At 42.8% G+C, this 278345-nt stretch overlaps 22 protein-coding genes and 4 long non-coding RNA genes across 93 annotated transcripts in view; 13 read left to right on the forward strand and 13 right to left on the reverse strand.

Annotated features, from left to right (window-relative positions):
* The first annotated feature begins 1378 nt into the window (after positions 1–1378).
* Positions 1379–13296, forward strand: LOC147128158 (uncharacterized). Its single transcript, XR_015083797.1, has 4 exons — positions 1379–1713; positions 7386–7505; positions 10552–10654; positions 12330–13296. It is a non-coding gene; the product is annotated as an uncharacterized LOC147128158 (long non-coding RNA).
* clic5b (CLIC family member 5b) lies at positions 6524–13043 on the reverse strand. Of its 2 annotated transcripts, none has more exons than XM_086018467.1 (6): positions 12456–13043; positions 9255–9364; positions 8426–8551; positions 8234–8340; positions 7371–7552; positions 6524–7032 (listed from the first exon to the last, which is right to left on the reverse strand). In XM_086018467.1, exons 1-6 carry the CDS (start codon positions 12915–12917, stop codon positions 6868–6870), a joined length of 1152 nt encoding a protein of 383 aa, XP_085874593.1. In that variant the 5' UTR covers positions 12918–13043; the 3' UTR covers positions 6524–6867. The 2 variants fall into 2 exon arrangements, with proteins under 2 accessions (XP_085874593.1, XP_085874594.1); XM_086018468.1 differs by lacking the exon at positions 12456–13043 and adding an exon at positions 10744–10905.
* Positions 13297–13550: 254 nt separating the features above from the next.
* On the reverse strand, positions 13551–20493 carry enpp5 (ectonucleotide pyrophosphatase/phosphodiesterase 5). Of its 2 annotated transcripts, none has more exons than XM_086018465.1 (4): positions 20235–20493; positions 17512–18374; positions 17159–17335; positions 13551–16502 (listed from the first exon to the last, which is right to left on the reverse strand). In XM_086018465.1, the coding sequence occupies exons 2-4, from the start codon at positions 18359–18361 to the stop codon at positions 16090–16092; spliced, it is 1440 nt and encodes a 479-aa protein (XP_085874591.1). In that variant the 5' UTR covers positions 18362–18374; positions 20235–20493; the 3' UTR covers positions 13551–16089. The 2 variants fall into 2 exon arrangements, with proteins under 2 accessions (XP_085874591.1, XP_085874592.1); XM_086018466.1 differs by lacking the exon at positions 20235–20493 and adding an exon at positions 19839–19991.
* Positions 20494–24081: 3588 nt separating this feature from the next.
* Positions 24082–28879, forward strand: hmgn3 (high mobility group nucleosomal binding domain 3). Of its 9 annotated transcripts, none has more exons than XM_086018475.1 (7): positions 24087–24305; positions 25306–25356; positions 25563–25592; positions 26793–26843; positions 27005–27103; positions 27214–27313; positions 28280–28879. In XM_086018475.1, exons 1-7 carry the CDS (start codon positions 24291–24293, stop codon positions 28285–28287), a joined length of 354 nt encoding a protein of 117 aa, XP_085874601.1. In that variant the 5' UTR covers positions 24087–24290; the 3' UTR covers positions 28288–28879. The 9 variants fall into 9 exon arrangements, with proteins under 9 accessions (XP_085874603.1, XP_085874601.1, XP_085874602.1 ...); XM_086018473.1 differs by having other exon boundaries at positions 24096–24305; positions 25303–25356; XM_086018469.1 differs by lacking the exon at positions 24087–24305 and adding an exon at positions 24791–25019 and having other exon boundaries at positions 25303–25356.
* Positions 28880–30911: 2032 nt separating this feature from the next.
* phip (PHIP subunit of CUL4-Ring ligase complex) lies at positions 30912–57042 on the forward strand. Its single transcript, XM_086018928.1, has 40 exons — positions 30912–31695; positions 31827–31885; positions 31974–32003; positions 32136–32195; positions 35027–35177; positions 35266–35364; positions 36033–36193; positions 37405–37626; positions 38544–38644; positions 39142–39212; positions 39293–39393; positions 40060–40100; positions 40375–40473; positions 40861–41017; positions 41632–41766; positions 42117–42245; positions 42332–42557; positions 43160–43330; positions 43443–43626; positions 43742–43844; positions 44625–44762; positions 45341–45438; positions 45771–45978; positions 46068–46178; positions 46503–46610; positions 46721–46845; positions 46922–47004; positions 47074–47185; positions 47528–47589; positions 47659–47814; positions 48788–48908; positions 48989–49114; positions 49311–49386; positions 49458–49517; positions 49917–50069; positions 50463–50615; positions 50803–51014; positions 51083–51309; positions 51655–51804; positions 52200–57042. The coding sequence occupies exons 1-40, from the start codon at positions 31656–31658 to the stop codon at positions 52925–52927; spliced, it is 5547 nt and encodes a 1848-aa protein (XP_085875054.1). The 5' UTR covers positions 30912–31655; the 3' UTR covers positions 52928–57042.
* A 403-nt stretch (positions 57043–57445) lies between these two features.
* Positions 57446–104187, forward strand: LOC147128163 (uncharacterized). Of its 3 annotated transcripts, none has more exons than XR_015083987.1 (9): positions 57446–57729; positions 61178–61213; positions 71689–71742; positions 77318–77383; positions 83394–83477; positions 90254–90417; positions 101862–102339; positions 103425–103540; positions 103979–104187. It is a non-coding gene; the product is annotated as an uncharacterized LOC147128163 (long non-coding RNA). The 3 variants fall into 3 exon arrangements; XR_015083988.1 differs by having other exon boundaries at positions 102168–102339; XR_015083989.1 differs by having other exon boundaries at positions 57446–57700.
* On the reverse strand, positions 99804–109159 carry tbx18 (T-box transcription factor 18). Its single transcript, XM_086019313.1, has 8 exons — positions 108931–109159; positions 107995–108142; positions 107554–107655; positions 106861–107032; positions 106129–106296; positions 103779–103843; positions 101989–102083; positions 99804–101673 (listed from the first exon to the last, which is right to left on the reverse strand). The coding sequence occupies exons 1-8, from the start codon at positions 109142–109144 to the stop codon at positions 101141–101143; spliced, it is 1497 nt and encodes a 498-aa protein (XP_085875439.1). The 5' UTR covers positions 109145–109159; the 3' UTR covers positions 99804–101140.
* Positions 109160–116237: 7078 nt separating this feature from the next.
* LOC147128165 (hormonally up-regulated neu tumor-associated kinase) lies at positions 116238–131088 on the forward strand. The gene is made up of 14 exons (XM_086019009.1): positions 116238–116262; positions 117166–117222; positions 117403–117452; positions 118264–118317; positions 122067–122359; positions 123621–123743; positions 123819–123988; positions 125895–125950; positions 126036–126174; positions 126333–126460; positions 126635–126770; positions 127772–127940; positions 128052–128307; positions 128653–131088. Exons 5-14 carry the CDS (start codon positions 122165–122167, stop codon positions 129195–129197), a joined length of 1917 nt encoding a protein of 638 aa, XP_085875135.1. The 5' UTR covers positions 116238–116262; positions 117166–117222; positions 117403–117452; positions 118264–118317; positions 122067–122164; the 3' UTR covers positions 129198–131088.
* A 1373-nt stretch (positions 131089–132461) lies between these two features.
* LOC147128166 (uncharacterized) lies at positions 132462–135599 on the forward strand. 24 transcript variants are annotated; one of them, XR_015083951.1, is made up of 13 exons: positions 132462–132746; positions 133047–133076; positions 133161–133259; positions 133334–133378; positions 133446–133473; positions 133700–133756; positions 133831–133883; positions 133983–134147; positions 134216–134756; positions 134822–134893; positions 134973–135111; positions 135197–135259; positions 135343–135599. It is a non-coding gene; the product is annotated as an uncharacterized LOC147128166 (long non-coding RNA). The 24 variants fall into 24 exon arrangements; XR_015083949.1 differs by having other exon boundaries at positions 132463–132746; positions 133834–133883; XR_015083950.1 differs by having other exon boundaries at positions 132465–132746; positions 133161–133264; positions 134027–134147.
* LOC147128167 (uncharacterized) lies at positions 132657–143029 on the reverse strand. 13 transcript variants are annotated; one of them, XR_015083970.1, is made up of 13 exons: positions 142947–143029; positions 140096–140152; positions 138341–138438; positions 137676–137834; positions 137522–137568; positions 137262–137308; positions 137163–137198; positions 136965–137048; positions 135233–135565; positions 134993–135077; positions 134612–134890; positions 134241–134344; positions 132657–134155 (listed from the first exon to the last, which is right to left on the reverse strand). It is a non-coding gene; the product is annotated as an uncharacterized LOC147128167 (long non-coding RNA). The 13 variants fall into 13 exon arrangements; XR_015083967.1 differs by having other exon boundaries at positions 137423–137568; XR_015083968.1 differs by having other exon boundaries at positions 134612–134746; positions 134804–134890; positions 137163–137308; positions 137423–137568.
* A 3458-nt stretch (positions 143030–146487) lies between these two features.
* On the reverse strand, positions 146488–162964 carry selenoi (selenoprotein I). Of its 4 annotated transcripts, XM_086019237.1 has the most exons (14): positions 161822–162964; positions 159659–159857; positions 159096–159316; positions 158518–158657; positions 157825–157969; positions 152113–152181; positions 151081–151189; positions 150900–150974; positions 150565–150827; positions 150341–150449; positions 149619–149667; positions 149361–149541; positions 148809–148988; positions 146488–147922 (listed from the first exon to the last, which is right to left on the reverse strand). In XM_086019237.1, the coding sequence occupies exons 6-14, from the start codon at positions 152140–152142 to the stop codon at positions 147815–147817; spliced, it is 1104 nt and encodes a 367-aa protein (XP_085875363.1). In that variant the 5' UTR covers positions 152143–152181; positions 157825–157969; positions 158518–158657; positions 159096–159316; positions 159659–159857; positions 161822–162964; the 3' UTR covers positions 146488–147814. The 4 variants fall into 4 exon arrangements, with proteins under 4 accessions (XP_085875363.1, XP_085875362.1, XP_085875360.1 ...); XM_086019236.1 differs by lacking the exon at positions 161822–162964 and having other exon boundaries at positions 159096–159195; positions 159659–160100; XM_086019234.1 differs by lacking the exons at positions 157825–157969; positions 158518–158657; positions 159096–159316; positions 159659–159857; positions 161822–162964 and adding an exon at positions 153784–154038.
* On the forward strand, positions 154642–168272 carry agbl5 (AGBL carboxypeptidase 5). 7 transcript variants are annotated; one of them, XM_086019225.1, is made up of 16 exons: positions 155600–156179; positions 156651–156720; positions 157069–157335; positions 157533–157955; positions 158496–158673; positions 159118–159296; positions 159446–159995; positions 160384–160553; positions 160626–160761; positions 160960–161174; positions 161849–162060; positions 163021–163233; positions 165441–165577; positions 165653–165705; positions 166080–166180; positions 166540–168272. In XM_086019225.1, exons 3-16 carry the CDS (start codon positions 157127–157129, stop codon positions 166617–166619), a joined length of 2856 nt encoding a protein of 951 aa, XP_085875351.1. In that variant the 5' UTR covers positions 155600–156179; positions 156651–156720; positions 157069–157126; the 3' UTR covers positions 166620–168272. The 7 variants fall into 7 exon arrangements, with proteins under 7 accessions (XP_085875352.1, XP_085875351.1, XP_085875350.1 ...); XM_086019228.1 differs by lacking the exon at positions 156651–156720 and having other exon boundaries at positions 155607–156179; positions 157533–157704; positions 157789–157955; XM_086019229.1 differs by lacking the exon at positions 156651–156720 and having other exon boundaries at positions 155609–156179; positions 157533–157704; positions 157789–157955; positions 163039–163233.
* A 134-nt stretch (positions 168273–168406) lies between these two features.
* On the reverse strand, positions 168407–169573 carry ost4 (oligosaccharyltransferase complex subunit 4 (non-catalytic)). The gene is made up of 3 exons (XM_086019242.1): positions 169560–169573; positions 168965–169101; positions 168407–168508 (listed from the first exon to the last, which is right to left on the reverse strand). The coding sequence occupies exon 2, from the start codon at positions 169098–169100 to the stop codon at positions 168987–168989; it is 114 nt and encodes a 37-aa protein (XP_085875368.1). The 5' UTR covers position 169101; positions 169560–169573; the 3' UTR covers positions 168407–168508; positions 168965–168986.
* Positions 169574–169929: 356 nt separating this feature from the next.
* On the forward strand, positions 169930–174286 carry c20h1orf198 (chromosome 20 C1orf198 homolog). Its single transcript, XM_086019240.1, has 6 exons — positions 169930–170269; positions 171197–171247; positions 171579–171701; positions 172272–172439; positions 172601–172939; positions 173394–174286. The coding sequence occupies exons 1-6, from the start codon at positions 169964–169966 to the stop codon at positions 173448–173450; spliced, it is 1044 nt and encodes a 347-aa protein (XP_085875366.1). The 5' UTR covers positions 169930–169963; the 3' UTR covers positions 173451–174286.
* A 66-nt stretch (positions 174287–174352) lies between these two features.
* On the reverse strand, positions 174353–178711 carry selenol (selenoprotein L). Its single transcript, XM_086019241.1, has 9 exons — positions 178561–178711; positions 178152–178230; positions 178004–178057; positions 177465–177510; positions 177256–177386; positions 176223–176337; positions 176018–176140; positions 175422–175559; positions 174353–175031 (listed from the first exon to the last, which is right to left on the reverse strand). The coding sequence occupies exons 1-9, from the start codon at positions 178664–178666 to the stop codon at positions 174765–174767; spliced, it is 1059 nt and encodes a 352-aa protein (XP_085875367.1). The 5' UTR covers positions 178667–178711; the 3' UTR covers positions 174353–174764.
* A 1024-nt stretch (positions 178712–179735) lies between these two features.
* ttc13 (tetratricopeptide repeat domain 13) lies at positions 179736–189707 on the reverse strand. 2 transcript variants are annotated; one of them, XM_086019232.1, is made up of 23 exons: positions 189504–189707; positions 188558–188652; positions 188401–188476; positions 188259–188329; positions 188104–188169; positions 187886–187978; positions 187639–187755; positions 187151–187261; positions 186774–186856; positions 186549–186690; positions 185117–185291; positions 184879–185035; positions 184120–184250; positions 183894–184026; positions 183681–183773; positions 183518–183601; positions 183357–183441; positions 183168–183274; positions 182805–182940; positions 182034–182113; positions 181567–181645; positions 181381–181460; positions 179736–181303 (listed from the first exon to the last, which is right to left on the reverse strand). In XM_086019232.1, exons 1-23 carry the CDS (start codon positions 189667–189669, stop codon positions 181189–181191), a joined length of 2475 nt encoding a protein of 824 aa, XP_085875358.1. In that variant the 5' UTR covers positions 189670–189707; the 3' UTR covers positions 179736–181188. The 2 variants fall into 2 exon arrangements, with proteins under 2 accessions (XP_085875358.1, XP_085875357.1); XM_086019231.1 differs by having other exon boundaries at positions 183168–183277.
* A 227-nt stretch (positions 189708–189934) lies between these two features.
* dpf3 (double PHD fingers 3) lies at positions 189935–203283 on the reverse strand. 2 transcript variants are annotated; one of them, XM_086019238.1, is made up of 12 exons: positions 203080–203283; positions 197976–198136; positions 196788–196895; positions 195633–195766; positions 195417–195512; positions 195136–195208; positions 194756–194797; positions 192785–192925; positions 192365–192493; positions 191774–191886; positions 191622–191703; positions 189935–191111 (listed from the first exon to the last, which is right to left on the reverse strand). In XM_086019238.1, the coding sequence occupies exons 1-12, from the start codon at positions 203109–203111 to the stop codon at positions 191044–191046; spliced, it is 1179 nt and encodes a 392-aa protein (XP_085875364.1). In that variant the 5' UTR covers positions 203112–203283; the 3' UTR covers positions 189935–191043. The 2 variants fall into 2 exon arrangements, with proteins under 2 accessions (XP_085875364.1, XP_085875365.1); XM_086019239.1 differs by lacking the exon at positions 194756–194797.
* A 499-nt stretch (positions 203284–203782) lies between these two features.
* On the forward strand, positions 203783–208230 carry wdr21 (WD repeat domain 21). 3 transcript variants are annotated; one of them, XM_086019162.1, is made up of 14 exons: positions 203802–203910; positions 204077–204212; positions 204312–204400; positions 204503–204660; positions 204730–204812; positions 205716–205797; positions 205869–206015; positions 206153–206202; positions 206366–206445; positions 206699–206791; positions 206896–206993; positions 207162–207326; positions 207406–207520; positions 207658–208230. In XM_086019162.1, the coding sequence occupies exons 2-14, from the start codon at positions 204094–204096 to the stop codon at positions 207867–207869; spliced, it is 1491 nt and encodes a 496-aa protein (XP_085875288.1). In that variant the 5' UTR covers positions 203802–203910; positions 204077–204093; the 3' UTR covers positions 207870–208230. The 3 variants fall into 3 exon arrangements, with proteins under 3 accessions (XP_085875287.1, XP_085875288.1, XP_085875289.1); XM_086019161.1 differs by having other exon boundaries at positions 203783–204212; XM_086019163.1 differs by lacking the exons at positions 203802–203910; positions 204077–204212; positions 204312–204400 and having other exon boundaries at positions 204519–204660; positions 204705–204812.
* zfyve1 (zinc finger, FYVE domain containing 1) lies at positions 208024–214895 on the reverse strand. 2 transcript variants are annotated; one of them, XM_086019160.1, is made up of 13 exons: positions 214807–214887; positions 213647–214186; positions 213336–213579; positions 212908–213168; positions 212624–212838; positions 212434–212540; positions 212126–212234; positions 211971–212068; positions 211660–211777; positions 211387–211557; positions 211060–211240; positions 210876–210989; positions 208024–210479 (listed from the first exon to the last, which is right to left on the reverse strand). In XM_086019160.1, exons 2-13 carry the CDS (start codon positions 214136–214138, stop codon positions 210244–210246), a joined length of 2346 nt encoding a protein of 781 aa, XP_085875286.1. In that variant the 5' UTR covers positions 214139–214186; positions 214807–214887; the 3' UTR covers positions 208024–210243. The 2 variants fall into 2 exon arrangements, with proteins under 2 accessions (XP_085875286.1, XP_085875285.1); XM_086019159.1 differs by having other exon boundaries at positions 213647–214895.
* Positions 214896–215136: 241 nt separating this feature from the next.
* On the forward strand, positions 215137–217477 carry pigh (phosphatidylinositol glycan anchor biosynthesis, class H). Of its 2 annotated transcripts, none has more exons than XM_086018447.1 (5): positions 215137–215255; positions 215607–215787; positions 216196–216405; positions 216479–216562; positions 216629–217477. In XM_086018447.1, exons 2-5 carry the CDS (start codon positions 215611–215613, stop codon positions 216698–216700), a joined length of 543 nt encoding a protein of 180 aa, XP_085874573.1. In that variant the 5' UTR covers positions 215137–215255; positions 215607–215610; the 3' UTR covers positions 216701–217477. The 2 variants fall into 2 exon arrangements, with proteins under 2 accessions (XP_085874573.1, XP_085874574.1); XM_086018448.1 differs by having other exon boundaries at positions 215174–215247.
* A 2605-nt stretch (positions 217478–220082) lies between these two features.
* vps18 (VPS18 core subunit of CORVET and HOPS complexes) lies at positions 220083–234979 on the forward strand. 2 transcript variants are annotated; one of them, XM_086018444.1, is made up of 13 exons: positions 220083–220320; positions 225783–226029; positions 227102–227192; positions 227284–227756; positions 228239–230202; positions 230283–230424; positions 230617–230708; positions 231076–231326; positions 231599–231952; positions 232141–233409; positions 233504–233713; positions 233998–234234; positions 234305–234979. In XM_086018444.1, exons 5-13 carry the CDS (start codon positions 230100–230102, stop codon positions 234593–234595), a joined length of 2949 nt encoding a protein of 982 aa, XP_085874570.1. In that variant the 5' UTR covers positions 220083–220320; positions 225783–226029; positions 227102–227192; positions 227284–227756; positions 228239–230099; the 3' UTR covers positions 234596–234979. The 2 variants fall into 2 exon arrangements, with proteins under 2 accessions (XP_085874570.1, XP_085874571.1); XM_086018445.1 differs by lacking the exons at positions 220083–220320; positions 225783–226029; positions 227102–227192; positions 227284–227756 and adding an exon at positions 227997–228111.
* rhov (ras homolog family member V) lies at positions 225039–229208 on the reverse strand. Its single transcript, XM_086018446.1, has 3 exons — positions 228799–229208; positions 228228–228286; positions 225039–227738 (listed from the first exon to the last, which is right to left on the reverse strand). Exons 1-3 carry the CDS (start codon positions 229001–229003, stop codon positions 227292–227294), a joined length of 711 nt encoding a protein of 236 aa, XP_085874572.1. The 5' UTR covers positions 229004–229208; the 3' UTR covers positions 225039–227291.
* Positions 234980–235865: 886 nt separating the features above from the next.
* Positions 235866–263388, forward strand: ino80 (INO80 complex ATPase subunit). 5 transcript variants are annotated; one of them, XM_086019136.1, is made up of 35 exons: positions 235866–236044; positions 238445–238646; positions 239228–239361; positions 239430–239497; positions 239565–239711; positions 239997–240117; positions 240188–240393; positions 240547–240600; positions 240689–240892; positions 240978–241182; positions 241248–241315; positions 241666–241869; positions 242429–242509; positions 242776–242871; positions 243751–243810; positions 243902–244044; positions 244121–244323; positions 244726–244811; positions 245220–245387; positions 245490–245623; positions 245709–245776; positions 245848–245941; positions 246380–246572; positions 247129–247269; positions 248157–248382; positions 256301–256428; positions 258776–258870; positions 258971–259043; positions 259112–259270; positions 259343–259445; positions 259527–259615; positions 260386–260538; positions 260746–260956; positions 261661–261876; positions 262249–263388. In XM_086019136.1, exons 2-35 carry the CDS (start codon positions 238489–238491, stop codon positions 262437–262439), a joined length of 4680 nt encoding a protein of 1559 aa, XP_085875262.1. In that variant the 5' UTR covers positions 235866–236044; positions 238445–238488; the 3' UTR covers positions 262440–263388. The 5 variants fall into 5 exon arrangements, with proteins under 5 accessions (XP_085875262.1, XP_085875260.1, XP_085875265.1 ...); XM_086019134.1 differs by having other exon boundaries at positions 235867–236044; positions 260383–260538; XM_086019139.1 differs by having other exon boundaries at positions 235868–236044; positions 260785–260956.
* Positions 263389–263912: 524 nt separating this feature from the next.
* LOC147128181 (uncharacterized) overlaps positions 263913–278345 on the forward strand; it is a 192689-nt gene continuing 178256 nt past the window's right edge. Inside the window, exons 1-3 of the mRNA XM_086019310.1 lie at positions 263913–264117; positions 264968–265115; positions 275846–276024. The gene's annotated coding sequence lies outside the window, so the exon portion shown is untranslated. The remainder of the gene's footprint in view (positions 264118–264967; positions 265116–275845; positions 276025–278345) is intronic.
* Positions 265340–267188, reverse strand: chac1 (ChaC, cation transport regulator homolog 1 (E. coli)). The gene is made up of 3 exons (XM_086019309.1): positions 266566–267188; positions 266444–266479; positions 265340–265974 (listed from the first exon to the last, which is right to left on the reverse strand). The coding sequence occupies exons 1-3, from the start codon at positions 266740–266742 to the stop codon at positions 265594–265596; spliced, it is 594 nt and encodes a 197-aa protein (XP_085875435.1). The 5' UTR covers positions 266743–267188; the 3' UTR covers positions 265340–265593.
* dll4 (delta-like 4 (Drosophila)) overlaps positions 270093–278345 on the reverse strand; it is a 12391-nt gene continuing 4138 nt past the window's right edge. The window contains exons 5-11 of the mRNA XM_086019305.1: positions 277454–277514; positions 276197–276327; positions 275821–275990; positions 274426–274645; positions 272725–273442; positions 272505–272613; positions 270093–270979 (exon numbers count right to left, since the gene is read on the reverse strand). Coding sequence (XP_085875431.1) covers positions 270974–270979; positions 272505–272613; positions 272725–273442; positions 274426–274645; positions 275821–275990; positions 276197–276327; positions 277454–277514 — 1415 coding nt within the window. The 3' untranslated portion in view covers positions 270093–270973. The remainder of the gene's footprint in view (positions 270980–272504; positions 272614–272724; positions 273443–274425; positions 274646–275820; positions 275991–276196; positions 276328–277453; positions 277515–278345) is intronic.

A 278345-nucleotide genomic window follows, 5' to 3' on the forward strand; every position in this document is an offset into this window, starting at 1 on the left:
CACAAAAGGAGATGCAGACGTCAATGGTGGGCAGTTGGTTGTCATCAGATCTGTTATTTAGTGGGCGCTAATATAATAAAGTCATTTGGGAGGACTTTATTATTGAAGGTTGCATGCAGAGGGAATCAAATATTCCACACACACACATTCCCGCTGCTCCAGCCTGAAAAGTCAAAAGTATTTATGTTGTAACTGGAGAAAGCAAATAAAAAGCTTTTAGATGATTTGATGGATTTTAATGACATGATTTTTTTTGCAGTGTCTCCCAGATAACTACCAACATCTGTCCTGATCTTTTCCAATTTTTTTTTTTTTTTTTTTTTTTTTTTTTTTTTTTTTATTGGTGCGTCTTTGCGTTTTTTTGTTTTTTTTTTCATCTGATGTGTTTTGTTTTCCCGTGCTTGTTGATGTGTGACATTTTAGGACTTACAGGAATTCAATCCTGGGAATTAATTTGATGGATTTCATTTGTCGGGACATTTACGGGCTGTCTCACCCAAATAAGGTCATTGGGAAATGTTTCATCCAGCTACCCTTAAAGCGACACAGGAGTGAGTGAAATTGACTGAGTTGAATTTTGGTCTGTTCATTTTCTACAGAGATGCAGACATGATCTGGAAGAACTCACTTCCGGCATATTTGCAAGTTTGTGCTCTTCAAGATGCAGTAAGTTAGCCCCAGAGCCTTGAATAATTAGGAAAGTAGTACTGCGTTTTTGTCAAGCAAGTATGTCGAAGTGATACATTTTAACTGAGGGACAAATTTGGATGTAAATTTAGCTTGGATTGTTAGCAGAAGGTATGACGTTTGCATGTACACACGCACTTCTGGTGCATTTTCTCACAAACCATTTCCAGGCTGTTTATTATTTAAGGTAATGTTGTAAGAGGAGTTTGAAGTTATTTTAAAGAGTTTTGGGATAGTAGATTTATGATGTAACCTTTTAATAGGCAATTAGAAACATTTGGTGGGGTCATCAATTACTATTTGCACCAAGGCTCTCTCAATAACAGCAGTGGTTTACAGCACCATTATCATTTTCACTTGATTTGCTTAATGTGTCCAGGAATAATATTTGTATTACCTGCACATATTTTATCTCTGTATTTTGTAACCACAATTAAATATAGATTCTGGCTGCAATTGACAATTTTGTAGCCACAATTTTATATTTTGTGGTAGTAATTTTGTATTTTGTGGCCACTAGGGCTGTGCACGAATCGGTGGTGATTCGAATGGGGATTCGAGTGGCCGTGAAAAGCGAGTTTCGAATCCAAATACTTCCACTCGGATCAGAATGAACGCTTGTCATAATGTTGTGTGTACTGTCCCTTTAAGAGCGCTATGTGGTGAGTGCGCATGCGTCGCGTGGAGCGGGTTCATCAAACCTTTAACCCGGAAGTTGGTTCCTAAACCATAACTGGTTAGTTAGCCAGATAACGAGCTTTTATATAACCAATTGTTTATCAGTACGGTTTAAAAGAAGCCCATCTCGGCAGTGTATCAAATCTCTGTCGTTAGCCTGTCTCTCACACCTGAAAAGAAATGACAGTGGGTTGCTTCAAAGAGAACATCTCCTCAGTTTGTTAGCTTTAGATTTAGCTTTAAGGATGCTGTTCATCGCCGCAAGTGTCATTGTGAAGGAGTTTTTTTTGTACAACGATAACTTGGCTGCTACGCTTAGCCACAATGCGGAGCGGAATCCTGGTTAAGGTAAGCCATTTTAAACTTAAAAGTAAAACTTTTTGGGGTTATAGTGGCTGCCTGCCGCTGTGAGTCTTTGTAAAGCTCTTTGAACACCCACCGTATGCAGATATATTGATATATTAGAACACTCCATTTACCATTCTAATCAAATTGGATTTTTCAACTGTTGGGACTATGCCGTATTTTTTTTTTGGGGGGGGTGCGGGGGGCGGGTAAAAGATGCCAATCAATTCGAATTATTCGAAATGTGAATGTCACTCTCAGAAGTTAATATGAATGGTGATTGAAGACTCTCCTGTGAGTCCATGCTCCAGTGGCCGTAGATTAGCATTTGATGCACACATTTTACAGAATGCGTTTCCATAAATTAGTAGTTGGTGTGCGTGTTATAGTACAGTATACCTACATTGTGTCCACAAATAAGTATTTTGTGCATACAATTCAGTGGTTTGAGGTCAAAACATAGCGCATGTTATACTTGTATCCTCAAATGAGTATTTTGTTGCTTCAATTTGGTATTTTGTGGCTGCAATTTAGTGTTTTGAGGCCACAAATTGGTATTTCGTACACATGTGGTACCTAATTCGTGGCCACAAATTAGCATTTTTGCTCAGGTCGTATCTGAATTGTGGCATGAATTAACAGCCGCCGGGTTCTGTAATTGTTTTTGACTAAACAAGGAATATTTCCACTTTTTCTTCATCTGTCTGTCTGTCAACGTACAGTAGTTACTCCGACTTTTCCGCGCGGTGTCACCTTGGAATCGTCGCTATGTCTGAGCATGAGTTATCTTTGGATGATGGTGGTGGCGGCAATTTGGAGGTTGTCCGGGTGGGGGGGCGGTTTAGTTGGGCGTTGCTCATCCAGACTCCCGCCGCCGTCAAAGTGGCGTTCCAGAGACGGGAGCAGAGACATGGACACGCCGGGAAGCTGTTTTACATTATTCCCAGACATAATAGAGCCAATCTAAGTGTTCACATGAGTTGGGAAAAAGAAGAAGAAAGGGGGAGGAGGGTTTGAAGCGTCACCGTGTATGTGTGTGTGTATGCGTGCGTGAGTGTGTGTGTTTTCTAATGTCAAGAACATTCTTGGGATTTCCCTGAATTTAAATTATTGTGGAAGGAAAAGAAAAAAATCCTGCTGGTTATAGTTTGACATTCCCGGAGTTGTGCAATTACAATGATGAAGTTAAAACAAGCCAGACGCCTAAAGACATTTGCATCACTCGACTTTGTGAAAGGTACACAAGGTGCTCTCTGAAGGGCTTGTGCTATTTTCAGTCCACAAGTCCCTGTATCACAAATATAAATCTGTCTTGTAAATTTGACAGAGCACAGAGAAGAGAGTTGCTAACACCCATGCCAAATTTGAATGATTAAAAAAAAAAGTCACCAAGTATATAAAATGAGGCTTCAAAATCACGAAAAATTCAGCCCCTCTGTCCGCTCTCAAAAGTTGTGGGCTTTGAAACGACGCCTCACTCAAATGTCAACTGTCAGACTCCTACCTCCCATCTAGCGAGGGCCACTTTGGAAGTATCTTTAATATCAGCCTCATAAAACTTACCAAAGGCATCTTAATTTGTTCTCACTGGATCAACAGCAAGTGTGTACTTTGGCGCCCCCTAGTGGCTTTTGAAGCGAGTGGCCTGAATGAGGGGGGCCGCCCACCCATGCCGCCCTCCCCAGAGCCAAAGGCAGGCTAGCTTGTGCTTATTAAGTTAGCGCCGCTCCAACACATTTTTGCCTCTGCAAGCTAAATGAATGCCAGATCCCAGCCGGTCCCCAATTGCCAGCCCCCCACCCCGACACCCCTGGCCCCAAACCATATCCCAACTCATAAATGCGACTTGTCTTTGTTGACCCATTGCGAGAAATGATCAGCTGGCAAGAAAAGTGCATCCAGGCATCCACCCAAAAACTGCAGAAGCCAGAAATCATCCGTCACCGCATGAAAGTGTCGCCCCTCAGTCCCACTTGGAGCCGCTTTTTGGGGTCTACAAGCATGCGTCTGTTTTTTTTTTTTTTTCCAGAAATACCAGCAACAAAACAAACTAGAGAATGCAATTTGTGTAGAACTTTAGTGTGAATGCTCAAGAGTTGAAACTGAACTGCAATGCTGTGGAGGTAGAAAGTAAGTGATGTCTTGAGATTCAAGTCAAGTCAAATTTATTTTATCATACAAGTTACCCCCAAGATTTTTGAGATCTGGTCATGCCGGATGGATTACTGTCCAACTAAACATCAAACAAAGATAATTACACATGTATTTACAACCACGGAGCTTTGCCTTTGGAAAGTCTGTTTAGCTTAATGCTAACAATCAGTGAAAAACCCAACTGACAAGCTAACAGTTAGGATCGATAGTTGCTGTTTTAGCAACAACAGATATTTGAACATAGTAGAGCAACACATGTAATATAATTGAATAATATATTATTATTGTTAAGAATATAACAATGCATATATTCTTTATCCTCTTTGGAAAATGTCTAATCTTACAGATTTTACTGAGTCACTTATAGTAAAAGTAATATTATTTTTGGTTTGCGTCTACATGATTGCATTATACTACCACCTGGCGGTAATTATGTTATTTTTTCTCTGTTTTTTAAAGTACAATATTATAGAGTGGAGCCCACCCCCAAAACCTCATGTCCCCCAAACCCCAGTACTGCTTTTTGGGGTCTGGGAAAACAAAGAAAAGCACGCTTATTAAATCAACTTCATACATGTCATAACATCTGCCAGATCTGATCAGGCGCTCAATCGTGAAAGCAATGGCGTCAATTTTCAAAGTGTCAGGACCATGGACAGCGACCAAGCGTGCAAACAAAGGACCCCTTTGTCGGCGGCCCCCGCGTTCACGTCACTGTTTGGAATTAGACATCATCCCGACTGTCAGGCCTAGGCGGGTACGCTGCGCGAGGCGGACTGAAGCTGCGTGCCAGGACTTCATGCGGAACAGACCTCGCACACACGCAGCCAGGCGACACAATAGCAGCACCTCCAACCAACAACCGCCCCACCCGCCCCCTCCTTTGTGTGTCAGCGAAGAATGGACTGATAAATGTGATTGTTACTGCCCACACAAGGAAAAACATTACACTTCAATTTGATGCAAATAGCATGTCGAGTAAAACCCCGCTGTATGGCAAATTCCTCTAAATTCTTCATTTGTAAAATTTTTTTGATAGTATAAGTGGCGGGTCCAAATTTAGAGTATGCTTGGAGTGTAGTACCGCAATATGCCACAACGTGCCAAGCAGCACTGAGATCTAGTGATGCAGCATTTTTAACGGTCGGAAGAGGCAGAGAAGGTCCCCAACTAAGCTTCACTTGTGATCGAGAGTATTTGCTCGTGAGTATTTGTTATATACTCTATTTGTATGCATTGTTGCTCTACAAATATGCAAGAAGCAGTTTGATGGTTTAGAATTACCCTAACATTGATGCTAATTTCTGTTAGCTTGCTAATTGGTTTCACGTTACAGGGTCGCATTAAGAAATGACATAGTTTGATTGAACTTTTTGGTGTTTAAATATGCAACGCTGGGTTGTAGTTTGTTTCATGTCTCATTTGGAGAACCGTACAAGAGGACCAGAGTGCGAACAGGTGCCAAAGAATTATTTAAAGTCTATTTTTGAATGTAGGGAGGACAATTAAAAAGTCAGAACAATAAATACTTAGAGTACTAACACCTGAAAAATCTACTTACATGAAGTAAGTATTTGTATTTGTTTCGTCCCACCACAGCTAATTAGCAAGCGGCGAGTCTCGCGCGGCAATTTGTGTGCCGTGGAAACGCCAGGCAAGCGGGCGGCCTTGCGTTTATTTTCTCTGGCATCAAGTGAGCGGCACGGAACCGCCGCGGAGAATTGGACGAGCGCTTCTTCTTCAAGTGAGGAAAACTGGAGACGGCTCGCGCGGCGGCACTCCTCGGCTTTTCTGAGTCGGGCCGGCGTTCGAGCTCTGGCGCAGGAGCCTCCTCCATTTGTAGCCGTCAACCAGGATGCCAAAGGATGGGATTTTATTTTCAAAGTCAGCATGAAAGTGCTGCACCTTCACGTTAAACGTTCCAAACCACAGCACGGGCTAGAAGCTTGTTCGGGGCTCAGAACATTTTCAACCTTTTAGGCTTGAGCTGCAAATAGAACTCTGGTCATTTGGATCCACCTTGTTTGTATTTGTGTTAATTTAGATGTTCCAAAGGTGGGGATTTTTGGGGGGATTTTTTTTTTACAACCTCAGCTCTTGAATTACAGTGAAAACTTGTTTTCTGTCATTATTATTTATCATGCTTTTTTTTTTTTTTTTAAACACTTTGGTAATGTTGTTTTTGGTACCTCTGTTTAGTCATTATTTCATTATTATGCTTGACATTTTAATGTTCTTTTTTTTTTAAGTTATCTTTTCCTTTTTTGTGTTGATACAGTTTTTGTTGTACTATAAGCGATTTTCAGATTTTAGAAACTAGAAATGAAGCAGGTGACACTTGTTTATTTTTGTTACTTTTAGACAACCCTCGTTATTTCACTCATTGCCTTATCACTTGGAATGTCATTGAAATCAGCTCTGGGTTTCTCTGAATGTGCTTCTTTTTTAGATTGAAAACTAACATGGGTAAAAGAATTCATGTCAGGCTGACAATGGGATCATGTCCAGAATACTCCCAGACTTTATCATGATTGAAATGGAGGGCCCCAAAATGTTGCTTCGTGCCCTCGCTGTTGAGTCTCATTCCTGTTGCTGATGAGTCTGGAACGTATCCGTCCGTGTATTTCAATATTTCGTGTGTCAGAGTGAAGAGAAAGCGTGAGGAGGCAAAACAAGTGGAGTTTAATGACGACCAAGAGGAACATTGACGTTGACGGCTCGTAGGCGCGCCATCCCGGGGGAAGACGAGGCGCAGCGGGAGCTCAATAATAAACATCGGAGTCAGGCGAGACGTCCACGGGCGTGGGGATAAATAAATCTAACCGCCTCGACGCGCCTGTGAGTCAAAGCTTTGCACATGTGAAAGGGATCTTTGTGTCGTGAGGAATAAATACAGACAGCAGGATCGGGACCATCCGTCACATCTGAGTGCGTTTGAGCATCCTTAAACTAATAAATCTCTGGAGGGCTGAGATAAAAAGGAAGGTTTTGGTAGCTAAAAGGCTATTTGGCGAGCCTCTTGGCCACGTCCTTGTAGGCCATCTCGATCTCGGAGTCGGCGGCGCACGTGTTGTTGAACTCCTCGCGGGCGGCGGCGTTCTTCAGGTAGCGCCAGATTCCCGTCATGTCCGAGGGGATGTCGTAGTTGCGGTACTTCTTGGCCACCACCTGGAAAACACAAACGGACAAGTTGTCAATCTCAACCAACTTGTGTATAAAGGTTTTGGGGTAGTCTACTCATGATAGACATGCTTACCAAAGTTAGTGTTGCTAAGTGAATTTGGCTTTTGGAGCATCATTTTCAAAGTCAACTAATTAGAAGCCCCCATGGTGGCCAATAGCCTGGCTTCTTCAAAACAAAAAGTCAGAGTTCCTTTATATTTTCAGACATAGCATCTTGTGACTTTTTTTCGTGGGTCTCCTTATAATTGACATGCCTACTGAACTTCATGATGCTTCGGGCTGATTTTTATTTTTCTCTCTCTCTCTCCCTGGCCTACTACTACCTTGACGATGTGCAGTTTGGGCAGCAGGTTGCAGTCAGCCAGCGTCAGCTCGTTTCCATCCAGAAAGTTTCTTCTGGACGCCTTTTCCTCCTCCACACTGTTGGCGTCGATCTCGTCAGGCAGCGGACTGTTCAGGTATTCGTCCAGTTTCTGTAGGGCCCTCGCCAGACCTTTCTTTAGTGCTAAAAAAGCATGCAAAGCAATGTCACCAAGCGTCAGAGGGGACTGATGTCCACTAGGTGGTAGCAAAGTATTCAGAAAGAAGCAAACAGTGGAGTCTGCTGCCCTCTACTGACGAATGTTAACATTTCACCCTGACCTGGCAACTTGGTGACCCATTAAATTATGAAGACTTTTCAGCACACATTTTTAAATGTAAAAATGTTTGGTATGCATTATTACTATTCGATTTTTTGGGAAATACTTTAACTAATAAAATTAACTATTAATTACATTTAATTAACACTTCACACTTAAAACTGCCACCGACTGTTTCAATTTTAAACTAATTGAATTAGCATTACTTTTCCCCAGACATTTCTAAATTGAACGAATGCGTTTCGTAGGCTTTCATGTTTGTTTAATTTAATTACTTAACAAATCGTGAATAACTTGTCCCACTTTTTTTTAAATTGAAAATTGTGCTTTTTGTATTTTGTATTTTTTTCTATTTATACATTACCGTAGATGCAATTTTCTAATGTTTGAAAGTCTTTAATACAACTTCACAAAAATGTTTATAAGGCTTAAATATTATGATTTAAATGTATTAACATTAAATCATTTGCACTTTTTCCACACATTTTTTAAAGAAGTATTTGTAATGAAATTCTAAATGTATAAAATGTTGCGAGCTGCGTCACCGTCGTTGGCGTCCATTTTGGTGTTCTTGATGAAGGCTGAGAACTTGGCGAAGATGTCGTTGCCCGCCGTGTTGGACTCCCTCTGCTTGGCTGCCAGTTTGGGATACCTCAATTATAATCAGAAGAACAAGAAGTATTATTACCATACAATACTATATATATATATATATAGTGTGTGTGTGAGTGTGTTACTTGGGCGGCGCCAGCATTTCCTCGAGGAACTCTTCAATCTTGTTGATGTCTGTCTTGACATCTCCATTGTAGGTGAGGAACGGCGGGTGGGTGCCGGGCGCCAGGTTGTTGAGGTCCGCTGGCTTCCTAAGGGGGCCCAACAAACAAACAAGATGATTTAAAAAAAATTAAATAAAATTAAAATTACCATTCTATAATGCATGGTGACGTGGACCATATAGTTGACTCATCAGTCGACGCGAAAGGTAGTTTTGGACTACTCGGCCATGCCGTTAATGATGTCATTTCTATATTGGCAAAATGATCATTTACAACGTACCGGATCAATCAGATAGTGCACCTTCCTAATAAATAGTAAAAAGTACACAGATAAATAACGTTTAATACGATTATATTGCTTTAAGAGGAATGTATTTTACAAAATTAATACAAAGCACTTTTTGTCCATCAATGTTGTGATGTGTTGCTCTTACATTTTCTTTTATTCTGTAAACTACTGACAACATAACTCCCAAACTCCATTTAGTTACAAAAAATGAAAAGTAGCCTATTTTTTTTTTCTTCCCTCAAGAACTGATTAAGAATATTTTTGCACCACAACTAGTGAATTTCTCTCGCGATGTAAAGAAAAAAATACAAGATGCATTGTGGGATACATTGAGGGTGCTAGTCTACCATATACAAGCTCTAGTGTCATATCATAGGGGCTAACCTATCCCCAATATGCATTTGAATAGCTCTACAAAATGGCAAACTCACTATATATAGCATATGGAGTGATTTCTAACACAGCTGAAGGTTGGTGGCAGCCATGACATCAATCGCTCACCTCTTGAGATCCACGGTGGTGACGTTGAAGACGACGCCTTTGAGCCACAAGATCATGAAGAGACGCTGAGAGAAAGGACAGTTGCCAATACTCTCGCCATCGCTGCCCGCCTGAGAACAATGAGTCATTTTTATTGTGGGAAAGAATCCCATTCATATGACATTGAAGGCCCATTTAATGGGGGTGATACATAACAGACCCACCTGTGATGGGGGGGGGGAAACTATCTAAGGGATGGCTTAGCACTTGACGTTAACTGTAAAATTGACATAAAACAAAAGATATATGTTCTCTAAAATCCCATAAAAAATGATATCTTAAAAAATTGGTGACATATTGGGGATGTAAACGAACTGTGACATGTGGGGAACACCTTTTAACCGGACACAATTCAAACGTGTGCTTTCCATGAAAAAATACCTATGTAGCGAGCACCCTATTGATTTTGAATGAGCTCATGTTTCAGTGCACATTTGAGAGCTTACACCTAACCCACTGCCTAAATTATGCATGTCGCACACACGCACACAAACGTACATGGGCAAACACCAGAACACAGCAGACGTCTGTCTAAAAAGTTGCAGAGTCAGCTTGAATCCAGCGCCAGCATGTGTCATTGTTACCACACAAAAACAACACAATTACAATACAATGTACAATAATGACAGCTAGTCATCATGCACAACACACACACACACACACACAGACACACATAGGCTGCTGACCTAGCTCAGACTAACCGCCGTATTTAGCAATAATAAACATGTGCTCTATCATTTATTCACATATGGTACTTAGGTTGACTTAATACAATTTTATATATATGTATATACACTTACGTATGTATAAATAGCAAAAATAAAAATAATCATTTCCATTTTTGTTAGAATAGTGCTTGTTACATATTTGTTGAATTTATTTATTTATTAGCAAAATAGAGCTAATAATTTTTCTTATTCTTGCTATTATTATTAGTAGTAGTAGTTGTAGTAGTAGTAAAAATGTATATACAGTGTCCTAAATGGTAGGTTTGTGTCCAACAAGGCCACAGCTGGTATATATATATTAGTAAATTATACATATTTATATAAAGCATATGTGATGTGTTTGGTCATCAGACCCGTCATGGCCACTTCTGCAATGGAAACACCCACAGGTTCAGCAATAATCACTTCAGTTTAAATGTTATAACACTTCCTAAAGCTGTGTTGTCATTTTTTTTTAATTAACCAGCATTCCTGTGAGGATGATTTGTTGTTGTTTTTTTTTTTTCCTAATTTCATGCCACCTGCCTCAGGTGCGCGTACACCCACCCGTCGAGTCCCAGGGGGCGCCGAGCAGCACAACAAACAGCGGTGAGGACACCGGAAGAAGAAGCTGTACATCACTGAGCACCCCTGGTAACTTTACCGCTGCTATCGTGTTACCCGGGACATGCACACACTTATTTCACTCACACACACACACAAATCGAATTTTTTCATCTTACCTTGACAAAAAGTTCAATCTCAGGCTCCCTATCAGGACCTGACATGCTTCCTCTTCAGTACCAAACACTTGAACGTATCACGCCACTACATCCTCAAACCACACTCATAGTCCCTGTGTCAATGTCCAATTATGCAACAAAGTTGTCCTAAAGTCAGCTGATGTGTTTGGGAAGCAGATTGAGGTCAGATTTGTCTAGTAAAGCAGCTGGAATGCAAACAGCAAAGCGTTCAATGACACCGAGTGCGAACAGGTGTCAGGCTATGCTGCAGGGGGAGGGGGGGCCTTCGGGGCACGAAGGGGGCAGAGCCTGAGCTGCATTTTTAACGTGGGCTCACCTTTACAGCAGGTGGAGAAAGTGAGCATGAAACCTTGGGAAGCTGAAGGCTTCTGCTCCTGGAAAATGTAATGCTGTCAATACTTTCAATATATAACTTAACAGCAATATAATGTGACTGGAAAATGTTACATGTGTAAACACTCAAAAACAGACTCGTGATTAATGAAACATTCAGATATACTAAGTAGAATTTTTTATGAATATTCAGCAAACCTCATCAATGAACTGCATTTCTCATGGAAACCTCAAATCATGAGGACTAAAGCAAGTTTCCATTTGTCCTTTTATTTCTTGTCCCTTGAAGTCTCCCTAAAAAAAAACGAGCCTATGTCCTAAAATAGCAAGTAAATATGCATATTTCCCCGAAGGTTTAGCTATTAAATGATGCATTTAAAGATGGTGGTTGAAATCAGTGACTTGTCAGGCTAATCATTCACTGGCCTGTCAAAGAGTAACACATCCAAAACTATGACAACTCCAACACTGTGACTTTCTTCTGACACATGAAGGAAGTCAATTCAGCAAAAAAAAAAAAAAAAAAAAAAAGGTAAATATACAATAATTCATTTTTAAAATGTTTTATTTATTCATTTATTCAAGTCACTCTGGAAAAGTAACAACAATGGCAATATTTTTATAATAGTGAAACAAGCTCAATAAAATCACAAATATCGAAGTGTTCTTTAAAAATGTGCGCATTGCTGAGTGAGTTTTACTTTATTTTAGTTTTATTTAGTCATTTAATCTACTCTTATGACCATTGAGAGTGTTCGAATGTCACTTAAGACATTGTCTGTACAGTCAATGAAGATTTTAAGATGGCAACACTTGTGACCCCAAAACCTTTTTACAGATTGAATTTCATCCTGTATTTCAACATGGTTGCTTTTATGGAAGTGTGGAGCAATGTGTGAAACCTGGGCGTGGCGCTTTGCGCCGGTGATCTCTGGCCGCCGGTTATCTGGAGTGCCAAATATAGATAAGACATAAGTGTACACTACACCATGTCATAAATGTGAGGACGCTCCCTGAACCATCACGGCAAATAAATCAATGCAAACATTGTGGCTCATATCGTTGCGAAATTGGTGCCACATTCTTAATAATATTATGCCGTATGCAAAGTACAAGCTCAGTCATGAATAATTTGGTACCTGCATAGCTTTTGGACAGCGAATCAAAAGTGAGCACTGTTAAGTTTTACAAATGTCGACTTTTAAAATCAACTCTGGTGTTGCCTGACTCAGGAATTGGAAATTTAGCGATTTACGAGATGAATGAACATCAGTTGGACTATTTGGAGAATCAGCAAGCGGAAGGACACACAACTTCAACATGTGAACTTTGAACTGGAGCTGCAGACATTGCCCTACCTTGACAAAGAGCGAGATTTCAGGATGCCCGGGCTCGACCGGAGCCAGGGCGCTCTGGTCCAGGGTGAGGTTCTCCAGGGTTTTGATGCTGTAGTCCACCGGCTGCACCTCCTTGGCCACCTTGGAATCGGACTCTTGGCGCTTGTAGGCCATCAGCATGCCGTCCTCTGCGTTGTCCTCCTCCGGGGAAGATGAGGATGATGATGATGAGCGTCGGGATCCGCCGCTCACCTCCTCTGCTCTGATCTCCTGGACGACAGTCTTCATCTCCATCACCTCTTTGGTGTCCTCCTCCACCTTCTCTTGGGCTTTCTTCTCTTCTTCATGGCTGGATGAGGAGGTGGACGAGGAGGAGGATGAGGAGCGGCTGCGTTTGTCTCCGTCCCTGGTGTCCATGTAGTCGGGAGAAGTGTGCTCCTCGGCCGAGACGTGCACCATGACGTCATCCACGGTCACTTCCATGCTGGTTGTTGGATCTCCTGGCTGTTTTTTTTTTTTTTTTTCCCGTAAGAGGAGTGGGGAAGAGAAGCGGCAGTGGCGGCGGCTGCCTCCCAGAAGACTGAATGTCAACCGACGCCTGATCGGGCAAATTCCAGCGGTGACTCCCTGTGCAGGACCTTTGAACCTGGCAGCTCACTGATCATTTACAAAGTGTGCTTCCCCGCCAAAGCCTGCAGGCTTCACTATCCACTTCTCACGCAAACTAAAATGACTCAAGGTTTGTAATTGCTAAACTCCAAATTCACTTGTTCTAGATTCTTAATTTATAGAACGAGGTTTAGTACGCCTGCTTGCACTAACTGAAACATGAATCATACAGTAAGATCTGCCTAAAGAGCTAAATGCCAGAATTGTATTATTGTGTTACAATAATATTACATGTATTTTGTTCTCATGTAAATCTCTCTATCTTTAATCAACATTTGAATGTGTTTTAGTTTAAATGTTTTATATTTTTATCCTTTCATTGTTTCAATTTTTACTTGTGTGTTATATTTTTAATGTATTTTCTTTTAATGTGAATATATTTAATGACTAAACACTGTCATCTCATTCACTATAATAAACATGGAGAAGAAAATTCAAAGCGACAACTTAATTTAAAGTCCTTTTTAATTCAGAAGGCGTTTTAATTCCATCAACATAGCAAATACAGTACATTTCTTGACCCAATTTGTTACATTTTACAAATGCTACTCATCTGGCTATCATTCTTTGTACAAATCATTCAAAGTGTGTGTGTGTGTGTGTGTGTGTATATGTGTGTGCGTGTTTCATTCATCTGTCAGCAAGACACTTATTCCTCTTTCAGTTTGAAAATTCATCATAGAAATTGAAAAACAATACATCACAGTGTCATTTTTGGGGTACTCTGGTACCTTGTTAATCTGAAAGCCATGAAGACAGAGAAATACTTAATAACTTGCTAACACTTTTGTGACTAGGCTGATTTAAAAGCTTTTTGGCGAGAGGCACCTAACTTTTTTTTTTTCCCCACTACAACATTAAGTGTAAAGTATACATAACTGACTACTGCCCCCTGTCGGTCATGTAGTGCAAATCGCAGGAACAATTCTGGTCCAAAGCGACAAGGAAAAAAACCTCCAAAGAGAGGAAAATACTCACAATGGCAAAACTGCACTTCACATTCCACCAACATAGAAATAGATCCAAAAGAACAGACCACACGCGAAGACTCTATGACACATAGCGATTCTGAATTGGATGACTGACAAGAATGAGCGGTTGCCAGGTGACATTCAAATACAGGAGGATACGAATAGACGTTTCTGCATTTATTCAATATCCTTGACACCCAGGTTAAGGTATTTTTAGTACTTGGTAGTATTAGTACTATTAGTCCTAATGGAACTTAAACTAGATATCAAGGAAATCGAATAAACGCTCAAACGGCTTTTCCATATTAGGGTAACGTCTTTCCAGAGTACGTCGCCGTACCTCACGCCACTTTTGTGAGAGATAGTCTCAAAGTCTTCGCTTTAAGAATCACAACCCTCGTGTGCACCATTATGGCAGTATTTTCCATATTACCGGGGGGAACATGGAAATAAAGGTTGCAAGCCCTGTTTTTTTTTTTTTTTTTAAGTCCTTTTGCACAAAAGCAGAAACTTTTTTAGGCTTCAAAACGCTTGCCTGTTCCACACAGTAATTCCACAAAATTGCTACATCAGAGCTGTAACAGAAGATCTAAGATTTATCTATGTAGAACACAGCAAAAGCAGGACATTGAAGCAACTGTGTGTATTTTCACGCAGCAATACTGCATCCTGCAATCAGGTAATTAGATGATGCCAAAGCTCTCATCTGGTAATGTAAAAATTTGCTTTAAATGTAAAAGGACAGGAAAGCTGTGTCAAACTTGACACCTCTGTCCCAGGATCGCAGAATTATGTTACCCTCTAAATGTACTAAGGCAGAACATTTTCAAGTCGGCTTCATCCGCCTGTTAGGTGCTATTTATACACGACTACAGAAAATGAAGTTAGAAAAATACCAGCTTTTGCAGGCAGTCTGAAAGGGGCTTCTGTTGTGTAAACAAATGGACCGGATTTTTGTTTCCCACTGGGTAAAGGTAGCACTAGATAACCAAAGCACCACACTGGGCTTGGGTGTCAAAGGTAGCATGAACACGATGGGACAATGTTAGAGATTCATAATTAAGGTTGCTAAATTCCATTTCAACATTGGAAACTTGCCATGGGAATCAACTCAACTTTATCCAGAAAGGACAAAAGTGACCTTGAAAAAGAAAGCATTCTTTATGCTCAGCGGGACATATATCTGACTGTCATAGCAGTGAAAGAAAATACCATGCTTTCTTAACATGGAACCCAGAGGCAGCAAATACAGCAGGGGCCCCAAAATTGAACCCTGTGGATCACCATACGTCAGTGGGGCAGAGCAGGACTCAGGCTTACACAAAAGGTTCTGTCTACCAAATATGACCTAAACCACTCTACAGCGCAACCACTAACGTCCACCTAGTGCTACAAACGAGCCAAAAGAATACCATGGTCCGCTGTATCGAATGTTACAGTCAGATCTGACAAAAGACACCCATAGTGTCCAGTGTCATTAGCCAGGAGGATGTCAATAAAAACTCATAACTGGGCTGACTTTGTGCTATGCAGAATCTTAAATGTTAAAACCTAACTGGAAAACCTCCTTGCCGTTATGTTCCCAAGAAAGATTTCCAACTGAGTTAACAGAATTGAAGGTCAGTTGTGAACTTAAATATAGTTGGGGGTAATTTAGAGTTTATTCAGCTTCTATTTTTAGCTGATGTCTGCTTATTATGATACCTTTGCATTACATTAGCCTCAGTTCCCAGTTTGTTCCCATAAATTCTCATGGAAAGTTTCCGATTTAGAATATCTGCAAAAGGCCCCAGCTTAAATCCCAATGGAAATTTTACTGGAAACTTTACAGAAACCTGACATTTTGCCACCCCCTTGAATCCCTATTCACAATCAAAGAAAAGCCTCTAAAAGCTTCACACAAAGGTTTTAAAGTCCTACCACCAAAAGCATCCGCAATGGACCAGAACCCCACCTGCTCATGATTGGACCTCCTCCAGGACGGGGTACGAGTCCAGCATTTCTGCTGCTTCCGGCTACAGGTGCAAGTCCTCTTGCAGTAAAGGCTGCGACATCTCCCTGCTGGTGTGTTTGAGCGACGGCAGTTGCTTGAGCGTCACCTGCTGCACGAACACAATCAGGAAGGCCACAACCAACAGCAAGCCCAGGAGGGAGCCCACCACCACAGGGAAGTAGGAAGACCGCGCCGGCCCAGGAGGGGTGGGGACGCTAGGCGGGGGCGCCGTGGGCTCCGGGTGCAGCAGGTCCCGAACATTCGAGAAGGAGCCGTTGTTCGGCAGAGGCGGGACGGCCAGGATGTAGCACATGAGGGGGTACAGATCCACGGAGCGCATGGTGGGCTTCACGTAGTTCTGGCGGAAGGCCGGACCACGGGCCAAGAAGACGGGCTGCATGCTGCGCAGAGTGTTGTCGTAGCCGTGATTTCCCACTGAGGAGAGATCACAACTAAATAAACACAAAAGCACATTTCTATATGCTGGAATATTACACTCCACTTGGCTACTAAGTATAATAAAAATTTCAAATCTATTATAGCTCTGGGCTGGAATGCCCTAATTTGATGACAATTAGATTTGTCATTGTAACTTTTGAGGTTTGAAATGACAAAATAAACACACATGCTAGCGTTATCTTAGCTCTAAACTGCGCAGTATATACTTCACGGTCTCCACTTGGCCCTTGATAAGTAGCCTCTTTCTCCTCCATTGTCATTTATGTTTGTTAGCACGACTAACCATGTTAAGCTTTTGACTGTTTCAGGCAGTGCTATTTTAAAGTAGACTCTTTTCCATTTGCAGGTACTATGATGTACTATTTTTAGTGCCTGGTCAGTATAATGTAAAAATATCAAATAGATGACAGGAATTCTGCCTGACAACAAACCCGATGAAAAAATGTCAGCTTTTTGGAAGCAAGAGGAAGCTAACGCCCACACACCCGCCTGCTCCTGTTCCTTTCTTTGTTAATTACATCAAGTGGGATTCAGTTCTATGTTAAAAAAAAAAAAATCCAGCAAAGCTAATAATAGAACAAAGGGAGAAAGCTGTGCACACAAAAGACTTTGTATGAGGTGTCGAGACGTACGCATGAGCGATGTGCTCCTGTTCTGCACGATGGTCCATCCCTCCCGAGCCTCCAACAGGATGGGCATGATCCTGACGTTGTGGCGGTAGTGGAGGCGTTCGGGGATGGCTTCCTTCCGGTAGACCGCCATGTAGGGGTTGGCATCGGCCAACTTGTCATACACCTCATCCAGCTTCCCTGCAAGACATGCCATGACAGTAACGATACAGTCTGTCAAGTTGACATGGTCACTAGAGTTGGTCGGGGGTCCGAACAGATCGACTGTAAGAGCAACCTGTCAGTATCAGAAAGACCAAAGAACCTGGAACGTTAGTTGGCAATGTGACTTCAAAATCGAAACGTGTAAGAGTTACCTTCTTTGGGCAGTATTCCCACCACGGGACTCTTGTCCACCCAGGTGTACAGGTCTCTGCTCACGTACTCGTCCAGTTCGATGATCTTATCAGCGAACAGCTGCGTCATGCCATGGTCGCTGGTCACCACCAAGTTGACCCTCTCGTACAGGCCAGCCTTCTTCAGCTCGTTGCGCAGGAAGCCGAGTTTCTCATCCACGTCGGCGATGACGGCGTCCATCAGGGTGTTCTCGGGTCCTAAATCGTGTCCGCTCTTGTCCGGTTCCTCCCAGTACAGGACCCCGAAATCAACAGCCTCCCGGTCAGGAGCAGAGAACCATTTGACTATATGCTCCACTCGAGTCTCAAAGCCGACTGAGGCATTGTACGGGAGGTGGCGAGTAGGGAACATTCCATGGATCTTCACGTCGGAACCGGGCCACATAGCGGCGCCGCTTCGCCCTCCTGACTTCTGGATGGTAACCCACAGGGGAACTGCCTGCTCCCACCACTGGGACTCGTAGAGGCTGTCTGCGTCCATAGAGAAGGAGCGGTTGAGGACCGGGTCAAACATGTCGTTGGCAACGATGCCGTGCGTCTCGGCATACAGGCCCGTCACCAGGCTGTAGTGGTTGGGTAAGGTCTTGGTGATGTACACGTTCTCCACCTGCTCCACCATCACGCCTTCCTCCATCAGGATGTGGAAGTTAGGCGCGGGAACGCGGTTCACGTAGTCCCAGCGGAAGCCGTCAAAGGACACCAGGAGCAGCTTGGGCCGCCCTGTCGGGTCCTGGAGAGAAACTAAAGGCAGTACGAGGGTCCACAAGAGGGCCAGAAGAGCCAGGCCTCCAGGCATCGGAAAACCCAGCATCGTGTGGAGAAACCTGTCAACACAGAAGACAAGATAAGCATTTACTAGCCGCCTGACTGTATATCGATTACACTGGTCAACAGCAAATTTAAATCAGAGATGGCTTTGTGTCCCCAAAAGTATTTTTGACACACCTCAGGTTTTTCAGATATGATCATTTTTTGTTTTTAAGTTTGACCTAGAAAAGTTTGCGCAATACGGATTTTACCATGCATTGTAATTTATATGTAGCGATGACCTTTCCGAAAAAAAAAATCACCTGTTGCTGAACCTGACCCAGAATTCATAAACATTACTAAATATATTACTGTATTAGATTATTGATATCATATTGGTATTATTATGAAAACCGTCAGATTCTGAATCAGCGCAAAAACAAATCTAGAAAGGTTTACTACTAAAAATGTAAAATATTTGACCAGTGTTATTAATGTCTAATCCAATGGTTTAGTCGTAACCACAATTGTTATTCATAGCTAACGGTAGCTACGGTTACTGAGGACCGACGCTACTGACCATGTCAACGTTCCCTGTGCAATATAATATGCTCTTTGTTATTACGGCTGACTCCCAAAACGTTGTGCTTCTGTGTCAGGAAATAGTCTCATGCACAGTTGACCGCCACTCATGGAACTCCAGGAATTTCAAATACATTGCAGCATATGCTATATAGCTCGTTGTCAAATTATTGGCACTTTCATATGGCCTATCAAAACTGGATGTTAGCCATGTTGCTTTTCTGTGTTCTGTTCACCTGCGGATTTCCAGCTTTTAAAAATGGTTACTCTGGATTTAGGCTACTAAGTTACTTCTGACTACCGGTAATTCAACTGACTCACTTGTGGGTGACAACATAGAATGTTAAAAAAAAAAAAAAAAAGGCATGAGATGCATATTCGCATTACCTCTGCCATTGATCATTAAATATATTAAGTTTTAAAATTGAGAGGGTTATTATTAACAGTGAATAACTGCTCCTTTTTAATCTTGCATGACAGCTAATACTGCTAAAATGTTACTTAACAGTGGACAGCTATCTTTCTGTGTTTTTAAACCTCTATGACAGCTATATAACTAGTAGTAACATTAATACTCAGTTTAGTTAATTTAATTGGCTTTTTCCTCCAGCACCGGGGTCTACCGGAAGAGCTGCAGAATAATTAAAAGCAAGAAGAAGAGGCAGAGAAGGGCCCCAGCAACTGTAAGTGCCAGTAACAGTCATTGAGACCGAGCAGAGAATATATGCCGGTGCGTATTGTAGTATGCTGTTTGTGTTGCTGCTCCGTGTATGTTTGTCATAAATGTTGTGAGGTTATTAATTACCATAACATCTATTCCAATTTCTATTAATTCTCTTTTGTATTATGTGTTAGCTTTACAGTAAACTTCAACAGGCAGTGACAAACTGAGGCAAGTGATTTGCTACTGATTTGGAGAGCTGTGCGAGTAGTTAAATTTGAGAAATGTTTAAACTTACCGTGTCTGTGATGGGTAAACCTATCAAGTCAATTATTTTCTATGTTCTCTCTCTACCGGGTGGGCCCCGAACGTATTTCCGCGATAAACGGGGGTTCACTGGTATTAGTACAATACAGTAGAATATAAATTACAAAATGTGCAGATTGGATATTAGAGAGGGAGTCGGCGTGCAGACACGAGCGGTCAGTGAATAGGTGACGAACATTATAGTGCATCAAAGCAAAGGCACAAACACAAGAGATTAGCCGCAGCCGAGTTAAATTTGCTACAGACATTTTGGACCTTTGGCACCGTTTGCACGCTGCACGCTGCAACAACTGAACATCGTCGAGTAAACAGAGAGAGAAGCACATCATGTTAATGACATAAAAAGCAGTGTCACCATTAGGCTTACCTTGCTATCAGATCGTTGCACTGCGTGCGCACTGAGATAAGCAGCCCAACTCTGCTGACAGCCGGAAGGAAGTCCCGCCTATTTGGCAGCGTTCATGTATGTATTTAGTATTTTAAATTCGAACGCGGCTCAGATGGTGACATGACAACAAAGCGATCCTGAAGGCGAATGCATTATTTCCCCGCAAGCACCTACATGCATGGATGGGATAGATGGATGTTAACGAATGCAGTGTTCTCAGTGCATCGTGACGGACAAGAGCGCCGTTTCTATGACGTCATAAGGGCTTAGTGACGGCAGGGGCGGGGCGGAGGAGATTCGAACAGTATTAAAAATGGATTCGCTTAATTTTACCCTTCAGTTGAAACAGACAATCGTGCATGTTTCCAATGTCACATTAAAGCCCACAAGCTGACAGAAAAGGCAAGGCAGCTTTATTTAGGTAGCTCAGTGTGCTTCTCATTGTTAAAAATATAACATTCAATGCCATTTCCAAAAATAAAAAAAAATAAGACAATTAAAAGCACAGTAAAGAAATAAAAAAGTTAAAAAATTACAGAAAGAACATACACCTCAAGAGCGAGAATTTGAAATTTTGATTATAGATATGCTTTAAAAAAACCATAGGTATGGGGGCATAGTTTTTAACCTGGATTTAAAAGCATTTACACTTAGCTGTTGGCAGCTATTATGAATTAGCCTATTTATCTTATAAATGATAAATATTTCAAAACAATTCAAAACGCTCTTGCTCCTTTTTTTAAAATGTTTAATATTTTGTCCATTTTAGCCTAGGTAGACTAGCAGAGTGGCAAATGCTCAACTTGCACTACCGTATTTATCCACAAGATGGCAGTCAAAGCCTGTCTCTGTGTGTCAAGTTAAGTCATACTGCATTGAAATCTGTGGCGGCTGGTGGAGTATTTTGTTCATTTCATTTTTCTTTTTTTCTCAGATAGACTATCACAATGTTACACTTAATTGTGAAGTGGAATAGAAATGTTGTATGGTTTTCAAAGTTTTAAGCAAAACGTCTTAAAAGTGTGGTGTGCATTTGTATTTATCTCCCTGTATTGGCGACTCCTGAGGAGAAAAGCTGAAAGGATAAAAGCAACAATATTGTGATACCCCTAAATAGAATTTAATGCAATAAATTGCCTTCAGAGGTCACCTACTTAGTAAATAGAGTCCACCACTCCCAGCATAACATACCTGTTCTGTGAAGGCCTCATTGGTTTGTTAGAGAACACGATTGAACATTATGAAGACCGAGGAACATTGTGAAAAAGTTTAAAGCAGGGCAACGTTGTGGAAAGAAAGGCATCAGCAGGCCAGTTTGCAATTTGCCGCAAGCCATGTAGAGGACACCACAAATATGTGGAAGAAGGTGTTTCTTATATCATTCTAAGTCATTAGAATGAGTCATCATTAGTGATAAGTTATGAAGTCATTGAGACCAAAGTTGATCACAAGTGGCACCACTGTTGCCTTTACCCTCCCCATTTTATCTCGCTCTTCCTTGTTTCCTTGGTATTTCTTCAATTATTTTCCTGTTTACGGATGGATCCATCATTCTGGATTGCTACATTCATCACGACTGCGGTCTTCTGATGTTTATCCACCACCAATATGTCAAACTGATTCGCTATCACCAGTTTGCCAGTCTGGATCTGATGTCCCACAGGATTTTGGCCTGGTTGTTCTCAACCACCTTTGGCGGTGTCTGCCATCTAGATTCTGGGACCTGTAGTCCATATTTGGTACACAATATTCCTGTACATTATTCCTGCTACCTGGTTATGGCGTTCCACGTATGCCTTGCCCCGCCACCAACTTACACCCTGCTGTGATGTTACACTTTGCACAGACTGCACCTGTTGTACTTAATGATGTGGCAGACCCCGGTCTCTACTGAGCTTGTGTTTAGGGCCTGTTCATGTGCTGCCATGATTAGCGCCTCCGTGCTGGTCTTTCAGTCCTGCTTTTTCCAGCCACTGGTATGTTTTCTCAGTGTCAGCCACTTTTATTTGTTGGTGGTACATGCCATGCAGGGGCTTGTGTTTCCATGACAGTCCATCTGGCTCCTTCTCCTTATTGGACTTCTGTTACCTGAGAACTTCACTAAACAGGTCATCCCTGGGGGATGGCATCATCTGTTGTATTCTTGGAGGCCTATTGTTTCCTCCTGGATAGTGCCCATGGCACTCACTAGTCCATGGCACCCCTCTTTCCACTTTGTGTATAGCCTCAGGATTCTGGATTTGGGGTTTAACTGGTCTATCATTCTGAGTCATTATCTCGTGATGAATATTCATTCATCCTGTTCAGCTGCATCATCAGAAAATTTGCAGTCAACTTTTTCTACACCAGGACTCGTATGTCACGTCAAACAGAAGAGATACATTTTAATATTTGTAAGCAGCTATTGTGAACGCTTCCATGTTAAATGTGATCACAAAAGGAGATTCACAACTGGAATTAATTATTTCCAATGGGACAAATTGTTGAGTGATGAAAACAAGAGGCATTTATTTAAAGTATGGCGCTTCTTTACTGATTTTACTGTAGCACGGCATCTATTTGAGGAAATGCAGTTACCAATCTCTCTTGATATTGTAGATGTATCTTTGCCGTTTTAAACAGCATTCTAATTGAATTGAGAGAATTTAGCAGTTTTTGTAATGGCTATCTTTAATGCTCATGTCATGCCCAAAAAGTTCCACAAAGCTATTCTAAACAAAAGGCAGCTATTGTCTGGTAATAACATGAGATGAAGTGTTCTATACGTGCGGATTCTACACATTTCCACACAAGCTTGATGCATTACATGTGTGCTCCTCATTGTTTCATTCAGCTGACAGTGTGTTTTTCAACACGTGCACGCTTCATGACAAGGTTTGGTTTGTTTTGTTTGCAGAAAAAGCTCTTTTGTCATTTTCGTGGCACTCACTACACACTTCTGCTTGTGTGACGTTGTGCGTTTAGGTTCAAAGGTTCTGGATGTTGTCAGGATAAAATTACACTCATCCACTACATACCATATATTCATGTCCTATATCTATTATGTTATTTGCAATATTATACCTTACCAAGCAATATCATTATCAAAGCCTATGAGAACCATACAAAATTTATGAAAAGAATGCAATGGTCTAATGCTCATTTTATACTATGAAAATAGGTGGGTTACAAGTGATAGGCTTTTTATTCACATCTTCATATTTTTCCCCTTTTTTTTATTTACATGGCAGCCATGGGCTGGATCGGCCCCCTGGGTCTTGAGTTTGACACCTGTGATTTATGTGTCATGTTAATAGCATTGTTTTAACTTTTCATTCATCCTACAATTATGGTGGGATTTTATATAGATTTTAATCCTTATTTCCTGGCCTTTTTAAACCACTATGCCTGCTCTTTGTGCATATACAAATAAACTAGCCTTGCCTTACTGAAAAAACACTTATTTTTAAAAGTATGCTTAGTTGTCTTGTGTTGTATTGGAATTATGCCATAGAATTGTTGTTGTTGTTTTTTTTTTTTTTTAAAAAAGATTCCCCGCACACAATGGCCTCTGCTCTAGATGTGGACCACGCGTTGCATTGCGTCAATTTTCCTGCTCCTTTTTGTTTTTTTGTTGTTGTTTTCGGGATAATCAACAATACGCTCCGACATGATCCAGATCCGCCCAGGGTCAAGCAGGCTTGACTGTCATAGCTCGCCATGAGGACGGAGCAGGGGGCGGGGTCCGATCCAGGCCGCTCGGAAGCGGTCGGTGGCGGCTGTCAATCAACACATCCGTGACGCTCTTATTTACATGGAGACAGCGGCGACCAATGGGGAGTCGGCATGGGAGAAGATTTGGCGCGCGCTGGCCAATGGTGTGGCGAGACACAGAGTTTTAGGGGAGTGCATAATAATCAACATATTAGCCAAGGTGCTTTTTAGATATCGATCCTCTTTTACGCGCTAGTTGGAATTATTCCACCGTGTGGACTTTTCAAAGGCTTGACCTTTTGGCTTAGCTTCGTTTTTGGTGGTTTTCCGTTGACGAGCAACATGCCGAAGAGGAAGGTGAGTGTCGCCGCTGCGGACCGCTGGTCCTCTTCGCAATTTTCGGGGTTAAAAACAGCAGCACGCGTCGAACAGGTGGAATGCAAGTTCGGAGACGTGTGTGGTGTTTTTCTCTCCGTTATCTCGTTTTTAAAACCTCCACTTAGGTGTTTTTTTCGTGCACAATGTCACGAGGACCCGCCGACTGGATAAATGGCTAAAATGTGATAACGGTGGGCGTCCACGCTGAAGGATGTCATGTTATGAAAAATTCCAAATAACTCGAGATAAATGTGTTAAGAACGTTCAGGGCTCTTTTGGCCATCTTTGTACATGTTCTTGCACCACCTGGATGCTACCATTGTGTGAGTCTGTGTGTGTGTGAGAGAGGGGGGGGGGGGTGTTTGGCCCCATCCTAAACCAACACTGTATGGACCCTCCTCCTCTCTCTGTTTGTATGCGATTTTGCGCATGCGCATAGAGTAGCCCGCCTTTGTAATTCGGTGATTCTCTCGTCCAGGATTGCCCCGGTCCTCGAGAGCCCCTATGCAGCCTATTTTGATCATTTAAATCAGGTGTGTTGGAGGAGGGAGATATCTAAAAGAGTTGGATTGGGGCTCTCGAGGACCTGTGCACCACTGCTCAAGGCAGCTCATTTCTGGCCATGTAACAGGATGATTCCATAGGATGTTAATTACCAGGGACAAGATGTATATTTTTATTCACATACATATTGTGAGTTATGAAAATATACACTGTTATAACATTATCCAGTTCATATTTACATTCCAATTTTACATGTTTAAGTATACTTAAGAATAACAACAGATTAGTATTAAAAAAAAATGAAATCAACCAATCAACTTCTCAAAACTTGAAAAAGTCAAGCCACTGTACTTTTTCTCTTGCTCGCTGCTGTCAAGGCTATAATATACATATTTTGAATTCATTTTGTACATTATCATAATAAAAAAAGACGGAATGTACTGACCCAATGTGCTCACTGTGCTCTTCCCAGCAGTCTCCCGAAGGACCCGAGGGCAAGGACAGCTCCAAGGTCACCAAACAAGAGGTAAACCTCAGTCTGCATCTTGTGTGCGTGTGCGTGTGTATGTGCGTGCGTGTGCATGCGTGTGTTTGGCTTTGATTTTCTCTTATCGTGAGAAGCAGTCAGGAAGCGAGCAGATCAGGTAAAGACGTAAGACTGCAGAAGTACAACTGATGTCTTTCTCTCTCTCTTTCTGTCACTGTCTCTCGCTCTCTTAATGATCATCTTAGCCCACCAGGAAGTCTGAGAGGTTGTTAGCGGTAAGTTTGGTCCTCTTCTCCTCCTCGCTGTCTTCACCACTATTCTTTTTCAGTGTCAAGAGTTTTGCACATGTTTCTTTGGTTATTTGTCTTTTCTTTGTTTGTCTTTTGTCCAGTGTGGTGTAGTAGAAATTAATCAGAAATTAATGGGTAAAATTATAACCACTAAAATGTTTATTCAACATGGTTTGGTCAATTGTTTACTTCCAAATTTTTGGGTTTGGTGTGGAAAAACAACACAAATGTGCTAAAAAAAAATTACATAATTTAATATAATCTCTTTCCAGAAATCTGCTTTACCACACTGCCTGTTTTTCTATGTTTATACGATCTCTGGCGTCGGGCAGAATCCTTGTACCTTGTACTCACTTTTCAGGAGACCCCACCATTATTATTTCATTCAATAAGAGAGCGAGCCATTTTCCAAACATTACATATGTCCATTTTTACAAATAACACCCACATTTAGACTAACTATTAGTATAGATTTGTGAAAAAAAATATGAAATTTACCAAATTGCGACATAGGAGGTTTCAGCCCGACGCCAGTGAATACTGTAGAACAGTGTACGTATGTGTTCATATGTAAATTTATGTGTTCAATGTGATGTGTATGTCAACTGTTTCACTGTTGTAGCACTTTCAAATGTACCTATTACACTCTTATGTCAAGAGGACACAGCATGTAACACATGACTAACTGAAAATCTATAAAATTATCCTGAATTGTCAATTTTAGAAGGCATGTCAATCATGAGTAGAACAACTAGATAAAAAGACCAAAAAAATCAGTCCAGTTCAAAGATTTACTAGACGGATGGGTGACGCTAAATGGGCAGACTTTGGATTACTTTTCCAAGTGCATTGTGGGCAATTTCGAGTGCACAGCATTTTTTTTTTCTCTGGACATTCAGACACCTCTACAAAATGGCATGAGCCCTACATAGGGATTGTGTGCACAATATTTAAAGACCATTTTAGACACTGCATTGGAGTACAAAACCACTGAATGTGTTTTTCAGCAAAAAAAAGGACAATGTTTCACCCCAAAAGTCCACATGGCAATTTTACATGCCGTAAAACACAAAACTCTAGATATCTCAACTCCATAAATGTACACTGGGAAAGTGTAGATAGACATCACATCTAGAACTGTCCAGCAAGCCAATCCAGTCTAACCAAGTTCTGTTGGTTCTGCAGAAGCCCGCGCTGCCAAAACCCGAGGCCAAAGCCAAGAAGGTCGTCATCAAGGTAAAGAAAGCACACACACATTTTGTCCTAAAACAGTCTATTTATGACCTATACAATGTTAACGAGCCCCTGCAAAGCTGCCCCCCGCCCCCGCATTTTACCCATCTTAATGATCAATGAATGGATAACTAATATTGATCTTTGAATGACTTCCTCTGCAGAAGGTGGCCGATGAAAAGGGGGCAAAGGCACGCAAAGGCAGCACCAAAGGGAAGAAGGAAGATGGCCCTGCTCAGAATGGAGACGCCAAGACTAACGAGGTTTGAGGCGGGCAAAAAAAAAAACAAACAACTAAACCAAACAAAAAAGAGCATTTAATAACGATTGTCTATTTGTGTTCCAACACATACACACATGCATACACACGCAGATCTTTGTGTGTCGTCCATCTGTTAGTGTGTCTTCCATCAGAAACTCAGCTCCCTCCACCATGTCAGTGCGAGGGCAGAGCGAGACAGTCAGAGTGAAGGGTATGCCAGAGTGTCATGCTAACCCAACTTTGCGTGTGCCCTACTAACCCATAGCTTCATCTTCAGCATAAAAGCCTTTTCACCCTGCACTTAGTACAGCATACAGCACCGTGCTGCGGAGACAGGCAGCATGCTGTGATGACATTTCGGAGCATGCAATAGGAGAGATGGTAGTGGAATGATTTCAGAGTGACAACAGCTGTTTATTTTATTTTTTTTATGTGTGTTTGTAGCAATGTTAACATTAAGAATGTTAGCTTAGAATAAAATATTGTAAGTAAAGCTACAGCTTTCCACGGTAACTACTCTTCGTACAAGCCAGCGCGAAAATCACCAGGCTACTTCCTGTTCAGTAGCTACCAATCAGTATCAAAGTGCTAGTGAAAGTTTTGTCGGACGCTCAATTTGTAGTAAAATTCCCAGCTCTAACTAATACTATTCTACAATAAACAAATACAAAATTTTCGTGGCTAACAGGTAATATTGTTACAGCATTTCTCAACTTTTAAGTCTAAAAAGGAATAAATCATGTTCAACATTCTTGATTAGCACACAAACATAAATAAAAAAAAAAAAAAAGGGACCCAAATAATGTGTAAATGGTGACTTTGGAGTCTTTGAATGTGACGGCACTTTCCCTTTACATTCTTCTTCTCTGTACATCCCTGTTGAAGATTAAAGAAAAAATAAACACAGTACCTCTGGTTTATTTATGTGAGGCTGCAAAATATTTTATTTTGAAAAGTTACCAGATTTTCTCCGTTACATCCGTGTGATTGACTCTTAACGGACGTCAAGATGGTAATAGTCTTGGTCACGTAGTGCTAATATTAAACCCCAAAGCTAGCAAAATAAATAAATAAATAAAAAAAACATATTTGATAATTTTCTTTGCAGTGGGGAAAAGGCCCAATCAGGATACTTTGACGTAAAAATCTTAATTCTTCCTATTTTTGTTTCCTGCAGGCAACTGAGGCTGCCGAGGAAGCCACTGAGGAGAAGGCGTAAAAACAACAGGCGCCACTTTTTTTTCCCTTTTTCCTATCGACAAATTTTTTGTAACATGCTGAATTTTTGTAGACTTGTGATAGATGCTAGAGATGAACGACCAGCGTTCCCTAAAATACGCATTTTATGTCCACACTCCTTGAAATCCTACTTTCACAACTTTTTTTTTTTTTTATGATTAGACAGCTGCTTATGTTCTTCATCCTGATCTCCTTCAGTCGTCATATTTCATTCATAGTTGTCTATTTTTTTTTTTCCTTTTTGAAGAGAACGCGGCGGTCACCTTGGAGAACACCTGCAGCATTTTTACAGCTCTTCCTTTTCAGAATGGCCCATAGCTCCTTTTTGTAAGCGTGTGCTGGGCTGGACACGATGGTGGGTCTCTTGTGTTTGACTTCCCAACGTTTTTCTCTCTCCTATACTCAAACCCCATCCCCACACCACCCCCACCCTATTCCCTTGTCCTGCAGCAGAGTGACATAGCAATAAGCAGCGGTGCGGTGCTCAATTGGCTTCATTCTGTTGGGAGAGTATTTTCAAATAAAAAGAAAAAGTTGACCACTTTGTTTTTTATTTTGCAAGGCTCCATTTATTAGGCTATGTTCGCATAGCAGGGCATGATGCCCAATTTAGACTTTTTTTTTTTAATTTAAAGTGTGTTAAATGTAACATTTGTATAACAGTTGTTCTTTGCACCAACAAACAGTAATGATTTTAACTCATTGATTCTCTTGTCATTGCTTTCAGTATCTTCCACGGAAACATTTTGATTGTAAATGTATTGGGAGACGTCACCGTCCCATCGGATGCGTTGCAGACCGGCTTTTGAGGGCATTTTCCAGCAGTGGGGCCATGCACAGCTGTGTGTACGTGTAGCTGTACATCGTTTTTGTGTGAGGCCACGTGGTACAGACAAATACAAAAAAGTGCTGCATCAGGAAGTGAAAGGTCAGCAATCAGTGGAGCCAGTGTGGCTCCTCTATCGGCAGACATGGGCACAATATGTAGGCCAGTGCTTGGCTCTCTTTTTGATTTAAAAGTGAAATTAAATTACTGAAGATCAATGGTGGCAAGTAAAAAAGCACAACTACTTTTTACTCTACTGTAAATAGATTCCTCAGGTATCTGTACTTAACTTGAGTATTTCTTTCTCTGAAGACATTTTATTTTTACTGCCCGCATAGATCTGTGCTTTTTATTGCAAAATAGTCCATTATGTCATCTCGGATTCCAAAATAGCTGTCATACGTGAGCGAGGTATGACGTCACTGTCAACACACGACTGTGAGCAAAAGGAGGAGAGGCTGCCCCCTTGTGGCTAGAGGGGGTACCAGTGTTAGCAATACACACCATAAGTGTTAGGTTGAAATGCCTTACACGTTGTTGTGGGCAAAATTTTGTGCTCCATGGCCACATTTGAGTTCTAAAACAGACATAGATCAATATTAGGATTTTTTTAAAGTCTTATAATTGTTTACTGTAATAATCAAAATTTCATTCTCATGTTAGTTTTAATGAAAGTAAAACAAATTAATAGTTAACAAACTACCTGTATAACAATTTTTTTTCTATTTTACAGATATTTCGTTTATTTACAATCTTTTAAAAGTATGTACATGACTTAGTATATGTAACTGTTTTTAAATGACATAATTATACCTTCTCAAGGTGATGTCACAAAATTTGGCTCAGGGGTCCAAGGAAGACACTATATCTCTGACACTCAACCAACGGACACATTTACATAACATGCACAAATTTTACATTGTTTCGGAATTTTGGCTTGCCTCAAAAATTGTTGGATATTTTTAACTGAAATTTGTCAGTCACTAGGAGAGGGGAGTTCCCTGAGATGATGAAATGAAGGAATCAAGAAGATTGAGAAATAGTAAAGTTATACTGTTTAACTCTAATATTAGGTGTTTTGACCAGATTTTCTAAAAAATAATCCTCAAAAAGACTAATTTCCCCCTCCACACAAAAAGCTTCATTTCTCTGGAAGTTATGCTTCATCCAATTTTAAAAATACTTGCCCTCTTGTACGCTGGTTGAAGTGGCCTTTCCAACCAAACTTTTGATTGCATTTGCATTTTAATGGGTTTTGATTTTTTGGAAATCCTGTCATGTTGCCAATAATATTGCTATTAAGAGAATGTAACTCATTCTACAACGACTTTGCTAAAAGGTCTTGGCCTCAGTGCTGGATAACGGGGTCAAGACCTACACCACATGGAACACTTTCAAAATCATGGGGGAATACCGAAGGATGTCATTTCCCTTACAGAGGACATCTTATGTGCCTTTGAGCAAGGCTATCGGTGAATCTTACAGTGATTATGTACTGTATACTGAACGGTAGATATGAAACTTGTATTGGCCAACAACTGTTAATTTGTGTATTTGAGTCACTTTATGAATTGAAGCTGTTTTAGTAGAACCAGGAGTAAGTGTCCCTTCGGTATATCCGTGATAATTGGCAAAATGTTACTCCAATGTTTCTATTCTGTTCCACTAACTCACGTGTTCCTTCATTAGGCTACGTCGTTGCCCCCACTGCCGCTAACAACAACCCTTCCCCCATTTTAGTGTCAGGCGGCGTTAAGGAGATGGACTTCTTCCGCGCCGAGCAGGCTCCCGAGGAGGGCGAGTGTCTTCGCGAGACATTTTGTTCGAGTAACACCAACACGAAACGCACACTTGAGCAAACAAACATCGACGCCAAGTTGTCTTTCAAGGAGTAGCTAGCCTTCTCGCGCGGATTCGGCAGCCATGTTGTACATCTATTTTTTTTTTTTTATTGTGTCCACACGCGTTTCGATTAATGTTCAATCGTTGCTCATTATCTAGTCAAACGTCGTCTAGATGTGAAGTATCGACGACTTTCAAGTAACAAATACTCTCTTCCTCGAGTAGGTTGCCATTACAAGCTCCACTCTACAGTGGCCTATGCGTGAAACACACCGTTGATATCCCTCCGCCGAGGGCTCGTTTTTCCTTTTTGAAGGGGGAGGGGGATGTGGCCGAAAACACCTACATAGAATTAAAATCCCACCGTTAAAATAAACATTTCCACCCATTTAAACATGTATCCGCGGATGGTTTGTGTCCCTGTCACTTGCGGCGGTGTTTGGCAGGCAAACCCACACGGGGGGCACTAGACTCGTCGCCGCGCGGAGGAACACCGTGAGCGGAGGCGAGCCGGGTCTGTTTTCGAGCGCCTGAATGGAGGCAGCCTCTTCCTGGTGGATAAACAGTGACAGCTACAGGGCAGCCACCGACACCCAGCGGCCCGGCTCCGGCTCCGGCGCTGCCCCCGCCGAAGCACGCCGAAAACATGGCTTCAGACAGGCCGCACATAGCGCAGTTGACTTCTGGTGAGTAGCGGAGCTCGGGGAGCGGGCCGAGGTTGTGGTTTATGTCCCCCCTTCTCCCTCCCCGCGATCGGTAGCCCTCTTGTAACGCAGCTCCCCCGTGCTTCTTCTCTCTCCCCTCCGACCCACACCAGAGCTCTACTTCCTAATCGCCCGCTTTCTAGAAGCCGGACCGTGCCAAGAAGCAGCCGAGGTTGGTGTTTTGAGAATTTCGGGGCTCATTTGGATCACATCAAGGCGGCCATGAGGCGTCATGTTGTCTTTTTTTAATCCATTTTCAGACGCTGATAAGGGAGGTGGAGGATAAGGAGGTAAGTGGAGTAAAGAGATGCGCGGGCGCTGCAATGTCGCCTTTTTGCTTCACTTCTCTTGGATATTTCTTCAAAACAACACTTTTGATGATGATAACACTTAAAATATTTCGTGTGTTGCTTCGTGTGTAGCTGCTGCCCAGGAGGTTGGACTGGACCGGGCAGGAACACCCCGGGACGTATGACAATTTGGTAAGGGAGCTTCTCTCTTTTGCAGGAGAAAGTTTCACACGGCAACTTTACGAATTGAATTTCCCGCATTTTTCCCCCATGCAAGCAGCAAAACACTTAAAATATGTGTGTTTTTTTAAAATATAAATACTAGGGCTTAGACGAGGATTTTTAGGGGGGGGTCAGGACCTGGTATCCTCAACCAATTGGTGTCCCACGCAAGTGCTTAAAGGGGAAAGTGGAGTTTGAACGCTCGTGGAATTGTTGCTACGTCACGAGTGTTGTGGGTGCAGGCAGGCAAGCAAGCAAGCAGGCAGGCTGAACTGGACTGGAGCACAGTCTCTCACTCTCGCTCACTTCCAGCTTGCTCTATGCACACAAACAACACTCCTCCTCAGATCCAAACTGGATTATTTTACTCGTTTTTTTCAAGTCAATTCATATTTGGATTGGATCTGGATTATTATCTGACACTCAGAAGGAAGGAAAACACAAAGCCGTTGTTGGATGCACTTTTTTCCCTGGAGATTTTACTTTGGACATGGAGATGAGAGGTAACGTTCAACTCTTATTTTTTATTTTTAAACGTGTTTTACTGATTAGAATCCCACAAGGGGGAAATTAAACTCTCAATCTGCTGTTGCACACCACACGGAAAACCAGATCACACACCTGCAGCCACGCACGGAGAGATTTCTGAGTAAAACCACTACAGTTCACTCTGACACCACTTATTGGTGGTGTTGGTGCCTTGCTCAAGGGTACCTCAACAGTAGTTTAGAAGTAGACGAGTGTCTCTCCAGCAACTAGTCGTCATTTTTCATTTGTTCACGTAGCAGGACTTGGACCGTCACCCTCAGATTCCCAAACCCAAATCCTTACAGATGAGCTAGTGCCCCCATTTGCATATGTCCAAATATTGCAGTTAATTAATGTTCACATTATGCTAATTAAAAAGCACATATGACATTTTAGAGAATGGAGAGAATACACTAATCCCCACGTGTTTGACTACATTTAGCAAGGCATACATGTGCAATGTACATATTTTGCTATTAATCAGATTATCTGATTTAATCAGTTATTCTAAACTATTAATATGCATTTTTTGTGTTTTTTCTTCCATGAATATTTGCATTGCACTCACTCGCGAGCATTATAAATTTATACATGGGGGTTTAGAGTATGTGAAAGTGTAATGTTTATGGAATTATGAAGTATATACGCGTAGTGTCTTTCTCCCCTCTTCTCTCTCTTTCTCTCGCTCTGTCTGCGTGCCCCTCCCACCACCTGTCAATCCAAGCCTGCCTCTTACTATTCTCTTGAAAAAATACTGGAAATGCTTTTAATTATTAAGAAAAATATCTTTCTGTGATTTCACATTTGTATTATTAATTTGCTTTGTTAATATTTTGTTGTTGTTGTACCTCCCAAGTGTTTTGTGTATTTAGGATGGAGATGGGAATTAATTACCATTATTAATTAGGGGGGGGTAATTAGTTAAGATGCATTAATTAAGTGAAATACTCATATTTTGCATTATTATGCAAGGAGGGGATGTACAGTTGCACATGCTTATGCAGCTTATGTAAATGTTTTTAGTGAACGCTGAGCCATCTTGACAATGTTTGATTTTTCGGTGCTGTGCTTTCGTGTGCTGCATGGAAAATGACATTTATGAAGACGCTTTCTTTTGCAATTATGTGCAGAGAAAATTGTTAATGTCTGTGTGTGCACTGTGAAATGCTGATCACGTTTCTGGTACCAGCAATGATGTTGGATGTAATTATGGGCGGCCATTAATTGTGCATGTGTGAGTGTGTGTGCTACACAGGCTGTTAATGCTCAGATAAGAGATGGACAATGTGTGTGTACGCACGCACGTGTGTTGCATATCAGTACGCTATTTGAATGTGTGCACAGGTCGTGTGTGGTTAATATAATTTACTTAGGAAACAAAACTTGTGACATTTGTAGTCTTATTTCAAAATAAAAGGTGCTGAATCCTTGTGAAACACTCATGATGCCACTCCAGTGCGAAAACAGTGTAAATACTGTGTGATGATTACAAAAATATTGCATCGTAATCATACATGTATTGTAAATTTACATTTGTTCATTTATTAAATATACATAAATGTAGCTAAGCAAAGGTAGTCCCATTTCGATTTATGGATGAATTGTAGTTTTGTATGCAACACAAGGTACACATTTGGCTAATTATGTTCTAAATACAGAATTTCTTCATGTCCTTTATAATGTATATTACGTTCTTTGTTTCTCCCCCCCTGGAAAATTGTCAGGTTCCCTTGCGTCCCTGAAATTCCTCGACTACATGGCTCCTTTTTTTTTTTTTTTTTTTTTGCCTCACTGGCACAGCATAGTTTATGTTTTAGATGACACATAAAACATGAAATAGAGACGTAAACCTCTGATTAATTTCTTCTCTTTGGCTGTAATGTAACAGTTGCCTTTATTGATTGCTCCATCTCTCATCTTCAAAAAGCAAAATAATCTTTTTGAATCACTTTTATGTGCAGGTGCAATATAATTGATTTAACATTTTTGAATGCCGCATTGAAAGTTCTTCAGAAGTTATATTGAAATTGTCCTTGTAAAAGTTGTATAAGTGTGTTTGTTGCATTCATCTTGTGTTCAACATAATTTCGGTTTTTTTTCTCTCACTACTGGGGGTCTATCCCAAATGAATTGGCTTCTCAAAATGTATTAAGGCACCTCATTCATTATGTCACTTTCTTGATGCTCCCTCCAAAGACACCACTGCAAATATGAATGTTGTGGATTGTTTTGATTTGGTTGCCCATCTAACAGTGGTTTGTGTTATCATGTAGGTGAAGCTGTACCGCCACATCAGTCCTGAGCACCTGCTGCACGTGTGCTCCAGGGTGTGTCCTCTACTTGAGCGGGACGTCCCAGCTAGCGTGCCGGGACTCACCAGCCTGCTGGGGGCGGGCCGGCAGAATCTCCTCCGCACCAGCAAGAGTGAGTTGACGCGCGCCACTTAGACCAAACACACATGCTTTCCATGCGCAAGGGCCTAAGACGTCTTTTCTGTTGTTTTGTCGCACAGGTTGTAAACATGTGGTATGGAAGGGTTCAGCGCTGGCGGCGCTTCACTGTGGACGACCGCCAGAGCCTCCCATCATCTATGGGAGCCCGGCCAACATTGGTAAAGAACACCTGTGATTTTGTTGCATTCAAAACAATAGTGGTCACTCAGAGTCACCGATGGTATACGTTACACTGAGGCCGCATTTATCGAGGGGCGAAGTCAAAATAAATAAATAAATAAAGTTCTGTTCGGCCCCACTAGTCTAATCACGCCTTTTGGATTCATTATATCTCAAGGGGCCATTTTGCAATTTGCTCTTGGCTGAAAATGTCATCACATTGCCTAATGAACGTCACATGACCGAACCCAAAAAACAAGTGAGCCGCGACGGTCGTTACCTGAGCAACTGTGATGTCGTTTTCAGTCGACAGCAAGTGGCAAAATGGCCGCCCTCTGAGATGGATGACTAAAATACATGATGATTTTTCTGCTTAATTTAAATCCCACAAACGCAACGATACTAAGAATGCCTTGACTTCTCTAAACTTGCTTTGCAGCGGGCTGTTTTTGCTATCTGAAGCTGTAAACACACACAAATTCCAAACTACTGACCAAATGCGCCTCTTTACTAAACTACCTCCCATCTGTTTGCCACCATGTTTTCAGTGTAAACAGGTTTAGGGAGCTGCTAAGAGGGGAAAAAAAAACCCCAACCTTTTTTTTAAAAATTCTTGACGTAAGTCTCGCATCCTCACATCATGCGTCTTCTCTACTCGTTGTCCCAGTGGAGACCAGCCACGGCCGGCGGCTGAATGGTTCTTACCGCCTGCGCCAACTGGTGCCCACCGCCGTCTATCAGCACATGAAGATGCATAAGAGGATCCTGGGACACCTTTCCTCAGTCTACTGCGTCACCTTTGACAGGACAGGACGACGCATATTCACCGTAAGTCTGACCTTGTGTAACCTTGAGTATTTAGGCACCCAATTCAACAGATGTGGGCTGTACCACATTTGGCAGCCTTGTGTGTTTTTGTGGTTCCATGGTCAAACACTGGTAAGGATACTAAAGTACTGTGTCATTTTTTGGTGCCCAAATATTTTTGTGGCATGAAAAACGTTAAGGGTACTAAAGTGAGCCACATTTTTACGCACTCCATTTTAGGGGTTGCTTTGTCAGTGTCATTGTACCATGATTCCGTGTACAAAAAGCCATTTATTTCATCATTGTTGTCTTCTGATTGTCTGACTTTATTTAAGCTTTATTCCATGCTTCCTGCTTCCATTTGCAGCTTTTGCATCCTAAAATGTCTAAAAATGGCTGAGCAGCAGGAAGGAGGGGGTGGTCACTGTTCAAGGGTGAACGCACGGGTGCTAGATTGACTCTTCTGTTATCTCTCGTTGCGTTTGTACATTTCCTGGGCTCGCTTGTATTCGCCGTCTTTTTCTTCTCTTCCCGTGCGGCCCCTCCTTTGTTCCGTTCCCTAACCCCCCCCCCCCTTTCTTTTTCCCGCTTTTCCTCCTCACGACTGGAGGGTGAGAGTGTTTCCTCAGAGGCGCTTGCTGGATAAATGCCAGAATTAACATTCATCCTCCGTCTCCTTCACCATTCCCCCCCACCAGTTTGCAGTCTATGTTCCTAATCATATTTACTGTAGATCTTTTTACCTTGTGGCGGACATGTTGATTATTTTCCTCGACTATTCCATTAATGCAGCTGTGAGCGATTGATGCTCTCTAACAATTAACCTTATACAGCGGTGCCTTGAGTTACAAGTGAACCTACAACATACAAGTTTTTTTAGATGCAAGCCATCATTTGGATGATTCCAAAAGAACAGATCCATAGCAGGGCTGATCAGTTAATCAATCAAATGAACATCACGATGGAGTAGAATGCAATTTTCCCAGATAAATAAATCTCTTCCCGCAACTCTTGAAATAAGATTAGTTTGTGCACTGCTAGAGGAGCATGACTGTAAACGTCATTGCACATTACAGTAAATTACAATGTACATAAAAATAGTGTACATTTCTTGGAAATTTTGTTTTATTATACCACACATTTTGAATGTTATTGTATTTCTGGTTAGTTGCGATTTATTTACCTTATAGTCATTGTGATGCACCGACTCCTTTCTCCGTCTTGTACTTCAGGGTTCCGATGACTGCCTGGTGAAGATATGGAGCACGGACAGCGGCTGTCTGCTGGCGACCTTGCGCGGGCATGCCGCCGAAATCTCCGACATGGCGGTGAGCCACGAGAACACCATGATCGCCGCCGGCTCGTGCGACAAGACCATCCGCGTGTGGTGCTTGCAGACGTGCGCCCCGCTCGCCGTGCTGGAGGGCCACGCCGCGTCCATCACTTCCCTACAGGTGAGGAGCCCCCTTCTGCATAATGAGTGTATAGTGTCCCCCGCCCACTATCACGCACCATTATTCGGACATACGTACAATGCCATGTTAGTAAAAACATTACTCTTCATTCTCTACAGATATGATTTATACTGTCATATTTATGGAAAGGAAAAAAAAAAACACATCTCACAGTAGTGTGAAATCCTGTGTTTACATGGTTGGGATTAATAGAATTTGAACAAACAAGACAAAAAGAAGCCCCCAAAATACAAAAGTGATATGCCCAACAGTGCAAAAAAAAATTGTTTATACCCGTAGTTTAACCCAGTCTCATTTCATTTTAATTGTCCCCCTTTAATTTTGATGGTCTCTTCATGTCTCGGAAATTCATCCGGTGTTGGTGTGTCTGCCTTGAGGCCATTTTTTTTGTGATTGTTTTTTTTCCCCGGCTGTAAGAAGGATTCACAGATTCATGCTGTGCCACAACATACCATTGTAGTACTTAAATCTACTAGAACAGGCAACTTGTAATTAAAAGCAAGAAGAAGAGGCAGAGCAGGTCCCCAACGCTTTTTGTTGTGTTGCTACTACTTTCAGCATGTCCCATTCAACTCAGCTCCAGCCATATTTGTTATTTCTGTATAGCAAAGATAATTTACTGCATGCCAGTGAGTATTGTATGCACTGTTAGTTTGTATGTGTTGCTGCTCCATGTGTGTTAAAAAATCATTTGTTTGATGGTTTATAGTATCGATAAAATGTATGCTAATTTCATTTAGCCTGTCTATAACGTTTCACATTATACGATAGCAGTAAGCTAGTGGACGTTTGTTCGAAAACGAATGATATGGTTAGGTTAGGTTACATACTTTGCTTCCTATTTAGAGAACTGTATATTATATCAGCTTATGCTGATAAACTGCTTGTGTTTGCAGTTTTCTCCTCTGTGTAGCGGCTCCAAGCGCTACCTGTCCTCCACGGGCGCTGACGGCACCATCTGCTTTTGGCAGTGGGACGCACGCACACTCAAGTTTGGGTGAGACACAGCTGGCACTGTAATGAGTGCATTTAGATTATTCTTTATTGTACATAAATAATAACATTATTATGAACATATGGACTGTGCACTACAGTGTAATCTTTCCCCCCCAGGAAATAATGTGAGTAAAATGAATTCATCTGTTCCAGGGCCAGCCTTTATTAAAACGCTCTTGTCATGTGACGTGTCAAATTGAGCCCCTATAAAGTTTGCTTTTAGCAATTGAATGAATACTAAGTTTTGAAATCAAATGAATAATCGTCTTAATAATCGTGATTTTAATCTCAAAATAATAATGATTATTTTTTCCAAACTCGTCCAGTCCTATTTTATAGGTAATGCCGGATAGTAGGTGATATTATATTAATTATATGGTTCGTGTTAGTTTATTTCCATATGTTTGTTCCATTTCCTGTTCAATTGGTGTCATGGCACTTTTCCCTCCTTTGGCATCACTGGCACCCTTTGTTGACAACTTTTTTTCTTGCATCCAGTCAGAGGCCTAGTAAGTTCACCGAACGTTCCAGACCCGGCGTCCAGATGATGTGCTCCTCCTTCAGCGCAGGTAAACAACTGCTTATTCTCAAATTATTCTTTATAAAGAACACGTCTGCATATTGTACATCATGAGGTGACTGCGTACAGGAGGGATGTTCCTGGCGACGGGAAGCACGGATCACATCATCAGAGTGTACTACTTTGGCTCAGGACAACCAGAGAAAATCTCAGAACTGGAGTCCCATTCAGTCAGTAAATCCATTGAAGAGATGGATTCTTTATTGTTTTGTATTGGGGGAAGCTTTTATTTGTACAAATGCACTTTTATTTCCTCACATAATGACCAGGGGGTTTTATTTACGCAACTGCAGGGAGTGCCAGGCATCTATTAGGGGTAAGGTTTTTACTAGACAAGATGACTTTATTAATCTCTTATTTTTCTGTACATTTCTCATTCTAAATGCTTTAAATGTCAGCTTTACAGATGCTATCTCCGCTTTCAGGCAGTGTGTAATGGTAAAAGACATCTAACAGCACATGGCATGTCGTTGTCAAGCTAGCTCGTGGCAAAAGAAAGATAGATTTGAATAGAAAGCCTTTGTTGTCATTGTATGGTGCAAATACAACACAACTTGGGTTTTCAAAAATGAAAAATAGGAAATAATTAATAAAAGAATTATATTATAAAAAAAAAACTAAGATATGTAGCAAATAAATACCTGGGAGGCACATTGAAATCATGTTGTATTTATAAACCTAAGGAGGGCTGCTGTGTATTTGAGTAGTCATCGTTATGTGTTCATGTAGTAAAGAATTGGGGTGTAGTGTCTGAGAGCCGAGGCCATTATGTGAGGAACTACCATGATTCGGAAAGCTGTCCTACTCATGCTGGCTCTTTATTTTTTGTTAACTAGGACAAAGTTGACAGCATCCAGTTCTCACACTGCAGCGACCGGTAAGTTTCTTTGTCTGCTGGTGTGGCAAGTGAGTTATTGTTGTTGTTTTTTTACAGTGCACACAGTGCAGGTTTATTATGATGGAAGCTCTGGGTGTTGTAATTAACTGACTTGTCAGCACAGTAGAAATGCTGCTTTCACTCAGTGACTAATACTGTACATGAACTGGATACACATTAATTATTAGATCAAATGAACTGTGTTGTGTTTACTTATTGTTTTTGGAAGTAAATGTGTGTGATTATTTTTTATTTGATTTTTTTTTTTTTTAAGGTTTGTGAGTGGCAGCAGGGACGGCACGGCGCGCATCTGGCAGCTGCAGCCACAAGGCTGGAGGAGCATCCTGCTAGACATGCAGACTAAATTACCAGGGTATGTAGAGGACTCAGCAAATCCCAGTTTTTTTCAAAGCACCATTCAGTCGATACGCCATAGATGAGCTAATGGAAATTAGCTTCGACTTTACGGTAACTATAAACCTTTAAATATCTGCAACTTTAGCACACACAGGGCAGCAGCACAATACAAACGGAGCATACAGCAATACACACAGCCGTGTAATCGCTCTGCAAACCAAACAATTAACTACAATTAGCGGGGTAACACGGTACTGTGTGTGCCAATGTCAAATCAAAACGTGAACGAGAGCTCTTTTAATTTACACAATTTATTTATTTTTTTTGCTTCCATGCAAATAATCACCTAGCTTGTCGTGATGAATAATGATTTTCAATATTTAAACTGGTGCTTTTCCTGTAGGAAGTACAACCCACCACCACTAGAAGACAAGGTCACCAAGCTAAAGGTCACCATGGTGGCGTGGGACCGTCACGACGGCACGGTGATAACAGCAGCCAACAACCTGACGTTGAAGGTCTGGAATTCCATCAGCGGGAACCTTGTTCACGTCCTGATAGTACGTATGCCTATTTTAAGTACATTAAAAAAATGGCAGTATAAAATATTTTTTTTACATGGTTAAAAGTCGTTCAAGTTTGTTTTTGAAGACCATTTGAAACCTCTTCAAGACAAAAGGGCATACTTCCAATGCTTTTTAAATTTTTTTTATTATTTTTTATTTTTTTAAGGCAAGTTCTTAACATTTTTTGGGCTGACATGCCTTCCAAATTTCATGTTAAACTGGCCCCAGGGGCTGCATTTGAAAAATATTAAATTTTTGAAGGACCTTTGAATATTGACCCTGAAATGGTAACTTCATACCAAATTGTCATACTTTTTGTATCTTTCAGGAAAGACCTCATGAGACATTTTTGTTGGGCCCATTTCTGATAGACATGTGTATCAAATTTCATGTTGCCAAGTCAAACTGGCTACGGTGGCTGAATTTTACAAAAACACCTCCCTTACACTCCCGCCTAGGGCCCCAACAACTGTCTGTACACAGTCGACCCAGTACATTTACATAAAATGCTGTCAGATTGTAACCGATGTTGGTAAAAATGCTCCGGGGCGAACGACACCTTCAAGGTCCTGGTGCCACGTAGGAATGTTTAACCTCCATCTGGGCAGGGTCACGAGGACGAGGTGTTCGTCCTGGAGCCACACCCCTTCGATCCCCGCATCCTATTCTCGGCGGGGCACGACGGCAATTGTATCGTGTGGGACCTGGCCAGAGGCGTCAAGATTCGATCCTACTTCAATATGGTGAGCTGGCGCTGGAAGAAAAGATCGCGCATTTCTGCTTGTTTGTCCTCCTCACATGTGATGCAGATGTTTTACTTTGATTCTGGGGTCTGGACTGCATGAACAAATGAATACACTGAGCGAAGGCATGCACACTGGCAGCCATCGCTCCAGCAACTATTCACAGCTGTGAATAGGGTGGAAATTGATGTAAACATAGTAAAATATTTTAAGTGTCTAAAACATTTCGACAGCATCACACTGTGCCATAGGAAACCTTCCTGTGGCGATGTGATGAGACAAGCCGAAAGTGACACTTTTAACTCATAGTGGTGTACTTAATAAACTAACGAGTGCCTACATGTCCCAAGATCGAGGGTCAGGGCCACGGGGCGTTGTTTGACTGCAAGTGTAGTCCGGACGGGCAACATTTTGCCGCCACCGACTCCCACGGTCACCTTCTCATCTTTGGCTTCGGCTCCAGCGGGAAGTATGACAAGGTGAGTTCAAGCGGGGCACACACACACACACACACATAGTGACGTCACCTGACTTCACCTGACTTCATTGATCTGCCATATTCAAGATCGCCGACCAGATGTTCTTCCACACTGACTACCGGCCGCTAATCCGTGACGCAAACAACTACGTGCTGGACGAGCAGACCCAGCAGGCGCCTCACCTCATGCCGCCCCCCTTCCTGGTGGACGTGGACGGCAACCCCCATCCGCCCCGATACCAGCGGCTGGTGCCCGGCCGGGAGGGCTGCCGGGACGAGCATCTCATTCCGCAGATGGGCGTCACCTCCTCGGGTACCAGTGCCATGTCGTTGTCATAGCAACAATGTTGAAGGATTAATGCAGGGGCTGAACAAAGTATGGCCCGCTTTTTCCTTTAATCCTTCCCACTGATCATTTACATCATTTATATAAATGTAGCTACTTGTTCCTAAAGTAGGTTAATTTAAAATACTGTATATTAATTTACTAAATACCAACTCATTAAATAATTTGATAATTGATCCATTGTAATTGATAAAGCACCAAATTATTAGTAAAATTTACATTTAAAAAAAATAATTTGATTAAATAATTGGTTGAAAAATATAATTCTTCAGAGGTCATCTGGTGGTATACGTCGTTGTTGTCGACGACTGCGCCTTTCCAGTTAGACTGAAAGACATCGTAGTCATCCGCCAAGACAAGAACATTATCCCGCTTTTTATCTGCTTAACGAGATGCTTTTAGGGGAACTACACTCTAATGTCAGTTAACAAGCCACTTGATGCTACTTACTGACTGCACATAATTAAGAGAACATTAAAAGGTAAAGGGCTAATGGAACAAACTTCACAGTTCCATAGATTCCATGCATTCATTCTCAATTATTTCTTTTTCGTTTGTTTGTTTACCAGGTTTAAACCAAGTGGTTAGCGAGCAGGCAGTGGATGGCCCCAGTCCTCTGGATACCATGATCCAGAGATTACAACAGGAACAGGACCAGAGGCTGGGCTCAAACGAGACACCTGCTGCTACTGCGCCTGCTACCGCTGCTGCTATTACCGCAAGCTCCCGAGTCAGCAGAGGTATTCATGCCTTGTGAATTAGCTTTAAGGCTAAGTCAATTCCAAACATGTAAAACATCATACAACCATCACAAAGATAAAATAACGGTTCGTCTACCTTTTTATCCTTTAGGGTCTGTGGGTTCTCCGACAGAGGTGCACTCGCCGCCTAACGTGGGCCTCCGCCGCAGCGGGCAGATCGAGGGTGTGCGGCAGATGCACAGCAACGCCCCGCGCAGCCAGATGGCCACCGAGGGAGATCTGGTGGCGTGGAGCCGCCGGGTGCTGGTGCCTGAGCTGGAAGATGCGTCTGTCAGGTAAAAAACAACAACAGCGCAGCGCAGTGACGGCCTCACCGGGTTTTACTGTCGACTTTGTTGTCCCGAGGATGCTTTTGTGTGCTGACTGTGTGTGTCTGTTTTGGTCATGTAGGAAACAGGTGAACTGGCGAGAGGCCAAAGGGGAGGAGGAGATCAACATTTACCAGTCGGAACGCCGGAGACGCACCATCCACTCCCTGCCCAAGGAGAGCAGAGTAAGACTTTTTAAGTCAAGACACGTTCTTTTACTTTCAGTGTAATAGACAAATGGCACTCTGTGGGGCACAGACGTCCGCCAAGGCCCAACTATGGAAATCCTTACCAAATTGTATACCTTCATTTTATTTACTGGTGAAAAATAACATCAGTAAATAAAATGGCAGTTGAGTAAGTAAAAACCTCTGAAATATTGTATAACAAAAGACAGCACAGCAAACAAGTTGTATCATGTTTGTAAATGCCACTTTTTCTTCATGCTTGTATGCTATTGAATAGATTTAAGAGTAAATAATTTTATGTCCACCCAATTTCATGTTGATTGAAATACTGGATGTACATTTTTACTAGGATACATGCTCTTGCAAGAATGAATATGTTGTCTGATTAGGCCTCCACAAGGTGACTCTTTCATGGGAAGGATAATAATACTCCAAGATGCCCTTATGAATTTGTCGTAGAGATAGTGATAATTAAGGCATTATTCATTGAAAAATTAGAAGAAATTGTCAATACATCTTTTTTAGAATTTTCACAAGCAACACCTACTCTGTAATGATTTTTAAAAAGCCGGATCATGTCTGGATCCAATATAACGACAAAATCTCCTTCGTGAAGGTAATAAGAAGCGACACACTCACCTTGACTAAGGTGTCTACCTTGCCTGATTTTTTTTTTTTTTTTTTTTTTTTTTTTCCCAACCTGATTATTTTCCCACTAATGGTTTTTTAATGGAACGAGTTGCGATGGCATCACCTTTGCCAATTCTTGGCTTGCAGGTCCATCCAACTTCAGAGACTGTGTCTGATGAGGGGAGGCGGAGTCAGGGTAACCACGGTTACCAGACCCGGGCGGCCGTGGAGGAGACTAGCCGCCAGAGTGCCGAGGTGGCCGACGATGACGAAAGCGTCTCAGAGGTAGGCCGCAGATATGCAACATGGCAGATTTCCTTAAATAGAGGTCGCCAAATGCTTCATCCCCATCAGAAAAATAACCGCCTCCCTCAAACACCTCCTTTTCCTTTTCACCCTCAGGAAAAAAGGGTGGTGACTTTAAATACCCCACTTATTTCAACTATTGTCATTCACACATGAGTATTTAATAGTTCCAATTCGTTGCTAACCAAAACAGCAGCACCTATAGACACATCCAAACAGCCTCTGAGGGCAAATTAGTGTTCTTTTTTCATTTGACATGCACTACTCACAAAAGGTTAGGGCTTTGGTGTGAAATTTCAGGATGAACAATAAAATGCATTGGAACTTTTGCAAGAGAACTTAATTTGACTGTTTCTTTACTTTTGAGTGGACACGTTCAGCTGATCAATGTTTGAGTATGTTTAGCACAAGCTGAACCACGGATGCCCTCATCACATTTTTATGTACCAGTGTCCGAGTCACTTTACACCGAGTCCAGATCCGATAGCTCTGCAATGCGTTCAGGAAAAATGAGAGCGAATCCAGATTGTGTCACCTCTTCACATGTGTGTGAACAGGGCGAGACCGAGGTGCGTCAAATCAACGGGCACTCGTCAGAGGAGGAGAAGGATGAGGAGCAAAAGGAACCGTGGCCTGATGATCACAGCAGTTCAAGGTATGGCTAGGTGATATGACCTTAAAATTAGATAGCAGATTTTTTTTTTTCCACAAAATACCAATTTCCTTTTTTAATGATTGCTTTTTTTTACCCCTTTGCTTACAGAGAAAGCAAATGACATTATTCAAAACAAGTTTGTCTTTTCCCCCATTCTTGGATTTTTTTTTTGTATTTCTCCTTATACCACAACTACATCGCTTGGCTAATGCTAATGATGAGCCCGAGTTCAAAGTTTGCGGCATATATCATTGCGACTGTCTGCATGCACTGCTATATATGCAAACGAGGACACAAGCTTCCACCATGACATTGTTGTCTTGTCCGCACAGCGACTACTCCAGCGACTACTCGGACTGGACGGCCGACGCAGGCATCAACTTGGAGCCGCCCAAGAAAAGCGTGAAGGTGAAGAAGAAGAGCAGCAGCTCGGAAGAGGACGCCGACAAGAAGCGTGACCCCAAGAAAGAACGCAAGAAGGACAAAGTCGACAAGGACGGGGCAATACCAAAGAAGAAGCAGCCAAAGGAGAAGAGGAAGGTTTGTCATTTCAAAGGAAAAAAACCCCTCAATATTATGAAAAAAAAAGGAATCATATTTGTTAGAAAATGAAGTATGTTGTCTGGCAGAGAGCAGAGTTTCAGGAGCAAGGGCTGACTTTGGAGGAGTGGCTTCCCTCTTCCTGGATCACGGACCTGATTCCCAGGAGGTGTCCTTATATTCCACAGATGGGAGACGAGGTATGTGAAGATTTGATATTTTCCGGAGGAAAAATTCGCTTTTCACGGGCATTTAATAGCCATGTGAGAGGAGGAATATTTTTTGGGGTGAAGTAAGGATTTTGTTCAATTTAATGTTAGTCACAAGAGTCCGCATTTAGCCAGTTGAGAGAGAGAGAAATACATTTGTTCAATCTAATTTGATTTTTGTTCAGTGGGGCTACAGTTACAAATCTTTAAGTCATGATGGGGAAAAAATGGGAGTGTTTATTAAAGGTGAGGTATTTATTTGTTTGACAACTTGCTTTATCTTGGGTAATGCTGTGTGTGTTTGTGTGTGTGTAGTTGTACTACTTCCGTCAGGGCCACGAGGCGTATGTGGAGATGGCCAAACAAAAGAAGATTTACAGCATCAACCCTAAGAAGCAACCCTGGCACAAGATGGAGCTGCGCGTAAGAATAGAGTCAATGTTTCAGAGGGGTTAAGATGATAGTGTAACAGGACTGAGTGAAAACCCAGCGATTTTTTTTTTTTTTTTTTTTTTTTTTGTTGTGCTTGTCAGGAGCAGGAGCTGATGAAGATTGTGGGGATAAAGTATGAGGTGGGCTTGCCCACATTATGCTGCCTCAAGTTGGCCTTCCTGGACCCGGATACCGGCAAACTGACTGGAGGATCCTTCTCCATGAAGTAAAGATCCTGAGCTGCCCTTTAAATTCGTCCATTTTTGTTTTTTATTATATGATATGATACTTTTTTGTCACAGGTACCACGATATGCCAGACGTCATCGACTTCCTGGTGCTGCGGCAGCAGTTTGACAATGCCAGGAAGAGGCAGTGGACTATTGGTAAGGTGTCAACGTGCAGTTTGTTATAGTGAAGCGGATGCACTTCAGGCGTGATCTCCTTCTGTGCAGGTGACAGGTTTCGCTCGGTGATCGACGACGCCTGGTGGTTCGGCACCATCGAGAGTCACGAGCCGTACCAGTCGCGGTACCCGGACAGCCTCTTTCTATGCTACAATGTCTGGTAAACATCGCACACATATTTGAGTGTTCTCGCACATGATGGGAAAATGTTTAGGCAACATGGTGGTCTTGTGGTTAGCATGTGTGTCTCGTAGCTCTGAAGGTTGACGTTTGTATCTGAGTTTCATTTGTATGTTTTCCCCGTCCCTGTGTGGCTTTCTCTCACATTTGTTACCTAGTGTGTAGTCCATCTAGAATCTTAATAGCTAAAAGGACATTACATTCGAAGTTAAATGCGGCAAATTTACCGAAAACCCTACATGGAGTGGGATATGTTCTGAGAAATACATTTTAAAATTTGCATTGTAAAAACCTGTTGCTAACATTTCATTCGTGGTTCCAGCTGGGATAATGGCGACACGGAGAAGATGAGTCCATGGGATATGGAGCTCATCCCTGATGAGGGTGAGTCCTTGCAACACACAGCCAGCGTCTTTTAAGTCCCGCTTTTCCAAAGCTTGTTTTCTTCCTCAGCGTCATTCCCCGATGAATTGGGAACGAGTGTTCCGCTCACGGAGGAGGAGCACCGCGAACTCCTCTACGTGCCGCTGGACGGCGAATGGGGATGCCGCACGCGCGCCGACGAGTGCGAGCGCATTATCAAAGCCATCGACCAGCTCTGCACCCTGGGTAGGACATCGTCGTCGTGGTGGTGTTTCTCATCCCGCCTTGCCGTATTCCAGCTTTGTCATGCTAAACTAAGCTGCTTCTCGTAACACGAGTCAGCATGTTGAGGTCATCAGCATGATAGAATGGCTGCAGTGTTGCTTTAACCCTTTGTGTGATGTTGGGGGCGGGGAGGGGTGGTAGAATGACACCGTACATATCTACAAATATACATCAAGAATACAGTCTTACAGAACATTAGCATTGTGAACATTTGCCTCCATAATTGTACTGTTTGACTAACATTATTCATACAGAAAAAAACAGCTGCACACACAAAATATTTTAAAATACAAAAACGTGAATGGGATAAAACTTCAAGTGAGGGAGAAAAAAGGGGGGAAAAAACAAGCTAGAGACTTACGTCTGCAATACTTGCCGTCGCAATTATAATTAATTTGAAATGTAGCTTTCCTTTCCTGTGTTCGAATAGAAATACCTTTTCAGCCATCCTTGGCCCGATTAATTATTTCAACAAAAGTTAAGGAATGGTGCCGTAAAGGTTAAATTTGACTTTCTGAAGAAGCCTGCAGTCAGTTTCATGACGCCTGAAAACTGCTCCAATGGCTCCCTCTTGTGACTTTTTAGTGTAACTGCGATGACTGCCTGCTCTCAAAAGGTGGTTTTGCACTGCAGGTCCAGTCCGATTTGTCTCTTTTTTTTTTTTCTTTTTGGTTTGCTTTTTGACTGACTGAAATTGCATCTAAGTAACTCCACCAGGGTCAACTCCGGGAAGTAAAAAGTAATGCATAAGTAAATACAAAAATTTTACATCAGAATATCATTTTGTTGGTCTGAGTTGGCTGATTCCACCATTGAACTTATATTCAGTGGCTTATGCTTTTTGCTCTTTTTTTAATGTTATTTATTTTTTTATCCAGATATACGATTCCATGTTTTTTCTTTTTTCAACACCAACCATTTTGTTTGTTTTCAGACATTGCGGCGCCGTTTGCTTTCCCGGTGGACCTTCAAGCGTACCCCACCTATTGCACGGTGGTGGCTTACGTCACGGACCTCAGCACCATACGCCAAAGGCTGGTCAACCGCTTTTACAGGTATCGCAATGCGACTTTAGTGTGTGACATAGGATCAAGCGCAATGGCTTATAGTGTGTGTGCACTTTGGCTCACTTTAGACGACTGTCGTCTCTGATGTGGGAAGTTCGTTACGTGGAGCACAACGCGCAAACGTTTAACGAGCCGGGCTCCTTCATCGTCACCACTGCCAAGTTTGTCTCCGACCTCATGCTGCAGTTCATTAAGTGAGTTGGGTGTCCGCAAGCTTCTTTCGCAATCTTTGGAATTAATCAATGGCATTATTTATTTAAAATCATTTTCAATCATTTATGGGTAATTTTATGTATTTAAGGATCTTTTACTTCATGATGCCCATTAAAAGTGCCATGGTCTATGTTATGAAATGAACCTAAAATTGAATGTATGTTTTTCCATTCTCAGGGACCAAAGTGTGACAGACTTGATGCCACTCTACAAAACTCTGAAGAAGGCCACTTTCTCTGACTCTGAAGACGAGGTGTGTTTCTCAAAGCTTCAACTAAATACGAATTTAGAATATGAAGATTTATGTATTTGTTCTGCTTGAAGGAGGAGGAGGACGACGACGAGGACACGAGTGCGCCAGGAACCTCCACGCAAAACCACAAGGTCAAATAAAATGCAATTACAATGTGAAATACAATCAAACATTAGAATGAATTCAAATAAAAGGGCGGGGGATGCAAACTAAGTTAAGACTTTTGGAAAAAACATTTGACACAATCGAGGAAGCAGCTGGAGTACAGTTCGGTAGTATACGTATTTGCACTATTTAAAACTGTTTTTAAACATTTATTCAGTTGTTATTGTTGTTAAGCTTCTGTGTGCAAAACGTTTCATTTATTAATTGAATGATTAAGGACAGTATTATGATGTATACCTTTTAGGAATAAAGCCTCATTTCAACGCAAAGTATTTTTCTGATGCGGTAATGTTACCGCTGACCTACATCGTGTCTTAATAGCCCATTTTTTGTCTCATTGTTTGTGATGACGATGTCCTGCGCAGGAGCGGCGTCCAACTCGGCGGCGTCTGCGCACGCGACCGCCCTCGTACGACCCCCAAGCGTGGCGAGGACGCTGCAAGGAGCTGCTGGACCTCATCTTCCAATGCGAGGACTCTGAGCCCTTCAGAGAACCCGTCGACCTGCAGGAGTATCCGGTACGTACAACGTGCTTTATTTAATGATGTACAAGTAGGACTGGTAATTGCAGAGTACTGTACAATATCATGAAAAATAAGGACAATATTGTCATATCATTTTATTTTGTGATGTGGCAATGCTATACATTTGAAGGAAAAAAAACATGTCTGTTGGTGTATCGGATGATGAATAGATTGTCGTGAGATAACAGATGAGATTTTGTAAAATCTTACATTAGGTATTCTAGCACCCCCTGTTGCCAAAACATCCACATGACAGCTTGTCAATGTTTTTTTTTTTTTACGCTGTTTATTTCTGACTCTGAAATGAGTAAGATACCTATTTTCTGGTGTTCATGTGCATGTGTATGGTCATTCAGTAATCATGAATCCACACTGTTACTGTGCCAGGATTACCTCCAGATCGTTGACTCTCCAATGGACTTTGGCACTGTCCTCAACACGCTGACTGCAGGCAAGTACCAGACGCCCATCCAGCTCTGCAAGGATGTGCGCCTCATCTTCAGCAACTCCAAAGCGTACACGCCCAGTAAGAAGTCCAGGGTGAGAGAAGCGCACGCATACACACACACACACACACACACACACACACACACACACACACACACACACACACACACACCAGTGTACGCAAAGTGAATTCATTCTGAGACTCCGTTCACAAATCAAAGTAATGTTTCCCACTGAAATGACTATATAATACTTTACTGACGTGTTTGTGTGTGTTCAGATCTACAGTATGAGCCTGAGGCTATCTGCGCTCTTCGAGGAGCACATCAGCTCCGTCCTGGCCGATTACCAGGCCATCCACGGCCTGACGGAGAAACTGACCCGACGGACCGCCGAGCGCCACGCCCGGCACACCACCCCCGACCAGCGACCCACGCGGCACGTCAAGAGGCGACGCCGCAGCGAGTCTCCCCCCAGCAGCGCGGCGTCCAGGTGTGACTCCCAAAACTGGTTGTAGTCCAATTGAAACCACAGTCATGTGACCTGCCCTCTGTTCGTAGCCCAGAGAGGAAGAGGCGCGTCTCGTCCCGAGTGACCAGAGGGCGTGAGCCTTCGCCGCCTCCCTCACGGCCCCCCTCCCTGAGACAGAACCTCCCCCCGAAGCACACGCCTCCCCTGCTCAACGGGAAGACGGACGCACCGGCAGTGGGACGCACGCGTAGCGCCGCAAGACACTTTGCACACTCGCCGCCCTCGTCAGCATCTGCTAACAATGCCAGCGCTACAGGTCAGAACATCTACAATTGATTGTTGTTGAGTTGTTTTTTTTCTTTTTCTTAACTATAGAACTTTCTTTTGGACTTAAAAAACAAGACAAAAAAACCCTCACAGAATTTCTTTAAAAACAGCATTATTGTTAAAATTCTAAAAACGGAGAAAATTTCAAATTTTATTTTTGGGCAAAATATGCTGTTAAACTGATCTATAAATATTTAATTTAAGAAAGAAAAACTATATTTTCAGAAAATCAGTTTTCGGAAAATGTCTTGGGGGGGGGGGGGAATATAAAAATGGGACATTTAAAAATTAACGAAATGTATGTGTGTATTGATTTATTTTGTCTCCATCCTAGAGTCAACCCGCTCGCTGAGAACTCACAACGTAGTCTCTGCCTCCACGTCACCGGCAGCAGCTGAGAGGACGACGCCCTCTCCGGCAGTGGAAGGTGGCGTGACGGGAGGCACTCGGAGGAAACCGAGGACCCCTGTGAGACGGAGATCAGGTAATGTCTTTGGGATCATCGCATTCCAATGAAAAGCAACATTTGTTTTTCTTTATATTTACAGTGTGTTTTACGTTTTTCAATTATTCGCAATTTTTCTTTCTTTCTTTTTATTTATGCACAAAATGAACATTTTGAATTGGTTATATCCCAAAAACCTGTTCCAAGCATTTTGATCAGTTTTTTTCCTTCACAATTTTTTTTTTTTTTTTTTTTAGAAGTATTTCTTTTGCATATTTCTAGAAAAAATAGTTTGGGATTTACTTTTGAGATCAAATAAACTGGAATCTTGACTCATGTGATCATGGAGATTTTTTGTGTACAGTAGGTGTGTCTCTTGTGTTGGATGTGATTGTTTTCAACACTCCTTCTGTGTGTCACTTCTCCCCGCGCAGGGTCTCCTGAAACCCTCCCCTCCCAGAGCACAGCCCACCTGAACGGCCACAGCGCTCACCTGACCGCCGGAGCAGGAAGGAGGGGTCGGAAATCTCGAGCGGAGCCGCCAGCAAGCCCCCCGGCAGACCCGCCGACTCCGGCTAGCCCCTCCAGGAGGCGCGGTCGCCCCCCGGGCAAGAAACGCGGCAGGAGGAGCAAAGCGGACCGTGACAGCCCCGCCCTTGATGATGAGGTCGACCAATCCACCGGCGACGAGGGCAGCGTGGCGGCGGTCATGTCGGACTCTGGCACGCCGAGAAAGAGGGGCCGGCCGCGGTCCCTCAGAACTGAGGAGGTAACACCACCGCCCCCACCTCCTCCTCCTCTTTCTCCTCCTCCTCCTCCTCCTACCTCCTCGGAGACCCCTGAACCTTCACCTCTGAGGAGGAGCAGCCGCAGAGCGCACGAGGACATTACGTCTATGCCACGGACGCTAAGAGGCACTCGGAGGGATGGGGTGGCGGACCACCAAGGGCAGGAAGGCGAGGAGGAGGGAGAGGATGGGGCGGGGGGCTCCATGCGAACCCGTAACCAGGGGCGACGCTCAGCCTGGTATGTGGAGGACGACTCGGAGGAAGAGCAGAGGCAGCTGCTCTTTGAGGACTCCTCCATCACCTTCGGAACGTCTTCCAAGGGACGCGTACGCAAGCTGACAGAGAAGGCCAAGGCCAACCTGATTGGCTGGTAGCCCAACATACACACACGCGCACACACACACACACACACACACACACAAGCCCCTTTCACACTGCCCATCCAAGCCGGCTGGTTTCTCGGGGGTTGAATGAAGAAGCTTTGGATTAAAAAAAATGAAAGACTCAAAACTAGGCCTTTTTTCTTTTTATCCCCCAAAAATCAAACTACTTATTTTTGGAACATTTGGATATAATTTTCAGAAAATGTTTTGGGACAAAATAACTCCAAATTACCTTTTCTTTTTATCAAAAATATTCCTTATTTGATTTGTTTTAAAATTTTTAACAAATTTGGGAAAATCGAAATTTTCTGAAAATGTCTTTGGGATAAAAATAGCAAAGCTTCTATATACATTAAAAAATGAAGGTTTTCTGGGGAAAATAAAACATTTTATTAATCTTCCCAAATGTCAGAAAAATCTGAAAAACTGGATAAAGATAATTTGATGTATTTTCTTTTAAATATATTTCATATTTAATGTTTAAAAGCAAAACAACTGGAGAAAAGCTTTTTCTGAAAAAAAAACGTTTTTGTTTTTTTTTAATACATTTTTTATTTTTAAATATCACAGGAAAAAAAAGGGGAAGAAATGTAATGTTTTGTCTTCTCTCCCCCAAAATCTTTTTTTAATAAAAAAAAAAACTAATGGGTGGGGAAATGTCTAATATATAATACTGTTATTTTTTTATTTTCCAAAATAAAATGGTGGTAAAAACGTGAGAGAAAAGAACATCTGAAAACCCATGGTGAACAATTTTGAGGATTTGTCTCTTTGTCCCCCCCCAAATCGTTTTTGATAAAAAGAAAAATGAAGCAATTTGGAGAAATGCACCATTTTCTGATCATGTTTTTGATAGGATGACTCCAATTTTTTTTTTCTTCATCTCGAAAAGTTCTTTGTCATGTGGCAATTTTTACAGAAACGCTGTGTGCAAGGGTCTGCACGCACATGCTCGTTGGCCCAGCTGCTGCTAATCCAAGCTGCGCCCCACCCTTTCCTCCTTCCTCCTCAAGTATTGGTCCATGTTGGACCCCCCTCTTTTCTCCCTTGTCTGAGTACTTGAAAGAAAAGCTGCAGGAGGAATGCTTGCTTTACGGAACTTGACCGTCTTCTGTGGGTGGGCGGGGTCAAAGACGCCCACCTGAGCCCAGAACGTTCCCCCTGTCCCCAAACGTTGTTTTTATACACCCCGCTGTCCCCCCCCTTTTTTTCTTTTTCTAACATTTGTACATGATGCTTCACCCTCTGCTGGAAGTCTTACGTGTTGCTGTCCAATGAAAAGCATGAAGCTCCATATATTTGTGCCCAAATATTCTACACCACACTTTTTTTTTTTCCTACAGCTTTTTTAGCCAAAAATGTTTGGGTTTTTTTTACACGATACTAATAAACTTTTGGCAATGTTTTGCTTAACAGTGGACAACAACAATATGGAAATGTGTGTGTGATTATCTCTATCCAATGAAAAACTATGTGTGCTGTCCAATGAAAATTAGGTATTTACAAAATTTGGTGATTTTAAATTTGTATCCCATCCCCCCCAATTATTTTTATCAGGAATATTTGTGATTCCGTTTTGTTCATGAAATGAAAATTATGGCGATTCATAGTTTGTCTATGCGTGTTGTTGTCCAATGAAAAAACCTTCTTTGCAAATGTTTTTATTTTTTTATTTGTAATTTTGTGAATTTTCTTTTCATCTCCAAGAAATCACAAACATGTCACTTGTCATTTTATCGTTTATCATATTATAAATTTGAATGGCAGTTGGAAAAAAGTTGTCTTATTTTTATTTTTTCGTTTCATAGCAAGAAGACTATCACAAAAATGTGCTTTTAATAATAGTTTTTCATGAAACGTAGGCAAGATCTAGAGATGCTTTTCAGTGGACAACAACATCATAACATGTATGCGTCCCTGTCCAATGGAAAAAGAATTAGGTTCCAAAGTTTTGTAGTGTTTTTTTTTGTTTGTTTGGGTGCTTGGAGAGGGGTGGGGGGGGTTGCCAAATTTGTAAAAAAAAAAGATTTCCAGAAAAAGCTCACAAAATGTATAATACATACTTTCCATTAGACAAGGACAACATGGATGTGTGTGCTGAAAAACCAAATGTTGTACCTTTTTACTGGTACTGTTGGTCCGAAGGGTTATATTATGTTTTATGTGTCAACGTGGACGAAAGAGCTCATCTGTACGTCCGACTGCATTAGCAATGTGCCTTTATGTCTTTTATGTGTGTGCGTGGTGTGTATGAGAGAAACAGACAAAAGTTGTGTATTTATTAGATCATGTGACTCATCACGTAACCAACGCTATAGCCACATGCACTTACCCCGCACAGCTTCTTCACTATGTGCTTTTTACTGTATTTTTACGTGTTGTGACCACACACACGCACACACATCCTTTTCAAGCAATTTGGGTCAAATTGGCGAGTGTCATTTTCGTGGTCTGTGCTGGTGTGCCTTGATGAATCCTGCCCGGACCTTTTTAAGAGGTCTTTTAGCTTTCAGGACCAGGCCAGGCTGGATTCTCACCAAACAAAATGTCCGTCCTCCTCTTGGTTGCTCTAACATTAACTCCATAGATTATTTGTCTATGTGTCAGATAATTGATGTTGTGGGCACGCTCGTACTATGTTAATGTAACTTGGATGTTTTTATTGACTGGGTGTTTTTGTTTGATGCATATTGTTTTCCAAAGTGTCACATTACATGGCACATACAGTTGAACCTCCAAATGTCCCATTTTTTTCTATTTCCACGCAGCAAAGTAGGCCTTAAAACAACACCTCCAATTTTTGGGGGTGAAAGTGAAGTCTCATTGACATGCCGTTTTTTTTTTTTTTTTTTTTTTTTTTTTTTTGTAACACTGGTATCTGTGGTGTGTCAAGGTTGGAAGACATTTTCATTGAGAGAGGTTAAGAGTTTTCAATTATCAGCGCTGCCTGTGCTTTTGTAAAATACCTCCTCCCTGTAGCTTTATGGCAGCTGCTGGAAAAAAAAGACCCAGAGAAATAAATTTGAATGAATCAATCGATCAGCTCTGTCAGAAATAATGCAAATAATCTCATGCTGGGTCAAGATGGCCTTCATAGAACCCATGGCCACCACGCTACAGGTAATTAAGTTATACTTTACAAGTATAAAAGTAATCAACAACAAAGGCTGCTGTGAAGGATGATGGCACGTGCCAGGGAGGTGAGTCTCTTCACGTTAATGCTGTTGTGAATGTACCCATCCCTTTTCTTTTTTTTTTTAGCTGTATTGAACTGAGCAGCCAGGATGGGGAACCACATTCCGACCTCGCAGTAAGTTCCATTTCCCATTCTATGGTCAAGTATTGTGAACTTTATTTTGTATGTTTAGTTATTTTATTTTGCCAAGTAAAAAATTTGAATTATTTCGTAATTTTAAAGAAACAGAAATGGAAAAAAATCGACTAAAGGAAAAAAAAAAATCCCCCAAAATGTTTTTGATTTTATTTTATTTTTTTTATTTTATTTTTTTTCAATTTTCCAATAAAGAGAAAAACTTAACCTTGGAGGTTCCACTGTATATATCATGAGAAAATCTGGTTCCCTCAAATGTGCCGCTGACTTGATAAAGATAACACTGGACATTACATCATAATAATGCTCATACTGATTTTTATAGAATCAAATCATTGCTGCTTTGCTTTGCTTTTGAAATGTGTCAAATATTCTTTTTTTTTTTTCATCCTAAATGCGATCCTCCCACAATTACTTCTGTTGTCTGCCTAAATGGCATGAATGAATTATATTTATATTCTTTACAACACTCCTAACATATTTGAAATCATCTTCAAGGGGCCTTAAAGGGATGGGATTTAAGTGTGTGTGGGTGTGGCATGTGAGCATTTCCAGTTGTCAAAGAGGGCGTGGCATGAAGGAGAGACTTCCGTTTCACACGTCTTTGTTAGTTTGGATACTTTTTTATATAAAAATATTAATAATGATATCAACAAGTAAAAAAGAAGCCTAAAGCTAGAATGTACGTATACGTTTGTGTGTAGGCAAAGTACTGCTGTCCTGTTAGGTGATACACACAATATTTTAAAGAAATAAAACAAGTTGTGTTTCTGTATTTGCTTCTTTTTATTTCATATAAGTACGGAATGTATGCTGCGCGTGTGTTTTGCAAGTCCAAGTTGGTTTTGCTCCGACTGATGCTGATGTCGTCAAGGGCCAGCTGTGATCAGGCGGTGTGAGGATGGATTTGCAATGTTTCATTCACTAAGATAATGCCATTTTCTTTGCCACTGTATTCTGGAATGCAACATACATTAGTCTACTTCTTTCTCATATACACCATGGCCATTTAATTACCGTTAAAACCCCGAGAGCTTTTATCTTGGAGCAGACATGTCCAGCTCCGGTCCTCATGGGCCGCATTCCTGCCTGTATTCCAGCTGTCCTTGCTGCAACACACCTGATTTAATGATCAGCTCATCAGCAAGCTCGGAAGGAGCGTGATCATGATCTTTTGAATCAGGTGCGTTGCAGCAGGGATAGATGGAAAACAGGCAGGACACCGGCCCTTGAGGACCGAGTTTGCACAGCCCTGTCTTAGAGAGACATTTAACACGAACCTGACAGGAGCTCACTTTTTTTTGTAATTTTTGTTGCTTTTGCTCTTATGGATATTTTTGTATTCATTTATTTATCTAATATTACCGATTTCCCCGGCGAGCTTTGTGATGACGTCGTCCAATGCGGACGTTCAGCGCCATCATCCTTCCTAGGTAAACAACAACGGCTGCGCAATTAAAATGTAAGATAAAAGTAATTTAATTGGATGCTCTAGCAAGTTTCTTTTAACCAACTGAAATGAATTAGCTATTACATTATGTGCTTTACTAATGTTGGTGCTTTATTATCCTCTGGCAAATTTCCCCTCGAAAAGTAAGCAAACGGTAACAACAGTATCTGTACTTGTTGGAGTAGTGCTAAAAGTTTTGCAAGTCTCCACTAGCTAAATAACTACAGCTACAGAAAGTCCAAGAGAGAGTTTCAACGTCTTATATTTCTTGTTTACTCTAAATCATCCCAATTTGCATTTAGTGTTTGTCTACGTTGCTTGGGCAGTGTCCACTTTTAGTCGATAGGTGGCGACAAGTTAACATAAATGGTGTGCAAAACACTTTCAAAATGCTGTTGCTTGTGTAATTTGCAATCATAGTTTGTGGCCTAATAAAAGCAATTAATTGCTACTTTTTCTCTGGCAAATGTATTCTTGTAGTGACTGCCTAGCTTGTCTTCATCCGCATAATTCTTTCCATTTAAAGCTCTGTTCTTGCAAATGAAATATTCTTATTGAGTGCAAGTCTTTTCAACTTTGTAGTGTAAAGCATTCATTTTGTATATTAGTGTAAATGTAAACATAGAGGAACTCATCTTCATCCGTGTATGAATGCATCAGTGATCCCATCCCAGTTGTGGACGCCGGTCCTGTTTTTTGAAGGCCACAGTTTGTTTGGCTACGCCTGCGCATCAAACTGTAAAAAGTGGATTTTATACTGGCAACCTAAAAATACGGAGGCCGTGTTTGTTGTCCTAGTCTCCAGTTTCAACGCTCCCCTGCTATGATCCGTGAAACCCAAACCTCTGATGTGCGGCGCCGGCCAAAAAATACCAAGACGCCCGCAAAAAAAAAAAAAAAAATGTTTTTCACGCACAAGGAGGACAGTGGTACATAAACTGCTGGATTTCAATCACAGTGGAACCTCAGAAAGTGTCAACATGCCACATTTTGCTTGGATTTAAAACCGTTTTAACCATTAACAGGCGAGATGTTTTTAGATGGGTGCTTCACTTTATTTGCAGTTTGCCATCAGTCCACAGTCATCAAACTAATGAAATACAGTGACAACTGTGTTTTTATAAGTACAAAGAAAGTGACCTTGTTCCGTTTGCCAAGGAAGCAAGCTAAGATTCAAGACCTATGCTCTGTTTCTTCTTTCTGTAGCTTTTTCCCTGGCATGGGAGTCTTGAGGTTCGGGATGGAACATTTACGTTTGGTCTGTTGTGGACGTTGTCTTAACATTGAGGACTTGTTTTCCCTCCCTTGTGTCCTAAAGCTCTTCTTTCCAAAATCTTAGAAAAGTCCAATTCTATGTGACAGTGTATTACCAAAATTTTGCTTAAAGCGTAAACATATTTTTTTCAAGAATATGTTCCCAGCAGGCCCGCTATAGTTGAAACACGGCATTCTGATTAATTTTACGTTTGTGGAATATAAGTTAAGCAGCAAAATGCACTTGTTTTTAGCCATCTATGGGTGGAAAACGGCTGACCTATTTTCTGAATGTGATCCATGATTGGTCGTTGTGAGCAGTTGTGATGTCATTTTCAGTCGACAGAAGACAAAATGGCCGCCCTCACAGATGGCTAAAACGAGTGCATTTTGCTGCTTAACTTATATTCCACAAACGCTAAATTAATCAGAATGCAGTGTTTCAACTGGTGGGCCTGCTGGGAACGTTCTTGAAAAAACTTCCGTTTTAAGAAAGCTTTGTGACAGTGAGATGATTGTCTTTAAGGACATGTCATTGGCACCGCAAGTACTTTTGGGATGCACTGTAAATGCGGATGTCTTGTGAAATGATTCCACGAACAGACGGAAATGTCGCTAGTAGGTTTTAGTGGGGCAAGAGCGTTGCGGTGAATTCAAATGGCACAAAACTATTTGTGCGTTTGACTCTGTTCTAGCCTTTAAAAGCACAAATTCCTACTTCCCTCCTGATGTTTATAAAAGTCACTTTAATAGTCAGGCCTGCCATGTGACGTAAGGATTTATGTAAAGCCAAAGAAGAAGGGGGAAAAAAAAAAGGTGTCGATAAAAAGCTCGGTAAACTGAGCCTTCCTTGGAAGTAGGCCTAAGAAGGGGCCGGGCCCCCCCTCCAGCCACCGCGGCCCGCTGGAGATCGCGGCCACGTCGGGAAAAAGATTTGCCTCTAATGGTCTCTGAATCTGTTGACGTCCCCGCCGCGCTCTCTCGCTTGCTTGCTTTTTCAGATGTAGCAATAAAGTCGGCCATGTTGGAGCGCCGCCACATCCCTGCGATGACCACAATCGGGCCCAGCGCAGCTTTATTGCGTCTTTTTATTTTCATATTGTCTAAAATCTCCAGGCCCCCCCCCCCCCACGCCGTAAATCCTTTATTTTGACTCAGCTTCTTTTGTTTTTCCACAAATTTACGAGCGAAGGTGCTAAAAATCCGTGTGGCGTCAGCGTGTCCGCAAGTCATTTTGCGCTGGAGGTTATTGTGAAAGAGGAAGAAAAGTCAACTTGAATTTTGCCGTGTCCTCGCGTGATTTGCGCCATAAAATGGCTCGCGTACCTTCTTGGTTTTAAATCGTACAAACAAAACCTGTGAGCGTCCTCTTGCGAGATTAATAAAATACTATGAAAGCAAGTGAAATACAAGCTAGCGACATTGTGTCTCAAAATTGTAGTTTGCTACCTATCTATTTCTTATAACAAAACGATGTAAGTACAGTGGTGTTTTGACTTACAAATGCCCATATTCACACGTGTTTTGAGTTACAAGCCGTTATTTTTTTTTTGCTTGTGTGGTGTGCCAAATTTTAATTTACAATCACGTTTTAGCTACACTGTCGCTCACTGAAGTGAAAAAAATGCAATTAGGGTACGATTTGAACACATTTTTGCATCACGTTGAAGGTAATTGTTACCAACCCCTACCAAACACAAACACATGGCCTTTTTTGCCCGTGTTTCACTAATGAGAGGTTTCCATGTTGTGCTTCCCTCTCTGTCACTCTCTCACATTCACACACACGCACGAGCGTGCATAAACATCTGGGCACAGCTGAACCTGTTGTAAAGACCTCATAAAGACTCCACATCTGTTTATTGCAACGCCCGCCTGCCGATTCGCCAACACGGACACCCACCCACATGAACGTGCACTATTTAAAGGGATGTGTGTTTTTTTTTTTTTTTTTTAATGGCACATACACACTTGCACTGACATAAATATATACTGTAAACACACAGGTGTTAAGGCCGAGCTATTTCCAAATTGATAATACGTTGTCAACATTTTAGGTCACAGTAAATTGATGTTTTGGAAACTCTTGTTTTGAATGTATTGTTGGGTTGTTAATTATTTTGTTAGGTTTTCTGTGCAAATGTGATATTTAGGAGTAAGTCCTTGCAGTCACTGATTCCTTGAACACTCGTTCCATCTTTTCCAGAAATGACTTTCTTCGGCTTCCGGAGGTGTGGAAGATGTAAGTATGCATCAGTAATATTTTTTTTTATACTGTGGTTTACTTGTTTGTATAATTTTTACTAAGAAAGAATATTGAAATCTTATCCGTGCCATCATTGCCTTTTTGTATATGTCAGGCGGAGTCCTTGCTACCCCAAAACCATCACTTTTCAAGAACCCCCCCCCCCCCCGCCCCCCCCCAAAAAAAGGTTCAGCCATTATTGCAATGTCAAAGACAGCAAGGCGTTTCAACGCTTTAGAATGCGAGCAATTTCTATTTCCTTTTTAGACAGGTGCATGTGTTGTGCATCATTTACTTTAACGTCCCCTTGGTCACGTGACCTCATTGTCCTCTTGCTTTTTCCTCGATAATTCCCCCCCCCCCTCTTTTCTCACTCTTTTTTTTTTTTTTTTTTCCATTCTTGGGCCTGCTCGGCCTCCACTAAAACTTCAAAGGTGGTGTTTACTACTGTAACTGGAGCTAGTCTGCGCTGCAGCTCGCACTAATGAGTGCACGGACCACGTAGCGCACAAAGCAACACATGTTCCCCTCATGCAGGCAGGCGGCAACATTCCCGAGCGACACCATCACCGCCGTGTCGGCGAGCCAAAGATCCATCACAGATTAACAACCTTTCAGCGCCAAACTTTGTTGTCTCCATCCTCACCGATGAAGATCTCGGCCTGCATGTTTACATCTTTGTCGGTGTAGATGTGTGCCAATTATCCGGTGTTAACCCACATTTCAAAACAAAGCTTCAACATGTATAGAGAGAAGGGATTACTGCATGTGGGAAGTAGCAGTGTAAGTAGAAATTCTTTTTTTTTAAATTTTTTTTCTTCCACCTTCTTCATCAGGTATTTGGACTTTTTTTTTTTTTTTTCCATTTTCCTGCTGGCTACTCCCTACATTTGAAAACGGTTATCTGTACTTTATACCTCTCAGGTTGTCAAATTAGGCTTGATAGACAAATCGATAGATTTAGTTTGATTTATTAACATGCTTTTTCCCTTGTTTGGGAGATTTTGTCATGAAACCAAGGTTGAACTTTGTGGCCATACCTTCGAAAGGTATATTTGGCACAAATCCCAAATTGCTCATCAGCAAAACAACACCTTACCCACAGTGAAGCATGGCGTCAGCGGCATAATGCTTTGGGCCATTTTTCCTCTGCTCAAACTGCGGTCTTGGTCAAGGTGGAGGGAATAATGAACAGTTCAAAATAGTTTTTGAAGTATTGGCAGAAAACGTTCAGAGTTGGGGTAAATGTCAGAAAAAGCCTACTAAGACATCTGAAATGTATTTGGTGTGAATCGGCGGCACTTGAAATGGGGGCAGGTGTGGGCTGACTTCCATTTAACATAAATTTGAATGTGACTGGTTAATTCTGAACAGAGCCGCATCCCATTTATAAGAGGGTGTGCACACTTGTGCCACCAGTCGATTTCAATCGTTTATTCAGAAGGTTCGTTTGTGTTGCACAGCATGAATGGCGTAATTTCTTTTTAAATGGTTTATCCTGGTCAATTTGAACAGGGGTGTGGTTGGGAAAAAAAAATCGAGCTAAATGAATGCAATAAATATTACAGGCCTCTTGGTAATGTAAGCTTTATCGTAGCACGGGTTTCATCATAGCGCAACGCTTGTGTTGAACGCCCGCATGCATTCAAGCCTGCGTTAGCAGCGCAATCGCAAACGGCATCCCTTCTATGACAAATTAGAATTTAATCATGTTTGCCGAGTCTTTCCAAAGGGCTCGCGGTTTGACCTTTCTCCGTGCCGTGTCCTCAGACGGCTGACATTCTTCCGTAAACACAAAAACAAACACGGCGAAGCCTGGGATTAGACGTCTGGAATGGACTTATTTAGGCTGGGCCAAACTCTAGCTGCGTGTGCGTGCATGCGTGTCTCTGTGTGTGTGTGTGTGTGTTCCTTTATTCATTTTTGCTTTGCTATATTCCAAAACCAAACCAAAAAGGTTCAGTGTGTTCGCCTTAGTGTAGAATGATGTTTGTTAGGTGTCAGTGTTTGTAACATTCGGCCTCCAAAAGCCAGTCTCACTTGGCAACATGAGATATGTTAGACCCACCCACCAAATATTTTTGATAACCTATGCCCTAAAAGTCAGGAAAAGTTTGCGATTTTTAAAGCAGCCATGCAAGAGAGGTCCATCAAAAATGAAACATCTTTCAGATTTAGCCCTCGAAGCCAGTTTTCACTTCGCAACATAAAATTTGGTACTCGTGTCTATCATGTTTAGGGATAAGAAAAACTCTGAAAAAGACACAGGAAGTTGGCCGTTTTGGTGTGACGCGGCCGCATTAGCCATCATTTCCAGCAGGCCTTCAAAAACTTGAAATGTATTTAAAATTAGCCCCTTAAGGCAGTTGCACGTGGTATACCATAGCAGTTTTTATCTGCTATACTAAATTTAATGTGCCAATAAACTCTGTCATGAGTTTATCCACAAAAAAAATCATAAAAAACCATTCCTGACACACGTGAAGTCTGATATTTGAATATAAAGCATCATTTTGATTAAAAAACTAAAATGTTTTTCATATTCACCCGCCAAAGCCAGTGTCACTTGGCAACATCAAATCTGGTAGGCATGTCTATCGTGAGTGAACACCCACAAAAAATGTCAAGCAGCCATGTGGCCAAAAAGACACTAGAAGTCAGACATTTTGGTTTGAAATGGACATTTTAGGATAAATAAGATTTTCTTCAGATTTATAACAAGTCCCTTACCTGGTACCCCGAAATGCGTCATATATCAACATTTACATTGTTTCCCCCTAGATTTGATGATTTGGATCTGTTTCAGGTTGCGATTTCCACACGTAAACAAATGGCGTCCATTGTTTTAGTTGTCCAATTCCCGTTAAGCTTTCGTCAAGAACTTCCCGAAGGCAGACTTGCTGGCCCAGAAATCCAAAACGTAGAGCGTTTATTATTACCCGCTTGCAGCCGACTTGCCTTCAGGGAAGAGTCGCCAGCAGTGACCCCTGGCCCCCGCCGCTCGTGGGGGGGGGGGGGGGGGGCGCCATGCCGCGTTCCCGCTCTCCTCAGTCTCCTCCTCCTCCTCCCGCTCGGCGTTTGCGGTCCGGTCCGAAAATGTTGAAAGCAGAACAAACCGTTTTCAAGGGAACAATATCCGAGGTCGTGTTCCGGGAAGGTCACTGAGGCAATATTCTTTTATTGCGGCCCAGCGGTGAAGCAAACAACCCTCGTGGTTTTGTCCCGCCAAGAACCGATCCCAACCCATCAAAGTGGACACTCCCCGGTCAAGTTTGTTACCTGACCACCGTTCCAAGCTTTCCGTCCCCCTCGGTGGACTTTCACCCGCTGTCTCCACCTGGGGGCAGAGCACCTGCACGGCTCGCTGACGACCATCTGTCGGTCAAGCCCATAAGAACCTGTTCCAAGACGCACACAGAAAAAAAAAAAAGGGCCTAGTGGACTGGGGTCAAAGTTTAAAGTGGCCCATTTCCTGTCCAGACGCACGAAGGCTCGGCACCCCCCTTTCTCCTCCCACCAGCCATTTTTGCCCTTCCTTGTTTTGGCCACGTTTGGAGCTATTGTTAACTAACTTCTGCCAATGCCAAACTGTTAACCGTTTTTAACCACCTCCATGATTTGACTTTACGTTCGCATGCTACATCTTGGTTCATGGGAGGTGATGAAAAGTGAGATATACGCTCGATTTTTAAAATTTGGGGAGAAAAAATCGCCCTGCGGGGGGAAAAAAAAAACAACAAACCAACCGTTTGTTTTTTGTTGTAGTTCCAAGAGTGACCTGTGAGAGGCAGCACCAAGCCACTGAGCATTCCAATCCCACCCAACCCCTAATTTGGGTCCTGACAAGCCTGTTTCTGAGTATTTTGTGTCTCTTTTACCTTAGAAATGTACCCTACTGACTAACAGAAGGGTACAGAAAAGTTCACAATTCAGATCGGGTATTTTGGCCCACACAAAGTTCGATGGAAATTCTAGTGCTAAACTGGTTCCATAAGGCCACTTCATTGTGTGCCATAAGAAATTTTGCAACGGCTGGCTCAAATGGCAAAGTGAAAATAAATTTCACACAGTGTCGTGATAATAGTTTTTTTGGCATAATCCCACTAGCTATCAAATGAACAAACTATAGTTGTGTCACTTTTTTTGTGCTCGTCAGCGTAAAAGGGAAAAAAAAACAAAAAACAGCAAAGATTTATAATTCCATCGCTCCAAATGGCTTTACTCAAACGATCTTATGTTACATTTAATTAACGGCAAAACTGTCTGGCGGGTCGTTATGCTCCAAATCAGTTGATGTATGAGCAGAAAAAAAAAAAACCCGGTTTAATAAACCTTGGCTAAACATGTTCTGGTTTTGTGCGTGCGGGCGTGCGGGCATGTGCTGGCCATCAGGCAGTTTGTACAGCGACACTCTTCAAGCGTCCCTCGCAAGGTGCCGTCCGGCATCGTAGCCAGCCCGACGGCTGCTATTTCTGCCCCGGGAGCCTCTGCGGTGCGGCGCTAATAGTCGTCAGTGCGCGGAGATTAATGTGAACTCTTATTGGCGTAATGATGGAGCGCGGCATGGTGGTTTCAGCCTCTAATTTGTGCATGCGTGTGTGGAAAGAAACACATGATATTAATTGACAAGTTTTGCAGGCGTATGTATGGAACACAAAAATGGACCAGCTCTCAAGTCAACACGAGTATTAAAAAAAAAGGGATATTGTATTACAAAAAAACAGCAATTTAGTCAAATTAATGTCATTGGGAAAACACATTTGTAGACTGTCTAATGTGATTTAGCCTGTCAGAAAAGATAATGTAGATTCAATAGTGAGCGTTAAGATGTTTTTTTTGTGTTTTTTTTTAATAATAATAGCATATTTTTCCGTCAAAAGCGCAACGTCTATTTTTCATTAAAATAGTTTCTTGTCTAACTTCTTATGTACTTGCATGACAATTAATAATGGTAGACTGTACTGAAAAGAATCCTGGAAATCTTTTAAGTATTAAAAGTTAGTAAGTCCTAATGTTCAGTTTGATTAAAGGTATTAATTAGAATTTTAATTTATTTTATTTAATTCTGAAAACAGGTCAGCCGTGATTGCATAGAACATATTCTTGAAAAAAAAATGTTTAAGTTGACTTCCTCTATAAGGAAGCAATCTTGGAACACAATTTATTTTTTCAAACTATATGAAACACTTTTGCATATATCCTGCTTAAGGTCCGAAGGGCTTTCACAAAACGTATTCCGGTTTTGTGCAAAACTATGCCAAAAGTTTCCTTTTCGTCGTTAAAAGCAGTTCATCTTGAGGTTGACGCTTAAGCAGAGCTGAACTGGACTCTGCGGTGCGGAGGCTGAATAAATATGAGCAAGAATTAGAAACACCTTCACAACCACGATGATGCCAACAGGCCTCACGTGATGTGGAGGTGATTGACAGCCGAGCGGTCGCCGGGGCAGCTGTGGGAAGAGAAGGACCTCGCTGCTTTTCCGTCCCCGAGGGGAACTAACATGTTGCGAATCTAAACAAAATAATGAGGAACACTGGGATGTGCTTCTAGACACTGAAATGTCCCACATTCCTGTCCCTACCGGTCACCTAGTGGCAAGATAAAAACGACCCCCTAAGCCATCCTATTCTTTTTTGCTTTTTCCGATTTGTGGCGCTACTGCGTGGGAAAAGCCAAGGACTTAGGAGGTTTATGGTAAATGTGTCATACTTGTGCAATGATGATGTCATGCTCTTACTGGACATAAGACATAGTCAGACGTGTCCTCATAACGCGAGCCACTTAAGACTTCCTCTCCCTCACCGGATTTGTTTTATGTTGGGTGCTGCACTGAAATATTCCTCACGAAAAATGTGAGTACTTACACCTGTAGTATTTTCATGTCTATTTTAGAAATGAACCTTCCATGGGAACAATAAGCAAAACTTTGGTCCTGTTTTTAAAAATGTTTTCTTCTCCAAAAGACTGATGTCATACTATTACTACTGTCAACTAGAAATCATGGTTTTTATGTTCAACCATGTTCAAGAATATTGTGAGGGTCTACAATGCCTTCATTGTGAAGTGGCACAGCTACATTAAGTGGAAAAATAACGGATTTGTTGTATTTAGAAGCATTATCAGGGAACGTGAAATTGAGGGTGACAAAGATAACCGCGATGAAATCACCCGGAGAAGAGATAAAGTCGCAAAGATGTGATTGGATCTCAGATGTGATTCAACACTGTACTTCTTCCTATATTTATATGACCATGCAATTCTCGAAAACATGAGAACCAATTTATTTTCTCTTACCATGTCGGCACACAGAGCTGTTGTGAGCGGGCTGTTGATACAAAAGCACAAAACATGGTCGTATTGGAGCGTGTTTAAAGCGGAAGTCAACCCAAACATGTTTTTTTCAAGAATAAGTTCCCACCAGGCCCACTAGTTAAAACACGGCATTCTGATTCATTTTGCGTTTGTGGAATAAGTGTTAATCCACTCGTTTTTAGCCATCTCTGCAATCACGACTGCTCTGTTTTCTGAATCTGAGTCGTGATTGGTCATTGTGAGCAGTTGGGATGTCATTTTCAGTCGAGAGAAGACAAAATGGCCGCCCCCGGACTTGGCTAAAAACGTGTTTTATTCCACTTATTCCACAAACGCAAAATTAATCAGAATGCCCTGTTTCAACTATAGTGGGCTTGCATAGGACATATTCTTTAACGTCCCCTTTAACGTTTGATTAAACATTTTTGGGGGGTTTTTGACTAGAAATGTAGAACTATACAGTTTGCTAAGCAACAGTGACCTCTTTCACGACATAAACTCAATTAAATACACATTAAATGCTAGCATTCCAAAACCGCTTTCTTATTTTTGGCCATGGCAGAGGTCGATATCGCCGCAGGGGGGGGGGCGCGCAGGCTCCCGGCCATCTGGCATTGAAGGTATCTCCCAAATGTCGGGAGGTGTGAATCCGCCTGGGCCCAGGTTCCTCGCGCGGGCCACGGATCAATAAAGTTAACTGAAAACATTCCCGCGCTGCCATCTGAAATCAACCATTTCATGACTCCTTGTTCCTGTAAAAGCTGGAGAAGGCCTCCACTTGGATGGATTAGAAAAAAGAGGAGACGCGGGCTGAAATTTCCGAGTGGGACAATTGAGTTTCTGTTTGGATAATGTGCAGGGGAGAAGGCACGATGGCGTGCCTACTAGTTGGACGCGCAAACATTGAAAATGGATTCTTATTAGCAATCCCATTCCAGCTTGACTGGAATGTCTTCACTGGAACCGACATTTGGTAGACATCCCAGCGCAATCCAATACAGAGAATCCTCCGTTTACAGTGTGACACGTTTCGTGGTTACGAACTGTGCCACACTGTGTGTGTCACACGGCGCACGTAGCCACGCTCAGTTACCGCCGTACTTACTGGTTTTTATTTGATTGTTTTATATCCATGGCCCATTTCGTCTTTTAATACAAATATTTACTGTAACTATGGTTTAACTACTATGTTAGCAGAGGTTAGTCATAATCTACGGCACATTCCCATTTACAAATTCGGGCAAACCGAGGAACGCCTGTACAAGATTTTAGCGTCCCTTTTCTATTGCCTCCCCCTACAGGACTGGAGTGGAAAGGCGTCGCCCAGTTTGCCATTGTTTTTCCAGTCCAGTTAGGCGGACGTGCTCAAGATTATTTTTGGCCTTGGTGGAGGTCTCATGACTGGAGCGTTTTCTGTTTTCTTGAAGCTCCAGTTACTTGTCAGTATTGGGAATGACCCTCCTGTGTGGCCACTTCCCCCACCGATATAATTAATTATTTTAGCATCGTTAACCACTATCCGTACGTGGGACACGGGCCATAAAGGCGATTTGTTCAGCCATGTCGTTCTGTTTGCATGATGACTGCTTTACACTGATGGACTATTCCATTCACTCCGGTCAGGCGCTCCCTCAGGGCCGCACAGGAAAAAGGAAGGAAGAATCGCCCGTTTTTTTTTTTTTTTGTGTTTTTTTACAGCCGTCTCTCACTGCGGCAGTTTACCTTAGCCGCCGTTATGAGATAAATCCCCCCCGACAGCTGCCTGACTTTCACGAGACTTGTTACCTGCGCTCGCCGCTTTACGGCAGAATCCTGCTCATTAACAAGCGCGCATGGAAGGAATTAGCCCGGATGCCACGCTTGGTGGGGGGTGACGAGGGGGGGGCGCTGCTTGTCTCATCAGGTGTGACATTAAGGGAGCCAATCTACCATTGGTGGGAAGGAATGAAGTATACATACTCTGCTACTGTACCTTATTCAATTTTTCGGACAACTTTTTACTTTTGCTGCCTGCATTTGAAAACATCTATACTTTTTCATCTTAGTCATAATAAACTCGTTACTTTTTTTCAACTCATGGAGATGATGAAAATATGAAAAGATAAAGAGAAAACCGTGGCCTTCTTTCAAGTACTTGTTTGATGTGTCCTGTCCCACGTTGATTAATTGCTAATTGGTTGTCTTCTGTTAGCTTAAAAATAGCTTCCGGCATTCAGAAATTGTCTAATTTGAAAAAAAACCCCATACAAGTCAGGTGTCATTTTTTTCCCCAGTTATCATAAGCTAGCATAGCATTTTTTTTTTGTTCGTCAATTCACGATATTAGCAAAGCTATGAGAGCATGTTTTCTTAGCATAAAAGTTGAGCTAACCCTAAAACACAATGACGTCGCATGATTTTATTTGTTGTTCTCAGTCTGAGCAGCGTGTTACTAAAAGAGAGCCATATTTGGTGTGCAGAGACGCTGTAAGTCAGCATTGAGCCCAAGTCCAGAGCATTGAGTCATTTTTCTCACCTCTGCAATCCGCCGCACACTTCCGGACACCAAAGCGGGTGACCAAAGACACGGGGATTACGAGCAGGAAGGAGGAGGGCTCTTGCGTGAACGCGTGAGGCGCTCTGCCGTATTTGTGAGCGTACGCGCCAGCTCGCGTGTTTACGCTGCTAATGGCGGTTTAATTTGATAAGCGGTTGGCGGATTTGTCGGCGCTCGGCTTGGACGGAGGCGGCCTGGGTTCTGTATATTTTGGGTAAACACAGACAAATTCATTCCAGGTTTCCCCCCCTGTGACTCTCCGTCTTGCTGGCCTGTGTTTGTGTGTGTGTGTGTGTGTGTGTGTGTGCGCGTGCGCGTGTGTGTTTTTGTGTGTACTTTGTCAGGGTGCATTGCTGGGCAAGTATTTTTCCTTAAAGGAGAACTAATGGAATAGATCACAGGTGTCAAACTGAAGGCCCGGCGCAGGATGTGACCCTCCACATCATTTTTATGTAGCCTGAGGAAAAATCACTCTCAAGTTGCAGTCTACTAGCAATAACCTACACACATTAGTGATGGGGAAAAAAAAAAAAACTAATCTCGAAATCACATATAGTATGTTATAAACCAAGGACGCCTTCTTTAATGAATTTATTTAAACCTGCAACATCTTGGCTTGGACTTTGCCTGGCTTCAGAGGGTGTCGTAGGTGAGGCGGGGGCGTCCGAGTTGGGCCTTATAATGTAGTCACAACAGAGGGTTCTGAGCCAAAGGAAGCACAATCCCCCCCCCCCTCCATCCCCAAACAGGATGGGAGGATGAGACCACACGCGCTGAGTTGTGAGTTCTATACATGTATCTACATATGGATCAAATCCATACAACCATGTTCCGCTCTATTGGATTCCGGCACCTATTCTGATGATTTCTGCTTGACCCTGATGTGTTTCTCGGACTCCCACACGGACACGCACGCACACACGCGCACGTCCTCACACAGTTCTTGTCGGTACAAAGCACCACATTCCCAGAGGAAGCCTCTCCATGAATGGCTCCACTGTTTTCCCTTCTAATCTTTTTATTCCTCCTTCTCCTCCTCCTGCCGCTCACTAGGAAGTGGACCCAAGATAGGCTTTATCAGTCAAGATAGGCCAGTGCAATTACTCATGACATATTACACATGATAGTGCAACAAGTGACTCTTCTATTCTGTCCTCCATGTGCTTCGTACTTTTTTATTCGCGTGTAATTAGCGGATTTCTTTTTTTTTTTTTTTTTTTTTTAACAGTTATTTGGAAATGTTTTTGCGGACAAAAATAGTTTGTACAAAATAGTATTTTGTTTTATGACCTGCGATGTGACACCCCGTTGGCCTTTAAACAAAATGATGCTGCGCTTTAAAGACATACAGTATACCGGTATCTTGACTTTAATTCAATTGTTCCTGATTGAAATGAATTGAAATGCAATTAATCCGTACAAGCCCCCAAAAAACAAATATTTTTGTATGTTTTTTTATTATTTAATTTCACTTTATAATATTGCACTTTTAAAGCATACACTAATGGCAATAATTGAATTAGAGTGTAAAGAATGAAACAGTTTTTGCCACTTCATCCGATTAATATTGCGTTTATGGAATATGAATTGGGCACCAAACTCCACCTGTTTTTATCCATTTCAGGGGCAGCCATTTTGCCGCTTTCTGTGGACCGAAAAGGACATCGCAGTTGCTCAGGTAACGACCAATCACGGCTCTGCTTGCGAGCATCACATGACCAAACCCAGAAAACAGATGATCTGCGATAGGTGCAAAACGGGCCAGCCCACATCCCGCCTTGCTTACCTTTCGGCTTTTCGGCGTTTCACACCTTGGAGTCCGGTGGCCATTGCTTGAAAATGGCTCTGAAACTCGGTAGTCGGCTGGTATTACAAACTGTATGGAAATTAGTCCCAGTGTTGCTTTAGTCACATAAAAAAAAAAAAATAGGCAGATAAAGGCTTTCCAGACACACAACTATTTGTACACAGAACAAGTTGTCAACTTCTGTCTAGTTTTTGTTTTAAAAATCATTAATTAAAAAAAAATCGATATTAATCCTCCAAGTATACAACAGGCAGGTTCCGCATAAGCCATCATTTGTGCATCTTGCGTGTGTGTGTGTGTGCGTATGTATGTGGTGTTATTGCAGGTGTCTGTGAGGAAAAAGTGTGTGTGAATCAGCTGGGGGCACCGTCCTTCATCACCTTGCGTCGTGTGTGTTGGAGTGCGCGAGATCAAGAATATTCCTGCCTAGGAAGTGAAGGCAGCCTCGCCGAGATCCGCAGCCACACTGCGATGCTTTGATATATTAGATGTGGAAGCGGAGGGGGACAGGAGGTACACCAGCGGTGTGTGTGTGTGTGTGGGTGTGGGTGTGTGTCTATGCGTGGCGGCGGAGGTAGCACAAGTGTGTAAACACTCCCCACTGGTCAACGCCGGCACCTTCATACTGTGAAGCGTCAGGACATCCTGTGCAATCGAGATAAAGTTTATAAAAGTTAGATTTAATCATTTGCTCCAGATGTCAAAGTGTTTCTTTATCGTTGGTGTCAAACTGTTTGGATTAGAGCAACACTATGTAGTAGTTTGACTTTCAAATAACGGCATATGGATACGATAGTGGTGGTTTTATGTTTGAGGTGAAGATGGACAAATGGATTTGCGTCATGGTTGTGAGGTGCCAATTTTGCTGTGTAAAATTGGATATCAAAGATTACGTTTAATCGCCATAACCGTTTCCTCACGTTAGCCCATCAAAGTAGGCTTTGGTTGGGATGATTTCCAACTGTAAGCTTTTTTTTTTTTTTTTTTTTACCCCCTGACATCATCCAAAAGAAATTTAGCTTTTTACTTTTTTCCATCTGGGATTTGCTTTATTTCTCCTGATACCAAACAACCTTTGAAATCCATTTCCGCAGAAATGATCATTTTTTGTTTACATATGTGAAAATTAAGTACTCATGAAAAAATGTTTGTATACTTGATAAATTAACTATTAGATAAGGTGACTTGCATACTATTTGTCCGTATGAAAAAAAAGAAGAGGCAGATAAATGATCAGTCTTCTGTTACCGTCGTGATGTAGTAAAGGTCATGGATATTTGTTGTTCTTATTAATAATCGTCTAACTTGTCTTGATAATCCAAAACCTGTTTGAGCGATTATCTCTTAAAGCCACCGCTTCCCATTTTCTGGATTGCAAATTTGTCAGCACAACCACGTTTAAAAAAAAAAAAAAAAAGGAAGTTGCTCCCTTTTCTTTTATTGAAGCTCATGACGAAAGCGTTGCAGCAATATGAGATTTTATTTGACAAGCCACCTGGCCGGCCACATCACATGAAGTCAGCGGGCCTCCGGGGTGCAGCGAAATGGCTTTCGCAGCGTCTCCGCTCGAGCGGCGAGCGGCGCACCCCCGCCTGCGCAGCGGCGAGTGGTGAAGGGTGCACCACGGTCCACTGCGCCCACAAAATCACCGCAGTCAGCACGTCTGCGCGAGGGAGCGGCTTTGAGAGCGGGGCCCGGGGTAAAGAAAAGCCTTCGCTACCAAAGCACCAATGAAACGTCGTTGTATTTTCTTAACCTCGCGGACCTTCGGCTGAGTTGGAGCCGAGTGAAGGTGACGGCAGTTTGCCGACAACTGGCTTCAACTCGGAATTATTGAAGCCTCGGGACTTCGCAGTCGTCTATCTGCCGACTGAATTGAAATCCAGCCTTTTTTAAAGCGCTCCGGTCGTTTTTACGAAAGCCGGCCTTGCTCCATCTTGTCTTGTAAAAACTGTTTTTTTTCCCCCTCTGAAAGTGACAGCGCGAATTGTAAATTAGTGGTCAATCGGTCACAAACCAATGGATTTTTTTTATTTCTATACTGACTGTCACTTTGAAGGAGATTATGATAGCAGTTTTACTACAGCCAAGAAATTGATCAAAACATAAAGAAAAGTAAGAAGTAAGTAAAAAAAGTAAACCCCCCCCCAAAAAAAGTATTTTTCTCTTGTTCAGAGCAGCACTGCATTCAAATCTTTTTGTTTGATGACATCATACTACTTGAATTCATTAGCCTCATGGAGAGAGCGTCCAAAACTGGCAGGCCATTTGTGGCCGTAAAAGAACGCCGCCTTTTATGCGTCTGTGCTGTAGGTAAGAAGTGCTTTCGTAAGAGTCCCCCTTTGAACTTTGCCCTGGCGTTGAGGCGAGCGACACCATTTGCTCCTCTACTGCTCGGTGACCTTCCGGGACCTGGACCCGCCACCCGCCGGTGCACAGGGGGCTGAGCCGAACGCTCTTGTCGCAACTGTACGTGCTGGCAAACCTTTTTGATGCAGGGATCTCTAACAGGGGAGACGTTTTTACATGTACCTTGTCATAATCCTAATACCAAATAAACATACAATATTTGTCCATTATTTATTTTTTTTTACCTTTCAACCTAAGTATTCATGACCTTTATACATTAAGCCCAATTGGGAAAAATGGAATGGTAGTGTAGTAATGTACGTGCATATGTGACGAATACGCTCCATAACTTCCACTAACAACGCAGGCTCATCATACAAAGTTTGTTTCTCAGCTGCAATTAATCACTTCGTAGTTCCTTGAGACTATTCCTATTTAGAATAATCCAAATAGCTTGTCGTTGCACCACAGGGTGCAACAAAATGGAACAGACGTGACCTGTCCAAGAGACAATGAAAAACAACGACCAACAGGAGGATACAGAACGGTAGTCCGCCGGGTCGCCTTTTACAGCGCCCCGTTTTCACAGATGGAAAAGGGGGAAATAAACAACCCCCCCAGACAGGGAGCACAGTATGGATTTGCAAAGAATAAACCTCAGCAAATAGGCGCAATTAATACACGAAACACAGACTAGTTCATGTGGAGGCGGGGTAGGGTGCCATGAGGGAACATGAGAGCCCTTCCTGCAGAGGGCAGGCTTCGCAAGACATCAGGGTGCCTCCACATCCCATTCTGCAGGTGCGCCATAATAGAGGAAGGAACGCTTGGGTTTGTTTCATTTTAAAAACGGTACAAAACAATGTGAATAGTTGTGGTTTTCAGCAAATAAAGAAAGCTAAGAAAGCTAGGTTGAAAAAAAAGAAAACGCATAGGTGGGGGATAACTGTAATGGACCCCCCCCAATACCCCAAGTTACAGTTTGCGTATCACTATAGGGGTTCAGGCGCCAAGATTTATCCCCGCTGCTCCACATACTGTAACTTTGCGAGTTGTGGATCAACTCCAGAAAAGCTCACATTCACTTGCACCTTCACTACGATGAAAGGTGTTCAGGGTGCTCTGGTTGGCCTCCCTTTTGCTCCACCTCCCCTTCCCCCCCGCTTGGCGAGCATGTGGGAGTATGGCTCAGCGTTTTGGCGCCCGCATGTCCTGTGGCCGCCGTTCCAGCATAAGCACATTACAAATTCACACGTTGGCCCCCCAGCCACTACCCCAACTGCTTCTCTGCTTTATTGCCCCCACATCTGATACAGTCACAACACCGCTACAAAGAGGCTGCCGGGCAGGGGGCGCCGGTGAGTGCGCGGGGGTGGCAGGATGAGGGTTTTTTTTTTTTTTTTTTTGGCACTCGTAGTAGTCAAAAGGGTGAGACGTTCGTCATGCCAAAGACTCTTGCGCATGCGGCCACATTGTTACATCTGAGCATTTTACATCTTATCGAATTTAATCCAATTTTTGCATGCATGTACGCATTGTGACTTTTGAATGTATGCTTTGCCGGCCTCAAGTGGCCAGAGATCAATGTATCTTTTGGGATTTTTGTTGTTGTTTTGTTTTGTCGAAGCCGGAGTGCTCTTTGATACATAATGGATATGATTTCCACATCATGCACCAGTATTGCTACATGCCTTCTACTACACACACACACACACACACGCACACCTAGGTCCGCGCCAGAGTAAGATTGACACTCAGTAAAGTTTTACAGGTGCGCCGAAGCGGATAATTAGCCTGTTAGCCGCGACTAATGAAATCTCCACCCATGAAGCCTCAACTGCAGCCGGGGCAGAGGCCAACTTCCTGTTTGGATAGGCGAGGCTTTAAAGCAGCGCGAGGCGAGCGTGTATGTGTATGTGAGCGTGTGTGTGCCGTCCGTCACCACATGTGTGGAGTGAAAGAGGGAAATTGAAGCGGCTGGAAAGTGTAACAAGAGGCAAGTGGGCGGTCCTTTCACCTGGGGGGCTCGTTGATGGAAACGCACACTGAGTTGCACGCCGGCATGCAAATGTCATCCGAGGGGAGGGGCCTCATTTGGCCTTTTGCGTTTACTCTCAATGACTTAATGATGATAGCGTGTGTGTGTGTGAGTGAGACTGCTAGTTTCTTTTCCTCCTTTACTTCCTTCCTTTCTTTTCCCTTCACTTCTTTTGCATCCTTTCTTTGCTTTTTACTAAGACTTCTTCCTCTGTTTGGTTTTACTTTCCTTGCTTTCTTTTACTTTGCTTCCCTTCCTTTGCTTCCGTTTCTTTAATTTTGTTGCTTTCCTTCCATTAAGTGTTTTGCTTTCCTTCTCCTGCCCTTTTTTGTTTTCCTTCACTTGCTTCCCTCTTGTCATCCTTCTTCCTTTCATCCTTCCCTCCCTCCTGTCATGGCCCAGAATGAGCCGATTAGATTGTTGTTGAGGGTCCTTTGTCAATTCTTGACATGCTTTGTCCTCACACACGCTTGTGTCACATAAATAGAGTTAAGTGCTTCCACGAGTCTTTGACGGATTGACTATCGGCCGCAGGAGCAGTCGGCGCTGCCCTGACCTCCCGACCTTTTGACCGTCCTGCGACGTCAGGAGATGTCGTTGCGCCAAATGTTAACATCTTATTTTAGACAGCGGGGATTGGAGAGTATCGCAACAAGCGGTCGTTGATGTCCAGCCCACTTTTATCTGCGACTTTTAACATGATGCTTTATTACATCCACCAAGGCAATGTTGAGTTTTGTTCACCATTAGTTAGCTAGCTAGCTAGCTAGCTAGTTCGAGGTCTCTGAGATTTGAACCAAACATACAACATGAAGAATAAACACTTCTTTTTGCTGCAGTAGATTCAAGAAAATATCTTTTTATTACCTCTTCAAAGGGTGAAAAGCAGGAAGTTGAATTTTGATCAGTTTAACAAGCGAATTCTGCAAAAATTGCACTGGTCAACAGTAAATTGTAATCACAGGTGGTGTTATGTGTCCCTTAACGTATTTTCTACGACTAAATGAGCAATTGTCAGCAGTTGATTAACAAAGATGTTTTTGTATTTCCTCTTTCAAGGATAAAGAGTGGCGTTACCCTGATTGCCAGTGAAGCATGAAGATGACGTACGATCGCCATTGGTTGGTGAGTTGGCAGCGCATCACAAGAACATTATTCAACAGCATGAAAAATGTCAAAAGTCAACAAAACTTGGCAGAGGGCCAAGTACACCGTGCATGTCAGTTAATCTTTGTAATGCACGTTACCGCCATCGACACAACTGAAGTCCAATGCATCACCCAGCACATGGTGAATTCTCAAAGTCCCCAAAAAGATGTTTAGCGTAGCTTTGCCCCGGTGCAGGTCTCCTTTAGCATGACGTGGCGCTTAGCGTGCTAACGAGCTCTACGCGCGTTACCGCAAAAGAGGCGAGATGAAAAGGACTTTGTACGAATAGCCGAAGAGAATGATGTGTGAGACGGAGAAAGGGAAGACCCAGAAGAAGAAAGCAGCAAAAGTACAAATGAAGACCATGGGAATTCTGGGATCCAAACCTTCTAATGACAATTTCAGACGCCACACTTTAGAGGAACAAAGTACGTGTGTGTGTTTCTTTGTGATCCATCGTATGTTAAAAGTTTAGCAGCATAAAAAAAAAATCCTTTCCATACTATTCCTTTCTGAGATTTACTTTTCTTTCCTTTCCTTCTCTTTTTACACATTCCTTCTTTTCTTTTGCTTTTTCTCTTTCCTTCCTTTCTAAGCTTTACTTTTGTTCCTTTTCTTCCTTTGCTTTTCTTTTCTCCACCTCTTATTTTTTTTCTTTTCTGCTTCCGCCATGGTTTTTGATTTCAAATTCTTCTTTTCCTTTTTTTGCCCTTAATTCCCTTCCTTTCTTTTGATTTGCCCTCATTCCTTTCCCTGCTTTTACTCTCCTTTCGTTGCTTTCACGTTTTCTTCCTTTATCTCTGCTATTACCTTTCCCTTCATTTCATCTCCCTCCTCCATTCCTTTCTTGCCCTATATACCAAAACCGAGTGCATTCATGTCGCTCCAAAGTTCTCTGATGTGTGATTGTCAGATGTGCGTCTCTCTATTGATGCCAATACCCTCTTAAAAGTCGAGATGTCGTGTGCGAATGCCCGCAGGCCCAAAATATCGAGTTGACGTTTATAAAGATTTGGCCCATTTGTGGGAAGGCCCATAAAACGCCAAAGCGTTTGGGTCCAATCTGGATGGTGTCTGTTAATGAGCTTCACCAGAGGGCCGACTTCTCTTTGAAGGACGCCCCGTTAAAATGTTTCAGATTGCTCCTCGCCGTTTGCGTTCAGAAATAACCCCAAACCTCCAAAACCGCAAGTCCACATCAAGTTAAGCGAGCGAGCGAGCCGGATGGGATTCGCACACACTGACCGCCGCGTTTTCGCCTTTGCCTTCATGCAGCTGAGAAGTAAAGCAACTCCAAATAACTGTTTGGATTGTCAGCACTTTTAAGTGAGGCGACGATTAAAAGCGAGCGACATGGTGCGGGATTTAAGAGGGCAGGAGATTGCCTGAATGCCTAGCGTTTCATGTGGCGCGTCGCCACTTTAGAGTCTCTCTGCTTGGGCTGTTTCGGACGCACAGTTTTTAGTCAAATGCCGAGCTCTGTTTTTTTTTTGTTTTTTTTTTACTATATTCTATTTTTTTTTTGCTTTGACTTAAGAGCAAACATTTCAGATACGAGCGCCACGTGGTGGCAGTGAACTCAACTCACTTCACAACAAGTAACAATTTGGCACAGTGAATCCATTTTTGAAAAAAGAGGCTTCGAGCTGTCTAACGCTACTCCCTCAGTGAGTCAAACTAAACCTAAAAAAAAATAAGATAATTTTGTTTACGCAGATTTCAGATCAGACAACTTTTAGCAACAACAACAATTAGCAAAACACATGTAGCCATCTGCACATACTAAAACTTTTAATAAACAGCATATCTGGTGAGTCAGATGTATTTGATATTGCAACTGTTTTTGTTCATGTTATTAACTAAATATTTGTGAACTGGTGCAGATGATGGGCGTGGCACACTTGTGAACTCTATTGTGTTTTGGTGTGCTGTTGATGCTTTATGTAATTGCGACCTGATGGTGGATTAGGTTGGGAAAGTCCCTACCGAATGCCCGCCCGGGTACCAATCCTGCATTTGATCGAGGCCACAATTAAACATGATGGGATTTCCGAGGTTTTTGAGGTTGCTCGTTGCCACTTTAGAGTCTCTTTTATGGCCATTTTTTTTTTTTTTCTTTCAACCATTCATGTCAACGACCGCTTTATTTCCTGAGGAGAATCAGAGTGGGCTTCCCTCCCTGAACTTCATGCATCCTCCCGGCGTGTCTGACAATAAGCAGCTTTGCTCTTTTATCGGGACGTGTCAGCCCTTCAAACATGTCCGCCGTGGACTCCCCTCCTTTCCTCCGTCTCCATCTGTCTGTCTCCCTCCGACTCTGTCTGTAAAATTATTAAAAGACGCCTGGGGGTCGGTAAAACCTCACGCTAGATTTTATGGAAAATCTCCTAGGATGAGCATGTGCCGGTTCCGGGGTGAAGGGTCGCGCTCTTGACTGATGGCTGACACCACATTAGGAACACCTGCACCGTCCAATGAGATCCAATATAAGAACCGGATTAACAACCACAGCATAATAGTGGTGGTATTGTCCAAAAAATGGCGGCAAAGAATTTTGAATCGCATTTGAAAATCGCCTTCTAATTCGGTGTAGGACATCATCTGCAGGGTAGTAGTGGCAAGCACATAGTGAAAGAAGGTTGCATTTGGGCAGGAATTGAGATGGTGTGCCATCTTCCTTCAATTGTAGCCCTATGATAGATGCAGGATAGTTTGTCATGTTATCACCAAGAATCAAGAAAAGGTTGCATTTGAAGGACCCTTGCGCTACTGTAGGAATTGGGACAGCCTTCCTGTGCTGTGACATCAGCTGATCCAATGTAACCTCTGAAGGTTAGCAGTGTCTATCCGGCAAAAAGCGAGAAAAATAGGTGACATTTGAAGGAGAGTTGGCGCGTTGGGCGGAAAGTGGCTCGAGAAGGCTTTTCACGAGACTTTCAGCAAGAATTAATCGGCCACGTGTTGTGTTGTGATTGACCGGCACCAGTCTGGACAGGCTCTTTGGCTCCCCGCATCCTTCTCCGGGATGGAGCCATGATGTCGTTCCTTTCCCTCCTGCTATCTGCCCCTTATTTGTCTTCCGGCCCCTCCGTCTCGCTGTGTTTATGCAATCGCTGCCTACTGGCCCAGCTCGTAACGTACTCGAGATAAGAGCAAAGACGGCGCGAAGGCATGAACGCGCAGGGGAGGAGTCCGTTATCGCATTAATGAGGAGACGTCTTATCAAATTTATGAGCGCTGGAGTCGGCGAGGCTCATCATTTTGCCGCTATGAGACAAGCAGTGAAAGAAGTCAAGATGGAGGGGGCGGAGGACCCCCGCCATAAAAGACCTTATTGATGGATTCTTCTATTAAAACACACACACCATGGACTCTTGAGTGTTTTCTTATGACACTGATACGCCGCACTTCAAACGGCGCTTCCTCTGTGGTTTTCCTTCTCGGTGGTACGCCATCCTGGACTTTGCAGAGCGCAGGAAGTGGAGCTCAGTTTAAAGAACGCCGCTTGCTCAGATCAGGAAGAAGGTTCAGTGCAAGAAAAGTTCACTCCTAGACTGCAGGAAACGTCAGAGTTGTCATGTAAGAGGCCTCGTCTACTTCCTGGTTGAGGCCTTTTGGTCTATTGGTGAAATCACAAATTATTGAATTATCTTAAATGTGATGGTAACTAAAGTCAGGGTTATAAGTTTTGAAGGCGGCCACCTCGGCTTCGGCTGTAAAAACTCTGACATCATGAAAACTGTGAACCAACAGTGTTTCCTCCAAATCCTTTTTTTTTTTTTTTTCCATTTTCTGTCATCGCCATAATCAATAATAGTTTGCCACAAACATACTTCTAATAACTCTTTGTACCTACTTCAGAATGAGCAGCGTGATGAGCTTTTCGCCATGTCGGGTCATAAATCAAGCGACACTTACGCTTCAAGTACGTGACAATCGCTATCAGGCCAGACGCTGACGCCCGAGGACCTGACGGAGACACTGGACAGAGACCTCGGCTTGATTTTTCTCACCCTCTCCAGCGCTTAGACGCCCGATAAGAGCTCGTAGCCAGCAGATACGACGAGCACTCCGTCAGCTTGGTCAACGCTGCTAAATGATGCTAACAGTGCATTAGCGGGCGGTGCTTGTGTTACTAAGAGCATGAAGGAATTCTCACTTTGTAAGGCAAGGCAAGGCGGCTTTATTTATATCTCACGTTTCATACACAAGGTCACTCAATGCGCTTCGCGTGTCTTAAAATACATTTAAATACATTGACAAACAAGAGTTAATGACATTTAAAAGCAAAGTAAAGAAATATAAAGTATCTAATGCTAAAAGATTTCGAAAAAAAATATTTTCAAAAGAACTTAACCATAGCTATGGGGGGGTTGGGGGGAACTTGTCTTTAAAATGGATTTCAAAGCATTTGCAGTACACTTGGGGCTGAGTGTACTTCTGTCGGCAGCTTACTCCATTTGCGAGCAGCATAACGGCTAAATGCCGCTTCACCATGATTGCTTTGAACTCTACTAATTGATCTAAGCCTGCTGACCTCTGACCCTGACTGGGTTTTATTCAATTAGCGTTTCTTTCGTGTATTCAGAACCGAAAACATTAAGTGATTTATAGACCAGTAGTGTTGGATGTTTATTGTAGTGATGGGAAGTAACGAATTCAAATGTTTTGCTGATTTATTTAAATGGAATTTTTTAGGAGGTCGTGGGTTCGATCCCGGCTCCGGCCTCCCTGTGTGGAGTTTGCGTGTTCTCCCCGTGCCTGCGTGGGTTTTCTCCGGGCACTCCGGTTTCCTCCCACATTCCAAAAACATGCATGGTAAGTTGATTGGATACTCTAAATTGCCCTTAGGTGTGATTGTGAGTGCGGTTGTTTGTCTCTGTGTGCCCTGCGATTGGCTGGCAACCAGTTCAGGGTGTCCCCCGCCTACTGCCCAAAGACAGCTGGGATAGGCTCCAGCACGCCCCGCGACCCTTGTGAGGAGAAGCGGTACAGATAATGGATGGATGGATGGATGGAATTTTTTAGGAGTCTGTAGTTGAATTTTTTTTTTTTGTAATTATTTTTTGTTTATTTAACGCTTAGTCCCGACATTTTAAAAGGGTGCTTACTTTGTCCAATATGTGCGCTACTTTTTTTCATCCTCTGCGGATGACATCAGGACATAACCAGGGTTGAGGTGGTGATTGAATGATTGACACCAGGAAACTGTTTTAAATTGTGAAAAGCATGCGTAATAGATCTCGTTTAAGGCCACACAATGTTTCTGTAACAAAATCTTCAGTTAAAAGCAGTGTTGCGTCATTGGTTGTTTCCATGTGGAAAGTACCTCAAGATGATTTTTGTAGTGAATTGTCACAATATAAATATAATATACAGTGTGTGTGTGTGTATATATATCTTGAGATTGAACAAAAGAATGACGACGAAAACACAAGCTCTTTGGTCGGGGTAGTAAATCTAATGCAAAGCAGCAGGTTATCGGCATATATCCGCATCTCGTCTTGTCATGCTGATCTGATGAACAGCTGATAGTGCTTATGGTCGATTTCCCGGCCCCGCAATCCTTCATCCCAGCTAGAAACTTTCTCGCACGCTGTAAATCTGACTAATAAGGCCTCAGAGCGCCTGGCAGGCCTGCTCCATTTCACCGTGATAAATAAGCGCCGCCTCGCCCAGCGGACAAGCAACCGGATGAAGGCCAACTCACTGTAGGGCTGGGCAATGAATTGATTTTATCGCCATATTTCCTGACTTTTCCGACCCCTCCTGTGACTATTCTTCAATTGAGTTTAATCCGCTAAGAAACATTTGAGATGTTGTATTAAGATATTATTAGTACCCAAGAATACATGTGTGTTGCAAGGGGCCCACCAACTTGTGCCATGGATGAACTGCTAGCACAGTTTAAAACCGTTAGACTACAAACAAAAGAAAAAAATTGGCATCCATTTTCTGATTTTTCTATCTCTGCACCCATTGCAAGGTCAGCGGCGGGCTGAACCCTGGACTAGAGACCGGCTCTGCTTTTCCTCGCCGCCGCCGCCACCGCCACCGCCTCGTCTCTCAGGTAATCGGCTGATTGCGCACCCGGAGACAGACGTCTGACGGAATGTCCTCGCCCCCGCAGGCTCGTTAATTACGCAGTGCGAAACGCGAACGCATCGGCGGCGAGCACTTATCTCTCTCTTGGATGACGCTTGCGGCGATACGCTGGCCTCTGGCAGGCCCGGGGAGTAGCAGCGGTGTGATAAGCTTGCTGGGAGAATGCGGGGAGTGGAGGGGGGACTCACGAGCACCCCTCTTTGAGACTTGTCATGGACCAATTGAATTGATTGGTAAGAAAAGTGTCTAAAACCTCAACGTAAACTTGCGCATTTGTCTAAAAATATAACGGTCACTGACTACCACTTTTTTTTTTCATTTGAAATGACCTCTGTCTTGTTTCATGTCCGTAATCTGCTTTTTTTTTTCTTTTTTTTTTTTACAAATGTAAACAAGTGAATGAATGTCCTCTGAGACTGGTTATTCCATAATTTTTGCCAAGGGCTAAATAATAAAATGAAATATGTGACCCCCAAAAAATCCATGTAAATAAAACACATCATACTAACAGAGATGATGATCATTTATCATATGATGATGATTATGTTTATATGTGATAGTTATAAAAATAGTTGTAGTTTCCTGTACTCAAGTTTTGCTCCGACCAACCAACCAGAGATGTAAAAATGCTGAAGTTTTCAAGGGCCTGTGAGGGTGAGTTTGAAATCTGATTGGTCAAAGAAACAGTCCCATTACAAATATAATTGAACTTACATGGACGCGACATTATGTCTAACTAAATTACTCCCAGTTTTTCCCTTTCGAAGTGGCTACCATGGCACCAAGCAGCCTTGCTATAGTATCTGTAGGGATATAGTTACGCTTGATTCATCTACTTTTTTTTCTTCATCCTTTTGGGGTATAGCTGGCAGCATAATACCTAAAACTTCAGTTCAGGTCAGCGCGAGTCACACGTTAATCCACCCTATAGTACTTTGGCATCTATTTGTTTACAGACGAAAAATCCTACACACAAACGGAAGCACACACAGTAGCTAGTGGTGCTATCGAGACGGTGAACGTGGGAGTTTTCAGGTCCACTTGCAGAGGAAGTTTTGCTCCATCTCCCATTTCCTGGTCCACCGAGCGTCGCTTCGGACCATAAAGATTACATCGGCCCTTCGCGTACCCTCCCTGAGGCTCCCGCTTTGACACATTTAAAGTACGCTTTTAATTCAATTACCTATGATTCCTGTGCTAAGTTAGCGCGCGTCGTAAAGCTGAGAGTAAATGCTAAAACAATATGTGGAATGTGGCGCGAGACTGAAACGGACCATTGGAAGACAACGCGGCATAGATGGACGCTTGCCGATCTTGAAGTTCAATTAGAAATGGCTTTGATTTACTACAGAGCACATTTCTGCGCGGTAAATCACTCATCACAGTTTTTTTGTTTTTTTTAAGCAAAAATTCCTAAAACACAAATGTTGGACGTAAAATGTGAAAATGTGGCAAATGTATAAATTCATGAAAAAATATGGCACAGAAATTTGAGGCTCCACTGCTAGCTTAGCTTAGGTTTGTTCTGTGCACGTGTGTGGTTGTTTATGTCTTTAATCAGCCCTCGTTTGATGTTCCACACCACCTCACTTAGCACCTCTGCACGCAGGGACAACATGGACGCTCGGGACTTGATAATGAGACACCGTTGAGATTTTTAAGGCTCGCCTCAATCCGAATGGCAGCCAGCATGTGGTCCCGCCGTCTTGTTTGTCCACCGCGGCCACACAGCATCTGCTAATATGCCTTTTATATCTCCTCGGCCTTGAATGGGATGTTTGGTGACGCCATGTTTGGTGTTTACACGCTCTCGTCTGAAATCAGCCCGGCCGCAGCACCGGTTCATTTGGAAGAGCTCTTTCTGAAATGGACACCCTCGTTAAAAACAAAAAACACAAGACATTCTCCGGTTTCCGCTCGCGCCGCCCTCCGCTCTCTGATCGCGGGGCTAATCACAAGCGTTCGCCGGGCTGGGTCTTGCTATGTTTAGTGTTTACGACGCCGCACTCAAACAGGGCCACAGATGCGTGCCTGACGTTTTGGGCGCTCCATTTGAATTGACAGGTTAGCACATGTGGGAGAATGATATTTTGGGCTTTTATAGCAAAGCTTCTTTCATTAATTAAGTCTACTCGGATCGTAGGTTTATTTTTGTTAGTTAGCGTGATGCTAGCTATGGCTGAAATTTGCACGACATCAAAATGGGGCAAAGGATGGTCTGCAGACTACACCGTTGAATTTGTCGCATTCATTTAGCATGTTTTCCGAAACAAAATTCTAGAATAGGGCCCGTCATGAGTTGCCCCTAACCTTACTGTATGATTTAAAAATGTGTCTTTGTGTGTATCAGCGGTTATCCAGCACCATTGCGACAGGCATTTCGCTAGTTAGTTATACTTACACTCTGAAAATAAATCTCCTTTTTGAGCTCTAGCTGTTTTTGAAAACAGCTCCATTGTCCATTTGTGAGAGTTTATGCTCAAGTCGTGTTGCGGAAAGAACTAGATTAACCTGAATCCCAAATTGTGCCTTCGTCCACGTTTTTGTGTGTGTGTGTGTTTTGTGGGCTACAGAGGCAGTGAAATTACAACCCATGGGTTCAGAGTTCAAGGCCAGTTACTCACTGCACTGTGAGCACCGAATGGCTGTGTGCTGGAGTGATGAAACGTTTTGTGTTCGGGAGGGCACTGGAAGGGTGTTGGGAGGCTGTTTTCACGGACGGTCGGGCGTGTGACGGAAGACGTTGACGAGGAATTTGGATTTCCGCGCATAGAGAAAACAAACAAGCGGCAAGACAAAGAGGCGACATGGGAACGTCCCTCGCCCGCCCGTCTGGGGGAAATTGTCAACAAACGCGACTTGTCATGGCTCACAATGACACTTTCCGAGTTATTTTGACATCTCACAGCGAGAACTCTGTTGATTTTCGGCAAGACACGAACGACAGGCCATTTTGCGCTCTTGCTAATTGTCGACTTCCACTTGGTATTTTTTGATCTGAGATTTTTATGAGCCTAGCAGAGTTGTAAGATTCATTCCCATAACTGGATTCATTCCCAACTTCCTCTGGACTCTTTTGGGCCTCCAGATGTTGATGTGTGAAGTCCCTTTTTTTTTTTTTTCTTCTTTTTTTTTTTGTTGCAACGAACCCATAATGCATTGCACATTGCCCGTGAGTCACCGAAGTGTGATGGACATGTGGAAGGCGGTGGGAACGTCGGAGACCCAAAAATCATAAAAGAGGCCCTGACGTTGTTTTATTTCAATTACCGTGTGCATGTGTGGATTGAGATGGAGTGTGAAGCATGTTTATTTGGTCATGGGTGTAAAGCGGATAGAAAGGTGTGGGCAGCGGCCGCGCTGGGAGATGATATCACGCGCGCACACATAGGCGCACAGCGTGGTCAGTACTGCGGTGGTTCTGGCTCATGCTACATTAGCGTCCGAACGCCGTGTCCTTCCCTACTGCGAGAACGGTCGTGGGAAATGAAGGCAGACAGGAAGTCATCTCGGCGCATGCATAAGAAGAAGAATGCAAATTATACATACAAAGTAATGTATATTTGTCTTTCCAGATATGGTTTGTGTTGGCTGTGCGCAGTAAAATAAACCCACGCGTATTTGTAAATCATCATTTGCCGGTTTTTCTGTCGAGCGTAACAAAAGTACGACTTTGTGACGTTAAAAAAAAAAATGATAATAATAATCATTTCAATAATGCTCCAAGAATAGTCCGCCAGTTTGATAGTGAACAGTAGCGTGATTCCATTGGAGGGCTGTCCACTATTGGCAAATTTTTGCTGTCCGCAGAAGATCATGGTGGCAAGTAATGTTTGCACTTGCATGCCGATTATTAATAGTTTCAACGGCCCTTCCAAAAAGGACAAGGCCTTAGCACAAAATCAGCCAATCGGTGAGTCCGAACAGTCGAGCCAGGAAGCAAAACAAGCGCCCTCACGTTGCCATGTTGTTACTTGTGAAAGCAGTGACGGCGCTTCCTGCTCCTCGTCTTCCTCCCGGCCGACCACATCTGATGCGATGAGCAGTCCTGATAGTCTCGCCTCGCCGCCGGCGTACGCGCCCGAGCTCATAGACACAGATTATCCACGTCCTTTGGCGCCCGTCTGCGGCTTCGGAGCTGACGGCGTGTCACCCGGACGCTGAGGGTGCTGACAGAAAAGGGGGATATTGATATTTGGGAGTGGTGTAGGGGCTTGGTCCCCCCGCCCCGGCGAGAGCTCCGCTTTTCATCTCCACGTCTTTATTACTCGGCAGGATTATGTAGAGGGATTTCATTTTTTTTACATGTCAACTACAAAGGCATACAAATGCAGTCTTTTTTCAACATGAAGCCTTTTTAACTTTTCGCACCGGTTGGAAATCATGCAGAATGACCTGAGCAACCTACCTATCTAGCTACCTAAATTTTTACCTAACTACCAAACAGTTCTTACCAACCTACCGAATTTAAATAGCTACCTACTTACCTACCCAGCTGTCATCTTAGGTCCTTACCTAGATACCCAACTACCCTTGTACCTACCTCCCTACCTACCTTTGGAAATTATGATTCATAGCTCTGAACCTTTTCCCCATTTTGGACTAAATTAATTTGTCCCCTCAAAATTCTACACACAACAAACACATCCTAATGACAACATTAACATCTTGTTTTAAAGTAAAGCTGTAGAAACACCTTAAGAACGATCCATGGGAACAGGATGCGCCTGAGGCCAAGGCTCTGAATATATCATATTCATTATCATTTTGTTTTTAATTGCAATCAATCTTCTTCCCAAGAAATTATTCTCAGTGTGTGCGTGTGTGTGTGCCCACATGGTTTTCCCATAGGACTTTTACAGCCTTTTGCTGTGTAACCAACCATCTGTCCTCTTCTAGATTTGTGTGTGTTTAAGAACCACTTACAGTATTTCGCCACCACCCCCAAAACCCCCTCACACACTACCATACCCCCCCACCAATAAACAACCGAACGTCAACCCCCCCATAGAGAAAAACATTCAGACCTCATAAATTTAAACAGGCTTTCAAAAGTCTTTCTTTTTTTTTTTTTTTACTGTGTATACAAAATGTGATGTCATGCTGCACATACATAGGCGCGCGCGCGCACACACACACACACACACACACACACACACACACACACACACACACTTTGTCCTTGACAACTTCACACCTGTATGGCAAACATGCATGGACACAGCAACATGCACAATAATGAAGGCATTCACAAGCACTCACCTTTCAAAAAAGGACATTTTTCGGAGAAGTTACAGCTGTAGGGAGGCGCCCAGAGGTCCGACACACATGCTGATAAGCCGTAAGGACGTACCAAATTTTCCCAAAACACAATTAAATGGTCGGCTACAGTAAAGAGTTAACTGCAGACCTTTTGAATCCTGTGACTAAGCTAAACAGCAATTACAACTACTACAGCCCCATTCAAAATAAAAGCACATGGGGGTGTTGCTTGACAACCTCCAAAATAAAGTTTCACTTTGGCCCATAGCAGGATGCTCGTCATGCTTTACTGCGTGAGTGTCACACGCGAGTTATGAAATGAATTATGAAAGCATCTGTTTCAGTTTGATGCCATCAAATCATTAGCGCCACGGGAGCTACTTTTCCTTCACGCGTCATTTCGTCTTTCGCTGAGAAACAAGTTCGTGACAATGTTTTAGACTTTATCATCCCCCAGCACACGGTGACAGCTTATTGGTCTCCTCCGTGATGCGAGGGTGTGTGCGTGTGTTGTGTTGTGTTTAACCGGCAGGCCCATTTCCGCTGCTTGCAGTCTGGATGTTTTTGTCTGCTTTAAAGCCCCCGTGGAAATCCAATCTGTGCTTCCTCCTCCTCCACGGAGCGCAGTCAAAATACACTTGTTTAGGCTTGGCGGACATTTCACGCACGTTACCAGGGAGGATTGGTAGCATTTGCTGCAAGGTGGGTGGGTTGGGGCAGGGGGAGTTTAATGGAGATTTGTGGAGAACCGTCCCCATCTTTTAAGAAAATGGCCGCCCCCAGAGATGGCTAAAAACGAGTGGATTAATACTTATTCCACAAACTCAATATTAATCAGAATGCCCTGTTTCAACTCGTGGGCTTGCATAGAACATATTCTTGAAAAAAAATATGTTTGGGTTGACTTCCGCTTTAATAAAAGAAAACTACTGACAAACATATTATATTATTCTGTGCATTCACTTTGTAACGCCTTGAAAATTATTTTTTTTAAGCTTTCTCCAGCCTAATACTTCCAAACAGTGACATCAACAAAAAGACAAATTACTGCTGACTTCAGACTTTTTAGCCCCAAAATTGTCATTTAGGCTTTTCCCTTTCTCTAACTGCAGACATGAGTGTGCCTGTGCGTGCGTGCGTCCGTGTTAATCCCTGTCCTTGTCGACTGGTCACACGTGCACATTTGCCCCTTATGGGCTACAGTAGCCGCTATGGTGTGTTTGAGCATGTGCTGAGCCCATACAGTAAATCCTGGCCATGCACTGTAATCACTGATCAATAGAAAGTGATCAGTCACACTCCCACACCCACACACACACTTCCATCTGTTACATGTTTGTTTACATGATAACCATCAAAAGGGCCAAGTCCCCTTCTTCCTACACACACACACACACACACACACGACGCACAGTCTACAGTATAAAGGCGTCATTAATGCAGTGTGCCGGATGTTTCTGTGACCTTTCTCTCTTTTAGGCCTGACCCCAGCGGATGACCCCGGAGAGGGATTAGGGCCTGATTCGCCTAATTAGCCCCACGACCCCCTCTTGCACACCGCCCGTGACTCACTCACTTCATTAGGGATGCCTGCGCTCGCCGCAAAAATGGGAAGGATGGCAAAAGGAAGTCATTCGCCAAAGGTAAGTCATTAAAGGCGTTTGTGAAGTTTCGCTTACAGCAGTTGTTCAGCTTACATTTAGTTGGGTTTCGGTACCAAAAAGTAACGCGCTTTAATGAGTTGAAAAGTGACATTTTGAGGGGTTACCTGAAAAGATTAACTTTATTTTTGTTTTGATGGGAAAGTTAAAAAGGGTAAAAAGTCTATAGTCAGTGGTATTTCCCACAGGAATTTAGAAGGATTTTGTACAAAACAAGTGTGCTTTATTGAGTTTAAAAAAAAGTAAATAAATAGATGTTTTGTGGAGTTTCTTGAAAGAGATTAGCTTTCTTTTGGTATTAATGTAAAACCATAGTAATAATGGTAAGGGCAGGGATGTCTACAGTTGGCAAACATTTCTGCAGAAATTTAGTAGCATTTTGGACAAAAAGTCATGCATAACATAATGTCATGAATAACATTAGATTTCTTTTTGTATTGATGGAAAAATACAATTTGAGGTAAGAAAAATCTATGTTTGCAATCTTACAGGAATTTAGCTGAATTTTGAAGAAAATGAATGCAGGTGAAAACCTGAAAACCATTTGATGGGCATACTTGAAAAGATTACATTTTTTCTTTTAATTTTCAGTATTTTATTAGTTGAAATGGTGGGTTTTTTTTACGTATAATATTACATAACATAATTATTTCATCTTCTTTCTTTACCCTTATTTTTGCCCGCCTCTCTCTCTATTATTTATGCGTGCTGACACATCAACAAGTATCCCGTGAGGCGTCAAATCATGAAGTCATTCTTCAAAAGCGTACGCTAATTGTTTGCACCCCTTAGTGCGCGTGCGTGTGCGTTACGATGTCAGACATAAGCAGTCAGCAAAGAGGTAAAGATGATTTAGAATGGCGCCCGTCACGTCGAAATTCCGTATGGCTAGTTTTTCCCCCCTCCATGCCAATGTGCAATGAAACAGCGTCTGCTTTGGATTGTGGAGATGAACTCATTTGTCTTCACGCCGGTGTCACTTTCAGCTTCTGAAGGATTCATTTAAAGGCATCAGATTCCGATTTTTCACAATTTAAAAGAGTTGGCAGGTGTCTCACTAGAAATTTGCTGACGTTCTTAGGTCAAAATTACCAAAGGGGACATGTTTGCCGTCAATGTTATACATTAATGGCCACATTATGCTGCCGCCCCTGTGTGACCTATATCTTTGCTACTGTAACAATGAAAATTTCCCCACTGTGGGATCAATAAAGGCATTCTTATTCTTATTCTTATTCTTATTCTTATAGAAAGTTGACACAAATAGTTGTGTCTCTGGAGTGCCTGCCCACCCATTAAGTGTGAACAACCAAGTAAGTTTCATTATCTGCCTATTTATGAAAATGTGCCTGTGAGTCAATTTTGCCGGATTGTGATGCAACAGTGGGGCTAATTTACATAAAAACCACCCCACGCTGAGTTTCTCAGCTAAAGAACCACTTTAAAGTGGCCGCGAAGCACTCTGGTATCAAAAGCCAAAAGTTAAGCAGGGCTGCGGTGTTGGCACAGATTAGCGTTAGCAGCATTAGCTTCTGGTAATAATATTATTAGAACGTTCTGCTAAGTTGCCTACGTGGCGGGCCGTGATTGACAGTTCCTCCTGGGTGGTAGCAGGCAGCGACAGCTCCGTCACTACGGCAACAAACACGGCAGGCTGACGAGTGGATCAGCGAACGCCCCCCGGGATCCATCACAACATGCACATATTGGTGTGTGTGTGTGTGTGTGTGTGTTGAGTGCGTATAGCAGGGTCTCCTGCTGACACCGTCTTCGGGTCGTTGACGCGGGCGTCATGGGAGAGTGCTCCCTGGATCTTACGCACATGCACACACACTCACACACGTGGTCAGCTGCTTTATGAAAAAGAAGAAAACAAATAGTGTTTCCACACCACTGGGCTACCAGGTTGTGTGCACTCAAATACTGTAGAGCCACCTTTGCGATAGAGCACAATCAACTAACGAACCACTGGCAAGTTAATAATAATATACCCTAGTTTCATCCGCATTTTGCCACTCAAGTGGTATGTACTGTATATCATTATTGAAATATCCATTAGAAACTAAAAGTCTTTAGATGAAAATGCCATATGTGGTCACATTTCATATCGAGTTCAAGAGAACTTTGACGATGTAAACTGCCATGTTTTGTTGATATTGAAGCAACACATTTATCCGTTGGAAATGTCACGCTAACCAAAAGTAGCATGTGGCCGAAAGTTGAACAGTAAGTCGCATGAAAATGACAAGATCAATTAGCTTTGCTGTATAACTTTGGTTAACTTAATTGGTTAGCAGGTGGGAATGTTACTTAAAAAGTGTGTTTTGACTTTGAAATTTGTATTGTATTCCATTTCATACAAGACGTTTGATTTGAATGTCTCATTTTTGAATGCTTGTTATGAAATCGTCACGCACGCCCCTCCCCCACCCCCTCCTTTTGTGTATTTGTCTTTCCTCTTGCTTTCTCGTTCTTTTTCGGCGTTATCTCCCGCCAGCTCCTCCCGCCTTTGTTTATTTCAGCGCCGCCGCTTCTGTTTATGTGTCCTTCTCGCCCCGTCCATAAATCGCTCTCTCGTTGGCTGTTGAAGTGTGAGGAATGGCACATGTGACGTCTCCTCGCAGCTGCTGTCGCTACCGCCCGCCTCCGCCAGCGGCAGGCAAAATATACACCACGCCGCTGCACATTTCAACATTTGTGACCTGCTTTGATGGCCGCCTACTTTGTCCCCACCTTGAAAAATGCAGAAAAAAAGTTTTTGGGACGTTTGCGGCCTTGTTGTCTCTCACGCCACAGACTGAGTAAAATCGCGTGTACCTGTATTCTTTCACGGTGGATATTTGCTAGATACGTTTTGTTGTTGTACAAAGACGCATTGTCCTGTGGTCAGCTCGCCATGCCTACCTCCTACCCGACCCGCTGCCCTCACTCACACATACAACACACTTAGACAGAATGTGATCCATAGTCGTAGCATGTGACCGGCCGTCCAGTATGCGTCCAGCGTGCAGTGATAAATTCCGACGTAACTGCCGGGGGATGGTAAGGGGGTAGCAAAAATTTAGTACCAGGGTGTGTTTCGAGCGGTGCCTGTAAAAGCCGGCGTTTTGCTACTGTTCTTTGCACTGTTTTGCTTTTCTACATAAAAAGCACAGATGTGGAGTTTTTTTTATTTTTTGCTACAGCTGCATCGCTTTCCTTTGTGAAAGGTACTGTGGCGTAATCGGAAGCTTGTCACGATAATTGACTTATCGCTCGATAAATGAAATGAACACGATTTTCTGACGTGATAAACGGTCATTCTCATGAATGTTTGTTTACATGCGTCATCAGCGCTCAGTCTCGCTGATTCGTTCACTCTTTTCTCGCTCGCTGCTGTGCGAGTTGGCGCTCACACATACACGCTGGGGGGTGGAACGGCTTTTGAAAACGGTTCGCGTGTGTCTCGTCAGTTTGTCATATTTGTTAATGTTGCACAGCAGTACGCAGTAGTGCTAATGGTAGCCAACCATGGCGCAACCATGCTCGTCGCTGTCCTGGCAACAGTTAGCCCAGACGAACTCAAACAGTGACATAAGATGAATGACGTGACTTTTATGTTGCGGAGTTTTTCAGTCGTTGGGGCCAGAAAATTGAAAAGAAAATCGAGCAAAAAGAGTACATAGTTTAAGAATGAAGAGGTTCATAAAATTGGCTGAACAAAGAGTGCAGGTGGTGGTATGCGTGGTGAGCAAGGAGCTAAGAATGGTGACATCTTGCTAGTCAGTGTTTTTATAGCCGAGCATGAACCAGTGAATTGGTCTGCGTGAGTGAAGTGAGGGGAGGACAGTTCACAGTGGTGGCTTTTTGTCAGTTCGTCATTATGGTCGCCTACTAGGATAAACAAGTTGTGACCTTTTTTTTTTTTTCCCTATGCTTCTTTTACCCCGACACCTTTCCAGACTTTCACTCCCACTTTGCTCCTTCACCTCGCCCTCCTCGCCCTCTTCCTCATCTTTCCGCCCTCCTCCCATTTACACTCGTCCACTGAATGGTGATCGTGTCTGTCATTTCATCAGCTCTTTGCACTGCTCTGCACTATTGAGATTGATGAGCTGCTCGGCTATAAATGACCTGGACACACTATACGCATGCACGCACGTATGTGGGCGTTGGGGTCACAATAAGGCTTTGTTTTGGTTACGAAAAAGTGGGACATCCAAACAAACCCACCTACTAATGCGAGACTAAGGTCTTTTTTTGTTGTTGTTGTAAATATTGACTACTGCCACCTATAGGAATGGAGGTTTGCTTAATCATAGAATTATTCGATAAAATCCATAAGTTATCACTCACTCTTATTCTTCCCAAGATGTGTTTTGACAATTGTATGCTTCCAATCTTGTGAGAAAACTCTGGGGAAGGACCTTTCCTGATTTCCAAGGTCCCTAAAGGCATGCATGGATGAGTTTGGGGTGGAAGAACTTAGCCAGGTGTGCTCTCTAGCCCGCTAACCTCGCAAAAGGCCAAAATTGCTCGCAGAGTCACTTCAAAATCTTTAATAATCTGGAAGAGTGGCAACTGATGTGGCGGCAAACTCCACATCTTCTTCACTTTCCACTTCTTGCCGACTGAATGTCCCAAAACGTTTGTCCATTGAGTGTCAAGTGGACAAAAGTGGATCAGCACCTTCAAAGTAAAATTCAGTAAAGCTTGAAAGCAGGCTCCTTTTGATGGAAGTTAAAATGTTATTCATGATGGAAGATTTATTTCATTTCCCAGTCACTTGCTGTCTGCCTTCGACTTCTTCTATCCAAAGTGCGGTTCCCGCCTTATCCGTCATATCTGCCATCTAAAAATAGTCAAAGCATGCAAGCTGGACGGTCGCAGGAATGTTCTGGCTCTGTCGAGTCAAGTCAGGCGAGAACTTGAGCTTTCTGGTAACTTTTGTTTGTTGGCCCACCATAAGGAGATACTGTATAGTACACACATTTCTAGACTGCTAATTGAGAGTCTTTATGGATGTTGGCAAGAAGGGTTAACTTTCGATTCCTGGTAGATTATACCACTTGTTCAATACCATTTCTCCTTCTCCTTTATTGAACTTTCGCGTGACTTTAGAGTTGTGTCAATAAATGTCGCCCAAAAAGCCAAAGAAAAAGCTAATATGTTGCCGGACTGAAGTGACGAGGCAGCTGTTCCGACGTCATGCCAATTGACAGTCCTAACGCTCAAGTTTCGTTTGACTTCAGAGTTTTTCCGAATTCCCAAGGCACCATTATCATTACCTTTGTTTTGCTTTAATGCTAGCTAGTTAAGGTATACAGCCTCATGAACGCTAGATAGCTCACTAGCTAGCTAGCAACTGTTAAACATGGCATTTTGTCCTGGATTGTCTTTGTAGCAGCAGGTGTGTTGGTCAGGTGTTTATGTTTCTTAAATCATCCGTCCTGAAACAGTTTGTACTGTCCGTTTTCAACATTTTAATGCATAGTTTTGGGGATTTTTTTTTTGTGTGGGGGGGGGGGGTCGTCCTTCATAGTTCTGATTGCAATGCAACGGTGGTGGGTGGCGCGCCGCAAATCATCGCTTGACTTGACAAAGATTTAACAGCTGTAAAGGGCGGCCCCGTGGCTTGGGTTCTTGCGACTGTCATCAAATAGCCGTCGAGTCGTTAACGGCTCACGCGGTGAACTGATCCTCAGCGCGCCCACACCCCTGTCAGGACAACACCCGCACACCCCCCCCACCCCACCCTCCTAAGAGCACAGGTGCAGTTGGAGCCTGAAAACCTTTATCGAGAGAGAGTTCCAGCTCGGCCAACTGTTTTGTGCTGAGCAGGTTGACGTCGTTCAGTTATATCTTGACAAAATTCTGACTAGCTCGCTTACGGACACATTTTGGCAAATAGGCATCACACACAAAAAAAAAATAAATAAAACACTTGGTTGTTTCACAGATGATGGTTGGGCAGGCACTCCAACTATTTGTATAATAGATATTAAGAAGTCAATTTTACACAGTGTTTCTTCTTTAAAATATTGAATGAATGGTTTTCTGGCTCATTTTATGAAGGAGCGCGGTCCTAAACCTCAGTGTTTATTAAAGTGCCTTGAAATCACTTCAGTCTTGGCACCATATAAATAGAACGGCATTAAACCACGTTTGTGATTCTACTTTTCTCTGACATGTGCACGTTTCTTGATTCGGCGCTCCTCCGGAACCTTCCTCCGCTGCCCACTATGACCTCACCTGCGGGCTTTTAATGCTCAGTCACGGACCCCGCGGCCGCAAAAGCCAGCGCGCCGCATCTGAGGCCCGTAATGCTAATGGGCGCTCCCATGCCAAGCGAGGCTAAAACCACACAACCGGCCCTTATGCAAATGCTAACTAATGTGTTGAGAGATGGGGCTCGCGTGCTCCCTCCTGCCCTTCTACGCGCTAAGCTTTCTGACTTGAAAGTAAAAATCCAACTTGAAAAGTGCATCAGAACGTTGAAGTCAAAGCCACAAAATTGCCACAATAAATCGACCAGATATTAGCTATTTCAGTCTGTTTTAAAAGTACATTTCTGTGCCTCTGATCGGATTCATAATAAATCAATGTACAACCACGTTTTTCAGGCGTTATCTTAATCATTATAAATCTGTTTTAATATAATCTTAATGATACGGTAGATACGCAGAGAGCTTTAACCCAGTAGTCACACACACTGCCCCCTGCTGAGAGCCCCCCACAGTCCAACACAGCGCCCCTAAATTGCTCCGGGCAGCTAGCGTGACAGATTTGTCACGTCGGCACCTGGTCGCGGACAAGTGGCCATGTCCCCACCCTGGCTGGAGATCACCGGACCGCAGACACACTGCGAGACTGTGTGTGTGCGCGTGTGTGTATAGAAATATTGGAGTATTACATTATTGGTTTAATACTCATATGAGAAGAGATTCCAGCTTGTAATTTAAGTTCAATATACCGTGTGTGTGTGTGTGTGGAGGTGCCGTCTCCCCAGTCACCGAGGAACCACAAGGCAACGGTTCCATGGCTTCTAAAATAAGCTCCCCTCCACCTCCTCCTCACATGTGCTCGTCTCGTCAGCGACCCCTCGCCCTCACGTTGACAGCGGGCGACGTGACAAGCCACGCCCGAGCACAGGCGGAAGCGGATTCTTAAATGCAATTTGTACATCCGTTTTTCGACAGTCATTTGTCAACAAACTTCAAAATGAGGGTAAAATACAACGTTTGGGTGGTGAAATTTTGTGTTTTTGCTGCTTTGCGGGATGTTGTGTAATTGAATATTTTTTAATTATATAGGGGGGTTGGTATATTTTTGTTATTGTATTTTTTATCCAATTGCATTTTATTTATTTATTTTTTTGTCGGGGCAGGTGCAGTGAATTGCAAAAAATGTCGTCCCGCCATAAGCGTGCTTTTGTGGTTAATTCTACTGTGCCAGAAATAACCTATGATTTAAAAAAAAAATATATTCCTGCTGTTCGACAGATAACAACTTGCCAGGATCGAATATCAAATGTAAAGTGATGCTAATATGTAAATAAATGGAACAACACATTCAATTTGACATTTCGTGGTGCCAAAAGTGCTTTTGATGCGGAAATGAAGTGGTGGGAATTGGCTGATGTTAAGAACATGTCACCTACAGGCCACGTGTTAGCATTGGCGTAACTTGACTAATGCTCTCATCCAAGGAATATGTCTGAGGAGGAGGCGTGGGGGGCGGGTGGGGGCTCCTTTTGGATTTTCTGGGATCAGCGTGACCTTTTGAGACGTCTCAACCACCTGTTGCCACACGCATTCGCACCTTCACACCCTCCTTGGCGTAGGCCCTTGCTCTCGTGTGAGTCGGCGGGGGCGGACCTGGGGGGGGTCCGTTCAGGCCGCTATGCAACACTTTGATCTGCGCTGGCTATTTTATGGCTTTGGTTGGACTTAGATCAGGGTTCGGGCTCGTCGACCGGAGATGTCAAGGTTCATGTTGGGGGCATTGGGAATGTATTCCCCCCCCCGCGATGCGACACGTCCCCGTGAAGTGTGTGTTTGCGCATGTACGTGCGAGGTATTCCCCATGTTGCCAGCGCATAAATCACTTGCATGCTCTCGCTGTAGTCATTACACTGTCGAGCTATGACTGCAAGTATGAAAATATCCGTTGGCCCGTTTCACTCGGAGCCACGCGGCAGACTTGCGACACGGAAGATGCCGCAGTGTCGTTTTAGTGAATATCAGCAGCGCGGGTTTAAATTTTTTTGCCTCCACATTTACAGTTTGAGGTGTAACCAACACGAAAACCCAAGAGGAGATGGCAACATTTTGAGAGCTATTTATTCAATACGTCGGTGGGGGGACCTCGGTTTAAGATGGAGCTTCATTCCTACGTAGGCAACATAATCTGAATTTAAACGTTAGTCATATTCCAGTGGTTCTCAAAAGTTTTACATCAGGTATCACTTGAAAAAATACTTAGTTCTCCAGGTGCTAAGGCCTATGCGTTCATCAAAAACAACGTAGAGGTTTTATTCCTAAATGTACATTTTATCGTTGTCGGCCCCTGTAACATTTTGCAGTTGTTTTTCAATTAAATGCTTGAATACTTAAATGCTGATTCCATTCAAATGTATTGCACGTGGTAGAAGATGAATACAAATTGCACTTTGATGAATTGTTTAAAAACAAACACTCTTACAAGATTAAACGCAAATGTATCGTGCTGTACTTAACTTATATACAACTGAACTGTAGTTAAAAAAAAAAGTGTTCTGCACTGGCTGTACTTCGTTATTTGTTTTCAATTCGGTGATCCTTTCGCATTCCACTAGAGAGAGTCCATATAGCACTGGTGTGGTACTCGCACCACACTTTGAGAATCACCGCCGTGATCGAGCTAGGTTACTAACCTACGCTAACACAGTACTAAAACCATAAGCACGGTGAATATTTGTACAAACTACATTGAAATAAGGCTATAAAAGTAACCGAGGCTTGGGTACCATCGTGAAACCATCGTGGAACCTTTGGAATGGTGATCCAAAAAAGCACATCGACTAAATTTGGTTTGAAATCCTGCGCGGATTCTGACGAGAACATTAAGACAGACCACAAGTACATGTTGTGAACACTGTATGTAATTGATTGAGATTAAACACAAGGTGGTATGACAAGTCAACTGTCAGTTAAGTTAGTTGCATACAAAAGCTGTTGGCATGAATAGATGCGCGCGCGCGTGTGTGTGTGTGTGTATCTGGGCCAAGAGCGTGTGTGTAAGAAGAGTCTCGAACAAATAAGTTCAAGGTCGACGAGCAGGTGCGTAAGTGCCACGGATCCCTCGACCCCCCGCCTCCCCACAACCCCCCACCCCCCCGTCCCGTGATGTACTCGCCGTCCCGCCACTATATACACAGTGCGTGGCTGCGAGTAAAAGATGCACACGCAGCTGCTGAGTTTGTCCAAGTAGACGTACAACACATACTGTAGGTCCTCCGGTTCCAAGTAGCATTCCATATTTCTCCTTCCATGTGTTGAGTAAATGCAAATGGAATATAGGCACCGAGGCTGGATTTACGCTGCTTGATTCAAGTGACAGAAGTCCCATTTTTTTTGTGGGGGGGCTTTTCAGATGGCAAGATTGGGGATATGCGTCATGGCAAACGCGTGGAATTGGATATCCTCAGATGGGAATCGGGCGTCTTCCAAATGTGGATAGAAATCCGATACGTATGGGGTATCTGCCAGTGCGCGTGCAGCATAAAGGCGCGGACGCGAAAGACCCGTCAACGCCGGCTTGACATCACCGCTTACATACACGGCCACATCTGCCCAAACCACACAAATAGCACTTTTAAAAACACCTGAAGCAAAAGCACGTACCATGAAACATATCGAAATATGCCACATTAGAGGCACGTACAGTGAAGCCCCGCATACAGGTCTAAAAATGTGTCGTAAAAAAAATGCATTCATGAAAATTATGCTGCCCTTGTTTTTGTTATTCTTTTAATTATATGTGTGTATATAATTTTTCTAAATGCTTCACACTGTTCCTTGAAAAGGACATGACTCATTTTAAATTGATGGCAGGCCAACTAAACACTATTTAAAGTGTCGTTTTTATTTATATTATTCCTGTAACATCCGTCTTGTTGCCACTTGTGGAGTTATGTGCAATTTGTGTGTTTTGTGAATGTAAAGACATGAATGGGATATGTGTCATTTGAAATTTATGTCGATAATGGTTAAAAAAAAAAAAAAAATCTACGAATGAAATTGGAAAACAGAGCAGTGTAAATCCAGCCTTAATCGGAATTTAGACCTGGAGTGTCAATCCAGCCTGAAAGTTGGCTCGTTACATGCTTATGTAAATGTTTATTATTATTATTATTATTATTATTATTATTATTATATGGAATACTGGATGTCATCCCTTGAGAGGCAAGTAGAGTTTAGATTTTCCTTCCCAACAAGAACAAAGTGCTGACTTCAAGTCACCGGGCCTCCTCCTTCCAGTTTTCACCCCGGTCATTGAATAATCACTGTGATTGGCTGGCGACCAGTCCAGGGTGCCCCCTTCCTCTCAACCAAAACTCGGCTAGATGGGCTCCCACTCACCCGAATGAGGATAAGCGCTCTAGAAAACAGATGGATGTTTTATCATCACGCGATGATTCGAAGCGTTCCTGAGTGACATTTTTTAGATGTCCCGCTGACCAATTTCAGCCCAGGTGGGTGGCGACTTGCGGCCCGCTCCCCGACGGGCTCCCTGATAGCCCCAAAGTCCGAGAGTCGAATAAGAAGCCCTGCTGTCCGGCGGAGAGTACCCCCAGGCTGTCCGTTAGCGTCCCGCTCGGGGACGAGCCCAGCAGGGCGCTTTGCTGGTTGGCGGCGGCGCTCATTTTGTCCGGGCTGGCGGCCAGGCGGGGCGACGGCGGGAAGGTGTAGCCGTACAGGCCGTAGGGAGGCGTGTGAAGGCGGAGGCCAGCGTAGCCTTGCGGGGAGGGGCCGGACAGGTAGCCCAGTTGCGACGTGGAGAGCGGGAGGGTGCAGAAAGCGTCGCCCTCGTAGGACGGCGGGCCCCGGGGCGGCGGGAAGTGCTCCGGGGGGGCGGCGTAGCGGTGGAGCGGGAGGGCCGGGCGGCTGCAGGTGAAGTCGCTTGGGCTGAGAGGGCACACCTGGAAGGGCGACGAGCACGGGGAGGGGGATAGCAAGTGGGGTGACGTGCCGAGACCTCCGTGGGCTCCCTGGACTCCTGCAGAAACAAGTATGTATGTAAGAAAAACTAGATTTTTTTTTTTTTTTTTATATGGACAAGGTGGACATGCTTCTAAGAAGATGCTTTATTTTTATTCATTTATTTTTTCCATGTATTGAATGGTTATCAGCGTTTTTCGGATAATGTACAGGGTTTAATTATTTGTTCCCACTGTATTTCAATAGGCGTCAATTATATGCCAATTATCGCCATTAGCGGGCCAGGCCGTGAATAGCGGGATCGACTCTACAGAAAATAAGTCAACTCTCAAGTCAAGGTATGAGTGTTTTTCCCAAAACAAAGATCACGTACCTTGTTTGGCCATACCGGGTATGTCCTCAAAGGTAAGCGTCCGCAAAGATGGCCGCCAGAAGGCGTACGACTCTACCAGGGCTTCCAGGCCCATCCTGCAAACACAAATCACGTTAGCCACGTCAACTCGTAAAGCGACCACCTGGCCGCCATCTCGGTCTGTGTTTCTGTCTGCGCAGGTAATGAAGGGCATAAACGCCACGTCGCCATTGGCCGCTGCCAGCCGGGCGCTCCGAGGTAATTGCTTTCACGCGGCTTTTATGGGCCAATCAGGAGCAAGGAGGCAGGAAGCCGCAGTGAGGATTTATGAGGTGGGATAACCCACCACCCCAGCCGTCCTCCTCCTCCAAGGTAGGTTGGCGTGGAGGCCTAATGCAACTCCTCTGTTAGACCTCGTTAGTGTGAGGATGAAAGTCAGCCCCCCCACCCGCATGCGAACACCCGTGGGGTTGAAGCCACGGTGATAATTTAGACAAGCTGCCCTGTGAAAAGCATGTACTGTATGTTTCATTTCGCAAGCTTGACGGGGAATGAAATGGTACTTTTGTCGGGTAACTTCACGACCAAACTAACTCTTCATTGTGTTTCACCAAATCTCGCGAAAGCCTTGGAAGGCCCAAAAGGTTTGCGGCATTATTTCTACATTTGACTACTACAATGTCAAAATGTAAATGGTTGTTTTCTTTTTAACCGTAATGTCATGAAAACAGAATAGGAAAATACGTGCTTGTCATTATGAATGAGAAAATTTGGCCGACGGAAAGTTCATGTGAAAATTTGTTGTTCCATGTTTGAGATCTTTTCTTCTCTCTACTAGTTTTTTTGGGAGGATGTTTGGCCACTTTAAGGAAAAAACTCTAAAGTTTTGATCAGCGTTGCTATCCACTGGAAAACATGCCTCTCCAAATTGATTTTGCTTTTTATCAGCTGCCAAAGAAAACTCTTAATTTTTGTTTTATTAAAACTCAAATTTTGCACATACCCTCTTTTTATACGTACGGAAAAGGAAGTTGACACCTATTTCTGTGTGCAGTTTTGTTAATGGTTTGATTTTGCTTTTATGAGAATTCTATGGGAAACATGAAAAAAAGGCCAAGGGCAAAGGAAGTCCCAGTAAAGTTGTTAGTTGTTGGTGATTAGTTTATACACACACAAACATATAGACACACATACTGTATATACATAGTTTTCTGTATACACACTTGCACACATAAACATGTACTGTATATACACATAAATATCCCCATGTATAAACATATACATATATTTATGTATATATACAATATATACACATATATATATACTATGTATATACAGTATAGTATACAAGGATAATGTTTATATTATAAAACAGACTGTATATAGACATACAGTACTATCTAGTAAATTGTTGGTTTACTGCTGTTTTTTTTTTTTTTTTTTTTTTTTTTTTACAGATTGGACTTATTTTGCTGTTTGTTTCCGAGGCAGTGATCCGATCTTCCCCGTCACCACGGCAAAGCAAAGCGACAAAATGACGAATACTCCACGATTAAATCTCCTGAATGCTGCGGTAAGACTTGATTAGTTCCACTCTGCCTGGATTTTCACATTCACCCAGGCCCATCGCACACTTCCCGTGAGAGAAGGATAAATAAATGCAGGCCGTGCTTTTTCCCTTCCCGTAATATCAGACTGAAATAGCCGTGACAAAAAAAAAAAAAAAAAAAAAAGAAAAAAAAAACCCACAGCCCAGCAAGAATATCAAACATGACCCAGTTGCGGCGGGTAATGTGAAGGTCTCGACTCACCGATTCCTTCCAGAGTCTCTGAAACCTTTGGCGAAAGGGTTTCTGTCGATTTTCAGCCTGGTTATCTGGAAAACACGGGGAAAAAAAAATCCCCAAAATCTTATGACAACACATACAGCATGCCAGCAGAAATATTCTTTTGTTTGTGTAAACTTCACTTGCACGCGCCAACATGACACTTTTTGTCTCTTGGCATTTAGGAAACTGAAGCTGTGTGTTTGCTGCGGCGCATGTGACGCCCCCCAGTCAAAAAGGGAATTTGGTCGACCTTGTGAGCTGCATCCACCGTCAGATGTTCGGTCTTATGCTCGATTTTGATGATGTACACCATTACATTATTTTTACAGGCAGCTTGTTTGTTAGTTGGCATGATTATGCCAAATAAAAAGAAATGAAATGGAAAAACATGCACCGCCACAGCAATTTTTTTTTTTGTGGACACATTATTGCTTTTTCAATAAAAAATCCCGAAATTTGTAGGTAACGCTTTTAATTGGACAGCAAGGTCTTTTGTTCATGTAACATTTTCTTATCCAATTCCAAGCATCTGTATCTCCACCTTTGGCCCGTTGCTTTCTGTTTTCCAGAATAAAACAACCCCAAATTTGGACGTATGCGAAGGGATAGACTTTTGTTTAATGGCAAATTTCTGACATATTGTCACGGTAAATTGAAGAATCTGTACTAAATTGCAAACGTTTTTGGATAGAAACACAAACTTGAGAGAGAGGCCTACATGCTTTTTGTGGGACAGCAATGACGATTAGTAACGCCACAACATTTTCAAAGTGAATTCCAACTCTGCATTTAGTCGGTTGCTTACTGTTTTTGTTTTTAAAAAATCGTCCAAAATTTGGAAGTACATGCTTTTCATTGGACAGCTGTAATACTATCACTGTAACATGTCATTTATGTATCTCTAAATTCCGTTTTTCAGGAAATTGACCAAAAAGTCATAAAATACGGGGATGAATGTTACCAAAAAAGGTAAATGGACAAATAGTCATAACATTTAGAAATAAACGCTTTTCATTATCTTAATGCCACTCTCAAATGGAAAAATGCCTCTCCAAATGTTTCCGGTAAATTGTCCAATTGTCACAAAATGTGGAAATGTGTGTTTCACTGCATGGCTGTGTTATTGTCACTCTCTAAAGTAAAATGCATCTCCAAGTTTCTTTCAGGTTTAACTTTCAAATAAAGCCATCAAAATTTGGCGACACTTGCTTACCATTTGACGGCTTTGATACTGACAATGTCTAATGGGAAATTTGTATTTCCAAAATGACTATTTGTCAGGTCAATAGATTAGAGGCCAGAACTGGAGTTATGTGCTCCCTCCTATGAGCTCCAGTTAGGAGGCAAGAAGCGGCATTTTGGTCCGAACGGAGACGCTTTGAGGAATGGCTGACTCCAAAGTAAAGTGCATTACAGTAATCCAGTCGATATGTAATGAAGGCATGGATAACGGTTTCTAAGTGCTGCTGTGAAAGGAGAGGCTTTAATTTAGCCAGCTGCCTAAGGTTAAAAAATTGGTTGACTCAAGCTTGTGTCATTGTGAGTGGCCCCACATCAAGGGACCATCTCGCCTCCCCCGAGCCAACCACCAGCACTACCCAGCACCCCCACAGGTAAGCAAAGGGGCCAGCCCACAACCAGCGAACCAGTGACTCACTCCAGTGGGAAATGAGGACAGAGGTTGGGCCCGAAAAGGGGACATGAGGATAGGGTCCAAAGGGGGCCGCTGCGAGGCAGGGAGGGATTCCCCCGGCTGGCCAGAGGGAGCCAAGACCCGGAGTTCTACCATGAACCTTGTGAGTAGCCACCTCCCACCCTATCGCTATGGTTACCAGGTCTCCATCTGGCAACAATCAGTCCGACACAGTCTACGTGTGTATTGTGTCCCTTTTCAGTAAAGACATGTCGATAAAAGTCTTTGTTTTTCACAAGGACACAAAAGTCATAACATTTGAAGGTACATGCATCACTGTCCACTCAAAAAAAGTGTACCACCAACTTTTTGTTTTTTTAGATAAATTGGAAAAAAATGTTTGGAGATGTTTGCTTTTCATTTGACAACAGTAACAATGTCACTGTGTATCTTGTTCATCTCTAAATGTCTTTGTTTGTCAGGTAAATTGACAAAAAAAAGTCCTAAAAGTTGGAGATAGAAGTTGGAGGTCCCTTTTTTTTTTCCCGGATAAATGGCCACAAAGTCACAACATTTTGAGATGAAATACCGTCTTTTTTTTTTTCCTCTTCCAGATGAATTGGGAAAAAAGTGACAAATTGCTACTGTTTTTTCCAATGGTTGGAAATGATGACTTGAAGGTGACAAGTTAGTACAAACCTGCTGGTTCTGGTACGCCGTGACAGTGGTGAAGACGGTCTCGGGGAAGGAGAAGGTGCGCGTGCCCTCCCCAGCGGGTACGGCCTTCACAGGTGACAACTCCTCGCCGCACTCCTTCCGGATCACGTGCACCCGCGGCTGGTACTTGTGCATGGAGTGCAGGATTATCTGGATGCATGGTGAGAAAGCCACTTGGGTCACAATTTGCTCATATTGTGTTTAAAAAAAATGTTTGCCTTTTGAATTTGTCTAAATTTGATAGTAAATAATATGGTCATTTTTAATTTGAGAAAAGTATTTTATTTGCTGGGTCCTTCAAAAAGCTTCATCTACTGGAGTGGACCTCCCTCAAGGCAAACCTTTCTAAGCCACTGTGTTTTTGTAAAATTGCGATTCACTTTCACATATGACTTACAAAATGTGGAAAATTAATGAAGTGTTATGATGGAAAACCACAAAAATATTTACGGGAGGGCAGACCTCTCTCAAGGCCAAACCATACTGATTTAGGCCAGAATTCAGGTAGGATATTTTTTAACATTGCCCTCGGTGGAGCTAGGGTGCCATTAGACAGTAGCTATTTTTTTTATTTTTTTGGACTTTGTGGTTATAAAACTTCTAATTGACACAATCATATTCGTATTCAACTTTTCTAAATCTTTTGTTAATAGGATGCGGTAAAAAGACTGAATAGATGATAATAATACTAATGATTATAATAAGCTGCATTACATGTCCCTGGTCGTCCAGCTCGTTGTTTGTGAGCTTGAGCTTGTCGAAGCTGACCACCTGCCGCATCCACGTCTCCCCGGAGGCGGGCGAGTCCGGGTGGATGTAGACCCGCGGCGGCACCGGCGAGTCGGCGTTGCCCGCCACCATCCACTTGGAGCTGTGGTACACGTACCTGCAATCACACAGACCCACGGGGGGAAAAAAACACGTAAGAACACATCGAGTTGCACTTTTTTTTTTTGGGTCAAAATGGGACTACAGAATGGAAATGTAGAATTCTGGGAAAGTTTTGGATGTTAGAAATGTTTCTCTGAGTGTCCTTTTTTTTTTTTCTTTTTGAAAGGTTTGAATTGCTAGAGAAACATGGAAGCAGAAGCGCGTGGACAAATAGGGAGAATAAGTATAATAATCGTCAACATTCACATAATAACTGGGAGGTTTTGCACATGTAGAATTGTGCTTCTCAAGACTTTCCAGCGTGCGTAAATGCGCACAAAAGGCACGTGCATGCGGGAAGCTTTGTTGTGCTCTTTTTTTTCTCTCGGTAGATTACAGCACATTTGCTGCTTTGACCTTCCAGCAGGCCGAGGTTAAAAGTCCAAAAGGAACAACTAAACAACTTTTCCCAGCGCCGTTTGTGCGTTGAAAAAAAAATGACTGCAACGTGTCATATTTCTCGTTTCTATAGCTCACCTGTATCGTTTGTTGTCCACGGGGATGATATCCATGGCGATGTAATATTGCTGATGTGGGTCCAAACCCGACATTTTCACGCGCATGGCCGGGAACATCCGCCTAAAATCCAAACATAACGTATTTAAAAATAATATGATGTAGAAGGGGAGGAATGATTCGTTGGATTCAAGCTTTCGATTATTGTGGCAAAAAAATACTGATGCTCCGTTGCAATGTTTTACATGTTTAAATTAATTCCTTTAAATGAGCATTTGTCTTTGAATATATTTTAATGGTTCTCATTAAAGCGTGCAGGTATACCCATTTAATTGTTTTGCAATTTTACACCAAGCATGACTTGGTCATTACGTTTAACCAAAGCGTGCAAACTGCTTTATAAAAAGCACACTTTCATTTAATTGAATTTGCATGACAAATGATCAACTAATTTCTGTGTACCTTCCAGCTTTGGTGATGATCATCTCCGTGCCGATCTCGTGGAAGCGTTTCCACAGGTCGGAGCCCTGCAGGTCCACGCGTGGGTCTTCGCTCCCACTGCCGCAAACGGCTGCGGGCTGCGGACTCTCCAGGAGCGCGTCTTCGCTCTCTGTTACACACGTGCACACAATTAATTGTTGCTGCAAGCACCAAATGAACTCTATGCATATTTTTTCCTATGTAATAGGGAATTTGCCCCTCGATATTTGTTGTTTTATTTACCCTGTGACAAATTATTCATTCTTACTGATAAAAAAAAAAACAACACTAAATTGTTTAAGTAGTTATTATAAGGCAATATTTGGTCACAGGAATATGCTTACAACAGTACAATTTAGGGTATAAATAGACGTTTGTTTTCTTGATCATTCCGATAAGCACATTTATGAGCGGGTTTTATTTGCATTTTTTTTTTTTTTAATGATTTGCACGTAGGTCCTGAGGCTTATTGCATTGGAAGTGACACTGTGGACTCGAGTATCAGCTTTCCAAGTTTCCACTGCATCCTGGTGCGTTTGGGTCCGTTTCGACTGCTGCTAATTGGCGTGTTTACGACTGCAGCCAAAAGCCCATAAAATAAAGCATCGATTCACAGTCATAATTGTCACACACTTTGCACGCCGGCCACAAGCTCACATGTCATGTTTGCAGGATTGCCTTCTAGCATGAGAATAATAATCAAGTTTAATAATGATGTCAATATTGTATCTCATGACTGTTTGCTGGGGGAGGACAAAACTCTAGCTAACAGTCAAATGTGTACATATAATTGATATTAATAGCGGCCGATAGTCTTGTTGGATGTTGTTGTAGATGTCTGCAACTTTTTGTTTGTATTATTCCATCTTGTGTTCCAGTTTTTTGGCAGTACTCCTTGTTTGCGGTGCTTTTACTTACGGGATCCGTCGCTGGCGTATTCCGCCTCGCTGCCGTGCGCTCTGGCCGCCGGCCGGATCTCCGGACTGGCGGCCGCTTTCGAGACGTCGTAGCCGGGCGACGTCGCTCCTTCCCCGGCCGCCCTGCGCCTCTTCTCGGCCCCGATGAGCGCCTCCACCGAAAAGGCGTGCGCCTTGACGCTAAGCGCGCACGGCGAGCGCCGCTTCTCGGCCATGAATCCGATCCCAAGTCCCGGGAAGCGACGGCGGTCTGGTGGTCAACCGAGTCTCGGCGACGAAGAAGAAGAGTCCTCAAAAAGGTGAAGAAATGTTCTGTGGTGCAAGTTTCTCCGCGTCTGACGTCTGGGTTCTCCACCACTTTCTTTGGAGGGAGGTGTCAGTATTAGAGAAGAACCAAGGAGGGGTAGTGGGGGAGCTGTCAATCAGAGCTCGCCTCGGCCAATCAGGGGTCGTCCCAGCGCCCACTCCGGAAGTGGTTTCGCTTCCTGGCCACGCCCACCAGCGCAGCCCTAATGTGGTCAACGAGTGGAGCAGCACCACATCAAACCCTACAGTTAGTATTTATTGCATTACCCACGTTATTTGCTCGGCGTTTTAACACTTGTGTGATACATTATTAGGCAAATTATTAAATCTCATTTTTTTTAAGCATCGAATGGGCAAATGTGCACATACAACTGACATTTTTTCAGATATTTAGGTCGATGCACTGCTCATCCGTGGGGGAAAAGTGAGTCAAAGCGATATTCAATCGTGCTCACTTATGCATAATCCACTACAACCAACAAAGTGTAAACAAATAAAAAGAGCACACATTATTAATTGAAATTTATAAACTAAACAGAGATGTTGCACTTTGTCGTGATATATTCTAGTAATAGTTGTACAATTAGTGCAAAGCTAGTTGTATATTATTTATATACATATTGATATACGAATATGATACAATGCACCAAAAATGCAAAGTGTACAAAATTGTCGATAATTAACACTGTAAAAGATCAAATGCATAGACTGTGGTGCAATTTATCATTATGCTGAATGTTGCACTTCTAATCACAGGTAGACACAAAGAAGACACTGAGTAACATGTATCAAATATAGTCTCGACCATCGGGTAATGTTGATGATGTAATTCAAAATGATTATTTTTCACATGCAAAATTTAACAGGAGCCGTAAACATTTTGTATGTTATGTCCCTTACTAAACACATTAATGGGATTTAAAAAATATATATTATTGAATGAAAAATTGAAGTTGAACATGACGTTTTTATTTGGAGTTTCATTGAATGTTCAGCAAATGAAAATAGATATTTACTGAAACTATCCCTAACGGTTGATTTGAATACAAATGTAATGAAACTGACAATTGAACGATTTTATCGACATTTTCCGTTTCAGTGATGGTGAGAAGGGTCCCCGAAGTAACAATTTGAACCCCACGCCGAGCGAGCAAGTTAACCACGTGAGGTGAGAAATAGTTTATGAAACTATTTAGGACTTGAAAATACATATGCGACTGTTTGCTTGCGTCAAAATGATGTCAGAAAAAGTAGAGTCAGTTCAAAATGCCGCTTTACATTAAAATCTGTGCTGATTTATTTTATTTTTTTAGCATCAAACAAACTGCAGATATTTTGTTACTAGTTCAGTGGCTTTGCGCTTTGTTTTAAATTACATGCAGAACCAGGAAGTGTTTTATTAAAAAAAAAAAATGCCTTTCAATTTTCTAGCCAGGATACATAATTACAGTAGATATATTCCAGTCGTCTCTTTCTGGTTTGTAACATGTAGGCTTGATTTAAGGTTTTTTTTTTTTTTTTTTTTAGAAAGTGTCTATACAGTATTAACATTGCACTCATAAATATATCCGTGTATTTTCAAATGATTTAATTGTCGTCCAAGTATAAAAATAGAAAGTATTACAGCCCCCAAAAAATATATAAATAACGTTAATGTTGGTCGTTAGTGGTTATAAATGTGATTTTACTGACAATCATTGTTCTTCCATTATTAGTATTGTAATAAATATTACTCTCTGTAACCAATTCATTTCTGGCAATCATAAAATGGAGCAGTATAATATAAAATTACGACTGCGTTTATATTCTCCACTAATAATAGTTAAGCTATATGTTTGTTTTCCGTTTGTTCCACTATGTTTTGTATTGTGATTAAATGCAAACAAAAAGGAGCAGATTAATGGAATCGTTTTCTTTTCTTTTTTATTCAAGCAAAGTATAAGCGAAAGAAGCAGATGATAGCTTCCGCGTTTGTCACCTGCGGGTGCCCATTTCAGCCAATAACAGTCCAATACACGTTGAGGGGGAGGGACTAAAAATGGACGGAATAGGTGACATCTAAGGCGCGTGCGTGCGTGCGTGCGTGGCAGACGCGTGCCCGTGCGCGCTTCGTTAATGGACCTTGACGGCGCGTGCCAGGCTGCAGGCCCCTTCATGCATGCTTTCATTTCAGAATTTTTAGATGTGGACAAAAAAAAACGTTGTGACACTAAATTAAAATATTTTTAAATAAAATGCAAGGGAGGAAATGCAATGCCTAATTATCATTTGCTCTAAATGTATTTTCTTCTTTGAATCGTATATACAGTCTAATGTCATCACAACACATTTGGTATCATTATAATTTATTATCATAATGTTATTGGGTGTAAAATGCTTTTCGTCCTTTTGGGAATTGCATATCTATTGTCAAAACTTAGGAATGAACAAATATGTTAGGATTTTTTTGCGTGAAATGACTACTTTTTCCTTAAAATATCACAACAATTTCAATTCTAAATTTTTTGTGTGGGAGTGCGTGTGCATGCACGTGTATGTGATGAGCTGCAGTTGCTTGTTTTTATGACTGTGTTATTTTTACATTGTGGTGAGCATTAGCCTCATTACCTGTGTGCGTGTGTGTGTGTGTGTGTGTGTTAATGGGAGAACAAACTATCAGTCTTAGCATGCAATGAATTTAGTCCTTTGAAGCGCAGTTCGAATGTGTGCACCTTTAACAGCTCATTATGCGGCCGCATTCAGGAAACTATGGAGATGATTACACACACACACACACACCATGGCAGCGAAAATGGCAGCAATGAAAGCTTCTCTGCTGGTGACTAAATTGAGACGTTGGTTTTGTTTTTTTCTGACTTAATAGAGGTGAGGTTGGAAGTTTTCACCTCCATAAAAACAGCACCTGCTTGCATGTTCTTTAAACGGGGCTATGATGTCATCGTGGCATGGTAACTAGTTCTTAAGTGTGCAGGTCATTCCATTGCAGGGCACTGAATGGATGGCAAGTGGACTGTTGTGGTTGCCTTAGGAGACGTTTGGCCTCTCATCTGAGCAGCCTTCACCACTTTGTGCATCAGCACAAACCTGAAGCTGAACCTGAAGATGAAGCTGAAGATGCTTGGAAGAGAGGCCAAACATCTTCATAGACGAGCAAAATGGTCCGCTTGCCATCCAGCCAATGTTCTGAGATGGAAAGTAGAAATGCCTTGTCATAGAAATCCACAGTGTGACACTCCAAGCGTGCTCGAATTCTTTGATAATGTGCTATCAAAGATCAACTTGTACAATCTTTTAAGTGAAGACATTTTTTTTTAATTGTTACTTTTGGTGGGGCAAAATATGGCAATCTATTTTTCAATTGAAAGGAAAAAAAATCCCATTTGTAGCTTTTTCCACTCCCTCTTCAGATTTAACATTATATTCTTTGTGATATTTTTTCACACATTTACTGAACTAATTAAAGTTGAAACTAGTTCACAGTTCTCCACGTGTGGTCATGTGACATTTGCAAGCTCAACTGTGATTGGTCATTATCTGACCGCTGACCAACCGTGATGTCATTTTCAGTCGAGAGCGAGATGGCTAAAAATTAGTGGATTTTTTTGGGGGCTGGAATTCATATTCCACAAATTCAATATTAATCACAGTGCTGTGTTTTGACTCATAGTGCCGCATAGAGCATAATATTGTAAAGACATTTTTGACTTGACTCCCGCTTTATAATTGCCAACCTGTTGTCCTTGTCCAAGGCCGCTCTTTTGAAGGAGGCGGGCGCCCGTAACGCCGCTAACGCTCATGATGATGTGAAAATCACAATCTTAAAACGCCAACATCTGCAGCTCGTAATTGAAACTTTTGGGGAGCGGCGTGCACACGTGCGTCTTTTAAAGAGCGCACAACAACGCTTATTTTCATCCCATTTCTTTCTCCCATGCAACTGGAAGCATTTAAGCGTTTTTTTTTTTTTTGTTTTAATCAAAGAACAAAGTCATAAAGAAAAATCTGAATTGGCCCCTAATACCGCCTTTCCTCCCCATCTAACTAGCATTTAGCGCACATTGAAGGAATGTGGTTTTATTGGCGTGTTTAGGGCGTAAAAATGTGCACAAACGCATACTGGTATTTATAACGACGTTGCAAAAAGGCCAAAGAAAGTGTTCCAGTGTTTCCCTTGCCAGTTCCTATTTTTACCATTTTCTAATTGGTGGAAATTACTCCATTTTAACGGCAAACGGCAACATGAAAGCTGCACGGAGAGGTTACATGTGTTGCCTTGACAAGCTTGCACCTTATACGGTACTCCATGAATTCACCCCGACTAACATTTGTCCTGTACTTTGTCATATGTCCGCCATTTGTATCCAGTAAAACTATGTAAAAATATGTATTTTTTGCCATATTTTCTACATTTTACCATGTGAACTACCGTACCATATCTTCATGCTCATAACATAACTGTCTAACTCATCGTTGTCTTTGAGGTCGACATTTTTACAACATCTGCATAATAGAGTCATTTCCAGTCAAATCTGACTGACAAAAAAATTGAGTTGGGCAGTATTGTTAGCGTGCCGATATTGTTCCTCTAGTAGGCAATTAGATTAAGATACATTTTGACGTGTATACATTTGAATGCGGAATGTGCTGAAACCGCATCCCTCGACTGTCAATCAAATCCCCCTGGGATGAGTTGAGAAATGGATGCTAAAGTAGCTTCCGCTTACGAATAGCTACATGTTTGAGCCATGAAATTATGCTGGCCCAATAATGAAATTCTGCCTCAAGCCTTCAGTGACAGGAATGTACCCCACCGGGTCATGACGGGGCTTCACCACATCGCCACAACGAGGCACTCTATAGCATGTCATCTTGAAGCCCTGTTCACATGCCGATTGTGAAGTCAGACTTCTTCTTTTTTTCATTTTATTATGAAGACGCCATATCTTAAGGGTGTAAAATGCCTGGTTGTCCTCGAGCAACACTTTGTTGTCCCACCCAACATCTTGACCTTCTTCCTCTTTTTTTTTTTTTTTTTAATTCCTTTTAATGGCTTACTCCCATTTGTCGTCATCACCATAGTTGCACCCTGAACATCATTTTTTTATGGGCCTTTTGGAGGTTTTCAAACATGGAGCACACACAAGCCAGGATGCAATCGGCGTGGTTGGGTGTCTCCCACTGTTAAAAAAAAAAAAAAAATTGGAAAGTTTTGTTGTTTTGTCGTAGGGGAATCGCTCCAATACATTACGACATACACTTTCATCTAAGGCAGGCTTTCACAAAAGGGGAATGGAAACTTAAGGTTAAGAATATCCACTGGATACCTACCATTTGCGGGAGATGGGATGGGCGCGGCCCGTGAAGAGTGAAATTCTGGATGTAGTTGATGCCCACTGAAATGTATTGGAGTGAGGTAGGAAAACGTTTTCTTTAACCCCCCCCCCCCCCACCCCACCCCCAAAAAAAGGCTGATAAATAGGAATTTTCCATGAAAACAAGGATTGGATGCAATATTTTGAGAAAAATTTAAGAAAAAGTTTTGTCAATAAGTTGTTTACAAAAAAGACTCACCAAAAAATAAATATCCTTTGGAAAAATCCAAAGTTTTTTTCTACTAAGAAGACCACTTTTGTTATCTAAAACCTGCTACATTCTCTTCCCCCAAAATATATAATTTTTTTGTCTGCTTTGGTTTGAAGCCCTAAACTTTTTTTTTTTTTTTTTTTTTTCCTGGCGGCTTTGTCCTCGGTGATACGGCCTCGGGCGAGAAATGTGTTTTTCATCCAGCGTCTCTTCCTCCCTCTTCCCGGGATAACGGGGTCACAGCATGGAGACCCCCGATGACTCCACACCTGGAACAACAACGCCCGGAATATCCGCTGGCCGTGCATGTGTTGAGCGTGTGTGCATGCGTGTGTGTGCGCTAATCCTTCTTCAACACCTCTTCAGGCCTTAAACGAGCCCAGGGGTGCACCGACTATGAAACACTTGAGGCGTTTTTGAGCACGTGTGCATGTGTGTGTGCGTGTGTGTGTGTGTGAGAAGGCGACGCGGCGCTGAGATGTGATTAATAAAAGATGAGTGCAGGGGAAGTCGGAGTGTTTGGATTCAGTCTTTACGGGATGAAAGACGGGTAAAAAGGGGGGTGGGGGGAAAGGGGCCGGGGCCACACTGTGAACGGGCCTTTGGGGGGGGGCGGAGTGCAATAAGTGATGACAACGAGAAAATATTCCCATCCGCCATCTTTTGATGCCTGCGGCGTGCCCGTCTGTCTTCCTAAAAGCAGCGCTAAAAATGGACTGGAAAAGATGCTGACTTCACTTTGTTATCGTTTCATAATTTCTAAATTACGACTTTCTTCTTGGAATATTTCTTCACACACCGAGCGACATTATTTCCATGAGACGACCAATGGTTTCGCTGCGATTCTAAATTTGATGATTAAAAACACCACCTTACAGATGCAAAAGCCAACAATAATACACACGAGCTTTCACGCCCAAAAAAAAGTTTCCGTGATTCAAGTCAGCAATGCAGGATATGCAGAATGTGTGTTGTGTTTTGCAATAATACTGAAAGTGACTATAGTTCTAATATCATATGTATCCGTGGCTATAAAGCAAAGCATAGAGAGTCTCTGTCTCCAAAGTGTGGATGGAAATGGGTTTCTTCCTTGACACTCGCACCTTGTTTTTGTGGTTCAATGGAAAAGCATACAGACCATTAAACTTTTGTCCCACTGCTTTGCTCGGTGTGCAGCGGGTCCAACTCATATTTTTTGGGGGGGGGTCAGAAAATGACGACTTTCCTTTCATATATTTTATGAAAGATGCATTTTGTTTTTTACCCTTCATGATTTATGATCATGATTTTTCTTTTTCTTCATAAAATGATGTATGAAAATGAAAGTATATGGATTCATCCATCTTTTATCATCACTAGGGATGGCTGTTGTGCTGGAGCCCACCCAAGCTGATCTTGGACAAGAGTCGAGGGACAAACTGGACTGCTTGCCAGCCAATCACAGGTGAGGTAACTCAAAAAAAAACTTTGAGAAACGTTTCTCTTTTTATACTGAAAATAATCAGATACAGATTTTCACAAAGTAGTGCAACCTTTGTTTTTGTAAAATTGCTGGGGGTGGGGGCTCCGCCTCATAAAATGACTGCAAGTTAATTTTTTTTTTTCCACCAAATTTTAGTTTTACTCATTCATGTTACAGTATTTCTTATTTTCTTTTTTTTTTAGCTGCCACAATTTTTCCCATCCAAAAATATTTACATTTTGTCGTAAAATGACTACTTTTTTCTCCCAATAAGATTTTTTTTTGATCAATTATTTTTTATCCCCTTCAACATATTGTAAAATTCTGACTTTTTTTTTCTTCGCAATTTCCTTCTTTTTGGGGGGGGACTAAAATGACATTTTTTAACGTTTTTGTTCTTTACGTTGCCGTCGCTGCCTGCCAAGCGCCACCACAGCCTGGCTACACGCCCTCGTCCAGATGCGTTGTAATGTTTTAACAGCCCATGCATTCATCCATTCATGACTATTTCATCTTCAAATAAACTTTGGACGATGCCGAGTGGTTCTCGCACAAGACGGCATGCAAATCTCTCTTGTAAATGATATCAAAGATGTGGAATTTACAAGGGATAGGCTTTGGAGCGGAACCCTTTTCTGTATTTCTGATTTCATCCGGGCTCTTGTTTGGCTCTTCCAAATCTGTTTAACTTGTTGGTAACGGAGACAAAAGTATTGGGACACAGCTTTTTATTTAATCAGTCAATCCGAGGGCTCATCGAGGTGTGCTCGGATATGTTTGGTTTGGAAGAATACGTCTGTTGAAAACCTTGACCTAAAGACGTGCATCTCGTGCTTCTCGACTTTTCACCGCCTGGAGTGCGTCCCAATCCTTTTTTTCTACCAGGAAGTCTTTTGAAGATTTGACTCAGCAGCGCTGTTGCTTCCTGCGATCGTGACGTTTGTAAGTTGGCACGGACATCACACGGACATCCATTCCATATGCCCCCCGAAAGGTTGTTTATATGTTTGCAACAAAGACAAATATCCCTGTATTGCATAACAAATATTTATATAACATAATTTTAAAAAAGAATGTAGAGTGCCATTGACAAGTGTATTTGTTTATTTCGCTTTTCAACAGCCATGCCCTGAAAATGCAAATTCCCTTCGGATCATAGCTTCAGAAAACAGGTGAGCCGTGATTGGTCGTTACCTGACCCCTGAGCAGTTGTGATGTCATTTTCAGTCGACAGAAGTGACAAAATGGCCGCCCCGTAAGATGGCTGAAAATGGGTGGATTTTGCTGCTAAACTTATATTCCACAAACGCAATATTCATCAGGATGCCGCATTTCAACTAGTGGGCCTGCATAGAACATATTCTGGAAAAAAATATGTCTGGGTTGACTTTCACTTTAAAATTAGTATTTTTTTTTTTTGGTAATTAGAGTATTATTTATTTGCCATTATGCCTTTTAATAAAATGACTTTTTTCTGGCTTCCTATTGGCTAAAACAGCCTTACTGTTTGGACTTACTTGGCAACACCTGTTGCCTTGACATGCTACCGGCAGCCCCGCAAATACCTTTTATTTCCACTTTTTTTTTTTCTTCTTTTAAATTAGCTGTATACAACTAGACATGACTTGTGTTGCGCTTAAACACAAACACACACACACACACACACAAGCCGGTCTTTGTGCAGCACACAAGCACAGTTGTGCAACGTTTTAACGGCCTGATTTTTGCCAGCCAACGAGGTGTGCTATTAACAACATAACACGTGCTTAATGAACACGCACGCGCGCGCGCTCGCGCACGGGCTAATAAGGAAGGATACACTTTACGGCGTGCCGTTCACACAGAAACACATTTTTACTACACAAGTCACAACAAAGGTGTCACGGGGAGCGAGGTGTGCCGGGAGCTTCTGTCAATAATCCCCTCTAATTCCGTTTCCTGTGAGCATGTATATGTACTGTATGTGTGTTGTGTGTTTTCCAGCTGTCAGTGTTGGTGACCCAAGAAAGTCACCATGACGGGGCCCTTCGTTGGCAGGTACCACACTCAAAATGCTCAATAGTGTTCCTCACTCATAACAATAAACGACCCGTAAATAACATCTAGGCACTGATTTCACCTGCGACCCAGTTCGCCCTCGTCATTGATATTTTCGAATCTGCCGATTTTAGTGGTGAAAACCCCGCCATATTTATTTGAAATATCTTTCGATTCAATAGCCTTCTTGCAGCAGCTTAACAACATGGTGGTTGTTGGGCTGTACGGGACTCCGTCAACGTGGCTTTGAGTGGACCGGGTCTCGCTTTCGCGGGCTAATTAAGAGTTAGCAATTGGGAACAGATTCTAACACACACATGAACACACTTAGACACGTAAACATGCACATAAATGTACTATAGTACTCCCACAATGCAACGCACATAAGGGCTAATGAGCTAGTGAGGAAAAAGCTTAAGGGGCCCGTCCCGTCAGTGAACAGGTTGTAACTCACAACATATTCTACTGCTGTATGTGTGTGTGTGTGTGTGAGAGAGAGAGACGCACACACGCACGCACGCACGCACGCACACGCTGCTCCAGTATGTTTCCTCCCCATAAAAAGCAACACTTAGCACTTCATTGGCATTGAGCACTTGTGACAACATTATGCAGCAGAAGCACACTCACTCAAGTCCGGTTTTGAACGGTGCCGACCTAAACATTATCGGAAGCACTGGCCGACGTTTACTATCCAAATTCGGACATTTGTTCAATGAAATTGTCTTTTTTTTTTTTTTTTTTTTTGCTAAGTTGCTGCACTGCATTCAGTGCATGTATTTAGATGTTATTTCCGTCCAATCAGATTTCAGTCTCTTTGTGTTGCCGTGTCAATCCAATCCGCCCAGGGCCTTCAGAATGACGAATGCTGGCTTGTGTAACTTCAACTCCATGTTAGGTTACTTCAACCTGTGACTATAGGTAACCCAGTGGAACTATTTCTTGACACAATCAGATTTCAAATTTGCCCTCCTCACAGGGCCAGAGCGCTGGCCCTCAATGATGTCAGCATTTTTGCGACCACCGATTGGTCAGAGCAAACTGTTCAACGAGCAAAGTGCAGAGGAGGGCGATGTAGTTTAAAATTATGAAAGAGGAGGAGAATGAATTCAAGTTGTGACTCACGGCAATACTATATAACAGTTTTTTTAACGAGCTAAATCAAATGAGGTGAGCAAAGGAAGAGGAAGAAGAAGGGGAGTGTTTGTTGATGGAAATATTTCACAAGAGTCATTAATGAGCCTTCTGAAAGCACCGTCATTAAGCGAACGATTATCCTCACGCTCATGCCAACTAATTGAAGCGGCGTCAATGGCGACATTTTCACCAACAAGCGGCCGCTCTTATTTGGCACAAAGTGCGCTTTGACGCCACTGCGCCCCCGCTTTGGGAGCCAGAATGAGCAGCCTGGCACCTGAATGCACCACTTCCCATTTGGGGACCTACAACACTTGGTCACCTATTAGCCTCTTTAGCAGAGCTCCAGAGTTAATACATGCTGGCAATGCTTTTGATTTATTTAGTTATTTAGTTATTTATAACTATTTTAAACTGAACAATCGTTTATTTTTTACCGGTTTATTCTCCATTAAAAAATGACGTATATTTGCACACTTAACTTTATTTCACCAGACACTTGATTAGGGACACCTGCCCGCACAATCTGATGACTTTAAATACTGTCAATCTGTCCACACACTGCAAGTTTGTGAGGGCAAAACCAGCATCGCTGCAAATGTGGACCGCGTGTGCTCGCATATGCACAATATGTGCGTGTGCGCGCGCGCTAGCGCGCGCGCTGCCCGCTGCGCCGCTCCCCAAATTGAAATGTGAAAGAAACGTGTTGGAAGGTGATGACAAGAGTGAAGCGAACCAGTCATTTCCTGGCGGCCCGACCCACATGTGTCCCACACGCACACACACATACACACACACTGGTATGCATTTAACACACACGCACCCACAAATCTGCACCACATAATGCTTTAATAAGCAGGACATTTAAGCAGCCAAGGGTGTGTGCGGGGGTGCGCGCGCGTGTGTGCGTGTTCAATGCATACCAGTGTGTGTGCGTGTGTTCGTTTTTGTTTTTACTTTAATTGGGCCTTTTAGTAGGGAAACCCTGCAGAAGGCTAAAGAAAGCAGTGGGCCGAGCCTCCCGTCACCACTCGTCACACACGTATATGCGCACACCAACACAAACATATGCACGTTCGCACGTACAGTATACTCACGCAAACATATTAGGTCAAACGCACACACATAATCACACACACAAACCCAGACTGCACGTACACGCTAATACACACAAGCATGCACATATAAATGCACATACGTTATCTAAACGCACATACTCAGCCCGCACACACAAGCACACGCATCCACACGCACAGACAAACGTATCGGCACACACGCACACGGACACACACATCCACGCACTGTACTGCATAGCCGACCACAAGGGCCGCAGCTTTCTCCTCGAAAAACAAGGAAATATTCCACCTCATTGCTTCTCACTATACCCAAATTCCTTTTTCTTAACTTGGGGGCGGGGTCTTTATTTTTGCAACAGGCCCCAAACGGACAGGAAGTGACATCACATGTCGTGTTGCGTCGCTAAATGCGGGTCTAATCGTTGATGATGTCATTGCGTAATTAGATGTCAGAACGTGGCATTCGTGTGGCGTTCAAAACACACGAGCTGCACTGTAGCACTTTGGCCGCTAGAGAGCAGCAGTGAGAGCTCATCTGGTTTGACAATTAATACACTAATGATGATTTAATGAGAGCAATAATAAAAATTACTGCATGAGTCAGATATCATGAAATTTAAAAAAAGGTGACCCCTGCACAAGGCCACTTTATTATGTGAAGAGCCAAACTGCGATGTGCATGCATGGCTCCCAAAAAAATCTGTTACAAAACTTGACAACATAAATATTTTAGCTATCCAACAGTAGTAGCAATGCGTGTGTGTGTGCGTGAGCAACCAATCAGAGTAGACGTGCATGTTTGCGTGTCGTGTTACAATGCATATTGGAGCATCTAGTGAGTGAGTACGACACACTGCAATCTGAGACACCGCCCTCACACACACACACACACACACACACGTGGTGATGGAGTTCAATGGCAGGCGCTAGCATGAAACCTCACCTCTGTTTTCCACTGATCGCTATTGCCCCCTCTAGCCCTTTAAATGGCTGATGTACACCCAAAAAAAAAAATCCCTCCTCCTTGCACTTTCTCACCGTGACGTGCACGCACTCGCGGCTGACAACGAGGCACTCTAAAGCGACCACACCATCGAACTATCCGAAGCGAAGATGTATATTTGGGACATAAGATAGCTAGCTAACTGCTCCAGTCCTTATTTAGTGGGGCTCAATAATCGATTTGGTCATACTGCGCCGTTTTAAAAACAATCAGGAAACTGGAGCGGTGAAAAACAGTTCAAGGCTACAGCTCCACAATGGAGTACTGAATAGTCGTCGTACTTTGCGTGTGTTTACAGCGGTTTTCTTCAAACATGTCTAATGTATTTAGCAACAAATTGTAGCTGTAAATGTAGGTGACTGCTTCTGCATGTGGCCCTGAGAGCTCATCACAGGTAAGAGAGCAGGTGGAAGTAAGAGAGCTTGAGTGGTTACTGTGTAACTGTGTGGAAGCAATGCAGAAGGGAGTGTGTGTGTACATATGTGTGTGTGTGTGGGGGGGGGCATAATTAGGGTGTCGCATGTCACCGGCAGAAAAGAAGAGTTAATGACGCACCAGCGGGTCAGCGGGAAGCAGCTGCGACGCTTTCTCGCGTCTCTCCTCAGCGACCAACCATGAGGCAGGCTTCCCGATGCCGGGCGCCGCAGTGAAGTGGAAGGGGGGCGGTGGGGGCGCAGGCCCGGCCTTGTTGACGGCCCCCTGCAAGGACCTGCTGAGGAGTTTCCCCCACACCAAGCGGGTGGGCTCCTACCTGGTGGGCAAGATGATCAACAAGGGCTCCTTCGCCACGGTGATGGAGGGCCTCCACATCGCAACCGGAGAGAAGGTCACACTCTGCTCACTTGATTAGGAACACTTGACCGCTATGTGACGCATCCTGTATTATGAAGGCGTTTCATGGAGCGCCATGTTGCTATGCAGGCACGTGTACGCATAGCCACTAGGTGGTGCTCAAGCACCTGTCCTTTTGACCTGGACTAAACAACTCGACTCAATTTTGTTTAGAGATATACTGTAGGTCTGTAACAAAAAGTTTTTTCTTCAATTATCAATATTCTATATTTCAAAAATGGTAAACAAAATTCAACACTGTTAATTTCCCTCTCAAAAATAAGTTTCAGTGGAAAAAAATGTTTAAAACCTTGGTCCAATTTTGTGTATCACACAAACCTGCCTTTTGAACCGGGGTGTGTAGACTTATGTACACTTGTAGCTTCCCTTCACCTTCTTTGTTAATGGTTGTATTATCGACAGAATTGGTTGTGTTAACGGAAATGAATACAAATTGTTTTTTTCCCTTAATTATATGAACAATTTTGGCGATTGGGGCCTTTTTTTGGGCTTGAGCACCTGCCCCCAGACATGTCTGTGCATGTGCCTGTTGCTACGGTAACGAGCAAACTAACTGCATGTTTACATCTGATGACCTTTCACCTTGTTTGAACGTTAGACCATAGTTCTTATTTGGTGTGATTTTGAGCGCACAACTTCAAATATACAGTTTTAGGTCTTTTTTTTTTCTTTCTTTGTTTATGTATTTTCATGGACACTCCCTTTTGACTATCCAAAGACATTTTTCTGAAATATACGATTTTAATAACTATATTCATTTTTTTCCTAAACTGTTACTCATTTTTTTTATTTTGTCATCATTATTGCTTTCAGTTATTTTTTCCATAGGCGTGCCCGTTTAATTTTCTTGACAGTCTGCACCCGCATCCCTTTTTTTCTTATTTGATCATTTATTTAAATGTAATGTATTTATTTAGTGACTTATTTATTGATTTAGTTCATTTTATTTTTTTGTGAGTATTTCTCCAACAATAGTCCCATTTAATTTTTATTTCAATCTAATCAATCTGGATTTATGAATGCATTGCTTTGATAATTTTTGACAATTATTATTATTTTTTTATTATTATTTATTTAGTTACAGCAGTTTTCCTCAGGGTTTTTACCATTTAATCCCGGCGACAATCCACACACAACCCATATTTTTTTCAATCATTTTCTTTGAACCTGCATTTACTGACTTACCCACCTAACTGCTTACTGACTCACTTACCGTATTACATTTGTGTGTTGAGGTGGCCATCAAGGTGATTAACAAGAAGAAAGCGCGTCAGGACTCTTACGTCCAAAAGAACATGAAGAGAGAGCCTCACATCCACCAGATGATACGGCACCCGAACGTCGTCATCCTGCTGGAGGTAACCAAGTTATATACGCTATTTTAAATGGTATCTTTACCCCGCGTGTGTGTGTGTGTGTGTGGGTGTGTGTAGACGCTGGAGACGGACAACAGCTTCTATATGGTGCTGGAGTTGTGTGGCGGCGGCGACCTGATGGAGCGTATCTGCGACAGGAAGCGTCTGCCGGAGAAGGAGGTGCGACGGTACGCACGACAGATCCTGTCGGCGGTGGCGCACCTCCACCAGCATGGCGTCGTGCACAGGTGACACACACCCACACACACTTACACACACCCACACACACACTGTATGAGCATTAAGATGACAAACCCTGAAACTCTGTACTTAAGTACAAAGACATTTGAAGAAAGAAAAATTTAGTAAAAAAAAATACTCTGGTAAAAGTTGAAGTACTGATTCAACGCCTCAATGTACTTCAGTAAAAATAATAATCAGGGATTATTTATTTTTTATTTATTTTGAGGTATTGGGTCTTCGCAGAGGCCACCGCTACCACCTGTTATGTCATCATGTTCAATGAAATTTCATCCATCAAAAAGTACTAGATCAGATTTTGAAATGTACTGAAAGTAGAAAAGTCAAAATGAATTTTACCTTCAATTGACAGTAAGTCTTCTATTTACAGCTTTTTTTTTTTTAACATGTCGTTGCGGTTGAAAAAAGTACCAAGCTCATTTTGACAAAAAAGCTTTCAGATGTAAAAGTCGTCAGAAAAATAAATACTTGAGTACAGTAGCAAGGTACTTGTACATTGTTACTTCCCGCCACTGACGAGCGTGTACACAGGCACACACACACACACACACAGGAATTCAAATGCAGAAAAATGTGGCTGCAGTATGCGACTAGAAGGTGTGACTTTTGCACGCACACACACACACACGGAGTGCAGCAGGGCATGCTTTTAAGAGGTTTGGCTCCTCCAAAGGTGGGAATGTGATTACCAGGCAATGACCTCATCACGCTGCGCCGGCGCCATGATTCACACATCATCACGACATCACTGACTTCCTCTCTAATGAAGTCCCTCAACGACGGCCAAACACACACTGGCGCACACACACGCACCGAGACGTGATTAAAATGGAAATAAATGGAAAATTTGCACTCCAAGCCACTTCCTGCTCCCCCACGTTCAGGGGGTTTACCGCAAGTGTTTTTTTGGGGTCCCTTGGCGGCGGCTCTTTCCTCAGTTCTTTGTCGTCCGTCTGGCTTTGTCTGCTTTTGTCCCGTTTCTCCGCATCTGCTGTTGAGATGAACCGACTTGAAAGCAACACGCATGATTCCCGAGGCGGATGGCGAGCGCAGATGTTCATGGAGCCTTCAGAGCCTCTTTGGGTGCGTCAACATCCAAGATGGCGCCTTGTGAGATGAATTCAGACATTTGTTATGAAGCACATTACGTGTGTACATTTTTGAAGGGAATTGCTAAAAATGTGCAAAAATGTTGAATTATGTAGGACTCAGTATTTTTTTTCACCATTTCAGTTTTCCTTTTTTTCTGGGGGGGCGTGGCTAAAATGGCGTCCGACATGAGTCATTCTTCCCCCACTATATAAACACGTGAGCACCTTCGTTCACATCAGCAGTTGTCAGGTGCGATTGCGATGTGCCGTTAGCTAGCTAGTGATGCCTACACCCCGAAAATGCATCTTCCCTTTGGATCGTTCTCTGGTGTGGCCACTTTAGAGCGCCTCGTTGTCAGCCGTGGGTGCGCACATCATAGTGAGAAAGGGGGAAGTGCTAGAAGGGGGGACATTTTTCTTAAGAAAAGCAAAAGTCCAGCTTGCATGTGAGTTTTAGAGTGCCTCGTTTTCCCAGCATGCCAAAACCATGCGACAACCCGGTGGGAAGGTTCAAGTGGTTTTATTTTCATGGCTCCATGTGTAGACATAGGAAACATGTAGATGAAGTAGTATTAATTTTCTCCGTTCATATTATTTGATTGATTATTTGAGGTATTTGATTGACAGTTGAGTGGGGCGTGGTTTCAAAACAAGACGTAGTATAATCACATTTTGTGGGACGTGTATTCGGAGCTGGAATTGGCATTTCAATTCATTCCAAAAACGAATCCACCACACGACTATCATCAAAATATGACGATGAACATATGACTCGGATCCTTATGTTGTTGTCTTGTTTCAGAGATTTGAAGATTGAGAACTTCCTGCTGGACGAGCACAACAACATCAAGATCGTGGGTACGTCCTCGAAGCGCTACAGCGAAGGTCAAAGTGTTTGGAGCAAACACGTCACACGGGTGACTTGTTTCTGTTCTGCTTGCAGATTTTGGCCTGAGCAACACGCTGAGGTCGGAGTCTTTGCCTCCGGAGCTGCTCAGCACCCAGTGCGGAAGCCCCGCCTACGCCGCCCCTGAGCTCCTCGCCCACAGGAAGTATGGACCCAAAGTGGACGTGTGGTCCGTGTAAGTCACGTCATTAAAAATAAAAAAATCGCACTGCACTGAATACAAACATAACAGAGGACGTAACGTAAAGTTTAGTAATTGTACGTACTGTAGTATTCGTGTGTTGGTTGCGTGGCCTATTAGTGAGTGACGTGTGCGCGTGTGTGTGCTGTCAGAGGCGTGTGCGTGTTCGCCATGCTGACCGGCACGCTGCCCTTCACCGTGGAGCCCTTCAACATCAAAAATCTGCACCACAAGATGGTGGACGGCGACATGGCACACATCCCCAGTGAGATCAGCAAAGGTCCGCAACGGCCACATACACGATACCAATCACAAAAAGTTAGGCAAGAAATGAAATCAAAATTGGAGCCTTGTCCTTTGTGACGGAGTTCAGTAACAGGACACATTTCGGATTGCTTGGCCTTGGGGGAGGTCGGCTCTCTCCCGAGTGACATTTGAGTCATCCATCTGACAGGTGCGGTGACGTTTGTGCTGTCTCTGCTGCAAGCCGACCCTGACAAAAGACCCAGCATCCGAGCCGCCATGGAGGGGGCCTGGATCAACGAAGGCTACGCCAAGAGGCCGCTACACACGCTCTCGCACAGCAACAGGTACGTGCGCTACGCCGTGGCGAGGAGTCAGGGACAGCAAAGTCCTCTCGCTGCCTGTTCCCAACAGCCCAGTCTCTTCATTCGGTCCTTCTCTCTAGTACATTTTTATTTGTTTGTTATTTTTTTTGGTCTCGTCAGATTTCAGCCTCTGTGTTATCATGTCAATCAGGGTCTTCAGAGTCAGGGGTGCTGGTCCGTGTAACTTCAACTTAACTAGCAATGTGACTGTTTCTATATCAAAGTTCAAACGTGTCATCAGACGGCCAGAGCACTGAAATCTGATTGGTTCAAATTTTGTATTTAGGGTTTCTAATACTGCGACGTGATTGTGGTGGTAGTAAGAGTTAAGTTCCAGTCCCTACTTTAGGCCCAAGTTCCAAATGTCACTGACACACAATCACAGGGAGAACACACAAACACATCCTCATGTTAACATCAGTATTTTTCCTTCTGGTTCCCTTGGAGAAAATCCCCCCATTTATAGCATTGTTGGTGTGAGTTTTGTAATCCGAGAGTATTGAGCCGAAGGAAATGAAGGCAAATGAAAATTGTTGTGGTCGTCAGTGTGACAGCTTTCGTGCAATAAAGTGTAACTTGAAGGCTTTTATGGAGCTGTGTGGAAATGTCATCACGCCTAAGTGGCCGTGCTCGCCGATCCGCGATGCGAACACGCCCCCTAGTGGCTGCGAGGCGCCATCGTTTGCTTTAGATTTCGAGTGGGGAAAAGTTCAATAGTTTCGAACAAGAAAGTGTTTTCACTGGGGTCGGGGGGGATCTTGAACATAGGCCACAGTCCATTGTGAACTGCGTTTTTGCATAGTATTGTTGGTTTCTATAATTGTGACTTGATTGTGGTTGTTAGAAATTGGTGGATTAAGTCAAATAAATCCCCACTGAAGGGCCCAGCTAGCAAATGCAAACCCGCCACTGGTTGAAACAAATGAGCAAAGCGCTAGTGTAGCAATGCATCATGCAGCTACTTGTCTGTCAACCCTGCGCAGGCTGCACGTTGGCGATGTGGACCCATTGGTGCTGGCGTACATGACGGACACGCTGGGCTACTCGACCTCGGAGGTCACGCGCACGCTCGTCGACAACAGGCCCTCCGCCATCATGGCCGCCTACCATTTGCTACTCGCCAAGGTCAAGAGGAGCCGCCGATGTGTCAAGGTTAGATCGTCACTCAGTCAGTTGGTGGGTTGGCAAGTTTGCTCGTCAGTCAATTGCTCAGCTGTTTAATCGGCCTTTTTGGAACCTTTACGCCACGCCGCCTCGTTTCAGAGCGACACCGTCAAGGAGAAAAAGATGAAGAGCAGACGTCCCAAAGAAAACAGGCAAATGGCAGAGCGGCGGTGCGGCGGCACCAGACCCCGGCAGCCGCCACCAGGACTAGATCAAGATCAAGATCATGATGATGATGATGATGACAACAGAGCGGCGTCTTCCTCCCTGCTCCCTCTCAGACTGTCTCCAGAGGCCACTGATGAGGACGCCGCCGCCATCTTGAATAAGAGGGACACTCTGCTTCTTCCTGACGGTACATCACCATAAAAACAACCAAAAAAACCCTTCTTTTAGGAGTTTAATCAAGCTCTTTTTTTCTTTTAGATTTTAAGCTTATTCCCATCAAATAAAACGTTTAAATATAATATAAAATAATAATAATAATCGCGCCGGTTTCTGGTCCCCATTAACCGCAATAAATGAGGGATCACTGTACTTTATTAAAAAGAAGTTGATTTTTAAACACAACCTTTATGTTATTAAAACTTTTGTGAAAATAATTTATTTTTCTTAATAGAAGCGTTTTGAAAACAAATGTTTATTTTTTGACGACAACTTTTCGTACTGTTGATGACCATTTCTATGAATCTCCTTGTAGTGATGGGATCAAAAGACCAAGTGGTCAATCTTTCACCTCCCAAAACCGCTGCATCACACCTGTGTGACTCCGCCTCTTGCCACGCCCCCTTGTCAGCCGATCCAGTTGGAGGCGGCGGCATCTCGAGGCCCATCCAACTGGCGCGACAGCTCATCGGCGGGGGTCCGATGGAGGCCGTCCTGAGGTTCGACGTACCACAGAAAAGCGTCGCTTCTCCCAGAATGCACCTGGAAACCATGCATAGAACTCCGCCCGCAACGCTGCCACGCCTGCGCAACCAAGGATTGAAAGACGAACGAGGCGGGAAGGTTTTGTGGAGCCTGCCCGATCCCTCAGGACTGCAAGTGAGTGGGTCCAAAACTCCGACTTGCCCCTTGCAGAGAAACGCATTGGCTTCAAAGGGCGGGAAGGCAACGGGAACCAAGAGGAACTCCATTGCGAAGTTCCACTCGAATCCTCGGCGACGGATGACGGAGCTCAACCTGCCGCTGCTACCTGCTGCCCTGCAACGCAAGACCGACAGGATGCGCAGTATGGATTGCTGACATGTCACAAAGAGGCAGCCCGCAACACAAGCAGGAGAATTTTTCGAAAAACGACATAAAAAAAAAAAATCCCCCAAAAATGATGGAATTGCTTTTCTCTTGAAAAAAATGCACATATGCACATATACTGTACATCAGGGGTCACCAAGTGGTGCCCGCGGGAATCAGGTAGCCCCGAAGGACCAGATGAGTAGCCCATGGGCCTGTTCCTAAACTTGCTGACCAGTGATGGGACATTGTGATTATCCAGGAATGTTGTAGAAGTGATTATGTGAAAATATAAACAGTGGCAGGTGTTTACAGAGGTAATGTTGCATGTTGATATTTATGTTTCCTAATTATGAGAAATAATTAACATGCTCAGTGTATTCATGTAAATGAAAATTCTGAAGTGATATCTAACTGGTAGCCCTTCCCATAATCGGTACCCAAGAAGTAGCTCTCAGTTTCAGAAAGGTTGGTGACCCCTGCTGCACATGAATACTGTACATACAACACATCCCGCCTCTTTTATGGCTCTGAAAGTGGAAAAATTGCCAATTCAGCTTCACCCAACATTTTTGTGTCACTGCTGTTTATATGGAAGAATGACACAGATTAAAGAAGTAAAATAGGAAAAGCTGTGGTGCCAAAACGACTTACAGTTGCAGTGGTCCTCATAAGACTTTTTTTTAAATGGAGCAAAGTCATAAGCTAAGTGTATGTTTGGAAGTCATCCATGTTTATCTCTTTGGCTTCACAACACGTTTTGGGGTTTGAAACTAAGTAATTTTATATTTCTAAAAAATGACCATGTATAGTAAGGGTATAGTAAGGCGTTTTTTGTGAAAAAAACAAACAAACAAAAAAACGACCATGTATAGTAAGGGTGTGACGGTACACGTGGGTGTATAGATACGTTTTGGTATGGCATGTTCGGTCCACCTTGCGTGCCGTTTCTGATCAGTTTTTATTCATTTATTTTATTTTATTTATTATTAGCCCGATCTTAAGCACGGGCGCTATTGACTGTTGCACGCTGGAGAGGAGAGTGGCGGCACAAAAGAGAGAGCCAGAAAAGAGCCAGAGCTCGAAGGTCCCTGCGGTCTCCTGTTTGGGAACATTCTGGCTGTCCTGTTAAAATCGCAGATGGGGAAAGGTACGTGGATAAGTCCGAAAGTTGTGTGGTGACATTGCTACATGAGCTCGGCGGCTCTGTTGCACGGCATCATCCGACTGTGAATGTTTCTTTGACAAGGAAGCGAGCAGTCGTTTTAGCCAAAAACGTCAAATTTAAATAGCGAGCTTTATCATAGTGTAGCGTCTTCCAGGAACACGCCGTCAGACGTAGATTATCACGTTTTTATTCATCCAGGTACAACCGCTCTCGCTCTTCTTCGTGCTCCGCTGCTCCTCGCGCTTGCCGTACGATGCATTCATGAACCTCGGAAACATCATAACTCAGCGACACACAAATCCGACCACAACACAAATAACGTTACAATATGCTGTTGAACGTTCAAAGATGTCAACGCCTAAAAAGTGTATACAATTTAGTAAATAGTTTTTAAAGTTACTGTATTTTTTTTTCATTGTAAAAATAGTTCAAATATAGACAGCAATAATTGTAACTGTTATTGTATGTATGTTTTTCATCACAAAAAGTGTAAATATGTACTGTAATGACAACTTGTCTTGAACTTCAATACTTAGATGTGTCATAGGCTGTTGCTGCTGAGTATTTAACGATTTCAGTGTCTTGATAATTTACAAAATTAAGGGATCTTTATTGTTAGTGTATTTTTAATTCTGGTGTAATTTCTTAGAATATCAACTGAATGGTTCTTTATTATTTTTTTTAAGTACTGTTTTCTTGTCATCTTTTCAAAATAAACATATTTAAAAAAACATAAATAAATGTTTTTTGTACCGAAAATATACCGAACTCAACCGAAATGTGATTTATCGTACCGCTACACCCCTAATGTAAAATTAATGCGTTTTGTGTGAAACGACCATGAATAGGAAGGGTATAGTAAGGCAATTTTTTTGTGAAAAAAAACGACCATGTGTAGTAAGGCGTTTTTTTGTGAAAAAAAACGACCATATATAATAAGCATATAGTGAGGCGTTTTTTGTGTAAAAATAAAACCGACCATGTATAGTAACGGTATAGTAAGGCGTTTTTTTGTGGAAAAAATCGACCATGTTTAGTAAGGCGTGTTGGATGAGCGGTGGTGTATATTCCCGTCACCTAATACTTTGGGGGGCCCTCGGAAAGTCTTCCTATTTTTCTCCCTAATAGTATTAATAGTTATTATTGTTAAATTTGATTTCATCATGTTTCGTTGTGTGTGCAGGTTACAGACCTGTCGGACCAGTCGCGACCCACCCACTCCCCCTCAACCAACGAGACGAGACGCTTCTCAACGAGACGACACGCTTCTCAACCTCCCAGCAGAGTTGTCTTTAACGACAAAGCATCTTGAAACAAAAACACAAACTAAACATTTGCGACTGTGACTGAAGCAGACAAGAAGACACGTGTGTGTTTTATTCAAGCACTTTATTTACGATCACCAATAAAGCAAAATAACAAACTACACTGCCTCTTTGTCATGTTCGTCTTCAATTTCAAACCAAGTTGACTTTGCAAACCCTATACTGATGGATGACATCATGAAGTTAGTGGTAGTAAACAGCGGTGGGGTGGGGGGTTGTTTGTTAGGTTTGAGTGACATCACACAGTCCACGTGCTAAGTGACCACTTCACAAGGGATGCCAACCCTCTCCCCAAGTATATTTCTTTTTTTTTCATGTTAACTGAGGATAAGCGGCTCGTGTAATGGCTGTATAGATGGATGTTTGGAAGACTGCAGGAAAAACACGTCGTGACACTATTGACCATGAAAAACACTGTTGATCATGATCCAATAAGTACACAACAAAAATTCGAAATTTTCCCGTCAGCGTGGCCGAGTGGTATAAGAAGTTGCGTGGTGTTCAGGAGACCCGGGTTCGAGCCTCACTCTTTGCTCCATTCACAAGTTAAATGGAGGACGAAGTAAGATTCGAACCCGGGTCTCTCAAAGACCAAGCGTAATCACTAACCATTCGACCATGTTAGATCTTCTTGGAAGGTTCAGTTGGTTATATATATCCATCTATGTATACTTTCACTTTAATACTGCGTCACCACATCTGATATATAGGCAGCGAAGAGAGTGTGATGTCAGCTGAGTGGTAGTCCAATGGTAGACACCGCTGTGGCACATGCAGACAACCCGGGTTCGAGCCCCAGCAAGCATTTATGACAATGCTGCTATTATTTCGCTCTCGCGTTTTCAACGGAACACCACTTCTTTACTACCGTCAACTACGAAGCTTTCTGTGTTAAATAACTTTTTATTTGATTTTTTTTTTGCTGGATGTGACGTCATCGCCGGAAACCTATTTAAGTCGGGGAAAGCGAGACAGTCATTCTTTCTCAGGTCGCTGACAGCCTCCCGTCGTCCTCGTCCAGCTGCTGCTGCGCACACGTCCTCCACAAGATCATCGAAAACGTTTAAGGTCAGTGCTCAATCTTTAATTACCTCTTAAAACTCACTGCTTTTGCTCACAACTTCAGGAATCACCTTCGGCGTGCTCACGCCTTGCTAACATGGCAAGCTAAAGCGTTTGCCTTGGCGTGGGTAATTAACGCTTCCTACGACTAAATTGCACCAAAACGCGTTTTTGCAACGTACATACTGATACACGGACAGACGCAATCATTTAAATATTTATTCATGGTTAAGATGTTTGTTCAACAATAATGCAACTACTTTGTGTGACGATGACTAACGAGGCATTTGCTCCAACCTTTTCCAGCATCTGGACGCAAGTGCCGTTTTGCCGAAGGTAGGTCGACACCATTTCACAATTAAACTGAATAAATAAAGTATATTTTCATGCATGAGTGTTAACCATCTCATTTCTGTCCAGAGGCTGCATCTTCAACAGAACGGCCCAAATGACGCTTAAAATGGCTGCCTTCCTGTCTTTTGGGGACATGGCGTCATGAGACTTGCATGTCTACCAAATGTCAGGTTGCTAAGCCACTAGCTTGTCAGGCTGAGTATTTTAAAGTCAAATACTTGCGTTCCTTTGTCTTTCAGGCCACCATGTTGTTGAAGAGGCGTCCAGCTCTGCTCTCCTCACTGGTAAAACGCACACGCTTTCATAAATGTACAAATGTTTGACTAATTATTTCATCTTGTGCTGACCAAGGGTCCTCCTGTGATCTTAATCAGCAAAGGTATGTCAAATCCAGGCCCAGAAAGTAAAAACCCAGCCACAGTTTGACTTGCGCCACAGGTGCTTCCACTCAACCAGCTTCTGGGGAGCTCGTTTACCTGCCCGTTGAGTGGAAGCACCTGCGGCTACAGCCAAACTGCGGCTGGGTTTTTACTTTCTGGATCTGGATTGGACATCTCAGTCAGGTGGGAACATGGACTCAATGGCAACTTTAATGTTTGCTGCAGTATCACTCCAGGAAGAAGCACCAGCCAGGATTCTGGATGAAACCGAAGGAGGCTCAGGTGACCTGATGTGACTTTCCAGCAGTGTCCCATCCAAACTTCTGCTTTTTGTTTTTCCTCCCCCTCTTTTACAGCAGGCATGTCAGAGCTTCATTGAGATCTGTGAAACAAGATGGTGGCGTATCAAGTGAGCATTTTTTTTTTTTTTTTTCTCTGCAGTTTTGCCAAAGTTGCAGTCAGGACGCTCATCAGGGGTTTCCAATCCTCTGCCTATTGAAATGATCAGGCTCCTAAAGAGCTTGCTGATCATTTGAATCGGATGTGTTGCAGGTGGGCGCAATGGAAAACTGGCAGGAAAGCGACCCACAAGGAACAGGATTGAAGATCCTCTTCTATAAGGTGGCGCTGAAGAACCCGATCAACTTGTGAAGTCGAGCTCCTCTTCATCCAGGTTAGAACCTGTTGCAAAAGACAAACTTGATGAATCAAAGTACTTGACTGTTTTTTTTGTTGTTCTAGGTGGCGCAATGATCAACTTGCTGACCGGTTAAAAGGCTCCAAAAAACTGCAGCAGCACTCGCCTGCTTTTTTCTTGGACTTGGCATGCGCTGCAGCTTACAGCAAGAGTGCCATCAGGGACTCTTCCACCTGCTGGGCAAAGAAATGTTCTAAATGTGGAAGGTCCAAAGCTGCCTGCATTTTCAATATTAAGACATGCAAATAAACGTATTAAAAAAAGCAGCTTGACTGGTCTGTCGTTTGTGGTATTTGCGAGTTTCAGGAGCTCGACCGGCTGCTGCAGCGACTCAAAAACTTAGTCAGCTTAAAATGATTCACCATGTTGTCATTAAAGATGAAACGCTACATTCATGGTATGTTGCTGACGCCATAAGCTTTTGCGTTAACTTGACTCACCTTTTTGTCTTTCAGGTCCACAGGCTGGTCAACTGACGACTTCACCATGCAGTGACGAGGAGACGCTTTACATGTCATCCAACCTGAATGGTGCTCATCATGATGCTTGCCATGGTGTTCATCAATGAGGAGCTCCTGCAGAAGTGTACAATAAAACAGCATTTCAGGTTAGTAATGGAATAGTCTACTCACATGTTCCTTGTCCTGCAGATGGCGCCACTTGAGTGCTACGAGCTGCAACCTGACTCAAAGTGCATCTGCTTGAGGAAGACTCCTCTGCTGGTAAGAAAAGGAACACTTCATTTAAGCTAGCATGTTCCAGTTGTCTCGACAAAGTTGAATGATTTGTTCTTGTGTCCAGTGTGGAGCACGATCGAGTACCTGCTCACAGCCCGAGACCAGCAGCAACACGTTTGCCTTGTTGCTTGCTCATCCACGAGGTGCTGAAGCCAAACTTGGAGGCAGCCTGAGAACAAATGGGAGACATTTACACTTGGATGGTATGCTGTTTGAATTTTTTTTTTTTTTACATTGCCCAATCCTCATAACTACTTTAATAACCCAATTTTTTTGTCCCCTTTCTAGGCAGCAAGGAACAATCCATCATCCATCATAACGCACCTGTAAAGACTTGAGTCTTGATCGCTGGTAGGTTTCAAGCCCCAAACATCTTCTGCACCAGATGTTGACTTAACTTTTGACTCACAGATCTTTTTTTTTTTTTGTCTTAGGTCCACGCGTTCTTCTCGCTGGCCGACGACGTCAGCGCTTGGCAATGAGCAGACTGTCATCCGACTTGCAACTTTGTCTTCTCGCTGGCCGACGACTTCAGCACTTGGCAACGAGCAGACTGTCATCCGACTTGCAACTTTGTCTTCTTGCTGGCCGACGACTTCAGCACTTGGCAACGAGCAGACTGTCATCCGACTTGTAACTTGTTTGTGATTGTATACTCTGCAAAAGAAATAAAGCTTGATTACAAATAACACTTAAGCTCTCAACTTCATTCTTACACACATCACAAAAAACATGCTTAAAGCAAAGTAACAAAAAAAACACACAAAAAAAATTTCAAAAATATTTTTTCTAATTTTTTTTTCCCCCAAAATTATTTTTCAAAATTTTTTTTTTTCAAAAATTTTTATTTTTTAATTTTTTTTTTTTCAAAAATTTTTTTTTTCAGGTTTTTCCTTTTTTTTTAAAAAAAGTGGGTGTGGCAAAACTGGGATGAAGCTTTCTGATTCGCTGATGAATCTGGAAGTGGGTGGAGCAAAGCGGATAAAAGGCTGTGATTGGTTGAAGAGTGGGTGGGACTATGCAAATTAGAAGCGCTGTGATTGGTGGAGCTGGAAGTGGGCGTGGTTATGCAAATTTGAAGCGCTGTGATTGGTCGGATTTGCAAAAGTGGGCGTGGCTATGCAAATTACTGCATTCTGATTGGCTATGCAAATTCGAGCCGCACCGTGATTGGTGGGTTCAAAATTGGGCGGAGTTAGGGGCGGTCCTAGCAGCAGATAGGTTTTGGGAAGGCACTTTTGAGTCTTCAGGTCAAAGTTGCACTTCAGTCACTACATGAGACACAAGTCTTTTACTATTCCCCTCAATCTCACACGACCCAAAGCTCGATGAATTTAAAAATTGCTCAAGTTTTGAGTCGTGAGGAGACAAACAGGAGTAGTAATGTGACACTTGTGTCCACAGTAGTCGAGACTGACGTGCAACTCTCACCTCAAGACTTCAAGCGGCCTTTGGAATAGGTTTCCACTGCAACAACCGACATGCATGAAAGGCTTCAAATGAGGGCAGATTTACCAATAAAACACAAAGACTCCAATTCAAGTTGAACAATTTATTAGGCAGAGAAGCTAACATGACAATTTGAAAGCATTTCACCAGTCAATGTTTGTGTGAGCTAACTCAAGTTGCACACACAGACATTGACGATGGAAGCAGCTTAAGTGTTGCCTGCTTGACGAGCTCATGTGTGATGTCACTTACTTCAACTGACGCGCACACACTTAGGCGATGGCACCAAAGGGGGACGTGAGCACACTGAGACAAAAACTAAGTGTACAGCACAACACCATCACACACCGCTGGACATGTTTTTAAATGACACTGATGTGAACCAACTTAGTCAGAAATAGATAACTTTTTTTTTTAACATGACATTATTTTTTAACTAACTTGGCCCACATCATTGTCATTCGAAAACATGCCCGAGAGTGTCTGATGACGGTGCCGTGCAGTGCATGAAGCAAAGGTTGAAGTTGAGTGCACTCACGTCCACCTTGTGGTGCGATGCGACATCACACATCAGCTCGTCAAGCACAAGACACTGCTCAATACTCACAAGGGTCCAAATGCAGCTTGGCCTTCCCTTCCCTTCCGAATGTCCGTCGACTCCACCTTTGAGCGCGAAGCCTCCTCCATCCATCTGCTCAGGCAGACAATAAAAACAGTAAGTAACATTCTTCTTCACGTAAAAGTTTTAAATCGTCTATTTCAAAGATTCAAGTCAGTAAAATAAGGTGGTATAGTTTGACTTAACATTTGCAAGGTTGAAGTTGAGTGCACTCACGTCCACCTTGTGGTGCGATGCGACATCACACATCAGCTCGTCAAGCACAAGACACTGCTCAATACTCACAAGGGTCCAAATGCAGCTTGGCCTTCCCTTCCCTTCCGAATGTCCATCTGCTCAGGCAGACAATAAAAACAGTAAGTAACATTCTTCTTCACGTAAAAGTTTTAAATAGTCTATTTCAAAGATTCAAGTCAGTAAAATAAGGTGGTATAGTTTGACTTAACATTTGCAAGGTTGAAGTTGAGTGCACTCACGTCCACCTTGTGGTGCGATGCGACATCACACATCAGCTCGTCAAGCACAAGACACTGCTCAATACTCACAAGGGTCCAAATGCAGCTTGGCCTTCCCTTCCCTTCCGAATGTCCATCTGCTCAGGCAGACAATAAAAACAGTAAGTAACATTCTTCTTCACGTAAAAGTTTTAAATAGTCTATTTCAAAGTCAGTAAAATAAGGTGGTATAGTTTGACTTAACATTTGCAAACGTGCCCACATGTCATGCATCTGTGTGAGCAATCAGCTGGTGCAGGCTTTCTCTCCACACCTGACATCCAATGAGCTACTCATGCTCCTTTCAATCAAATGGTCAAGCAGGGCCTCAAAGTCCTCCAACTGAAAACACTCCGCCCATGTGCTAAAATAGAGTAGTTTAATATTGTTCAAACATACACATAAGTCAAACTACCCCCACAGGCAGAAATCGGATCCCCTTGATATCATTCCTTTACCTCCCCTTGTAAAAATGCCACTTTACAACACTACATTATCTGGTAAGTATATTACTTTACAATTCCAAAATACACATCTTTTATCAAAACCATAAAACTTTTCAAGTTCACGATGTAAGATTGTCAGGTGCTAGGTGACCTAAAACATTTAATAAAAACACTACACGAGGAAGGAAGACAAGAGAGTTTAACTTTTACTCATGAACAAACAGAGTAAAAAATAACACTAACAGAAATAAGCACAGTGACAAATCTCTGACCGCTCTGCACACACTCTGTCCGTTGCCTCTTTGATATTACAAAAGGGTGTTTTTTCTTGTAACATTCACATTTGCTCCTACAATTGGGAATTGTAAATCACAGATTGGAATGCTTTGAAAATAACCAACAGAAAAATGTTAAAACAGACTACCTGTAATTTAGGGACAGGAGAGTCTTCTTGAGATAAGGGCACAATTTCCTATCTGCAGCTGCATAGTCGAGGCCTGCTCTGCTTTCCTCACAGACAACCTTAACAAAGAAGTTTATCCGGATGAATAAATGCTTTGCAACACTATTAAGAGTAAATATGGGATAACTTATGTACAATTATTCTAACAAAGATTACACATTTTTGTTTGCTCTTTTTCCCTGTGGTCCAAATAATTCTTTGTATTAGAATGTGAAATTATTAATTGGGGAAATAGCAGATTAAATTAATTGTTAATACAATTTTGGACTCGAATTAGGGCTGTCAAAATTAAAGCGTTAACTCTGGAGAATAATTTCAATTTCATAAAGTGTTAAAAAAAAAAAATGAACTCAGTTTTATTTCATTCCTGTGGCAGCTGACTTCTGCTCATCTTGCAGCCAAACTTAAGAGGAGAGTCACTGGCGCAAAGTCGGGCAAAGATGGACGTCTACGTAGATTTATTTTTAAAAGTTGCTCATTGGAGAAATCCAAAACATGTCTTTGGCATATCGTTCAACAGTTGTCTTCTATAACATACGACTTTATTTATATAGCGCATTTCATAACAGCGGCAGCTATGACAAAGCACTTCACATTACAATAGCAAAATAGCAATAATATAATAAGGGAACGCAATAAATTAAAACACAAATGACAGAAAACATTCTTATCTTATTTACAGTAGACACCAGAAAGCCGCAGAAAAGTGTCAGTCTCACTCGGATCAAAAGTCAAAGACTAGAAATGTGTCTTCAAACGGGTTTTAAAAATGGAAAGAGAGGGAGCTTGCTTGACAATGAATGGAAGGTCATTCCAAAGGGAAGGACCAGCAACAGAAAAGGCTCCATCCCCACATACTCAATGAATCCTATTCGAGGATCAAAAAAAGCTATTTGAACATCTTAAAGCAAATATACTTTACTTTTTTTTTTTAATTCCAAGATTTTTCCAAAGTAAATATCTATTACAAGCTTCGTATAAAAATTAAAGTTAAAAAAACGTGATTACGATTTATATAAAATTTTGCATTAATTAGTTAAAATAATTGCTCGACAGCACTAACTCTTAATTTTTTTTTTTCAGGATCAATTTAGATAGTCATGACATCCTTAATAAGTCAAAGTGTTTTTATTTTTATTTTTCACATTTATTTACATTTCTGTAATGGCTTATCTATTTAATGACTTATTCACTGCAATCGCCAGCATAAAAAAAAGCAACACCACATTTTGGTCAGCAACATATTCAAGACGCCTCTCAGTGAAGCTGCACCTGAACACAGCATACTCAAAGGCTTGGCTAAGTTGTTGATGTTGGGGTGGAGGCTCTTTCTGTCTGGCAACGTCATGCCCCAACACATGACATATACTGACAACATGCAATTGGACAGCTCTGTCTTTAAAAGCTGCCTCTACAATAAATCTATATGGGTGCTCACCAGAGTGGTGGCTTCATTTGCAGTCTGAACCCAGAAGGGGGGGGGGGGGATTTTTTTATTTTAGTCTAGATTTTGATTTTTCATTAATTTTATTTAACCATAACTTGCTATTTGCTTTTTTTTCACAGCCACGATTTAACCAAAGTATATTTATAAAATAACATTGCGTGTTATTAGACTGTGCAGGTGTCCCTAATGTTTTGGCCCTCTCGAACCACCAGAAGCATAATGCTCCACAGAAAAAATGGAAGATGGAAGAAACAAGCAGCATGCAGTACCTTTGAAGAATATGTTGATGGTGAGATGTGCAGGAAGACGACCAGCAGCAGGTGAACCTGGGGAGAGATTTGCCTCAAAATTAGTCACACAAAAGCATCCGCGATATTCACGTGTTTTTCAGACCCACAAATATATTGGTGATTTTCACGTGTTTTTGAATGTTGTGTGTGCATCTATCATGACTCTGCGGGTGAATTGTCGAATGTGCGTTTGTGGCTCAGCGGACAACCGTACTTCTTTCGGACACAAACGTCATGCCGTTTCCAAGATATTCCCATACTGGAGGCTGACATTTCAATCGCGCAAATAGCAAAGGCGCCCCAACTGTATCCGTCTGTCGGACTGCGCACAAGGCGGAATAAGCCCGTGTGACGCGCGTCATGGTAAATCGGTCCTCTCGGAATATCCGAATCTGGGTGTGCATTTGCCACGTGAACGGCCGTCGAACTTAACTAGCAGCGATCGCTGCGGTTCAAACGGATCATAACGGGAACGTCACATTAAACATTGACGACGCGAGGTGCGTTGAAATACAGTCGAGCACTTCACACTCGAACAGAAATAAGTGCATCAATGCATTCAAATGTTAATAACTACAAAAATCTAAACAATGACATTGGCCTATACGTATCATGCTTCGATCCTTCATTCTAGTGGCTGGGATGTCAAACATTATGTTATACTACCCAGTCCCCAAAGGCTGAAATAAAAAACAAATCTTTTGGTGCCAGAAGACTTTTGTCGAGTCCTGAATATAAATAAAAATAACAGTAGTGTGTAAAAAAAAAAAAAAAAAAAAAAAAAAAAGTATGAATGTATAGTCATCTGAGTTGGCATACTGTAGTTTCGTATGTAAAGATTGACAGTGACTCCATTAAGATATATTTGCATAATATTTTGCTGTATAAGAACTTTGTTTTGCATATATATATATATATATATATATATATATATATATATATATACATACATACACATTCATGTTCAATTGTTCTAAGGTGTTCTAAAGTGTTAAAAAATGATAAACATTTTTTTAAGTTATCAAAATGTGGTTTGCCATAGTTTCATTTTTGTCTTCTTTTCAAGTTATATAAAGTAATTGACCTGTTTCGTCAGCCGCTGCTTGTTGCAAAACAAAGTTCATATTACAGCAAAATATTTTGCAAATATATCTTAATGGAGTCACTGTCAATCTTTACATACGAAACTACAGTGTGCCAACTGAGATGACTATGCATCAGCAAATATGGCCATGCTGTAAAAAAAGGGTGCAACCAGATCCTGTGCTAGTGTGACCAACTGAAAAAGTGCAAAAGCCCTGCGGTAGGAAAAAAAATTGAGAAAATAAAGAGCCTTTGAGGAGAGGGGGGCGACAAACTATTCAATGAGGAAAATGCAACTTTATTTATTCATTATTTAATGTATCTGACCTCTAAAATAGGGAACGGTGCGGGAGTGGGAGTCATTTTGAACGGAGCGGGGCGGCATGGACGTCACTTTCATCCGGACGGGATGGAACAGGATTTTTCCTTTTTTTTTTTTTTTTTTTTTTTTTTCATACTGTGGTCAGGGACTGGGATTTTTATTTTTTTCCTGTGGGAGGCGGATGGTACCCGAGTAAAAATCCACTCCAGTGTCATCTATCCCACACACAGCAGTTGTCAACATTCACATGTGTTTTAAAGCACATCCCTCTTCAGTCCGCTAGAGGATAGTGTCTCTGTCTCAAACTATCCGTCTATCATTTGTTCATTAGTTGGCATTTTTTAGACAAAGCGGGTAGTAAAAAAATTAAAGAATTTTTTTTCCCTCTAATATTGACAAAGGGTTTTGTCAATATTAGTTATAAAAAAAATGAAACGAAACTGACAACAATTTTTTTTCTAATTTTGCTACAAAATTGAAAAACGGAAATAAATAAAAAACAAATGAATAAATAAATAAAATAGGCGCTCTACGACGTGGCTGTAGCAGCGGACAAGAGAAGGCGAAGAAGAACGTCGTCATTAGAAGGCAAAACAAGCTTGGGGTAAACAAATTACGGTCGTATTTTGTTTCCCTGAGCTGTGTCAAATAAACACATAAAAGATCAGATTTCTGTTTTTCAATTTCCAAGTTTTAAACTAAAAATACAGCGCATTAAATGCGTCCGTTAAATGGAAACAGCAACACTGCCTATAGCGGAATGAGTAGGGATGGCCTTTCCACGCATGGAAATCTCTGAGACCTGCGTGTGCGTGTGCGTGTGCGTGTGAGAACATCTTGAAACTGCGTGCCTGCTGATCCACAAATGCACATTCGACATTTCACACGCAGAATTGAATATTTACACGATAAGCTATGATAAATTACCCCCCCCCCCCAAAAAAAATAAAAAATAATAACGTGAAAATCACGTGGAACTAAATCGTTCAATTCAAAAACATAAACATTTAGTTATTTAAGTGAAATCCATTTGTGAAAATCACAAATATTTGTGGATCTGTACGTGAAAATCACGGATGCATTTGTGTGAATAATTTTGAGACAAATCTATCCCTATATGTGAAGCCATCACTCTTCCATTGTGGACATCAGCTTTGGGGTGGAAAACATACAAAACAACATTCAAGTCAAACGCTTTTCTTGATTGACTTTTGATTGACAGCTGAGTTCGACTTGTGGGCGTGCAAGCTGACAAGCCTCCTTTGTTGATATTGTTTTACGATACCTAGCAAGCTTCCAGTGACGTAGCGAGTAACAATAAACAAACTAGAAGGGCTCATTGTCGTAATTATGCTCCTAAATCGTGTACAAGCATACATTTGTATATACATGGCAAAACAGTTTAAAAATGTTTAAATTACTCACTGAAAACACAGCTGCGAGTCACCAGGAGACTTGGTTCTTGAACCGGATGTGTTACTGTTTGTTTTTTCTTCCTCTTTTTCATTGCTGCTGCTTCTTCGTCTTGTTTTTGGCGGGTTACATTTCATTGGTGCATATCGCCACCGAGTGGACAGGAGATCGCAAAGGCATTTGGTAAGGAATGTTTTCTCTCAACCGTAGGTCAAAGAATGTGTACGACTGTACTGTATGAGAAGGCTCGATTCAAATGGAAAGAAAAGCGTGTTTGACAAATTGTGCAACGACTCTTCAAACAACAACACCGTATTGTATCGTGTATGTAACACTAGCCCTGTTAGTAAGGGAAATATCTTTATATTTTTATTTGCCTATTGGTGTTGAAAGATTTTTTATATAAGGCACCACTTTTTTTTGTCTGTCTGTTTTTTTTTGTGAGAAAAAAAACGACCATGCACAGTAAGGGTTTAGTAAGGCGTTTTTTGTGAAAAAATCGACCATGTATAGTAAGGGTATAGTAAGGCGTTTTTGGTGAGAAAAAAAACCGACCTTATATCGTAAGGGTATAGTGTAACTGGACGTTAATTGTCCACTGGGGGCGCCTGCGCCTATTTAAACCGCTCTCGCTGCCGGAAATGTTTTGGTTGAACGTTGTGGCGTGCAGCAAGCTGAAGGGACGACTGAGTGGCAGTGGCAGTGGCAGTGGCAGTGGCAGTGGCGGTGGCCACGTTGGACTTTTGGCTTTGACTGGAGGAACTTTCAACCCTTGGAAAGCGGAACGAGGTGTGTTTCTGTGATTGTGGACACTTAATTTTGTGATGTATCGTGCATTTCATTCACCCAATTTGTTTGACTTTTGTTTGATACTGGGTGGTGATTTAATTTACTGAATATACATACTTGATGTAATTAGTCACTCTGTATTTGTGTTTGTGTTTTAGACCATTTATTTGTTTTCTATTTGTAGTTTTCACGGTGCTGCCAATTCAGATTGGAACAATCATGCTTCAATAAAAAGGGACAAATGCACCTGTTTGGAGCTCTCCGTCATCATTCATTCCGGGGGACTGCTTCATTATAGTACGACCATGAAGAAAAAAAAAAAACGATCATGTATCGTATAAGGGTATAGTAAGGCATTTTTGTGAAAAAACAAACTAACAAACAAAAAAAACGAGGGCGTTTTTGTGAAACAAAAAACGACCATGTATTGCAAGGCGTTTTTGGGTGAGAAAATTTACCATGTATAGTAAGACGTTTTTGGTGTGGGGGGGAAAACGACCATGTATAGTGCCCTCAAGTTAGTAAACCCAAGACTCTAGCCTCTCAACCAGCGGAGAGCAGAAAAGCACAACTGCTACTAGTCCACATATCTTAAATGGGACAAACAGCACGTGTATCTGTGACCTTCATTCCTCCTGTGGCCTGGTGGTCTGTGATACGGATTGGAGATCTAATGTACCTGAGTTCAAATCCAGACACACACTATTCAAATGTTTTTTGTTGTTTTTTTTTTTTCACAAAAATCGCCTTACTATACATGGTCGTTATTTATTTATACAAAAACAAACAGACAAAAAAGGCCAGTGGCAGTCTCAAAGTGGTGCCTTATATAAAAAAATCTTCCAACACCAAAAGGCAAATAAAAATATTTCCCTTACTAACAGGGCTAGTGTTAAATACACGATACGGTGTTATTCGCAGAGTCGTTGCACAATTTGTCAAACACTGTTTTCTTTATTTGAATCGCGCCTGCTCATACCGTATAGTCGTACACATCAAACATCATAGGATAACATTACTTGCCAAATGCCTTTGCGATGTCCTGTCCACTCGGTGGCGATATGCAATAAGGAGATGTAACCCGCCAAAAACAAGACTAAGAAGCAGCAGCAAAGAAGAACTGAACCCATCCGTTCAAGAACAAAGTCTCCCGGTGGCTGGCAGCTGTGTTGTAAGTGTGTAATTTAAACATTTTAAACCGTCTATTTGCCATGTATATACAAATGTATTTTGTACATTATATTTAGGAGCATAATTACGACACTGAGGCCTTCTAGTTTATTATTACTCGTTACGTTTTCACGTACAGATCCACAAATATTTGTGATTTTCACAAATGGATTTCACTTAAATAACTAAATATTGATGTTTTTGAATTGAACGATTTAGTTGCACCAAAATGTGCTTTTCAGATCCACAAATATATTTGTGATTTTCACATTATTTGGGGGGGGGTAATGTATCATAACTTATGTAAATATTCAATTGCGCGTGTGAAATGTCAAATGTGCATTTGTGGATCAGCAGGCATGCACAAACACAAAGAAATAAGTATTTTATAATGTTACATATTGATACTTAGTGTGAAACATGGGCCTGTTTGGATAAACCTGCGTCACTAATCCGCTTGTCTCTTAAAGGTATTGGCTACTTGCTGCTGCCGCCACCTGCTGGTATGGAAGAGTATTAAAAAGTAGTAAAGGCATGATTACGATGCCAGGCGCTTCACCGCACATGCAGACAAATTAATTTCCCAAGGCACACCTGACAATAAACGGCACATCATAGTTTGAAAAACACGTATACCGCTCCCTATTTTAGAGGTCAGATACATTAAATGAAGTTGCATTTTCCTCATTTATTGAATAGTTTGTCGCCCCCCTCTCCTCAAAGGCTCTTTATTTTCTCAACATTTTTCTTTGCACTTTTTCAGTTGGTCGCACCAGCACAGGATCTGGTTGCACCCTTTTTTTACAGCATGGCCATATTTGCTGATGTATAGTCATCTGAGTTGGCATACTGTAGTTTCGTATGTAAAGATTGACAGTGACTCCATTAAGATATATTTTCATAATATTTTGCTGTAAGCAGCGGCTGACGAAACAGGTCAATTACTTTATATAGCTTGAAAAGACACAAAAGAAACAATTGCAAAACATATTTTGATAACATAAAAAATACATGTTTATCATTTTTAACACCTTAGAACAATTGAACATGAAACGTTGAACTTGTTTTACACAGTTATTTTTATTTATATCCAGGACTTGACAAAAGTTTTCTGGCACCAAAAGATGTGTCGTTTATTTCAGCCTTTGGGGACTGGGTAGTATAACAATGTTTGACATCCCAGCCACTAGAATGAAGGATGAAAGCATAGGCCAATGTCATTGTTTTGATTTTTGTAGTTAACATTTGAATGCATTGATTATTCCACCTTGTGCGCAGTCCGACAGACGGACAGAGTTGGGGCGCCTTTGCTGTTTGACATGTCAGCCTCCAGTGTGGGAATATCTTGGAAACGGCATGACGTTTGTGTCCAAACGAAATACAGTTGTCCACACACGCACATTCGACAATTCACCCGCAGAGTCATGATAAATGCACACACATTAAAAAACACGTGAAAATCAACATATTTGTGGATCTGAAAAACACACAAAAAAACAAATCTCTCCCCATGGTCACCTGCTTCTGGTTGTCTTTCTGCACATCTCACCAACATATTCTTCAAAATGTTCACTTTATGAAACATGTCCAGTACTTCCAGTTTGAGTAGCATTTATTCAGATATTTTCAGGAACTGATCAGGAGTATAAAGCATTGCAGGCATTTCCCCCCACTTTTTAAGTAAAAAAAAAAAAAAAAGATGAAAACAAACAGTGGTGCGTCCGATACAGTGGTTAACGAAAAATACATTTCCATGGACATTTTATTTTTTTTATAACATGGGAGTGTAAATAGCACCACACAAATCAGCCATATATTGATCACACTCGCTCATGATAAACTTTACGATATAGACTCATCAATTGTTTGTGTTCATCTTGTGTATTCTATCAGTTTCTTTCCTTTTCGAGATTCCCAACACACACACACATACACACTCAAACTATTACAGACCAACAATGTGCATTATTAAATGTTAATCACTTTAAGAAATCATACAAGGCAGACACGCAAATTGTACACAAACACACACTTGAGCTTCCTTGACTGTGCTTGAAACGCATGCAGGCTTTCCCTCAACACTCACATCCGGTTCGCCAGGCATTATTAGCCGAGCTGCAGATTTGGCGCTCGCTGATAACACAGACACTTGTTTCCGTTATAAAAAGTTGTTTTATGACCCCCCCCCCCCATTCAAAAATAAAAAAGAGGCTGGGCGGCATGCGCTCGCTCCCCTCAGAGTGAGTCCGCTCCGTCGTGCGGCTTTTGGGATGCACTCTTCATTCAAGCGGCCACCGTCGCCACAGCAACATAATCCAACGACGACGAAAAGAAGAATGAATCGGCGTGAAAGACACGACAGTTCCCTGTATCGTCCGCGTCCGATCGCCACCAGCGCGAAGTGAATTTAAAATGATCCACCGTGCAGGATCCGTTAGTCAGGTCTACTTCCAAACACCCACAACTGAATTGGCTCATCTTAAAATAATGAATGAATTAAAGCGAAATAAAACTTTCGAATTCCGAGTTTTCACCAAGGCTTATTAATATTAGTATACATTCATAGTAATATAATAATGTGTATCTACCTGAAAGCAGACTGTGTGTGTGTGTGTGTGTGTGGGTGTGTGTGTGTGTGTGTGTGTATTGACTCCCAAGCCCTTAAATGGAACACATTTCCGTAGGAAACACTCACACCTCATTGGCTCGACACAGTGCACCAATCCTCCAATGAGGTAAGCCGGAGCCCCTTGAGCCCCCCCCCCCATCGCAAAAAGAAACCGAGTTGGGTGGCCTTGTGTGCGTGCGTGTGCATGTGTGTGCGTTTTGGGGCGTCCCTTGCTGGATGGAGAGGATTCAGTTACCGCGGTGACGAGAGTGACATGTCATTGAGCAGAGAGAAAAGGGGGGCCGGGGAGAGTCTAGACCTCTGCTCCTTTCAAGCCGATTCGTTCGTCCTCCTGTCAGTCACTGCTGGGCTTCTTGAGTGAGAAGGCCAGAATGCCAAAATGGCCGCTGAGTTGTTGTACCTGCCCACAAGGAACGTAAATCATTGACAACGACATGATGTTGCTCAAAACCTCAACACTTACCAAATAGTGACACTCCATAAGGTTTAATACTGTAACACTTGCAAAATAATGATCTCACACAACAAAAGTAGACCTCCTAAATAATGAACCCATCAGAAGGTAAACAAGTGCACTCCTCACAACTCAACATCTGCCAAATAATGATCGCAACATGTTTTATACATTAACATTTGCCAAATGATAATCCCTTCCAACAACTCAACACTTGTCACTTACCGTAACACTGGCAAAATAATGACCTCACACGATAACTGAACACTTGGCAAATAATGACCCTCCACAAACTATAATACATGACCACTTTCCAATAGCAAGTAATGAGCCTCATAATAACTGGTGCCTTGGAAAATAGTGACCCTCCACAAAGTATAATACATGAATACATGCCATATAATGACACGTTGTTTAATACCCCAACACTTGTAAAATAAGACTCTAACATCAACTGGAGACTTGCCAAATAACGAACCCAGCATGAGGTTTAACAACCGAAAACTTGCCTTGTGGCTCCTCACAACAAGTGAACACTCTTCACACTCAACTATAATCAGCCAGGTGGAGTCCAGCTCATGATAGGCCACGCCCCTTAAAAGGAACACTACAGTACGTACCCATAATAAAATATATTTACATTCTCTTTTACAGTGCTATTATATTTTCTGAAAACTATCTACCAAAAAAAATGTTTTGGGGTGTCTAGGAATGGAGCAATGGCATTTCAGTTCTTTCCAATGGGTAAAATTGCTGCTATATACAAATCTAGCAAGTTGGTTCCGCAACAAATTTTCATGATTATAGCGTGTGCGCGCATGCGTGTCCTCACCACCGACACGCCGTAGTGTATGTGCGCCAGCACGACGAAGGCCGTCCACAGGTGCAGCAGCAGCGTCTCGTCGGCCATCAAGCCCGACACGGCCAGCGTCACCACGGCGGCCATTGGGAGAAGCAGCCAGCTCATCGGCTGGCAACGCGTGTTGCTCATTTGACACACTATCAGCTTGCACTGCAACACACACGAGCGTAAAATGACAATCACGGCAAAATTCAAAGTTTCACTGTCAAGGTAATGATCATGTGAGCAAACTTTATACTCGATTTTGGAAAGTGACAGATCACCAAAGTCATTCATAAAAATGGGTATGCTTAATATGTAAAATAGTTGTTTAAGTTGAATAACTAGTAGGGCCGGACCAATAGGGATTGTTTTGAGGCCGATGCTGATTCCGATATTTGACAGAATAAAATTCAGATAAACGATAAATAGAAAAAAACAACAATAACTACATTTGAACCTACCAATAGGGATTTTTTTTTTTATGAACTCAAGAGGCATTACACTACACTTTGTAGCAAGCATTGGCTGGAAGACACCCACCGTGACGTTGGCGAAGGCTGTGCCCACCATGAGGTAGTAGAGCCTGGGCTGCAGCTCCAGGATGTCGGACGGAGAAAAGAGCACCCAAATGGTGGAAAGGACGAAGAGGAGCACGGGCGACAGGAAGGGCAGGAAGGCCTCGTATACGCTGCTGTGCTTCAGCGATTTGCTGCGATATGCCCTGAACAAATACAAACGAGTCGCACTCATGCTATAGCTACATGCTAATTAGCAGCGACACCGACAACAAAAACATACCTGAGGACGTTGTAGAGGCTCATGGGCAACGTCACCAAGAAGGAACAGGCTGAAAATCATTAGACGGGATTTAAAGGGTGAAAGTGCTATGTAATAAAGTAATAAAGTGTTTCATGATTCCAAAATACACACAATGCCCCTGGAAAGTATTCACAGCACTTGACTTTGTTCATATTAGGTTATGATACTGCCTTCTTACAAAATGGCTGTAAATATTGTACTTATGGACATGTGATTTCTTGGATGGTTACGTTTGACCAATTTTGCAACTTTTTTGTGCAGAAAATATATTTTTAAGAATACCCTAGTCATCAAGGGCTGTTTTGAATTTTGAAGAAAAATTGAATAATTTTGAAATAAGACTTTAACAAAACTTAAACTGGAAAAAGTGCATTCACAGCACTTGACTTTGTTCATATTAGGTTATGATACTGCCTTCTTACAAAATGGCTGTAAATATTGTACTTATGGACATGTGATTTCTTGGATGGTTACGTTTGACCAATTTTGCAACTTTTTTGTGCAGAAAATATATTTTTAAGAATACCCTAGTCATCAAGGGCTGTTTTGAATTTTGAAGAAAAATTGAATAATTTTGAAATAAGACTTTAACAAAACTTAAACTGGAAAAAGTGCTGCAAATACTTTTTACATTTGTAAATGACATCACTTGGTCACTTGACCTGCATTTGTCTTGGCAGTGTTTTGTGGCTGCAGCTCACCAACGATCATGAAGGTGAACAGGTCTCTGTAGAGGAAGTGGAACAGGACGGGCTGGTACCATGTCTCCACGCCCACCACTGCCGTCACCACGTAGACTAGGGAGATGGTCTGGTAGCAAAAAAATAAATACAAATTTAGACAGGGTTCACACGGCGACTTTGATCACATCGTGAATAACCGTGATCATTTTGGTCATGTCGACATGACATGTTCTCAACCTCACCACTTGGCTGATGTCGTAGCCCCACGGCAGGAAGAGCACACCCGTGTTGTACTTCTCCCAATGCGACAGGATGAAGGAGAAGAGGACCACCCACAGGATATAGTAAAGCGTGGCCACGCCCACGCCGCTAGCGCCGCGCCCAAATATGGAATAGACGGTGGCCACGAAGAAGATGCAGGCCCAGCTGTCCAGCCCGTGGTCAAACAGCTCCCCGAGTGGCGTGGAGGAGTTGGTGCGGCGCGCCTGCTTGCCGTCCACGCCGTCTGCAAATGGGCGGCGTCACGGTGTGCAGCGAAACAAATGCAAGAGGAGGAAACGTGAGCGCGGTCGCTCACCGAGTGTGTAGGCCAGGAAGTTGAAGAGCCCCGCCGTCACCCACACCCAGCTAGGCACATGCTGATGTCCGACGGCTGAAACACAAGCACACAGCGTAAAAATGTCTGACTGCACACACATGATAAGGCCGCTGCTACATTCCTGAATGTGAACTGGTGTTACGATTATTTGTGAACACACCTGAGGCGTTGAATTCATAGTCGTAGAAGGCCAACATGAGGAAGTTGACCACCAGGAACATGAAGCCGGTGAACGTGATGAGGTTCGGAGCCAACCATTGTGGTAGAAACTTAAATGAAGGACAAAAGCAAGCTTTATTGTGAGGATAATAAATCATTAAAATAACAAAATGATTTAGTAATCCTTGGTAAGAATATGATAAAAAGTGTTTGACGTAACTATTGTCAAGGTTAAAGCATTGAAGAAGGGAGGTGGCCCTTTGTACAGATGCATTTTTATCATCATATTTCTCTTACTAAATTAAAAGAAAAAGAATTGACAATACATACAACAACAATGTGGGGGAGGAGCTTCATTTAGTCAGGCCATGGCCTTATCTCATAGAAGTGAAGAATGTATTTAATAAATTGCTGCAAGGATCAGTAGTCCGAGATTATTGGTCAAATAGTTTAGGAGACCTCGTACACAACTTATACTAATGTTTTTTCTTCATTGTTTGCTGCACAACTACATAATAATAATGTGGAGATGCGGTAAAGGCCAAGCCGAGGACACAAAGTGAGTCATGTCTCTTTAATCTTCAATTAAAAAAAAAAAACTAGATTAAAAAAAAACTGTCTGTTGTAAACATAAAGCTACTCCCTTCCAACCCTTTCATGTATATCATCCTTTGAACCCAGAAACATGGACCCCCCCAATGAAAAAAAAATTCCTCAATCCTTCTCATTCAGCAACTTTTGCTCGGATTCTGTTCGAGCTCTTTAAAGTACATACATAGAAGTCTGCTTTACAGTTGCTACATCTGCTTTGCATGCAACAGAGTTTGCATACAGCGGAGGACATCTGGCGCCACACATGATTGCATAAGATGTCATAAGAAAGATAATAACCACCTAGTGAGGCAGTGGAGGCCATATTTGACAAACACAATACATACAGGACATGATGCAACATGCAAAGGAGTGTCACCGAAGTGTCAGTAGTTGTCAAAACACACGTGAACGCACACACACACGCTAATGTGTTTCTCACCTTCACCACAAAGTTCCAGAAAGGGTGCATGACGTAGACCGACAAAGGATTGGAGTCCACTGCACTGTACTGCAAACATACACACAACTATCAGTGTAATTTGTCACTGTGACACGCAAGCAAATAGACGGTGTGACTGCCGGTGACTTATTTCATCTACGGTAGTCTCTGCTATAACAGCAGTTTGTAGCTTTTTCAAATACATTTGTAAGATACGGTGGTGGCCCCATTGACAATTCGGTTTACGAACAAAAGTTACCTCTGTTCACGAACACTCTTGGCATGGCAGCGGAGAGTTTAGTTTAGCTTTTTCTGGCATTGCGTGAACTGCGAACATATTTTGTCTACGCGTGACACATTGCAGGTATCCTGTTTGTTTTTTTAAATCATACAAATCTCCTGAGACTTGAGTGCGCTATATAAATACATTTGCATTGTATTGTATTGTATTGTATTGTATTGTATAGCCGCAGCTGCCCTAGGGCGTGTGACACCCAGCCGTACATCAGTGCAAGCGGCACTGGACTGACTTTTACATTACAAACTGAAGATGCTAAGTAATAGTGGTGACATTATGCTAATTATGGAAGGCAGCAGGAAGAATGAGGAAACCGCACGTAATGCGATCACACGAACAAGCTCAAACTGCAGCCCCAACACACAATATCTCAATTCTTTAAAAAAAAAAAAAAAAAAAAAGTCATAAGCAGCATTTGCATTTGCCATGCTCTTCTCTAATCCTCAGCCTGCTGGCATTTTTGCAAAGTTACAAAGTGGGCAGTTAAAAGCAACAGGGGGGGGAATATTTTGAGACATCTCGGTCTCACGTCTAGTCCTCGAGACTGTTCCAACGGCCATCGAAAACACCCTCACCACTGTCCTACAAGCGTTTCAAGATTTCAACTTTTTTTAAATCCTGCACAAACTGAGAAATTTAAATCGATTTTTCTACACAGCTCAGATTTTGAACCAAACTTTGTAGAACCATTTAACAATTGTGTGGTGTTCATATTTTTGTTACTCGCCTGTGTCCAAGGGTCTGGTGAACCCACTAGTTTTGGGTTTTCAAAACAACATAATCAAATAATTTTCCGTTAAAATACTCAACATATGTTGACTACATCCCAATTTCAAGCCATATGAACAGAAAACATTAATATTTGCCCTTTACCTTTGTTAGATCACATTTAGGAATTAATGTGCTACTAGTTTTTTTTTAAATAAAATGTAATAGAAAAAATAAGAAAATCCCATAACAGCGTGTTATCACCATGAGGTTTCAGATATGCCTAGTGTCATTTATCTTTTGATAAAAGCTGAAAATGGGTCTCACAGACACAGACGAACACTAAGCAAGGGTTAGTCAATGTTTACATTTTTGTATTTTAACCAAGGCAAGGCAGCTTGATTTATACAACGCAACGCATTCCATACACAAGGTAATTCCATATGTTTCACATAATTAAATATTCAAGTAGGTCACTTTAGGGAAAAATCAGGGTGAATGAATAATAACATTTTTAATGCTGTCAAAGAGGGTCATATTTGACCAGAACGTTGTAGACTATGGAATAGATGCACAAATGGGTTTCTCTAGATGTTTCAAGTTGTGAGCTGAGTTAAACCCACAAACTGTATACACATACAGGGGCTAGCTACTTAGCATGCTACCTTGTATTTGTCGAAGCCTGCGAGTTGCTCCTGCGTGACATATTCGTACAGAAAGGCCATCATGGAACAGTCCGTCACCGCTACGCAATACAACAAATGACGATGAAAGTCCGGGTGAACGCTCCAAGTTTTAGTTTAGCGGCCGAGACGACGTTAAGTGATCATAGAAGCGGAGCTGCAGTCGGTCACGCCGGCTGACGTGAAATCGGAACACTCTCTGGCAGCTCCTCCCTGGTAAAGGGCGACACCCCGCCAGTGAGTTGAACTCACTAGCGACACTTATAGGCCGGATGGCCATAACGCACCATTCATTTGATGCAGAAGGAGAGCCACCACACGTGGGTCTGACTTGTGTCTCTTAAGGCTCACTAGCGCCGTCTAAAGCCCGGATGACCACAACACTCCCATCATTTCCGTGTGTCAAACACACCGGGGGTCACCAAACCTTTTGAATTTGAGCTACGTCTTGCTCAATATTGCTAAGGGCTACTAAAATAACATTTACTCAAATTCTTATTTCCATGCACTTGTGTTGACAAACAATCATTCCCGCTTAAATTGACATCTGAAGACAATGAAGTTTTCAATGAAGGTAACATGCATGCTTTGGGAACGTGGGAGGAAACAAGATTTGTAAGGAAAAAAACCTAAGCACATCATGTTCCATCAATAATTAATTTTGGCTATAGTATAACACCGAGAACGAGTAGTAAGTGAAATCTAGAGGAGAGTTGCGTCACAGCAGTGTCACTCTAGTTACCACGGTAACCAACGTTCTTGAAACGTTTTTGCACGTACACGCGTGTCACAAAGCGTTCAAGGGCAAAAACGTAACAAAGTGTGGCCACATCAGAGGAAACGCTGGCTAACAACAGACTAGAATATCAATGTCCCACCCCAATCCTAGCTAGTTCCTGACATGAAAAACTTCCCTTGACAAAGGTGAGCACACGGACCTTTAAAATGGGGGCTATCCCAAATTTATCAAAACATACTACTCAAATTAACGGTTAAAAAACAACGTTAAATATTCAACATTATGACACAGTCACACACAAAAACAAGGTAACAGATCCGCACAGCAAGTACTTGGAGTACATGCTTTTACAGAAGCACATGAACGCTTCATTGTCGAGTGTAGCGAGGTCATATTAGCATGATGTTTTTCAACGCAACACACGTCTGCGCTATGGCAACAGCAGGTGCGCGTTGAAAAATAGTTATGAATGGGACACGTCACCAGACGTCACTCGTACTTCCGGGAGCTGATTGCACCGCTAGTTATACACTCAGTGCTCAAGGACGTGCATATTCAGACGAACTTGTATTTGACACGATCAATGAGGAACTGTCTAAATTCAGGAAATAAATGAAATAGTCATGGTAGATAGAACATACCCGGATCCATCTTTTGCAAATTAGCTTTGCTGCTTTGTGCCCAAAAAAACTCCAGTTATGTCATTGATATCAACTAATATTAGATGTCTCTCAGAGCCCCCTACCAGCTACCAAGCAGCAACAAAAAGGGTCTATGCAGTGGATTCCCGATGCATTGTCATTGGTGTCCAGAGCAGTGCCATTGTTTTGTCATTGATGTTACATATTCTGGGGTTTAAATGAAGTCCGTTGTTATATTCCATGTGCAAAAATAATCACTGAAAAAAAATTGCCAATCGCAAAAATTGTGCGAATCAGTGAGACAGCAAAAAGGGTACCGCGAGATGGTGAGGGATAACTGGATTTTGAAAAAAGTTTTCTGAGAGATATTAGAATATTAGAACAATATTAGAGCAATGCCTAATTTTACTGTTGTTATTATTATTATTATTATTATTATTATTATTATTATTATTATTAAGCACGAGGTCGTTAAACACAGCACGCAGCGGCATTTTGACATTTTCATGACTTCCTTGAACGCTTCAGTCGTAGCAACCAACTGAAGAGTTTTGGGGAGGGGGAAGAGGACGGCGACATTACATCAAAACACACGGAAATCGATCGACGGAATAATAAATACAGTGGCGTGTATAGCACATCCGAGCTAATATCAATCAACGATGTGGAGAAGACACGCCGTGATTTAAGACCGAGGCGTCTGTCTTTGCTTCCTAGCAACGACCGCTAGCAGGATAGCTAAGTTGTCCCTTGTAGCTTAGTAACGTCAAGGTAGCGTTCAAGGACCAAACAACGTGAACGTTGCATCCCCGTAGATGTTTGATAACCGGACTGAATGAAAATCAAACTCTCTTGTTCGGCGGATGTGACAGCGCGAGAGGCTTTAAATCCCCATCCCCGATGCGTGAGCCTGTTTTGTGGGTCAGCTGTTCGTCTTGGTGGCGGCGGTGGGACCGAACCTTAGCCATTGTTGTGTCCTGCTGGATAAACATGAGCTGGTTAGTTGGAAACAATCCTACTCGTCACGTTTCATATATTTATGGCATGGTGTTACATAAATGAATGTTATTGTCGAGTATGCAGTATGCATCATTTGGTCGTGGTTGTTGTTCCCAACCCCCGCCTCTGGGTGTCGCTGTTATGTTTATATTGTCACGCCCACCGGTTCAAGTCTGATCCAATTGATGAAATCAAATAATCCAATAAAAGAAAATGTTAGAAAGATGTTTAAATATGTTTGTAATTGGCAAAGTTAGTTGTGAAATGAAAAACCAAACTTGCCCAAATAAAATCTCTGTATTTTGAGAATAATGTTGGAGTGCTAAGAAAAGAAAAATATTTTGAGCGCAAAACTGTAATGCGCCTTTTTAATTTTTTTAAAGTTGTGATATTTTGAGATACTGTTAACTTTCAGCTTGTACCCGCAGTGATCGCCACAGCTTGTCTGTCTCTCGCAATTTTTTATCCAGACAATGACCGGAATCAAACCCGTGGCATTCTGCATGTAAGACCGAATGAAATGTTTAAACATCTAGTACAGTAAGTACTTTTAAGTACAGTTCAGTTGTATTTAGCGTCATTTAAGTCACAGTAGTTTTTTTATTCTCCAATATTTATGCGCAGTGTTATAATATACTAATAATTTACTGTAACTTTGGGAATAAAATCTCATTTTAGATGAAGACCTCAGCCTACAATGCTGTATTCAAATTTTGCTGATTATTGTGATACTTGGAGGACAAAGTCTTTTATTTTTGAGGTGCCACTTGGTGTAAAAAGTTTGGGAAGCATTGGCTATACTGTGTAATACATCAAGCTCAATCTTCAAAGCAGAAGTATTCTTCCTTAGACCATCCATTCGCTTTCCTTTTTTTGCATCTTTTTTAGGGTTCATCAGGGTTTGTGGCGAATGAAAGCCTTCTAAAAGGAAACTCCCCTCTCGGCCATGGAGGCTCGCTTTGGCAACATCGTGTTCAGCTCCAAGTTCGACTCGGGCAACTTGGCCCGTGTGGAGAGGGTGAACAAGCGCACGCCAAGCCCCCTTAATGATGCACCTCCCGGGGCAGGCACATGCGCCTCCAACATCCCCGACCACGAGTTCAACGTATGGACACAGCCCGACTGTGCCGGCACAGTACACGAGAACGGCAACAGGTGACTACACTTGATAAAGTTAGATAGGTAATGAATAAAATTGGAAATATTTCAGGAATAAAGGTGTCTTTTGTTTATAAAAAGGTGTTTGGAGAATGAAGCCTCAATATTACAGTTGCATATTCACAGGAACGATTGTAATTTTCTGAAAGACTGCTGTTATATTTCTTGAATAAATGTTTTTGTGTGTGTTTGAGGTCATGGTTCCACTTCAGCGTGCAGGGCGCAGCACCTGGAAAGCTGCTAAAGATTAATGTGATGAACATGAACAACCAGAGGAAGCTTTACAGTCAAGGCATGGCGCCTCTTGTACGGACTTTGCCCGGAAAGAACAAGTGGGAGCGGGTCCGAGACAGACCCGTCACTGAGGTATCAAACACACGCCTATCAAAAAGTAACAGTGACGCAATTATTGATAATAATAACACAGCTTTTGTGCCTCTCGTTTTTCAGATTGTACGCAATCAATTCATCCTGTCCTTTACTCACCGTCTGCTAGAGGTTCGAGGCGCCACCACCTTCTTCTCCTTCTGCTTTCCCTTCTCTTACGCTGAGTGTCAGGAGATGCTGCAGTGCTTGGACGACAGCCACCGGCACGCAGCACAGCTCAGCCCTGCCAGGTAACGCCGCAAACCTGTGGAAAAACAAAAACGCCCAAAAAGTTAGCTTTTTACCGAAGGATAAAAAAAGACATAGAGAAGTACAGTGTACTGTTAAGAAATGTATTTTTTTCCCCGAAAAAAGTCATAATTTACCAAAAAAAAAGGATGTAATTCTTGTGGGGAAAAAAGTCAGTTTTGTGTGTTTGTAATATTTTGAGAATGAACTTTCACTACAATGAAACAAATTTGTAATATTTTGTGGAGGGGAAAATCACCTCACAGTATAAATAAATTACATATTATTATAAATAGTTAGTCATTTGTGACCAAAAAATAGACAGTAATAGCAAGAGAAGTACTATTTTCTTTCAAGAAAAAGTCTATATATTTTTTCAAAAGTTACAATTCCCACATTTCGACCCAAGACCCCACGAGACTGAATAAAGCCATATTTTGAGATTTATTTTTCTGTTTTAAAAGTTTTCATTTCACAAAACTATTTCTTTCTGTATATTTTTTAAAAAGTCCTGATTTCTGAAACTTTCCCGTGTGTGTCAGCCCCCCAGATGAGGTGTATTACCAGCGTGAGCTGCTGTGTCGCTCTCTGGACGGCAACCGTGTGGACCTCCTCACTGTGACCAACTGCAGCGGCATGCGGGACGAGCGCGAGCCTCGGCTGCCGCAGCTCTTCCCCGATGCTGACACGCCTCGACCTCACCACTTTAAGAACAAAAAGGTACATGTTAGCTTCGGTGTAACCTGTTGCACGGTTTTAATAAAATTAAAAGCTGGCCTGCCTTGTTTTTTTAAATTGCAAATAAAAACCTAACAAAAGTCAGATGCTAAAAGACAGCACTCGTGATCTGTTAAGGTTAATGCTGAAGATGTCACATTTTTTTGTTTTCTTGTCACCAAACTGACAAGTTGTTTAATACCACTACCATCTGAAGTTACTGTTAAACTAAGCAAAAAAGAGAATTAGAATTTAAAACCACCCCACAACTTGAACTTAGGAGTCCATTTATCTTAATGTTAACAAACAATACAAAACACCATACTCAGGCTCATGAATAGTATCAGTGTCAAGACATTCTTCTTATGACCCGATAAGCCAGCCCCTCACCATCCCGTTCGCTCGCCATCCTCACATATTGTTACCTTTGAATATGTATGTTGGTAGGTGTTCTTCCTAAGCAGCCGCGTGCACCCCGGAGAGACGCCGTCCTCGTTTGTCTTCAACGGCTTCCTGGACTTCATCCTGCGGAAAGATGACCCGCGAGCCCACACGCTCAGAAACATGTTCGTCTTCAAGCTCATCCCCATGCTCAACCCCGATGGTGTCGTGCGAGGCCATTACAGGTCAGGATAATGTACCGCGCCTGTAAAAAAAAAATAAACAAAGAAAAAAAAAACCCAGCAATATCCTACCATTGATTGTAGATTTACATTGGTAATGTAAAAGTGTGATTTAAAAAAAGTAAAAGCAGTTGAATGTTTTTAATGCGTAGGACCGACTCGCGGGGCGTGAACCTGAACAGACAGTACATGAATCCCAGCCCCGAGCTGCACCCGTCCATCCATGCGGCCAAAGCACTGCTGCTCTACCATCACTTGCACAACCGTACGACACACAAGAATGCAAAGCCCAGTGCGCCCCTCGCCCAGGCCCCTCGGCTTCAAGTCCCGGCACCTCATCCTCACACAGAGGCTCCTACCCTTACCGCTCTGGAAGTCAGCCTAAACCAGCGCAACGCAGCCAAGGACGCAACTCCCTCGCAGCCCGGGGTCACCGTGGTGACGGAGGGGACCGACTGGACGGCGAAGGATGACGTCGGCAGCTCGTCCAGCTCAGGGATGGTCGCGGGCGCCGTGCCGCCAGACGGACCACAACAGCCACCAAAAGAGGGACCACAGACACTGCTGGAGGCAAAAAAAGAGAAGCAGGAGTCCACTCTGGCAAAGGAGGGGGGCGTGGCCTATTATGTGGACTTGCACGGCCACGCCTCCAAGCGGGGCTGCTTCATGTATGGAAACAATCTGCCAGATGAGAGCCAGCAGGTAAACTAATAAACTGAACATTTTACATGGCTAAAAGCCTAAAAATGTAAAAAGTAGACAATTTACAAAAAAGTTGGAATACTTAGAGCTATACTTAGTACTTTAATAATTATAATACTTAAAAGCTGCAAAATTTCAAGAATTCCTCACACATATTTTTAAGAGAATAAAGTAGTATTTTTTTGTGCAAAAAAAAAAAAGGTTTTGGGGGTGAAAAAAACCCAACAACAAATCTACAAAACAAATGTTAATTTAACCAGAAAAAGGTTGACATTTGAATGCAAAAGCTGAAAGAAAAATGCCAGATTTTTTTTTTCTGAAAGAAGTTGGAATTTTAACCCAAAAAGCCAATCAGAAAATAGCTTGTTGTGGTACTTTGTGTGCACAGGTGGAGAACTTGCTATACCCGAGGCTGATCGCCATCAACTCGCCACACTTTGACTTTCTGGGTTGCAACTTCTCTGAGAAGAACATGTACGCACGGGACAAACGCGACGGCCAATCGAAGGAAGGCAGCGGCCGGGTTGCCGTTCACAAAGCCATCGGGATTCTGCACAGGTAAAATACATGGATGATGTCACACTAATATTTAGATATCATAAAATAAATATGTCTTTGCTGTTTTGATAGCTATACGTTAGAGTGCAACTACAACACGGGAAAGGTTCTGAACGCCATCCCAGCAGCGTGCCATGACAATGGTCGGGCCACGCCCCCTCTGATGCCGACGTTCCCGCTCAAGTACACGCCGGAGATCTTTGAACAGGTACAATAGAACATATAGGACAAAAGAGGACCATGAAAAAAATTACATATTAAATCGCAAACGTAATATTGAGGGGGAAAAAAAAATCACAATTACATTATTTTTCAAAATTGTTCTGCCCTAACATGACTCTAGAGATGACGATGTTGTGCTAGCATTAAAGCTGCGATTGTTATCATCCCCCCCCCCCCCCACTAGGTGGGGCGTGCCGTGGCCATCTCGGCGCTGGATATGGCCGAGTGCAACCCGTGGCCACGCCTTGTCCTGTCGGAGCACAGCTGCCTGGGCAACCTGCGGGCATGGGTGCTCAAGCATGTCCGCAACACGAAAGCCCCGTGCTTGCACCTCAACGCGCAGCCGCCGAACAAGGCGCACCACCACGGCAAGGCGTCGCCGCCCAAGACCTTCCTCAAGTGAGTTCACACCAGGGGCGGAGCCATGGGTGGGCCTGGGTGTGCACAGGCCCACCCAAATTGACAGACTTCCCACCCAGTGAGATTCATGAAAAAATATATACTTTTAAATTTATAGTAAATTCTTATTAAATTATTTTTGAATTTGTGTTTTGTTGTGTTTTTTTTATTGTATTGAAAATTAAGAATGGCATAATTGTGGTTGTCTAAGGAAGATCTGAACTTCATATTCTTCAGTTTGTCATTTTATTTGAATATACGATACGTGTCGGGACAGGAGGATCGTGCTCAGTGAGAAATATTCAGGCCCACCCATTTGTCACATTCTGGCTCCGCCCCTGGTTCACGCATGTAAGACACAGGCTGTGTTTGGAAATATTCCCTCATTCACAACTCCCTATCACTTATATTTGTATGTAGCGGACTGTGTAGTTAATTCATCAAATGAAAAATAGTTTTGAAACAGTACTTAGGCATATGACTGAAGCTTTTGTGTACACACAAGACGTGCAACACTAAATGTGGATTTGCCTGTGTACTATAAAAAACAAAATTGCTTAAAAGTCCACGATATACCAAGGGAACACTCGATACAGAATTGGGAGTTATTCTGAACACAGCCACAATTTTGTAAACACTTTTAAAACCTGTCTGTGTGGGCGATGGTGTGTCAGCGGTCTGAGCGGCCTGCCGCCCGAGGGCTCCTTTGGTCGGGTGCGCTGTACGAGCCAGAGCAGCGGCAGCCTGACGCCATCCCCCAAGATGCCCAACTCGCCCAGTTTCACCTTCGGGTGCCCGGCGCAGCGGGCGCACTTGCAAAACCACAGCAGCAGAGGGGGCAGCGGCGGGCGAGGCGGCGGCCCCAAGTCTGCAGCGTCTGGAAGGGGTGAGTTGCCGTTTAGTTTCCTGTCTCGTTACTGACGTTTCGCTAAGACTCCCGCCTTCACTTTTGCTTACGCCACCATATCAATATCAACACTCTATAACAAGGGCAGAAGTCTCAAGCTGTGTTAAAAGCCAATGAGTGAGGTCTTTCCATAGGATGGGACGAGCACTAGAAAATGCTCTTTCCCTCTTGGCTTCTGCTTTGACTTTGATACCTCGAGGAGCAGCTGGTTAGCTGACCTGAGGCACTGAGCGGGGGCTATGTGCTTGCTCTTACATGTTACAGTTGAGAGGACAGCATCAGCATTTTGAACCAACGGGATAACAAGTGATGAAGGGCTGGCTGACTCCAAAGCAAAATGCAGTACAGTACTCAGTGTAAGAAAGTGGTTCACATTTGCTATGTGATATGGCTTTAAAATACAATTGATCTATTTTTTCTAACCAAGTGACTATGATTTGCACAATGTCCTGTGAATGGGCATCAGGTCTTTGACAATGTTCAGCGGTCGTGACTGTGTGATTGACGCTCACTGGGGCTGCTTTCTTGCGATACGCAGTTCCAGACCACTGCTGTGGTTGCGCATAACATTATTTTACAGATAATATGAACATTGCTTACCTTGGAGCTGACAAAGGTGTTGATTCCTGGGGGATTGAAATGATTGCCATATAGCTTTAACAGAAAAAATGCACTTTGACATTTCTGGCGGCGCAAAAGGTGCTAACAACAGTATAGCATTATTTAACTTAGTATGTTGCTTTTGACAGAGGTGTTGATTCTAGGTATTCCAGTCGCTATGGGACGACTACATAGCGTTGATTCTTGACAAATTCAAATGCCTAACATTTATCGGAGTTGGAGGCCGGTCAGCACGTCCGGGGTGTGGCTTAGCGAAATGTCAATTACACGGCCCTCAGCATGCCCCCACCCCCCACCCCCACCTGCATGTGTCAGCAGGTGTGTCTGTCTCTGTAGACGCCAAAACTGCGGAGAAGAGACGCCCGCCTCCTCCTCCTCACCACCACCACCACCACCGCGCTGTCCTAAGTTCCCCTGGCAACAGCCACGCACCCGCCCGCCCCCCTCAAACACCCTCACCCCCCCCTTCCTCCTCGTCGTCCTCGTCGTCGTCGGTGTGCGCGGCGGCGGCGGTCTCCTCGAGCATGGCAGGTGTGTACTCCCTCCGGTCCCCGAGCCTGTCCGCACTCCTGCCCTCCCTGCAGACGCTGCCCCTGCTCTCTAAGCTTGGCCCGCGCCTCCTGCAGGGGCCACCGCCCGCCAACAACTCCCCCACTAGGGAAGCCAAGGACTAAATTATTGAGTCAATTATTAAGCATTGAACTTTGTGCGCGCGCCTAACGGTCTCTACATTCCCATCGTCATTGGTGTTATCTACCATATTTGTAGATGACCATCTACGAGCAGCTATACTAGAACAATGCAATTACAAAATACAACCTTTAATAGATGAGTCAAACACTATGGCTGCACAGTATATCAAAAAAATATCGCGAAGACATGCAATAATTTTCTTCTGGAATTGTATGCTTTTATCTGAATTTGACCAGTCAAACTTAAATGTGCATCGCTAACCCAATCGTCGGTCAATGTCTAATTAGAATTAATTAGCTCAGTACAAAGTGAGCTTGCTTAGTTTGCCGCATGAAAAACAATGTAGTTTCGTTGGATAATAAAAATGTCATTTCTTTAGGTACAGGTTAAATATCACTATAGTCAACATCCATATCGCATTTTTCCAATATCGTGCAGCCCCATCAAGCACTAGATTATGTTGCAGTGTACTGAACCGCTGTTCAGTATTTTTGTGCAGAGGAGTATAACCATTTATAATATTTCTATGCTATTATTTAAGCACATAAAATGTAATATTTCAAGGGGGGTGAAAACTTGAATTTTCTTGGCTCAATAAATATAAAATAACAATTATCTTCAAATGTTGCATGCAACAAAAATAAGCGGACTGAAAATTCCCGTCAGTGAACATATTTAGATTTATAAATGTGATGACTTTTAGAAGGATTGTTGTTCATATATAATTTCAGAGTATGAAAACGTAATGTTGCAACTTCAAGAGGGGCACCAGTAGTAATTTTATGAGAATAAAGTCATCGTTTGACAAAAATAGAATAGGGGCATTTTAAAAATGTGTGGTTTTCCCGCTTTTATCTTTGTAGCACTAGAGATATTTCAAATGGGAAGTGCTGCTTAAGTTACATTATTATCGGTAGTAGTAGTATTTTTGTTTATTAGGTACCTTTGCTATTGTGACTGAATTGCTTTTGCAAATTGCGAATTTGATCTAATTATGGAGTTTTTTGTTCTCTTGCATATTGTCCACCATTGTTGACTTATCTGTTTAAAAAAAATGGTTGTACATGTTTCATATAATGGCACCAAGGAATTTTTTAATGATATTTTTGTGGCCTCTTTTGTGTCAATGTTGGAATTGTTAGTTTAGCAAACATGCTAAATTATCTTGTGGTCCATATCTGCACTGTCTAGAAGATGCTTTGTGATGTTTTGAATGTTTCTGAACCAGCTATGTAAATTGCAACGTCATTGCAGAAAGAATAATGGTTACGTTAACTGTTGTGACCTGGTATCTTGTCACGTATGAGTTGTTGGGTTCTATTAGGGAATCTGTCATATTTTGCTATCATATATAAAAATATTGTCTTTCTATCCAGTGTTGAAGACGTAAATAGCCACAGAGTGGAGCTTTTAAAATTTTATGTAAAAGAGCTAAGTCGGGGTTGTCCATCTCTGATTCATGCGAGGCTCGCTTGCATATATTGTAATAAAAAAATTCAACAAGAAAAAGTTCAAATGTTGTCGTTGAATGTTACTGACACACTTTATGTAAAAAAAAGTTTAATATTTGTTATACGTTTTATAAAACTGTAAATATAAATGTTACAAGATATGGCAGATTTTCTTTTTTTCTTTAAACATGTTTTTAAGGCATATATTTCAATAGCTTTGGTAATACCAGGGTGAATGTTTTTTTTCACCTTAGCAGATAATGTTGACGTCGTAGAGCATATTAAATTTGTCGAACTCATAACCATAAGAATTGGGCCCCCTTCCATTTTTCTGTACGTAGCCCACAGTGAAAAGATTGGACATTCCTGATCTAAGTCAAATGTAGTGATGCAATAACGTGGCAAAGATTGTAATGTTTAGCATTACTGTAAGAGTTTTGTGCCTTTTCCTCGGCCTCGTGTAGTGCTAATTTTCACTAGTAGACGACTCAAATGTTCATTTGTGCTGCTCTTTAAAATAAAGATGACATGTTTGCAAAGCATCCTTTTGACTCCCACTTTGTTGGTTTTTGACTTTCCATGTGTGCTCGGCAGGCCTGAGCTGTACAGACTTCCATGCAGGCTCGTCGGCGGCCTGGTCCAAGCCAGCTTTACCTGCACGTACCGGCCGAAGCGGAAGAGGAAACCGAAGCGTAGGAAACCGAAACGCCGGCCAACGTGCCGCCGCAGCGGTCAGCCTCCACTGTACTCATTTTTTAACGTATATTTGTTTTTGGGTGGAGTTCTTACTTTTGTCTCTGTCACAGACTGCTAAAGACTGTGGGCCCGAGCACATCATGGCCTCTGTCAAATTTAGCAAGTGAGTCCCAAAATTTTATTTTCATTATTACACTACTCACAAAAAATATTTGGCTTTCGGGTGAAATGTCAGGATGAACCTAAAATGCCCTTGAACCTTTACGGGTTAACTTAATTTTACCTGTAACATTTTTGAATGCACTTTTGCTGTTCTCTAATGAGCTGAAAAGCAAGATTCACAACGGGTATTATGCCTTTCTGTGGCTCTTCCAGTCTGTCTTTTTTGCAACCATTTGATTACACGCAAATACAACTGTCAAGAATCAAAACGCTCCACAAAGTTCAGGCTAACTTCGCTAAATGTACCACAAGATGGCAACCATAACGCAATCCATAGCAGAGCATGGTCGACTGAACATTGTGTCGCCCGTGCAGGATCGAACTGCAGCCACATGTGGTATGCAACAGGAAGGCCGGAGCGTCCGACAGTGCCGGGGCGCGTCTCGCTAAAAGCCGCCCCAATGGAATCATTCAAGGTAACGTCTCGAGTGCAGACCCTATGACAGTGCTGGCAGTGTAAATTACACACTACATATAGTATACTGGATTTCCTTTTTTCCCAAGCACTATAATTTTGTTTCAAAGCATAATCATGCTCTATTTACCTCTATAGGGTGCGATTCGATTCAAAAACAGATCATTTTAAAGTTGAAAGATTTGATTCAATTCACTCACATCTTTGAAATCACAACCATTTTTTTTTCTCCTGTTTTTGTAACACCTCTAATAGCTAAGCTTTGATACAGTGACAATGGTTTTCCCCCTTTCCTAAACCACTAGTTTAAAAATTGTCTTTAATTGAAGGTGGTATTATTATTTTTTTTGTGCCCTGCAGCGGCTGAGGACGAGCGAAGCAAGCAGAAGACGTGTAAATCCCTCAAGAGGACCACTGCCCGAGCCCCTGTTGTGAAATAGCAACCGCTGTGCAGGCAAATCTCTGAACTGCGCATTTCCTCAACACCCCGTGGGTTGACCCCGAATAGCCTCGTCAGAACATTAATGCTAACTTTGAAACCGACAGCCATTTCATCCGTTCCTACTGAAATGGCCAGTGAGTGTCATGTAAATTTCCATATTATTGAGTATTGTTGTTGTCAGGTCCAAGTGCCTTCACCACAATGAGTATAAGCAAGCGGAGATTACCTTCATTTAATATCACATTTCTATATCTTCACGAAACACCAGAGCTGGGCATTTTACTAAAATTTCCAGGTCCGTTTATCGCCTTCCGCCTGCAGCCGTGGTAGCCTTCCGCCGTCCGTCTATCGCCTATAGGCCGTTCCGCCTCGCATTTTAAACGGGCTTCCGTTAGCATTTCCGTCGACCAACTTCCACTAGCAGCCCCCCGCTGAGCGATATTTGAAACGAAAGACTCACCGTGGCATGGAAGCCTCACAGCGGCCGGACTCCGCCCATTGAAGCCTCACTGCGAATATACACAATTATTGTACATAGATGGACAAAATGGGCTTCCGACTATGTTTTGTCCGTTTTTTTTTTTTTTTTTTTAAGGTTCCCGGCTTTCATTTATCGCCTACAAAATGGGCGTTCATCACGGACCGGTCCGTCACATAGGTGGAATGCACAGCTCTGCTAAGCACTACTGTGACACGTTCACACGTACAAATGCAGTGATACCTTGACTCACGAGTGCCCCAAGGATTTTTCTTTTGTTTGTGTTATGAGCGAACTTCAGATATGCTGTCGCTCGGGTGGAAAGACAAAAAAACACTCAAGATATTGTAATGCCCTCGCATGTTTTTTTTGGATAGTCAAATTCAAAATGAGTGCTGTCAGTGATATGGGACCCGGCCCCCCAGAATTCATTGTATATATTTTTAATTAATCGGCTGAATAATCATTTATCTATTTTTTTCTGCCAATTATCGGAATCTGCCTTAAAAAAAAACAAAACTATTTTGAATCGGTTTTGTGTTGAGAGAACACTGGCAATGAGCTACCATAGGTCACAACTGAACCCAGATGTTCACACAGACTAACTGACCAAATTGGGCAAACCCAACTTAACTAGGCCACACCCCTTCAAGGCAAATGTCTAACATGCAAAAACTACAGTACATACAGTAATTACCCTTTATGAAATATAAATGCTTTACATGCTCTAATGTGCAACAAAAGAGTTACATTTTGTTTTGGTGCTGGAAGAGATTCATGACATTTAAATTCATTCCGATGGGGAAGATTGGATTTACCAGAAAATTGGGTTGAGCTTGGTCAAACTCAAAGGTCAAGATATCACTGTGCACAAATTTGACTGATGAGCACCTTGTTAACTAACCTCATTATGTAAGACTTTGACTATAAGAAAAATCCACTTTAATGCTGCTCCTTTATACATGTTGGATGTTGTATAGGATATTGTGTTTTCATAGATTCCGTTCGAGCAACACCGCCGAAAATTGTTAAAAATATGTTTTAGACGTTTGCTTGAACTTCCATCATTTGTTTGTCTTGTGCTTAAGTGTAATAAGAACATTTCCCATATAATATTTTCTCTGGACCAATAAGTGTTGAATATTATGCTATAAAAGTATTTTGTGATCTTTATGCGTATGTTGTTATTTTGCAACGGTCATTACCATCCGCTGCGCAGTATTTTACTTAATTTGTCTGAAAATTATTTTACAGGTACTAAACTACTGCGCAAAACATGATTACAGATAAAAGTAGAAGAAAGGAAATTTCTTTGCATGTTTTATTGAAAAAAAGTAACTACTGCACAATCCTTAGTAATTTTGGGGGAATGTTTTCATTTCCAGGGAGGTGGTGGTGGTGATTCCCATCTGTAGAGTGAAAAAACAATTGATGAATTACATTTGATTGTTTTCCTTTATAGAGCGCTACACTGATTTGGAAACTAATAAACTATGTGACAATAGACTCAAGTACCGTAGTACCTCCATTTTGAGGTAGTATTTGGGTATTTGTTGCCAAGTTGTAAGTGATCAATAAACACCAGGGAGCCCATTCCATTAATAGACATACCGGTACAAGTAACACAGTGACACAACACTGCCTCCTCCTCAGCACGTGGTATGCTTTTTTTCCTAGGGGTTCAAAAGTAATCAGCTAGCCGATCTTTTAATGCGTTGGGACACATAATGTGGTATAATTTGGATTTGCCATTATTTTGTCTTCCCATCATTTCGATAAGTTCTCAACATCTGATAAGAGAACCTTACATTTTATGTCCTTTTCTACCCTGACGTCTTGTTGGTGCCTGCTGAAATTACACTCACCTGCCCACGGTGTGACCGGTTTTTAGTCCAGCTTCTTGGGGTTATTGACGGCCACATAGTGGTACAGCACCACCAGCAGGAACAGGGACACGCCAAGCATGTTGGCGAAGATGGCTAACTGCACGTCTGTCACCATTCTGTCAAGGTAAAACAACAGTATCACGGACAGCACACTTGATGTACCACATGGAACAAAAATAGGGACACCTTATCGAAGAAAGCGAAGTGAGTTCAGTATGGGAGGAATGATTAATCAGAAAATTACGATACAAATGAAGGAGGGTTGAAAGTAGGAAGGGGCTAAACTACAAGGACGTATAAAATGAAAAGAATGGAAGGAACACAGATGGTATGAAATGAAGTGAATATATTTCCATGAATCTGCGGACGTACAAAAGTAAGTTGTACTCTAACAGGAGCAAAGTCTTAAAAAAAAATCAATTAGTTTTAATGAAAAATGCTCGAAACTGTTGGTTGAGTAAGCAAGTTAAATCTAGCCAAAGCAGCCCTAGTTTAAGCAAACAAGGCATCAAAACAGGTACCAAATAAGAAATGAACGGTTGTAGTGAGTTTGTTGAGTAATGTGACAACTTACATTGTCTCTTGAATCGTTTTTCTTAAAGAAATGTGATGATTTTATGACGAGCTGACAGGGGCCAACTGCTTCAATCTCTTCCGGTTTAAGAGGAAAGACACGTCACGTTTATCCGGTCAAATGCTGCGTTCCATGTTCGTCGTAAATCTGATAGACCAATACGGTGTTCTTGTGGTCCAAGCAACGGTTCGTAACTCCAAAAGTCGTGGTGCAAAGTAGAACTGGGTGTGAGTACGTTTTGTTTACTTGTTCACTAGCTATTCACATGCTGCCCAAATTAATACCAATAGCAACGGCCCATGATAAATTCCATAATTCCCATGAAGTCATTGAATCATCGACGCCCCACCCACTTAAGTGACGTTTCCCTTCCCACAACAAAAAACAGCTGGAAGACATACAAGATGGCCGCCGCGTCTGTCGCGGGGCTCGAAGCCCACAACATGGACGAGAAGAAATTCCAATACTTCTCGTCCATCAACTCCATGGCCAAGAAGATCATGCAGGAGCGGGAGAAAATAAAAAACCAGCACGGCTCGACGTGGGACAAAATGTCACCGCAAGAGCAGGACAACGCAATCGACAACTGCATGATGGACCCGCACATCCGATCCCGATATGCAATGCACCGGGTGGACCGGGACGAAGTGGTCTGCTACCCCAAGCTCCTCATAGAGACGGGACAGAAGATTGTCCATTTTGGGGAAGAGGTGCCTAGAAACGGTCGCCATGGGAATTAAAACCAGAGAGTTTTTAGGCCATTCTACCTGCTTTGCTAACCGCTAGCCACGTAGCAGTGGATAATGTTAGCTTGTGGTTTCTGCCTTGGAAGTTTTATTTGGCTGTGTTTTAATTTAAATCTAGTCACTAATAGTTCACGTTATACGGTAATGAATTAGCCTTTTTTTGTGCTTTTTGAGTGGTAGTGAGCATCAATTAGTTTTCTGGTGACGTCACGCACCGCCATATTGGAGGTCGACACGTTTTGTTTACAGCCAACATGCTGGACAAACCTACTGATCAGGTCATCGAAACAAATTTAAGTTAACAAAATAAAAAGTGCTTTGTATTACTTTGTGCATAACTAAAAACAATATAAATGTTTTTTTTCAAAATGTATTGTTATTTATCTTAGGTCCATGTTGATTGGCTACATTGTAATTATGCGACGCCAATGAAGTAATTAAAGAAGTACCCGAGTATTTCCCCCCATTTAATAATCAGAAACCATCATGACAATTCAATAAAACATTTCAATGAAACATGAAAAATACAACATTCAGCACACATGTAAAAACTGTGCAAAGTAAACAAAAAAAAAAACGAGCAACTAAAATGTTTTTGTACGTCTGAAATACAAAATTTCTTTCATATCAACCCAAAACAGTGGGCGACATTTTGTAAATCTACACCTATGATCGTTTTTCAATTATTTTCTCTGTTGTAAAATTAAACAAATACTAGGTCAGCCCCTATTATATAGTGTTTAGTGCTAGTAAATGATCAATCACAACTTTCAAGGGGCTTTCAGTCAGTAGGCCTCTTCGTAGTCATGACCTTATTATTGTATTACATACAGATTAAAATCACCATATGGACTAAAATGTGTAATATTGTGTTAACTATTTTGTGTTCAGGATATCACATGGCAAGATGAGCATTCAGCCCCCTTCTCTTGGGAAACCAAGGTAAACATGCTACATTTAAACTGTGGAGGATTATATTATTGCACATTTCTTTCATGTATTGTACAGTTCTTGATACTCCCCATAAAATGTTAGGGGTCTGTGACACGGGAAATTGGATAATGAACCTAAAATACTGTATACCCTAAAAGGTCAACTTAATTTCACCTTCTTTTGACTTTCTTCTGTCTAAATACCCCAAAGATGGGGAATCATATACAAATGTTTACATTATTTCTTTCCATGGTGGAATTGGCTTGTTTTAAGGGCAGCAGTGAACCAGCCCTCATTCCAGCCTAATATAAACCCTGAAAGCTTTGTCATGGTCTTTCAGAGCCAGCTGGAATTCAGCTTGACACCGGGCCCCGACCAGGGAATTCTTCTCTCTCAGGGGGACACCAAACCTGCAAAGACCTCTCACTCCACTCAAATTGGCAAGAGTGCAACTGGAACCAAGGTACTGAATGGTTTTTTTTCCCCTCACGGTGGCTTCTTTGAGTTTGAATACATTGTGCTCCGGATTTTTGTGCAAAAGATATGCAGTGTTAATTTTGACAAAACAGTTTTAGTCATAGTTTTAATTTTCAAGTTTAATTTTAGTTGACTAAACAAACAACTGCAGTTTTCTAACAGCCGTTTGTCTGTCCTGTTTGTTGATGAGTCGCCTCACATTCCAAATAATGATCAGTGGAAAGAACGTTTCAAATCCTGCACCAGTCAGTTATCTGTCTCACCTAACTAACCTAAGTGCCTGCTCTCTTCCCTCTTCATGTCTCTTCCGGGATGCATTGTTGGGAAGATGCTGGCCAGCTCCATGTTGGAGGCGAAAAAGGCAGTAGCTCATTGTGGTTGCAAGTGAAGCACTGTAAACAAACAAAGAAAAGTTATTGGGGGCAAAAATAGACTAAGGTAGAAAGAAAGAAAAGTGAAAAGTGGGTCGCCGCATGCTGCAACAGGCTGCTGGCTGTCTGCGGCCAGATGTGTAGTATAGCATAGTTTAAAAGGACTTGCCATGTGTCTTACCAAGGTGTTGGTGAGCGAGAGCAGGCGTCCTGAGGAGGAGTCTGCTTTCTGGAAGATCAGCGCCGAGCGTTCGCGACTGGAGGGCGAGCAAGCAGACTTTCAGTCACTGACACCCAGCCAGATCAAATCCCTGGAGAAAGGAGAGAAGTCGCTTCCCTCGTACCTGCGCCAGGTGAGACGCTTGTCAACTGGGTTGCAAGGATCCACTGTAATAAAGTTTGAATAACCATTTTTAATTTTAAAAAAAAGGAAAATGAAGACGGTAAATATTACAGCATACCAAAAGCTTGGTGGTCCGTATTAAGAATAGAGCTTCACTGTGTTTGTCCACAGGAAACGTCTTTTCCCGCCAAAGAGCCGGAGCCGGACCCCCACTCTCTGGCGCTGTCCAGGCCGGCCAAGCAACGGGCGCCCAAGCCTCCTGCCCCACAGCCCCCTGTCGCCGCACCCCCGGCTCCCGCCGCCATCTCTATTTCGCCAAGCCCCGTCCCTCCGCTTCGCGTCCCGTCATCGGTGGCGGGCTGGGAACGGTCGCAGAGCACTCTGCCGGTTGTCAGCTACACTGTGGACGAGGTGTTCCCCACCCCCAGCGCCCTTGTCAAGAGCCCCACTCTCCCCGCCAACAAGGAAAGAGAGGACGATGTCTCAGCTGGTAGTCCTGCTTTTCCCCAGGTGACCTTGAATGCAACAATTAAATTCTATTAGAGGAAGACAACGTTAGCATAGTTAGTTTCCAATGTTGGCTTGAATCTTAGCTTTCAATATTATCAGAAGGTAGCCTCCAATGGTATCATTAAAGTTCACGTTTAATGTTATCTCCGGCTTTATCTCTTTACATTAGCTTCCTATTTTAGCTTTTGAGCCAAAGAAAAGCGATGTTAGCTCAAAAATCACACCTCCGGCAGGGAGCGTTGTCGAGTTTACAGGGCCTCCACTGAAATCTTCCATTACGCTGCTGTTTGCTGTCAACCCAGCCAATGTCAGCTACTCGTCAACATTGATGCGCATCCTTGGGTCCCTTGAAAAGCCCTATAAAATTAAGCTTATTATTATTGTTATCAAAACCGAAATAGTGTCATAATTGTCCATCATCTCAATTACTTACTAATATGTCCTCTCCTTGCAGTTCAACACCAGCAACAACATCCTGAAGACAGGATTCGACTTCCTGGACAACTGGTAAACACGGCAGCAAAGACGGGGCTGCTGGATGACGTCATCGCTAGTTCACCAACATTCGCATCATCCAATCACATGCCCCAATTTTGCCTTTTTTATTTTGGGTTTGTTTGTTGTTTTGAACACTTCTTGCTTCACACTGCCTATCCTCTAGACTCCTTTACCGGACCTTTGTCAAGCCAATTGCATCAGTATCTGTTAACTTGATTGGTGTTAGTGAGCGCCACCATTTTCAGACATTAGAGAGATTTTCTCTTTAGTGCAAAATCCGTTAAAATAACTACATGGCAACAACTTTAGCTCATGTTTAGTAATTAGCTAACTATCAGAATAATTTCTTCTTGCTAGTGCATGTAAAAATGCCATAAAGCCTTTGTTGTTTGTTAGCCAGATGCTAACTGCCTTTGCTAATCTAATGAGAGCAAATTGCTTATAAAATCATATCACATTTTGTTTCAACTGAGGGCCAAAATATTACAGTTCGGCAAATGTTGTCATGGCAACAGCATAGTAAACAACCCTGTCTGTTTAGTGCTATTTTTATCCCTCATTTAAATGTTACACTTATTGATCTTGGATGAGTGTTTATCAGGTACTTTTGTAGCCTTGTGTCGACCAATCACACGCGAGTTAGCATCACGTCGCATGCTCGTCTGCATCTTTACACAAGACGTCTTTTTAAAGGCTATGTTGCGACGTGTCCTAAATGCCACTAGAGAACTTTTTAGCTGAGAAGATAGTATGGCACTGGTTTTCAGGACCACCATGCATGTGCGCTCGCTTTGCATTCTGTGATTTTGAAGTCACACATTTACAATAAAGGAAAATCGGGAAAAAGTACATTTTTGTGTTGTTTTTACTGTCGAAATTATAAATGTATAAGTGCACAATAAATGAAAATATACACACTGGCAAAAATATTTATTCGAGATTACCTCGCTTGAAGCAAAGCTAATAACAGTGTTACATTAAGATGGGTAGTGCATTGCTTGTGGAAAGCAGTTTGAAAATGTATTCAATATCCTTAAACCCATCTTAAGGTCTATGTACTAATAAGATCTTTGACCGCAATAGAAAGACTATTTAGTGCACTAGTCGGATAACTATATTATAACTGATACAAGTGAATTTTTTTCCACTACTAGTGCATAGCTTAGCACCACTACAGTATTAACGTGTTGTCCTACTACAGTAGTTATGCCAAAGTTGCCCTACTAGTGAGTACAAAGAGCATACTACCACTAGTATATGGACCTTACACTCAATCAACGTTAAGGATTGAGTGCTCAAATGGCGTTCATAATCATTCATCTTTAAGCTACAACAAGGACCTGACAGCAAGTAACGGGCGGCCAATCCGCACAGCTTGGCATCGGTCACACCTCTTCACGGTGTCGTGAGTGCGAGGCATGACGTCATGGGTGCGTATCGGAGTGCCACTACCGCTGGCTTCCTGCGCGACTAGCTCGGTCGAGCCGGATGCTGTCCGCAGGATGTCGCTGAGGGTGGGTCGGTCCATCGGGTATTTGCTTGGGTGGGACAGGAGGACTTTGTTGGTACCGCTGAGCAGAAAATCACCTCCCATCTGGAATTGAGCAGAGTGGCTTACACTACATAGCTGAATGAAGTTAATTGATAACTTTCCGATGCTGTAAAAATCCAGATGAACTCAGAAAATGAAGTAAGCGTGCTAACGGAAGACAAATAACCAATTCTACCTAGTTGACAAACTGTCAGACTATAGCGATTTGGCTAAAAAAACCTTGCTAGCTGCCTGCAGTAAAACAGGTGAATTGTACATACCTGACTAGCTGTGGTTCACTGGATAGCAATGCCTAGTTGGCTAAAAGGCATTAACTAGCCTAGTAAACTCAATGGGCTAAGTTAAGGGGCAAACAGACTAAGTGAGGCCAACTGGCTACCTGCTACAAGAGTCGGATAAAACCCAAACAATCTCGGCTCAGGTCTTCTGTACCTGGTAGATGTCCTCCAGCATGTGCATGGGGAATTCTGGGAAGTCTCTGTCGGCAGCTTGGTACTCGGAATACCGGAGCATGGAGTCAAAGTTCATGACTTTAGCGCAGGATGAGATCAGTCCGAAGCTACGGTAGATCTGTGACCAACAAGACAACTATTTAGCTGGAATTAGGGCTATGTCATATTCCGGCCCTAAAATAAAGCGATTCCCCACTCACCCCCCACAAAAGTCAGAATTCCTGACCCATGTTCAGTGCCATTGACTCCAAGATTGCCTTTGGATGGCTTCTTTGTTGTGATACAAAAAAAACCAATGTGCCGATGTTGCATTTTAAAGTCGATAATTGTTGGTGTTGCTTTTAATGGACTCTAGAGTGGTCCTAAAAAGTTGGCAACACTGACAGTGATTTTGTAAACAAGCTCCTCTGTGTTTGCAGTAATGTTGTTAGAGGAAGCAGAGCAGTCACGCTTTGAATTACAGATGGCGATTAATAAAAAATTCATACAAATGGATGAAATAGATTCCAATAATCGCCTAGCCCTAGCTGTAATCAAGTTCAGGTAACGAGGAGATAACTTGTGATGGTTGCAAACCTTCCTGTGTGGATCCAGTACTAAGTCCAAGGAGCATCCAGTCTGCTGCAGCCACAAACGAGCCCCCTCCAGGGCCCCAAAAGACACCACCACGACCCTGACAGACCGAGCCTCAAGGGCAGCCTGCAGACCACAAGAAAACATGTTAAAAACATTTCATTTGAATAACTTGTATGTTTATTTGGTTATTTCTGGGCGAACTGACCCTGCTGCCCTGCAGCTCGGCCACATGGTCGCGTCACGGCAGTCATCCGAAGTGTCTGATGAGGACCAGCAGAAGCTTCTGCCCCGGAGAACGATAGTGATCCAGGGTGACACTCCTTCAAATGCAACAACAACACATTTAAACTTGACCATGCACACAAACACACACACAATAGAAAAACAACCGAACACAACTAAACTAGTTAGAACTTACCAGTGATCAAACCAAGATTCATCGACAAAATGTGATGTGCCTAGCTGGCTAATCACGTTCAACTGCCAAAGTGAAGCAAGCTGGATAACTTAGCCTAAGTAATGCAGATGGCCAACTAAACCTACTTGACTAGATGTGGTTAAATGGCTAACAATAACTTAAAGCGGAAGTCAACGCAAACATTTTTTTTCAAGAATATGTTCCCAGCAGGCCCACTAGTTGAAACAGGGCATTCTGATTAATATTGAGTTTGTGGAATAAGTGTTTATTCACTAGTTTTTAGCCATCTCTAGGGGCGGCCATTTTGTCTTCTGAAAATGACATCACAACTGCTCACGACGACCAATCGCGGCTCAGATTCAGAAAACAGCTCTGGCGTGGTTGGTCGTTGTGAGCAGTTGTGATGTCATTTTCAGTCTACAGAAGACAAAATGGCCGCTTCAGAGATGGCTAAAAACGCGTGTATTTTGTTGCTTAACTTATATTCCACAAATGCAAAATTAATCATAATGCCGTGTTTCAACTAGTGGGCCTGCTGGGAATATATTCTTGAAAAAAATATGTTTAGGTTTGACTTCCGCTTTAAAGGCTAAGTGAAGTTAAAGAAAACATTTTACTAGCTAGCTGAAGTTAGTTTGACGTTTGAGGTCAACAAAACCCTACGGGTAGGATAGGGCAGGACGCATGCTTAGAATGCTTTGGGGAAAAGACTGCTACATCACGTTAAATTTTCATAGCTATCGGCTAAACTGGCTTTTTAAGTTTTAGAGGAGTGTGCTAACTTTGCCACAAGGGTTGAAATGGGGGTGCACATACTCACTTTCCACTGCGTCCATCAGTCAACAAAGTTCCAGGGCTAAAGATGTCCACTGTTTGTCCTCCTGACGTTACAGGAGCACAAGATGACTGAAGACTTCGGTCCACGTGCTCCAAGAAGGAGTCCCACTCGCTCTGTACAGAGACATACATGCACGCTTTGTTCAAGCAGGAGCAATTGTACAAAGAGTGTGGATTTTCCCTGGTACAAACCTGGAGCTGGAGCAGCTCCTCCACCTGTTCTCTCACTGCTGCATGGCTGTGAAAACACAAATAAGCACTTTGGATTACTGATTATTGCAAATACATTAGCACATCCAAAATGCAAGTGCAATTTGAACCAATATGTGTCTATAAAAGTCAAACCAAATTTATTCAAAATGGTCTCATGTATGATTCCAGTTAGCATTTATTTGTGTTTCTTGTATGATGCAAGGAGGGGGAACTGCGATGATGACCATAGAACAATAAATTGAACTTATAGTGACATAGGCAGAAATAGTTTTTATTAAATGTTTTGAATGACTTTTTTTAAGGTAAAAATATCATTTTAATTGGAGATCCTTTGGATATTTTTAGAAAAGCATTTGAATTTTTTGTGTGTAAAAAAAAAATGCATGATGTGTCTCCTTCAAATCATACAAGCCTGTGACGGTCAATAAATGTGTTATCGTGGTGATAATAAACATACTGAAACCAAGTGGAACATTGACAATCTATCTGCAACCTTTGGTTTGTTTGTTTAAATTTACCCATACAGCTTCTGCCAGGCGGCCTCGGCTTCGCTCTTCTTCTTCACTCCAATGCTGAGAAAGAGCAAGAGAACACATCATTAATATACAAAACTTACCTCTTTTTTTATTTAGTCACTTTGTTACCACAAGAGCGAATGAAGCGCACCTCTTATAGAACTTTGCTCCGGCTGCGATCAGGCCCAACAAAGTGGCAATTTTGTATGGGACAAAGTCCTCCATGGAGACTTTAAGAGAACACATAAACTTATTTCTTTGGAATTCGTTAAGTGGAGAAAGCGATGGAAATGACAATCTGCAATCCTCCATGAAGAAGCAAGGCAACATTACCCATGCTTTATTGACATTTCATCCGAGTTTATGGTGCTTTCATAAAAACGAAAACTAAATGAAAAATAAACAACAAACACGTGCAACACGTGTCATATAGCCCATTTTGAAAATTACCTTTACTATGTAGCATGAATGGCATTAAAAAATAGCGGCTCAAACAACACAGTTAACGTATGTGAATTTGTTGAGCATTTAATGGACCAAAACAACTTTATTCGTCCTACCCTCCGCATCCTTCTTGGCCTGCTCAAGCAGAACATTGCCCAGGCTGACCAGTTGCTTCAAAGCGGCACTAAGGCTCTCCTCCTCCAGGATCACGTCTTCCTCCATGCCCGGCCTGCAGTCCTCTCCTGGAACACTTCTGAATAACTCCCACTATAAGACACGAATGCTTTCAAAATAAACTTCCGGGAAATCATGTGATCACCAGAGCTAACGGCGGTATTTGGCGGCTTCTATCGACAAAAAGGAGAACTGCATGTACGACAATAAATACCTTTGAACTACCTGAAAAAAAACCGTTTATCATCACTTACCAGTTGTGTACAATTACGATTAAATCATTTTTATAAAAAACACATACATAATTACAACATTTAATAATTTCACTTTCACGTTTTGTGAATTATTTCTTGGCTGAATTATTTTTAAAAAATCATTAACCCCATCATTGTAACCCCCAAATTTACAGTGTCAAGTCAGGGGTAAGGCAAATGTTTGCAACATTTTTACAATGCGCATTTCCCCCTGTACAAGTACTTGAAATACACGAAAAGCAACTATCTCCAAATGGTTTCACTTTCATTGCACTCACATGTCATGAGGTGGTTATTAGGGGTGAGGCTTTTAATGGGAGAGGCCTTACTTGAAAAACATCATGTTATGTGCAAATTTAAGTAGGATCAAATGTTATGATTTTTAGACAAAAATAGATACATGTTAAGGGATACTATTTGGTATAAATTGTGAGTTGTCACTCATTGAATAAAAGATGATTTGGGGTACATCATCCATTACAATGGAGGCAAGTATTTGAGGAAATGAAATACTTTTTCTGCAAGACCAATAATTATATAATCTATGATAGCCTCCATCACTGATTGAAGCCGAGCAGGAATTGACCAGTGCAGATTAATCGGGGTGGATGGCATCATTTAGAAGAGATTTTAGTTTAGAAGAGTATTTGAGCATCATCTTAAGATCCCAAGCGTCAAATGGGATTTTTCCGATGTCGTCGGCTTGGTTGCATGGCATCTGCATGTTGCGAATCATTACAACATAACTCCGCGTTGAAACCCATTTTTTTCTTCTAAATCAAATAGCAAATTGTACATGTAATAGAAATAACTGGTTGTATTTATGACTATTAGAAAAATCACGTTAACCAAAGACTAACCAATTTAAATTTTAAAGCCATATTTATTTTGACAATCAATTGAGACAAATGTTATACTGCCTGCTTGAACATTCCATGCATGCAGACATTTCCCAATTACAAAAAAAAGTAACAAAGAACACGTTACGGGTCAACTATGTAGTTTATGGGCTGGAAAACATTCACTCAAAAATTCCTGCTAATTCCTGCACTAATGGTGTGGTAAAATAAATACCCTCCATCGGTATAATGGTCGATACTTTAACAAATCTGGACTTTTTTTTCCCCAGACATTCAAAGTAGAACTGTTGCAACGCTTTTGTGTCCAAGTTGAAACTAACTTAAATGAGTGCAAGTAAGCTCACAAATATGGCAAAGAAATTATGAGTGTTGAGGAATGTTGGAACAGCTTCTCCAAGAGGGCCAAATAAAATCTTAGGAACTGTTAGAAACAACCCAAAACCTTTCAACCACAAATAGTCATCACAAAAAAATAAGAACCTTTTTGTTTAATCACATTTTTTCATTTATTTAGCATGTTGAAGACTATGAAAAAGCTTCCCCAACCCTGTGCTCAAGTAAAATGTGTGTAAACATCACTTCTCTATTTACTTCTACAAAACTTTGACAATCTCGACTATAGTTGTTGTTTTTCCATATTGCTGTGATAACAATTCACCCTATTAAATTAGACTTCATCTACAGCCAGGAAGGTTTGTATACTGTTGCGTTTAACCCCTCAAAAATATATCTCCTGTATATAAGTAAACCATTTGAAGACACACTTTTTAAAATGTATTTTTTAGTATGTGCTTTACCCGTGTGCTTTTTCTTGTTTTGCATGAGTCACTTTGTGTGTTTGTGCAAGTGTGACCACAAAAAAAAAAGGATTGTTTCCACAGGATGTCAAGTTTTCAAAGATGTGCTGTGAAGCCAAATGTAATTGTGCCACAGTTTTTTTTTTTTTTCATAAACAAACCTGCAGAATGACAATTGACGTGAGGTATTGCAGCTTTTCATTTTAGGAAACCAAATCACCCCCAAAAATAAATCAGCATAGTGAAACCTCTTAAGCCAATGGCAGAAGTTGTTCAATTTGGAATTTGGCATAAAATGTTGTGATTGTGTGCAGGAATACGGCACTTAAAATCACACAAAATTGCATATTGTGCTTTTTACACGTCTGTAATTCTTTTCTGCCTTTTATGATTAACAGCCACTTGAAATTATGCATATTTGAAAATAAGATACGACCTCACCTTTTAACGTTATGACTTAATAATAATGTGTTGTTTCACTAATGTTGGTAATTTATTTTTTACACTTCTATGGCCATAACAATCTGTTTTCCACAGAGTTTTCAAGGTATAACTTTTGTTCGATTACCGTAAATTGATCGTGAATTCTCAGTCCTTCCCTTTGTTCCATTAATTTAAGACCTGTCCTGAAATAAACTCAAGTGCGTGTGCATTTTATGCTAGGACTTCTTTGAACATTGTGACGACGAATCTGCATTGAGGACTTCGATTATGGTTCTGATGGACGGGAAGGTTTCAGCCACGGAGGGTAGACTCTGGTACCAAGAGGGTAAACTTAGGAGTAGAAAAATAACAGTAGCAAAGTTTATTATGAGGCTTATAATTTTAATGGACATTTTCGTTCATCTCACCTTTTGAAGTGCATCCAGCTCTTTGCTGTTTTACTGAAACTCTCCGGGCTGGGCGTCGTCATGGCCTCAAAGTCCACCAGCTTACAGCAAAATAAATACAACCCAATTTGAATTCAAATATATGTACATATATATACATATATATACACACTGAACAACAGATGCTTCCTGTTTGAGTTCCGTTACCTTTCCTTTGGGGATCCGACCACTGACCTCATTCCCACTGGCCATCACTGCCCCCATCATGACCGAGTAGGCCACCACGCTGACCAAACACACAGAAGAAAAAAAATCTATATGCAAATTCATTATTTTGGGGTGATTTCTTTTATGTTACAAATGCCAAATAAAAATACATTTATTTTTGAACATTTGTTTTTGATCATCAGAATTGTTATCATTTATGGAGGATCAAACAGAAATGACCTGATTACCACTAAATTCGGGTGGGGCAAACTATTCATCTGAGTAAAGGCGTAAGTGCAGGATTCCCCCCTACCCATATGGGGGAAATGAGATCAATAAAAATAAGCATGAATCACAACATATACAGCCTCCTTCTATGAACAGTCTGTGGATTGTTGGACCTTGGCGACCTCAACTGAGTGTCATTCAAGCTACTGAGATGAGTAAAGGTAGTCTGTAATGATTACCTGGAGCCTCTGGAAAGTGGCATGAGGTTACAGAAGTAATAGACCAGCGAGAGGATCAGGTTGCACACGGCGTCGGCGTCCTGAAAAAGAGCAAAGGTTGCCTCGGTTAGGTGGAAAAACAACAATAATAAAAAAAAAAGAATTAACTTCACAGGTAATTAATTTTTACAGACGGTCAAACAAGGTGAGCGACCATAATCATTATTTACCAGTACTGTGTTTTCTTAGAAAGGACTTTTCTCAAATCATATTCGGTATTCTCTTTTAAAAATGTACAAATTTTAAATTAGTAATTTAATTTATTTTCACTTTTCAGAATTGTAAATAGTACTTTCTATACTACCACTTTCAATATACAGAAGATTGGACTTCTGAAATAATTTTATTTATTCAAAAATACATTATACAATTTTTAATTTTGTGTATATTTTGTGCAATGTTCTCCCGACTGGTAGAAGAAAGTAAACATTACTTTTAATAGTCCAAAATTAGCCAGCGAGCACACACTGTTGCTACTACAAGTCCCAGAACGTATTGCAACACTGTCGTCTCATTTGCACTCATGTAGCTCATAAGAGCGTTTGCGTGCCGTGGGGAAATGATCCAATTACTATCAGCGCCATGGCTCAGAAAAGTCATGAAATACTGATTTATGGAACAAGTTTTTACGTGTGCTTGAGCTCTCAGTAACAGGCGTTTTGTTTTTCTAATCCTTCAAAAAATGACTGCAACGCCATATGCTGCTGCTGCTGACTCTTCTAGGAAACGCACCGCAAACTCAGTGGAGAGCATGAAGACCTTCCCTTTGGTCGTCAGCTCCCTGTAGATGGACTCGATCTCCGACTGGTACTGCTGCGTGCGCTCCTCCGTGGTCTGCGTCTCCACCGAGAACAGCATGTTGCCCACCCTGGAAGATGGCAAAAACAAATAAAGAATGCTATATCTGCAAACAACGTGTGAATGCTGAAGAGCTGATAATAAATACAAATGATGTGGGATTAATGTGCGCAACATGGGGAAAAGTGGCAATTTTTGTCGTGTGGAAAATTGGTAGCCTAGATGTCCTGAATTTTCTAACATTTTGGGAGTGACAAAAAAAAAAAAAAAGAGGGTTTAATAAAGACTGTACTGCACCTGTCTCCTGTGATGGTGATAGTGAAGCCATCATACTCTTTGCCGGGATCCTTCATGCTGGGCACTTTGGAGTTGACGGTGAATCCATCTCTGGTTTTACTGTTAAACTGCTTCAGGAAACAAACACATGAGCTGCAAACGCATGACGACAGCACAGCGGGCCCACGGTTTCCCTCGTTTCATCTTTACCTTCATTATAGGAAGAAGATCCTCCACTTTATTTACGTTCTCCAGGGCTTGGCGGACTTCGACCAGCCCTTTAGGGTTGTACGCCCTGACGAAAATTCAAATGAGAATAATTAACAGACACGGTTAAAAACGGAAACAAAAGCTTTGGCGTGAACGCGCACCCGTGGTAGACCAGTATTCTGTCTTTGATGAAGTCCAGGATGTTGTCAAAGTAGTCTAGGTATCTGATGTTGATAATCTGGCCCCTGGGGGAAGAAGGAGAAAAAAAGAATACTTTTGAGAAAACACAGTCCATCGAAAGGGAGGTTCATAAGTCTTGCATGCCTGATGAGGTTGATGTGATTGTTGAAGCCACGACTGAGACTCCTGGCAGGCATCTGGTCTAACCATAGAACCGGCTGGTCAGGATCAGCAATCCTGCGGACAGGGGAAAAAAAAAAAAAAAAAAAAAGTTATGAGTCCAGTTCATCCGCAAACGTACTGAGGACGAGCGTCATGGAAATGTTTCATCCTAAAAACCTTGTTTAGACTTCCTACCTCCTCCACTTGACGGCGATGTCAAACATGTCCCTCCACTGCATCTGCCTGGTCTTGCCGTTGACGCGCACTTTGGCGTTGCTCCACGTGCGCTGCATGGCCTGCATCACCTCTAGTGTCGCCAGGCCCATGGCTGCACACAGCAAAGCATATACCGTTATTTACCCATTTTATTAATTTAATAAAAAAAAAAAAAGGTGAGTGCTCATGAGGTCATTTCAGGTACCTCTGTGTATCCTCTTGTTGGGCAAGAAGCCCGGCGTGTCGTACTGCATCATCGCCCCTAGTTGGTCGGCTGTGCAGATCAGCTTCTGGACGTCACTGCCGTAGGACTCAAAGTTCTGTGGCAGCACATCCCTGAAAGGGGGGGAAAATAGTAGCTGAAGGATTACAACTTTGGTTAAATTTTGGTTTCATTCTGGAAGCAGTCTTGAGAAGAACAAGGAAAGACCTTCTCACCGAATGCTCCCAACTTTCTAACCGTGCTCTCAATACATGGAAACACAGGTTGACAACTTTAAGCAAGACAGATTGTAGTTTTTACTGACCATTTTTAAAAGGCCATTTCAACATTTTACTCACAAAACTTTGGGCCATTTAGAGTGAGCGATATGTTAAGATAATGTCAATTTCGTGACACTGTTTTGAAATTTGGTCATTCTAATGACTTGCCTGTGTCAATCTCAAGATATTTAAACAGCCGATTTAGGGGTAAAGTGGCATTTTTTAGGACAGTAAATAAATGCCTCATGCTTGGAAAATGCCATTTTCCATTGCAAGAAATCTAAAAATGTAAAAAGAACATTATAACTTGGGAGTGGGTCGAGTTGGGATGCATTGATACCACTTAATACTTGTACTTGGGTCAGTGCAATTCTAATGTATTTGGGTTTTATTTGAACCAAATATTGTTTGACTTATGTATTATTATTGCAAAACGAAATAAAATGTTGTGGAAAATTGTACGGAGGAAGCAAATACGTACTTAATATGCGGCTGTAGGCCAGGCTGCTCCTCGTAGTCTTCTATGAGAAAGGGCAGATTTTTGGCCCAGTGGTTCTTAAAGTTGCCCGGCAAGTCCTGGTCCACGTTGTATTCGGCGACCGGGACATCCAGGTGGGAGTGCAGGTAGCGAGAGTACTCTGGTCGGGTGAAATAAAAATCACACTGGTTATGCTCAAAATGATCTGGAACGTCAGACTGATGCACTGACGGCCCCCCACCTCGGAGGTATTTGACTTTGAGGTATTCGGAGCTGGCCTTCTGTCCCAGCAGTGGGTCGTTGAGCATGACTTTGGTCTGTGCTTTGATGCCCTCATAAAACTGCCCCATGGCCACGTGACTCAGGCCCTTCATGTACTGGCACACCTCGTTGTATGGCTCCAGCTGCAGACACCTCTGAAGGGAAAACACACCAACACACATTTATTTGTCTTGCAATTAAATGTGACAAATGTGGAGGCAGTATCAACATCCGGACACAGAGGTGGGTTCGTACGTAAGGGTACAATGTTCCCCGAAAATTTGCGATGGCATTTTAGTGCCAAACAAGTATGTTTAGATGAGGGGAGGAGCTTCATTCCGCTTGTCTAATAAGAAAAGAAGTTCTTTGATTCCTATCTTGTTGCATCTATCAGCAATTAAAAAACCTTTTTTGCAATGGTTGTCAATTGCTCACAAATTTCAACTATTGGCAGCAGGTCTCATTTCCTATTTCTCATGAATAGGACCACTGTATCCCGAAATGCTGGGCCCACATTGTATAAACACCCAAAACTTACTTTTGAACAATTTTCTGCAAATCTGTGGATGTCATCATCAAACACACTGCTGCGAAGATATTCGGTGTAAAAGGCACTGGCTGATAATTTTCTGAACTTTTTTTACAGATCTAATGCCACCATTTTGCAGGATCTCTGTGTGAAAGAGGCTTTTGACTCCTAAATGTAAGAGTAATCATAAGCCCGAAGAAAGTCGTTCCTGGAAAAGAAACGGCCACTCCCGATATCACATGAAGATTGCAAACAAAAAGGCATACAAAACAAAACCAAATAACAAATGTGTCATTGTTGTGTTCAATCTTTTTTTCCAACTACTGCGTTACCCCTAACATGGAGCCAGACGGCATCAAGAAAGCTAAATTGAAATAACGTCAGAAAGAGGACTGAACGGGACCGGAGATTAAAACAGTCCAATGATCATTACAGGGAATGTCAGGTGACTCGTCAACAAAAGCTGGTCAGAAACCTGCAGTTGTTTGTTTACATTCAGCCCATTAGCTGCTGCAGCCAATGGCGCAAGCTGTGGTCGCAAAATTACTTGATACTAGTTCAATCATGTTCCCCTCCTTCATCTACAAACAACTTCACTCTCTCTCTCCCTCCTGAAGGGAATCTGACCACGACCACCAATAGACTGGTTTTACGTTTCTAAAGAGGTACCTTATCATCAAAAAAAAGTATTTTATTTATTTTAACTCCTGAATTCCTCCTCTGGGCATCAATAAAGGATATCTTATCTTATTTTGACAAGGCCTCTTTCACACAGAGATCCTGCAAAATGGCCACGGCAGATCTGAAAAAGAAGATACGGCATTTATCCATTTAGCCGTTTCGCACGGCCATCAAAGTGTGCACTTTGAAGCTGTGGGTCCACCTTAAAGTTGCCGATGGCCTCCTGCAGGGAGCCGTGGTGGTAGAGCATCATGCCTCGGAGCTGCAGGGATTGGATGTGGTTCTGGTTCAGCATGAGGGCCTTCTGGAAGCTTTCCATCGCCGCCTCAAAGTCGCCCAGCTCTCTGCGAGGACGGCAAGGAAGGAAGAGTAGAATGACAGAGGTCGAGAAGTATGAGGAAAAAAGGACGACAGGAAGTCAGTGTACCTGTAGGCTTGTCCCAGGCTCTTGTAAGCGTCGATGAAGTCAGACTTGAGCTTCAACGCCTCTTTGAACGTCTCAATGGCCTCCTGAGGAATTTTAAATCGCAAAATTGTAGGTAGAGTGCTCGAAAAACGTACTGGACTATTTATCATAAAGAGGTGCTTTAACGCAGATTCTTTCCATTTTGGTGAGCTTTTGACCACTGTAAACAGCGCATGGCATAAACTTTACACTGGATGGTGCTCTAATTCATTCGCTCAGCACTGTATGTAAGGAGGAAGGTATGAAGGAGTACAACGCGGTAGTGATCCCAATTAGGATGCTTTGGCAATTCCCCTCACCAGCCCTCGGTGTAAAAATGCTAATTTAGATGTCAGCACCTTGAGCATGCCTCTGTGGAAGAAGGTGAGGCCTTTGTAGAGCATGGCGATAGGCTGATTCTTTTTCAGCTCCAAAGACTGCTGGAAGTCCTCCGACGCCGCCACGTAGTCCTGGTAAAAGTGAGGGGGTGACGGTCAGCATGTACAAGCACAAATATTTTTTGTATACATTAAAAAAAAACTGCTGGCCTAAACACTATTAGAAGCACTGAATTGTATTTAAATTGTAATATCTGTTCCATTAAATTCTATTAGTTTATTTACAGCAGGCCATTGTCTTCATCTTCTAGTGCTTCCCTTGGCTTCACTGTTTCTAGTACATGTGGATGTTTTTTTTGTCCAGTCAGAGTCCAGCCTCTATGTGTTGCCATGTCAAATCTAATCTGACAGAGGACTTCAGAATAAGTAGTGCCCTGCTACCAAATGCACAACCCGCCACTGAAAAACACACACATGCGGACATACGCAGGGTGTATTGTATGTCAAACCTCTGAGATGAAGAGTAGCGTTCCTCTATGTCTGTAGAGTCGAGCTGATGGTTGGAGCTGGATGGCTTTGGTCAAGTCTGCCAGAGCCTCGCTGATGCGACCCAGAGGAGACAAAATCTACGCATAAACAGACAGACACACAGTGATGTTATTAATGCTCAACAAGGGGGTAAAATGTGGCGTTTTTTTTGGGAGGAATGTCAAGAAACAGAAACTTTTGTTGCCATGTGGGGAAATGGCGGCTAACCTCAGCTCTCTGCTCATACACTTCAGGCCAGTTGGGCTCCAGTGTGATGACTCTGGTGAGCTCGTAGAGCGCCAGGTCAGCATTTTTGATGTCCTGGTGAATGCAGGGGAGAGCAACAGCAGTTGCAAACGTGTATATATAAATATTTTTTAAAAAGTGTAAAAAAAACCCAGTAACATCAAAAAGAGGAATCTTTTACACAATTTTATGTCACTCACTTGATGACTTTTCTTGCCATAGGCAATCCCTCTGCCATAAATGGCACTGACCAGCTCGGGGTCACTCTGCATCCAAAGAAAGAAAAAAAAAAAAAAAAAAAGCATTCATCAACATTCAGATATTGAGATTATGATTCGATGATGCTTGGATGTACCTGCAGCAGGTGGGAGAAGTGTTTGATGGCTTCATCATAGAGGCCGTTCCCGATCAGAACGTAGCCAATGGCTAAAAAAAAAAAAGTACACAAAATGGGGGTTCTTAACCAAGATGCAAGAGACTCAATTAGGACAACGTACCGAGTTCCTGGTTTGTGTTGGCGTTTTTGACGGGGTAGGGGATTTTCTTCTTCTCTATAAACAGTTTGGCTTGATTCTATGAGAAAACAAAGAACATTTCCAGATCAGATGATTCATTTTGTGATGGACTAAGTATTTTTCTGGTGCGTGAGCTCACAAGAATTTTCTCGGCGTTGAGAGAGAAAACTGACTCGCAGGGCTGGTTGCTGCCCTCTTCGCAGTTTGGGTCGTCCAGCTGCAAAATAGATGATTCTGAAAAGAGACACATGTGAAGACATTTAGGACCCAAACAGAGGGCAGTACCAAGATCATTACACTTAGTGATAGGAAGTAACGTAGTACAAATATTTGTACTTAAGCAAAGCTTGAGTACTTCTGCCATCCATTCTTCTGACAAATAATATCCTCTTGTGAGGGATGTCTCAAAATCAGCAGTTTTGAAAGCACATACGTCCTGATGAAAATATATGTAATCTAGGGTTTAGCCTCTCTAGAATGCTTGCTCAAATAAAATAATTTCTGCATTATTTCGGTTTGCTTCCAATAAATTGTCGTTAGATTTGTATTCATCATTTGTGCAATGTAAGATTTGTGTTTTTGATTTTGTTTGTTTCCTAAATACTTAACACTGTGCTAAAAAACCAGCATAGACCATCATGATTTTGTTTTGTTTTTTAGCAGGGTATTCTTACTCTTTCTACTCTGTTTTTCCCCCATTCTATATATTTTAAAGAAAACACATGGTCCACTCCAGTGTGAAGAAACAAGTTGGTAAGATTCCATACCCATAGGATAGAAAAACAGCGGAGCAAGTTAACGCCGAAATTAATGACAACATTAACTTTGCAAATATTTAAAACTAAACAGGCTGCTACTTGTAGTTTCAACAATTATCAACAATTATTACACAAAATCAGTGGATTCACACACATTCAAACGACTGCCAGTACTGGAAAAATAAGGTCGCCCGCGGGCTGTCAAAAGCAATATCGTAACTTCGTCACTCGCTACGGTACGATAGCATTAGCTCATGGAGTAGAAGGACGTGACGCTCAATAAGAAAACAACACTTTCCTCCCCGGTTGTTTCCCCGTTTCTTTTACCGCAGTCCGCCGCGTACTCTTCCCAGTCGGACAACGAGCTGCACCCCTGCTTGTGCAGCTCGCTGTTGAACAGTGTGAGCGTAGAGAAAAACTCGGTGGCCAGCGCCGCCCGACACACGTAGCCGAAGAGCAGCGAGACAACCACCGCACGGCTGGCAGGGTCCATGTTTGTCGGAGACACAAGCGCTTCACCCGGGATCAGTTAGCCACACCCCTTACCTCTTCCTTTCATTCATGTCCATTCATAGTTTAGATTTGAATTGCGGGGGAAACCGCCGTTGAGGTGCATTACCGCCCTCTACCGGACTGGAAGGGTAGATTTAGGGGAGTAACTCCAATTATTCAAGAATTTCTTAGGGTTAGAAAATAAATAAACAAATAAACAAACAAACAAACAAATAAATAAATAAATATTATTTTTATTTTTCCCCATGTTTTCCACCTGCCATGGTTAATCCTGCTCCACTTTCTGCCATTCCTCTGTTGTGGCCAACGTCCACATCCAACGTTGGCTCTTGTCTGGACACCAGCTTCTGTTGTGGCTTCGCCTCGTTCATCCGTGTGGCACCCGAGGCTCAGGTACCCGATGCTTCCTCCCCCAATTTTGACTTTCGTCATCAATTGAGCAGGGTGTGGTTTCAGTGCATCCAGTGGACACAACCACCGCATTTGATAAGGTAGACAGTCACTTGATTTTTCAGCATTTTCAAGCCTCATTTAAAACTTGGTGATGTTTTTTTTTTTTTTTAAATCACTCACATTTGGCAGGTTTGTTCAACCTTCTGTTGTGTGTCAAATTTACAAGACATATTTATTTTTGTTTCACAAGGTCTGGCACGAAATTCTAGCATTGTGTAAATCACTCTTGGTGAGAAGAAACTCTTTTTTTCTTGTGTTTAGAACAAAGTCAAATGAATTCTGAATTACATATAGGTTGAAATGTAAAAAACACTTTTCAACCTAAATACATTTTACACAAACGTTCCCACTAAAAGATTTACTTGTTTTACAGTTGAATTGTACAGTTTAGGTGAAATAGTTTTTTAAAAACCTTTCGAAATCAGTTATCAAGAGGCGTGCTCAAGCGGTGAGGTAGAAGGTGGTCTCTGCTACATGAGAGGTAGAGAGAAAAAAAAATCAATCCAAAATCCTAAAATCTGCATTGGCGTGTGTGTGTGTATGTTCAGAGGGGGCCGTGTTATCATATATATACACTCACCGGACACTTCATCAGGTATACCCACACAGTCTAATGATTTAGCAAAAAATGGTGAAACTGAATTTTAGGCTTCCGTAAAACAATAGCATCTCCTGGAAAGTTAGAGAGAAGAGAGAAAATTATGCCCCAACTAATGTGGGCAGAACATACTGTAGCATAAACGTCTGAGTCATTCATTTGGAGGATACACCATAAAAAAGGGGCGTTTCATTTTTTTTTTTGTTGCAATGGATCCCACTTAACATGTGTACCTAATGAAGTGACCATTACAAGCATGTAAAGGCTATATTGTGTGTGTGTGTTCTGCGAGAGTGGGGGCGATTATGCGTCGCCAAAGGATGAGGCCTTATCCTTCAAAAGGTCCACACACACATGACAACTCCAGCTTCCTGTGGACACAAGAAGATAAAACAATTAAAAAAAAATATATATTTCCATAGAAAGGATTTTCATGAGACCTCTTACTGGAATATGATTATTGTGTAAAACGCTGAAACACATTACAACATATTCATCTTATTCAGGGCTACAGAGCTCATTTTTACGCTCGCAAATTTTTCAGTAAAATCCCCAAATTAAGAGATCATTTACATACAGTATATACCTCCTCCTACCACATTTCTTGGCCCATTCAAACCATTCATAGGTAGAAAATATTTAGATCATTAGAGGAAATCTCATGACAATCCACAAACAGCCAGATTTTCACAATAAAAATACAAAATTAAGAGGTACTTTACATGTTTATTCCGCTTTCCACATTTCTCGACTGATTCAGACCTTTCCAAAGTCTCACATTCGACATTCCAACAATTCACTTAACTCCCGAGCATTTCAGTTCAGATTCAGCTCTTCAGCATTCACGCATAATTAGATTCTCTAGTTATTTATTACGATACCTTCTGGTGGCTGGGTCATGGGCGGCTTGAGGCAGTACATGTGGTAGCCTCGGTCACAGTCGTCGCAGAACAGCAGCTGGTCCTGAGCGTGACACGTTATTCCATTAAAGGAGGTCCTCAAATAAAAATTATGTTTCCTCTGAGGTACATACGTCGTTTTCGGAGGTGCCGCAGAGGCTGCAGGACTTGCACTCAATGCACTGCCACTGGTATGTTCTCACCGCGTGCATCATGTTGTCGGTGAACTGCAGACATGTCGGGTGGCCTGCGTATGAACAGGAAAATGTGCATATTTAATACAAATACTGTATTACAATATTTATGTGTGCAGTTTGACTCTGGTGACATTTGACAGCAGATTAGCATCTTGTACTAGCAGTAGGAATGAAGCAACTACAGTAGCTACAGTATACATAATAGTGCATTAGCACTAGTTAGCAACTAGCATGTTTAATGTTGTTGTCGTTTTTTTTTTTTTACTTTTTTCAAATTTTTAGGTCAGCCTGACATTATACAGCCATACACTGTGGATGTATTACTTTGACAAGATGACGACATCATGATGTTCATTATTTGACTGTTTTGTCAGTGGTTAGAGTTAAGAAAGTTAGTATTTCATTGCTTTCTCACAACAGGGAAATACTCTTAATTACATCCCATTGACTCGCAGTGTGAGATCCGAAGTCCATTAATTGCACCGCTCACTGTTTTGATCCTTTAAAGCATTTATGTTTGGGATTTACCCGAGCGTCCGCAATCGGAGCAGGACACCAGCTCCTCGGCCTGGCCCGTCTTCCTGTTGGAGTCCTGGTCTCCCAGGCAGAAGTCGCAGTAGTCATTGGGAATGATGATGCCGTCGGGACCCTTCTGAGCTACAGTGGCACAAAAAAGTATTGTTGCTCCCGTATGGACCGTCACATAACGTTCATAAACAATAATCTGGGGTACTTTTGGCTGTCAGAAAAGTGAATGGCAGGGAACCAAAATCTACATCAGCAGGTTTGTGGGAGATATTTTCTCACAGGTATGTTTAAAATATTCGGGTGACTTAAGTTTATTTACTAGTGGTGCCATCGGAGAACACTTTGTCTATTGACACCCGGAAGTACGCGTGCCGTCGTGGTGAAAAGGTATGTTGGATTGTGCAGTTAAGTGCGTAATACGTTTGTGGTTGTCGGAAGGTCGCGGGGGGGACGGGGTCGGCTCGCTCTCCTTCTCCTCATCGCCCCCTTCCTCCTCTGCCAGATGGGTGTGCGTGTAGTGGTAACTCAGGCCAGGACGGTTCTTGTAACGCTTTCCACAGACTGCAAACCAACAAGAATAAAAAACATGATTGTAGAGAGCGCCTCCATAAATAACCGGCACACTACTCATCTACGATTAAGCCCGATGGATGCCAATCACTGCTTTAATGGACAAAAAAAGTTAGTTTACTTCATATCGTAAAACTACAGAGGTAGGTTAGGGCTTTGGTTAGGGTCACAACAAAAAGTGAAAAAATGACTAACACTACAAGAAAGTTGTGAATATGAGAAAATGAATTGACATTTTACAGATAAAAACGGATTTTACTGTAACATTTTATGAATATTAATAATCATCACACGATTAATGTTGTTATACAATGAACCCCCGTTTAGTGCTAGGTATAAATTCCAGACCTACCCGCAATAAGAAAAAAAAAATCAGCAATATAGAGAGACCATTTAAAAAACATTTCTTTATAGTTTTACCCCTCCCACACATTTGTGCCTTTAAGAGGCGGGGCCAGGTGGTGTGGCATGCAACGTTGGCATGTGTATGTGTGTGAGTCTCTGGGTGTGTGCTCACTGTGTTTTACATTCAATAAAGTTGTGAAAATTGCATTGGCGACTGTGGCTCTCCTTTCCCACATGTGAGGGCACTACAGTAAGTAATGTATTATTGTAAATACCCATGAAAAGCAATCTCCTACAAACGTAACAATTATTAAGTAGAAATCTGTGAAGGGAAGAAAGTCTAATCTAAAACATGTCAAACGGGCACTGAAGCCATTGTAGAACTTTCCATCACTGTTCTGCAGCCATTTTGTCGCAGGCTGCAGAACTACAGTTGGTATCAAAAGTCTACACATGTCAGTTTAAATGCTCGGTTCTTATGATACAAGAAAATGAGGACAAATATCAAAAAAACGTTTTCCACCATTATTGTGGGCTATAATCTCTACAACGCAATTGAAAAGAAAAAAGAAGACATCTTTTCAAAAGGGGAGATAAAAAATAAAACAACTGAGATAATGTGGTAGCACAAGTGTACATCCCCTTAACTAGGATGTAGCTGTGTTCAGGATTAACCAATCACATTCAAGCACATTAAGTGGGCGTCAGATGACACCAGCTACCACTAATTAACCCCAAATAAAGTTCAGATATTCTAGTAGGCTTTTCGTGATGTCTTGCTTTCTACCAAGAGAGTTAAGGTTATGTGTTAACGCAGACTGGTATATGGAACTGTTCATAATTCCCTCCACCTGTACTAAGGCCCTTGTTAAAGCTAAAGAAAAAGAGCCCCAAAGCATGATGCTGCCACCTACACGCTTCACTGTAACTATGGTGTTCTTTTGGTGATGAGCAATGTTGTATTTTTGTCGAACATACCTTTCGGAATAATGTCCAAAAAAAACGCCATTCATGGTTTCATCAGACTATAACATATTTTTCTAAATGTGCTTTTTTTGTCACACTTTCCCGTAGCCCAGACATATGAAGAAGGGAGATTGTTGTCAAATGTACAAAAGAGCCAATACTTGCCAGAAATTCCTGCCACACGAGCGGGTTAGGTAATACGTCGCTTTAATAGTGCCGGGGGGAAAGAGGTTTTACTTGGTTTCATCTTTCCATATCCCCAAAAACCTGGCATTTGAACAGGGGCGTGTAGACCTTTTATATCCATCGTGAATGGCAATTTGTATAAATATTGACACAATTATCCCTATAAGGGGGAATTTGTGGGAAACATGCGTATGTCAAAGCCAGCCAGTTAGCCTGTTGGCATGCCTTGTCATTAGAAAGCATTGAGAAGCGTTAATGTCATGCTTTTGAAGCATTCAAAGCCATTAGTGACAGCACACAGGAAGAACACTGGAGGAGAGATACCTTCTTCAGCCTTTTTTGAGTTATGCTTTTGTTTGTGTCTATCTGGAACAGAGGAGACACACAAGCAAAAAAAAAAAAAAAGAAAAAAAAGAAAAAAAAAAGAAAAGGCAGACAGGATTCATTCATTTTGCTTTTGCTTTTTTCCCCAAAAGAGATTCATTCATCAGTCCGCTTCTGCAATCCTTCCTGGAGGAGAGGAGCATGCTCATGAGGCAGGTCACATAAACAGCCCGGTCTTTCTTCATGCCAGGAAGCGACTTGAAGGGAATTTAAATGGCTTTTTATCACCTACAGACTGATCCGGGGTATGTACGATACACACACACACACACACACACACACACACAGGATAAAATGAGAATTTCTTTTTGGTGTCTTACTGTCGCAAACATAAGGTTTGTCCTGGTCATCCACACTGACCGCTTCGGTCTTCTTGCGACTGGAGCCTCTGTTCTGTAAAGATAATGGAACACATTTCTTAAAAAAAAAAAAAAAAAATTCTCTTGACTCCTCATGATTCAGCGCAAATTCACAGAGGTGAACATTTTTATTTTTACTATGGTGTTAGCGCAGAAAACCTTTTTCTGAAGGGATTGAGAAATAATGTGCAAGAAATGTGCTAGAAAATAAAAAGACTGCTTCGCAGGGAATTTTCACTGACTTTGCCTCTGTTTCTGTTCTTCCTCTTCGGCGTATCCGCTTCGAAATCTTCGTCGTCCTGAAAGCCGTCGCCGTTTTCCTCGGCCTCCAGCACTCTCTAAGCAGGAAACATGCAAAAAGAGACCTTTAGCTGCACAAATAGGCCAAAAAAAGGGAGGAAGAGCTAAAGCGTGTGTGACATCTAAGATCAGGGATGCAGTATTATCGCTATAGTCACCTGTATTTCCAGCAAAGTCTCCTCCTCCTTGCACACGTTGCTTTTCTTTTCCAGGAGGTTGTCGCTCCTGAGCAGGGCCTCCAGGGCCGTGGCCTCCCCCGGGGGGCCCTCACGCTTGGGCGCCAGCTCGGCCTCTGTGGAAAGAGAAAGTGAGTAAAAATAGCTTTTTTAAAAAAAAATAGAAGATGAGTTTGGTTCTTTTAAACACTCTCCTTTTTATTAGATTTCGTGAACAAACATGTTTTCGTTTTTGCTAGTTTGTCATTTTCATCAACTCCTGTGTTGCTATCAATTTCACTAAAGTCGTCAAATTTCGCTTTCCCGCTATTTGACGCTGACCTTGTGCATGTACCCTCTCTCACTCACACACACGCACACTGCTGCTCAGGAAGTATTAAATAAACATGAAGCACTCCTAAAAAAAAAAAAAAAATCCTGTGAGGGGAGCAGTCACATTCCTTTGCCATGTGTTGTCATTGATATCTGGGCCGCGCTGCACAACTTTTTCCCTACACTGTTTCTATTTTCTTGGTTTCTAAAATAACTCTCCGAACTCAGTATTATATTGCGTCTGCAGGAGGAGGAGGAGGAAAAACAATGGCGGCAAAGCAGAAACAAAGACTCGCCTTCGTGGCTTCCCTCCCTTCTTATCGGGTTCCTGGTATGCATACATACAAAAAAAAAAAAAAAAAAAATACAAGTACACTTCATAAGACTCACTTACAGTCTAATACCTCTCAGGCAAATGATTAGAGGCCCAGTTAGGGTGCTTCTGTACCACAGTGGTAGTGTGTACGTGTGTGTGTGTCTGTGCATGTTTCTACACAACAGTGAGAGAGGGCATTGATTCTGGAGAGAGAAAATGAACCTGGAGACCTGGCTAACCAGAGCCAGATGGTCAGATAGTGAGCCTTGAAGCCACACACACACCCGCACACACACACACACACACACACACACTGCAATCATATTATTGGGTTTCCCTTATGTGCTGTTTTTTTTTTTTTTGGGCCCCATTGACATGAATGCTGTTTGTTACTCTATTACTGTTACATTTATATGCCGAACACACAAGAAGTGACATGGTGATTTTGTTGATTATGCACCTGTGTGTGTGTGCTTTTGTGTGGTTTTTTTTATGTGCGCATTGCCTACCTAGGCGAAGCTCACACAAGCGTAGTTGGGGATCGAGGGGTGGGTGGAGTCGCCGCTTCTTTCGCCAGCAACGCGCCGGGTAGGCGTACATCTGTCCCGAAACCCTGCCTGGTACAAACACGCACACACGCGCACACATATAAGGGAAAAACACAGTAGTGTGCATATGAGGGGACACGAAGAATTTTAACAAGCATTGGAACAAAACTGTCATTGAGACCTACACGCGCACACACAGACAATTATTTCAGTGTTCAGGCTAACGATCCACATATTTCAGGAAGTCGCATTTGGGCTGTTTGTCACGATTGGCATGGCGAAGAACACAGCTGATTTATTTTTGGGTTTTCACGGGGCAAAAAGGGTGAAGAAAAGGAGGCGGGAGAGGATTCGAATGCAACATAATGTGCGTCAGGTCCGCCCGCAAAGTGCAGGGTGCGGCCGGTGCGGCGTTGTGGAGGGAGGACAGGCTATTTGTGTCCGGCTCGATGCAAAACAAGCACAAATCTTCCTGTTCGGGTGGTTTTGTGCAACATAGGTGCAGAACAACTCATGAAATATACAAAAAGATGGCGACCTGTTTGCATATTTATGAAGGGAAGATGCACTATTATTGTCCATTTTCACATCCTGTAAGTATAATGGTCCAGTGTCCTAATATTTGTGTCCATATAAAAATAGGCTCAGTCACACTCTACAGAGATTTTTGGAAACTCTGCCCCCAAAGCTGCAATTAGACACATGAAATTTGGTAGAAATGTCTAGTTTGAGTAGACCCACAAAAAATTCTCAATGACCTATGACTGAAAAACAGGAAGTGTGCCATTTTGGGAACATTATCTTTGTAAAAAAAAGAAATCAGCCCCTGAAGCCAGTTTGAGTGGGCAACATGAAATTTGGTAGGCATATCTACCAAGAGTAGACCAACAAAAAAAAAGTCTCAAGGACGCATGTCGAAAATGATTTTGGTTTGAGTTGGCCATTTTAGGATCATTTTGGCTGTTTCCAGGTCTGCTTGATTAAAAGACGGACTTTTTCCAATCGCTGCCCGATTTGAACCATGTATACCAGACGTGGATGCTAAATTGTGACCATTTTGACTTTTGGCCATCGAATGTGGACATTGTAATAGCGGTGAAGTTTGGCGGGCCATAAAAGACAAAACCCCTGTCTTCCTTCTAGCCTCACCTGGCTGCCGCTGGCACTTCTCCATCCAGATGTAACAGTTGTTCTGGGCAACGCCGGTTTGCGAGTCCAGAAAGGGCATCCGCACGCTGCGCTCGGCACGCAGGCGGGCGTTGTAGCTGCGGCATTGTTCAATAGCGTCCTTGTAGAACTGGTCGCCCAGCCTGGACAGACACACACACACCTGGAGTCAGTAACGATCACGACACACACTTTCTACTACCATCCGCGACACATACATGGGCCCATATTAGATTCTGACGTCATGATAACCGCGAGGCAAAATATTGCGGTATTAGAGGTTACAAATGGCTTCCTTCGTCATTTAACCTGAACACTAAACTACTTCAAGACATGAATAATCAACAATCAGTTCCTGCCGTGCTTCCAACCAGCAAAATCACAGAAGGATGGGGATACCTGCATGTAAGATGGATGGCATCTGACTTGATATCTGAGTGCAAACAAGCTGAAGAAGCTGTGTAGATGCACCGCACAGATATGTAAAGAATGCCAAATTGGACAAGGACCAGCATGTGGATTTCACAAAGATCTTCATTGTTTGGATGGAAGGGCGAGTGAGCGGGTCAAGAAGATAGGGGAGGGCTCACCGGCCACTTCATTAGGGACTCTATCAACATCCAATACTTCGTGAAAATAGGCTCATTTGATTTTTCTCAAAAATCCGTGGATCATTGACACAAAGGCGTAAATGGAGAGAGGGAACGTCAAATGTTGAAAGTCGAATTCAGTTTGAACTTTGGAATTTTTTTTACTTACTGTTAAGTAAATGAGTTGAAACCAAACTTATTTTACAAGAGCTTTACTGTGCTTCTACTGAAGTAAAGGGTGTGAGGACTGTCCGTCTAATAATACAGGTGGTCCTCAGTTTACGACCCGACATACGAGTTTTTCGCATTTTAAATGGCACGCGATGAGTTAGTTTGCGCAGTGTCATTCGAATACGTGGTCACATGGCTCAGTTCCCGCCGTATTTACTATTTTTCATCAGTTCTGTAATTATGACTTCACCACTTTGCCAGCATAGGTTTGTGATACACTGCGCCGCATTCTGACCAACATACAATTTGGGATTTCATCACAACCCGCCAGAATAGAAATCTCGAAAAAAAATCTGCCTTTCGAAAAATAATAATAATGCTCATTTTCTCCTCCGCCTGAACTTGGGTCACTTTCTACTGCTTCCTCGGGCGACTTCATATGCTCTTATATAAGAGAGTCACCGCGCATGTGTGCCCGAGTGCCATCACGTGTGTTCGAATTAAGGTTCAATGGAAAAAGGCAGTGTGTGTCCTGAGACGAGCACGACTCAAGCATCCAAAGATTGAATTATGTATTTCTCCTTCGCACACGTGTTGTTTGTCTGATGCTTATGTAACCTTTTTACATACATGCCTATGTCACCAACTGAGATATCCGATGCAGATGTGGGATTTTTATCCACATTTGGGAGAGGACGCTATCCGATTCCATGTGGTTTTTTTTTTTTCATTTATTGAATTGTGCCACTTGAGAGCAAAAAAGGTGAAATGGTATCCCGTGAACCATGCAGTGTAAATCCGACCTTTAGTTCCAACGTGAAGCAGATGACATTCTGCACAACATGGGAACCGTTTGGGGAAAGCGTTTTTCCATTCCACCAAGGCATGCTTGGATGAGTTTGATGCAGCGGAAGGCCGTCAGACACCTTTTGGGATGAACTGGCATGTGGACTGATCTCACAAAATTCCCCACAGACACACGAGCAAAATCGTGTGGTGAGTCTTTACCACGAGAGTGGAAGCTGTTGTAACTGTAACTGCCAGGTAGTTTTTCCACAGTTGATATGAGCTAGAAAGGGGGGAAGTGCGCGTCTGCTCGTCATTCCACCGCATCAACTCTTCCTCGTCTGCCACATGTTATATTCATGTGCCTCACTTGAGCATTTTGACTTCCCCTTTTCCCGAAACACAGCAATGAATCAATGGTAAAGTCATCAGTGCCGTGATAAATCACTGTCAGGTGCTACGGGAAGTGAAACCACCTCGTGCCGGAGCCATACATCTTGCTCGGGAAACAAACACAATGCGGCTCGGCCTCTGGGTAGCGGCGGTCATGGCTCGCGATATGCTTTTGGCGGGCTATAACTATTGTTTTTGTAGCATAATAATTCACACTGTTCAGACTGTTATGTTGCACTTGTATGCATGAATGCTTTCTTAAAAAGATGAACTATTGATGTTGCATTTTCCAAAAAAGAAAAGATTTAATCTGTTTCTAAAAAAAAAAAAAATCATTATTGCAATGGTCTACAAATTGTTTATACTGTACAGTGATACCTGACCTAAATTATACGTTTTTCAATATATTAGCCGTTGTTGGTCACAATGGTCAGAATATTATTTTTTTTCTTATACTTGCAAGGCAAAATGTGATTTTTTTTCACATTCTTGTTTTATTCTACATTCAGTAAGTCCTCCTCGGCAGTAGTTATACTGCAGAAGCTTTACACGTGCTAATCATCATCAGCGTCAGAAAGAAAGATCCATGTTCATAATTCTTTTGGGTCATTTTGTTAAATTACATTTTATATATCAAAAGCTGTATCGGTATTCCGCATCGGTGAGTACTCAAAAAGTGAATATGAAAGGGAAAAAAAAAAAAAAAAAGGATCCAACGTCCCTACAAATGTATAATGTGCAGAGCATGAAAAACCACAAAAACGGCAGATTAACCTCCCTTCCTGTTTACTTCCTGTTTGGAGTCCCCCCGCAGCCTGTTTAGGCGGCAAACGTGCTGATTAACCGGAACTGTAAGCTTGTGTCCTCACAATACAGGGAACGGTGGCGTTTCATGCAAACATTTAGGGCTTGTTGTAGGCTGAGCCAGAGAAGGAGCGGTGTGTTGTGTGTGTGTGTGTGTGTGTGTGGGGGGGGGGGGGCTGACAGTCGGGCCAAGACAGCATAAATTGGGTCGGGTGGGGGGTGTTTGACATGTCTCGGGGGCACACGTGTTCCCTTTCGACCCGTGTCACCCTCACATGCACACACGGGGGGGGGGGGGGGGGGGTGAAAGACACACAAAAGGGAAAAGGTGGATGGGGGATTAGAAGGGACATTGGGGAGGGGGGTGATGGAGAAGGGCAGGGGGCTTAAAATGTCTCCGATGCAGCTGCGGTGAAATGGATGAAAGATGGATGCATGGATGGAGGACAAGGCTCTCTCTCGTCCTGTTTTATGTATGTATGAAGTACATGCAGCCAGACTGACCCCCCCCCCCCCTTCCAGCTCATGCCCCCCGAAATCCTCCACCACACCATTATGGGGGAGGGGCGCATGGCAACACAAGATATAAAACAAACACGTAATAAAAAATACACAACCCCCACAGTGTCCTCTGCCCAACCCCCACACACAAATAGAGAAATCTTTAATAATAATGTTGATCCAGACGTGCGTGTGTTGTAATGTAAGGCTTAAGGATGCTTAAGGACATTTTTGATCATATTTAGGCTGTGATGTTGTGTATTTGTATTCTATTGGGGCGTTTTGCATTATATAAAACTCAGTGGTTAATGAAAGAGCAAATTTTGTGAGGTTTTCAATTTTTTTTAGTTTACATTTTAATAAATTCGGGAAGCTTATAATTTGGGGATTTTTATTTTGGACTCATTTGAAGATGCATCTTTTAGATGGTTTAGTACTACACTACACATTATTATTTGAGATTTTCTTGAGCTTTTCATGCTTTAGACATATTTTTGTATTTGAATATGTAGAACCAAAAAAAACAAAAAGAAATCGTAGATCTTAACGAGATTCAAGCATACGCAATGGGTTTGTATCAGAGAACGTGCAGATGCAAATAAAGATTATTCCAATTTGGCCAAGGTCCTCCATACCCATTGCATCAGTTCCAGATCGTTCGTAGGTAGATAACAGATGGCCTCTGGAGGATAGTGGGATGCTCACTAATCGGCTGCTCGGACATGCACAACAACAAAAACAAGCGCATCCAGTCCAGTATCTCAACACTGTCTGCGGCCTAAGATGTTTTGCAGAAACGCAGGAGTTTAAAGCGCCGCCGGTCTTCTAAAAAGTGCAGCCTGCGTGTTTCACTCTGCGTTATCATGCCCTATTCATTTTGACTGAGGAATTCAGGAAAGTGAAAATAAGGCTTAGTATAGGGAGTGCACTGCTGGAAAAACAGCGTTGAGAGAAAGCAGGAATAGCTTCCGATCCATCCAAACAAATGTGGTAAGGTGATTAAGACAAACATGTTCCATGTCATAACGTCATATTAACTCATTCCAAGTTTCATGCTATCAGACTCATGGCAGTCATGACATTCTGAACCTAAATCAGTGGTTCTCAAACTTTTTACATGACCAACCGAAAATACAGTTGCATAGTAGGCTTACGTGTTAATCAATCATTCAGGTCTAAAAGCTCACCCTGAAAGAAATAAAACGGTTGTAAATTATGTAAATAAAAAATAAGAAAAAGCACATTTTAAAGTTGACAACATTTTTCTTAACTTGAGTTTTTTTATTGTTCGTTGCATTTTCCACATATTGAAAAGACCTCATTGGGACATTTGCAATAGCACTGTGCTTTGGTGTTATTGTTTTAAAACCAAGGTAAAAAAGAACAAAAGTGAAACTGAACTGAAATTCACGTTTTAAAAAAAAAATCACAACACAAAAACGGATAATAAAGATATGCAGGCTTATGCTTGGAACTCTCAGTTTACATCATGCAAACTGATGTGCATGCGTGGTACGAAATTAAAAAGTAATAAAAGTGTAAGCAATGACAAAAGAGTCTTTCGCTTGAAGCTGGATGTATTATGGGCAACTTTTTTTCTACAGTAAAGGTGGATGCGAGAGCACGAATGCATATTTCCATAGTGTATCATTGCGCAAAACATCAAATCGCATGCCATACATTACCTGCAGACACGCGTGCGTAGATTGTCCAGGTCTAACAATAGCATCGTTCAAATGTGTTATTTTGATTTTCGTGAAGCACATGCACTGCCTTTTTTTGCATTCACACAATCGCACGCCATGCAACCTCGAGCACGTAAATAACAAACGCTTACTTACGATTTCAGGGGATTCTGGATTGCAGTCGCCATTTTCCAGCAGGACGTGTAACGTACTACTGTATTCCAAATCTCGATGTAGTTTGGGATCCAAAAAATGCAATAGGAGAGGAGTAGGAGGAGGAGGAGTGAGTGGTTTGACCCACAAGAGCAACCAATGTGTGCAGCAACGTCGAGGCAGTGGGCGCGGCCTCAGTCAGAATTCCTGTCAAAATGAATAAAAGTAAAACATTTAGAAAAAGAGATGTTTTACGTTTTAGGACGTAACATTTTTAAAATAAGAAGCAATGCATTTTCCTTGGTCACGTTGCGAGTCACTTAATCAAAATACCCAGTACGTAACAAAATGTTGATGCATATTATAGTAATAAAGTGTCAATTTACATTGTTTTGGGACAATGAACCGATAAATAAGCCAGAAATCCACAATATACTTGAATAAAAGCAACGGAGAAAATAGCCAATGGGAGCTCGCTATGTCATTTACTATTGTTCACAATCGACCAATGGTGACTAGTCACTGTTACAACCGAACAATACACTCTATTCGATACGTATTAATTAATCGAAATTGCTATATTATAATAATAATCTGTTACATTACAGTATTCTTTTATATTTAATAGAAAAATAAAACCTAAACCTCCCTTTTTTTTTTCAAAAGAAAAAAAAAGATCACGTCATGTACCGTTGGTAACGATCAACCAATGACGATCATTTCAAGGCGGGACCTAATGACGGAAACCCACTGTCCGGGAAGCTAGTCTTGCAAGCTTGGAAACTACTTGAAACTACGAAATTGTTCAAATCTTGGCATGTAGCTTACAAACAGGTAAATAAAACCCAGCACTTGAAAGTGTGTTTGTTGCCGCTAAGTTAGCCGAAGCATCACAACAGCTCGCAAACATTGGCGAAAGAAGGCTAGCTCCACGCTGGAACACGTTGTCGTGAGATTGAGTACCAACAAAAACACAAACAACAACGTGGTGTCCATACAGTTTGGACCAGTGCCAACATGAAGAAGTGGAACTGGAAAGAGGGCCAACGAGTCCGAAGAGGACAGCAAGGTTACACTCGGCACCTTGGACGTGGACGGTACCGAGGAAGACAGTGGAGACCATCATGGGATGACAGGTAAAACCCTAGTTTTTGAGCTTGGAAATTTCTGTTCTCCTTAAAATGCAACAGTCGCAGTCATTTATGTAAAATGTCATGCAAATTCCATATTCACAGGAATGGGTATGGCGATGCAGGGCCTTCGTCTAGAAGATCTGACAACCAAGCCAGCTCTTCTTCCTCCTCAGACAGCAGTGCGGCGCCAGGTCAGTAGCAGACATCCCCAAAAGTACTCTTAGTAAAAATAATCCCAGACTTGAGCTTGACATACACTACAAGCATAGCACAAGAGTCTTTTCTGTCATCAGAACTGCCAGGTTTCTACTTTGATCCGGAGAAGAACCGATATTTCCGCTTGTTGCCGGGTCACAACAACTGCAACCCTCTGACCAGAGAGAAGCTGAGGGATCAGGAACGAGAGAAAGAGAGAGCCAGGATGCTTGCAGAGGATGGCAAGCCCACAAAAGTATTACAACGTACATGACATTAATATGGAGTGTATCCAACTAGTCAAAATGTGTTATTTTGCTTCTAGAAAGCACCGAGGGCAGGGTTCAACGCTTCCTTGCTTCTACAGAATCGACACTTTGGGCTGCTATCTGAGATGTCCTACTGCAGGTACTGTATTGTTGGTGCCCATACTCAGTTTTAGATTTGTATTTTTGCCTGTGGAGTCTATGTTTGTAATAATACTATGTCATATATCTAATCTATGCCAATGCCGTATAGTAACAGGCAGAACACTTAAATGTTCTTCCACTAGGTGGCAGTAGGTACAATACACTGACTAACGGCAAATTTAATCAGGCTTTGTGTCCCTAAGTGTATTTTTGATCAGGTGTATTAGTGATTTACATTTTAAGTTTGACCTATTAAAGCCTGCAATTTTACACTGCGTTGTATTTTATAGCTATGTTTCATAAAAAAAGATCCCCATGTTGCTCAACTTAACCCTTAATTCATAAATATTACTAAGCATATATTGCATATATTATTATTATTATAAAAACCTTAAATACAAGAGGAAAAATGAGAATGGATTCGGAATCACTGCAAAAAAAAAATATAGAAATGTTTATTTGTATCGCTTAAGAAAAATAATTGTAAAATTGTTGACTGATGTAATTAATGTATGTTGGCAGTTTTTGTGAAATTTTCAAAGGTGCTGTGTGGTGATTTTTTTATTTTTGTTTTTTCTTGTGTAAAATATGTGACTTATCTCAGTAAAGGTCAGGAAACACTGGGATGAGCGTGTACATCAGCAGGGACCCACTTTGAACTACAAAAGTTGGTATAAAAGGAATTTTTAAATAAAAAGACAAATAAACTTGAATTATTCAATAAAATCGATTCATTGCCCAGCCTTAATTCGTACCAGTTTAGGTAACTTCGAGCTGTGTATGTGTGGGAACAACAAGCATTTGTGAACCTTAGTGACAATACATTCCTTCAAATTTATGTAAATTTGTCAGGAATTATTGCATTGACATGCACATGACCAGTTAAACATCGCACTTCCAGGCGGGTTCACGAGTGTAGGATCAGCGCCATGAGACGTCACAAGCTGGACTACCAGAGCACAGACGACTTCAGGACCATCATGGTCGGTGAATGCGCCGAAGCAAGCTCCGCCTATGAAGCTGCAGGGTGGATTTCATCGTTGTTCTCTCGCAGGCCGACTCCAAGTGCGAGAAAGTGTTCACCGTCAGCGACATGTCTCACGGGGGCTGCAAGTACAGCTACTTGAGCTTCAGCACAAGCAGCATCAGTGGCTCTCTGTCTGTGGAAACGTGTGACAACCCTTACTTCACCAACTGCAAGGTGAAAATATGAAAGGGGATATTTTATGGAAAATTATACAGAAATAGTTGGGTTTTTGGAGTGCCTGCCCCCCATTAAGTGTGATATTACACAACCATTCTCAATCACCAGATTGATTGTGTTGACATGTGTTTCAGGTGAATTCCCTCTGCTTGGCCTCGGTCAACTATCCAGACTCTCACATTTTGTATCCTTTGCTAATGCTCTTGCCTTATATTTGATGTACAGTGAAACCCTGTTTGTCACGGTGGAGATTTTCCAGACCCACCCGTGATAGGTGAATGTAATGTATGCTTTGCTTATGTTTTGCTTCGGCACAGTACCCCTTAACTGCAGCCTGAATTGTCCAGACTGTGCCTGGTGGGTGTCGCGGACAGGCCCGGCTACATCACTTTGCTTCCCGCTTCACTCTTCAGCAACTCTGACTCAAGTTACATCATTTTTTATTATTGTTTTCATTTGTATTTTTTTCAATCTGTCATCAAAACTTGCCATTTAATGTGGTTTATAGCAGAGTAAGAGTTGCACTGCATTATACCAAGAGCTGAACCTAATAGTCTGGTTACCTCATTTGGCTAGTAAATAAAGAGTTAAAAGTATCATGAAGTAGCTCTCAGTGCATTTAACCAAAACTAGATTGGATGTGCTGGTGTACCTAATGAAGTGTCCACATCCGCCCACAGATCAGCCAGGGATGCGTTGCAATTTTAAAATCCCCACAGCCTGGTGCTGCGCTTGGTGTCCACATCCGCAGTTTGACAAGTTGTTTAGTGCGGGTCAGTGTCAAAAAATACTCTATACTTGTGTCCATGATAGTTTGTAGCAACGTGTGTACAAGCCTTTTTAATTTAACGGTGTAATGTCATTGGTTTGTCGGCAGGTTTGTCTCAGAAGGTGGTCCTGCAGCAAGCCGTCACGGGCAAGAAACGAACGGTCAATGTCGACAGCGACGTTCTGGCTCAGCAGTTTTGTGTTGGAGTGAGTTGGTGTCTTTTTAAGATTTATTGTTGTTCGACGTGTCGAGACAGGATGCACATACAGTCCTGACATCTCAATCGAATGTGAAAATGTGAGGTGGGGTGTCAAATTTGGACAGGTTGTTGGTGTGCGTGTACCTCGGTTTCACCTGACAGTTGATCCACGCAGGTCCCGTTGCTGTTCAACGGCTGCCGATCGGGGGAGATTTTCAGCCTGGACGCACGGGAGTTTAGAGGCAGCAAGGCGACGAGCTTCAGGCAAGATTCGGCCATCACGTCGGTGCGCGTCCTACGGGACGAGAACTACCTGCTTGCTGCGGACATGTCAGGCCAGGTCAGGAATCGCTTTTTTTTTTTTTTTTGGTTACACCTTCACCACAGCAACATCACAAGCTGTGCGATCTCCGCGTCAGATCAAGCTGTGGGACATACGGGCCAGGAAGCCGGTCCAGGAATACCGGGGCCACTACAACGAGCATGCCAACCTCCCCATCCACGTCAGTGAGCCCGAGGGCCTTCTTTTTGCTGGTAGGAGACAAAAGTACTTATGATGTACAGATACTTCGGTTTAAAAAAAAAAAAAGAGAAAAAAAAGACCCTTGTATTTGTGCCGTCCTATCACTGCAAACACGGCGTTGCACTGAGATTCTTCTTTTTACCCACAGTGGGTCAGGACTGCTACACGAGGTGCTGGAGCTTGCGGGACGGTCACCTTCTGAGGACCATCCCGTCGCCCCACCCGGCCGCCAACGACGCCATCCCCAGCGTGGTCTTCTCCTCCCGCCTCGGTGGCCGCTCGGGGGTGCCCGGCCTGCTGATGGCTGTCAAAAAAGACCTCTACTACTTCCCCTACAACACGGATGAGACTGAGTCGTAGAAGGTCTGACTGAACGGGACGCTGCAATTACCGTGAATCTGGCTTTACAACCACTATAATAACTAAGTTTCAAAAATGTTTATTATTGTGTTTGCGGTGGTGTTGAAGGAAAAAAAGTGACAAGTTTGCTGTTTAATTCATGAGCACGGTGCCCTTGTTTGCGTTGCTTTGACTTTATTGTTTAATGCTCATGTTTTATTTATATACAGCACTTTGTTTCAGCTTTGTGTTTTAACTTGTTCAAAAAACAAAAGAAGTTAAAGCCGCTTCATCTGACATTTTTAAACTGTACTGAAAAAAAAGAAAATCCACTTTGTTATCACAAATAAATCCCAGAAAACTCAGCAAATGAGTCCTTGGCAGATGATTGAGGATATGTTCCAAAGAAAAAAAATACTTCAAAAGCATGTCAGAAAGGTTCCAGGACTGGTGTCACAAATTAGATTTCAAATCCAAACTCCAAAGGTTCTCCCCCTGGAGTGTATCGCACTTTCCCAGTCTTTTCTGCCACACCTTCATGCACTCTTGCAAGGATCTTTCCGTGAGTAGGGAGGTTGCTTCATCGCAGCGCTGTTTTCAACCGGCAACTGTCAGGTGCTCAGGGCGGGCAGTGTGAGCAGGCGTGTTGTCCTGCCTCCACTTAGGCCTCTTATCAAACGAAGCAAACGCCGCAGGATCTCTTTGTAGACGTGCTTGTCGATCATCTGGCTCACACCGAAGAGAAAACTTTTGAATTGTGTGTTTGAAATGTCTTTTTTGACACCAGCCCTGGAACTTTTCCCTCACACTTAGTATTTATTTGCATCGCTTAAGTTTCAAGTCATTTCAAGATCTCGCTCGTGAGTGGTGAGGTTTTTGAGGGTCCAGCCTCAACAATGTCGTATTGCTAAAAAGTTCATCCAACGGTGTAAACAAGAAGGTGTTATGTCTATATGATTGCGTGTGGTTTCAATTGGAATTCGTCACCATTAAGGCCTTTCTATTAATGTTGGCCTTTATAAAATTTACCACTAAAGGCTTGTGGTGTTATTAGAGTGGATATGACTTAAATGTTTTGTATATTGGAATGCATCTACAGTATATAGTACAACAATAAACCCAGATGATTATCAAAAAAAAAAATGAAGGCGCAAGACCAAAAACAGTACTTTGCAAAAGTTTCACAAGTTCCACCACTATAAATATTGTTTTCATAGACAAAGCCCAAATCTGAAAAACAGTGAGATATTTTTCCCTCCATGGGCTAATAACCTATGAACCTTTGGTGAAAATCTAGATAATGGGATTTTTTTTTTTTTGTCTTCATTAGTCAAACAGTCATTAATGGAACAAGATAAAAAGAAACACAAACATCCTTACTCAAGTAATCGCTTCACACACTTGTGTGACCATTTCAGCCTTGGTGGAGGTCTGCGCTCTAATGAGTGACATTCAACTTGTATAGTTTTCCCCCATTATTTGGAGGTCAAGACCAAGCCCTGAGGCAAATGACAAAATTCTGCTGATAACTGACCCCTCCCCACAAAATGTCCACACTGTATTGCAATGGCTTATAGATGCAACAAGATCGAGGCAAAGCATTACTTTTGTCTGAATAAAACTCCTCAACTTCATGCTTTCTTACCACCAAGGTACCACAATAAGGCCAAAGAAATATTATTAGTTGTTTAGTCTTAGCCCCAAAGCAGTGAATAGGTGAGTTTGCTGTTGGGCTTATTATTTGAATCAGGTGTGTTGGAGGAGGGAAACATCTAAAACATGCAGGATAGTTTTGACACCTGTGCTGTTAAATCAAGCTCCTACCCTTACTTCGGTACAGTTCCTTGGCACCAAGATTGCAATAAATACTTTTATTGCTTTGGCCTGTGCGTTTTTCAGTAAACACAAATAGGTTCCAAAAAAAAATCCACAAATAGTGAGGATAAGCAGTTCAGAAAATGGATGGATGGATACGAAAATGCCGAACCGCGGATATCCTGGGCTTCACTGTATAGTTATTACAGCATAGCTATCATAATGGCTTTTGCAGAGTACTGTATCATAGTCCCACTGATGACTTAATGTGACAACTAAATTGTAGTTACAAATGACTGCGTGTTTGTCAGTGGCCTGTGTCTCAACCCCTTAACTCTGACCCCGATAAACAGTATAGGAAAAGGATGAATGGGCTACGATGTGATAACCCGAACAATAATCTTGATCTTCGATAGCAATTAGTCCAAAAGCGATTGTCCAAAACGTGATTCTGTTCCCTCAAGTTCCTTCATGATATTCAAGTTTCATCGACTGACCACAGTTTAAAACAGAAAATGCCGTCATAAACCCAAACTGGAAGAACCAGAGAGAAAAGGGTCCATGTGGTTTTGAAGTCCTGCTAGAGTTCCCCAGACTTCTGGCTGCATACACTGCAGACCCTCACCGGGTGATCCCAACCCCGGGAGGGCACGGCGCGCCGCTCCTGCGAGCAGTCCTCGCACACGCCCTGACCGCAGGCGCGGCAGTGGTGGATGGAGAGGCGAGAAGCTGAGAAGTCCCGCTGGCAGCCGCAGCAGGAGCGGATGTCCTGGTCCGGGACCCAGTAGGCGGGACGTGCCGCTTCCTTCACCAGGCCTAGCGGACACACAGAGGTTGATTTAAAAAAAAAAATGTTTTTTTGCTTAGGCCATAGCCCTATCTAATATAAAGTAGTGCTTTGCTGCCATGTTGTGGTAGCTATAGGCTATTGTAAAGCTTTGTAGGAGGGCATCAAGTACTCGCTTACTTGATTTGGGGTGTTAAGAGCAAGCCTCAGGTAAGATAAGAATGCATGGTTGTTGCGGTACAAGACAAATTCATTTATCGCCATACTGTTTTTTGTTTTGTAATATTTATGGCCTTCAAGTGTTTTTCATGCAAATTTACTGTAATACTTCTTAACTACTAGGGTAGTGAAAGAAAATGGAATGCTCAGTTTTGCGTTCAAATTCGGGTCATCAGAACGGAACATCCTTTTCGGGGAATTCTCACCGAGCGGTATGTCGATGGCGCCGACGACGGCGCCAAGGGTGTTCTGAACGGCCTCCCCGACTTTCCTTGCTATCAAGGTGCCGCCTTCCTCCTCCAAGGCCGCATCCAGGAGCTCTAGAGCCGACACTCACACGTCAGCCATCTTTCTGTACATCGCGGTGGAAAGGATGCAAAATGTACATACCAGTGGGGATTTCTCTGTTTTGGAAGCAGGCGTCGCACACGCGAACGGGTGCTAGACCCCAGCCTCTCTCGGGGACCGGGCGGACTTTGGAGGAGCAGGCGTCGCAGAAGCCCTCGCCACAGGCTCGACAGTGGTGCTTGGTGTCGTTGGCTTGGAAGTCCACTGCGCATTTGTGGCATTTCTACACATTGAAGTATGGCAAATTGTCATGTTTATAGAAAACAATACTACTGAATTATTTCGTTTTAATCTAATACTTGATTACATTTTCATCATTTCAATACCTCTTCAGCATATTTAGTGATACATTTTTTGCCTTGTACATACCAGGATGAGCGAGTTGGGCGTCCAGTAGGTGGGAGCGATCTGGTCGGTGAGCCAGGAGGTGACCGCCTTGGCCGGCTTGACGCTGAGCTCCGAAACCGACTGGGAGATGTACCTGACTCCGTCCAGCAGCCTCTGGGCGGCGTTGTGGTTGTCTTTCAGGAATCCGTCAGACTGAAATGAGGACAATCCGGTCGTTGTTGCGGCCGTTCAGCGGAAGCGCGTCCCGGCCGGTTAACGACGCCTGCTAACGCATTGAGTTGAGTATGGCCTCACCCCTGGCCAGATGTGCTGGATCTCGGTTCTGACTACCGTTTCTACTGGATCCTGGTTTCCATACCAGTACTGCCTGCTTCGATAAATCACTCCACAGTTGGGACACTCAATGACATATCTAAAATGAAAAAAAAAAAACACAGTGAGTTGGCCTTTGAAAATGTTCCTATACGGTAAATATCGGCGAGGGGAAAAATCCACCAATACTAGCGGATGCCGCTGACTTGACTAGTTTTGTTTCTGTGGTTTGGTACATTGTCAGACCCAGCCCAACTCAAACCAACCCTATCCAACTTCCTCCTGTGACTCACCCAGACCAGGCGTAGACAGCCAAGCCAAACCATGGCGAGTCGGACGAGGCCGTCGTCTTGGGGACCACGATCACCTCCTTCCCGCCCTCGTAGCAGGCCTGGAAAGTTGGCAATGTCGTCGCTTGCATCCTCATGAACATAACATCAACGCTCACCTTGCACGTGTAGATGCGGTTGTCGTACTGCGCGGAGTAGCGACATCGGTGCTTGGCTTCGTGTTCCGCTCCCTCCTTGAGATGATTCATGCTTCTCTTACAGCTTGACCTAAAAGTGAAGGTTCACCTTAAAATCATTAGCAACAAAAAAAATAGATGAAAGGACATTCAGTAATCATTCATGGTCCACGATGAAGAAATTCACTGTTCGCTTTTTTTTTTTTTCTCTCAATAGAACCCACTTGTGTTTTTTGTGATCTTTCTAAGGTCCACAAAAGTCCATGTTTTTATTACTGCACTGTACATACCCACAACTCAAGCAGATGCAGGAACAAGTGAAGTACTCATCAGGGAAGAAAGAGTTACTGGTCATGTGTTCATCGGGAATATCGCCACTGAAACGCTCGCTCAGCACCTGGAGGGATCAAGCGGTCATCAATAGTTAGTCTCTCTGAATAACATCACTCCTTGGCAGAGGTAAGTGGGGTGTCGCTGGACCTGCAGGGCCTTGTAGATGACGCCGGCGGAACGGGGCGAGCGGGTGGAATTGTTGTCCAGCTGCTGCTCCAGGCTGTGCTGCAGGCCGCTGAAGTCTGTGGGTGGGTTGTAGGTGCGAGTCCCACGGTACTGGATGGAGCTGAAGGCCTCGGGGAACAGAGCCAGCTTCCTGAAGCGCTCCTGGAGGAGGCGGTCCGCCGACTCGGATGGCTTGTCTAAAAATTGCAAAACGTCACGTCAACGCCATGCGTTTCTGGTTTAGGACCTCCATTTGTGTACTCTACCTGATCCTAACAGTTTGGTGTGCACAGTCTCGTGGAAGATGATGACGGCGGGGCCCAGGGTGGACAGCGGGACATCCAGGCCGCAGCGTGTGGTGGTTGCCTTCAGCTCCTGGGCGAAGTGTTTCAAGTAGGCCTCTGAGGCGTCGCCCAGGAACTTGAAAAGGTCGTCATGGAGACGGTCGGCGCGCGTCCGGTAGATGACCAGGTCCGAGATGGCCAAGACTTTGAGGAGGAGGCGGGTTCGCTGACCCAGGCTCGACCCTGAGTCCAAGAAATAGAGACGTGATGATGACTTGGCTTGACAATGTTTGCCCAATCTTCCTTGCGGGAGTATTTCACGCTTATTTACAGTGTAGCTGAAGAAGCCGTCCAAATACTTGTGAACCTAGCCAAAAGTGGGTTTAAAAGTCACAATATTTACATCTTACCAGCTCCGAGCAGTCCTTCCGTGTCAATGACGACCACGCGGTGCAGCGGGTCCATGGCAGCCCACACTCCCACCGTGCAGGACTCCTGCGTCGGGGACGTTTTGAACACTTCCCTCCCGAGAAAGAAGGTGTGATTCAGCGTGTGCGACTTCCCCTCGCCGGTGTTCCCAAAGATGGAGACCACCTTGAGTAGCTCGTCTGCGTCGCATCCCAGTCTGTTCACAAACTCCTCATTGTTCTTCACCTGGAAAACCTCTTAAAATTAATCCCTCCCTCTACATCCATCAAGAGAAGAATGTCGAGGAACTCACCTGCATCTCCTCTTGCTCATCCACCAACAGGAAGCTGCACACTTTGTCTAGCTGCTCTTTCAGGATGTCCAGCTCAGACTCCCCGGCGCTCACGCTGTTCTCCTGCGGACTTTTGGCCTGGGGGTACAGGGTGAGAGGGTGCTTCCTCTTGTTCCCACCGCTGTGGGTGCGCTTCTGGCAGTCCAAGCACAGGTTGATTTTGCATCCCTGGCAGCGTACGGCCGCTCGCAGCCGCCCGGCCGTGACCGAGCCGCCGCCGCCGTCGCCTTTGCATGAGTCGCAGAAGGGGACGTGGCCCGGGGCGATGCGAACCCGGTCGTGGTTAATCATGCGCTCCTGGCGGTGGAGCTCCATCTCGCAACGGGCGCATTGAAGGCTGCTGCACTCGTCACATTCGAAAGAGGCCTCGTCCGACCCACCGCACGCGTAACTCTCTTGACAGACTAGTGGTGTGTTCATGCCTTTATCTCCGGCTGGACCTTGACTACTCATGGTTGATAATGGAGGACTAGACTAGATCAGCACACTTTAGGAAAATTCCTAAGATTGAGAAAATAGTTCTAGTAATCTAAATTAGCACCACAATGACTTTTGTTCGTTGTTCATGCAGTCTCTTTTCATAGCATCTAGTCAGACTCTACTTCGTGTTTTATCATTTTATGTTTACTTTAATCCTTTCTTCAGCTGCTGAAAAAGTGGTTAACAGAAATGTTTACTCAAGAGACCTCACAATCATGCCACAAATAGCTTTAACACTAACCCCTAGTGTGTGTAATGTGAGCACCTTGATAAAAACAATCATTCTCAAAAGTAATCATATGTACATAAATGTCATTAGCTAATGTGTTGACCAAAAGCTGCTCCAGCATCTTTTTTCTTTTCTTAAACGGGTTGATGCCAAGATGCTAAACAGCGTCTAGTGTGACCATGGTTATTTATAAACTGAACTCGGTTTTGCGTTAATAATAATTTACAGTACATGTAGTCGCACTTGAGTAGGAAAACAACAACCTTCGTGTCAATCGGCTGACCTAGCGGAGGTTACCAGTCCCAGCCGACGACGGCGGACTAGACTTGACTAAACTGCCACCTCGACACAACCTAAAAGTGTACGCTGGCTAATAATAACGGAGCATAGCGCCCCGGTGCCACGTACTAACCTCGGCGAGAAAGTTAGATTGCTGTGTCAGATCCCGGGAGGAGATGATGTTGCTTTTACATCAGCTGATCGGCTTGTTTTTATCCAGGGGTGAGAAGTCAGCAATGCATGCTGGGAAATGTAGGACAACACTAGCCTGCTGCTAAGCTAAATCAATCACACTGCATGCTTCATTGTTGCTATATTTAAAATATTGTATTTTTAAAAAATATTTTATACAAATGGTTATACATTTTGACGTGAGTCGTTTGTCTCAAGTGATATTTAAATTTTATTTACAAGGCGTTTAACGGTTTTCCCACAATGCTTTGCGTTTCAAGCTATCAAGCGTGTTCGCTTCTAACAGTGTCCGGCGTACACCGATGTAATTGTTGACGTTAACTCGTAACGCACTTTGTCGTTTATATCCGATAAGTCTCGATTCATTACATGCTCATTTTAGGTGAATCGGTGTGTATTACCAGTATGGCGCTAGTAATTAACAAATAGTTAGGTAATTGTATTATTTGACAGTCACTCAGGTCTAACCGGGACACCCTGGTGCACAAAGCAAATATCCGATCCTTGGCCGGTCTTTCCTATCAGTCGCGTTTATTCGTCAATTTAATGTTGTAAAGTCGTCTTGCTTTGTATTTTAAAAACTAACCGTCTTCATCAACAGGCTTAAAAGTTGTTTTCGCTTGCCCTAACCCATTGTGGTGGTAAAATGAAACATTCGTTTACTGCTGCTGACCTTGGCTGCCAATTGTAGGTTAATGCTAACCACCTAGCTTCAGTCGTAACTTGTATTATTTCTGTCAGGAAAATGGAAGATGAAGCCTACACGGACAATAATGGCAAACCAATCTCCCTGTACTGTCAAAAGCACTGCAGCTTTTGCCGGGAGTTTACTGTCAGCTCGCCTAAAGTGTCCATCGGCAAGGTGATGGCGTACACTTGCTCCGTTTGGCTAGCTGCCTATGCCGTGTTCTTCATCACAGAAGTGAGTAGTAAAATAACATTAAATATTAACATCACAAAATGGCGTCTTCAGAAACTGCCTATCTTCTAAAGATTTAAATGTCCGAATTCACATATCCTGCTTGTTTTGGAGTGTGTTAAACTCTTGGTGCCCCAGGAACTATGTTGAAGTGGAGGAAGGAGTTTCATATCGTCAGACCACTGTCTCACTATTTTGTGGCATCTCTTGGAAATTCTAAACCTTTTTGCGGAGGTCTCAATTACTTTGGAATTTTTGCTATCACGTCAGACCTTGGTATTCACAGGGGAACACTGTAATATGAATTGGATTAAGTATAAGTCTTATTACGCTGGTATTGCTCTATACCCATACCAATTTCTGTGTGAAAATTTGTTTCGATCCCCCCCATCATCTTCCCTCTACATGTAGAACACAGCCGTCCTCACTGGCGCCATCCTGCTCACCCTGTTGGGAATGATGCTGCACATTCATTTGGTGAAGGTGGACCACGAGTCAGTGCTCATTATCGGCTCGTTGGGCATCCAGGTATCCTCCAGCTACGCTTCAGGACGGGAGACGAGCACCTTCATCGAGATGAGCCAAGTCAAGGATGTGGCCATCAACGAAGCCATTTACATGGTGATTAAAAATGATTATTTTTGTCATTTTGTGTTTGATACAATGCAAAGCTCAATTGTGTGTTTAATACCAGCATCAGATCATCTACTACCTTTGCATACTGCTGAAGGACCCCTCAGCTCCTGATGATGTGTCAAACGTGGTGCCATTGTTTCAGGTGAGAATTTAGCAGTTTCTGACGTTTACAGTTATCATATTTGTTTTTATTTGTTTTGTTTTCCAGAGCTCAAAGCCAAGGTTGAACTGCTTGGTTAAAGTGTACAAAAGCTGTCAGGAGATTCTGTCAAAGTGCTGACAGCTCACACACAGTCAGGCCAGATCGTTCTTTATTGTATTTACTATATTATTTACTAATTTAATAATAAGAAGTGCATTCTTGCCATGTTTTTTCCTTCCTAGTTACTAAATAAATTCACTTGCATAAAATTGTGTACCCCTGCCCTTATAAAGATACTTGGTCAATTTTGACACACCTAAATGATAAAATAACCCAAAATGTTGCAAAAATGCAACTTTGTGTTATTTTTTTCAAGGCAAAATTTAAAAACATCCCTTGTTAGTTTTTGCACACAATGCCGTGATGTCATATTGGTTGCGGGTAATACACTTTACGTTGTAACGCAAACAGAGTATGAGCCCTAAAAAAAATTTTTATTCCCCCAAAAGAAACACAAATAATACAATGAACATTGTTGTGTTCCAAAGTTCACATTGTTATTCAAAATCAAATCCAAATTTCAGTAATATTCTGCCCAACAGGAAAAGGGTAAACTGTACTACCTGCAACGGATATTGCATTAACAGTAAAGTGAAGGTTATTTGATTGTGCAGGTGTACCTAACAAACTGTCCAGTTAGTAATTTGTTACTGTGGTAGAATCTCTATTTTATTAAAAGGTTGCATTATGTTTTACTTGTAAATTCAAATCCACCAGCTTTGAAATTTTAGTGTCAAGATCTGTAAATGACCTTTTTAGAAAATGAAACAATCATAAATATAATGATGGATTGGTGTTTTTCCCAACATATGTTTTCATGACAGTTATTAAATATTTGTAAAAATGTGAGAGAAACCTTTGCATCTATCCATTTGTTGACCAACAAGGCCTGTACTGTTTTGCATATATTCCTGCAGTAGGGGGCAGCATTGCACCGCACACTAACTTGACTCCTTTGAATGAGTTTAAACGCTTGGATGTCAATCATATTGAAAATACAAACAGCGAGTCTTTATGTTAAATAGGAGCAATATTAAAGTTTTCTATCCTTAGTATCACAACTTTATTAAAATTTTACACTATATTTACCACAACGCTCATATTAAACAATGAGGCATCTTAAGTCAGCCTCGAGTGTTTCAGCCCAGTCTCCACCTCTGCCTTGTTGTTTTCCAACCCTACCTCATTTTCTCACCCCCACCACCTGCGGCCCCCTGAGTCGGACCCCCGATTCAACCCAGTGCCCCCGAAGCTGACAAAACAAGCAACAGGGTGTGACTTTTAACGGCAAAAGGCGTTATGGCCTCGTGAAGAGCGGCCCCTGACAACGTAATGGTGCCCCCCTCGGAGGTGCAAAACAGCCGGGAACCAGGGTGGGCCTCAAGGCTCCCATCCAAAGGTGGCAACCCTAAGTGTAAATTATAGGTCATGTCGATGTGAGTATTTCTCGAGGCAGAGGTGTGCACTGTTAATTACTGGCACTCCTTTTGCACCCCATTACTTGTATTTTCTACCTTTCAGTACTTTTCCTGACCTGATTTGTTCTTAAAGTCTTTACTATCGCCTCAACCTGTTGCTTAACCTCGAACGGCGTCGGCCACCACCCGCTGGACGTGTGAAATCTCAGCGCGAGAAGCGCGTTGTTTAGCGGGTGAGGAGTTGTTTGACTCCCCACTGAGTTGAGTGGTGGCTCTCTAACACCCGTAGGGGCCCCAAATTAACGGACCTCTACAAAGCGGTAACAGATGACAGTGTTTCAAAACTGAGCATGTATCCCTGAAGGTGAAAACCTGCTTATTTGAGAATAAGATTTTTCATCCCCAGGCAATCTCAGCCATCTTGAATCATTAATAAGTCAAAATCAGTACAAATCTGTCTGAAAATTTAGATGAAGAAAGAAAAAGTGTTTTGATAAATGTGAGCTTCCTCAAACATCTCGGATCACATATTCTTGACTGTGGGTATGGATTGTATGTGTTTTGCTTTTTCTTTCTTTTTGTGCTTTATTTTATTAATGGTCATATTTATGCTTCAAGAAAGATCAGCTTCAACAAGGGATTTTAGGAGAAAACTGCATGAGGAGAAGATGATGAAGTAAGTAAGTGATGAAGTTTTGTCTCTGTACAACCATACAGAGACAAAAAAAAAAAACACATCTATTTTCCTTTTTTAAAATGTCCACAAAAGAATGCAAGTAAGCACACTGTTATTGCTTAAAATCTTACTTTGTACCATTATTTTAAGGATGTATAACAAATCATGAATTCAGATATTTGAATTCAGGCTTTCCCACGGAAGCATATTAAGTGACCGAAAGTGGAACTGCCTCGCCCTGTAGCCACACATTGACTCCGTAAACAAACACAATGCAGCTCAGCCTCTGGCTAGTGGGTGTTACAGCTAGTGACTGGATTTAAATAGTCTCTCCCGAGTATTTCAGATGGAGCCATAGCAATAACAAAAGCCATTGGTAATTCACACTGACCAAACATTGATTTGTGGCAAAGTTTTACGATGATCGTCTGATCATTGGAATGGATCATTTCCACGTGCCGGTACTTCCATGAAAAAATGTTTCCAAATCCAAACAAATCAGCCAGGATTAGTGTCCGAGAGGCTCTCCTGTATGTGCTTTTCACTGTTTATTCAACCTGTAAATGTATACACGCACACTGTTGACACAACACAATCCCTTTGGATGGTGTTAAGTGTCATCGGTATTGTTGCCAGAGGAAGAGTGAGTCGTGTTTTTTTTTTTGTTTAAACGTGTCCGCTCTTTAACGGTCCGTGCAGGCAGGTGTAACTCAGTGTCAGTTTGGATTTGAATCTGAAAGTGAGCCAATGTGGAGTAATTGTTGGGTCCGTTTGCACGCTCACATACACACACACACACACACGTACGCGATTCCCGCCGGGTGGCATGGTAGAACCGGTCCTGACACGAGACTGCTGGCTTTGTGGCGACGTCACCTGCTGACTGATGGACAGGAAGTAGTTGTTCCACCTTTTGTGTATAAAGATGCGATGCGTCATTCCTTGTACATTGTGTTGAGTGACACTCACAGGCCACTTTATTAGGTCAGTATAACAGCCAATACAACTTCCGCCTTGTTCGGAGTGGTTGATTTATTTAATCAACTGTAGGTGTTTATTTGACCAAAAGCCCTTAATAGTGGTTTCTGCAGTTCTTGTCTACTAATTGTTGGTGTGTCTGCATGTGCCACATGCACAGATACGTTACTCTAATTGACAAGTGTCAGTCAGCAGCTCACCCCGATATGTTACAGACCCGAGCCATGATAAGTAAAATTCGCCGCACCCACGCAGTGTCGCCTGCGAGATTTGAGGAAAGCGAGACGCCTCTCGTCAGACTAGCTGGCAGTAGATACGATGCAAGGAGACTAACCGGTTCCGCTTGTCAATGGTGAAGGGGGGGGGGGGGAGCAGAGCCCTTCCAACAACCACCTTGGACAAAATACAGTTGTTCATTCGTTATGTATAATTATAGCACTTAGTGTTACATTGCTGTGTTCAATTATGCTCAAGCTTTTTCTCACCTTGACCTTTCAGGAGAAGCCGGTGACGTCTTTCGTCATGCCTGAACAGTCACACGCCGGATAACGCAAGCTCACTATGTAGGCGCTCTAATCAGATGATGATGATGAAAAGCAATGTCCTGTTTGTGCCGCACCAGTAAGGTATGTGCCTATGCAGTGTCAATTAACATGACTCATTGATAATAAAAAGAAATAAAAAAAAAAAAAGATTCATAGCAATCGATTGACTTGGTTTTGCACTCAATTATAAAGTACCCATAGTCTTTGTCACTGGGGAATGCTGGGATATGACAGTGTTTAGTGTAACATAACGTGCATTATGTTGTATGGCTATAAAGTGTTTTTTTTTTTTTTTAAACATCACATCCAACCATCTGACCTTGAGCATAAGCTGTACCTAAGTTTATTCAAATACTGCACAGTTCTGATTTTGCTATTGATGAGTGGAAATTATTGTATTATTTACACCTCTCTTATGTAACATCCGCTTGTTACTTTACATATTACAACATGTTTTGACAGGCCATTGCAGTATCGTCTTTTCATAATTTCAAACTCACACATCCCTCCGTAATAGATAATGGTCGTATCAATGAAGCATGTTTGATGCTTACCAATTGCAACTTTAGGTACACTTAGTATATAGTAATACAAAAGCTGTATCAAAAGCAGCATATTATAGCAATCCATGGCAGTTTATGAGTACCTCCAACAATATCGAAAAGTTTGCCCAAAAAATGACAATGGCTCCAAAACACTGGCTGGTACATTACGTTACATCATAGCAATCCTGGATGCCATGTCAGCGTATTTGAGTTCCTCTCAACAATCAAGCAACAACAAAAATAGCCAAATTACCCATGAATAAATATAATATACTGTACTGCTCTTCAACAATGTCAAAAACAAGTTGCCAAAATGCCCCAAAAAGAAATGACACGGTAGACATATAAAAAAATAATGAAAATACTGACAGCTGTTGTTGATGTCATTTTTGCTACGTGACAGAGACAAAATATTAGAAAAAGCTCCCAGGTAAACGCAATACAACCGAAAAGCTACAACATGACATCATCCAGACCTTCATCCGTGAATGGTATCGATACCAATTACCCCTCATCAAAAATATGGACACACTCACGTGAGAGTGACGCAAACAAGCTGAACGAGATGATTTATCGCGTTGTGAGTAAAGCAGACGACGCAGCAACAGTCACTCTCGATGCGAGAGCAAGTCCGGACACACCTTATTTGCACAAGCTGTCACACGGCATCACACGACCGGCGTGCTGCTGATGTCGCCAACATCCAAAATGACAGTTTTCATGGACAATGTCAAGGTATCATAATTAACTGGATTAGAATACTTGTAATATCGCGACGATGTCATATCACTTTTCCCATCTACACTTACGGGACACTGTGTGATTTTTATTTCCCCCCCCCCCCCCACCCCGCCACTCCCACCCTCACCTGCTGATGCCACCAGTGTGAGAACACCTCACCCCCTTATTTCCCACACATAGGCACACCTCAATCAACTTTTTGTCATCCGGGAAAAAAAGCCCTTAACTGTCACAAATCCTCACTAAATCATGAGTATCATCAGAATCATTTTATTGATCAAGTACGGTGAAAAGGCCTAAGGATTTTTTTCTGGTGATTGGCGGCACACTTGTACTTTTGCAAAAAAAACAACAAGCACAAAATACACATGCAGAACATAAACAAGATTTGATTTTATTGAAAATGGAAATTAGTTTGATTGTTTCAGTCAAACAAGACTGTAAACTTTGATGTGGTCTGGGTTCTTAATTTACCCATCTGGTGGCTGCAGGTTCAATTAAAGGCTGTCACGGGCGACGTTCGGTGAGTGATGGTTTCTTTGAATGGCTCTGCTAGACATAACGCCTCCAAATAAATTATGTGTATTACTCAATCGCGAGTGACTCGAAAAACAATGTGGAGGGGGGGGGGGGGGTGAAGTTTGATGCCTCCTGGCGCTGTCGGTCTAGGGCATATCTCAGCGACGCAACACCGAAACTGACAGTTTGCTTGCAAAAAATGATGGCAACAAACACCAACAGACGTGCAAACCAAAACCAAAAAGGATATTGACACCATTGTCGCTCTAACGGTAAAAGGTGAATTTTAATTCCTCATTCTGGACCTTTTTATACTGATCCGCACCAAAAATGAAGCCATTATTTTTTAACCCCTGCACCAATTCTCTACAAATTATTATTTTTTTGCTTTTTGCTAAAATTTGCCGCTCGAGTGAAGTGTGTGAAAAAAACATAGAAATTAAGGCACTGGAAGGACATCCACAGCCGCTAATACACTTTAAGCCCTTTTATTGAATGGGACCAACTGTCAAACACATTAACACAAAATGAGAACACTTGTAAGGAGCTGCTGTGGGCCACAACTCACGACTACACTCTCACACGCTGACTAACTGGCCAACCCGACTCCAGCTCCTGACGTTACTCTCGTGGTCAACCCTCTAAAGGCACATATCCCGCACACAGATACTACAGTAATTACACTTTATAAAGCTATTTTTAAAAATACATTAGAGTGCTGTTTTTTGTTATTAAAACCACATAACCCAAACACTGTAATGTTTTTTGGGGAGGTTGCTTGTGCAAATTAATGGCATTTCAATCGAAAATTAATTTGATTGGTCACGGAATGAAATGTTTTCTCGCGAACGGATAAACATCTACAGTATCAAACCCCCCGCCTGGTGGGATTTGTGTTTAGCGGCGGTAACAATGCTCGATTTTGAAAGGCATTAAGAACCACAAAGCCAGGCGGACCTGTCGGTGCACCTGCTGATTTCCAGGCCTGAGTGCCAAGCTTTTCACTCGAGTGAAACTGGCCGGATGCCAGAGGAAGACTCGGTTGATGACTCCTCATGCAAACCCTGGAAAACCCTGGGAAAAGAACCAGAGAAGCAGTGAGAAAAATAGATGACTAATCCATGAGAAGGAGAGTTGAGCCGGGTATCTGAGAACCTAAAACTGGTCCAACAACAACAAGGCCCTCTCGCTTGTTTGAACAAATCATTCAAAAGATGACAATTTTCCCCTTTTGATGTTTGGCAGAGCATCTGTGCTTTGAACAGAAGACCGTAAAATGGCTTGAGTGAGGGGGGAAAAAATGCCCCATAAATATTAAGAAGTGCATTTGTGACGAGGGGTCTGACGGCTGGTCTTGACCCGACGAGGTTCAACACACCGCTGACCCTCACATAAACCTTGAACACCCCTCACTATACATATTGTCGTTAGCAGAATCCGCACTTCAAAGTGTTTTGAGTACTACAAGTCAATGTAAAAAAAAAACAAAAAAAAAACCTCAAAAACAACTGAGGAAGATTGTGTCCATCAATGATCCACCAAGCATTCATCATAAGTCAGTTATCAGTGAAAATAAAAGACAATTTAAATGTAGATAAGGGGTCAAAAGTCAAATACTAGTGTGGGTGCTTGTCTTTGATTCTCATTTCGGGGCCTGTGTGGTAGCAGTCGTTCAAAGACAGGAGCTGCCTCGTAACCGCGTGATGGATGCTCGGCTCTAATGGCAAACAGACCGCTGACGTATTGTTGTGTTTTTCCCCCTGTTCGACCTGTTCGCAGCATGTGCAGAAGAGCAAAAAAAAAGAGAAAAGTTTGAAACGCCAAGTGGACGTCCCAGCCAAAATGGACACATGCCACGCTGTTTCCAGAAAACGGAATAGGCACACTGTGTATTTAAAGATCCTGTAAAGTGACTTCCGAGATTTGTTTCTCACTACATTAGACATGCTCGAAGATGATTTCTGAAAACTTGTGCAGAGCCTGACAACTATGTAATACTCAGTTCAATTGTGGAGATACAGCTATTATTTTTTATTTATTTATTTATTTTTTTCCCTTGGCGAGAACAGCGCCACATGACGAACTTTAGAGTCCAACATAAGTCGCCCCCCCTGCCCCTGTATATAAGAGCTTGAACGTCTTTGTTTACATCAGCGGTTAACTGGCACAATTGCGGTTAGCTAGCTAGCTATGCCCACGCACCGAAAACACATCCTCCCTCCGGATAGTCCACTTTAGAGCGCCCTCGTTGTCGGACGTGAATGAGCGGACGCCACGGAGAGAAAGCTGAAGCACAAAAACAAAAAAAATACCTCACTTCACAACTATGTAACCATCAGTTTTGGGGTATTTTTAAATAATTGTCATATATTTAAAGATAATTATGTCATGTCATTAGCTGTTACATTAGTTGTACAATAGGGCACACCAGGATGTTAACTTTCACACACATGCCATACAAAAGGCCATCTACTTGCCTGCCATGCATATGACCAATTTTTTTGTAATTTGTGGGCAAAACCTCCCATGTTTTATGCAAGTAGCTTTTCTCGTCACACCTACCCAGCCTCGTGGGCAAGGTTTCCCATAAACGAACACACAGACACACCTTTATGTGTGGATTATCATCAATCACCGTGGCTCGTGGCTCCTTCTCAAGCTCATCTTGAGACTTTTCCAAGTGACACAAGTAAGTGACAAAAAGCCATCCCAGCATGGCACGGTCACGCATTAGAAAGGCTCGCCTCCCCACCAGGGCCCGACTGGAGGCCTCGGGTTAATTATCACACACTTGGGGGTGGGAGACGGTGAAGGAAAGGTGCCTATTGTGGCCTGCGGACATTATGCCAACTCCCCACGGAGAGCAGAAATCGCTTCAGTTCCTGTGGACCCCCTCCCCCAAAAAAGAAAAAAAGTTTTCCCTGGTTGTAAAGCAGCTTCTCTTATCAGATTGCTGTGAATTGTTCAGTCTAAAAATATACATAACACAGAGGCTGTAATTTGCACTTTTATTTGCGTCACGTCGCTCTGACATGTAAATAAAAAGACACACGGGTTAGAGGAGAGAGAGGCACAACCGCACATACTGTAAGTGATACAAAAAAAAGGTTTACATTGAAAATCCACTTTCAACAACAGTTGTTTGAATAAACAGAATTCATTCAGGCCACTTCCACAAGAAGCATAATAAAGGTCCAGTTCTGATCAATAATATATACATGATTAGACTGGAGTGCAAAATATGACTCATTTTTGCATTTGGGGCAGGTCGGTCTATGCCCCGTCAGATTCATTAAAAAAGACTGTTTGAAAAAAGCTTGATTTCTTGCAATGTAGGGATTTTTAGAGAAAATTCATTGCATACAAAAAAAAACATTGCGCTGTTTTTGTCATTTTGTAGTACACACGGGTCCTTGGCTTAAAGACTGTCGCATATCAAATTTGTTTTTTTTTTGTGGGCTTAGTGGTTGGAAGATCAATTGGAATAGATATGTTGTTCATAAAGTGTGTTTACTTAACATTCATGCTTAATGAATTCACCCTTTTGCCTTTTGTCTGAAGCATTTTTTTCCACCAAATCCCTTCTTAATATAAATTGAACAATAACATTTACTTGCCATTTTTCTGACTTAACTCATTTTGTTGTTTCAAATATATACTAACAAGCACAGTTGTATCAATGTAGTAATATGATGTGATAATACATTTGGGTTTTTTTGTTTTGATTTGTTTTTTTAGGGAAACCATACCTACATAATGGCTGGCGACAAAAGTGAGTTTGACAACCGTGATCTAGATTATCTTGACTGATCGTCGTCGGGAGGGCTGAAGGTCAAAGCTGACTGCTGCCCTGTAACCTGTTTCCTGCTCTTGCAACTGAGTCCAAGCGATGCAGTACGTGCGTTCTTTTTCGCAACATTGGAAAATGTCACGTCACATAATTAAAGAACGAAAACCAGTCTGGGCAGTGTCCTTTAGCACTCAGGTAAGAATGTGGCACTTCGCTTTTTTGCACCGCAACCTGACGTGGAGGCTAACGCGTTTAAAACAAAAACAACAAAAGAGCAGCACTTACTGACGCCTGTGTGCCGAATTTGGGCTTCACACCCTCTCTGTTTCACCACACACACACACACACACATACGAGCATGCAAATTCACATCATTTGCATGTTGTCCCTGCTCAACAAAATGGCGGAACAGTCTATATATTTAGTCGGCGTGAGTGGAAATCTTGATTATTTGGGATCCTTGATTTTACGATGATACCTGACATTTGCTATAATTATGACTTACTTCTATGTTAGTGATGGACGACAGCCTGTTACAATTTACGTACAAATTCAGGTCAAGTCTAAATTGTAGTAATGGAACTCTTGTCGTAAACTGCTTAGTCCTTCTAATACCACAAAATAGATCAAATCTCATGAATTTTTGCACGAGTTTAGAAATGTTTTGCATACATATATCTACTAGAATTAGGAGTTAACTATTGCGTCGGCATACGTTAGTGATAGGTCTTGACTTCCGTAAAAATTCAGGTGACCTCACTGCCATAGGAACAGAACTCTGTTGTAAACTGAAGACGCCTATATTGCAGTAGTCCACCTAAATCCAGACTTAGGTAAGATACATGTCAACACGTACAATGCATGCCGATGGAAAGCCGTTTTATGTCGCTCTTCTTGGTCCTCAAAAGTAGCATTAAACTTGCGCTTGCAAACCAACCGTCTTCCCACAGTAGTAATGCTTTTCCACTCTGCCTTACACTAATGTATGAGATTTCCGCATACTAGTCGGACAACTTTAGCGTGCTAGTAGGACAACCGCATGTTATTAGTGAGCCAAAATTGTGCAATAGTTGTCGTCTGTGTGCTACTGGTACTAGTAATGAAGCGCAAGATGCTAACTTGTTGAATTTTGCTGGTAGCACACAGTTGTCAACTCGCACACAGTTCTATCTTCAAATAAGATACATTCGTTCTCAGTCACGTGACTGAATTGTCTTACTATTGAGGACTCTGTGTACTCTTATTTACACATTTTCCAATGTAACAGGTCAACCAGAAGAACCATTGGCAGCGTAACGGTTCATGTAGCTGCATATTCCGAGCTAAAGTGGCCTAAACAAGACTACAGTCCTTGCTCGGTGGGGCTCCAAAACATTCGCCCGATGGTATTTCCTGAATGTCACCTCCACAGACCAACGCTGCACATAAATTAAAAACTTGTGTCCACAGTCCCAGTCTCAGACGAAGCAGAAGAACTTCTTCCAGCTGCACCTGGAGAAGGCCTTGGTGCGCCTGTCCGACGACCGCCTTTTCTTGGCCTGCCGCGCCTTGTTCTTGATGGCGGCGAAGATGGCGGCGTCAAACGCCTCCTTCAGGTTCTTCTGCGTGAGCGACGAGCACTCCACGTAATCCGCCGCCCGGATCTTCTCCGCCATGGCTCGCGCCCGCGAGCTGGCCACGGGCTTGACGCTGGCCCGGTCCAGGCCGATGAGCACGTTGACGTCCAGCAGGAGGTCCGACTGCGTGCCCACCAGGACGATGGGCGAGGTGGCGTTGCAGGAGCGGATCTCGGGCACCCACTTCTTGGTGATGTTGTGGAAGGAGGCGGGGTTGACCATGCTGAAGCACAGCAGGAAGACGTCCGTGTGCGAGTAGGACAGCGATCGGAACTCGTCAAACTCCTCCTGAAAGGCGCAGAGAATGTGAGTCAATGGAATTGTACTGCAAAAGATGACTGACAGCAGGGATTCTCAACTTTATTGGGTCCGGGTAAAAATGTGCATCATTGCACACAAGTCCATCAGCCACCGCCTCTTTAAGCTGTTTTAACAACTATTACCCAGCAGCAGTTGCGGTCCTAAAACCTGCTTCAGTGCCTATTGTTGTGAATTGGAGCTATTTAAATAAAGCTGACAGACAGTTCTTTGTTGTCACATAAAGGGGAAATTGTTACCAGGCCAAGAGCGATATGAGAGCTCAAGATTGTCGTGATAGATACACAACCATAATGCATAGATATTAATCCACGGTACAAGGTTGGATGAAGATATAAACAAGGTATCATATTGCATACAACTAATTATCATAATAATGTGAATCTTGAATATATTAAGGAAACTCATTTCTGTTTTGAGTCTGACAAAGAAAATAAATCAAGATTAATTTAGACTTGCCTGTCCCGCAGTGTCCACCAGCTGAACTCTGACTGGGGATCCATCCACTTGGACCTGACCTGTTGGAAACCAGTAAATCAATTTACATTTCATGCAGTACATAAAAGTAATTTTTTTAAATCATTGAAAGATGCTATATGTGAAATTATGTGTGGGTGGTAGTCTTTCAACAGTAATCCGTTTCTAATGGTACTATGTTCTTATACTTTTTAATATACTTTCATGTATACTGCGTGTGTGCGTGCGTGTGTTTTCCATGTACACTATGTTCTTTTACGTATTGTTAGGACATGAATTGGTGCTCCGCCTTCCTGCACAGATCACCATTGAAAGAGCTCGATCTCAATGGGTTTTTTATTTTCTGGTTAAATTGAGGTATTGATTGATGTACTTGCATTTACATTGTACCCAGCAGCTCCCACCATTGGCACCGTCGGAGGTGCATCGTTTACCTGTGCTTATATCTATCCTTAAAATGAATTTACCTGACACGAAAAAATGATTATGACTTAAAATAGTTTAGTTCCTACCTCATTGGAGTTAATTTTATTTTAATGAGTAAATATCTCACCGGAGAAGACGTCAAAGCCGGTCTGCTTGTAGTCCACCGGGTATCCGTTGGAGGTGTAGCTGACTATCATGCTGGTCTTGCCCACGGCGCCGTCGCCCACCAGCATGCAGCTGATGGCGCCCGGCTCCAGCTCATCCTCCCGGGTCAGTCCGCAAGCGGAGGGGACGCGGGACTCGTGGTAGAAGTACTCCATGTGAGGTGGCATGTCGGGTCGCAAACTCTTGTCTTCTCACCGCCCGGTCGTGATTCTCACCATCGGGTGTCTCCTTTGCTGGCTTCTGTGGTATGACTCGAGATGATGGGTGTTTTTTTTTAATATTTAGAGTAACTTCACACTCCGAGAGCGTGTAATTTGAATAACCACGCCCATTTAGGGAAAAGCAAAGCTCGTTAGGTGGTTATTGGTCCAACAGCGACACCCAACGCCGGTAAGGAGCACTGCGTCGATTATATTTATCGTTTTCATGAGCTAGGTCGCGACCCCCGTGAGGATACGCAGCTCGGAAAATGGATGGGTGGATCATATGATACACGTTGACAACACACGAGAAGTTTTTTTTTTCCCATGTGTAGTTATAGCTTTGACAGGTTGCCACTTTCATAACAACGCCCACTGAAAGAGGCAGAGGTTAGGAATAATTATTCTCTTGAATCATACACTATATTTTCTTCTAGTAATAGTTTCATATTTGATATGTATTAACATTAAAGCATAGTTATGAAATAAATACAGGCAGTCTAATGCAAATATTTAAGTCCGTATTTGCATAGCCGCGCCCACCGAGAGAAAGCCGGAAGCGTCGTCGGTCGTTCTTACGACAGCGACCCCTAATGACGCAAAGGGGCACTTCATCAACTACGATCACATGAGGACTATCACCTGACTTCCTCCTTATTTGCGCCCTTATAGGTAGCTTTGCTAAACTATTAGACGGCGGTTGAATGTTTATTCATAGCATATTGGTGTTACACGTCTATAACCTGCAAATGAAACTAGAAAGTGCCTCGGATGAGTTCTCTTACGGGAGCTAGCTAGCTAGCTCTCTAACTAGCTATGGAGATACTCATTCATACCACAGTCTAAGAGAACTACATTTTATTATATCACTGTTGGATGTAATATATTATCTTAGCAACGTCTGAAATAAACCAATGTTATGCTTGGAAGAAGGCGGACGAGTCTCGGTGAGCCCGTTTACTAGCGCTAGATGCCAGCTAACTAGAGGGCTAGCTTCATAGTCATGTCGTTTTAGTCGTCTAGTTTCTTCCTTCACTGATTTTGAATCAAGTACCACGTAAATATGGCTTCAATATTGGACGAGTATGAGGATTCGCAAAACAGCAGGCAAAGCGCGCAGCAGCACGGCCGCCTGGCAAGCGCCAACATTGGGATAACACACTCAGGTAAGCCAGGGAAGCAATCAGGAGTGACTTGAAGATTCTGGGCTAATGCTGTGTAGTAAGTCCAAATTTTTTCCCGTAAGGCTTCGTCAATGTGCGACTCGAGGAGGAAAAGCCCATTTTCAACAAGCAGAGGATCGATTTTACGCCGCCCGAGAGGATAAATCACCTGGCAGTCTGCAACAATCAGCTATGCATGAGTCTGGGGAAGGACACCCTGCTGAGGCAAATAACAACCATAAATAGTCACTGTAAATGCTCACTGGTGCACTGCTTTTTGATTGGATTATTTGAAAAGTCATTGACAAGCAGTGATTAGGCCAGTCATGGATGTTTATTGCGGCTTTTCAAGAGTAGTTGTTGGGAGATGAAAGACGCTGATACGAATGTTTACACGGTTCTTTGTATTCTTTGCAGGATTGATTTAGCCAAACCTGATCACCCCAATCAGATTGAGCTTGGAAGGAAAGATGACAGCAAAGTGCACAAACTCTTCCTGGATCCTACAGGTAAGACAATCAGGAGTCGATCCCCGCAAAATGGTGTACAATGCATTTACTTTTCCATGGTATACATTTTCACAAAATGCCAAGTTATCATACTTGTGTTGTCTTCCTACACCAGACACAGACGTACGCACACAAGATATAAGACATTACTGTTGAAATTTTTTTTTTTAGGTTCTTGTTCTTGGACTTTATAAAAGTATGTTTATTGCAACCAAGTATCTTAAAAATATTTCAGGTTTTATTATCCTACAATTAAAAAACCACCAATTAGAAATGTCTACCATTATTAACATATTGTGACTAGGGGAGATGGAATAGGCTAAACATCCCTATCTTCTCCCACATTTTTCTCTTTTCCTTTTTTTAGGCTCCCACTTGCTGATCAGCTTGAATACCAGCGAGTGTCTGTACCTGAACAGGAACACGCAGAAGGTTCGCAGTCTGTCTCGCTGGCGGGGCCACCTGGTGGAGAGCGTGGGCTGGAACAAGCTGCTGGGCAATGACACCAGCACGGGGCCCATCCTGGTGGGCACCGGCCAAGGCGTCATCTTTGAGGCCGAGATCTCTGCCACCGAGGGAAGCCTCTTTAACACCAACCCGGACCAGTACTTCAGACAAGTGCGTCTTATGAGCGTGTTAGGGCTACGTCGATTTTTTTTTTTTTGTAAATGAATAGTGAACCCCAGATTACATTCATGTATAACACAGGTTCCCCTGGATTAATTTTGATTGGATTATTATTGGAAGGAAAAATCGAGGCAAAAAACACAAGTTAAATTCAGAGGTAGTCAGTTACCTATCAGAATTATCTGGGCGTATTTTTATTTATTTATTTTTTCCAAACATTACGAAATTGTCTACAGCGGGGCTTGACTGTATTATTATTCCAGGTCCACTCCCTGGAGGAAGACGGGAGGCCAGCGCCGGTGTGCTGCCTGGAGGTGGAGCGCGGCCTGGAGAACAAGTATTTCATCATCGCCACCACCCGCAAGCGCCTCTTCCAGTTTGTGGGCAAGGTGGCCGAGGGCACGGAGCAGCAGGGCTTCAGCTCCATCTTCACCCAGAACCAGGACCTGCTGCCCAGCTTTCAGGAGTTCCCGGCCAACATGGGCTACAGCGAGATCACCTTCTACACGTCCAAGCTTCGCACTTCCCCCAAGGCCTTCGCCTGGATGATGGGCAACGGGGTGCTCTACGGGCAGCTGGACTACGTCAGGCCTGACTCGCTGCTGAGTGACGTGCAGGTAATTGTTGATCGTTTGTCAGGGGATTATGTTTGAACCTCTCAATCAGAATAGCTTTATTGTCATTGTATCACAACATGTAACAAAATGCTGCAGAGTCAACCCGTTTTGAAGCCTTTCTAGTCCTGATGTTGGTCCTTGCAAGCTGTAATATTCACTACTAGTGCGCTCATTCTGTGTTCATCCAGGTGTGGGAGTACACGACTGACATCGACCTGTCTCTCAACAAGCCCATCTCCATCGTGCTGACCCAGTTCCACTTCCTGCTGTTGCTGCACGACCGGGTTAAGGCGATCTGCACGCTGAACGGCCAGGTGGTTCATGAGGACGTGTTCCCGGACAAGTTCGGTCCCCTCAAGAAGATGATCAAGGACCCGTCGGGCGGCCTGGTGTGGATCTACACGGAGCGGGCCGTGTTCCGCTACCACATCCAGCGCGAGTCCCGCGACGTGTGGCAGATGTACATGAGCATGAACAAGTTCGACCTGGCCAAGGAGTACTGCCGCGAGCGGCCCGAATGCATGGACATGGTCTTGGCCAAGGAGGCCGAGCACTGCTTCCAGAACAAGCGCTACCTGGAGAGCGCCAAGTACTATGCCCAGACGCAGAACTACTTTGAGGAGATTGCGCTCAAGTTCATTGAGGCCAAGCAAGAGGAGGCCCTGAAGGAGTTCTTACTGAAGAAGCTGAGCAATCTGAAGCCGAGCGAGAGGACGCAGATCACCCTGCTCGTCACCTGGCTGGCCGAGCTCTACTTGAACCGGCTGGGCCAGCTGGAGGACGATGACGGCAAGGCGGGCGTCCTCTTCCGGGAGACCCGCGACGAGTTCCGCCACTTCCTGAACACCTCCAAGCACCGCGAGTGCCTGTTCAACAACCGCGGCACCATCTACGACCTGCTGGCCAGCCACGGCAACGTGGACGACATGGTGTACTTCTCGGTGGTCATGCAGGACTACGAGAGGGTGGTGTCGCACTACTGCCAGCACGACGACTACCGCGCCGCCCTGGACGTGCTGGCCAAGCACTGCGACGAGAAGCTCTTCTACAAGTTCTCCCCGGTGCTCATGCAGCACATCCCCGAGAGGGTGGTGGACGCTTGGATCCAAATGGGCAAGCGGCTGGACCCCAAGAAGCTCATCCCGGCGCTGATGAACTACAGCCACAAGGGAAGCAGCCAGCAGATCAACGAGACGGTGCGCTACATGGAGTTCTGCGTGCACGAGCTGCGCGTGACGGAGGAGGCCATCCACAACTACCTGCTGTCGCTCTACGCCAAGTACAAGCCCGACTCGCTGCTGCGCTACCTGGAGGAGGCGGGCACGTACGCCTCGGAGATCCACTACGACCTGAAGTACGCGCTCAGGCTGTGCGCCGAACACGGCTACCTGCGCGCCTGCGTGCTGGTGTACAGGATTATGGAGCTGTACGAGGAGGCGGTGGATCTCGCCTTGCAAGTAAGTTCAAATCCAGACGGTGCTGCCTTGACTTGCGAATGCCCCAACTTACGAGCGAGGAGCCATTGCTTGGTCGATAACGCCTTGTCTGCAGGTGGATGTGGATTTGGCCAAGAGTTGCGCGGACCTGCCCGACGACGACGAGGAGCTGCGGAAGAAGCTGTGGCTGAAGATCGCCCGCCATGTGGTGCAGGAGGAGAAGGACGTGAAGAAGGCCATGAACTGCTTGTCCAGCTGCGAGCTCCTCAAGATCGAGGACATACTGCCTTTCTTTCCCGACTTTGTCACCATCGACCACTTTAAGGTTGGTAACGTGTGTTCCATCATTACTGCTTTGTTTGACTAGTTGAGGGTACAGAGTTTCCCCCGCTATGTTACATTATTTTTTAATGATTTTTACAAGGGTCCAACTGATATGATTTTTTTTTTAGGCCAGTGCAGATAACAGTATTTAGCAGAATAAAATTCCAATAATTAATTGCAAAAGTTAGAGATGCAAGCACTGTATGTTGGCGGTGAACTCCACTCACGTCACTACAAGCGGCAGTGGTGTAAAATGTGTGCCTTGGATCTGTTTGTGGGTTTCAGGAGGCCATCTGCAGCTCCCTGGAGGAGTACAACAAGCACATCGAGGAGCTGAAGCAGGAAATGGAGGAGGCCACCGAGAGCGCCAAACGCATCCGAGAGGACATCCAGGAAATGCGCAACAAGTACGGCGTGGTGGACTCCCAGGACAAGTGTTCGGCCTGTGACTTTCCGTTGCTCAACAGGCCATTTTATTTGTTCCTTTGCGGACACATGTTCCACTCTGACTGCCTCCTGCAGGTATACCCCACAACATATGATGGGTAGCAGTGTCTGTATTTATTCAGATGATACATTTTCCATCCTCTAGGAAGTGACGCCTCACCTGTCCGCTTACAAGCTGAGTCGTTTGGACGAGCTACAGAAGAAGCTCTCGTCCTCCACGCACGCGTCCAAGTCGAGAGAGCGGCCCATGGCGAACGAGGAAGGCGACGCGCCCAGCCTCGGTAAGGGCGGCACCGGTCGCGAGCAGATGAAATCCGACCTGGACGACATGGTCGCATCTGAGTGCGTGTACTGCGGCGAGCTGATGATCAGGTCTGTGGACAAGCCCTTCATCGATCCCAAGAAGTTCGAGGAGGATAAATCCAGCTGGCTGTGAATGAGATGGACTTGAGTTGGATGTAGCAGATTGAGATGTTTGTCTGGTTGCCTGTTAGTGCCTGATCTGTGACCACTACTGAAAACAGTGTGAGATTTTTCTGTTTGAGGCTGATTTGGAATATTTTTACACTTCTGAATGACGTAAAATTATATTAACTGGTTCCCACCCATCACATACACACATCTCAATGAAAAGTTTGAAATTTGGGATTGAATATGCATCATACAGTGTTTATTGCCATGTTCTGTAACGTGCTTCTTTTGTCCAGACATAGCCTGCTCTTAAATAATTGTCCAATGGTCAATATTGCCTGCTCTGTCTTAACAAAACCATGGAAAATAAATAAATAAAGTCATTAATTTAATGGTTTGTCATGTTGAAGCTGCGCTGGCCTGTCCTTTGTTCTTCTAAACTACTTTAAATTGTATTCAGCGAGCTTGCAAAATAAATTAGTGAATAAAAACAGATATTACATTGTGTGTCAAATGAAACTAAATCATATACTAAATGTATTTTGTTAGTACTTTTTATATGATATAACTTACATGAGATATTGTAAATATACTAAATGCATTTTGGTAGTACTTTTTATATTTAAAAATCTCATGTAAATTATGATGTCAATATATTGCGGTAGAACAAATTCTATTAAATATTTATTTAATATTAAATTATAATTTATATAACATTTTGTTTTACATACCTGTAATGTCTTAAAAACATTTCTAATAACTAACAATTCTCGAAATCTATTCAACCTTACTAATGTCAATTATGTTCTGCATTTAATTATTGCATGTATTACAATACTGTACATGTATTACAATTTTCCATGCTTGCAAAAGATATTTGTAAGAAAAAACTTGTAACAATTACAAAACAATACGAAAAACCTGTTTGACCACGATTACTGTTAAAAGACACGTCTTGTTTCACGTTTATGACATCAATGTGTTTTATAATTACGTAACTGTTTCCTTTGTACTCGGCCATACCATATACGGAGTTCCCTCATGATGACGTACGACGTAGCTCGGTAACCTGCGCAGAGGGCAGACGCTACTAATCGACATCTGAAATTCGCCAATGTGCGCGCTGTACTTTCGATTCACCACCGCTACACACCATGAAATCCTCCCTCTGAGAATTTCGGACTTATTTGTATGTGTCGTGTGATTTGAATGTGAACGTCCTGCCGTTTATCACGCCCAAACGCAAGCGGCCGTCGCTCGGCGCTCGATTCAAAAGCCTGCTCCTTGCTTGTGCCTCCATGGCGTCGTGTCTCTGTGCTCTCTCAGTAACAGAAAGTGGCCGCCTCTCCGCCGCCGCTGCAGACTCAAAGCTCAGACTCGCTCGGCGCCTTTAACCGCCATTTTGGAGTCAGGGAACCGCGAGTCGGCAGCAGCGGCGAGAGACACTCGAAAGGGGCCACACGGGGGGGTTGAGGTGAGAGACACCGTTACGGCGAAGGAGCAATGGTGGGGGGAAGATGGCCGGGAGGGAGAAAAGAATTAAAATCACGGGGAGCGTACACACGACCACGACTTGAGCTTCCCCCTGCAAGGACATTCGAGGCGCGGGCGGGCCAGTTAGGGCCTTGCCGCCTCCCCCGACTAGCGGGCGAGACAATTAAAGTCATTACAGCAGTATCGTAATGTATAGTTAAAGCAGAGGAGGTGGTGGCCTTAAAGAGACAGGGCGGGTGTATTCACTTCATATTAATGTTAGGAGAAGACTGTCAAAACTCCCGTTAGCATCCCGAAAGCTAATGCTAATACGGCGCTAAGATATCAAGCAGACAGGCCCAAAGTCCACATAACCCAGGCTATAAGATACGATTCACCCCTTATAAGGTGAACTGATAGCAGCGCCCCTCAACTTAAGTTAATGTGATGCGATGCGGCTAAGTGTTAGCATCTGAGCCTCGTTAGCTTTTTGCTACATCCCAAGCTAATCGTTCAGCACACAGTTCAACGTCTAAGGTTAGCCGCGCAGCTAGCATACGCTAACTAGGCGAGCTAACCACAACTGGATGGCAATTGAGGACACGTTTCACTTAATTTTAGGGCTATTAATATTTATTTTTAGTATACATGGAGGGGATTAAGTTAAATTGTGTATGTGGTGTTTCTCAAATTAGGGCACGTCTGCCTCACAGTCACAAGGTTCGGGGTTCGAATCTCAGTCGCTCCTGATGAATGTGCATGTGCATCTTCTCCCGTGCTTGCATGGGATTTCTCCTCCCACACATGCATGCAAGTTGGTGAATTTTCCAGAGGTGTCGTGTGATTGTTTGTCTTCATGTGCCTTACGATTGGCTGGCGACCAGTCCAGGGTGTACCACGCCTCTTACTCAAAAGCCAGCTGGGATAGGCTCCTGCAGCTCTCCTGTGACCCTAATGACTGAGTACAAGCGCGATAGAACATGAACAGATGGATAGATCTTCACATTATCCTTTCATATTTTCCAAATACTTGTTTTTTTTCTTGTATTTTTCTATTTGAAAAGTCCATGTATTTTTCATGATATTTTGATAGGGCTGCAACTAACGATTATTTTCTTGATCAAATAATCTGCCAAATATTGTGTAGATCAATCAATCGGAAAAACAACATTTTAATTTCAATCAATTTATTTTAAATAAGGCCATTATTTCAAATTGACAGTGCAGAAAATGCACAAACCTAAATTAATTTTGATTCATTTACTTGTTTGGTCAGTAACATGTCAGATAATAGGCAAAAATGATTTTTTTTCTAAACAAAAGCATTTTATTTTGATTTAACACAAAGGTAATCAGGTGCTTTCATGCGGACAACAGAAATAAAAATATTGTTAATAGTACTGTTGAAAAGCTGAAATGAAGCTGAATGAAGAAGCCTTAGACAATTTTAAATGAAAAATATATCTAAATGATTAATTATCTTAATTACTGATTAATTTCATAATTGATTCGTTTTACAATATTGTTGTATTTTTCGTCTAATATATTGGCGTTTTTCATCTTTTCATATTTTGTACTTTTTTTCTAGTATGTTTTTTTTGTCGTTATTTTCTTTGAAAAATTTTGTATTTTCCATCTAATATTCAATATTTTTCATCACATCATTTTTTTTATTGCAGCTGTCATCATAAATGAGGAGCCACCTGTATTTGTTATTTTCAGTCTTAAAGTTTTGTAATATTCAGTAGTTTTTGTCTGAATTTAATATTTTTTGTGGCTACTGTCGTTAAAAAAGGGTGGTATGGAATATTCATCTTAAAGTACTAATATTTTGTATTTTTCATGTAATGTACATGAGTTGAATTTTTGGGGTAATATTTAGTTTTAGTTTTTAAATTTACTTTAATATGTGTCTTTCATAATTAATTTTGTTGTGTTTTTCATCTTAAACGTTGTCCCCGTGACACCTAGAATGGCTCCACGTCCCACTTTTGGGTCCTGAATCTGACCCACCATCTGAGAATCACTGATTCAGACCATCAACATCGATATCTTAGCTTTCTTTCGTAAAAAAAGAACATACATGTGCTCAACATATTAACACTATAAATAGCACACAATAAAAAGCTTTTGACCAACCTCCCATAATCAGTGTAGTGGAGGAGCTTTTTTTTAAGTTCTTTTTGACACTGAATGATCATACATTATTTTTGTTGATCCAAATCCAAAATGGCATGCAAAATCCTGCAACCAAGGATAATGAGGACACTTACAGAGGAGGTAGGCCCACAATAGAGTGCACTTTTTTACACAGTGGTTTTGTAGTAACGTGTTATTTTTGACAAATAACGAATGATAATAAATCACTAAGTCCCTTTTCCCTTCATTGCCTCCCTTCTAGTAAAAATCCCTGCCCAGCTGGGTGGGTGAGCGTATCCGGACTGCATGGCGTCGGGGCAGGGCGGGCGGCCCGAGCCAGCCGGGGCAGCGGGGAGCTCGTCGGGCCTGGCCAAACCCCTCTACCTGCAACGCTTGGAGCGCTCCCTCAGGCTGGAAAGCTTTCTGCGCCAGACGGCCGCCATCTTCAACAGAGATGTCACCAGGTACAGTCAAACAAGTCTATATACTATACTGTCTTCGTTTGACAATTTTTTTTTCTGTATGTTTTGTGCACGTTTTCTTACATCCGCTCAGTTTTTGTACAAAAGTACGCATATTGTAAGTTGTGTAAAAAGGATTCAATAGATGGCAAAGGATGTTCCACAACGTAAGCGTTTATTAACAACTCAAGGCGATAACAACCCTGAAGCTCTGCTCGGCAATAACCATGCTGTCCAATCAGCATCTTGAGATGCCACACATGTGAGATGGATGGCTCATCTCAGTAAAGCAGAAGTGCTCACCAACACACAGTTAGACAGACAACAATGTCTGAGTGAAATAGCCCTTTTTTATCCAAAAAAGGGGTTTGGAAAAAATCAAATTGCCATTTTTCCCACAATATCTCAATTGTGATTTCATAAGTGCCAAATCTGAAAATTGCGTTCAAATTTCTCAGTCCTAGTAGATACTGTAGAAAGAGTTTTAGATCTTTGAGTTCATCTTGTGAAAAATGAAAAACAAAACCAAAATAATTGCATTCATATTTTTGTTGAGTACATTTTCATATTTGTGACTTTCCCAGCGATGACAGCGATGAAAGCGACGACGCTCTGGGCTCCGGGCTCTCCATCGAACCCTTGACGGTGAAAAGGGAGCCCTGTGATCAAGCGGATGCTTTTGTCGAAGGCAAGCCCCTCAATGGCGTTCTTCTCCAAGGTAAAGCCATCAGACCTTCCCCTCAAGCGTCCGATCATAACATTAAATGTGATTTTCCATTTTTGTAGACCAAAAGACGGACAAAGCAAACCTGTACAATTTCTCTAAAATGAAGAAGAACCGGAAATGGTTAAAGGTGACCTATATGTTGCACTGTTTTGTCTGAATGCACCCGTCCTAAATTATTCTTCCACATTCCTAAGAGCCTGTTGTTGAGCGATAATACCACCGACTCGGACACGGACTCGGACGACTCGGACTTCAGTATGTCGCGCGACGAGTTGCACGACATGCTCAGGCTGCACCGCTACTCCAGGCAGCACCAGAACAAGTTCCACATGGACCGCGAGGTAACCCGTAAGGCCCGTGTGGCGTTAAGGGAAATTAGGACATATTATCCAGCCATATTTTAAAACATACATAGCTTCCTCCCCACCAATTTCAATTGTTACTGTAAGCACTTACAGATACATGTCGTTTATATAAAACATCCTAATGACATTTGAAATGTTTGTGTCAACTTTATACAAGTGGGAAGGTTTCGAATTCTCAATAGGAAGTTGTCAAAATTCAGAATTCCGAATTTTCTTGAATGCACAATTAACTTGACATTTTTCCAATTGGTTGTGCTGCAGCTTCAGCAGTACCAGTTCTACAGCACGGGGCTCCTTTCCAGTCAGGACCTCTTCTATGAGCAACAGCGCCACCTCATGGGCCCAAAGAAGAAGAAAATCAAAGAGGAGAAAAAATTCAAGGGTAACTAAAAATATATTATTGTGATCATTTTGTCAAGAAAAAGGTTTACATTGCCCGTTTTTCTCCGCAGCCAAGCTGAAGAAAGTGAAGAAGAAGAAGAAACGTGGCGAGAGCGACTTTTCGGACGAGGGTCTCCCTTACGTGGCCAAGACCTTCGCCAAGTTCTCACAGGACGCGCCGGCGCCCATACTGAAGAAGAAGCACCTGAGCGTGGAGCAGCTCAATGCACGCCGACGCAAGGTGTGGCTCACCATTGCCAAGAAGGAGATCCCTAAGGTTAGTAAGGCTCATCTTTGCCACAATTAAAAATACTACCCATTTATACAACAATTTAAAACTGTTCTCAGGTGTCTTAATAACATAATAACCTATGTCATCTTTGAAAGCACATTTTAAAGGTTTCTTGCTCCATTTTGACCCGTTTTGCAGTCTTTCAAGCAGAAGACCTCTGCGAAGAACCTGGTGCTAACCAATGCTAAAAAGGTACATCGGGTACACTTTGTAAATATCTTCTGTTGAACCTCCCAAAAGCATGTTGGCTCCTCTTTTTTCCCTTGTGCCCCGCCTTCAGTTGGCCCACCAGTGCATGCGGGAGGTGCGGCGCGCCGCCATCCAGGCGCAGAAGAACTGCAAGGAGACACTGCCTCGCGCCCGCCGCCTCACCAAAGAGATGATGCTCTACTGGAAGAAGTACGACAAGGTGGAGAAGGAGCACAGAAAGCGTGCCGAGAAGGAGGCGCTGGAGCAGCGGAAACTGGACGAGGAGATGAAGGAGGTAGGCGGAGGCCAAGTGGCTTCACAACAAGCAGCAGTTTGACAGATAGCATGCCTCCATTTTCACACACGGCGTCCGTTTCCAGGCTAAGCGTCAACAGCGCAAGCTCAACTTCCTCATCACGCAAACGGAGCTCTACGCCCACTTCATGAGCGGCAAAGCCTCCGCCGGCTCGCCGGGAGGCGACGACGCCCAAGAGGAGATTCTGAAGAAGCTGGACGACACCAGCGCGCGGCGGCAGATCGACATCGGGGGAGGCGTGATGGTCAACGTGGGGCAGGAGGACTACGGTACGACGTCTCTTATGTCCAGTCAGTCGTGTCAAAACATCTCACGTGTGATTATATGCTTTCAGACAGTGAATACTACAAGTCTCAGGCCCTGAGGAATGCACAGGAGGCCTACCACATCCACCAACAGAGAGTGAGTTGATTTACAATTTTTTTCTATTTTAATCTCTGAGCCAGAGCATTCCAGATCAAGCAGATGTGCATGATGACAAAATAAAAAAATATTTGCATGTCTGAAAATCAGCAAAATCGTGCAACACATTTGCAGTAGGAAAGAATATCCATTAATTGTTAGTCTTCTCTTCTCTTCTTGCAACTTGCAACTACAGTATTTCCGTTACAGCGCCGGTTACAGATAAACACCCAGCTAGTGCAATGCTGGTCAGATAATAATAGTTTTCATGATGTCAGAGCTTTCAGAACCAGCGGCTTACTAAAATTCTCCCTCTCAAATATTGCCAAACCCTCTATTTTCCCACGTAGACGCGCATGTTCGACGAGGACTCCCACGACAGCCGCTGCGCCTCTTCCTCCGCGGCCGCCACCTCCGGCTTTGGCGAGAGCTACAGTCTGTCTAACCCGTCCATCCAAGCCGGCGAGGATATTCCGCAGCCCACCATCTTCAACGGCAAGCTGAAGGGCTACCAGCTCAAAGGCATGAACTGGCTCGCTAACCTCTATGAACAAGTAAGCCAAGTACGCTTTCAATGCCAGCCATTAAAAAAAAAAAAAAGAGAACCCCTTTAGTGCCAACCAATTAAGAGCATTCTGACCGATCTTTCAAGGCTCACAGATTATTGTGTTTTATGACTAAGTAAAGTCCTTTTCTTCTATGGAATACCAACAACAACAATGAAAATGTGCTTTTTATGGCAAAATAATGTATTAACAATGAATCATCTGTGTATCAGTTTTACATTTGTCAAACTTTGCAAACCGTTTGCACGCTATTTAGTTGTAGTATTTAGTAGTGTGTGTGCGTGTGTATGAGTAAGGTCATCAAAAAGAGATCCAACACTTCCATCTATCTGCTGGCTGTAGTTAGTGTTATTTTATTTTATTTTTATTTTTTAACTTTCCTAGCTAAATGATCAAACCAAGACTTTTCTCCGCCCATTCCCATAAAAACGTAGTTGTTGACATTGACGCCACTCTTTGCTAGGATCCCCGTCAATGGCTTTCAAAGAGTTGAGAATGGGCTAATTCAGTTAGGGTTGGTGGATTAAAATGTTTTCATTCGTCATAGGGTATTAACGGTATCCTGGCGGATGAGATGGGGCTTGGGAAGACGGTCCAGAGTATCGCCCTGTTGGCCCACCTTGCAGAGGTAGGTGCTCTCAAAGAAGCAGAATTAGCTTCTTCCTGTAATCAGTTGCTCATAGAAACTGATAACATGTTAGCATTTTGCCAATTGTCATTAGCATAGTACACAGGGTGATGGGTAAACCCTGATCGATCGTGTATTCCACACTAAATGATTATTATTTCTAAATGCATGGACAGTTCCTAATTATATTAGTGCTGTCAAACAAACATAAATATACGCTTGTAATGCTCACTCTTACGAATGTCTTGTTTTTTCTGTTAACCCAGAGAGACAACATCTGGGGCCCGTTCCTCATCATCTCCCCTGCGTCTACGCTCAACAACTGGCATCAGGAGTTCTCACGCTTTGTGCCCAAGTTCAAGGTGGGAATCTTTTGGTACATGCCATTACAAAGATGTGCGCTAGGAGGCAGTATTCTATCTAAATACAGTTGAATGCTACTTGGGGAAAATGATGTGAGGTGCCATGCAGACACACACACACAAGCACACGCACGAACTCACAAGTGTATGTTCCCTCCAACTCTGACAATAAATCAGCTCCAGTCTAGTCTACTAATGAGCTGTGAAAAGAGCGTATTACACAATTTGAAGATAAGCTTCCTCAAGACTGACTGAAAACAATTGAATGGGGGCCGGTGTTGATCGATGTAATGATGCAGAAATGCTTTTCACATCGCATTTGTCAGCAACCTAAGAAGCGAAGCAGTGATTCATGCTTGATGCTCAGCTAAAATGTTTCCCTTGGGAACGTTGTGCTGGCTCTGTTTTTATTGGGCCGTTTGAGTTTTGTTTGTAGTAAAATGGATTCACATCCCTTTACAAACATGCTATATTCAATAGGATTTAGATCAGGGCTCCGTAGAGTAGTCTGATGTTTTGTTCTTAGCCACGTCAATCAAAGTGGGATTTCAGCCCATTTTTCTGCAGGTTCCCCTGATAGTGTTGACATTTTGTTATACCCTGCACAGAATTAAGATACCCTGTGCGGGATGCGGCAAAGAAACCCCACAATATTAAAGTGCCTCCTCCGTGTTTCACAATTGGTACAGGAGGGCTACCCACTGTGAAACATGGAATAGGCTCATTTGTGCTGTATGTGGTACAAGGTATCTTGAATCCGTGTAGGGTCAGGTGCAATGATATAATCAAGCACCAAAATAATTTTTATGACTTAATTGTCAGTATTTATTTCAGTCACAATTTCCCTCTTGTATTAATCTTGACCTATTTGTCTCTCAGGTGTTGCCATACTGGGGAAACCCTCATGATCGCAAAGTTATTCGTAAATTCTGGAGCCAGGTAAGCAAGAGATGAGGATGCTATCGGATTTTTTTTTTTTTTTCTTTCTTCTGGTTTAAAATGAAAGATGTGACGCCATGTGTGTGTTCAGAAAACCCTCTACACCCAGAACGCACCTTTCCACGTCGTGATCACCAGCTACCAGCTGGTAGTCCAGGACGTCAAGTACTTCCAGAGGGTGAAATGGCAGTATATGGTTCTGGATGAGGCCCAGGCGCTGAAAAGCAGTACAAGGTATTGTGTGTACTGACACATTTCGCTTTGTATTGTTAGAAAAAAAAAACACTTCTCACGATTTGGGCGATTTTAGTGTGCGTTGGAAGATCCTTCTGCAGTTCCAGTGTCGAAACAGGCTGCTCCTCACGGGGACGCCCATCCAAAACACGATGGCCGAACTGTGGGCCCTGCTGCACTTCATCATGCCCACGTTGTTCGATTCCCATGAGGAATTCAACGAGTGGTTCTCCAAGGACATCGAGAGCCACGCCGAGAACAAGTCGGCCATCGATGAGAGTGAGTACATGCGTGTCTGCATGGAATGGACATATAATGGGAAATTGTCTTTTTAATTGCTTTTTTACAGATAGTTGCGTCTCAGGTGTGCCTACCAATCCATCAAATGTGAAATCATAAAACCAAGTCAAGCTGCTTATTTCCCTAAATGTGTCTCTGAGCATGTCGTTCTGAATATTGCCAGATTGTGCTGTCGCAATTCAGCTATTTTACACAATACCGCCTTCAACGGCGATTTTTTTCTGCAGGGTATTTTGATCAAAGCATTTTTTAAAATCAATTCATCTTGGAATTATAAATTATTGAGGGGAGAACAAAGCATAATACGTCTTCTTAAAAAAAACAACAACAAAGAAAATGTGTCAGCCCCACATTGATCTTAAACTCTTATATGATTCACAGACCAACTATCACGACTGCACATGATCCTCAAACCTTTCATGCTGCGCAGGATCAAGAAGGATGTGGAAAACGAGCTCTCAGACAAGGTACAGGCGCGCACACACACGGACACACAGCAACTTCCTTCTCCCACCACACAAACGTCATACAGGATATATCATTATCCTGGTTAAGCACCACAGGAACTAAGATAAAGTGTGGTACAATGTAAACCTGCACCTTTGCTCCATTCATCTCCTCAGGCAGCTTATTGACAAAGTAAATGTTACATAGCCATAATGAGCCCTCGCTGGCAGATCCGTGAAGGTCCTGTTTGGAGGCTCATGGGTCGCCTCACACACTCACACCCCCTCCGTGCAGGTTAAAAGTTCAACACTCCCCCACATTTATCTTTCCTTTCCCTCTTTCCTTCCGTCTCACGAGATTCTGGTCACGTCAGCCGTCTTTCTTTGCGTTAATCACCTCGCCGCTGGTTTCTCATCCCTCTAACCCAGATCGAGATCCTGACCTACTGCCAGCTGACGTCACGGCAGAGGTTGCTCTACCAGGCGCTGAGGAACAAGATCTCCATCGAGGACCTGCTGCAGTCCTCCATGGGCACGGCCCAGCAGTCCCACACCACCACGTCGTCCCTCATGAATCTGGTCATGCAGTTCAGGAAGGTTGGGAAAGTGTTCCATTTGGTCACAGAACAAATTGAACTTGTCAGTCAAGGTAGCGCTGTATTGTTTCGCCCGGGTCGATATACAATTTTCTTTCCGCAGGTGTGCAATCACCCTGACCTGTTTGAGCGCCAGGAGACGCGCTCTCCTTTCCACATGTCCCTCGCACCCTACGTTTTGTCCAAGTTCCTCTACCGCCACGGCCTCCTCCATGCTCACAGCCAGGCCACAGACAAGTAAGAACGACACGCGTGCACATACACTCACGCCCAGTCCAGAGTGGCACTGACATCACAAAAAGTCTCCACATGTCCCTTTCAGGTCACTGCGAGTGCTGCTGTCTCCCTTTTCCCCAAATCATATCCAACAGTCGCTCTTTCACAGGAGAGGTGAGTCGCTGTCCAACGTTGAACTTCGCAAATTTATGCTCCTTTAATATTTGCTTTGTCAACCAAACCAGGTGATGATGAAGGAAACTGTTTCTCCTTCCTGCGCTTCATTGACGTCTCGCCAGCCGAGATGTCCAACCTCATGCTGCGGGGCACCTTAGTCAGGTAGGTGAGATAATAACAACGTGCAGAATTCAACTGAAAATGCTGATAGTTTTTGGCTTTAAATTGCACAACCACTGTCTGTCTGAATAAGTGGCTTGAAGTAAAATGAAAAAAAAGGGGGATAATACACAACTGATTATGAATTAAATATTAAATTAAAATGTAATTGCATTAAAAAAATGGTTATGAACATTGTGCACACATATTTTCAATTTTTTCACCCTCTGAAATAGCAAATAGCCATTATATGGTATAGTCATATAATAAAGGATAATTTTCCAGATGCATATGAACTGCGTAAACATGTCATTTACAACAACATGTTAAAAATGCAACCTTCAAAATGTAATACTAGAAAAGTTGTTTTTAACTCTTAATGATTTTTTATTTTTTTAATGATTATTCCCTTCCCTGCTTTCCTGGTACTTCCTTTCACAGGTGGTTAGCCCTTTTTCTGTCCCTGAAGGCTGCATACCGACTACATTGTCAGCGACTGTTCTCACTCCAAGAAGAAGGCGCAGGGTGCGAGGGGGCCCCGTCGGGGTCCATGACTCTGTCTCGCAACGACCTCCTTTTGTGGATACACAGACACTCGTCCTTCCCCAACACGCAAACCAGCCCAGTGCTACGGGTGAGTAAGCGAGGTCCTGCAGTACAACTGAAATGGCAGGGTTCAGAATTGCCACTAGATGGCACTGTGCGTCCATGATTTCTCTCCACCGCCATACATCCACACAAACAAACGCGCGTTTGGAGCACACAGCTGGGAGTGTGTGTGGTTTATCCCGGCCACATGGCATCTCCTCTAAGCTGCAGGTTATCAGACATTTACATAACACGTTTGGCACTTTTAAGTTGGCAGCTGACCTACGGAGTGAAGGGCCGCACTCAATGACCTCTCCTTTATTGTGCACATTTTGTATTTGACGTCACCGTCAGCTAATCTGTAGCCCTGGAATTTTTGTATGTCAGAGTAAGATCCCTATTGGTTTGAAATGGTATTTGACAGAGCTGGGCACTTGACCCTTTTCGCCCTCTCGTCCGTCTGTCCTTATTCATAAATGCTTTAGCCCGTCTATGGTGTTTTGCATTGCGGCCTAAAAGATGTGGTTGCTTCAAATACACCATGTCTAATTGTTTATTTTATGATTAGTTTGGCAGTCGATACCTCATGTCTTTTGCATCAGAACCTGGTCTTCACGGCCCTCAGGCCGGGCATGGTCGGACACGCCGACGTGACCATCCACTGTCGACGGTCTGCCACCTCCCGACTGTGGCCGTGCCAACCCGCGCTCCCGCCCAAGTTCCTGCTCACAGCCACACCGAGGGTACGTATGTTTGTGTGTGCGTCTGTGTGTGTGTGTGGGGGCCAAGGGGGTGAAGGGTGTGTGGATGAGTACACTGGCTTCCTGCTGCCTTTAAAGCAAACACAGTCAATGTTTCTCGATAGAATACATTAAATGTTTGAAGACAAGTGCTACAAACATGTGCAAAGGCTGAGAACGATTTGTACTGAATTGTTGAAATATAGCGTAAAACTCTTTTTCACCATTTCAGTTGTTCAGTTGAACAAAACCAAGGCTAGGTACGCAGTTGGGCTTTCTGCCATGAGTTGGCCCTCCCTCACTATATAACCATTTCCATTCCAGCTCGCTAGGCCGCTATTTTATGTGTACCCACATATGACGCAAAACCGAGTGAGACAGTGGCTTGTTGGCTGTCGCCGGTCCGTGGGCAAACGAGCGAGGCCGCAGACTGGCGTCATCCAACCGCCTCACTCAGTTTTGTGTCTTGTGTGGGTCCACATGGGAGACACCTCAGGGAAAGTTGACTGTTTATTAAACACAGTTGCACAGCACAAATCCAGACTGTGGCTCACGCTACGGACGTAAGAATTCAGCAGACCCCCCCCCGACCACAGTGACCGATGTTTTTGATTTTGGTGCTTGTTAACAACACTATTCTCTGTAGTGTGTCAATTTTACAAGACATTTCATTTTCACTTTACAGCGACTTTAACAAGGTCGCGATTTGCTATATGTTGATTTGCTATCTGTTAGCATTTTATCAATTCACATTGAATTAAAAATCTTCTTCAATGCCTCACTTAGCACTTTCATCCCTCAGGTTGCTGTAATATGGATATATAAATAGTCATGAAAATCTGCAGTTCACTTGTATTTAAAGCCATTATCTCTTTGACTTGGTCAACCAGGTCACGGCGGTTCCCATGGAGCGCTACTGCGCCGATCGAAGCGCGGAGAACGAGTGGCGGGTGACACGCGTCGGCGGTGGTGCTGTCTTCAAAGAATGCTTCCTCTACGGCACGCCCAACTTGGCCTCCGACTGGCGGCGGAGGGCCGGCGCCTTCTTCCCGCAACGGCCCGGCGGTGTGATGGCCGTCTTCCCTCAGCATGGCTGGTCCTACATTCGGATACCAGGTAAGTTATGTGGCGCGCGGCTATACCGTGTGAAACCTTGAGTATCAATGACTCATACTCTTACCGGACACTTTTTTAGGTACACATGCACAATACAATACACAGAGCTAATAGATTCCCCCGTTTTCCATGAAGTGTAAACAAAACATCCATGTTGCGGTGTAGCTACATATTTTTGCGCCGCTAGCAGTAATGATGAGTTGAGCTTCCCAGCTTTTATTTCCTACATACACACCACTGCAGTGTGAGGGGCCTGTGGGAAATGCCACAAAAGGTCAGCTCAGGGTTGAGAAAGTCAGTAGAATGGAGCCTGTCAGCATCCTCTACCTCTTTATGTGTGTGTGTGCGTGTCATCGCAATCACCAAGATTGCGGGCGTGTACGTGCGCCCGAGCGCAGCATCTGGCTCGGTGGAGTTGCGGGTCACTCTGAGCAAAGTGGAGGCTGATGGATGTGCGGCAGGAGAGAGGCCGCCACATTTGTACACACAACACTTCCCTTCTCACTGACCTGCTCACAATGATAAACGCTCGCTTGTCATACTTTGTGTTGACCACCCTCCTTTGGCTGGAAGTCTCTTTGGCAGGGAGTGGGAATCCACGTGCTCTTTTTGTCCGGCTTTATTAGCCATTAGAAACATGATCCCTTGATGAATTGAAGGGAGGTTAGAAGGCAAAAACAAAAAAGTGTAACAATTTAACATCACCCATCTGTCTAGTTAGTATACCTGCTTCCGATTTGGGCTAATTTGTTATTAGGATTCTGCCAAAGTACGAACCCTGGATTTCGTGAAAAAGGTTGCCTCAAACCAATATTGTCGACCGCCTGTTTGATTTTTTTGCTTAGTGAGTATTGTGTGGTCATGTTTTAGACAGCTAAAATACATGACCAGAATAGATCAAGATGGGTTGGGTTGGTTACCAGGCCGACCTGCAAATAGCACAAATCAGTGTATGGTTGATGCCCATTGAAATGCATTGGATGGAAAAAAATATATAAAATTTAAACTCCACAAATTCTTCAAAAAAAGCTGATGAACTTTCAATATGCGTTCTCCACAAAAAAACAAGGGGAGACTTTTTTTTTTAAGTAGCCAATCCATCTAAAACCCCAAATGTTGTTCAAGTTTGGTGACTAATAAGCGATACTAATGTAAAACATACTTTTTAGATGGTCAGACGAATAGATAAATAAGACCAGACTGAATTCATGTTCTTTCAATTTGTCAATCCAACCGCATGAAAAATAATGATCCCACCCCAAAAACAGACACTTTTTTATGCTTGCTTTGCTCGTCGGAGTTTTGTTCGGTAGAGTGAGAAAGCAAAAACAAGGATTTGCGTGTCTCTGTGAGAACCGTCTGAGTGCTCCTGTGAAGTTACGAGGAGGCGGACAAAGCCAGGAAGTTGATGTGCTCCTCATTGTTCAAGGGCTTCGTTAGGTAACACTATTAGATGCTCTGTTTGTGTGCGTGCATGTGTGCGTGAGTGAGCGCATGTGTGTGTTAGCCAGTCCTTCCATGCGTTGAGTCCGACTTGTGGTCGGGACGGTGTTTCGTGGCCCGTGAGGCAATCTCAGGCCTTTCTTTCTGTGCGTCCCAGTCTGCCGCTTCTTTCTCAGCCTCGGGAGGAAGGAAGTGACCCAACGGCGCGGCACCCGTCCTCCGCCGAACACATTGTTGCCACATCAAGGCTCAAGATATGTACAGTAGCCCGGCCGAAGTTTCCCAGCCCCCTCCCCCACACGTTTCAGAACAAATGGCAGGGCTTGAATGACTGTTTGTTTTGACCGGCGTGGCGTGAGTACGATGGTATCAATGGAGGAATCTAATCAAGGTGTTTATTAAGGAATGAGGCCGAACAGGAGGAAAAAACAAAGCCTGTGGGCCATATTATGCATTTTGTCCAACATTTTAAAGAGTTCCCAGGTGTTTTAATCGATAACATGTTTGTGGCATACTTTCGCCGTAGTTGGCTGTATGTCGCGATATTGCCTAAATGAACAGATGAAAGTCAATATGAAATCATAACGTAAAAGCAGGATAAATGAAAAGATGAAACAAAACAGTGAAAAATGACAAAAGTCAAAACATCGTAAAACAAACGCAAAGTGGTAAAAATGAGATCATACAGTATTTCGTCTTTTTTTTACTATTAGTTACTAAATGTTCTGAACTTCTTTTTTCCAGTGTCCTATTGAGCAGAAACTCAATGCGGATGAGCCAAGCGGTTCGGTACGCTCCCTCTAGTGGTATGCGGAAAAAAAAAATCAGTTCAGTTTTATTTAACTTTACAGTTTTTTGCAACTTTGAAGTATATTTATATGTATATTTTTTTTACAACACTTTGTTTTTATGCACAATTTGCATTTAACTTTTAGATGCAATCATTTTATCTTATGTTCCCCCCGCCCAATTCATTTTTTATTCGTTAATGGGAATATATTGAAAACATGTCCTGTTTTGAAACACAACTGTTTTGCTCTCACGCTTAAGGATTTATTTGCGGAACATTCCAGCGCGACACCGAAATAACCTTCCGCTGCTGTCTTTGCGTCTCCTACGCCGCTGACGGTAATTAGAAGAAACCCCTCCGCAAAATCACCAGCTCCTCACAGCGTGGCGCCAATTGACAGATCGTGCGAGCGACGAGAGGTTGTGACGTTGAGGAAAACGTTTCGAGCCGTTGAGACGATTGTATTCGGAATGCGTAAGTGAGCATCAATCGTGTCCATGGGAGAGAGATGCCGGCGTAACGCACGTCGAGGGCTGTGGGAAGTGCAGCCCGGCCTTCCTGTCCCTTCAAAGGAATGCCGCTCGTGGGTAAAAAATGGCAGGAAGCGCTCTGATAGAGGGGGCACAAAACAACATTGCCGGGCAGACTCGCTTTAGTTTCATCTGACTGGCACCGTTGACCCCTCGGTGGAATTTAGTCCAAAACAAAACGTCCAGCTCAGCAAGTTACAGGTGAAAAACAAAAGCCAGTAGATTGTATACAGATCAAGTCTCAAAATAGACTGAAGGGGGAGACACTGACCACGTGATTAGCACAGTCCAGTTGTTTTAGTGGAGTAACCGCAGTAATTGACATTAATGACAGACTCAGTTCTGTGGCAGAAACCCGGAAAGTCTTAATCAGGCTGTCTCGTTGCTGCTGCATGTCTGTGGCGAGGCAGTGGCGTCATGTTCTGATTGAGTTTCCACGTATAATTTTGGCATCACAGATGAGAAAACAGTACACTTTGTACTCTAAATAAGTATAGTATGGCGCTAACTCAGCGTGTCAACATATTCTTATTTATATTAAATTATATCTGAATTGTTCACAACATTGTACTTTTTCCTTATTTTATTTTTGTCACATATTTTGTATTTTCAAATAGATACAAAGAATTTTATAGTTGTCATCTAATATTTACGACTACGAGTATTTTTCTGTTTTTCGGTATTTGTACATTTTCCAGTTAAATGTTGAAATAATGTATCCTGTGATTCCACTTATTAATCGAGGACCCCTGTATTTTTTTTAAAATTTTTGGTGGTTTTCTCATATTTCGTGTTTTCATCTAATATTTGGTATTTTTTCATGAATCTTTATGTATTTTTTTTACAAAAAATCTGTCCCATTTGTGTATTTTTTTAATCTAATATATTTTTGGGTGTTAATTTTTCTGTTCATAAATATAAAACACCCAATGAGAAGTACACAATGTTCATGTAGTTTTCATCAAATATTTATTTTGTTATGTAGATTTTAGTAAGATTTCTTAGTTTTCACTGTGCAGCGTTCGTGGTTACGCCCCCCCCCGCCCCGCTGTCGATAAGTTCCCAATATTGGGCATCCAAAACCCGCTAGCATCTGTCTCCAAATCATCGCTGCTAGGAAATTAAGTTTAAGCTTCCCCGTAGATGGTGGTGAAGTAGCGCCGGGCTAATATTTCCATCATTCGCAGTGACGAACAAGTGTTGCCCATTGACTTATTGATCGGGTAGTATAATGTATCATGATACAGTGAGGGCCTGACGCCAGGTTCGATCGCGCCTTCGACCCCCATCTGTCTCTATTTCTCACATAACCGCCCATCCATCATCTTTCATCTCCAAGCTGGCCCAATTCCAGGGGGGTGGGAGGGTGCTGGGGTTTACAGGACAGGACGAGAAGGGCCGGCGTGGCGTATTAATGAAATTAGCGCCGTTAGTTGGTTTGGGAGTATCAGGCGCCAGGCACCGGGGCTGGGCCGGGGTTAATTAGCTGGCAGCAGGCTTCTAATTGGGTCAGGACCGTGTCAGGCCTCTGGCTCTGGCCCTACAGGGATTGGATTACACCGTCAGGGGACAGCCAGCCAGGGGGGATATGACGGGGGGGGTCTTTTTTTTTGGGTGACGGAGGATGGTGAAGGAGCTGTAGGGGGAACGGAGGGTAGAGTGGAGGGACGACGCGGCCTAATCTGCCAGCAGGATGCACGGCCGGGAGGGGCTGCCTGGGCCAACACCCCTTTTAGGATGGATTGGATTGGAGTGTGTGTGTGTGTGTGTATGTGTTGGGGGGGATGCTGGTTATTTGAAAGCAAGGCAGGTGGTTAAGCTTGATATGTGTATCCATGGCAACAGCAAAGTGGTGTGACACCAAATGGGATTTGCTTGGGTTTTGGGGCGTGGTCGTCGCCATGCTTTCCTCTGTGGTGCACTACTTATTTTTTTGACCTTATCATGCCTAAATTATAATTTAAAAATGATTTATTTATTATTATTATTATTAATTTTAAATTATTCAAATGTATATTGGTAGAATATTTACTTTTAAGGGTAATGTTGTAAGGTGAATCTGCTTTGAAATGATAATGAAGTCTTTTTGAATCATTGTTTATGATTTACATTTCTATTAAATAATCCTAGGCAATTCAAAAAAAATTCTTGGGCGAGTGTCAATTCCATGTGATTGTTTTCAATTCACTATGGAATTGAGAATATCACAAACAGTCACAGTAGAGCTGAGCATTGACTACTAGTACATAAAATAAATGTTTGAAATATGTTTCACAATTTTAATTCATTTTAATCTCGTAAAAGCCCTTCTCTAAATCATGTTACATGTCTGGTGGCCATCTGTATATAAAAACCATAAGCGCAATAGTGGGTGGGGACAAACCGCATAAACAGTGATTTATTCATCTTCTTGGCTCTGGCTCTTTACTGTATGTAGGACTGCGTTTGGGAATGATGCGTTTTCGGGATTTCTTTGTCTTCATCAAAGATTTACTTTGAGACATCTTGTTCAGATCCTCACTCCGGGCCACATAACACATCATCCGAAATGTCAGCGGCGGAGTCTGGAAGGTTTAAACATAATCCACTAAGCAGCAACAGATTGCTGGCTGGAGCCGAGCAGTTCTGTTGGCGCAAAGCTTCGCCAGTCGGTGGTTTTACATCTAGTCAGTCGGCAAGGAACCGCCGTCATACAGCACATGACTGGCGCTTTCCTAATCCCCTTACATTTCTCACACACTCCTTTTGCCTCCTTGTGGTTTCTCACAGCCATTTTCAGAAAATTCTGCAGGGGATGTGTTCCGCACCAACCTGCAGCAGGTGAAAAGCAGTCATTTACGTAGACCAAATAAAAAGCATTTTGCTAGTTTTAACGCTTCCATGCACTTTAAACGCATTTTAATTAAAAAAAAAAAAAAAATTCAACCAATTCATTCATTTCGCCTAACAAAAGTCAGCTAGCTTAATGCTAAGATATAATATGAAATCCATTGATGGGCTAAAGGAACTTAGCATAAATGTTGCTTTATCAATTAATATTCCTTCAAACATCTGCTACTAAATGGAGCACATAAGTGAAGACAAAAACAAAATGGCGGACCACAGCGGTCACATCATTGTAACCCACATAGTTGAACCTGCGTCGTGTTCTAAACGCAGTCTTAGTCTAAAGCCTGTTAGTCCGACGCCGAGAACCAGCTCAAAATTGAGCTCAACCCCATTTCCCGTGACCTACCAGGACTGAGGGCAGTGACCCAGAGGTGAGCCCCCCCTCATTGCTCACTAACTCCCCCGGGTGTTTCCCTTGTTCATCGCTTCTATTAGTTCCTCTTTAACACCTCTGCAGGCCCTGACCTTGCTTGGGCGACTGCACTAAAGGGTCACAGGTCGTGGTTCAGTCGCAGTGCACATTAGCATAGGAGTATAGGAGGAAAAGGGTCGAGGGTTCCGTTGGGCTCTGCCACCTGTGATACACTGACAATGTTAGTCAAGTTATTCGGTCATAAATGTTCTGTACAGTGAACCCTTGCCATATCGCTCCCGTGGTGGCTCGTTTTCCTGCAGAACCTGACTAACAACTATTTGCTTAAAAGCACAACTACAGTTTTGCCATGTTTACTGTAAGAAGGAAAAATTCTGTAATATTTTACTTCACTAAAACAAACAATAATGTCATGCTTGAATAGAATTAAAAAGAAACAGAAATGGTTTTGTCCCATTGCATCAATCAAATGGCCATTGTGCTTCTCTTCTAGTGTGCCAGCCTCTGCCAACTGGAAGTAGCACAAGACAGACAGGTGGACTATTCATTGAGGTGTCTCAATTCCTCTTGGTTGATCAGTGTGGCAATAATATTAGTAATTCTTCACAGAGGATAAAGAATCTGCTGTATTATTGAGTACTGTTATATTTGTCTGTCTACATGTTAGAGCTTAAAGGGTTTTTGCACTGCAACATTGATGCTGTTTAGAGCTAGCTGACTGAAAGGCTAACAAAAATTTGCAAGAGCAATAAAAAGCAGCCCTGCTTTTTATTCTAAATATCTGCATCATTTGGGGGTTTACAGTATGGGTGTGTGTGCTCACTGTTGAGTCCGAGCTGGACTCTCCCACAGGGACTCTCTGGCTTGACCCTAGTAACCGACCCCGGACCAGACCAGTCGGGCGGGCTTCGACCCCTCGGTCTGACCGTCAGCAGGTGGGCGGCGTCCTGCGACCCACCGTTGTCCAGATGACATTAATGCCTCATCAAGCTGGACTTCTTCCACACTTGTCGGAACGTGGGCCTCCGCCAACTGTTCGGCTCGTTTTTCTTCTTTTGTAGATGGAGGATGTAAATTTTTTCCTTACACTTTCTCCCGCCCAGCTCCCTATTAGCAGCCCGGTCAATAAGGGCCGAGGCTTCTTTAACCGATCAGCCTGCTTTAAGAGGATTGAACCAGGCCGAGCTGATCTGCTCTGGTGAAAGGGGCCTTTATCCTCGAGAAGATGGCTTATTGAGGACTTGCATTGATTGGCAGGATTGTGGATGACCTACGAATGAAGACGGCAGCTTTTTTTTTTTTTTTTTTGAGGGAGGGCAGACTCACATAAGTGTATACAAGGGCTCCTCGTTTTTTTAGTTGTCCTGGCATATGAGGTTTCGAAGGGCCCACACTGAACTAGAAGAAGGCATGCTTGTATGTTCATTATGAAAAAAAAAAAAAATTACATGAAAAATACACAATGTGAACAAAACCATTTTGGAAAAATACACGTTAAACAAAAAATGCAGAATATTATAACAAAACACATTTTCTAGAGACAAAAAATCCCAAATTCGACAAAATATATTTCAGAATATTAAAACATTTAAAGAAAAAAAAAGGTAAAAAAAAAAAAAGGATTGAAAATACCAAATACAAGGGATACTTGGTTTTCAAAGGTAGGCAGAAGGAAAAAAATATATAATTTTTATCTGACAAGAAGTTATGGTTGTACTCACAGTTCTTTTTCAATTCGACTTTTCCAAAAAATCTGAGGGGGTATTTATTTATGGCAGGGAACTCTTTATATACAAATCACTGCATTAGCAAGACGCTAACGACAGGCTTACGCCCTCTGGGCATTAATAGATGAATTTTATGTCAAATCATCGGCGTCTCCTTTCCTTGCAGATAAGGAGAGTCTAATCACGGAAAGTGGCAAGCTTCACACCCTGGATATCCTGCTGAGTCGACTAAAGGCCCAGGGACACAGAGTCCTCATCTATTCCCAGATGACGCGCATGATCGACTTGCTCGAGGTAGAAACTCGCACGACCACACGTACCACACACTCATAAATCCTTTCTTAAACGTTGTCCATTTGCAAGGACTCACCCAAAATCTCATCCTTTGTGTCCAAAAGCATCCATTGAGGTTGAACAATCCTAATTAGGATTCATAGATAAACCTCTCCTAAATGCTGTCATTAAGATTCATACGTTATTCAGTGCAGAATTTAAGACAGATGTCCATTAAAAAACGTGACCGTCAGGTGCATCTAAGCCTATTGTTTTAATGGCTTCACCTCCGCCCGCAGAAGGCGACCCCCCCCCCCCCACACCGCTGCCCTCTAATCAGCCTGCCGCTCCCTCGTTAGCGCACTCATTAGGTGGCTAATTAACAGGTCTGGGTTAACGAGCGGGGTCTCATCTGGAGGGGACATGGAAGAAGCCAGATGGGTGAGGGGCAAGCGGGGGGAGGAGGGTGTGGCGGAGAGGGCGACGGGAATGGCAAGAGCCTCGGGGGGGTGTTGAGTCCAAGACAAAAAGGGAGAGGAATGAGATGAAATTGAACAGTCTCGCCTGAATGTATGTATATATAGGTATATATATCAGGGTGCGTTTAAAAAAAATAAAAAATTCTAAATTAATGTGTGCATCTCAGCACCTCAGGCTGGAAAAACGCTGGGAGCGCCTCACGTCGCAGGGACGGAGGAAAAAAACAGCGTTGAGAAAACGCACATAGACGGCTGTTTGCCAGTGACCTCATACAGTAATGGATGGCGGTGACAGCATCCCCTCCACTAATGGGTTAAAGAGCCCTCCCGCCCCACGCTCGAAATTACACATTGGCGCGACCCCGGCTTCTGGGGCCCGTCGCAGATGGAGTTGATGAGCGAAGGAGCGCTCGATGCTAATCTCTGTCATTAGCATCATTGTTTTTGTCGCCGGTCGGCTGTTCACTCCCGTTGACACGGTGTCGCCGCGGTGATGGATCATGGAGAGCTGGGTGGCCTGGAGAAGAATAACATTGCTGCCAAAGCGCTGCGAGACAATTTCTCACGGGTGCTTGATATTCTTACAAATGTTTAGATATCAGCTGGAATGAAGCGTCAAATTCGAAAGGTTGCCTTTACTTTGAGTTTCCCACCCCTCCATTGCGACTAGACGATCAACCAAGAAGTCTCCAAAGACATTCTAGAGTTTAGTTCCTTACTTACTCGCCCGACTTAGCACTGTGTGATTCTTACATGCGCTACCGAAAAGTCATAATAGTCAAATAATGTTAAGTAAAAACACAAAGATTGCTACAGTCTTCAGAAATGAAGACGCAAATCCAAAGGCGGCATTTTGGCAAGCGCTAATGTAGCTTTCACTCGGAACAGATGGGCTCGTTGGGATGGCAGCCAGAGAGAGGAGAGCAGGCCTTGTCATGACTTTGGTTTAGAGAAGGAGCAAGGGGAGGGGCTACGTCGTGCCAAATCCTGCCTATCATCAGTAATGATTCTAGAGGGCGGCGAGTTTTGATGCGACGCTGAACGTCATGTTTCACAGCGGGGAGGTCAGAGGTTCGAGTGGGTGCGGGGGTGGCGCTTAAAAGGCAGATCAACATGTCACCTCATCACTGCTATTTGCGCTGACCCCTTGCTCTTTAGGGGGCCCCTCCACAACAGCTTGGCAGACTTCTGTGTGGATAGGATGTCGACGACAGCGTGTCTTGAACCAAGATCAAGATCTCCTCTGTGGAGAGCATCAAACAGGAATTCCTAAAGATTCATTGAAAACGTTTTGGTGAAAGATAAGCTTTAGTTATTAAATCAAGAGAGTTATCTGATAGGAACAGGTCTGCATTTTTGTAATGCAATGCGTAAATAAGGCCTCAACTTGTCCAGCTAAATAAACAAACAACATTAAATAACTAATTCAATAAAGAAAAAAATGGACTAAATACTGTTCCACTCCAGTCCTGTAGGAGGCAGTCATGTGCTTTATGAAGTGGGGGTCCGACTGCCACACTAAAGCTTCCATCTGATTGATCTGTTGGGTGTACCACTTGGGCCCCGATGCAAGTGGATTGGAACCACAAACAAAGAGACAATACAGTCCTCATTTGCACCTTTATCCCAATCTGTATCTTAACCACCTTTGCCATATCTTAAGAGGAGGGCAGAGGGGACACTGTACTGCTTCTTTTAATGGATGAAAGGATCAGCTCGCTAAAGATTTACTCGGTTGTATAATTTCTCACCTGATGGGTAATCAGGCACTCCAGAGACCCAAGTTTTATACTGAGCAAATAAAGGTCTCTCTTCCAACAATTTGTGCCCCCATAGTTACATTTCTTATTGTTTTTCTCGCCCATTTGCTCCTCCATTGTCCATTCCAGGAGTACATGGTTTACCGCAAGCACACCTACATGCGCCTGGACGGATCCTCAAAGATCTCTGAGCGTAGAGACATGGTGGCGGACTTCCAGAGTCGGTGGGTGGACAGAGTAGTGCCTCTCACTTCAATTCAAAATCTCCTCATTGTGATATATTTTCAACTGTCTCTTCCTCCGCATCTCACTGTCTCCTATTAGGACGGACATTTTTGTGTTCCTGCTCAGCACCAGAGCCGGCGGGCTCGGCATTAACCTGACTGCTGCGGACACGGTAAGTCACATTTATACTACTAGTCAAACGTTTAGACCATTTTGTAAAATGTTTTCGGCTTCTTCCAGGTCATCTTCTACGACAGCGACTGGAACCCCACCGTGGACCAGCAGGCCATGGACCGGGCCCACCGGCTGGGTCAGACCAAGCAGGTGACCGTCTATCGACTCATCTGCCAAGGGAGCATCGAGGAGCGTATCCTGCAGCGGGCCAAAGAGAAGAGCGAGGTCTGGGACCAAGAGGAAGATGTCGAGCACACGCCGGTTAAATGCTACATTCTAAAAGTTTTCTGTGGTTAGATCCAAAGGGTGGTGATATCCGGAGGTAACTTCAAACCTGACACGCTTAAACCCAAGGAGGTGGTCAGCCTGCTGCTGGATGATGACGAGCTAGAAAAGAAATGTGATTGTTTTTTTTTTATCTTTAATAAAAACATGCAGAGATCAAAAACAAACAATTTTTAATTCAAATGTCTGTGTGTAGTGCGTCAGAGACAGGAGGAGAAGCGGCAGCAGGAGGAGAGCAGCAAGGTGAAGGAGCGCAAGAGGAAGAGGGAGAAGTATGCTGAGAAGGTAAGGCCGCTAGGGGTTTGAAATGGTCGGAAAATGTTCGGTCCAATTTTCATTTGAAATCATTTTGGAAATATTCTGAGTTGGAGACTTTTCATTGAAAATGAATGGGGAGGTGTCATATTCAAACGTAAATATAAACATTCTGTTTTGCAGAATCCATGCAAAGACTCCCATGGAAAGTTTTCACATTTTAAAATTCCTGAAATGTACCAACACTAAAGACCGCTATACTGGAACTTCTACAGTCCAGCACAAATTTTCCTCGTAGGAAACAAGGGAAATTCAGTCCAAGTACTGTCATTATTAAACCCTTTATTAACTGAGGAAGTCATGTTTTACATTGACTTCACAAATTGATTGTTCCCTGGTGAACAGGTACACCCTATCTTGCAAACACGTTTTGTGTTACCTTGAGGCATATTTTTCATCCAAATGGCAGTTGAACTCCAAGTACTCAGGCTCTGGGGGTTCACGGCGGCCTGTTACAATGTTGCTCTCGATCTCCGTACGAGTGATTTTGGCTCACGGCGTAGCGCCATGTGAGGTCAGGGAGTCATTAGCCGTCCTCCTCCGTGGAATCACATATCCGATGTCCACACAATCTGCACAGTATTTGATATCCATATGCGCTTTGGAAAGGCTGAGTTATCTTATTTGCAGGATTCACATTGAAAAAGCGGATTCGAGGCTCCATTAATTTTGATCGAATCTCATTAGATTGTAGAGGCTGGACACTTTTTTTGTGTGTGTGTGTGTGTGTGTGACAGAAGAAGACGGAGGAGTCTGAGATCAAGAGGAGGAAGGAGGCCAACCTGGTCATCTTGCACGCGCCCTCGGCCGACAACTCCAACTTGTCGGCGGACGGCGACGACTCCTTCATCAGCGTGGAGATGGACTCGGCTATGCCCAGCCCCTTTAGCGAGGTGAGGCCCAGGGGGATTTGTCAGTCGCATCCAATTCACCTCATGTGTCTCATTCAGCATTTTAAAACTCTGCTTCTCATTTCCTCCTCCCATCCGCTTGATGTTATCCTCTTTGCTCCTTATACCAACCCATCTACGGGTCCATTACTCCCTTTTATTGTACCGGGCCCTGTCCCCTCAACCCTACGTACGTATCCTGACCCCCAGCCTGTGTGCATGTCTCTGTGTGCTCCTTTCGGCCACCAGATCTCGCTGAGCAGCGAGCTCCAACCTGGTTCGCTGCCGCCGGACGCTGAGGCGGACGAGAGCAGCAACGACATGCTGGTCATCGTGGACGAGCCGGTGTCCTCGGCGCCGCAGTCGCGTGCCACCAACTCCCCTGCCTCCGTGTCCGGATCCGTCTCGGACAACATGAACGGTACAGTGCTCCGCTGCTAAATAGTGGTTCATCATTCATACCCTTGCTATAAATTGTTTATTTAAATGTAATAGTTCTGTTCAAGTGCACCTCACTGTATGCAGTACAAGTTTTATAATCAAGCCCCAAGTAGTAGCCACTCGCTAGCTCCATCGCTAATTGTCATGGTAAAAAAACGCCATCCCTAAAGCATTAAGTGGGCTGACCCTCTGCTGGTCTAGTGCTCTCAACTTTTGCAAAGACAATTTGTAGACCAGTGACAGGAAGAAGCCACTGGAGTATTTAATGCACAATAGCACCTGACAATGGAGGAAAATGTGGGAAAAGTTCCCTTTTTCCCCCCCTCTCCTGTGTTGATGCACAATGCTGTGTAAGTCACGAATGAAGTAACAGAACTGATGATCATGACAAAAATATTACAAAATATAGTCAAAATACAAACACTAGGGGAAATATATAAATATAAAATCCTTAGAAAAAGACTAATCCAAAAATCATACCAAAAGTGTACAAATATTAGATTTTTTTTATAATATAAGGAAAAAAAAAATCTAAAAAAAAAAAAATAGATGAAAAGTAAAAACACAAAAAATGTAAACCAAAAAATACCAAACATGAGACAAAAACAAAAAAACAAAATGCGACACCCATCAACATAAAGAATATCAGGAATTCCTGATTCCACATTTTGCTCTCTGGTTCAGGTATTTTGACCTCAGACAGCATCAGTCCGGGCAGAGGGAGGTCGGGCCGGAGTCGAGGACGCCCTAAAGGATCTGGGGGCGGGCCCAAGTCTGGAGGAAAAGGGCGCGGACGCAAGTCGACGGCGGGCAGCGCGGCGGCGATGGCGGGAGCGATGGCTGGCGCGGCGGCTGCCTCGGCGGCGGCATACGCCGCATACGGCTACAGCGTTTCCAAAGGTTGGTGTGATGAAAACTGAGATGTCAAGATGACTGTGACTCACTTGCCTTCAAAACACTCCGCTCAAACCAAATACATACTTGTATGCACTTTGTGTCCAAAACAGTCACTGTATTCACTCTATGATGTCAGCATGAGGAATGAGTCATTCAATTTGAATTCAACATATTATTCAATAGAATACATTTTCATTTTCAATAGAATACAAGAAAAAATACTAGCACAACCACTCTAAATTTAAACAAAAACAAAAAAAATCGAAATGAAATAAAAACGAATGAAATTGCAAAATATGGTATTTATAAATTCTGTTCAAACACAAAATCTAGGGATGGTGGTTTAAACTCTCCAATGTTTCTCTCCCCTTCCAGCGGGCCTGGCCGTTTCGAACCCACTGCAGCCTTCCGTGGGTCGTTCCGGCCCCGGCCCCGGCCCCGCCTTTAACCCCGCCAGAGGCTCGTCTCCGCACGCAAAGGGTGGAGGCGCAGCCACCGCTCCGAGCCCTGCAAAGCAGCTGGTTCACGGCCACCACCAGCTTGTCAGGAAGAGCAAAGGACCCTAATGATGCACTCATCGAAGTGCGCTCCCACTATACAACGCAACTGACCTAGTCTCACTGTGATCATCGAAAGCGACCCCCCCCTCACCCCCTTGTGCCTAAACCAATAAACAGTACAGTATTAACTACGTGACGACACACTGCTTCTGGTCACAAATCACATACCTTTCAAGCTTATTTTTAATGCAGTCAAGTACTTGTCTCCAGACTTCTCCTCCAGACTTCCAAGGGCTGTCCAAAGAACTGAGCCACGCCTTCTTTGTACATCAGCGACCCTCATCTTTTATCCACTAGGTTACTTAACAATTAGCATTCGCGGACCACCCTGCATTTCTCTACCGACCCCCAAACGTCTGCAGCTTTTTTACTTAAAAAGCTCTTATTTTTTTAACCGCAAAGACAAGCGCGGCAGATCTTCACATTCGGACACTCAAGCCAGCAGGATTTCAATATATTTTTCTTGTCAATTGTGTTGTGTAATGTTCCAAAACGAGGGTCAAACAACAAATGCTGCTAATAGAAAATAATTTCAATGCGAAGAGTTTGTGGTCGAGGAATTAAGTTATTTCAGTTTTAGAGTAGCTAATTTGCCATAAATGTGAATAGGACATTCACTTGTAAAACTTGTGTACATTGTATTGAAGTCACTATATATCTACTGTATCTTTTTTTGTTGGGGGGGCAGCTCCTGTGCTTGAGGAACATGGCTCTATTTTGGTGTTGCGTGAGTGCCCGTAATAGGCATGTGTTGAAAATGTGACTACACGTACATGATCACCTGTATCATACATACATACACACGTGTGTACATAATGATGAGGGCGACGTCGTCTCTGGCTTCCACCCTCACGCCCGCCTGTCTATTTTTATAGGTCACGTGTATATTTTGAACAAATGCATCTGTCATTTTACTAACAGGAAGAGTTGCGTGGAAATAAAAGTGTTAAATCCATCGTGTTTTTTTTGTATCATGTGTGACGAAGACCATTATGATTGATTTATAAGCCTAGTCAATCTTAGGACTACAAATGTCATTGGAGTCGTGGAAATATTTGGAATATGTGTGCGAATACAGTAATCCGTTTTCTGAGACTTTAACATGCTTTTTTTTTTTTCAATTTAAAGGATGGGGTTGTAGTTAATGAACTTGATTAACATAATGTCCGTTAAAAAAAAACCTGTATAATAAAATGCCGTATTTGATTCAGTTCTGCAAAAAAACATTAAATATAAAAATATTTAATAAATGTATAAAATATAAAAAATACAAAAAGTCGGACTTAATTAGTCACAATCCGCAGCTGTTTTCGAGATTGCGTCTTGCGCTGTCAATTGCTTGCTTCACACCAGTTCTTAATTAGGGCTGAGCAGGTAAGAACTTCGACGAACGTATGAAATGTTAAGAACTAGTTTGTTGTACCACATTTATTAATTTAATTACTTTGGGGGTTTCAAATAGGCAGTATTATTCCCCCACAGTGCGTTCAGACAAAGTTTGAAGAGATTTTAATGACTTTGGGGGGGGACAAATGCTACTATCGATTTATGCTACTATCGATTTCGCATGCTAATAATGCCTCGTCATTTCGGTCATCGAATATCTGTATTTCGAATAGAAACTTCAAACTTCCAGACAACCGCAACGAGGACCCCCACAGCGTCCGCTAACTACAAACATGTGGTAAGTGTAATAAAAAAAGAAAAAACAACACACAGTGTTCCAATTTAGTCGACATTTTGGTTGGGACGTATTAGAACGTTTGAACAAGTAAACAGAGTGAAAATATTGCGCCAATTAATTCACCAAGTTAACTGGGAAGGTTTTGTGCCACAAACCACAAGAAACATTTGTAGCATTTTTTTGTGCGAAACACCCAATTGCGCAAAAATACATTTGTCAGGTATTATTAAAATACTGGCCCAAGCCATTTTTTTGGGGGGGTGCTAAATCGTACCCTGATGGTGCTGGTCTTCATCTTCAACTGAACATATGGTGAAAATATACCCCTGAAATGAGATGTATAATAAAGTATTTTGTTAATTTATGCATGCCCCCCCTCCACACACACACACACACAAATATATTAGGAAAGTGATAATCTATTCTTAAATGCTTGGTAGATTTGACAGGTAGGTTAAGTTTTAATCATTTGAGTCAGACCGAAAAGAAGCCTGATGAATATTATTGAGTGTTTCTATCTCTATTTATCTTATCTATCTTATAATTTCAATGTCATAGTTTTGTCTCAGAATTTATTGGTCTCAATTTGACGATAATCTTACCAACATGTCATGTTAACATGAGAAACAACATGAGAAACATCTTATTACCTACAGAAGCATATAGTTCTCTCATGATGTCATGCATCTTTGGACACACCCAAGGCTGCCATGGAGGTTGACGCATTGTTTTATTCCTGAGGTGGTTATTGAGTGTTTGAATAGATTAATTTTATATCAGATGTCAAAAAATGAATACTGTAACAATACAGGTGGGAAAAACAAAGTCTAATTTCTCTATTTACTGGCAGGTGGGAGCATGAAAGTTTGATTTCTCAATTTACTGGTTCCAGTTGGGAATCAGGCTGACAACAGATCTGTCAAGCAACACATGAAGATTGCGCTAATCTTACTCTGGCCAGATACCCAGTGTCCACACATCACATGAGAAGTTTGAAGGTAAGCTTGAACACTGAGCAATGTGAGAAATTACTACAAAATACTCAATTATGGACAAAAATAATTATAATGCGCACACAAAATACTAATTTGCGGGGTTGATTACAAGCATCAAGAACTTTTGACATCCCAGTATAGCAAATAGTGCATCCCTGTCTGTTGACTTTAACCCAGTGCATCACAACACAGATTTTCTGACCCCACTTAAAAAAAACACATTAAGCTTGGTCTTAATATTTGTTTTTATTCTCACAATGATGAATGTCACCTTTTAGTATTAATGCATGTGCATAACCATTGACACATGGACATAACTTTGTAAAAAATAATTTAAAACAGAAAAAAGGTTCAGTGTTACAGTGTGATGATGGCATTATGCTTATAGTGTTATTTGATGAAACAAGTGTTATTTGATGAAACAGACTAGTTACTAGTCATTAGACTTAACAGACTAGAAATGGCTTGGTGTGCATTTAAGCTACTGGGCCTCCAACAAATATGAAACTATGGCCAGCGCCGCCGCCTCCACGGCAAACAGGTGCTGGTCATCCACATGCGGGCAGCTGATCCGCATGAATTCGGCCAGTCGCAGCAGGTACTCCAGGTTGTGGCCCGTGCGGCCCTCGCACACGGCGATGCGGGCCCCGATCTCCTCCGGCGCTGCAGGCCCCAGGTACAGGGGGTTGTCGGCGGTGGCAATGTACAGCAGCGCTGGCACCGACGGGCCGCCTTCCTCAGGGTGGAAGGCCACCATCTCGCTGTCGTAGCCACCGCGCACCGCCTCGCGCATGTTCAGGTACTCGAGGGCCTCCTCCACCTGGGCGCCGCTGACCTCGAAGGCCACGCCCCACGTGCTCGCCTGGAATGTGAAGACAATACGGTCAAAATACAGACACTACCTTATTTAAGTGCAAATTTTTCGGTTTAGATGCATAACAGGAGGGTTAAAATGAGTTGACGCTGCTGATTATAGTGTATGGGTATTTTGAGGCTTAAATTATAAACCATTTTTAGTTTCATAATTTTGATTTGTTTATGATTGCAAATTTGTGTTCAATTTCCTATAAAGCTTATGCTTGCAATTTTTGGGTGGGTCTTAATACATTTAATGTTTATTACATGGGAGTGGCTCAAACTGTTTTTTATAATATACAAGCTCTATCACAGGTGTTTCTGGAACAGCTCCCACAATTGCTGCATAATGTGGTATTGGTATACTAAATTATTTTTGTTAAGTCACGTATTGCAGACTAAAGCTAGCTAATGCGTCAGAATGTTCGTAACTGCAAGCCATCTATGGCTATGAAAGCGGAAGTGCAGCTACTTACGTCATCCTCTGGGATCAACGTCACCACTCTTCCGGGCTGTAGAGAAAAGCAGACTTGCGTAAGACAACACTCTTCGGGTGGGGGGGAAGACACCAAAAATAATAATAAAGATTAAGACTTACCAAGTCGTCATTACCGCGGTGGAAGTTGTCCCCGTGCCAGAAACGTCTCTTGTAGCCTCGAATGTAGCCCACTTTGCTCCGCTTGTACTTAAAGTCGGGCTTCCACACCAGAGAGCCGTAGCCGAAGATCCACAGGCTGCTGGAGCTCTTGGCGGGCAGGATGTCTTGAGGCTTCATGATGCTAGTTAAGCACGACGTTTACAAAGAAGACGATGAATGGATGGAATCGCTCGGGCCTCGCGCTAAACTAGCTGCCTACAAGCGTTAGCTTCCTCCGGTCCAGCAGCAGCGGTACCGGTTGGCTCGATGGTATACCGCGAGCGGTACTGGAGCCCAACTGCTTAGCAGTTGCGAGGACGCGGGTGCGCAGGGGGTTTTGCCGATGCATCGCCATTTGCAGTTACACTTGCCGCATAATGCCCTTTAAAATGCCATGGTGGCGGTAGCCCTCGGGGCTTAAAGACGCGTCGAGAAAGAAAGACAAGCGAGTTCGGCCAGCTGCTCAGCCGGCTTAAAAAAGATTAAAGTCACGCCCGATGATAAAATAATCGGAAGATGTGATGAGTAGTTTGTTTCAGATTCGTCTCAGCACTGCTCTCTTCCTCCGATCGCGTTATCTCCACGGAGTGCTAATATTTATACGCTTCAACAAGGGTAGGCGGAGTCAGGTTATCATACAAACCAATAGGAATAACTATGTTCATACCCGTGTTTTAAGTCTGCCAATCAGATTCTAGGGCACCGAAATAGGACGGTTCTTTGACCAAATTCGATATCATATTGGCTGAAATGATTCGTGAAAGGACGTCCTCTGCCTTAGCGTTATTGGTCAATGAGCTGTCACTTAACATAACTCGAAATGTGATTGACTCATTGCGCTGCCACTTAATGCATTACCGTACAGTGAGGCTGATGCAACATATTCTTAGCGTTTCAGGGCCTGGCTGCAAGCAACACACCCGAACGTTGCATCAGATTTGCAGATAAATACTGTGTGGGGCTGTGATTTTTTTTTAAAAAACATTATACTGCATAATATGTCGACCTCTTCATCAATTTTAACATATTTAAGGTTGAATTACTTTTGGCATCCAATATACAGTCACTTATGGCCTTTTATTGTACTTGTTTACTTGAACCAGAACCAAATGTTGGCAGCATTGAAAATATACGTTGACTCGACACTATGAGCCATCCAATTTATTATCGTCAAAACAAAAGCTGTCATTGACAACTTTGCACGTATAAAGGTGAGTGTTTTATATGGTTTGAATTAAACAGTACTGAAGGGATGATGCAATGAAATTCTACAACCACAATAATGAGCAAACTGTTAAATGGATTCCTCTCTGACAGTGCTACACAAAAGTGACCCTAGATAACTAATGTCAGGTCATGTGTAAAATCTTGTTTACCGTGTATACTGTATAGGCTACTGTCATTAAAAAAGAAAAATCAAGCACTTGGCTTAGCTATCAGCTAGTTGGGTTACAATGACTGGCTTAGAGGTGTCAGCAATCAAATATTTGTCTCCGAACTACATCTACATAAGTTGTCCCTCTTAAACACGTGCATTGTTTTTGCTACATTCCTCCCAACTATGGGCATCAAATGGTTAATCAGTTTACAAACACTAATGGGCTCAGCCTTTTTGGGTCCTTGAATTCTGCTGGGTCTTTGCGAAATAACCACCACAGCTTGGGCTGTCACTTAAGCCACTGCAATTGAAACATATTTAGACTGAATGTACTCCTGAGCTATGCGTTGAAAGCATTTAGCGTATAAAAAGTGTGATTAGCTTGTGCACGGGCTCATTACTGACACCTAGTGATAATTGATGAGTCCTCTGCTTCATGCACGCCAGCTTCCCCTGCTTTTAAAACATCATCATCACATCAGGAGTTGATTAGTCGGCCTGTTTGCACTGTCGCTTCCTGGGAAAAACGCGTGCGTGAGAAAATCACCCGGCCCTCGCCGACATGCGCTGCATATTTATTTTATTATTTTTTTGTTTTAATCAAATAGGAAACAGGAACTGATGTCAGCAAGTCACAAACAGGATGCTGTGATTATAACACAATGAAAATGCCTGGTGGTGTTGTGTGTGATGATGGCTGTGTGAAGGTGCGTGTGTAGATGTGTACTGCAGTGGAACCTCAAGATTTTTGTCAAAACCTGATGTTGAACCATTAGCATGCGAGACATCACCAAATCTCCTGAGATCTCAGAGTAATGGTCATCAAAGCATGTTTTGTGTTCTCTATACAAACCTTTTTTTTTTTCAAGCAAACCCCCCCCCCCCCCAACCTTCAGAAAACGCTGATAAACAATCTTCATATGTTCTCTCCGGAGAACGTGCGGAAAAGTGGAAACAACATCCCGGAATAATTGAAAAATACCCACAAGGCAATTATCTGGCCTGACACATGGGGGGTCCAAACATATTTCACGGGGCGCCAGTGCCCCCCGTGGCTCCCCTCTAGCACCGCCAGTGCTCAGCTTGCGAATGTCACATGACCAAATCCAGAAAACAGGTGAGCCATGTTACCTGTATGGATTTTCCTACTTAATTCATATTCCACATTTGCAATGTTAATCAGAATTAAGTCATTTCCCCATAAAGTGAAAGCTCAGATTTCACACCCTCACAAAATTCTGATGTCTGACTTGGGTTCTTGGATTCCTGGATTTGACATCTTATTGGCTGAAGTGGATGGTGAAATGTATGCCCTCGATTCTTATAAGAACACTCAATATGTCAGCGTACACAAAACAGAGATGTTTTTGTTATTTCCGAGGATTTACGGCACATGCACTGCCTCCCATCTGGTGTTAAGCCCGCCCCTTCATCCCTTCCGCTCTGATGAGGTGACATCCCCAGTACCAGGCCCCCTCCGCCCGGCTTTGTTTGCCCCCGAGTGGGTGGTACAGAAGCGGGTAGTAAAATATCACTCTTTGCCCCGGAGGGCGAGGCAGCCAGTGGGGTGTGCGCATTCATAAGTGTGTGTGTGTGTTATTTTATGGGTGCTTGAGAGCTGGCATATGCTGCTGTTTTTTTTCTTTTTTCTTTTTTAATACCCCCGCACACCTACCCCCCGTCCTCTTTGCAGCATCTGTTTTCGGGGTGACGCGTGCGTGAGAGCGTTACGGGAGGTGGGGTCGGGCTTTGTTTCACCGTTTGCAGCTCGAGGGGGCCCGGTCTCCATGGAAATGGATTTGAATTTCAAGCTAATTTGAGGGGTCCGCGGAGAGAACACAGGGTGGGACGAGAGCCAAAGGCGTTTCCAGGAATTACTCAAAGTAGTGATGCGGCAGGCAGTCAGGAAATGAGGAGGGATGGAGGGTGGAGGCCTTTGCTTCATGTCTCCCCTGCATGTCTCCCAAAAAATCCTAGTATGTGACACGCAGCTGGATTTCATATTCACAAGCCAGGTCACGTTTCTTCCGAATTCTGGTGCTCATCAAAATTGATCCTCCGTATAAAAGCAATAAAACAAAGCACATGTGAGCATTAAACACGTCAGAAATATCTTAAAACAATTTTTCCACAAAGTTTATTCCTCAGAAGTTTGGTCCTTATAAATATGCCTTATATACAAAATAATATTATAAAACATATAAAGAGCAATGCGTCATATTTAAATTAAACTCTGGAAATCACTTAAAAAAACAATTACATTAGTGGTTCTGTAGTTTTGAACTGTGTCATAGGCAGGCAGGCAGTGGTGATGTGAGAGTCTTTCTGTGTTTGTCTCGTTCAGGTTGCATAGAAACGCTTCTATGCGTACGTTTGACTGCTGCAAGTCTTTGCTGATTGAAAAGTACTTTCTTCATTTGTCATTTTTTTTGTAGTGCAAACAATCCAAGAGGAGACAAGGGCACAAATTTAGCATTTTCACCCCCAACCCACCCCACCCAAACACCCCTGTTTTTAAGGCTTCTAGTGAACTCGGGCTGCATGTAAATCTCCAAATCGAAGACGTTCAGACATTCATTACTCTGTGTTAGTGACGTTGGATTGTGGGTGTTGATCCTGAGTTTTTTTTTTTTTTTGCATAGAAGGCGAAGGTGGCAAGAGTGACCGGCAGGAGTAAGGGTTTTCTGCAGGGCGGGGCTAAAAAAAAAAAAAAATCTCAGGCAACTTTCACTGATTGGTTGGCTGTAAGTCATCGTCATTGTGGTGATTATCACACAAGGCGTGGCGATCCACCTTCGCCTCCTTTTCAACCGTCCGAGAGATAAGTTAAAATGTTCCTCCACCGTGTCCTCAAGTCTTCCAGAGAGCAGCGGTTGATACGTCGAAAAAAACCCAACAACCTCCAAGTCTCTTCTGGGCATTTGTAAACAATCCAGAATGTTCCAATTCTGCTTCGATTGTGTTTCTGTCTCTCTCCTACGTCACTCGTTTTTAAACCTGCAGTGGACAGAGGAGAAGACGTGGTTAGCAAAAGTTCAAACTTAGCCCTTCATATATTCAGTTGATTTGTAATAAACTTGAAGATGAAGTTCAGCTCCACTGTTGCATTGAAATGGGGTTCTGGCATAAAAAGAGAGAGAGCTTCTCCATTCAGCATGGCCAAGCTGCCGAACAGGACAGGATGAAAAAAATGAAAAGAAAAAGATGAATGTATCTTAATTTGTTCTGGAAATTAGTCCACAAACAAAATGCACTCCTGGGACCCAATTGGCCCAACCCTGTGTGGAATCTGAAAAAAATCAGTCCCCCAGTCTGAGCTGTGGCTTTGCTTTTTATTTGAAGTCTGTTTGAGTTAAGACCCAATGGAACACAATTAATTCGAAAGTCATGTTTTCTATAATGAAATATTAAGCGTCTAAGATCCTTAATCAAGTCATATGGCGGAATGCAGACCTCTGCCAGGAAAGAACGATCCTAATTCTGTTTAGTGCCTTTATAGAGACCCAACGCTTAAATTTGTCTGAGTTTTGCCATTAAGATTTATGTATTACTCTGAGAAATTCAGTAAAATCTCATACATTAAATATTTGGGAAATCAGTATTCTTTGGGCAGGCAACGGTTGGCCATGGTCAGACAAGCTCGGCAGAACTTGTTTGTTGCCATTTTTTTGCCCCAGTTATCCTTATAAGACGGATGAAATTTATAACCTAGTTTTATCAGAACATTGTCTTCTCGAAACTGTCAGGCTTTCTTGATTGATCTCGCGTTAATGGTTGTCCACTGAATAAGCAAAGATACACTGGCTTCTTTCTTTAATCAACTTGAAAACAACAATACCCTCAAAGGGATTAGCGTGGATGCTAGCTTGGATTTTTATTTTTATTTTTTATCGGAACAAGATGACAATCAGGAAAACAACATTGCAGGCTTTACTTGGAGTGAATATTGGCCATCTTCCAACCGACTTGCCACGCTATGCTGCCTTCCTTTTTGTCTTTTTTTACTGGTCCACTTGTAAACAACAACACCCTCAAAGGGTTTAATGCGGATGGTATAGTCGCATTTTTATCGGACCGGGACAACAAAATGACAGCCGGAAAAAAGAGTACTGCCAAGCTTTTCTTGATGAAACGTCTTCCAACTTCTTCTACAGGATTCACCACAGTCTTCCTTTATTTTACTACAGCAACACCCTTAATAGAATTAGCATGGATGCTAGCAAGGCACTCTCATCGCAATGAGACGACAAAATGTCTTCAGGAAAAGAACACTGCAGGCTTTTCTTGATGGAAAGGATGTTAAGTCTTCCAGCCGACTTCACCAATCTACAACGGCTTCTTGTCTTTATTTTACTGTGAACAATGACACCCTTCAAGGGTTCAGCGTGGATGCTCAAGTAGCAATTTCATCAGACTGACTGACCTGCCTATTTCCAAACAGTTTCTCACCTCTACCACCCAGTTGCGCCATGTCGCTATGACACAGTAGAATCAGAACTTGCTTGATTGTGGTTCAACTTACCTCGGTTGCTATGACGCACTCCCTCCTCGCGTCGGCTATGACGAATACCGACTGGTACATAGAGTCTCTGGATGAACATATTGTTGATATCCTACACTCTGGCTTTTCACTGTGGACACAAATCCAGCGCCTTTAACAAGAAACTCATGGAGATACTTGCACATTTCTGTGTTACTAGTAGAAATAGCACAAAAAAACCCTCACAATTCAATAGACTTACCTGCACACTCTACTCAAGGGTCTTTTGTCTTCTAAACATTTGTCGTAAATAAGACTTTTGTCTTCTTGCGACTTCTCGTCCTTAAATTCCTTTGTTTTCGAGCTGTAAGAGTCCAAGTGATAGTTTTTATGGATAAAGTTCGACTTTTCTGAGTCGCAGTCCACCTCCAGGCTGACTTTCTGGTTGGTGTTTTTCAGTTGCGACGCTGGTATGAGGTTATCCTGCTGAGCACTGGACACATTGTTCATAGTCTCGGTGTCCTCTCGCTGCCTTCGAGCCTGCCGGTGGATGTGTCTAAGGGCCAAGCCCACCATGCACAGAAGCACCAAAAGCGCCACTAGCCCCACGGCTAGAGAGACCGCTGCCCACTGGAAGCCATCTTGAATCTCCCCCACTTGTGAAGTCACGGCGGCGAAGAACTCGCAGCTGGGCCCGGTGAAGCCAGGTGGGCAGACACAAGTGGCCGGGGTCTTATTGGTGCAGACGCCGCCATTGAGGCAGGGATGGAGGGGACACTCATTGAGGACCCTGTCGCAGTTGCGCCCACTGTACCCCGGGGGACATGCACAGGTGTAGTCGTTGATCCGGTCAAGGCAGGTACCACCGTTGACGCATGGGTTCCCGGCACATTCGTTGATGTTGATTTCACAACGCTGGCCCGTAAATCCTGCGCGACAGCTGCACACCCGAGTTCCACCATGGATCAGGCACTGACCACCTACCGAAATCACAAAGAGGAAGTGTTACTCCTGAACTGTCAAAATAGGTGTCCAGTCCCTCAAGATAAAATCTACACAGCACTCCACAGTAACCAATGTTTTTTCCAAGACTGACCAGGGACTGGCTGGTTAGCAAGCTGTATTTTTAAGGCTACCACCATAATAGCCCTGAGGGTGCAATGATGTATTTTTCCATCCTTTTTTGGGCAACTCTATTATGGGAAGTCTTTTGGATGCAGACCCTCAAGGTAGACTCTACACACATAGCACTTTGCGGTAAATGGTACTATTTACAAGACCACCTAGTAGGTTACCAAGCTGTATCATTGTGGATACCAACGCACGACTCCTAAAGGTGCAAAGGTGTACTTTGCTACCATTTTCTGGGTCCCACTCTTATGGAAAAGCTTTGTTCTATGTTTCCGAGTCTACCTGGTTTACCATCTCTGTTCTAGTTCATCACAAAACTTTATGATGGGCAAGAGGTCAGGTTTTTCAAGTTCTTACACACTAGAATCAACAGAAAGGAAACCATTTGCCTAACTAGTTCAACGAAGTAGGAAGTGTAGAAGTTTCTAATCCAGGATGATATTTCATGGGGAACTAACAGGCCTTCCAAGTGCATTCGAATTGAGTTGTGAGCACTCAACAAGTGCCGATCCCCAGAAACGTTCCCACGAGGAGGCCACAGTTTGAACATCTGCGTCCAATCAGAAACACAACCACACAACTGTGATTGTTCTCCCCACAAAAAACAATTCCGCTTTTAGTAAAACAAGACATTTCCCCCCCCCCCCCCGCCTCCCCACTGTCCCCTTCAACAACGACCACCGCGGGCTGCGGTGACATTTACAAGCTGTAGCTCGGGGCTGTCGACTGTTTATAAGCAGGACAATAGACACCGACTTCCCAGCAATTCCTGTTGTTCCGCACGCTTCCAGTTGCAGGAATCAGTGGTGGGGAGGGGGGAGGAAGGCCGTACCATTAGCGCAGGGGAGCGATGTGCACTTGTCCACTCTCTTCTCGCAGTTTAGGCCGGTGTAGCTGCGGGGACACTCGCACATGTAGCTTCGCCCATTGTCCTTCTCCCAGCACTTGCCACCATGGAAGCAGGGGGAATCGACGCACGTCAGCAGGCTGTGCTCGCAGTGGGAGCCCTCGAAGCCCTCCAGACACGAGCAGATGTAGCCACTCTCCAGATTCTAGGGAAATAGGCACAGCATTAGCTTCAATGTACCGCAGACATCCTTATTCTAAACCACTTGTCCTCATTACGTTTGTGCACGTGCTGGAGCCTATCCCAGTCGACTCTGGGTGAGAGCCAGTGTACACCCTAGACTGGTCACCAATTGCAGAGCACATATTGAGTCTTTAGAGTTGCTTTCAACCTAGCATGCACATTTTTAGAATCTGGGAGGAATCCAGAGTAACACAGAGGAAAGCCCAAGCAATCACAGGGAGAACACGCCCACGCCACTGCCCAAGTTTTAACCTCTAACCTCAGAACTGTGAGGTGGAAGACATTTCTTGTTTAACTTGTCGTTCAACCAATGGACACATTTTTGTTCATGGTTTAGACCTCTGTTGCTGATGGAGTTTGGACTGGCCCTGGCGGAGAGACACATTTTTTGGGGGGGGGGAAATGGAAAAACCAGCATTTCCTTGGCTTAGTTGCTTTGATTGGCCACGATTATCCTATCCCACGTGAAGTAATTCTATTTTGTGTTAACTTTGTTTTGTTTGTATCAGTGTGAAATGTGTGAAAAGACATCCCTGTTTGATTTTCCATCGCGCCATTTCTGGAAAAGACTTTCTTCTGGTTTCTAATTGAATAAAAGAGTTTGTGTCCCTTCTTTTGGCATTGTGTCTTTTCGTGTGAGGATGTTTTAATATTTTCAAAGCCACCCTTGTATTTTGGATAATTGATTTTGACTCGCTTGTATAAATAAAAGTGTCTCTGCAGTGCCTGCCCTAACTAAGTCAGTGTGTTGCTAGCTTCTTTGGTCCCCAAATGTCGGTGAATGAGCTGTTTTGAATTTCGCTGGATTGTGACGTACTGCAAATGCACGTCCACTGCATGTGCCAGATATATGGATCGCAATTATAATCCACGACTGAAAATAAAATCAGATCTTTTACTATCTTTTTGCAGTCCTTTTTGATTTCTTGGCTCCTAGTACGAGCCGTGAGCAGTGGCTTATTTGTATGAGGGAGGACTGCTCGCATCAAAACCGGCTAATTTCAACAAGGGCTTGAAAATAACTGTGCTATAATTGTTAACCGTTAAAGTGTTATAACAAATACCAAATCACAAATATGTTTTTAAGACACATTGTGGGGGGTGAAAAAAAAAAAAAAAAAGCGAAATAAGACTTACGGTGCATATCCCTCCATTGCGGCAGGGGTTGCTGTCGCACTCCTGCATCTCCAGCTCGCAGTTGACGCCCGTGAAGCCCGGCATGCATGTGCACGTGTAGCTGCCCTGGCCCGTGTTCATGCAGGTGGCGCCATTCACGCAGGGATGGTGATGCGTGCAGAAGTTCAGATCTTAGCGGAGACGGAGGAAGACGAGGAGTGAGAGGTGAGTGTTTGTTTACGACTGGAAAGAAAGTTACCCCCTCCATCCCCGGTTGTGTATCATGAGCGAGGGGAAACCCAATTTAAGTAATGCGCTTCAGCTGATCCAAATGAAAAGCCGGCAACATGAGAGTGTCTTTGAAAGTGGACCAGTATGCGTGTGTGTGTGTCCTTACCTTGGTCACACAATAGGCCTCCCCAGCCCTCTTGACAGTTGCACTGCCACGGCAGCTGGCAGGTGCCATGCTTACATGCCGGGTACTTCTTGCACTCGTCGCAGAAGGTGCCCTGCCAGCCATCTCGACACCTGTAGCGGGGAGATAAAAGGATCAGTCTCATGGTTACAATAACAATTCTTTAAATTCTATCATTCTTGAATTTGTAGGCAAATTGGAACACATAATCTATCAATGACCGGCGCTAACAGTAGCAAGGTCATCATTATTATAAATACGTTTTTTTTTTTTTTTTCCATTTTACCCACAGTATGTTTTTCAGATAGTAATTTCCATCTAAATCTAAAAAAAAATCTTTGACCCCCTGTATTTATTTTTAGAATAACTTTTTTTTTTTTTTTTTAAACAATTATTTTCTTTCCATCATATATTTAATATTGAGCTATGATTTTCATGTTGTCCATCATACACAGAGGACCCCTCTGTATTTTTACCATATGACAGATGTCTGTCAGGTGATATTGATATGTGATAAAGTTGAGTTAACCACTGTCCAAAATATTACACACTTGCACAGTGCAATACTGTATGAGTCAACACAAGAGCTGTAGAAGTCATATCATATTAAAGGCGTTTCTGATATTTCGGTTATTTAGCTACATGAGATTTCATTTTCAATTTCAATTTCATTCCAGGACAAACAATCTTAAATCCATTAAGTGACTATAAAGATGTTCTGTTATGATTTGCTGCGCTGAGTGAGAGGGGATGTGGGAGCGGCTTAACGATGCTGTTCGGGCATCCCAAAGGGTTTTAACCTCATTCCTGGTCGGGGTAGTGATGGATTTGTGTCGCCAAAAAGAGGGCAAAATATGATGTGGGAGGAAAAGTGGACATGGGAAGGGGAGAATTGGGGAATTTGCTGTGGATCACTGAACTTAAGCCTGTTTTGAGTATGATAGGAGCACACAACTGACTATTTTAAAAGATGAGAAATCCCTTCATCATAAACATAATGAATGTGACACTGTGCCTGGTTTGTTTTGCATTTTTGGGCAACAAAATGCAACATCAAAACTCCCTGACTGTAACTTTGAGTCCAGTTGAATGAATGAAAAATGTGTAAATTATGCTCGTTTTTGATTGACGTAACCTAGCATGCAGCAAAATAAGACAATCACAAGCAATATCTTGAGACTTCACTTTTTGTATTGGATCTTGTAACTAATAATATGGTACTTTAGGTTCAATACTTACACACACTCGCCAGGTTTGGAGCAGTTGCCGTTCCTCTCGCTGCAGCCTTCCAGACAGATGGCTACAGAAAAAAATAGAACAAATACATCAATGTAATACTCCCGTTGTTGCATTTTGAAGTTCTCTATAAAATATGTAAAGTATTTATTTTTTTTTTCCATACACGGTATAACATTCTAGGTCACGCTTGACGTCTTTATAAATAACACAGCAGAAATGTCCATGTGTCTCGCTTTGCCACTCATTTGATCTCAACCCAGCTGCTGAGGGGTTTGTTTGCGCAGCGCGGGACTCGCGGGGCTCCGACATTATCGCGCGGCTGCCGACGGTAAGCAGCCAGTTTAGTGGGCAACAGATGCTCGCTCTCAATAGCAGACAGCTGTCACTATTGTTGTTGTGGCCGCCATATTTGCAGCTGCTGCTATCGAGCGCGCGCGTTACTCGGCGGCCCGGCGCGTGGCTGGATAATAGCAGCGTGATTAACCTCGGCGCGTGTAAGGCACGCGTGCGTGGCCTCCTAGCAATGCGCGCACCCCCGCCCCCTCCTTCTGCCGTCCCCTCCCCTCATGCGGATTGGGTTACCGGGCACGCGCAGGCCAGTATTGTGGTAAATAATACAGTAGTGTCAGGTAAAAGCACACCTGTCTATGCTAAATGGCCGACATTCAGAACCAGTCAGGCATGTTTGAACTTGTTGGGAGTGAAGCGTTACAAAAGTAATGCAATTTACAGTAATACAGTGCAGCGGTACCTTGACTCTTGAAAGCCCCAACTTGCACGTTTTTCAAGTTACGAGCCATCATGTGTTTTGTTTTTGTGTTGCGAGATAGAATTTGAGTTTTGAGCCAGTTTCAAGTGAAGTGAATTCCCAGCTGCACCACGAACAGTCTAA

Source organism: Filicampus tigris, chromosome 20, assembly GCF_054856515.1.
Source record: "Filicampus tigris isolate MCC_2025a chromosome 20, RoL_Ftig_1.0, whole genome shotgun sequence".
Lineage (NCBI taxonomy): Eukaryota > Metazoa > Chordata > Actinopteri > Syngnathiformes > Syngnathidae > Filicampus > Filicampus tigris.

Bases quoted from the DNA above. Each gene is read 5' to 3' on its own strand.
- clic5b (XM_086018467.1), bottom strand. From the start codon at position 12,917: ATGGAAGTGACCGTGGATGACGTCATGGTGCACGTCTCGGCCGAGGAG. The intron at 8,552-9,254 runs GTGAGCGATTGA...GGGCCCCCTTAG, and splicing joins ACCACCGTGGATCTCAAGAG to GAAGCCAGCGGACCTCAACA. The intron at 7,033-7,370 runs GTAGTAGTAGGC...TGTGTTTTCCAG, and splicing joins CCAAACTGCACATCGTCAAG to GTGGTGGCCAAGAAGTACCG.
- enpp5 (XM_086018465.1), bottom strand. From the start codon at position 18,361: ATGCTGGGTTTTCCGATGCCTGGAGGCCTGGCTCTTCTGGCCCTCTTG. The intron at 17,336-17,511 runs GTAACTCTTACA...CATGTCTTGCAG, and splicing joins GGGAATACTGCCCAAAGAAG to GGAAGCTGGATGAGGTGTAT. The intron at 16,503-17,158 runs GTACGTCTCGAC...ATCTCTCCTCAG, and splicing joins CAGGAGCACATCGCTCATGC to TGGGAAATCACGGCTACGAC.
- hmgn3 (XM_086018469.1), top strand. From the start codon at position 24,972: ATGTTAATTACCAGGGACAAGATGTATATTTTTATTCACATACATATT. The intron at 25,593-26,792 runs GTAAGTTTGGTC...TTGGTTCTGCAG, and splicing joins AGTCTGAGAGGTTGTTAGCG to AAGCCCGCGCTGCCAAAACC. The intron at 26,844-27,004 runs GTAAAGAAAGCA...CTTCCTCTGCAG, and splicing joins CCAAGAAGGTCGTCATCAAG to AAGGTGGCCGATGAAAAGGG.
- phip (XM_086018928.1), top strand. From the start codon at position 31,656: ATGGCTTCAGACAGGCCGCACATAGCGCAGTTGACTTCTG. The intron at 43,331-43,442 runs GTATTCATGCCT...TTTATCCTTTAG, and splicing joins AAGCTCCCGAGTCAGCAGAG to GGTCTGTGGGTTCTCCGACA. The intron at 48,909-48,988 runs GTATCGCAATGC...GGCTCACTTTAG, and splicing joins CTGGTCAACCGCTTTTACAG to ACGACTGTCGTCTCTGATGT.
- tbx18 (XM_086019313.1), bottom strand. From the start codon at position 109,144: ATGGCCGAGAAGCGGCGCTCGCCGTGCGCGCTTAGCGTCAAGGCGCAC. The intron at 107,033-107,553 runs GTGAGCTATAGA...GTGTGATTGCAG, and splicing joins GTGGACAACAAACGATACAG to GTACGTGTACCACAGCTCCA. The intron at 102,084-103,778 runs GTGAGTCGAGAC...TTGTGTTTGCAG, and splicing joins AGAGACTCTGGAAGGAATCG to GATGGGCCTGGAAGCCCTGG.
- LOC147128165 (XM_086019009.1), top strand. From the start codon at position 122,165: ATGCCGGGCGCCGCAGTGAAGTGGAAGGGGGGCGGTGGGGGCGCAGGC. The intron at 123,744-123,818 runs GTAACCAAGTTA...GGGTGTGTGTAG, and splicing joins ACGTCGTCATCCTGCTGGAG to ACGCTGGAGACGGACAACAG. The intron at 125,951-126,035 runs GTACGTCCTCGA...TTCTGCTTGCAG, and splicing joins CAACAACATCAAGATCGTGG to ATTTTGGCCTGAGCAACACG.
- agbl5 (XM_086019226.1), top strand. From the start codon at position 157,127: ATGGAGGCTCGCTTTGGCAACATCGTGTTCAGCTCCAAGTTCGACTCG. The intron at 159,297-159,445 runs GTCAGGATAATG...TTTAATGCGTAG, and splicing joins GTCGTGCGAGGCCATTACAG to GACCGACTCGCGGGGCGTGA. The intron at 166,181-166,539 runs GTAACGTCTCGA...TGTGCCCTGCAG, and splicing joins CCCCAATGGAATCATTCAAG to CGGCTGAGGACGAGCGAAGC.
- ost4 (XM_086019242.1), bottom strand. From the start codon at position 169,100: ATGGTGACAGACGTGCAGTTAGCCATCTTCGCCAACATGCTTGGCGTG.
- c20h1orf198 (XM_086019240.1), top strand. From the start codon at position 169,964: ATGGCCGCCGCGTCTGTCGCGGGGCTCGAAGCCCACAACATGGACGAG. The intron at 171,248-171,578 runs GTAAACATGCTA...ATGGTCTTTCAG, and splicing joins CCTTCTCTTGGGAAACCAAG to AGCCAGCTGGAATTCAGCTT. The intron at 172,940-173,393 runs GTGACCTTGAAT...CTCTCCTTGCAG, and splicing joins GTAGTCCTGCTTTTCCCCAG to TTCAACACCAGCAACAACAT.
- ttc13 (XM_086019231.1), bottom strand. From the start codon at position 189,669: ATGGACCCTGCCAGCCGTGCGGTGGTTGTCTCGCTGCTCTTCGGCTAC. The intron at 185,036-185,116 runs GTGGGGGGCCGT...TCACCCGACCAG, and splicing joins CAAAGTCAAATACCTCCGAG to AGTACTCTCGCTACCTGCAC. The intron at 181,646-182,033 runs GTAATCATTACA...GTGTTTGGTCAG, and splicing joins CCACTTTCCAGAGGCTCCAG to CGTGGTGGCCTACTCGGTCA.
- dpf3 (XM_086019238.1), bottom strand. From the start codon at position 203,111: ATGGCGACTGCAATCCAGAATCCCCTGAAATC. The intron at 192,926-194,755 runs GTATCTCTCCTC...GTTGGTTTGCAG, and splicing joins CTCAAAAAAGGCTGAAGAAG to TCTGTGGAAAGCGTTACAAG. The intron at 191,887-192,364 runs GTAAATCCCAAA...GTTCATACGCAG, and splicing joins CTCCGATTGCGGACGCTCGG to GCCACCCGACATGTCTGCAG.
- wdr21 (XM_086019161.1), top strand. From the start codon at position 204,094: ATGAAGAAGTGGAACTGGAAAGAGGGCCAACGAGTCCGAAGAGGACAG. The intron at 205,798-205,868 runs GTCGGTGAATGC...GTTCTCTCGCAG, and splicing joins ACGACTTCAGGACCATCATG to GCCGACTCCAAGTGCGAGAA. The intron at 206,792-206,895 runs GTCAGTGTCAAA...GTTTGTCGGCAG, and splicing joins TGACAAGTTGTTTAGTGCGG to GTTTGTCTCAGAAGGTGGTC.
- zfyve1 (XM_086019159.1), bottom strand. From the start codon at position 214,138: ATGAGTAGTCAAGGTCCAGCCGGAGATAAAGGCATGAACACACCACTA. The intron at 213,169-213,335 runs GTAAGATGTAAA...TCTTGGACTCAG, and splicing joins GGAAGGACTGCTCGGAGCTG to GGTCGAGCCTGGGTCAGCGA. The intron at 211,778-211,970 runs GTGAGTCACAGG...TTTTCATTTTAG, and splicing joins GCTGTCTACGCCTGGTCTGG to ATATGTCATTGAGTGTCCCA.
- pigh (XM_086018447.1), top strand. From the start codon at position 215,611: ATGGAAGATGAAGCCTACACGGACAATAATGGCAAACCAATCTCCCTG. The intron at 215,788-216,195 runs GTGAGTAGTAAA...CTCTACATGTAG, and splicing joins CCGTGTTCTTCATCACAGAA to AACACAGCCGTCCTCACTGG. The intron at 216,563-216,628 runs GTGAGAATTTAG...TTTGTTTTCCAG, and splicing joins ACGTGGTGCCATTGTTTCAG to AGCTCAAAGCCAAGGTTGAA.
- rhov (XM_086018446.1), bottom strand. From the start codon at position 229,003: ATGCCACCTCACATGGAGTACTTCTACCACGAGTCCCGCGTCCCCTCC. The intron at 228,287-228,798 runs GTGAGATATTTA...GGTTTCCAACAG, and splicing joins CGGCTTTGACGTCTTCTCCG to GTCAGGTCCAAGTGGATGGA. The intron at 227,739-228,227 runs GCAAGTCTAAAT...TGCGCCTTTCAG, and splicing joins TGGTGGACACTGCGGGACAG to GAGGAGTTTGACGAGTTCCG.
- vps18 (XM_086018444.1), top strand. From the start codon at position 230,100: ATGGCTTCAATATTGGACGAGTATGAGGATTCGCAAAACAGCAGGCAA. The intron at 231,327-231,598 runs GTGCGTCTTATG...TTATTATTCCAG, and splicing joins CGGACCAGTACTTCAGACAA to GTCCACTCCCTGGAGGAAGA. The intron at 234,235-234,304 runs GTATACCCCACA...TCCATCCTCTAG, and splicing joins ACTCTGACTGCCTCCTGCAG to GAAGTGACGCCTCACCTGTC.
- ino80 (XM_086019134.1), top strand. From the start codon at position 238,489: ATGGCGTCGGGGCAGGGCGGGCGGCCCGAGCCAGCCGGGGCAGCGGGG. The intron at 239,498-239,564 runs GTGACCTATATG...CACATTCCTAAG, and splicing joins AGAACCGGAAATGGTTAAAG to AGCCTGTTGTTGAGCGATAA. The intron at 244,324-244,725 runs GTGAGTACATGC...TATGATTCACAG, and splicing joins CAAGTCGGCCATCGATGAGA to ACCAACTATCACGACTGCAC.
- chac1 (XM_086019309.1), bottom strand. From the start codon at position 266,742: ATGAAGCCTCAAGACATCCTGCCCGCCAAGAGCTCCAGCAGCCTGTGG. The intron at 266,480-266,565 runs GTAAGTCTTAAT...TTTTCTCTACAG, and splicing joins ACCGCGGTAATGACGACTTG to CCCGGAAGAGTGGTGACGTT. The intron at 265,975-266,443 runs GTAAGTAGCTGC...TTCACATTCCAG, and splicing joins CGTTGATCCCAGAGGATGAC to GCGAGCACGTGGGGCGTGGC.